General features: G+C 38.9%; 1 protein-coding gene, 1 non-coding gene and 3 pseudogenes across 4 annotated transcripts; 2 read left to right on the forward strand and 3 right to left on the reverse strand.

Annotated features, from left to right (window-relative positions):
• Window positions 1–32,812: 32,812 nt before the first annotated feature.
• LOC129461128 (U6 spliceosomal RNA) lies at window positions 32,813–32,919 on the reverse strand. Its single transcript, XR_008650391.1, has one exon. It is a non-coding gene; the product is annotated as a U6 spliceosomal RNA (small nuclear RNA).
• A 2,885-nt stretch (window positions 32,920–35,804) lies between these two features.
• LOC129459861 (chromobox protein homolog 3-like) lies at window positions 35,805–36,613 on the reverse strand (annotated as a pseudogene).
• Window positions 36,614–38,224: 1,611 nt separating this feature from the next.
• Window positions 38,225–193,895, forward strand: SMCHD1 (structural maintenance of chromosomes flexible hinge domain containing 1). 3 transcript variants are annotated; one of them, XM_055237021.2, is made up of 48 exons: window positions 38,225–39,278; window positions 49,032–49,107; window positions 49,751–49,912; window positions 56,169–56,251; window positions 56,900–57,030; window positions 71,581–71,695; window positions 71,815–71,934; window positions 77,698–77,864; window positions 80,198–80,288; window positions 80,983–81,193; window positions 83,680–83,800; window positions 83,876–84,059; window positions 87,131–87,325; window positions 89,122–89,235; window positions 89,795–89,901; window positions 91,266–91,348; window positions 91,510–91,623; window positions 101,803–101,880; window positions 101,960–102,079; window positions 106,270–106,414; window positions 108,649–108,745; window positions 110,743–110,815; window positions 112,745–112,884; window positions 113,572–113,706; window positions 116,927–117,154; window positions 123,075–123,223; window positions 124,102–124,190; window positions 129,208–129,326; window positions 132,249–132,416; window positions 136,042–136,167; window positions 138,530–138,609; window positions 138,837–138,994; window positions 140,217–140,332; window positions 141,426–141,490; window positions 151,133–151,220; window positions 152,586–152,717; window positions 154,085–154,237; window positions 160,036–160,162; window positions 160,326–160,445; window positions 161,848–161,933; window positions 162,583–162,705; window positions 166,074–166,264; window positions 168,127–168,236; window positions 168,491–168,561; window positions 173,320–173,491; window positions 184,861–185,019; window positions 185,327–185,441; window positions 191,439–193,895. In XM_055237021.2, exons 1-48 carry the CDS (start codon window positions 39,093–39,095, stop codon window positions 191,461–191,463), a joined length of 6,018 nt encoding a protein of 2,005 aa, XP_055092996.1. In that variant the 5' UTR covers window positions 38,225–39,092; the 3' UTR covers window positions 191,464–193,895. The 3 variants fall into 3 exon arrangements, 2 of the variants coding, with proteins under 2 accessions (XP_055092996.1, XP_063496879.1); XR_008650063.2 differs by lacking the exons at window positions 166,074–166,264; window positions 173,320–173,491; window positions 184,861–185,019; window positions 185,327–185,441; window positions 191,439–193,895 and having other exon boundaries at window positions 168,491–168,564; XM_063640809.1 differs by lacking the exons at window positions 38,225–39,278; window positions 49,032–49,107; window positions 49,751–49,912; ... (2 more) ...; window positions 71,581–71,695; window positions 71,815–71,934 and adding an exon at window positions 73,847–73,947.
• On the reverse strand, window positions 76,283–76,317 carry LOC129461499 (uncharacterized; annotated as a pseudogene).
• LOC129461731 (uncharacterized) lies at window positions 165,211–165,303 on the forward strand (annotated as a pseudogene).
• Window positions 193,896–234,803: the final 40,908 nt, after the last annotated feature.

Genomic DNA, 234,803 nt, shown 5'->3' on the forward strand with positions numbered 1-234,803 from the left:
AAAGTTTCAGATTTTAGGCTGTTTGCGGTGGCTCATGCGTGTAATCCAAGCACTTTGGGAGGCCGAGGTGTGAGACTCTACAAAAAGTTTAAAAATAAGCCAGGTATGGTGGCACCCACCTGCAGTCCTAGCTACTCAGGAGACTGAAGTAGGAATCTACCTTGAGTCCAGGAGGTTGAGGCTGCAGTGAGCTGTGATCATGCCACTGCACACCAGCCTGGGTGGCAGAGCAAGACCCTATCTCCAAAAAAGACAAAAAGAAAAGTTTCAGATTTTGAAGCATTTTGAATCAGAGATGTTCTCAACCTACATCATGTGGGCTAAATCCAGCCGCACCCATTTATTTTCATAGTGTCTATGACTGCTTTCTTACTGCAATGGCAGAGTTGAGTATATTCCAAAGAGACCATGTGGCCTGCAAAGCCAGAAATGTTGAGAAATGTTTACTGTCTGGCCCTTTACTGAAAGTTCGCTGATCCCTTGTACAAATTATACAAAAGTTGGTACTAACTAAACTTTTTAATGACTCTAGGCATATAGTACAACCCACTCCTGATCCAGAGCCCTATGGTTTTCCAAGAAGATAAAGTTCTTTCTGGCTTCATGCCATCTTTACTCTAAAACAGAAGAATACAGAATGTGAGAAACAGAAGAAATAAAAGAGTTCAACCCCCTCATTTTAGAGATGGGAGTTTATTTCTAGAGAAGCTCTGATTTCCCTCAGATTACACCTCTTAGTAGTGCTACAAGCCACAGTGGAACTTATTTGAGCTGGTGCACAATCCTGGGTACAGCCACAGGAGCCATGACAAATGAATATTCAGGATGTTAGAATGTGAGGTTTAAATTTCTGTTCTTTCAAATGTGAGTCAGAATGAAGAACATAAAAGGAAATGTAAGTAATATACAATAAAAACTTGGAATGGAATTACAGCAAGGCTTTATGAAGAGAAGTGCATTTAGAGTGGAATGAAAAAGAGGTTACAGTTTAGGGATAACTAATAATGACAAGCGTAGTAGTTATCAATGTATTGAAAAATCTTGACTTCTGACATCTAATAGAACTTTCTTCAATATAAATGTTCTATCTGCACTATCCAGTGTGGTACCAGCCACATGTAGTTATTGTGCACTCAAGTGACACATGAAGAAAGAGACTCAAAGATCTGAATGGACATTTCTCAAAATCAGACATACAAATGGCCAATGGGTATGTGAAAAAATGCTGAACATCACTATTCAGAGAAATGCAAATCAAAACCACAATGAATACCTCACACCAGTTAAAATGGCTTTTATCAAAAAGGGAATAGGGTTCTTGGCAAGGATGTGGACAAAAGGGAAGCCTCCTCCACTGTTGATGAGAATGTAAATTAGTGCAGCCACCATGGAAAACTGTGGAGTTCCCTGAAAAAATTAAAAATAGAACTATCATATGATCCAGCAATCCCACTGCTGGGTATATATCCAAAAGAAAAGAAGTCAATATATTGAAGAGATGTCTGCACTCCCATGTTTATTTCAGCACTACTTACAATAGCCAAAATATGGAATCAACCCAAGTGCCCATCAACGGATAAGTGGATAAAGAAAATGTGATATGTATGCACGATGGAATATTCCACCATAAAAAAAATGAAATCCTATCATTTGCAGCAACATGAATGGGACTGAAGGTCACTGTTAAATGAAATAAGCCAAGCACAGTAACACAGATATCATATGTTCTCACTCAGATGTAGGAGTTAGGAACGTGGATCTCATAAAGATTGGTGGTTACCAGAGGCAGGGATGGGCAGGGGGAGGGAAGGATGAAGAGAGGTCAATAAATGGGTACAAAAAATACAGGTAGAGAGGAAAAATAGACCTAGTGTTCGATAAGTCAGTAGGGTGACTATAGTAAACAAACATCTATTGTATATTTCAAAATAGTAGAGAATAATTGAAATGTTTCCAGCATAAAAAAAAGATAAATGTTTAAGGTGATGGATGTTCCATTTACCCTGATTTGGTTATTATACATTATATTAATATATTAATATCAAAATATCACATGTACCCCAGAAATATGCACATCCATTATGTATCAATAAAAAATAAAATTGTCACAGTCATAAATGAAATCATATCCTTCGCAACAATATCGATAGAGCTGGAGGCCATTATCCTAAGTTAACTGACTCAGAAATAAGAAACCACATACCATATTTTCTCATGTGTAACTGGGAGTTAAACATGTACACATGGACATAAAGATGGAAATAATAGACACTGGGGACTCCAAAAGTGGAGGAGGCTGGAAAGGAGCCCGGGGTTGAAAAATTACCTATTTTACCTAGGAGCCCCACCAATATGCAACATACCCGTGTAACATACAAGTAACCGTTGAATCTAAAATAAAATTGTTAAAAAAAAATAAAAAATAAAAAGACTCAAGATCTTTGCCACTCAAAACCTGGTACAGAAACAACAGCAGCATCACCATCACCTGTGAGCTTGTTAGAAATGCAGACTCTGTTTTAAGAGACAGAGTCTCGCTCTGTCACCCAGTCTGGAGTGCAGTGGTGTGATCATAGCTCACTGCAGTTTCAAACACCCAGTCTCAAGCAATTCCACCACCTCAGCCTCCCAAGTAGCTAGGACCACAGGCTCATGCCACCACATCTAATTTGGTTGTTTTTGTTTGTTTCTTTTTGGTTTTTTTTTGACACAGAGCCTCACTCTATCACCCAGGCTAGAGTGCAGTGGTGCCATATTGGTTCACTGCAACCTCCGCCTCCCAGGTTCAAGCAATTCTCATGCCTCAGCCTCCCGAGAAGCTGGGATTACAGGCACGTGCCACCATGCCTGGCTAATTTGTGTATTTTAGTAGAGACAGGGTTTCACCATGTTGGCCAGGTTGGTCTCGAACTCCTGACCTGAAGTGATCTGCCTGCCTCAGCCACCCAAAGTGCTGGGATTACAGGCATGAGCCACCACATCTGGCCTAATTTTTTTTTTTTTTAGAGACAAGGTCTCACTATGTTGTCCAGGCTGGTCTCAAACTCCAGGAGTCAAGCAATCCTCCCAACTTGGCCTCCCAAACTCTAGGATTGTAGGTGTGAGCCATTGTGCCTGGTCCAGAAATGCATACTCTTGATCCCACCCCAAACCTACTGAATCAGAATTTGTACTTTTTATAGTGTATTAACATAAACTACATATTTAAAGTTTTCATAAGTGTTGACACCTATATCTGTAAAACCATCATCACAATCAAGCTAATGAATATATCCATCACCACTAAGAGTTTCCTTATAGCCCTTTGCCATCCATTCTCTCACCCCCCACACCACACCAATCTCCAGGAAAGCACTGATCAATCACCTGTCTGTTACTACAGACCAATTAGTAAATTGGTAACAGAAACAGTAAATTGAAAACAAAGAAATTTATAATTTTCTAGAATTTTACATAAATATATAATGTAGTGTGTATACTTCTGCATGGCTTCTTTCACTCAGAATAATTTTTTTGAGACTCACACATGTTCTGTGTATCAATAGTTTATTCCTTTTCATTGTCAAGTAATATTCCATTATATGAACACGCTGAGTTTGTTCATCCATTCACCTGTTGATGGTCATTGGATTATTTATAGTTTTTGACTATTACAAATAAAAAGCCATTATGAACATTCATGTATAAATGTTCATATGGACACATGCTTTTTCATTACTCTTAGTTAAACACCTTGGAGTGGAATAGCTAGTCCATATAGCATAGATGCAAATTTAACTTTTAAGAAACTCATTGGAGGCCGGGCGCGGTGGCTCACACCTGTAATTCCAGCACTTTGGGAGGCCTCGATGGGTAGATAATCTGAGGTCAGGAGTTCAAGACCAGCCTGTCCAACATGGTGAAACCCCGTCTTTGTAGAAATACAAAAATTAGAGGGGCATGATGGCGGGTGCCTGTAATCCCAGTCACTTGGGAGGCTGAGGAGGGAGAATCGCTTGAACCCAGGAGATGGAGGTCGCAGTGAGCCAAGATCACACCATTACACTCCAGCGTGGGTGACAGAGTGAGACTCCATCTCAAAAAAAAAAAAAAAAAGAAATGCGCTGGCTTTCTCAACTGATTTTCATACTCAGTTACAGATCAAAATCCTTGTTCTACTCTTTCCCTCTTCTCATTACTACACTTAACGAGTCTAAGAAAGAAAGAGAGAGAGAGAGAGGGAGGGAGGGAGGGAGGGAGGGAGGAAAGAAGGAAAGAAGGAAGGAAGGAAGGAAGGAAGGAAGGAAGGAAGGAAGGAAGGAAGGAAGGGAGGGAAGGAAGGAAAGAAGGGAGGGAAGGAGAAAGAAGAAAGAAAGAAGAAAGAAAAAAAAGAAAGAAAGAAAGAAAGAAAGAGAGAAAGAAGAGAGAAAAAAAGAAAGAAGAAAGAAGAAAGAAAGAAAGAAAGAAAGAAAGAAAGAAAGAGAAAGAAAGAAGAAAGAAAGAGAGAAAGAAAGAAAGAAAGAAGAAAGAAAGAAAGAAAGAAAGAAAGAAGAAAGAAAGAAAGAAGAAAGAAAGAAGAAAGAAAGAAAGAAAGAAAGAAAGAAAGAAAGAAAGAAAGAAAGAAAGAAAGAAAGAGAGAGAAGACAACTCATAAAATACTTGTTTTCCAAATGGTTGTACTATATTATGTTCCTACCCGCAGTGAGGGTTCCAGTTGGTCCAAATCCTACTGATGCTTGGTGTGATAAGACTTCTTCCAAACTGCTCATTACTTTAAAACATTTGATGTTTGAGCATGCTGCTTGTCATAAAGTTCTGTCTGCTACTGGACCAAAATCTGCCTCTTTGTAACTTCCTCTAGTTCCATGTTTTTACCACTGAGTAGTTGGGTTATCACAGTTTCTAATTCCATTGAGGAAGATCAATTATCTTTATTTTTTATTATCCATCTTATGTTTGATTCTATGTTTGATTAAATCAATTTTTTCCCAATTGTTTTAATCTCTTTGTCATTTTTCCCCACTTTCAGTGTTGTTATTTAAGTCTTTCCTCTATGGAAGTGTTTTTTTAAATTTTATTAATTTTAAAGTTTGGAAGAATTTGACTTTTTAAAAAGGTTGAAAGAGTAATTAAAATAGTCCCCCTCATACAAATTCTCTAGCTAATATTTCACTACAAACATTTATTTATCATTCTTGCTCCTCTCCTTTCTATTTATTTATTAATATCTGTTTTAGAGATAGGGTCTTGCTCTATTGCTCTGGCTGGAATGCAATGGTGTGATCATGGCTCACTGCAGCCTCGAGCTCCTGGGCTCATGTAATCCTCCTGCCTCAGCCTTTTGGGTAGCTGGAACTACAGGTGTGCACCACCACATACAGCTAATTTTTGTATCATTTTTTGCAGAGACAGAGTCTAGCTGTGTTGCCTGGGCTGGTCTCAAAATCCTAGACTCAAGTGATCCTCCAGCCTCGACCTCTCAAAAGAGATAGGATTAAAGGCATCATCACTGTGCGTAGCCTTTTTTCTTATCTTGACTCGCCTGTACGTTGCAGACATGATACCTTTTTAACTTTAAATAATTCAGTATATATTTCCTTAAAACAATGTCAATCTCACATAATCATAACAATTATCAAAATCAGGAAATTAATATTGGTACATTACTACCTAATCTACAGAAAATACTCGAATGTTGCCAGTTGACCCCAAAATGTTCTTTATTAGGAGTTTTTTTTCCTGGTGCAGGATCCAACCCAGTATACACATTGCATTTAGTTGTCAAATCTTTTCTTTTATTTACTTTTTTTTTTGAAGACAGGGTCTCACTCTCACCCAGGCTGGAGTGCAATGGTGCATTCTCAGCTTACTGCAATCTCCGCCTCCTGGGTTCAAGCGATTCTCCTGCCTCAGCCTCCCAAGTAGCTGGGATTACAGACGCATGCCACAACACCCGACTGATTTTTGTGTTTTTAGTAGAGATGGGGCTTCACCATATTGGCCAGGCTGGTCTCGAATTCCTGCCCTCAAGTGACCCGCCTACCTCGGCCTCCCAAAGTGCTGGGATTACAGTCATGAGCCACCGCACCTGGCCCAAATCTATTTAATCTCCTTTACACTGGATGAGTTTCTCATTCTGACTTTGACTTTTATGACCTTGGTATTTTTGAAGTCATTTATAGAGTATTTCTCAATTTTTGCCTAATGGATCTCATGGTTAGATAGGATATCCACAGAAGTGATGTTACATTCTTTTCAATGCATCCTACCAGAAGGTACATGGTGTTGTTAACTTTAATCAGCTGATTGTGGTGGTGTCTGTAAGGTTAATATCTTCACCTTTGTAATTAATAAGTATCTCACAGGGAGGATACTTTGAGACCATGTAAATATAATATTTCTCATCAAGATTTACTTAACATCTGTGTCTCCTGAATGAATTACTACTGCATTGGTTGCCAAAAAAATGATTTTTTAAATTTCTATATTCTTTCTATAATTTTTTTTTTTTTTTTTTTTTGAGACGGAGTTTCGCTCTTTTTGCCCAGGCTGGAGTGCAATGGCGCGATCTTGGCTCACCGCAACCTCCGCCTCCCGGATTCAAGCGATTCTCTTGCCTCAGCCTCCCGAGTAGCTGGGATTACAGGCACCTGCCACCAAGCCCAGCTAATTTTGTATTTTTAGTAGAGACGGAGTTTCTCCATGTTGGTCAGGCTGGTCTTGAACTCCCAACCTCAGGTTATCCACCCGCCTCGGCCTCCCAAAGTGCTGGGATTACAGGTGTGAGCCACCGCGCCTGGCCTAATTCTTTCTTATTAATTGGCATTCTACTTAAGGGAGAAATTTCTCTTCCCCACCATTTATTCATTTATGTCAGTATGGACCCATGGATTCTTATTTCAATCAATGGGTTATAATCTGTAACTATCACTATTTATTTTTATGTTTAAATCGTCCCAGATTTGGCCAGCGGGAGCCCATCAGGCTAGCTCCTGTGTCCTTTTTTGACATTTTGCCATCATTCTTTGAGCATTTCCTTACTTTCTGACACAATATGATGTTCCAGTCCCATCCTGTATGTCCATGACCCGCCCCTGGAATCAGCCAATCCTCCAACAATCCCTGGTTCCATTAGCCTAAGCTAATGTGCATGTTTTTGTCTTAGTTTTTAACAAAAAAGCTTAATTTTTTAAAACAATAAAATAGATAAAAGCTTAGAGAATAAGCATATAAAGAAAGAAAATACTTTTGTACAGCTATACAATGCTTGTGTTTTAAGCTGTGTTATTAGAAAAGCCAAAAAGTTTTTAAAAGTAAGTTTATGAAGCAAAAGTTACAGCAAGCTAAGATTAATTTATTATCAAAGAAAGAACATTATTTTTAATAAAGCTAGTGTAGCCTAAGTACACAGTGTTTGTAAAGTCTACAGTAGTGTGCAGTAGCATCCTGGCTCTTCCCATTCACTCACCACTCACTCACTAACTCACAAGGAGCAACTTCCAGTCCTGCAAGCTCCATTCATGGTAAGTGCCCTATACAGGTGTACAATTTTTTTTATCTTTTATGTCATATTTTTACTGTACCTTTTCTGTGTTTAGATAGATTTAGCTACAGATACTTACCATTGTGTTACAATTGCCTGCAGTACTCAGTACAGTCATATGCTGTACAGGTTCATAGCCCAGGATCTACAGGCTATACCATGTAGCCTAGGTGTGTAGGTGATATCTACATTAAAGACTTAAAGGATTCAGGGGTGAAAGCTAGGTGATACCACTAGGTTGGTGTAAGGGCACTCTATGACATTCACACTATGATGAAATCACCTAATGACACATTTCTCAGAACAGATCCCTGTCATTAAGTAACTCATGGTTGTACTTGGGTGGTTGTAGACTGCAAATGGTATTAACAGACAGTTTTAGGATAACTTGACAAAGGATCTGAGTTATCATTGACCAACAGCACCACCCACAACCCCTCTATTACAGTAGGGTTTGTGAGGACCAAGTAGTTCAAGGAGTCCTGGCTAAGAGGCCTGGCTCATAGTATACCCACTGGGTCTGTAGACCCACCCAAAGGCCAATTCCTTGACCCAAACTGCAAAAATGAAAATTGGTATACTTGGGATTTGGAGTACACCTACATTGGGTCATTAGTCTGTAGAATAAGAGCTATTATAATGAGGAACGCCTTATGGAAACTGCTGAAGCTGCCTGCTAGGCTAAGACAGTAAATTAAAATAACATCAGATACCAGGAAGGCAGAGATCAGTGCTATCATTAAAGGCTTAAAGGATTCAGGAGCGATGAGCCCTATCATATCTCCATCTAATTTATCAATCTGGCTCTTTCAGAAAGTGAATGGGCCCTGGAGAATGGAGACTACCCCAGACTAACCCAGTAGTAGCCTCATTCCCAGTTCCTATACCAGATGTGCTATCAGTGCTACAGCACCTTTTTTTTTCCTCCAAACATTGTATCAAAAAAAATTTTTTTTTGAGATAGGGTCTCAATCTGTCACCCAGGTTGGAATACAGTGATGTGATCATGGCTCACTGCAGCCTCAACCTCCCCAGGTTCAGGTGATCCTCTCATCTCAGCCACCCAAGTAGCTGGGACTACAGGCATGCACAATCACACCCAGCTAATGTTTTGTATCTTTTGTCAAGATGGAGTTTCACCATGTTGCCCAGGCTGCTCTTAAACTCCTGGGCTTCAGTGATCTGCCTGCTTTGGCCTCCCAAACTGCTAGGATTACAAGCATGAGCCATCATGCCCAGCCTACTAGAGCATATTAATAAGGCTTCAGCACGTGGTATATAACCATTGATTTGGTGAATATATTCCTTACCATGCTGGCTGATTTTAAAAGATAGAACAGTCTGCATTACTGTGAGATAGATAACAATATTCATTAATAGTCATTTACAGTGTTTGTCACAGGCTATGTTAAGTCTTCTGCCTTCTGCCGTAATACATCAAGATACCTGGATATCAAATATATCTAGACCACCTGGACAATATACCAATCTATTATATCGATGACATCATGCTGATTGACAGGACAACCAAGAACTAGGTAGTCATACACACATGCTCCAAAGGATTGGAGATAAACCCTACGGAAGATTCAGAGACCTACTGTTTCATTGTTTTTAGGGGTTCAGTGGTTGGGGCATACCAGGGCATCACTTCAAAGTAAAAGACAAATTGCTATGTTTTGCATTCCCTACCATAAAAAGGAAATACTGTGCCTGGTAGGCATCTTTGATTTCTGAAGAAACATATTTTATACCCAGGAGTACATATTGGCCCATATACTGGCCAAGAGGCCATGGCTGTTGACCTTGAGTGGAGCCAGGAACAGGAAAAAGGCCTGCAGCAGGTCCAAGCCATGGTGCAATTAGCTCTGCTTCCTGTTTCATAAAATGCTAGAGACCTTAGCATGTTGGCAGTGTCTATGGTAGGCAAAGATATACCACGGAATTCCAGGGATGGATCTCTAGGGTTCTAGAGTAAACTTATGCCATTCAAACTTATGCTACATTCAAAGATGTAGACACCCTTTGAAAACCAGCTTCTGGCATGTTCCAGGGCCTTGGTAGAGACAGAACACTTGAACATGGGACAATAAGTGACTGTACATGCTTCCCATGGTGACCCTCTGAGTTATAAAGTAGGACAGGCCCAAGAGCAGTCTGTTTGTCACAAGATGAAAATGGTACATCCAGGATCAATCTGAGCAGGACCAGAGGACACGAATAAGCCACCCAGCAGGCAGTTTAGGTCCTTGTGCCACCCACTGCGTTGCACCAGTTCTGCTTCCCCAGTTTTTATCTATGGACACAGAGGTTCTCATACAACCAGCTGAAAAAGGAGGAAAACTTTCTAGCTTGGTTTATGGATGAATCAGCTAGTATGTAGGGCCCAAGAGGAAAACACTCAGCAGTTGCATTGCAGAAGGAGGGTAAAGGCGATATCATCATGGTGGAGACAAATGATCCTGCTCAGCAAGGTCATGTTGGAGGGGGCCCTGGAAGTTTGTGCCACCTAACAGGCAGAACTGTGAGCAGAGCACACAGTGGCCATCCACTTTAAGTAGAAAGAGAAGTGGCCTGAGATAAGAAGACATAATTCCTGAGCAGCTGCCATGACTTGGCCATCAGGCTAGAACCTAGAAGGCAAAGGACTGACTGAAAGATGGGAGATGAAATTATCTGGGGTAAGGCCAGGTGCAGTGCCTCACGCCTGTAATCCCAATACTCTGGGAGGCCAAGGCATGTGGATCACCTGAGGTCAGGAGTTCAAGACCAGCGTAACCAACATGGTGAAACCCTGTCTCCATTAAAAATACAAAATTAGCCAGGCATGGTGGCACATGCCTGTAATCCCAGCTACTCAGGAGGCCAAGACAGGAGAATCACTTGAATCTGGGAGGCGGAGGTTGCAGTGAGCCGAAATCATGCCATTGCCCTCCACCCTAGGCAACAAGAGCAAAATTCCTTCACAAAAAAAAAAGAAAAAAAATTATCTGGGGTAGAGCCATGTGTATGAACACATGGGAGTGGGCACAAAGTGTGAAGAATTTTGTATCACATGTTAACACCCACCAGAAAACATCTACAATGGAAGAGGCACTGACAAAAGCACTCAGCAGTTGACATGGATAGAACTGGTGTGACAGGCACCTGGGTGGAATGGCCATGCTACCAGAGATGGAAGCCATGTGTAGGCCCTGTAGCAAGAACTTCCATGCACCAAAACTGATCTAGTTACTGCTACTTGTAAATGTCCATATTCCCCAGCAGTAGAGACCAACACTGAGCCCCAGACACAGCACTGTCCTTTGAAGAAACCAACTGGCTATTTGGTGGCAGGTTAATTCATGAGGCCTCTTCCACTCTTGAAGGACCAGCACTTCATCCTCACAAGGATAGATTACTATTCTGAGTAAGGGTTTGCCTTTTCTGCCTGTAGAGCCCCAACCCTCACCATTAACTGGGGTTCATGGAATGCCTGGCCACAAACATGGAATTCCATATACATAGCATCTGATTAGTGAAGGAAATACAGGAGTGAACCTATGACCATGGGATCCACTGGTCACATCAGGTACTTGCCTTCTAGAATGTTGGAACAGACATCCAAAGGTGCAACTGAAATGCCAACTTCCAGGAAACTCTCTGAAGTAATCATTCCATAGGCTGTGACATATTTATTAAATCAGAGACTCTTTATGGAGCTGTGTCCCCTGTAGGAGGGATATGTGGGAATGGGAATTGAGGAGTAGAACCAAAGTGGCTCCATTAGCATCACTCTGAATGACCCACTGGGGAATTTGTGCTTCCCATCCCCAAACATTGCCTTTTTTTGGCCGGGCATGGTGGCTCACTCCTGTAATCCCAGCACTTTGGGAGGCCGAGGTGGGAGAATCGTTTGAGCCCAGGAGTTCAAGACCAACCTAGGCAACATAATGATATCCTGTCTCTACAAAAAATTTTAAAAAGTTATCATGCCTGTAATCCCAGCACTTTGGGAGGCCGAGGCGGGCAGATCACGAGGTCAGGAGATCAAGACCATCCTGGCCAACATGGTGAAATCCCAACTCTACTAACATTACAAAAATTAGCTGGGCATGGTGACGTACACCTGTAGTCCCAGCTATTCAGGAGGCTGAGGTAGGAGAATCGCTTGAATCCGGGAGGCAGAGGTTGCAGTGAGCCGAGATCGCACCTCTGCACTCCAGCCTGGCGACAGAGCAAGACTCTGTCTCAAAATAAATTAATTAATTAATTAAATTAAAATAAGTAAAAATTAGCCAGGCATGATGGTACATGCCTGAGGTCTCACCTACTCCAGAGGATGAGGTAGGAGGATCGCTTGAGCCCAGGAGACTGAGGCTTTGAGGCTGCAGTGAGCCATGATCACATCACTGCACTCCAACCTGGATGACAGAGCAAGACCCTGTCTCAAAAAAAAAAAATTGTTTTAACTTAACACTTCTGTCTTTCTGTTCTCTATCTTACCAGATGTTTGCTTTTTTCTTTACTAACCTACTCCTTCTGCTTTGCTTCCATTTATTTTGTTGTTTTTCTCCCTAAATTTTGATTAGATTCTAAATTCTTTAAAAAAACATAAGTATTTAAACCTATACATTTTCCTCTGGTTTCTACCTTAGTAGTATATCACATTTTTTATGTGTTGTGTATTCAATTTCTACAGTTTCAGTTAGTGGTTTCTTTGCTGTAAGAACTGTTTAAAATAATTTTGAATTTCCACATAGAAGGAATTCCCACCCCCCACAACCCCCAAACTTTATGAATTCCTAGTTGTATTGCATTGTAATCACAGAATGCTGTCTTCACTATTCTGTTTGGACCTTGCTGAGGTTTTCCTTTATGGCCTAATAGTTTTAGTGAGTGTTCGTGGGCAATGGAAAGGAAAGCACATTCAGTTTTCAGGATGTATACATTGGCATGTTATCAACCAGCTCTATCTTATCAATTACTAAGTTCTTCTCTGATTTATTTATTTTTTATCTATTGATCACTGATAGTCTGAGAAGCAGAAAGGTTAAATACATCTACCCAATTCTCCTAGCAAATGGCAAACTTCTCTAGTAAATGGCAAAATCCGAATTCGGGCAATCTGACTTCAGTTCTTAACTACTATACCACGCTGGCTTTCATGGGTATTTGTTAGATTTTTCTTCATATGTTGTCACTTGGGGTCAAACCATTCAGGAGAAAGACAGATCTCCCAGGGAAACAACTTGAAGTCAACACAAAGGATTGTGAGGACATAGGAGTTAGCAAGATACTCAGGAAGTCAGTGATATGGTTTGGCTGTGTTCCCACTCAAATCTCAACTTGAATTGTATCTCCCAGAATTCACACATGTTGTGGAAGGGACCCAGGGGGAGGTTAATTGGATCATGGGGGTGGGTCTTTCCCGTGCTATTCTCCTGATAGTTAATAAGTCTCACAAGATCTGATGGATTTATCGGGGGTTTCTGCTTTTGCTTCTTCCTCATTTTCTCTTGCCACCACCATGTAAGAAGTGCCTTTCACCTCCCACCATGATCCTGAGGCCTCCCCAGCCATGTGGAAATGTAAGTCCAATTAAACCTCTTTTTCTTCCCAGTCTCGGATATGTCTTTATCAGCAGCATGAAAATGGACTAATACAGTAAATTGGTACCAATAGGGTGGGGCAGTGCTGAAAAGATACCCCAAAATGTGGAAGCAACTTTGGAACTGGATAACAGACAGAAGTTGGAACCATTTGGAGGGCTCAGAAGAAGACAGAAAAATGTGGGAAAGTTTGGAACCTCCTAGAGACTTGTTGAATGGCTTTGATAAAAATGCTGATAGCAATATGGACAATAAGGTCCAGGCCGAGGTGGTCTCAGGTGGAGATGAGGAACTTGTTGGGAACTGGAGTAAAGGTGACTCTTGTTATGTTTTAGCAAAGAGACTGGCAACATTTTGCCCCTGCCCTACAGATTTGTGGAACTTTGAACTTAAGAAAGATGATTTATGATATCCGGCAGAAGAAATTTCTAAGCAGCAAAGCATTCAAGAGGTGACTTGGGTTCTGTTAAAGGCATTAAGTTTTATAAGGGAAGCAGAGAATAAAAGTTGGGAAAATTTGCAGCCTGACTATGCAATAGAAAAGAAAAACCCATTTTCTGGGGAAAAATGCAAGCCGTCTGCAGAAATTTGCATAAGTAGCAAGGAGCCTAATGTTAATCCCCAAGACCGTGGGGAAAATGTCTCCAGGCCATGTCAGAGAACTTCATGGCAGCCTCTCCCATCACAGGCCCACAGGCCCAAGAGGAAAAAGTGGTTTCATGGGTTGGGCCCAGGCCCCATCTGCAGTGTGCAGTCTAGGGACTTGGTGCCCTATTCCCAGCCACTCCAGCCATGGCTGAAAGGGGCCAACGTACAGCTTGGGCTGTGGCTTCAGAGGGTGGAAGTCCCACACCTTGGCAGCTTCTGCGTGGTGTTGAGCCTGCAGGTACACAGAAGTCAGGAATTGAGATTTGGGAACCTCTGCCTAGATTATAGAAGATATATGGAAATGCCTGGATGCCCAGGCATAGCAAACGCGGAAGTTTGCTACAGGGGTGGGGCCCTCATGGAGAACCTCTGCTAGGGCAGTGCAGAAGGGAAATGTGGGGTTGGAGCCCCCACACAGAGCCCCTACTGAGGAACTGCCTAGCGGGGCTGTGAGAAGAGGGCCACCGTCCTCCAGACCCCAGAATGGTAGATCCACCGACAGCTTGCACCATGCACCTGGAAAAGCCGCAGACACTCAACACCAGCCCATGAAAGCAGGTGGGAGGGAGGCTGTACCCTGCAAAGCCACAGGGGCAGAGCTGCCTAAGAGCATGGGAACCCACCCCTTGCATCAGTGTGACCTGGATGTGAGACCTGGAGTCAAAGAAGATCATTTTGGAGCTTTAAAATTTGACTGCTCCCCGGATTTTGGACTTGCATGGGCCCTGTAACCCCTTTGTTTTGGCCAATTTCTTCTATTTGGAATGGCTGTATTTACCCAATGCCTGTATCCCCACTGTATCTAGAAAGTAACTAGCTTGCTTTTCATTTTACAGGCTCATAGGCAGAAGGGACTTGCCTTGTCTCAGATCAGACTCTCGACTGTGGACTTCTGGGTTAATGCTGAAATGAGTTAAGACTTTGGGGGACTGTTGGAAAGGCATGATTGGTTTTGAAATGGGAGAACATGAGATTTGGAGGGGCCGGGGCAAAATGGTACGGTTTGTCTGTGTCCCTACCCAAATCTCAACTTGAATTTTATCTCCCAGAATCCCCATGTGTTGTGGGTGGGACCCAGGGGGAGGTAATTGAATCGTGGGGAGGGGGTCTTTCCCGTGCTATTCTTCTGATAGTTAATAAGTCCCACGAGATCTGATGGGTTTATCAGGGGTTTCTTCTTTTGCTTCTTCCTCATTTTCTCTTGCCACTGCCATGTAAGAAGTGCCTTTCTCCTCCTGCCATGATTCTGAGGCCTCCCCAGCCATGTGGAACTGTGAGTCCAACTAAACCTCTTTTTCTTCCCAGTCTCAGGTATGTCTTTATCAGCAGTGTGAAAATGGACTAATGCAGTCAGGCAGTTCTCTGAGAAGCTGAGGAGTGGTGCAAAATGGTAACGTGACTAGAGCAAAAGGAACTGCAAACTACATGGAATTTTGGTCAGTGAAGTTGCCAAGGGTTGGTACAGTAAGTGAAGTTGGTGGGGCAGGAGATATGTGGGTAAGGTGGGATGGTAAAATGCCTTGTTTCAACCAACTGAGTGAGCAGGGGACAAGTCCCATCAACATTCTGTAAGAGGGTTATGATAGTGGAATCATTTCTCCTGTGCAGACCTTGACACCTCTGACTTGGGAGAAAAAGATCATTTGTTCTGAAGCAGGAGACACCACCCACCAGAAACTTGCAGGTTTAAGAAATAAATGGGGATGGCCCCCGAGTTGTTTGCTTATTAAGGGGAAGTGACAGCTCCTTTGTGGAGGAGCCTCCATCGATGGCTCTTCCCACTCCTGAGAAAAGAGGAAAACATCAGTGATGAAGAAGCCAGTCTGTTTGCTAGAAGACATGGGTCCACCCTAGGGAACTCGAAGAGGATACAAACTAGACCAGCATCCCAGCAGAGGGATGGAATGGTGGGGAAAATTACTCCCTTTTTATCTTTCAGCCTTAGAAGTAGGAAGAGGATCTACCCTCTACAAATTAGAGACTAAGTTAGTTGCCCAGGCACTTAAGTATATTGTTCACAAGGATAAAGAATGCAAAATTCCACCAAAATGCTGGGAGACAAATGAAATTGTTGTAAAACGGATTCCCTGGGTATCTGACAGCTTTGGAGTAGGGAAGATGAGAGTAGGTCTATTGGAGAGAGTTGGTTTTCTAGGCACCAGGAGGGTCAAGGGCCAAGTTATTTGGATCCTTGAAAAGGAATTTGAGATCTACTTTCACACCCACATCTTCATGCCTCACATCCTGAAAGAGGGATACGGAGAAGTGAAACAGGTGGTTACTCAAAATTGTCCATTTTCAGGAGAGGGAGGAAAGATGTGGAATTGAGTCAGGCTAGAAACAGAACTGGCTGTGGAGGCCTGGAAAGGGCTAGGAAAGGCTGGCACTTCCAGCAAAATCCCCTGATGGAGAGTGACCAGCAGGACAGCCAAAAATTCGCCTGGTGGTGGATGCTCTCAATCTGTGCATGGAAAGAAAGGAGTAACTGGGTAACTGGGAGCCAAGACCAGCATTATCTTGATGTCTTTCCTTAAGGCAACCTCTATCCTGGGGCAAAGAAAAGGAACTTGGGCCGGGCGCGGTGGCTCACGCTTGTAATCCCAGCACTTTGGGAGGCCGAGGCGGGCGGATCACGAGGTCAGGAGATCGAGACCACGGTGAAACCCCGTCTCTACTAAAAATACAAAAAATTAGCCGGGCGTGGTGGTGGGCGCCTGTAGTCCCAGCTACTCGGAGAGGCTGAGGCAGGAGAATGGCGTGAACCCGGGAGGCGGAGCTTGCAGTGAGCCGAGATTGCGCCACTGCACTCCAGCCTGGGCGACAGAGCGAGACTCCGTCTCAAAAAAAAAAAAAAAAAAAAAAGAAAAGGAACTTGGGGAGTTCCATCAAGTAGGTATAGTAAGCAAGGGTGTGGTGTGGTGGGGCAGGGGATGCTATACTATAGTATAGCATTAATTATGTTTGGTTAGAAACTTTGTTCTGTTGGCCTTTCTGTGTCCTGTTGAAAACATTGTTTATCACAGTCTGACTGCTGGCAGAGTTTCTCAAGCTCTGATTAGAATTAAGTGTCCTGTTTGGGGAAAGTAACTTGGCTGCGTAGAAGGCCATAGAAAAGGCTCAGTAGGACTGTAGTTCCAGAGGAGCACTCCGTGAAAATTTCAACCACAGCAGAGGAAAATGGGGACTTTGACTTTTATGCAGATAGGAGGCTGCTTGGCCGCTGTGAAAAATCTAAGAGGAGCCCTACATCGGATATCCAGAAGCTGTTTCCTGCATTTCAAGGATGCTCTACCCTGTAAGAAGATTTAGAGATGTGTGAGAGATGTAGGGACATGAGGAGAGAAGAGCAAAATTATATAAAGTGTAAGATATTGTGTACTTCCCCTTCCTGTTGTGGTTGGCTTTGAGCGAGAACACCTTGAGGATTTGGCTTTGAGTTACAAGCAGTTTTTCTCTTAGGCTAGCAAAGCTGGAGACAATACATGAGTGTATACTTCCTTTTCTTCTGAAAAAGCAACAAGGTTGGACAGATTTAGTTTTGCACATGTGAGGCAAAAACATTCTCTAAAATGAAAAGGGTTGACATAACAGGGAATCTAAAATATTCAGTGTGTGTGTGTGGTGTTGTGGTGTGTGTGTGTTTACTTCTTTATTCTTTTTTGAGAAGCTTTTTTTTTTTTTTTTAGGTTTACATCACCGGAACAGGAGGAGGGACACACCCAACAGCTGTAGAAGCAGGAAACATCTAACACAAAACTAAAGTACAAAAACATGAAAACAGAGTCTTTGCGCATATTTTGTTCCTGCTAACTGCCTTGAAAAAGTCTACATTTCCTATACATATGATTGGGAATGGGGAGGGCTTTGTTCTCTTTGTGCAGCATAATCAGCATGATTTAGGCAGTTTTATCTCTGCAAATTTATTGTTTCCTTTGGAGAAGTATTCGTTTTCTAAATCACATCTCAGAAGTATCGGGAATTATGTCCCACAGGACAGCACAGGGCAATTACGGGAGTCAGATTCACATCAAGCCAGAGTACAGTCTGTGAGGAGGAACTGGCCCAGGCTTGGCAAATGTCAGCTTGAATTAACATTTTTTTTTTCTTGGCAGAGAGTCTCTCTCTGTCGCCCAGGCTGGAGTGCAATGGCACAATCTCAGCTCACTGCAACCTCCACTTCCCCGGTTCAAGTGATTCTCCTGCCTCAGTCTCCCAAGTAGCTGGCATTACAGGTGCGTGCCACCATGCCCAGCTAATTTTTGTATTTTTAGTTGAGACAGGGTTTCACCATGTTGGCCAGACTGGTCTCAAACTCCTGACCTCAAGTGATCTGCCTGCCTCGGCCTCCCAAAGTGCTGAGATTACAGGCGTGAGCCATCATGCCCGGACTTAAATTAACTATTAATAGGGATATTTAGAACTGAAAAATACACATTTTGAGGAATGTGACAAATAAAAAGTGTCCTTATTTTTCATAATTGATGTGGTTGTGGATGGCTAATGACCTGTGTGCTATATGATCTGTGTGGGGATGTTGCATTCTAACTCTAGAACAGGCCAATTGCCTAGTAAGGGGAGGATGAGTAATATAGTTTTAGAGAAGAGATTATTTCTCTCTAAAGAAAGTGAAACTTAGATAAGAAATGGAAATTTAGCCCAGGCGTGGTGGCTCATGTCTGTAATCCTGGCACTTTGGGAGGCCGAGGCGGGCGGATAACAAGGTCAGGAGATAGAGACCATCCTGGCTAACATGATGAAACCCCGTCTCTACTAAAAACACAAAAAATTAGCAGGGCGTGGTGGCGGGCGCCTGTAGTCCCAGCTACTTGGGAGGCTGAGGCAGGAGAATGGCATGAAGCCGGGAGGTGGAGCTTGCAGTGAGCAGAGATTGCGCCACCGCACTCCAGCCTGGACGACCAAGCGAGACTCCGTCTAAAAAAAAAAACAGAGAGAGAGAGAGACTATGTCTTTAGAGCAGTTTTAGGTTCACAGCAAAATGGAAAGAAAGGTACCCCCTGCCCCCACACATGCCAGCTCCTGGTTTTCAACATTGCCCACCAGAGAGCAGTGCATGTGTTACAATGAGGGAATCTATGCAGATACATCATAACCACCGAATGTCCCTAGTTTACATAAGGGTTCACTCTTCATGTTGCACATTCAGTGGGTTTGGACAAATGTATAAGTGACATGTATTCACCACTATGGTATCAGGCAGAATAATTTCACTGCCCTAAAAATCCTCTGTGGTTTGCCTGCTCGTCCCTCCCTCTTTGCAGCCCTTGGGCAACCACTGATCATTTTCCTGTCTCCATAGTTTTGCCTTTTCCAGAAATGTCATATACTTGACGTCATTCAGTATGTAGCCTTTTCAGATTGGCTTCAATATATTCTTTTCTATATCCATCACCTTTTTTGTCCCATTTGGTTCAGTGTTTCTCAAAATGTGGTGTTTGAACTATATCTGTCAGAACCACATGAAAGTTGTTAAAAATATACATTCTCAGTCTCATATTTGACTGATTCAAAATATTAATATCTGGGTGTGGAACCTAGGAATTTGTATTTTAAACACACAGTACAGGTTATTCTTATGCATACTATAGTCTGAACACCCAGCAAAGTCTCTACTATGCTGCCAGGAATTAAGGTGGGGAGGTACGTTCACAAAAGGTGATAGTGGCCGGGCGTGGTGGCTCACACCTGTAATCCCAGCACTTTGGGAGGCTGAGGCGAATGCATTGCCCGAGGTCAGGAGTTCGAGACTAGCCTGGGCAACATGGCAAAACCCCGTCTCTACAAAAAATACAAAAATTAAGCCGGGCGCGGTGGCTCACGCCTGTAATCCCAGCACTTTGGGAGGCTGAGGCGGGTGGATCACGAGGTCAGGAGATCGAGACCACGGTGAAACCCCGTCTCTACTAAAAATACAGAAAAATTAGCCGGGCGTGGTGGCGGGCGCCTGTAGTCCCAGCTACTCGGAGAGGCTGAGGCAGGAGAATGGCGTGAACCCGGGAGGCGGAGCTTGCAGTGAGCCGAGATTGCGCCACTGCACTCCAGCCTGGGTGACAGAGCAAGACTCCGTCTCAAAAAAAAAAAAAAAAAAAAAAAAAAAAAAAATACAAAAATTAGCCAGGCATAGTGGTGGGCATCTGTAGTTTGGGCTACTAGGGAGGCTGAGGTGAGAGAATCTCCTGAGCCCAGGGAGGTGGAGGCTGCAGTGAACTGTGATTGCACCATTGCACTCCAGCCTAGGCAACAGAGTGAGATCCCCTCCCCACCACAAAAAAAGAAGTAATAGAATTTACAAAAAAGGAGCTGGCAGTGATAGCAATAGAAAGGAACCCCAAAGGGAAGATCGGGGCTTCAAAGTCTAGCTATTCTACAGAGCCCATGTGTAAATTCCCCATCTATTGCCAGTTGTGGAGTTTTTTTTTTTTTTTTTTGATACAGAGTCTCGCTCTGTCGCCCGGGCTGGAGTGCAGTGGCGCAATCTCAGCTCACTGCAAGCTCCGCCTCCCGGGTTCACGCCATTCTCCTGCCTCAGCCTCCGAGTAGCTGTGACTACAGGCGCCCGCCACCGCGCCCGGCTAATTTTTTGTATTTTTTAGTAGAGACGGGGTTTCACCGTGGTCTCGATCTCCTGACCTCGTGATCCGCCCGCCTCGGCCTCCCAAAGTGCTGGGATTACAAGCGTGAGCCACCGCGCCCGGCTGGAGTTTTAATTTGATTGATATTGCAGGAGCTAGTGATTTCCTGCAGACTTTGACTCTTTCTCTCTGGAGTAGCCTAGAAATACCTTATGTATTATTTGCCAACAGATGAAGCCTGAGGTTTTCAACTTGGACTATTGTTAAATCCTTACGAAAGTGATCTTCTTTGAACTAGACAATACCTTCTGTAACCATTTTAGAGGATCTCCCTTGAGTTTCAGTTCTACCTTCTCCAAGTTCTACAAAGACTCCTCATCACTATTTCATCTGGAGCCCAAATGAAAGGTTGGAAATTACTGATCAGTCTGCTGTGTGGCCTAATGAGGTCTGGACACCTGAGTGATGACACAGACTCACAGGAGCCCCAATAATAGTTTATACTTGCTCTTTGTTACACATGCGTGCCATGCACACCCAACTCTATGTCTCTGTATGGTCAGTCCGTCCTTCCCTCTCTCCTTTCCTTCCCTCCACATGCCTTATGCCATTGCCAATCTCCTATAGAAGCAAAACTCATGCTTTGTTCTGCTAACAGTATGATTAAGCACATCACATACTATAGATAGGAACAAAATCAAACCACTTCACATTCTTAAGAAAAGCTTAAAAGAATAGGGTCATCCTGACTGGTTCTTGTCTCCAAAATAATAAACTCTAAAAAATTTGCAGTGAGCCTGGATTCTCTAAATAATGCTGTCCCTGACTTTTGCTATGCTGATGTCTAAAGACATGAATGATCTTTTTCTTTTTTTTTTTTTTTAATTTTTTGGAGACAGGGTCTCACTCTGTTGCTCAGGCTGGAGTATGGTGGCACAATCATGGCTCGCTGCAGCCTCAACCTCCTGGGCTCAAGCGATCCTCCCACCTCAGTAGCTGAGACTACAGATGTGTGCCACCATACCTGGCTAATGTTTGTACTTTGTTATAGAGAAGGGGTTTTGCCATGTTGCCCAGGCTGGTCTTGAACTCCTAGGCTCAAGCAATCCACCCATTTTAGCCTTCCAAAGTGCTAGGTTTACAGTTGTGAGCCACCATGCCTGGCCAACATGAATGATTTTTGCATATATGATACCTGTATGAGTAAGTGGCTTTTTTCCTCACCTTCAACAGGCTGATATAAACTTAGTGCCCTGATAATTTTGTCTTTCTTTCCATTTAAATACTTGTGTTTTGAATTTGCTGAGCCACTCTTTCTGGCTTCCTCAGAAAGAAGTCTGACACCCTTATACTGACAGCAAGTAAAGTTTCTCTTTCCTTGTCTCTTTTTCTTCTGTTTTTAATTTTCAGAGTGGAATTAGGCTTTTTAAAATAATACATATTTTTAAACTGACAAATAAAAATTGTATATATTTATTGTGTACAACAGGATGTTTCAAAATATTTATACATACCATACTGGAGTGGGTAGATCAAGCTAATTACTATACGCATTACCTTACATACTTATTATTTTCATTATGAGAATCTCTTTCCTCCTCTAAATGCAGAAGTCTCCTGAGGATCCCTGTGGCACTCTCTTCCAACCCTCTGTACTGTGCTCTTAGGAATCCCTTTTATTGCAGTAATAGCAGTTCTCTCCCCCAGCTCAGTGAAAGCATCATCATCTACCCAGTGACCTAAACCCTAAACTTGGGAGTCATCTGTGATTCCTACCTCTGCTCACTATTTTTTTTTTTTTTTTAGACAGAGTCTTGTTCTGCCGCCCAGGCTGGAGTGCAGTGGCACGATCTCAGCTCACTGCAAACTCCATCTCCCGGGTTCAAGCAATTATCTGCCTCAGCCTCCCGAGTAGCTGAGATTACAGGCACCCACCACCATGTCCGGCTAATTTTTGTATTTTTAGTAGAGACGGGATTTCACCATCTTGGCCAGGCTGGTCTTGGACTCCTCACCTTGTGATCCACCTGCCTCAGCCTCCCAAAGTGCTGGGATTATAGGCGTGAGTCATCGTGCCCAGCCCTCTCCCTACTTTTTTATCCAGGATCTGTCAATTTCATTTCCTAAAAGTCTTTCACATCTGTCCATAATACAGTCATAATCCCTTCTATTTTTTATGCTATTATTTTTATTTTCTATTATTTTTACTTAAAATATATTTTGTATTTAAAATATTTTCTTTTCTTGTTATTTTAATTGACAAATAAAAATTGTATATATTATTATATACAACTTAAATATATATGATCGTAAACATTCAGTGTGTAACATGTTGTTTTGAAGTATGCATACATCGTGGAATGGCTAAGTCAAGATAATTAATTATCATATGTATTACCTCACATACTCTCATTTTTTGTGGTGAGAACACTTAAAATCTATCCTCTTAGCAATTTTCAAGACTACAATAAATTGTTATTAACTATAGTCACCGTGTTGTACAATAAATCTCTCTTTTTTTAGCAACAGGGTCTCACTCTGTCTCCCAGGCTGCAGTGCAGTGGCGTGATCATAGCTCACTACAGCCTCAAACTCCTGGACTCGAGCAATCCTTCTGCCTGAGCCTCTTGAGTTCCAACAAAGTACAAAATCTTTAAGATGACTCCAGGAACTTCAGAGATCTGTCTCCTTAATTCAGGGATAAATGGAATTTTAGAATCAGGGCTCCTGATCTGGGGACCATGGGACTTCAGGGACTTCAGGAAATTGATGCAAACTATGAACGTGTATGCAAAAGTTATAGGTACACCAGTACGTCCACCATAAAGATGACAAATTACATTAGATTATCCACGGTTTAGAATATCTGGAGAGCAGGTTTATATATAGTTTTACTTATTTTATACTTTTTTTTTTTGAGACAGAGTCTCGCTCCATCACCCAGGCTAGAGTGTAGTGGCACGATCTTGGCTCACCGCAACCTCCACCTCCCAGGCTCAAGGGATTTTCCTGCCTCAGCCTCCTGAGTAGCTGAGATTACAGGCGCGTGCCACCACACCTGGCTAATTTTTGTATTTTTAGTAGAGATGGAGTTTCATTATGTTGGCCAGGCTGGTCTTGGACTCCTGACCTCAAGTGATTCGCCGGCCTCAGCCTCCCAAAGTGCTGGGATTACACAGCCGTGAGCCACCACACCCAGCCTCTTTTACACTTCTGTATTGTTTTTATGTTTACTTTATTTGCAGAATGGGAAACACAATACCATCTTTAGGGTTTAAGGTTTCTGAAGATCATTCTGGCCCACAGGTGTGGGTGTGGGTGAAGACAGGGTGGAGAAGGCAGTGCAGGACAGGAAGGTCTTATTTGGGGAAATAATGTTTAAATTGAGCCAGTTAAACTAAAGGTGTATGGAGGCGATTGGTAGAGGAGGAAAGAGCTGGGCAGGGCCAAAGAAAGGGGAGAGGGAATTCTGTTGAAGGGAGGTGCCGATGTCAGTCCTACGGGAGGCTGGAGACCACAGCAGAGAGTCTCCAGGCATTATTCCCCAGGCGGTCTGCTCTTTGGTGGGGGGCCCTTTTTCTTGTTCATCTTTGAAGCTCCAGTGCCTGGCCCACAGTAGGCTTTTGATCGACAGGTGCTGAATGAGTTAATGAATAAACAAATAAAGACTTCTTTTTTTTTTTTTTTGAGACGGAGTCCTGCTCTGTCACCCAGGCTGGAGTGCAGTGGCGTGATCTCGGCTCACTGCAACCTCCGCCTCCTGGGTTCAGGCAATTCTCTGCCTCACCCTCCTGAGTAGCTGGGATTACAGGCACCTGCCACCACGCCTGGCTAATTTTTGAATTTTTAGTAGAGACAGGGTTTCACCATGTTGGCCAGGCTGGTCTTGAACTCCTGACCTCGTGGTCCACCCACAGCCTCCCAAAGTGCTGGGATTACAGGTGTGAGCCACTGTGCCTGGGCAATGAATGAATACTTCTAATAAAGTGTCACAATTGTTTCTATTTTTGTGCCTTTTTTAAAATTTTTAATCTGTCTTTTCAATCTTGTGTTCGGTGCTCATTGAATTGCCCTTTGTTGCATAGCTAGCTAGAAAGGGATTAGGTTTGGCACCTGGGAGCACAGGTCCTCACTCCCAGCTCAATTTACTTGTCCCTAACACCATGTTGCCTCTTTAATGCTGTGCAAATAAAAATGTTATAACACACCCCTCCTCTGAGTGCTTCTCTAGGCTCACAAACCACAGTTTCAGTTTCTTTTCTGATAATCAGTTTCATTTCTTCATAGTCACTCCTCTTGTTGGCAAGCATCACGTTATTTTCCAGCAGCATGTTTCAAATATTGAAATCCCTCATCCTTGGGGAACTATAGCTGTTTAATTATTTAAAATAGCATGAAAATAAGTGTTTCAATCAACCACAGTATTTAATGTTTCTGGTAATAGATACCTTCTGAGAATGAGCTCAGTATATTTACTGATAAAGCACTTTGCCTCTATCTTCTAATTGACCAAAACAAGGTCTATTAAAACTGAAATTCAGAAAAAACTTAACTAATTTTGCCCAAATTTCAAACAATACTAACAAACATTAGAATTTATTTTGAACTTGATTTATGGCCCTCATCAGACTACGATAATTTTTTCAAAACAATGGTATATCTTAATATTTCAGCATTAAGTCCTATACATAGTTTCAGAGGATTTCAAGGAAAGTTGAGAATTTGTTGTGACATAGAGAAAGCTGAATTAATGTAAAAATGGCTCAGTTCATATTTTATGAACCCCAGATGAGGTTATTTGTAGTATCCAAGCTTTGGAGCCAAATAAACTTAGATTTTTTTTTTTTTTTTTTTTTTTTTGAGACGGAGTCTCGCTCTGTCGCCCGGCTGGAGTGTAGTGGCGCAATCTCGGCTCACTGCAACCTCCATCTCCCGGGCTCAAGCGATGTTCCTGCCTCAGCCCCCAAAGTAGATGGGGTTACAGGCACGAGCCACCATGCCTGGCTAATTTTTGTATTTTTAGTAGAGACAGGGTTTCGCCATGTTGGCCAGGCTGGTCTCGAACTCCTGAGATTAAGTGATCTGCCCACCTCAGCCTCCCAAAGTGCTGGGATTCCAGGCGTGAGCCACTGTGCCTGGCCTGATAATTTGTCCTTTACATCTCAGTGTCCTCACTTCTCAAACAGGAATATTCATCTAATAGAATTCGTTGAAATAAGTGCCTTGCTCACTCAATGAGTGACAGTTATCATTATGACAACATTCACAGTAGAATATCAGTCCTTGGTGGACAAATCAGGGTGTTTAGTTACAAGGAAAAGAAACCACCTCTGGTTCCTTTAAAAGTAGAAATATTTGTAGCTAGGAAATTGGGTAGCTTGTGGCTTTGCTGGGAGTTTGGCCAATCTGAATTGAAAGCTACGTAGTCAGAAGCATAGCTAAAATCATGAACTGGTTCCATGGGGATACCACTGCTACCTGTCCCTTGCACAGCTAACATCATTCCACCCTAAGGTACGTGTGCCTCTGTTGCCTCCACAAACTGGAAACTGGTGCTACTGCCCCATCAATCTCTGATAGACTGAGTCCTATTCATGTGCATACATCTCGACTGCAGGGGAGACTGGAAAAAGGAGCATCTGGCCTCCTTCATTAGGAGGTGGGCTCTGTCTGCCCCTCAGATTTATATGATGGGGAATCCCCCAAACATTGGAAGGGACTGAGATGCTGGATAGCCAAAAATATGCAAGTATGCACAATACTTCCCCGGGAACCACAGATTTTGGAGATTGGCTTAACTACTATCTTTTTCATATACCCCGCATTTGATCCACTAATGCATCTGTCAGTTGCGCCTTAAAAATCTGACCCCTTCTGCTCAGCTCCACCACTGCCAGCCCAGCTCATGTCCTCGCTATCTTGTGCCTGGATTATTGAATCAGCTTCTTAACAGGTAGGCTGGCCTGTGCATTTGGCCCCTGACACCCTGACAGTGTATCTTCAATGGAGCAGTCAGAGTAGTTCTCTGTAAAAATATGTCAGACCATACCACACCTCTACTCCAAGTCTTCCAACACATCCCATGTCATTCCAGGTGAATGCCAAAGTTATCACAATGGCCTCCGAGGCCCTGAATGATCTTTTCTTCACATGATTCCCACTCTTCCCCATTGATCTCTCTGATCGCCTTCTCTGTAACTGTATCACAACATCATCCTTCCAAAACTCTGATCTTTGCACTTGTTTTCCCTCTGCCAGGAACACTTGCCTCCTAGATTGTTACACAACTTGCTCCTTTACTTCCTTTAGCTTTCTGCTCAATTTAAGAAAGACATCTTAACAGTGTCACCTTATCAGAGAGATCTTCTCTGACTTTATATCACAGTGTGACCATCCAGCCCCTAGCACTCTGCATCCTTTATTTTTCTCCACAGCACATTGATCTCCATCTGACATGCTGTATATTTGTTAATTTTTTTCTGTCTCCCCCTATAGAAGGTGAGCACCATGAAGATAGAGACTTCTATTTGTTATCTCAATTTCTACACAATATGTGTTTGCTGAATGGATGAATGATGATAGATCTTTATCATCTAACTAAGGTATAAAGCATGCACAAAATGGTGTCCCTCCTTTCCACTCTTGCCAGAGTTTTATTTGTAGGATAGATCTTATTATGCCATACCCGCTTATAAAAATTTTTTATTGCTTCTGACTGCCAAGAGCCATGCTTCTCAATTTGGGATACAAGGGGGTGAGGAAGTCACAGGATAAAGCCATACATTATTCTAGTCTAGAGAGCCAATTTTACTTTTAGAATTTGGGGCCAGGGGAGAAGTTCCCAATTTTATTTGTCTTGAAAATTTCTGCCACATGTGTGTATACATGCAAGTGAAATTAGCAGAATCATGTTTTCCTATTTAGTTCAGTTGGGTGAAACCCATGAAAAGCTAAGAAGGTGAAAATTTTCTATAAGCAGTGAGTGATTTAAAAACTTGGTCTCTCTGTGTTGTTAGGGAACCTGGTCTATTAGCGCTGTAATTGAATCAGAATGCACAGGGTAATGATGAACAGTATGAAATATCAAGGGTTGTGGGATCTGATAATGAGGTTGATGTGGAAATAAACAGCAGCTTTCCAACCACAACTAAGCATTTGGTAAGCAATTTACAAAGCAGTACTAGTCAATTTAGAAAGCTTATGATGTACTCAGGTTTTTATTGAACCTCAGGTATTACTATTATGGAAACACAGTTGACCATAATTCTAAGTGTCTCTTGTGTGAGAAAGCACTGAGCAAAAAGAGGAGGAAATTATCACAAGTGATACCTAAAAAACAACCACGTATCTTTAAGGCAGCAATGGCATAAAAAAAACAAAGCAAAACCAACTACATGACACTCCGGAAAAGGAATAAGATGAGGTGGTTTGCTCCAGTGGACATCAAAATATAATACAGCTAGGGTAATTAAGGAAGTGTAGTATTAGTAGAGAGGATTAAAAAATTGACCAACAAAACAGGCTAGACAGTCCAGGAACAGAGGCATGCATTTATGGAAACTTGGTATGTAACAGAAAGTCACACATAATACAGCAAGGGAAAGATAGACTATTCAACAAATGATGATCAGACAATTTGAAAAAAAAAAAAAAAAAGGAGTGGGAGCCCCTTTTAGTATAATACATAAAAACCAACTTGGCACAGTTTAAGGACTAATTTTTTTTTTTTTTCTTTTAGACGGAGTCTGTCTCTGTCACCCAGGCTGGAGTGCAGTGGCACGATCTCGGTTCACTGCAACTTCTGCCTCCCAGGTTCAAGTGATTCTCCTGCTCAGCTTCTTGACTAGCTGGGACTGCAGGTGTGCACCACCACGACCAGCTATTTTTGTATTTTTAGTAGAAACGGGTTTTGCCATGTTGGCCAGGCTGATCTCGAATTCCTGATCTGAGGTGATCTGCCCTCCTTGGCCTCCCAAAGTGCTGGGATTACAGGAGTGAGCCACCATGCCTGGCCATTAAGTGTTTTCAATAGAAAAATTTTAAACTTCAAAAATAAAATTTGAGGCCAGGCACCGTGGCTCGTGACTGTAATCCCAGCACCTTGGGAGGCCAAGGTGGGTTGATCACCTGAGGTCAGGAGTTCCAGACCAGCCTGGCCAACGTGGTGAAACCCCATCTCTATTAAAAATACAAAAATTAGCTGGGCGTGGTGGTGGGTGCCTGTAATCTCAGCTACTTGGGAGGCTGAGGCAGGAGAATCGATTGAACGTGGGAGGTGGAGATTGCAGTGAGCTGAGATCACGACACTGCACTCCAGCCTGGGCAACGAGAGTGAAACTCCGTCTCAAAATAAATAAATAAATAAAATAAAATAAAATTTGAAAATGCCTTTGTATTAGATGAATTCTTAGAGACCAAAAAGTACAAATCATAATGGAAATAATTTGATAAGTTCAAATATACTAAGATCAAGAACTACCATTCATTAAAAGATCTCACAAAGAAAGGGAAATTACAAATCACAAACTGGGAAAAGATGTTATATAGACATAACCAACAAAATTTTAGTATTCACAATATGTAGAGAACTTTAAAAAAAAATAGGAAAAATCAAGTAATTTCATCAAAAAACGGGCACATTTAGCCAGGTGTGGTGGCCCACACCTGTAGCCCCAGCTACTTGGGAGGCTAAGGTGGGAGAATACCTTGAGCCAGGAGGCTGAGGCTGCAGTGAGCCTGATTGTGCCACTGCACTCCAGCCCAGGCAACAGAGCAAGACCCTGTGTAAAAAAAAAAACAAGGCCGGGCGCGGTGGCTCACTCACGCCTGTAATCCCAACACTTTGGGAGGCCGAGGCGGGCGGATCATGAGATCAAGAGATTGAAACCATCCTGGCCAAAATGGTGAAACCCCGTATTTTTCTTTTTCTTTTTTTTTTTTTTTTTTAAGACAGAGTTTTGCTCTTGTTGCCCAGCCTGGAGTGCAATGGCGCGATCTCGGCTCACCGCAACCTCCGCCTCCTGGGTTCAAGCAATTCTCCTGCCTCAGCCTCCCAAGTAGCTGGGATTACAGGCATGCACCACCACGCCCAGCTAATTTTGTATTTTTAGTAGAGACAGGGTTTCTCCATGTTGAGGCTGGTCTCGAACTCCTGACCTCAGGTGATCCTCCCACCTCGGCCTCCCAAAGTGCTGGGATTATAGGCGTGAGCCACTGCGCCTGGCCTAAACCCCGTATTTTTCTACTAAAAATACAAAATTAGCTGGGCGTGGTGTGCGTGCCTGTAGTCCCAGCTCCTTGGGAGGCTTGAACCAGGGAGGTGGAAGTTGCAGTGAGCCGGGATTGCGCCACTGCACCCCCAGCCTGGGCACAGAGCCAGACTCCATCTCAAACAACAACAACAAAAAAAAAGGCACTAGCCATGAATAAGCATTTCATAGAAGAGGAAACACAATTAGGAAATACACATACGAAAAGGTGCTCAATCTTTTTTTTTTTTTTTGAGACAGTCTTGCTCTGTCATCCAGGCTGGAGTGCAACAGTGTAATCTCGGTTTAGTGCAATTTACCCCTCCCAGACTAAAGCAACTTTCATGCCTCAGCCTCCCAAGTAGCTGGGATTACAGGCAGGCGCCAGTACACTGGCTAATTTTTTGAATTTTTAGTAGAGATGGGGTTTTGCCATGTTGGCTAGGCTGGTCTCGAACTCTTAGCCTCAGTTGATCTGCCTGCCTCGGCCTCACAAAGTGCTGAGATTACAGGTGTGATCCACCACGCCCAGCCTCAATCTCATTTATAATGAGGTAGGTGCAAATTACAACCACAATGAGGTACTATTTCACATCTACCAGATTGACAAAAATTTTCAAAAGTAAAACACTCCTACGTGTTGACAAGGTAGTGGAGCAGCAGGTCTTCTATACTGCTGGAAAATAATTTGACATTATCAGGTAAGTGTGTAAATTGGCCATATTCTATGACACTTTATATATAACCTATGCAATATTATATCCGTTGCATAAGAACATCAGGATACAACAGACACATATTCATAGAAGCTTGATTTAAAAGTAAAAGCAAACAGACAAAGAAACCAAAGACCTGGAAATAATTTAAATGTTCATTGATAGGAGAATGGAAAAACAGTGGTGTACTCGTATCAAGAAATACTATATAACAGTAAAACAGAATAAAAAAAGAATGAACTACAGTAACTTGCATCAACATTATTGAATCTTACAAATATGAAGAACAAAAAATGAGCAGAAGAATGTATATATGTACACATAGTTCAAAAACTCAAAAACTAAATAATTTATTACAAACAGAAGGAAAACAAATACCTACAAATTTCAGAATAGAGAATACTTCAGTAGTAGAGAGATGTCATTTTGGAAGGGGCTTACTGGGGTCTTTGAAAGTATCAGTAATGCTCTTTTATTTAAGTATGGTTTTAAGACAGATGTGCTTGTCTTTTCACAGACGCTTAGATTATGTATACTCTTTTGTATGTGTGAAATATTTCATGATATAAAAATGTAGAAACAGACTGAACAAGAAAATGTAATGTGTTTGTAGAGGTACTGGCAGTTTAAGAACTCAATAAATTCTAAGTACCATTTTTCATATATAAGGAAAAAATCAACTACATGGATTTTATTTTATTTTATTTTTTTTGAGACGGAGTCTCGCACTGCTGCCCAGGCTGGAGTGCAAGGGCGTGATCTCAGCTCACTGCAACCTCCGCCTTCCGGGTTCAAGCGATTCTCCTGCCTCAGCCTCGGAGTAGCTGGGATTACAGGCATGTGCCACTACGCCCGGCTAATTTTGTGTTTTTAGTAGAGACGGAGTTTCTCCATGTTGGTCAGACTGGTCTTGAACTCCTGACCTCAGGTGATCCGCCTGCCTTGGCCTAACTACATGGATTTTTGAAGGAAAAATAATCAGTGCTTTACAATCAAAATAAAAGCATAATCAAACAGGTAATGAAAAACTATTTTTTTTTTTTGGAGCTGCAGTCTTGCTCTGTCGCTCAGGCAGGAGTGCAGTGCCACAATCCCAGCTCACTGCAACCTCTGCCTCCCCGGTTCAAGCGATTCTCCTGCCTCAGCCTCTCCACTAGCTGGGACTACAGGCGTGTGCCACCACAACCGGCTAATTTTTATATTTTTAGTAGAGACAGGGTTTCGCCATGTTGACCAGGCTGGTCTCAAATTTCTGATCTCAGGTGATTCGCCTGCTTCAGCCTCCCAAAATGCTGGGATTACAGGCATGAGCCACTGTATCTGACCAAGAAAAGGATTTATAGGCATTGATAGAGTGCCTTGAAGGAAGAGAAAGGCAAAGGATTTTATCCAGATTAAAAAAGAGATTCCCTGTAGGCTGGTAAAATGGCCTGGTTCCCCCTCCCCAAAATAGCTATATGCATGTATAGGCAAATGGGATTAAAAATAACCCTTGCAAATGGTGCCTGTGTCCCAAACAGCACAAAAGCAGCAGGAAGCCACTAAATCTAAAGAGGCTGCCTCGTAGACATGGATGAGCCTCTACCCCTACCACTCAGAAGCATCCAACTTGTTAAAACTGGGAATGAGGCTGGGCACAGCAGCTCATGCCTGTAATCCCAGCATTTTGGGAGGCTGAGGTGGGTGGCTCACCTGAGCTCAGGGGTTCAAGACCAGCCGGGACAACATGGTGAAAACCCATCTCTACAAAAAATACAAAAATTAGACGGACATGGTGGTGCATGACTGTGGTCCCAGCTACTCAGGAGGCCAAGGTGGGAATATGATTTGAGACCAGGAAGTAGAGGCTGCAGTGAGCTGAGATTGTAACACTGCACTCCAGTCTGAGAGACAGAATGAGACCCTTTCTCAAAAACAAAAACTGGGAATGAAGGAACTCCAAAATGTTCTCTACCAGTTTGGCAGATTTGGGGTTCAAAGTCACAAATTATATTACAGAAACTATTTTAACTGGCAAAGCCTGAATTCATGTCACTAAAATTGTTCTTATTTCTCCAGAAATAATAAAAATAAATAAATTTGAGAAGATAGAGGTATTAAAAAAAATCACTTTCATCCTGTAGAATTCCCCACAAATGGGCAAAATAAAAAATAACCCCCCAAAATCACTTTCCTTGCCCCCTTTTTTTTTTTTTTTGAGACAGAATCTTGCTCTGTCACCAGGCTGGAATGCAGTGGCATGATCTCAGCTCACTGCAACCTCTGCCTCGCAGGTTCAAGCGATTCTCCCGAGTAGCTGGGACTACAGGCACACGCCACCACACCCAGCTAATTTTTGTATTTTTAGTACAGACGGGATTTCACCATGTTGGCCAGGATGCTCTCGATCTCTTGAAGTTGTGATCCGCCCGTCTCGGCCTCCCAAAGTGCTGGGATTACAGGCATAAGCCACCATGCCCAGCCCTTGCCCTTTATTTTCTAGGTATTTTTATTTTTTGATAATATGGAATGTTTCACGAATTTGTGTGTCATCCTAGCGCAGGGGCCATGCTAATCTTCTCTGTATCATTCCCATTTTAGTATATGTGCTGCCAAAGCAAGCACAATTTTCTAGGTATTTTTATTTGGGGGAAATTTAATCTCATCACCAAATCCTAACAAGACTGCTTTTCTTTTCCTTCTTTTTGCCAGCTACCATATACCTGCAATACTTTTTCAAACTCATCTCATCTCAATATACAGATACAGCGCTATTTTCCGTATCGGGATTTTTGTAAGCCTACCTCTATTGTGGGAGTGGACCACACAGGGGCTTGGCTGCATGACTACCTTTGGCCAGTGGGACATTAGAAAACGTGATGCAGGCCAGGTGCAGTGGCTCACACCTGTAATCCCAGCATTTTGGGAGGCCGAGGCAGGTGGATCACTTGAGGTCAGGAGTTGGAGACCAGCCTGGCCAACATGGTGCAATCTCATCTCTACTAAAAATACAAAAATTAGCCCAGCGTGATGGTGCGCACCTATGTTCTCAGCTACTAAGGAGGCTGAGGTGGAAGAATTGTTTGAACTCAGGGGACAGGGGCTGCAGTGAGCCGAGACCGTGCACTGCACTCCAGCCTGGGTGACAGAGTGGGACTCTGTCTCAAAAAAAAAAAAAAAAGAAAAGAAAATGTGATGCAAGCAGAACTTCCATAAGCACTTGCACACTGGAGCCTTTTCTTTTGGAACGCTGTGACAATCAAGTAAGAAATCAAGCTATGCTATTAGAGATACCTACTAGAGGAAAATTGAGGCGCTCCAACCAACAGCCTTAGCTAACTGCCAGCCATGTGAGTGAGGCCATTGTGAGCCATCCAGCCTTGGTGAAGCTACCAGGTGATTGCAGCTGTTGAAGTGATCTCAAGTGAGACCAGCAGAAGATCTGTTCAGCTGAGCTTAGCCCAAATTGTGGATCACAAGCAAATAAATGATTCCTATCTAAGCCACTAAGTTATTTTTATTTTTAAAAATATAAAGCTACGTATTGATCACTATTCAGCAGTATCTACAAGAAAGTAAGCAATACACACTCAGGTAACGTTCTTATTACTATAGTGTTATTGTTTTTCCTGGCTTCTTCTGAACCAGTAACCTAAATAGTGAAATAATTGAGCCTACATGTAATGAATGGGTTGAGGTAAAGAAAAAGCATGCAAGTCAAGAGTTTACATTGCAATTGTTCACCCATGTATGCCACCAGGTCTTAAACAGCAACATCTCTAACCGTCTATTTAGTTTCATGAGCAGACATTCCATGAATTATGACCTTTTGGCCAATATAGCATAAGATTTTCAACTTTTTGTAAACAAATGGCTCTTTAGAAGGAACCTTTAAATGCCCACTTAGCTAAGCCTTGCTTGGCTAATTAAAACACACCAGTATTGGGCTGAGAGTGGTGGTTTATGTCTGCAATCCCAGCACTTTGGGAGGCTGAGACGGAAGGGTCGCTCAAGGCCAAGAGTTAGAGCAGCTTGGAAAAGAAAGCAAGACCCTGTCTCTACAAAGAAATTTTAAAATTAGCTGGGTGTGGTGGCATGTGCCTGTAGTCCTAGCTACTTGGGAGGCTGAGGCGGAAGGATTGCTTGAACCCAAGAGTTCAAGGCTGCAGTTAGCTATAAGTGCACCACTGCACACCATCCTTGGCAACATAACAAGACCCTGTCTCAAAAAAAAAAAAAAGCCACATCAGTATCTGTCTGGTTTCCTCATCTGAGTGGGGAGGTTGTTGGTGATAAAATTTCTTTTAGAAGGTTTTGCAAATAAACTGTTGCTTTTATATGACTATAGCTATAGACATTATGGACTCTGACTTGGCTTCTTTTTTTTGAGACGGAGGTTTGCTCTTATTGCCCAGGCTGGAGTGCAATGGTGTGATCTCAGCTCACCGCAACCTCCGCCTCCTGGGTTCAAGTGATTCTCCTGCCTTACCTCCCAAGTAGCTAAGATTACAGGCATGCACCACCATGCCCGGGTAATTTTGTATTTTTAGTGGAGATGGAGTTTCTCCATGTTGGTCAGGCTAGTCCTGAACTCCCAACCTCAGGTGATCCGCCCACCTGGCCTCCCAAAGTGCTGGGATTACAGGCATGAGCCACCGGGGCGCCCGGCTCTGATTTGGCTTCTTTAAATTGTCCAATTTAAATTGTTTACATTGTATTTAACTTGGCCAACTAATTACAAATTATTCAATTTGAAACATTGTGTCTTTAGGAAAAATTTTAACTTAAGGTGATCTATTCCTTGGGCTGCTTAGAATAATGGCATTCCAGAAGAAAACTTGAATTTACTCATGATTGTGAAATGCTATGTCTCAGTTCATGCAAAAAAAAAAAAAAACCCACAACTATGTATGTGCGTATTTACATATACACAAACAAACAAAAATTCAGTATAGCCTTAGGCATTATAGGTTAAACACAAGTTATGATTGAGTAATGATTATGGAAAATGTTCCCAACTCTTAGAAAAGAGGAAATAATATACCATGGAATCAAATATTCTTTTCTGGTAAATGAAGCAGCTACAGAAAGCTTTTTCTACTTGTTCAAAAGTAACAAGTGCTATCAATGAAAAAAACCCCAACAAATCCCCAAAACCAACCAATCCCAAAAACTCTCTCGATTCTACTTCAAAACAAGATTTTTAAGTAGAAAATAGATTTCATTAGAAAATAGCTGGCCAGGCAGGGTGGCCCACGTCGGTAGTCCCAGCACTTTTGGGAAGCCAAGGCAGTAGGATCACTTGAGCACAGAGTTCGAGACCAACCTGGGCAACATAGTGAGACTCTATCTCTATTTTTTAAAAAATAGAATATTTCACACTAATAAGAAAATCAAGACCTAGGTTTTACACACACACACACACACACACACACACACACACACACACACTATATGGCAGTATACTGCAGTGCAACAATTTTTGAGTTTCATTTTCTGGACAGGAATGCCAAGTTAGTCTCTCTTCATAAAAATAATTTGCAATTTGAGGACACTTCGTGTTTGCCTCTTTGCCAGCACCAAGTCAGCCTCATCTGAATCTTTGCATTCCATTAGAAACATTAATTCTTCACTGCAGTCTGCGGCACCAATTCTTTTCCTAGGATCAAGAGTTCTGGCAAAGTCTCCTGGTTTTTCAGTAGCATCCCTTTCATTTGCTGTCATCAGATTCACTATTGGATAAAGATTTTCTTTTTGTACTATCTTTTCCTTTACCAGTTTTTTTGAGGATTAAGAAATAGTTCAATTAACTCAGGAAAATCTAAGTTTTCTTCAGACTCTCAATTATTGTCAGCAAGTGTAAATCCTTTCCGCTTCAGGGAATATTCCACCTTCCCATTCACCACACCTTGGTGTAGTACTTTTTCCACCACAAAATCCTCAGACTCTGCTTCATCAGCTTTTATATCCTTCCCATTAAGTCTTTTGTCCCATTTTTTTGCAATGTACAGTGGCCCCCAGTATCCTCGGGTTCCGCATCCCTGGATTCTACCAACTGAGGATAGAACATATTTTAAAATCACAATAAAACAAAAAAATACAAATGAAAAACAATACAGTATAACAACCATTTACATAGCATTTATATTGTATTAGGTATTATAAGTAATCTAGGATGTATGTAGGTTGTATGCAAATACTTTGCTCTTTTATATGAGGGACTTCAGCAGCCTTGGATTTTCCTATCCCTGGGGGTCCTGGTCCAGAAACCAATTTCCCAAGGATACCAAAGGACGACTGTAGTTTTACTGGAGGCCATTTTTAACTGCAGACATGAAGAGCTATTGTTCACCATCTCTGAGCTGCACCTGGTCTGGGTCTGTGGCATCTCAAGTCCTGCCTGACTCAAGCTTGAGCCACATGCAAGGGGAAGGCAATGGGGAACTTCTTCAGGGGCCACTAAGCTTGGGGGAAGTTTGTTATGTAGCAATAAATAACTGATACAAGGCCACTCAAATATTTTACTCTGTAGTAAGATAGCTAATTAAAATAAAAATTAAGAGTCAATTGAAGAGAACTCATTAAGGAACTGGGTCATTTCAAACGCTTTTATTTACTTGTGATGAAAATTAAATAAAGAACAAACTTATCACCTTTCTTTGATGAAAAAATTGTTTGATATTCTGAGAACAAAAGTGATGCCATACTGCCATTAAGAAACTGATTCAGACTCGATCTCTCAACAAGGTAAGACATCAATGTTCCCACCAAGAGCTGCCCGTAATACTGCAGTACACTTCTCTGGCACCATTAAAAAACAAATCTCTTAGAGATGATCCTGAAATCTCTTCTAAAGACATGAAAGAGGTGTGCTTGTATAATCTGGTATTACAAAGAAATGAGAAATTGCCCTAATGACGAACCTGCAGCTCTAATCTCAATTTGCTGAAGTAGAGAGGCAATTCATTTTACCCATTAACTAAGAATTAGAAAAACAATTTCTGTTTTTCTTTGGGTCATTTAACTCAAACACCACTATATAAAGGAATAGAATGAGACATTCGCATGAATTTGAAAGGTAAATGAAACATCAGACTTCAAAGAAATTCCATTAGAATCGGGGGTTACTTTTTTGTTTTCCTCCACCTCCACCTTAAGGAACATGAACGGCATTTGGCCACAATTTATGTCTTTCCAATTTTATCTTCCACCATCTACCGCTCAGTTCTCCCCACTTCCAGCCAAACAACTTACGTTCCCCAAACACGCCTTCACAACTTCGTTCTAGTTGGTGCCTACCTCTAGTATATGTGTAGTCAATTATACACACATTCCCCACGATCTTGAAACGTCTTGACATCAACAAGCAAATCTAGGTTTCTACCATAACACTAACTTTGTAAGTCTGTCCATACAAGGTTTTAGCAAACCTAGTAAAACAGAAAACGCACTATTATCCAGGCTTATATTCTGAGATTTGAAAAACCCCTCTATCTGCTACCTTTGGCTTTCTGAATTTACATATCACTCTCATGTATACAATATTCACGATTTCTAAGAATTGGAGAGTAAACCTAATCCTCTAACAATGGCATTTTATTTGTTGAGTTAGGGCACTACCTGCCCACGATGAGGACAGTTAATGAAACGTTGCCCGGTAATGACGATTAAAGGCTTTTATTGAAAACGTATTAGGCCTTAAGAATTTTGCGAACATCTAATTTAACCCTAGTAACTGTGGCGTGGGTTCTTTCAGAATTTACAGGTACGTGGGAGACAGCGAAGCGCAGGTAGCGAGAAAACTAGGGCGCTGGAGTCACCCCCGTACCCCGAATGCCGTCTGCGCTCCAGGGCCCCCAGAGGGTGCGGGCGGGGACGCTGTGACGTCACAGAGTGCCCTTCTGACGTTCTCACGGACCAGCTTTGTCTCGAGGACCAACACTGGAGCCCACCCAGAACTACTAAGAAATGAGGAGGAAAAAGGGGCGCCGGCTCTCTTAGCGCCTATTTTCTCGGCATAGGGACCCACGTGCTCGCTTTGGTGGACTCTGCGCCCGGCTAGTACCGCGGGCCTGAAGCTTCCTGCCGCCGAGTCCACGCGACCCAGCCAGAGAGGGCTCAGCCAGCCGGCTCGGCACCGCGAGCTCGACACCTACAAGCTCACTCCGGATCATGGCGAGGCGGGAAGGCTGCGGGGTCCTTTCCGCAGAGAGAACACAGCTCTTCGGGAGATTCCCCCGCTGCCCCGAAGCCCTGCTCTCCCGCCTCGGCTTCTAAGGACTACCCGCAGGGCGCAGGCACCCGCGAAGGATTCAGCCTCCCTCCAACTTCGCGAGGGCCGAGGGGGCGGGCCCCGGGCGCGTGCGCGGCGAAGCCCCGCCCCTGCCCGCGCGGCCTGCTGGATTCGACCCGCCCCCTCGCTGTCGCCCGCCACCAGCCACCCCTCTTCCTCCTGCGCCACAGTCCTGGCGGCGGCGCTGGTCGCGGGTCGCACCGTGGGCGGCGACAGGCGCTGGCCCCGGGCCCGGTGAGGAGCGCGCCGCGCGTCCCCTTCTCCTCAGGAGTGGCGGGCCGCGGAAGTGACGTGGTGCACCGGCAGGAGCGCGTTTGAATCGGTTCCCGGGTGATCGTCGTGCCTGCCGCTGCTCGGCCGCCGCCGCTGAGGAGGAGGTGCAGCGCGCCGGGCCGAGGCCTCGAGCCGCCCCAGGAGCTGGAGCTGAAGGCGCCGCGCGCAGCGCGCACCTCAGCCCTGAGCCCGGCGGCGGCAGGCGTCGCTGTCTTTTCTCCTTCTCCCCAATATGGCAGCGGCGGACGGCGGCGGGCCTGGCGGGGCCTCTGTGGGGACTAAGGGGGATGGCGGAGGCGTCGGCCACAGGACAGTGTACTTGTTTGACCGGCGCGAAAAGGAGTCCGAGCTCGGGGACCGGCCTCTGCAGGTTGGGGAGCGCTCGGACTACGCGAGATTTCGCGCCTCTGTGTGTCAGGTACGCGAAGGGGCGAGGAAGGGATGCGCGTGTAGACTTGGGGGTGGGAGGGTGACGAGAAACTCAACTTGCTCACTGAGGGCAATAAACCTGTCACCCGGTCCTGGTCCCGCGGCCTTGGCTTCTCTCTTCCGTGTGCCCGCCATGTCCGTGACCTGGTGGCCGGACGCCTCGGGCGGGCCCTGGCCCGGGCCTCGGAGTGCAGAGCCGTCTCCTCCGTGGCCCTCCCTCTGTCTCCGCTCCTTTTACGGTAGGCCTTGCCTCCCCGGGTTGAGACCTCAGCGTTTGTTGGCCCTGGGCGAGCTTAGCCCGATTGCGGCCCTGCAGTCTAGGGAAAGCTGTTGGTGTCTGTTTTTACTTTGTAACTTTTTTAAAACGAGAGAACGGAGTTACCCAGGGGCTCTGTTGTGAGTGTTGCGACGGTGAGAAGTTGTGAAATTCCTGGAGTCGATCTCCCCCAAGTTCATTAGATGATGCGGGGTGTCCCCGGGTTGCCCTGTCAAGGTTGCAGGTCCTTCTGGGGCGGGGCGGCGGTGGGGGGGATCCTTCCGCACGGAGACACTTGTCCAAGTCAGCTTTGCAGGTAGAGCTGGCCTTCTGATTTTCTGAGCCCTAACTCTTGGGAATTCCTAAACCAAGTCAAAGGTTGATATGGGTGATTGTGGAACACCAGAAAACGTACCTACCCCGTGTATTGGTTTGCTTTAAAAATGAACGTGTAGGGAAATTTGCTTTAAGCTGTGATGTACTTTATAGATATGAGGTGGTGGCGTTGCCTGAGCTTTGAAGAAGGAATATGGTCATGCTCTGAATTAACCATATGAGGTCCCTTTTTAAGCTGTTAAGAACACTTAGCTTCCAAGGGAAAAAAAGAACTTTGAAGCGGTGTTTTGTCTTGAGGCTGATAGGTTTAGAAATGTTCTAGACTATATAACTGTATGGTTGCTGAAATAATTGAAATTATGATCCGTAGAATGAAAACTATTTGGGAAGTAAGGACTTTCTTTTATTCACAGCTGTAGTCCCAGCGTCTAGAACTGTGACTGCCACATTGTAAATGCCCAGATTAGAATGGATAAATGAATGAAGACAAAAACCTATTCCCTCAAGTTAATTCTGTGCCTGAATGTAGTAGATTCCCGTTGTGTTTGAAAAGTGAATGAATGCTCATCTTTTTTGTTGAATGCTTTGTATTCAGAACCATTCTGCAAAAGGGAAACTTTTTACGTTTATTATGTTTATTGTAAAAATATCAGTACATTAAAGAAAATATGGAACCAGAGGGGGGAAACAAGTAAATCTTTTACCCGCTGTGAAACTACTATATGACTACTCTTAGCACCTGAGGTTGTCTTTTCAGCCTTCCTCCTCCTTCCGACTCCATTTTTTAAATTACTAAAATACGTGTTTTATATTCTATTAATTATTTTCACTTAATAACGTCAGAAGTGTCTTTAAACGTAGGTCTTTAAATCAAAATTTGAAATGGTCCATTTGCTACCACTATTTACATAACCGAATCTCTCCTTTCTGTTGACATTTACGTTACTTTTAATTTTTTTGATTTTAAGTAATGCTGTAATAAACATTTTCCCAGGCCCAAATATTCCCGGTCTCAGGTGATCCTCCCACCTCGGCCTCCCAAGTAGCCAGGACTACAGGTGAGCGCCACCATGCCCAGCTTTTTTTTTTTTTTTTTCGTATTTTTCGTACATACGGGGGTTTGGCTATGTTGCCCAGGCTAGTGTCTAGCTCCTGGGCTCAAGAGATCCACCCGCCTCCCAAAGTGCTGGGATTACTGGCGTGAGCCACTGCACCCGGTGGAAAAACATCTTTGAATACATAGCCTTTTATGTCTTTATTATTGTTTGCTTAGTTTGAAATCTTAGAACTGGATCGAAGATGAGACACATCTTTAAAGCTCTAGTTTCGTATTTTAAAATTGCTTTTTGAAAATGTTTTGCTACTTTACCCTTCCTCTAGAAATGCACTATTTCCCTCTTGTGAGATGTCTCAGTAACTCTTAGATAAATAGAGGAAGTATTATTGGCCTTTTATTACAGAAGTATAAACACAGTCGTGTTGGTGACTCATTACTCATTACTTAGATAGTAAAGCTCAAGTTAGTATTCAAACCCAGAACCTCTGTTCATTCTGTTGTACTACTCAATGGCATTCTTTGCTGTAGGGAACAGATGTATTTATTCCTTCCTTCAATATTTCAACTGGAAAACCAAAATTCTGTTCCTCCTTCCTCCCACTTTATCCTGCTAGAAAACATTTTAAATTTAGTTAGAAATGAGAGGGACCAACTAGTAAGAAAAAAGAAGGCTGAGAAGGCTAACTTTTTTGTTGTTAGACTTCTTTTAAGCATTATTAGATTATGGCTCGGATCCCATAACTTTGTCTCCATTACGTACTCGAAGAACTGAATTAAGTCACTGAATTAATAATCTGAGATTACATGGTCAACAAGCAGTGAAACTGGGATTGGAATTTAGGTCAATTTGATTCCAAAGCATGCATATATATATATATATATATATATATATTTTAAACTACTCCACACTATTTATTAGAACCATCACTTTTGTCCTTAGGGGAAGAGACAAAATAATATACTAAAGTTTTTGTTAAAACGTAAATTAAACCAATAAATGTTTGTACTGTCAGGCAGTATTATGGATGATCCTAAACTGTTATTTATTTATTTATTTATTTTGAGACAGAGTCTCGCTCTGTTGCCCAGGCTGGAGTGCAGTGGTGCCATCTTGGCTTACTGCAACCTCTGCCTGCCAGATTCAAGTGGTTCTCCTGCCTCGGCCTCTTGAGTAGCTGGGATTACAGGTGCCTGCCACCACGCCTGGCTAATTTTTATACCTTTAGTAGAGATGGGGTTTTGCCATGTTGGCCAGGCTGATCTCGAACTCCTGACCTCAGGTGGTCCACCTGCCTTGGCCTCCCAAAGTGCTGGGAATACAGGCATGAGCCACCACACCCAGCTCTAAATTGTTGTTTGAATAAAGTTCACCTCATGGAAAAGGAGAGGGAAGAAATGGAAAGGGTAAATCTGCAAGAAGCCCTTAGACCTCTGATAAGCAGCTGTTGACTCACCTGAGCCCTTGTGGCCTTGCAGAATCAGCAATTAGGAGATGACTCATTTGGTTAGTTCTAAAATATGCCCAGATATTAAGTCCCATGTGTGCATATCCCCCCACCACCAATTTGAAGAAATTGTCTACATTTTCCTTTGTGTGGCTCCAGTGTTTTTTGTTGTGCGGCTATTCTAGGTGTTTTGTATTTTAATATAAGATTTGCTCATCAATTTCTACAATAAACTTGAAATTTTGGAAAAAAAAAAAGCAGAAAACAATGGCGTAGCAAGTGCCATAGTAAGGTAACGAAATATAATGGAGCCACATTAAAAGCTGACTAGGTTGCAGAGTTTCAGAGCAGTGCTAATTAAGCTATGTGCCTTCTGACTAATCCATGGATGAAAATTACCTCTTGTTTAGAGATAGTGAAAGAAAATAATTTAAAAAATAAAATTAACTGGTCATTTTGGTAGGTAATCATGTTATGCACTGCAAGTCAGTTAGTCCTTAAATATTTAAGAGAAGTTGGGGACGGCATGGTGGCTTACACCTGTAATCCCAACACTTTGGGAGGCCAAGGTGGGCGGATCACCTGAGGTCAAGAGTTAGAGATCAGTCTGGTCAACATGGTGAAACCCCATCTCTACTAAAAATACAAATATTAGCTGGATCTGGTGGCAGGTGCCTGTAATCCCAGCTACTCGAGAGGCTGAGGCAGGGAGAATTACTTGAACCCGGGAGTCGAAAGTTGCAGTGAGCTGAGAACGCACCACTGCACTCTAGCCTGGGTGGCAGAGCGAGACTCTGTCTCAAAAAACAAACAAACAATAATAAAATAAAATACTTAGAAAAATTGTGAATTCAAGAAATAATTTTTATAGATGAAGCAGGGAAAACAAAAAGATAGTTTATGTGTCTTAATTAAATAATAATAGATTTATAGATTAAAAATCCATGTTTTTTTTTTTTTGAGATGGGAGTTTCACTCGTCACCCAGGCTGGAGTGCAGTGGCACAATCTTGGCTCACTGCAACCTCTGCCTCCCAAGTTCAAGCGATTCTCCTGCTTCAGCCTCCCAAATAGCTGGGATTACAGGCACCAGCCGTCATGCCCGGCTAATTTTTGTATTTTTAGTAGAGATGGGATTTTACCATGTTGGCCAGGGTGGTCTGGAACTCCTGACCTCAGGTGATCTACCCACCTCGGCCTCCCAAAGTGCTGGGATTACAGGCATGAGCCACCGCGCCCCGTGAAAAATCCACGGATATTTAATATGGATGAAAAATCCATGGATATTTAATATGGATTTTTGATGTGGATTAAAAACCATGGATTTTTAATATGGATTAATTTTAAAGTTTATTGCAGCACTATTTACAATAGCAAAGACTTGGAACCAACACAAATGCCTATCGATGATCAACTGGATAAAGATAATGTGGCACATATACACCATGGAATACTATGCAGCCATAAAAAAGAATGAGATCATGTCCTTTGCAGGGACATGGATGAAGCTGGAAGCCATCATTCTCAGCAGACTAACACAGGAACAGAAAACCAAACACTGCATGTTCTCACTCATAAGTGGGAGTTGAATAGTGAGAACACATGGACATAGGGAGGGGAACATCTCACACGGGGACCTGTTGTAGGGTAAGAGGCAAGGAGAGGGAGAGCATTAGGACAAATACCTAATGCATGTGGGGCTTAAATCCTAGATGACGGGTTGATAGGCGTGGCAAACCACCATGGCACATGTATATCTGTGTAACAAACCTGCATGTTCTGCACGTGTATCCAGGAACTTAAAAAAAAAAAAAAGATAGTTTATGTGTCTTAATTGAATAATAATAGATTTATAGATTAAAAATCTATGGGTTTTTAATGTGGATTAAAAATCGATGGGTTTTTAATGTGGATTAAAAATCGATGGGTTTTTAATGTGGATTAAAAATCGATGGGTTTTTAATGTGGATTAAAAATCGATGGGTTTTTAATGTGGATTAAAAATCTATGGGTGGCACAGTGGCTCACGCTTGTGATCCCAGCACTTTGGGAGGCCGAGGCAGGTGGATCACGAGGTCAGGAGATCAAGACCACGGTGAAACTCCGTCTCTACTAAAAATACAAAAAAATTAGCCGGGCGTGGTGGCGGACGCCTGTAGTCCCAGCTACTCGGAGAGGCTGAGGCAGGAGAATGGCGTGAACCCAGGAGGCGGAGCTTGCAGTGATCCGAGATCGCGCCACTGCACTCCAGCCTGGGTGACAGAGCGAGACTCTGTCTCAAAAAAAAAAAAAAAAAAACTATGGGTTTTTAACGTGGATTAAAAATCTGTGGGTTTTTAATGTGGGTTAAAAATCAAAAGAAAATGAACTATTTGCTCCAGTGCAGGAAACTACAGGCAAAACTGGATACAATTAGATGGTCAGGAACGATAACCCAGTTGCCATTGTTGGGAGAAGAGAATAAGGTGCTAGGTGAACATAGATCTTAAAAAAATCATTTGTACATAGCTTTTCAGTAACTACAGGATGCATAATTGCGTGATTTAACAAGTTGGACATTGGCCAGGCCTGGTGGCTCATGCCTCTAATCCCAGCACTTTGGGAGGCCAAGGCAGGCAGATCATCTGAGGTCAGGAGTTTGAGACCAACTGGCCAACATGATGAAACTCTGTCTCTACTAAAAATACAAAAATTAGCCAGGTGTGGTGGCGCACGCCTATAGTCCCAGCTGCTTGGGAGGCAGAGGCAGGAGAATGGTGTGAACCTGGGAGGCGGAGCTTGCAGTGACCTGAGATCGCGCCATTGCACTCCAGCCTGCGCAACAGAGCAAGACTCTGTCTCAACAATGACAAAAAACCAAAAAAAAAAAAAAAAAAAATTGGGACATCATAGAAATAAAAAAGTAGTAATGAATTAAAAAATACACGACTGTCATGGTTATATAAAACCTAATAAAAATCTGTAAGGTCAGATTTTTGTCTCTGTTAAACAAATAGAATCTTCCCAGTCAGTTTATGTTCATGGCTTTATTTCTCTAGGGTGGAATTGCACCGAATATGAGTATCTTTTAAGTTTACTAAAGTATGCCAAATTAATTCTTTATGCTTGACTTTTTTTCAGTCATATCAGCAGTGCGTAAGGTACCTATTTCTTTTTACAGAGGCCTACACTTGATGGGCTCAGAATTTAACATTTTGCCTACCTGATGAGAATAAGTTATATTAATTTCTCTGATAACTAGTGATGTTGATCTTTTTATATTGTCTGGTCTTTTTCTTTATGACTTGTGCTATTTGCATCTTTTGAGACAGGGTCTCACTCAAAAGTCACCCAAGCTGGAGTGCAGTAGTGTGTGATCACGGCTCACTGCAGCCTTGGCCTCCCAGGCTTGGGATCCTCCAACCTCAGCCTCTTGAGTGGTTGTGACTACACGTGTGCACCACCATGCCCAGCTATTTTTTTTTTTTTTCGCATTTTTTGTAGAGATGGGGTTTTACCACTTTGCCCAGGCTGGTCTTGAACTCCTGAGCTCAAGCAATCCGCCCACCTTGGCCTCCCAGAGTACTGGGATTACAGCTGTGAACCACTGTGCCTGGCCCACTGTTTGTACCTTTTCAGAAATCCCTTTATGCTCACTCAAAATTATTTCCCTATGTGTTCTTTTACAATTTTGGGCTAATGTACAGCTGGTTTAATTCTCCTGGAATTTATTTTTGTCTAAGTTAAGGTGTGGATTTTATCTGTTTCCACGTTGAGACAACTAGTTGTCTTAATATCATTCATTGGATAGTTTATTCTTTCTCCACCAATTTGTAATGTCACCTCTCTTGTTTGCTAGGCTCTCCATCCATATATATGTGGACCCGTCTCAGGGCCCTCTATTCTCTTCCACTGGTGTATTCCAGGATTTTTTTTTTTTTTTTTAAGACGGAGTCTCGCTCTGTCGCCCAGCCTGGAGTGCAGTGGCGCGATCTCGGCTCACTGCCAGGTCCGCCTCCCGGGTTCACGCCATTGTCCTGCCTCAGCCTCCCGAGTAGCTGGGACTACAGGCGCCTGCCACCACGCCCAGCTAATTTTTTTGTACTTTTAGTAGAGACAGGGTTTCACCATGTTAGCCAGGATGGTCTTGATCTCCTGCCCTCGTGATCCACCCTCCTCGGCCTCCCAAAGTGCTGGGATTACAGGCTTGAGCCACCGCGCCCAGCCTATGCCAGCATATTTTAAAGTAGAAATTTTCTTATGAAAAGCTTCAGACACATACAAAGAGAGAATCATGTTATGAACCCCAGTGTACTCATCCAGATTCAAGTTAACAGGAATTTACCACACTAGCATCATTTTTGTCTTTTGTAATGTATTTAAGGCATATTCTAGGTCTTAGGTCATTTCACCCCATATACTTTAGCATGCATATGTATTATCAAACCATTAAAGTTAAGCATTTTTAATATTGTCTAATGTCTCTGTCCTTACTGAGTTCTCTGAATGTTTAAAAGTATCTTTTTATAGTTGGTTTGTTTAAATCAGGATCTGACATAGTCCTCACATTAAACTTCTTTTGTGTGTTTCCTAATTATTTTCAATTTAAAGCATTTGAGCAAATTCCTCCTCCCCCAGTCTCTTTAGTTTTCCTGCAGTTGACCTCTTGAAGAAATCAACTAGGTCTTTAATATTCACATTATGAATTTGTTTGTGCTCTTTTTTGGTGTTACTTAATTTGTTTTATCTCCATATATATTCTGTAAACTAAAAGTTAGCTTTAAAGGCTTGATTTGATTTAGGTTCAACTTCTTTGGGGTCAGGAGGCAATACTTTGTAGGTAGTACCGATACTTCATATGGCATTACATTGGGAGGCACGTGATGTGTGGGTGTTTCACCCACTCATAGCAATGCTAACATTAAAATCTTGGGATTCACGTGATTTCAGCAGGATTCCTCCATAAGGAAGTTTTGATCTGAGTTGCCATTCCTCCTGTATGTATTAGCTGGAATTCTTTAAAGAACAACTTTGCCTCATGAGCCAGAGCTATTTTGGTTACCCTGAAGTACCATTGATACAAGAAAAGCAGTGTAAATAATTTGTTCTTTCCCTTAATTTGTCAGTGTTCAGAGTAAGAAGTTGGTGCCCTAGCTCATTCCAGTAGTGAGCAATAATCGTTTTTATTAATATCATTTTTGAAGATTTGAGTATCACTAGTCTAGATTTTTTAGTTGTTTTCAATAAGAATATTAATCTTTAGACTAGTCCATTACTACCTGAAACAGAAGCCTTTTCTCTTAACTATATATTGCTGTATTGTTTCATTTTAGACAGAGCATGTATGTTTTAATTCTAATGTAAATGAAAATATTAACCACTTTTCTAATTCTCATTTTTTTTTTTTGAGACGGAGTCTCGCTCTTTCACCCAGGCTGGAGTGCAGTGACGCGATCTCAGCTCACTGCAGGCTCCGCCCCCCGGGGTTCACGCCATTCTCCTGCCTCAGCCTCCCGCGTAGCTGGGACTACAGGCGCCTGCCACCTCGCCCGGCTAATTTTTTGTATTTTTAGTAGAGACGGGGTTTCACCGTGTTAGCCAGCATGGTCTCGAACTCCTGACCTTGTGATCCGCCCGCCTCGGCCTCCCAAAGTGCTGGGATTACAGGCGTGAGCCACCGCACCCGGCCTTAATTCTCATTTTTTGATTAATGTGATTTTACAGTTCATGTGTTCGTTGGTCATTTATATTTTCTCCTTTTCATTTTTTTGTGTTTTTACTTTTTCTCTTTGTTGATCCTTGTCAACCTTTTTTTCTTGTTGCAATTTCCCTCTAATTTTTTTTTTTTTTCTTTGAGACAGAGTCTCGTTCTGTTGCTCAGGCTGGAGTGCAGTGGCGTGATCTTGGCTCACTGCAACCTCTGCCTCCCCAGTTCAAGCGATTCTCCTGCCTTGGCCTCCTGAGTAGCTGGGATTACAGGTGTGCGCCACCACACCTGGCTAATTTTTGTATTTTTAGTAGAGATGGGGTTTCACCGTTGGTCAGGCTGGTCTTGAACTCCTGACCTTGTGATCCGACGGCCTCAGCCTCCCAAAGTGCTGGGATTACAGGCGTGAGCTACCACGCCTGGCCAATTTCCCTCTAATTATAATTTGCTTTAATTTTTAACGTTATTCGTTTGAATGGACCTGTATGTCTTACAAAGCATGGCTATTCTTCCCTCCTTGCTATAAAATGCTAACTTCTGTTTTCTTCTATTTTGTTTTTGCATACTTAAATATCTAGTCTATATGAACATGAGTTATGTTAAAGCTTTGTTCCAAATAAGTTGATAACTTATATGTTGGTATGAAATACTATGTCTTTTGTCTGGGTGGGTCCTGCTGATGATGTTAAAACGCTTTTAAAACGTTCCACCTAATCACTAGTGTTCCTAAATTGCTTATAGTAGCAGAAAAAATGACCTTGTTAAGTAAGTAATTTATATAGATTTATGCACTATTAATTATGCAAAGGCAAAATTTAGATATAGAGTTTTATATTTCCTAGATAAGTGTAGTAATTATTACAGAATTATAATGTACTATCAATATTTTCATATTTTTATAAATTTGAATAATACATTTATTTCCTTTGTGTAATAAGTGATTTTATTTCTTATTTTGGATAGACACTTGGCATTTCACCTGAAGAAAAATTTGTTATTACAACAACAAGTAGGAAAGAAATTACCTGTGATAATTTTGGTAGGTAAACAGTGTTACTAAGTTCATGCTTTTATATTTAATAAGGTCTAGTACATGATATAGCAATAAGTTATTAGATATGCATCTAAATCTGTTGATGATTTTTGTTAATTTGTTGGGATGAGGGAGGAAACTGGCTATAAGTGCATAGTTTGCACAGAGGTTATAATTGTCAAGCTTGATTATAGAAAAATAGTTGATATAAGTTATATGGCTACAGAAGATGATTCTGCCTAGCACAAATCTTCTGAAGCTAATTTTCCTAACCAACTTGGAATATTCCATTATCTTTTTTTAACCTAATTAGTTTTCCAAGACCTGCTGGTTTTTCATGCCTGATTCCATCTGAATTTAACCATTTTCCATTCATGTTGACACTACTCTATTTTAGATTCTCGTCTGATTTCCTGTGATAGTTTAACTTACTAAACTTACTAAGAATTGAGTGTTTCAAGTGAATGGAAGTATTTGTGCTTGTTTCATTAATATCCTTAACATGATTTTGCTTACAGGTAGATGATTGGGGTTTTTTCTTTACCATCATTAAAGATATTTCGTAGATAGAATTTGTATATTCACAATTATAAGTTCATTGAGTTTCTGATGCTGACCTAGCACTTATGATTTTCACTCTTGATTACAGATGAAACTGTTAAAGATGGAGTCACCTTATACCTGCTACAGTCAGTCAATCAGTTACTACTGACAGCTACGAAAGAACGAATTGACTTCTTACCTCACTATGACACGCTGGTTAAAAGTGGCATGTATGAATATTATGCCAGTGAAGGACAAAATCCTTTGCGTAAGTACCACATTCATACTAATTTTGATAAACTGTTACCTGCCTTTATTCCCTGATCACATGTCCCATTCCTTCACTTTTTATAAATCTTATTACACTTTATTAGAAGACCACTCATTTTCTTTCTTACTCAAATTCATCACGGTATTATTATGTCTTCTACCTATGTCATCTTCAGTGAAAAAAAACTCTCCTTTAAAGCTAACCTACTAGTAGAACTTTTCTTTTCAACTCATAAGGGGTCTTGTACCTATACAGCTTTCCATATCCTGTATACTCTCTTCTCCTGATTTCCTGGCCTCCCATAGACCTTTCCCAATTAAGAAAATACTTGTTTTACTTTGCAAATACATATAGCTAGATTGTGTAAGTAAGAAGTTTGTGTTCATATTTCCATGTCTTTATCATTTCCTTCTACCATTACTACTTGCTAGTTTCTGTCCTTTCTCTGGACCATTTGCTAGTGGTCTTTACAAATCGATTAGTTTACTGAATCCTCTCTTTCAGGACCTGCCAAAGTGTCTAATACTACTTACGTGTTCATCGTAAACTTTTGTATTAAAATTATTTTTTTCTCATTATGTGTGTATTCTTGTTTGCAGGAAATTAGAAAACATAGATAAGCAAATAGAACAAAAAGAATCTCTCTACTACCCAGACATAACCACCAATAACACTTTCGTGTTTGTCATTTCAGGCCTTTTCATATTATTTGATTTTTAATGGTTTTATATGGTGCATACTTCTTTAACCCACATTTTGTTTAAAAATAAAGTGAACATCTTTTAATATATATGTGTCTGTGTATATTTTGATAGTATTTAGGTAATATAATTTATTTGAACAGTATTCTTTTTCTTTTTTTTTTTTTTGAGACAGTCGCTCTCTGTCACCCAGGCTGGAGTGCAGTGGTGTGAACTTGGATCACTGTAACCTCTGCCTCCTGAGTTCAAGTGATTCTCCTGCCTCTGCCTCCCAAGTAGCTGGGATGACAGGCAGGCACCACCACGCCTGGCCAATTTTTGTATTTTTAGTAGAGACGGAGTTTCACCATGTTGACCAGGCTGGTCTTGAACTCTTGACCTCAGGTGATCCTCCCGCCTCGGCCTTCCAAAGTGCTGGGATTACAGGTATAAGCCACCGTGCCCAGTCTGAACAGTGTTCTTCTATTAGACATTTAGGTTGTTTTTAATTTTGTTATGGTTACAAATGACTCTGAATGTTCTTGTGACTAAATCTTTGTGCGCTTTCTTAACATAACACTACCACTACTATCATTACTATTGGCTACAGTGCCAGGCATTGTACCAAGTACTTATGAGCATTGTCTCATTTACTCCTTAATCCTGTGTGGTAGCTAATGTTAGGAAATAATATAGGTAAAAATCCTGTTTTGCAGAATTAACTGGGGCTAAGAGATTTTAGGTAACTTGCCACACTACTAGTGAATGGTGGAGCCAGCATTTAAACTTTAGGAGAGTGACTTCAGAGCTTGAATATATAACTAGTACATTTATTACCTCTCATGTTGTTCTTTTTGTACAAAAAAGCTCTTCTCCCATCTTAAAAACACTGAAGTCTTACTTCCTTCATTGGCTACTGCCTAAAATTTTTTGATCCTGTTTATAGCAAAACTCCTCCAGAGTTGAATGCATTCGCTATCAGCAGTCCTTCTCTTCCTCCCATTCTTTCCTACTCTGACCAGACGTTTTGGCCTACCACTCTACTGTACCCACTCTCTTATGGTCACCAACAACTAAATCCAGTGATCAATTTTTAATTTTCAGTTCTAATTTTTCTTGAAGTGTTACTTGACACTGTTTTGTCACTTTTTTTATATACTTTTTTCACTTGACTTCCGAGAGTCCATATTCTTGATTTTCTTCCTTTTTGCAGTGGCATGACCACAGCACACTGTGGCCTCAAACTCCTAAGCTTAAACAATCCCCTTGCCTCAGTCTCCTGAATGACTAGGACTCCAAGTGCATACCACCACGCCCAGCTAATTAAAAAAAATATATAAAATTGTAGCTGGATGCACTAGCACATGCCTGTAATCCCAGCACTTTGAGAGTCTGAGGCAGGAAGATCACTTGAGACCAGGACTTTAGGACCAGCCTGGGGGACATAATATGACCCCATCTTTACAAAAAAATACAGGAATTATTTGGACGTTTTGGTGCATGCCTTGCTTAGCTACTTGGGAGGCAGAGGCAGGGGGATTGCTTGAGTGAGCCAAGGAATTTGAGGCTATAGTGAGCTATGACTGCACCCCTGCACTTCAGTCTGGGCAACAGAGTGAGACTCTCTCTCTAAAAATTAAAAATAAAAATAAAATTTTCTTTGTAGAGATGGAGTCTCGCTATGTTGCCCAGGCTGGTCTTGAATTGCTGGCCTCAAATTATTCTCCTGCCTTGGTCTCTCAAAGCCCTGGGATTATAAGCACCTTGATTTTCTTCTTACCTCACTGCCTGCCCTTCTCTCCCCACCTTATTAATGTTGAAGTGCCTTAGGGCTTAGTTCTTGCCCTTTATGTTGTATCTTACTTCCTCACTTGGTGATCAGGTCCTATCTCATGGTTCTAAATAACATCATTACGGAAGTGACTCTCACAAGGAAGAGGTAAGAAATGGTCATTTTTAGTTAAATATTGAAAATGGTGCTGGGTTTATCTCTTGAAATCCAGTTTTATCCATCCAGCTGCCCATGTGGCATCTCCTCTAGGATGTCTAAAATGGGAACCCTCATCTGCTCACTGAATTTTATACCACACATAGTTCCCCCCATCTGAATTGATTATTACTGTGTCCTTCCTGCTGCACAGGCCAAAAATCAAATTGATACTTGTATTTCTCATACCTCTTATTTAATCTGACGGAAAATCCTTTGGGTCCTATTCTCAATGTTTTATCTTAAAATGACCACTTCTCACCATTTCTATTGCTACCGCCTGGTCTGGAGGCACCATTGTATCACCCAGATTACACTAACTGGTAGTTACTGGTACCTGTCTTTTCATCCCTGTCCATAAAAGGTTTGAGAAATTAGATTGTGTCACTCTCTGCTGAAAACACTCATGGCTCCCCCATTTCACTAAGAGTAAATGCCAAAGTCGTTACAGTTGCCTGCAGGGCCTTACTAGCTCTGCTTTGTACTTCTCTGACTTTGTTTCTACTACGTTTCTTACTTTTTCACTCTCCTTCAGTGCCATCCATATTCTCAGCTTAGGGCCCTCTGCTTGGAATGCTCTTCCTCCAGTTAGCCCTGGACTCATTTCTTCACTTCCTCCAAGTCTTGGTTATCTGTTGTCTTCTCAACAAAACTTACTCTATTTAATTGCTACTGTATTCCTTCTGTGTCTTTACTATTACTTGATTTCATTTCTCTGCTGTTTCTTTTTTCTCCATTGCACAAACCACCTTCTAACATGCTATAGAATTTACTTATTATGATTATATTTTCTTTCCCATATTCCTCCGTTAGAATGTTAAATCCCTAAGAACAGAACCTTTACCTGCTTTGTTCAGTTCCTAGAACAATGCCTGGCACATAGTAGGTGCTTAAATATTTTAAAGTTGAGTGAATCTGGCTTTGCTTACGCCTGTAATCCCAGCACTTTGGGAAGCCGCGGCAGGCAGATTACTTGAGGTCAGGAGTTAGAGACCATCCTGGCCAACATGGTGAAACCCTGTCTCTACTAAAAATACAAAAATTGGCCAGGCGTGGAGGTGGGTGCCTGTAATTCCAACTACTCAAGAGGCTGAGGCAGGAGAATCGCTTGAACCTGGGAGGCGGAGCTTGTAGTGAGCTGAGATCATGCCATTGCCACTCCAGCCTGGGCACCAGAGGGAGAGTGCATCTAAAAAAAAAAAAAAAAATTAAGTGAATCTTTTAATTCCTTTTTTTTTTTTGAGGTGGAGTTTCACTTGTTGCCCAGGCTAGAGTGCGATGGCGTGATCTTGGCTCACCGCAACCTCCGCCTCCTGGGTTCAAGCAATTCCCCTGCCTCAGCCTCCCAAGTAGCTGGGATTACAGGCATGCACCACCACACCCGGCTAATTTTGTATTTTTGATAGCGATGGGGTTTCTCCATGTTGGTCAGGCTGGTCTCGAACCCCTGACCTCAGGTGATCCGCCCGTCTCGACCTCGCAAAGTGCTGGGATTACAGGCGTGAGCCACTGCACCTGGTCCATGAATCTTTAATTATTTTCCAGGGGATAAATTGCTAAGTGTATAATTATAGAGTCAACAGAAGTATTCATTTTAAACTCTTAATGTAGTTTATGTTTCGTATTGATCAGTTTTCATCATACCATCATTATGAAGTGATATGAAAACCGTATCAGTTGAAACTGTATCAGTTGAAAACCATATCAGTTTTCATTCATACCATCATTATATGGATAAGCAGAAAACCCCAGTGTTTAAAATCTTGCCTTGATTTCTGTGACTTTACAGTACATTCCCGGGTCTTTCCCTGCTTCTGTTTCCCTACTTCTGGTTCTTTTTGACTCTGGTGGACATTTCTTCAAGTCATGTTGATCTTTTCTTTTTTTTTTTTTTTTTTTTTGAGACGGAGTCTTGCTTTGTCGCCCAGGCTGGAGTGCAGTGGCGCTATCTTGGCTCACTGCAAGCTCCGCCTCCCGGGTTCACGCCATTCTCCTACCTCAGTCTCCTGAGTAGCTGGGACTACAGGCGCCCGCCAGCATGCCTGGCTAATTTTTTTGTATTTTTTTAGTAGAGATAGGGTTTCACCGTGTTAGCCAGGATGGTCTTGATCTTCTGACCTGAAGATCCGCCCACCTCGGCCTCCCAAAGTGCTGGGATTACAGGCGTGAGCCACCTCACCTGGCCTTGATCTTTTCTTTTTATACTTTCAGTAAACTGATCCAAGCCTTAACTGTTGTACCCGTGTGATGAGCAAATTTCTTTTTCCCCTCTTCTTTTTCATCTAATCAGATTCTAAATTCTACTGATTTCTTCCTTCCAAATTTCTCTTTAAGTTTCTTTTGCTGCCATTTCCTACAGTGTCCCTTCTTCATTTTCTGGAGTTATTACCTTAGCCAGACCCTTGTACATAATCTAATTTGTGGTAACTTCTTTGCAATTCGTTTACAAACATAGCTGTCCTTGGAGTGTTTAGGGTGAGTAGAAGTGCTTGCTGGAGCGCTACTTTGGTTTTTTGTTTTTGTTTTTGAGATAGAGTCTCACTCTGTTGCCCAGGCTGGAGTGCAGTAGTGCAATCTTGGCTCATTGCAACCTCTGCCTCCCAGGTTCAAGCGATTCTCCTGCCTCAGCCTCCTGAGTAGCTGGGATTATAGGCACCAGCTACCATGCCCAGCTATTTTTTTGTATTTTTAATAGAGATGGGGTTTCACTGTGTTGGCCAGTCTGGTCTCAAACTCCGGACCTCACGGCATCAGCCTGCCTCGGCCTCCCAAAGTGTTGGGATTACAGGCGTGAGCCACTGCATCCAGCCTGAAGTGCTACTTTGGATTAATTACAGCTTTTGTTGGGTTAAGCTTCTGCAGAATTAAGATACGTAAATTTGATATATTACCTTTCTTTTTACTAAGGGGATAAAAGCAGGAAATAGTGTGAATAGTGACTTTGAAGAAAGGAGAGTATTAGTTAATGTTGAGCCAGTGATAAATTGAATGTCAGGTTGGTGGTGTGGTAGTGAATCTATAGCAGTTCTGTGTCAGTTGAGCAGATGTATTCTGCCACTTGAAAAATTTGTTAATCATAAGAATTCTATATCCAAATTAGCTTTCAAGAGACACTTACCTTGCAGATGAGCAGTATAGGATATTTAAAAAAAAGACACTTATTATCACTTTATATTTGCCCTTGTATTTCTAAATGTGCTTACTTTGGACTTGTGCATGATGTAATTACATACTGCAGACTATTTGATTTTATGGTTATGGTCTTTGATTTTATGGTTATGGTCTTCTGTTTGTCTCTTAATGTTTGTATGTCTGTCTTTAGATTATAAACTCCTTGAAGCCAGGAATCATGGCTGGCTGACTCATGCTGTATAGTGCCATACAAGTACTGATTGATGACTGCTTTTTTGATGCTGGTGGTGATTGGTGATGATGCCTTTATTATGTATTATATCATTAGGATCAGGATAATACTTTAATTCTAGCTCTTTGGCTTTAAGGTACTTGATAGTTTCTTCTTCTTTGAAGTTTTATATAAAGTATGTGGGAGAGAAAAGTTAAGCAGTGTTTTCTTAATCTCTTGCAGCATTTGCCCTTGCGGAATTAATTGACAATTCATTGTCTGCTACTTCTCGTAACGTTGGGGTTAGAAGAATACAGATCAAATTGGTAAGGAAATAATACTGTAAAGCAATTTAACTTTTCCTTTTGTAAGAGTAATAAAAGTTTATTGGAGAAAATTAGAAAATAAAGATAAAACTAAAAGTAGAAATAATTGTCAGATATCTCTTCATCTATTGTTAAAATTTTTTCATGTTTTTTTCCTATGCATATATGTATACATGTATATGTACCTTTGGTTTTTTGTAATCTTCTACTTTCCCTTAACAGTACATTGTTAACATATGTCATATCATGAATGTTCTGCAATATAATCTGTTGTTGCAGTGGCTTATTGGCTATAATATAAATTGTGTAGTTTGTGTTCTGTTGAACATTTAGATTTTTTTTCTGTATTTTTGCCACTGGAAGGAATGCTGGAATGATGAACATTCTTGCACACGTTTGTAAATGTCTCTGAATATTTCCTTAAGTTGAATTCTGAGAAATGGAATTTCTAGGCTAAAGGACATGAAGAATTCCGAGGCTTTTGATACATACTGCTGCTGAAGTGCCTTTCAGAAAATTGTATTAATTTGCACTTCCATCAGTAATGTATAAGTGAGCCTGTTGAATCATTTTTTTCATGTTTGACTTTTCATGTTTTAAATATTGATTTGACTTTTCCTATCTTTTTGAACTTATTTTGTTTCATAGCTTTTTGATGAAACACAAGGAAAACCTGCTGTTGCAGTGATAGATAATGGAAGAGGAATGACCTCTAAACAGCTTAACAACTGGGCCGTGTATAGGTTGTCAAAATTCACAAGGCAAGGTGACTTTGAAAGGTTAGAAACCTTACTGTTTTTTTTTTGTGGGTAGCTATGTATTTTAGTAAGGATAAAAAACTGGTATGCCTTTGGATGCATATGATACATTGGAGGTTTTACTGTTATTCACATATTTATTTAGGTTTTATATTATAGAATTTTTGTGATTGATACTCAGAAATAGTTAGAACTATATGATATTGTGCCTTTCCATTAAACAGCTCATTTTGCATTTCCTGAGGTATGTAGGAGTTGATATGTTGGTACCTTAGAGCTTTTCCCCTTTCCTAACTCTGTATAGCCTCTATAGCAGTAGAATTGTTTTAAAATGGGCTTTAGAAATCGCTTCATACCATTTGCAAAATGTCTAAAATTGCTTGTGGTTCTGTGGAGCTCACTGTTGTTCTACTTTCAGAGCTCTTTTTGTAAAACATTCAGGAGTGGAATATAGTGGAGTTATATATCAGAATGTGCTTGTAGAAAATATCCTGAATGAGGATGTCACAGGGAAAACAAAATATGCTAAAAGCCATCAGACATAAAAAAGATTTAGATTCTTGGGATATTAGTGGAACTCTGGTAAGAAGAGCTTTGACCCACAGGTCTTTTGATATTTTAAGCTATGTTGCTCTACTTCTAACAACATACTTGGGAAGTCTCTTGTCATTCTATTAAATAGTTGGTGTGTGTTCATAATCTGCTTTGTTCTTTACCTTGTCAAGAAAAGTCACCCGCGTTTAAGGATCAATCTCAATGTGTAAATATAGCTAAAACATTGGTCTTCTTCTAAAATTTCAGCACCCTCAGAATTTTAATCAAATTAGTAAAGACCTAACAGTGCCATTTAAGAGACAAGGCAGTATGAAAAACAAAACTCTTGTATCATTTGAACCTGGTTTGGATTCTAGCCTTGCCACTTACTAATTGTGTGACATTGGTCAACTTACTTTACTTCTCTGTGCCTCAGCTTACATAGCCATAAAATGGGGATAATATCCCATGAGGTTTTATGACAACTAAGTGAGTTAGTACATGTAAAATCCTTAGGACAGAGCCTGGCATATGGTAAACAGTCAATAAATATAAGCTATAGAAGCTGTCATTTTAGTTATTACTTCTCATTCCTGACCTCAGACTTTTTTTTTTTTTTTTTTTTTTGGAGACAGTCTTGCTCTGTCATCCAGGCTGAAGTGCAGTGGTGCAATCTCGGCTCACTGCAACCTCTGCCTCCCAGGTTCAAACGATTCTTCTGCCTCAGCCTCCCGAGTAGCTGCGACTACAGGCACCCACCACCACGCCTGGCTATTTTTTGTATGTTTAGTAGAGACAGGGTTTCACCATGTTGGCCGGTCTGGTCTTGAACTTCTGACCTCAGGTGATCCGCCCTCCTCAGCCTCCCGTAGTGCTAGGATTACAGGCGTGAGCCACTGCACCTGGCCTAGATTTCTCCACAACCATTCTATTTCACCATTTTTATAAATATGTGGCATTTAAAGGATTTATAAAAAGCCAGAGAGAAGGCAAAGACCACTGTCTTTAATAGTGTGAGGATAGGATTTAGCATATGACAGAAGTATTAGGTAGAAGGGAAGGTAGAACAGATGGTAGATTAGGCAAAATGGTCAGAAAAACATCAGTTATATCAACTGGAAGAGTAGAAAGAAATGAAAATCTTAACTGAATTCAGGGACATTGACTCTGATTTTTCTCTAGTTCTTAGAACAAAACAAACTTTTAAACTTAACCAAATATTAGGGAAATTGTAATTTCTGGCAAAAATCTTTTTGCTGCTGGTTTTAGTCTTAGCTTTATGGGTTTGGTGTCAGTAAACAATCAGTTGTTATTATAGCTGTTAGGTACTCGTACTGTCTTTTAAGTCCAGTATCAGTTCCTTGACACACTCTGATTTCTGTCAACATCAGATACACCCCTTCAGCCTCTAGCTTCTGCTCAGTTGCTTTACTCCTTCCATTTGTTTTTTTCTGCATACAAGGATGGATGTCATAGAAGACAGGCTGTAGAAGAAAGGCAAGAACAGGCTAAAAGTACTAAACAACTAACAGTCTTGACCTGTAGCTTATGTTGTTTTGGAGAGAGAAACAGAAGTAAATACAAAAAATTACATGTAAAAGCATTTCAGTTATTATTACTATGAATAAAATGTAAGAGTAATGTTGAAGGAATGGATTGCTAGAAAAAAAATGTAGAATAATAGAGCTGATGCACATCTCCTCTAGATAAGGTGGTTGGAGAAGAGGGCCTCTTTGAGATTATATTTGAGTTGAGGCTTGAATGATCAGAAAAAAGCAGCCAAATAAAGATCTTTGAGAAGTGTGTTTCAGGTAGAAGAAGCACCAGCAAAGCAAAGACTGAAATTGTGACAGTCTCATTTTGTTTGAAGGACAGAAAGGAGACTGTTGTGACTGTAGCATAGTAGATAGAGGGGAGAGTAGAGGGAGACGTGAGAATTTCAGTTTGGAAATATTATTTGTAACTCTCGTTTACCTGGGTACTACTCCCTCCCCCGACCCTTTTTATTTTGAATCATTTCAAGCCAATAGACAAGATGAAAGAACTAGCACCCATATATACTTCACCTAGATTTATCAGTTGTTAACATTTTGTCACATTTATGATCTGTCTACACACTTGCACACACACACTTTGCTTTTCTGAATCATTTGAAAGTACACTGCTGTCAGTTTGTGAGATTTCACTCCCAAATACTGTAGCATGTGTATTCTGAGGACAAGCGGATGCTCATAAATAACTACAAAATCATTATTACATCTAAGAAATTTATCATTAATGCAACAATATTTAACATAAGATTTTCATAAGTTTTTTTTCTGTGGTCATGTCTGATCTCCTTCATTCTATGATAGTTTCCCTAGCTTTTGTGTTTTTCATAATATTTCAATTTTTCTATAGTGTTTAGGCTAGCTTTCTTGTAGAATGGTCCACAACCTGGATCTGAGTGTTTCCTCAGCACTGTTTTTTTTCCTTTAGTATTTTATTATGAACATTTAAAAACATACAGAAAAGTTGAAATTCTACAGGGAATACCCATATACTCACACCTAGGTTTCACCGTTGATAGTTGCTTTATTCCTTATATATCTGTCCCACCATTAGTTTATCTGGTTTTTTAATACAGTTCAAAACAAGTTATAAATATCAGTATACTTTTTCCTAGTTTTGAAAGTATCCATATTAATTTCTAGGGTTCAGTATTTTTAATTTTGAGGTAAAATTCACATACAGTTAATTGCTTATATCTGTCTTAAATGTATCTTCATTGAATTTATCTTTTATAGAGATAAAATTTACGTATCATAAAATTCACAGTATTAAAGCATACTGTTCAGTAGTTTTGAGTTAACAAAATTGTGCAACCATCACCACTAATTCCAGAATATTTTTACAACTCCACAAGAAACCCTGTACTAAGTGGTAATCACTTTCTGTCTCCTAGCAATCACTAATATCCTTTTAATAGTTTTGTTTTGTTTTTTGAGACAAATCTCGCTCTGTTGTTCAGGCTGGAGTGTAGTGGCGCTGTCTTGGCTCACTGCAACCTCTGCCTCTTGGGCTCAAGTGATCCTCTCACTTTAGCCTTCCAAGTAGCTGGGACCACAGGTGCATGTCACCACACCTGGCTAATTTTTTATAGAGGTGGGGTCTCACTATGTTGCTCAGGCTAGTCTCCAGCTCCTGAGCTCAACCGATCCACCTGCCTCAGCCTCCCAAAGTGCTGGGATTACAAGAGTGAGCCACCGCATCTGGCCAATAGTTGTTAATCTACATTTTTAGTTGTTTTTCTAGGGATTACAACCAGCATCTTAATTTATAACAATCCAGTCTGGATTAATGCCAATGACATAATCTGTAGTATACAAAAACCGCTCCTACTTAGCTTTGTTCTCCTCCCACTTCCGTGTACTATTATTTTCATATAAATGTGATCGTTATACATTATAGCCCTGTTACTAGAGTTTTATACTTACTATTTTATGCCTTGATCTTTTGAATCAGAAGAGTTACAAAGAATGCATTTATACTGTCCTTTCCTTCTTTCTTTCTTTCTTTCTTTCTTTCTTTCTTTCTTTCTTTCTTTCTTTCTTTGTCTTCCTTCCTGTCTTGTCTTGTCTTGTCTTGTCTTGTCTTGTCTTGTCTTGTCTTGTCTTTTCTTTTCTTTTCTTTTCTTTTCTTTTCTTTTCTTTTCTTTTTTGAGACAGAGTCTTTGCTTTGTTGCCCAGGCTGGAGTGCAATGGCACAATCTTGGCTTACTGCAGCCTCCACCTCCTGGGTTCCAGTGATTCTTCTGCCTCAGCCTCCTGGGCTTGACTTATAGGCACATGCTGGGATTACAGGCACATGCCACTACTCCCGGCTTATTTTTGTATTTTTAGTAGAGACGAGGTTTCACCATGTTGGCCACGTTGGTCTCGAACTCCTGACCTTAGGTAATCTGCCTGCCTCGGCCTCCCAAAGGGCTGGGATTACAGGCGTGAGCCCCATCGCGCCTGGCTTGTCTTTTCTAATTATATAATTACCACTACCTTATTTTCTGTTTATTTCTTCATGTGTGTTTGAGTTATAATACTTTCTAATATCCTGGTATTTTAGCCCAAAGGACTCTCTCTAGTGGCTCCATTAGGGCAGATCTGCCAATAACTAATTCCCTCAGTTTTTATCTGAGAATGTCTTAATCTTCCTTTTTTTTTTTTTTTTTGAGATGGAGTCTCGCTCTGTAGCCCAGGCTGGAGTGCAGTAGTGCAATCTCAACTTGGTGCAACCTCTGCCTCCCTTGTTCGAGTGATTCTTTTGCCTCAGCCTCCCAAGTAGCTGGGATTACAGGCGTGCACCACAATACCCAGCTAATTTTTGTATTTTTAGTAGAGTTGAGGTTTCGCCATATTGGCCAGGCTGGTCTCGAACTCTTGACCTTGTGATCTGCCTGCCTTGGCCTCCCGAAGTGCTAGGATTACAGGTGTGAGCCACCGCACCTGGCCCCTTTCCATTATTTTTGAAGGCTACTTGTGCTGGGTAAAGAACTCTTGGTTGGGCCGGGCGCCGTGGCTCACATCTGTAGTCCCAGCACTTTGGGAGGCCGAGACAGGTGGATCACAAGGTCAGGAGATCGAGACCATCCTGGCTAACACAGTGAAACCCCATCTCTACTAAAAATACAAAAATTAGCAGGTCGTGGTGGTGGGCGCCTGTAGTCCCAGCTACTCAGGAGGCTGAGGCAGGAGAATGGCGTGAACCCGGGACGCGGAGCTTGCAGTGAGCTGAGATGGCGCCACTGCACTCCATCCAGCCTGGGCGACAGAGAGAGACTCCATCTCAAAAAAAAAAAAAAGAACTCTTAGTTGACAGTCTTTTGTCTTTCAACACTTTGAATATATTCATTCACTGCCTTCTGGCTTTATGGTTTCTGATGACAAATTAGCTGTTTATCTTTTTGAGGATCACTTCTGTGTAATAAATTGCTTCTCTCACTGCTTTTGAGATTCTCTTTTTGTCTCTGGCTTTTGACAGTTTAATGCTGATGTGTCTAGGTGTGGATTCGAGTTCCTACTTAGAGTTCATTGAGCTTCTCGGATATATAGAATAAAGTTTTTCATCAAATTTGGGGAGTTTTGGGCCATTTTTTTCTCCAAGTATTCTTTCTCTCATTTGTACTTGATCTTAGCCAAAAGGCCGAGAAGCGATCTCTTTCTCTCATTTGCTTCTATGACTCCTCTTATCCATATACTTGATGGTGCTCTATAGTACAGGTCTGTTCTTTTTTCTTCATTTTTCTTTTTGTTCCTCAAACTAAATAATTTCAATCAGTCTGCCTTCAAGTTTATGGATTCTTCTGCCAACTCAAATCTGCTCTGAGTCTCTTAAGTGATTTTTTTCATTTTGGTTATTGTTTTTTCAAATCCAGAATTTCTATTCAGTTCTTTTTTGTGATTTCTATCCCAACTGATACTCTCTGTTTGGTGAAATACATTTCTTATACTTTTAATTCATTAGACATGGTTTCTGTTCTTTGAATATATTTAAAATAGCCGAGCTTCTTCTGCCACAGTCTCTACCAACTGTTCTTTTTCCTGTGTGTGAACCATACTTTAATATCTTTTTGCATGGCTTGTAATTTTTTATTGAGAACTGGTCATATTATAATAATATAATGTAGCAACTCTGGAAATCTGATACCACTCCCTTCCCCAAAACTTGTTGTTGGGTCTGTTGTTTGTTCATGTAGTGGCTTCCCTGAACTAATTCTGTTAAGTCTGTATCCTTGTGTTACCCTTGAAGTTTCTGATTAGTTAGCTTTGTGGTCAGCTAATGATCAAACATTATCTTAAGGGCCTTGAACCACTAAGTCTCCCAGCTTTTGCTGAGGGGCTCTGTGTGCATAGTGGGGTATGTTTCTAGTGCTCTGTTGCAGAATTTACAACTCTGCCTTACTTTCACTTCTTGCTTGTAGTGAACCTCAAGGTAAGCTAGAGAGGTGAGTCATTATTAGGACCTTCTCAATTCTTTCTTGAACATGTGTTTAGCCCTGCACGTGGGAGTGACCTTATTGAGTCTAGTGAATATGTTGAAGCTTTTAAAAAACCCTGCAGACCTCGCATTCCCCAGCTTTTCCTTGTATATTTTCGGTCAGATTCTTGTTTTCTCCAGCTGTTTTCATTGCCTCAGACAGCTGTTATGATAAACATTTGCTGCTGATTGATTTTGACAGTTTTTTCAGGCATTCTCATTGCTTTCATCAGTGAGTGGATTCTTGGAAGTCCTTATGCCACCATTCTGGAAGTGTTCACTTGTTTACTGATTTTTGACAAATATATACGCTTGTGTATCTCAAGCCCTTGTTAACATATAGGACGATAAGCTGGACTCAGTGGCTCACACCTGTAATGCCAGCACTTTGGGAGGCTGAGGCAGGAAGATTGCTTGAGTCCAGGAATTTGAGACCAGCTTATGCAACATGAGAACCCACCTCCACAAAAAATATTTAAAAAAATTAGCCAGGTTTAGTCCGGGCACGGTGGCTTACGCGTGTAATCCCAGCACTTTGGGAGGCCGAAGTGGGCGGATCACCTGAGGTCAGGAGTTCAAGACCAGCCTGGCCTTCATGACGAAACCCTGTCTCTACTAAAAATACAAAAATTAGCCAGGTGTGGTGGTATGTGCTGGTAATCCCAGCTACTCAGGAGGCTGAGACAGGAGAGTCACTTGAACCCGGGAGGTGGAGGATGCAATGAGCTAAGGTTGTGCCGCTGTACTCCAGCCTGGGTGACAGAATGAGACCCCATCTCAAAAAAAAAAAGGAAAATTAGCCAGGTATTGTGGCTTGCACCTGTAGCCCCAGCTTCTCAGGAGGCTAAGATGGGAGGATCGCTTGAGACCAGGAGGTCGAGGCTGCAGTAATCCATGATCACGCCACTGCACTCCAGCCTGGGCGACTGAGTGAGATCCTGTCTCTCAAAAAAAAAAGGATATATAACATTACATAAACCTAGAAAATTTTCTCATAACTTGGGCACTATAAGAATTATTGCTTTAGAAGTTAACTTGGATACCTGGAACATAATTATAATAGTATGTGTATAATTATTTTGTAGGGGAGAGGTATGACATTAGTTAGGTCAGCTGGATTCAGGTATGTGTTGGATCAGTGCTACTCTTTCTGCACTTTCAACTTGCTCATCAATTAAAAGGCTTTCAACTCAGAGCCATTTTGTTGAAATATGAAAAAGTAAAAATGCTACATGAGCCATGCCATATTTATTTTAAGTTGTAGAAATGGATCCCCAACAGGATTTTTCCTAATATTCCTAAAGAAAAAGCTGGTTTGTCTTTGTTGGTTTTCAGCAAATTAAGATGAGCTTTTGTTTTCTTTCTAATATCTGTGTTTACTTGAATGTTGGGAATACATTTGTAACATTTAAGCACCCTACTTTAATTTGGTCATTTCCATATGTCTGGCACATTTATTCTAGAGGCTGTGATAGAGATTGGTGGCCAGTTTTTTTTTTTTTGAGACGGAGTCTCGCTCTGTCAGCCAGGCTGGAGTGCAGTGGCGCAATCTCGGCTCACTGCAAGCTCCGCCTCCCGGGTTCACGCCATTCTCCTGCCTCAGCCTCTCCAAGTAGCTGGGACTACAGGTGCCCACCACCACGCCCGGCTAATTTTTTTTGTATTTTTAGTAGAGACGGGGTTTCACCATGGTCTCAATCTCCTGACCTCGTGATCCTCCCGCCTCGGCCTCCCAAAGTGCTGGGATTACAAGCTTGAGCCACCGCGCCCGGCCGGTGGCCAGTTTTGTTAGAGGTGGAGCTTTCTGAATTTTGGTGGTTTTTTTTCTCCTCCTTTGTTAGATTCAAAATAGTGAGATATATACATACATTGTTACTGTACCCTGGCTTCCTGGCAATCATTTAGATAGTTTGTTTTAATAATTTGATCATCTTCCCTGATAACTTTTTCTTTTCTTTTCTTCTTTTCTTTTTTTTTTTCTTTTTTGAGACAGAGTCCTACCTGTCAGCCCCAGGCCGGAGTGCAGTGGCATGATTTCAGCTCACTGCAACCTCTGCCTCACAGGTTCAAGCAGTCCTGCCTCAGCCACCCAAGTAGCTGGGATTATAGACGCACACCACCACTCCTGAAAAATTTTGTACTTTTAGTAGAGATGAGGTTTCACTATGTTGGCCAGGCTGGTCTTGAACTCCTGACCTCAGGTGATCCACCCACCTCAGCCTCCCGGAAGTGCTGGGATTACAGGCGTGAGCCACCGCGCCAGGCCCCCTGATACTTTTTCTTACTTGAAACACCTCTTATGTTTTGTTTCCATCAAAATTTCCCAAAGATTAAGTGTCCTCTTTCATTGTATGAAGATTATGAATTAAGATACTTTCTGAAATATTTTTGGACTTTGATGTAAATTTATTCCTGAAGGAGATTAATTTCCTAATTCTCCAGAGGACTGCTGTGGTGTAAAACTGTTCCTTGAAATTGTATTTTTCTACTTTTATTTATATTCATGAAGGGATATTTACATAGTCCTTGAGTGGATATGGGAATTTTTCTAGACTCATTAACACAAGTCTGAGACTGTCTTGAAATAAATATTCTCAGCCTTACTTGCTGTGATAGAGTTGTTGCCTAGATTTGTTTTGCATGGGTCATTTGGGTTGAAAAAGGGATTTATCATTTTGTGCATTTCTAACTAGTGGAGAGAATTCTTTAGTTTTGCATGACCGGATGTATGTATGTTGTGTTTTATCAGTGAGCTTCTCCCTTCTCTAAACTTTTGTATATTTTCCCAGAAATATTTTAAGGAAAATATCAGAGGGTATTTTCAACTTATTTCCTAGCAGTATTGCCATAGTAACTGAATACTTAGAACTCATTTACTTTTTTTTTTCTTAATAAACATTAGCTCATAGACTTTGGTTAATCATAATTCTAGGAAATAAGTTGCAGCATCTCACAAGTTTTGTTATGCTGTATTTTCTTTTTCATTCAGTTCAGTCTACTTTTTTCCTTTGCAACTTCGTATTTAACCCGTGGATTGTTTTAAAAGTGCGTGAATTTATAAGTGTTCCAACAGATTTTCCTATTGTCTTTCTATTGATTTCAAGTTTAATTTCGTGATAGCTAGAGAATGTGCTCTTAAGTGATTTCAGTTGTTTTACATTTGTTGGGTTTTATGATCCAGGATGTTATCTATCTAGGTGAATTTTCTATGTGTCTTTGAAAAGAAGGTGTATTTTGCTCTTGTTGGGAGAACTGTTCTGAAAATGTCAGTTAGATTCTATTGGTTGATGATATTATTCATTTCTTTATATCTTTGCTGGATTTTCTGTGTGGTAGTAACTAGGGGGTATTGAAGTCTCCAAGGATTGTTACGCCTTCTGTGCCTTCTTGGTTGACCAACCCTTTTATTCATTATGTAGTGTTGCTCTTTGTCACTGGTTATTTTCTTTGCTTTGAAGTGTACTTTATCTGTTAGTATAGCCATCCCAGCTTGTTTTCATGCTATATCTTTTTTCATCCATTTTCTTTTAACCTACCTTTATTATTATATATGAAATGGGTTTCTTATAGACAACATATAGTTGGGTCATGTTTTATAACCACACTTAAAATTTCATTTAGCGTCTTTGTATTATTACATTTAATGTAATTAAATGTATAATGAGCATTTCAGATTTTGGATTTTTGAATTTGAGATGCTCAACTTGTACTTAAATTTTTTTAAAGTCAAGCTCAAACTAGATGCTCAGCAAAACTATCTTTGGGGGAAAGAGAGAGATCCTGTCAGACATACAAAATCTGAAGAAAATTCACCAAGAACAGACTCAAGTTATAAAAGAATGTTTAGAAAGATCTTCAGAAAGGAAAACAATACTGGATATTATTACGTTATCCAGGAAGGAAAATAATACTGGCTATTATTATATCCATAATGTAATTAAATGTAATAATACAAAGAGTGATAGTCTGTTTACCCATTTATTTGTTTTAATTGTTCTTTGTTCATTTCCTGGTATCTTTTATTGACTTTATCTGGTGTTAATATAGTCACTGTAGCTTTCTTTTCATTAGTGTTAAAATGATAAATATTTTTCCAACCTCTTAACCTATTGTCTCTTTATATTTAAAGAGGGTTTCTTTTAGGCTGTAGATATTTGTGTCTTAATATTTAACAATCTCTGCCTTTTAATTGGAGTGTTTGGATCAGTTGCTTTTGATTGGATTATTGATATGTTTAGATTTAAGTTTACCATCCTTGTTAATTTTTTATTTTTCCTGCCTATTTTTTGTTCCCATTTTCTTTTTTTTCCTGCGTTATTGCAGATTCTGTGTGTGTGTGTGTGTGTGTGTGTGTGTGTGTGTGTGTGTGTGTGATGCCATTTTATTTCCTTTTTGGCTTATTAACGATAGCTGTTACTTTACTGGAAACTCTAGGATTCATAGTATAAATCTTTAATTTATCACAGTCTGTATTAAGTAATACTAAACCACTTAGCATATAAATACATCACAACAGTATACTTCCATTTATGCTATCTTGGTCTTTGTACTTTTGTTTTTATACATTTTACTTTGGCATAAATATCAAAGTACAATATTGTTATTTAGCTTTAAATAATCATTTGCCTCTCTCCTTAATGTAAAAAGCCTTCTTCTCAACTTCCTGACCTTTCTTGCTAAACTATACACATCTGCCCTGTTTTCCAACAGCACACTGTTCTGTCCCCTTTTTTTTTTTTTTTTTGAGACGGAGTCTCGCTCTTTTGCCCAGGCCGGACTGCAGTGGCGCTATCTTGGCTCACTGCAAACTCTGCCTCCCGGGTTCACGTCATTCTCCTGCCTCAGCCTCCCGAGTAGCTGGGACTACAGGCTCCTGCCACCACGCCCGGCTAATTTTTTGTATTTTTAGTAGAGACGGGGTTTCACTGTTAGCCAGGATGGTCTCAATCTCCTGACCTCGTGATCCGCCTGCTTCAGCCTCCTAAAGTGCCAGGATTACAGGCGTGAGCCACCACGCCCGGCCTGTTCTGTCCCTTTTTAAAGCAGTTCTCTTTTAAAAAATTGTGGTAAGATATAAATAACATAAAATTTGCAGTTATAACCATTTTAAAGTATATAATTCCATGGCATTAATTACAGTCACAGTCTTTTACAACTATTATTATTATGTATTCCTAAAGTTTTTTCACCCTGTACCCCCAAATTGAAGCTTTACCCATTAGACAGTAACTCCCTGTTGCTCCCACTCTTGGCCCCTGGTAACCATTATTGTACTTTCTGTTTCAATGAATTTACCTAATCAAGGTACCTTATTTAAGTGGAATTATACAGTATTTGTCATTATACAGTATTTGTCAAGTGTGACTTACTTCACTTAGCATAATTTTCGAGGATCATCCATGTTGTAGCATGTATCAGAATTTAGTTCCTTTTTACGGTTGAGTAATTCTCCACTGTACAACCATACTGTGTTTTGTCTGTCAGTTCATAGATTAATGGACACAAGTTGTATCTACCTTTTGTCTTTTGATAATGCTGCTATGAACATTTGCATACAAAATCTGAGTCCCTGAACCAGTTTATGTTTACCCACATATTTACCATATTTACTAGAGCTTGTATTCATTCCTTTGTGTAAATCTATCCAGTATTGTTTTCCTTTCTTAAGATCTTTCTAAACATTCTTTTATAACTTGAGTCTGTTCTTGGTGAATTTTTTTCAGATTTTGTATGTCTGATGGGATCTCTCTCTTTCCCCCAAACCCCAAAGATAGTTTTGCTGAGCATCTAGTTTGAGCTTGACTTTAAAAAAATTTAAGTACAAGTTGAGCATCTCAAATTCAAAAATACAAAATCTGAAATGCTCCAGAATCCAAAATTTTTTGAGCACCAATGTGACACTTAAGGAAATGCTACTGGAACATTTCAGATGTTGCGTTTTCAGACTTGGGATGCTCAGGTGGTAAGTATAATGCATCTATTCTAAAATTGGAAAAGAAATCAGAAATCTGAAATACTTTTGGTCCGAAGCATTTTGGATAAGGGGCACTCAAACCTGTATGTTAAGATATATGTCACTCAGTTTTCTACCAGCTTGCATCATTTATAAGGAGAAATCTGTTGTCAGTCTTATCTTTGTATCTCAAAACATATTGTGTTTTTCTCTGACCTGTTTTAAGATTTTTTTTTTTAATCAGTGTGTATGCTTTGTAGCATTGTGGTGTATGTTTCTGTTGAAAGTAGTGGTGTGTTTGTGTATTGTGTGAGGTGTCTTGTATAAATGCAAACTTGTGTGGGGAGGCATTTTCTCTGTGTTACTTTGTGTCGACAGTTTGTGTGTGTTGTGTGGGGATGTGATTGTAGATGTTGGGGGGGTATTGTGAGGGAATACTTTTTTGGGTGCTTTTGTTGTTTTGTATCTCTGGTATTACAGTGTCCTACTTGGTCAATGTTGTCTTTATGTTTATTTTGATTATTTATATATGAGGATAGGACTTTTTATACCAATTAAAATGTTTTTGTTTATCCCATTCTTTCTGTTTCTGTTTCTTCTGTTTCTCTTAAATTTATTGTCTTCTGCTGTTTTGTTTTCTTGCTCCACCTTTTTTCTTTTTAATATTTTAGACTTTATATCTTCTCTGATCTTCTTTGAAGTTTTAACATGCATATTTAACTTTAGATTTCAGGATTAAAAGTATTTTCCTTCCCCCAACTTAAGGACTTCATTAGCTTTGGTCACTCCCTTCCTGAAATGACACTTTTGTTATTGAAGGTATTTGAAGTTGTGACTTTTTAGAAATTCAACAATACACACACACCACTTTTTCACCACACCAGTAAATGTCTCATATGTAGTACTTAAAAAAATTACTTTTGTATGTATTATATTATGGTGACCTCTTGTATGTTAGATTGTGCTTGTAGGAACATTTCTTTAGAACAAGTCTTCTGATGGTAAATTACTTTGGTTTTTATCTATAAATTGTTTATTTTTCTCTAGCTGACAATTTTAGGTTAACAGATTTTTTTCAGGCACTGTAGAGATAATATTCCTCTCTGTCTTTTACTGTCGTTGTCAAAGCCTGCTAATCTATTTTGTCCTGTCTTATCTCTCAGCCTATTTTCTAGTTCTTCTGTTTGGTTTTTGGTGTTTACAGTGATGTTGATTTCTTGTTATGTATCTTGTTTGGGTTCTTTTGGTTTTCCTGGATCTGTGAAGCCATGTCTTTTATTGACTCAAGAATATTTACAGCTATTTTCCATTTCTCTGTCCCTTCTCTTTCTAGAACTACATTTAATCTTGTGCGAGATATTTTCCTTTGATCATTTATGTCTTTTAACGCCACTTTGATATTTTCAGTTTTCTTTTCTTTCTTTGTTTCGTGTGGTTATATTCTTTGCATCTTTCTGTTCTCTAATTCTCTACAGCTATGTCACACTTGCTCTTTAATCTTTCCATTGACTTTAATAGTGGTTCCAGCCTCACCTTCATTCTGTTTATTTCTGATATTGGGGGATAATGTCCCTGGAGACTTTGCCTATATTTTGAAAGACCAGTGGTGCCTCTTCTTCAGAATATTGTTATGGTGCAATGTTCCCTCAGAGCTCTTCATTTATCATGATATATGGAAGTGAGACTCTCCTTTGCTCTAATTACCATCATTCTTCAGACAATATTTTAGCAAGTTTTGAAGTAGCAAACAATTTTGAAGGAAAGTTTTAGAGGCATGAGGATAATAAAAATACTTACTTAGTCCTGTTTGCTGAGAGATTTTCTGATTTAGTAGGATTGAGCCCAAGAGTTTGCATTTCTTAAAAGTTTTCAGCTAAAGCTGATGCATCTGGCCTGGGGACTACACTTTGAGATGCACTGGAGTAGATGTCTTGACACTGATTATTTCACCTTTCAGTTAGGGGTGTTTGCAGGCCTGGTGATCATTTTATTAACACTGAATACAAGTGCAATGAAAGTTTCTTTTGACACTCAACTAGCTTGTTTAAAATCACTGCATTAATGTTTTATTTTAGTGATCATTCAGGATATGTTCGTCCAGTACCAGTGCCACGCAGTTTAAACAGTGATATTTCCTATTTTGGTGTTGGGGGCAAGCAAGCTGTCTTCTTTGTTGGACAATCAGCCAGAGTAAGTAAAAAGATTTCTTATAAATGAAAGTTGATCAAAATATTTTGAAGTTGACTCTGTCTAAATGCATTAACCAGTTTATTAGGAATTTAAAAAGTACTCTTTTTAATATTTAACAGATGATAAGCAAACCTGCAGATTCCCAAGATGTTCATGAGCTTGTGCTTTCTAAAGAAGATTTTGAGAAGAAGGAGAAAAATAAAGAGGCAATATATAGTGGATATATTAGAAACAGAAAGGTACAATACACTTTAACTCATAATTATAAATTTACTCCTTTGGGTAGATGGTAGAACAGAACTTAACTTGAAGGTATGAAATTTTCAAAATGAGTTACCCTTTCCTTTAGTCATAATAACAAAAATGGGCTTTCTCAAGCCAAAAATCTTCAGACAAGTTGTCTCATAAAGCTTACTAAGCTTTCTGTAAATTGCTTATAGGATTATAAACTTTTTCCTCTGGTCTGAATTTGGGTTTTAAAATCTTTGTTATATAATAAAATTACAGAGTAGAAAAACAGTAATAGGGTAATGGACTTTCAGGAAATTGGACCTCTGGAGAAATAAATGAGAGATTGCTGTTACAAGTTTGCATTGAAATTCTTGTGTTCATAATACAAAATGTTAACAAATTTGAATCTTGGTGGCAAGTAAATGGTATATTTATTGTACATTCCTTCAACTCTTCTTTGTTTGAAACATGATTTTTTTTTTTTTTGAGATGGAGTCTCACTCTGTCTCCCACGCTGGAGTGCAGTGGCACAACCTCAGCTTGCTGCAACCTCCACCTCCTGTGTTCAAGATATTCTCCTGCCTCAGCCTCTCGAGTAGCTGGGATTACAGGTGCTTGCCACCACGCCCTGCTAATTGTTTTGTATTTTTGGTAGAGACAGTGTTTCACCATGTTGGCCAGGCTGGTTTTGAACTCCTGACCTCAAATGATCCACCCGCCTCAACCTCCCAAAGTGCTAGGATTACAGATGTGAGCCACCACGCCCAGCCTGAAACACGATTTTTAATCTAAAATTTTTAATATATGTTAGTTTACTTATTATTTTAAGAGATGGGGTCTCACTCTGTCCCTCTAGACTAGAGTGTAGTGGTGCTATCACAGTTCACAGCAGCCTCGAACTCCTGGACTCAGGCAGTCTTCCAACCTTGGCCTCCCAAAGTGTTAGGATTACGGGAAAATCTTTATTTTAAAGTGATTTTGGGCTGGGCATGGTGGCTCAGTCCTGTAATACCAGTACTTTGGGAAGCTGAGGTGGGAGGATTGCTTGAACTCGGGAGTTTAAGACCAGCCTCTGTAACATACGAGACCTTGTCTCTACTAAAAAAAAAAAAAAAAACCGGGTGTGGTGGTGTGCACCTGTAGTCCCAGCAAATCAGCAGGCTGAGGTGGGAGGATCACTTGAGCCCAGCTGCAAGTGAGCTATGATCACGCCACTACATTCCAATTTGGGCGATAGAGCAAGACTGTCTCAAAACAATAAAAAATTTTTAAAGGGTAATTTTGAACTTTTAAAAATTTGGCTTTCTGATTCTAAAACAACTTGTAGGAAACTTTATAGGAAAGCCTAAGGAAGATAAAAATACTCCCAAGTCCTAGAGAAGCCTACTGAAACATTTTGGTGAATTTCCTTCTAATTCAGCTTTTTAAAATATGTACTTAATAGTTTTGATCCCACATTTAAAAAATTAACATGTTGAGTATTTCCCCATCTTATAGAATATTTTGATACACAACAGTTTTTAGTAGCTTTATAACATTTCCTTCAATGATTGTAACATAATTTCATGATTCTGTTGAGCATTTGGCTTATTTAAAGGATTTTACAGTAATGGTAAAGACAATCCGATGAATATCTTTGCATAACATCTTACCTGAATTACAGATTTTTTTCTTAGTTTAGATTGTTATAATTTTAATAGCTGTGATAATGAATTTGAATTTTTTTTTTTTTTTGAGACGGAGTCTCGCTCTGTCACCCAGGCTGGAGTGCAGTGGCGTGATCTCAGCTCCCTGCAACCTCTGGCTCCCTGGTTGAAGCAATTCCCCTGCTTCAGCCTCCTGAGTAACTGGGATTACAGGCGCATACCACCACGCCCTGCTAATTTTTTTCTTTTTCTTTTTTTCTTTTTTTTTTTTTTTTTTAGTGGAGACGGAGTTTCACCATGTTGGCCAGACTGGTCTCGAACTCCTGACCTCAGGCAGTCTGCCCACCTCGGCCTCCCAAAGTGCTAGGATTACAGGTGTGAGCCACCATGCCCAGCCTGAATTTGAACTTTTTAAATGTTCATGGCATGTATTTCAAAACTGCTTGTCAGAAAGGTTAAACCCAAAGTCACATACACTTCCAACAACTGTATGAAAGTACATGTCTGACCATTTATTTTTCAAAAGAGTGAGAAGGGGAAAGGGCAGCAAAATGTTGGCCATTTGATAATTTAAAAAAAAAAAACCTTTTCTTTCATTAGTTGATGGGTTGGATTTTTTTTCCATTTTATTATCCACTTTTTTCTCGATAACTTAATATACCCTTTGTGCAGGACATTACTTTCTTTTCTTTGTTTCATTTACTTAACAAATTGCATATTTTGATATTTTTGCATAACAGTATTCCATCTTGTCTTAACCACCACAAAGCCCTATAAAATATAATGGTGGAAATATTACTTGCCATGATAAAACTGGTGAAAAATAGGAATTGAGAATTTAGGTGGTTTTTGAAACTGTGCATATTACAAAGCTTGTATACAACTGTGTCTCTTGGAGCACCATTTTTCTGCCAGCCTTTTCTGTGTTTTGTGCTTAGTTCTTCCGAACAAATGTTTCATGGGTACCAACAAGTACCTGGTCTGTTTCCTTTTCTGACCAGTCTTTTCCAGCCTATTTTTGTTGGACTTCTATCTCTGACCTGTGAGCAGTTTTCAGAATGTGGGTGGAGTTGGTGGTTCTTGTTCTATAGTCAACGGTCTTACCTTTTCTAAAGATGTATATTTGCTACTTATGTCAAAAGCTCTCAAATCTGTGTTTCATGTGAAAACTTTTCTCAAGACTGAGACACTGAATCATGCTAGCTTCAGCAAAGGAAACAAACCATCCTAGGCCCTTTAAACAGAAAATATTTAATAGAGGGAATTAGATGCTTACCTGATTATTGGAAGGGCCAAAGGAATGAATTATGGGCTAAGCCTTCTAGAATGATGCCAGGACTCTGAAGTTATCCTGGAGGGATGCTGCAACATTTGCTAGAATCATTCAGTTGGAGGACCACCACTGGGTCTGGAATTCAGGAACTCACTGCTGTATCTGTGATTCAAGAGTTGGAATGATCTCACTGCCACAATTGCTCCAAAACTGGAAAACAGTTTCTGGCCATAATTAGGGCTGCAGTGGCCTTTTGACACTTTAAACCTGAAACCTGGTTACTGATCTTTCAGTGCCTTATGTGATAACAGAAAACTTTTAAGAAACTTCAGGAAATAGCCTCTGCTTCATTTTTGGCATCCAGATTTTGGCTAGTACATCTAATTGGTGAAACCTAATTTTCATCCACAATCCAAACAGTATTTTTTTGCCTTCCAACCTCTGCAGCCCGAGAGAGTACAGTAAAAGGTGGTAGGAACGGATGATGAATACCAACTGATCATATCCAGTACACTCATTTCCAGGTTCAATTAGATGTTCCAGGTTCAATTAGGTGTTCGAGGAGTAACTCACTTTTGGTACCTTTGAAGTCAAATATTGGCTGGGCACAGTGGCTCATGCCTGTAGTCCTAGCAGTTTGGGAGGCTGAGGAGGGAGAATCTCTTGAGCCCAGGAGTTCAAGACCAGCTGGGCAACATAGAGAGACCTTGTCTCTTAAAAGAAAGAGATCAAATATTATCCATAAACCTTTCTTATTCTCTCCTTCTCCTGTCTTCCTTTCAACTACCCTTTTCAATTAATGGCATCCACTAGCCATGCAGTTAAAGTTGGTAATCCTTTTTGTTAATCATTCAGCACATTCAATTTTGTCTTTTATATTATTTTCTTTCATCTATCCTCTTCCACCCACTTTCCACTGCTGTAATTCAGCCATCCCGCCTCATCTTTTATCATATGTTTATCATATATCCTAAAACTACCTTATTTCCTTTATGCTCTTGAATTCATGTTCTCATTTGTCTGGAATGTTACTATTCAGTCATCTGCTGGGTGACTGTCACCCTCGTTTTACCTCTGTAGCTCTTGGTTCATATCTTCATACGTAATGGCATATTGTTTTGTAATCATTTGTTTTTTCATCTCCTACCAGATGGAATTTGTAGAGCACAAAGGCACTGTCTTATTTATCTTGAACCTATCTTTCTCAGGCCCAAGTTGAGGCATAGGACTTACAGAAGATGCTTGATAAATATTTGGATAATGAATTTGCATCATTAGTAAATTCAGACTAATCTCCTGACTCAAAAGTATATGAAATGTTACTTGTGTATACTGTAGCTGTGATATTAGCAATTTAGTGTATAGAGATGCATTATAATGGTTTTGAAGGGGTATGGTCTTAAGGATTTATTGTTTTTTTAATCAGAAATTTTAGAATTTGATAGACAAATTCTAAAAGAGCTGTAACACTGTTTTTAATTAAGCAAGTAATCATACATACTTATTTTTAAAAATCAACTGATTTCCTAAATAGAATAGTTTAGTCTGTTTTTATTTCCACAGTTTTAAAATGTATATAGCAACATACACAGTAGATATAGTCTCCTATCACTTAAGGACAGGGATACATTCTGAGAAATGTGTCATTAGGTTATTTTGTTGCTATGTGAACATCATAGAGTGTACTTATACAAACTTAGATGGCATAGCCTACTACACACCTAGGCTATATGGTATAGGGTACTGCTCCTAGTCTACAAATTTGTATAGCTTGTTACCCCAGGTAGTTGTAACAGAATGGTAAATATTTGTGTAGCTAAACATAGAAAAGGTACACTAATTTTACAATACTGTATCATCTTATGGGACCACTGCAGTCAATTGTTGACAGAAATGTTATGTGGCACATGACTGTATATGAATACGCGCACACACACACGTGCGTGCATACCTTGTTTTTTGTTTGTTTGTTTTTTGAGACATGCTTGTTGCCCAGGCTGGAGTGCAGTGGCGTGATCTTAGCTCACTGCAACCTCAGCCTCCCGGACTCAAGCGATTCTCCTGCCTCAGCCTCCCTAGTAGCTGGGTTTATAGGCGTGTACCACCACGCCTGGCTACTTTTGTATTTTAAGTAGAGATGGGGTTTCGGCTTGTTGGCCAGGCTGGTCTTGAACTCCTGACCTCAGGTGATCTGCCCGCCTCAACCTCCCAAAGTGCTGGGATTACAGGAGTGAGCTACCGCACCCGGCCTGCAATTTTTTAAAACATAGATTCATACTACAGATGGAGAAGTTTGTAATTTTATCCTCAAATTCCCCTGCTACCTCCCTTCCATAAGTTTTAGATATTCTCTGAAAGTGGACTGGTGTCCAGGATGATTTTACTTTTAAGCACTATGTGTTTGGGCTTAGCTAGCTGGGTCCAGCCTGCCCTGTAGTTTTCTTGAACATGGAGGGCTGGGCATTGGTCCTGACCAAGTTAAGTGGTAGGTCTCCCAAGCAAGGCAAGGGTTCATTCTACCCTAGGGTAAGTGTCCTCAATTTTTTTAAGGCATTTTAAAACTCAGTATTTGTCTTTACCTTTTCCTTTATGATTCTAAAATCGGTTTAGCATTATAAGATAGGGTGCACTTTATGCATGCTAGTTTAGCAGTTTGTGTGAAAGTTCCCTTGTCTTCACAGTGTTGTCACATACTCAGCCAATTTGTTGTATTGGGCCAATTTCCTCCAAAAGCTTTTCTGAAGCCTATTTGTGAAACTCCAAGTAAATCACATTAAAATTTGATGCAATAGCTATTTGTATAATTATAATTTAGATGATTTAATCTGTTGTATTTCTGTTCACTCTTCTAGCCCTCTGATTCTGTTCACATTACAAATGATGATGAAAGATTTCTGCATCATCTTATCATAGAGGAGAAGGAAAAAGATAGCTTTACTGCTGTGGTTATCACAGGGGTACAACCAGAACACATACAGTACTTGAAAAATTATTTCCACCTTTGGACACGACAGTTAGCGTAAGTAATTATATTTGGCTTAGGAAATGTTGCTACTTAACTTTTTTAAAACAGAAAATATTACAGATACACTGAAGCCTCTTTGGTATCCTTTTTGCTCTTGTCTCATTTTCTTCCCTTTAGTATTATCCGGTACTCTGATATTGGTGTTAAAATAGCTCTCTATTCATTCATTCTGTAAATATTTATAGATCACCTCTAGCGTACTGAGCATTATTTGAGGCACAGGATTTTGACAATATTATAAAATTAAAAATGAACTTCACAATTTGTCCAATTGAGCACTATATCACTTCCATGACCCCGTTTTGTGCTTCTTTTCCATAGGACCTGTCATAATCTTCCATACCATATATACTTATTTTTGTTGTTGTTAAATTCACTGCTGTATCTCCAATGTCTTCTAGAAGAATACTTGCTACATGGTAGATGCTCAAATGTTTATCAAGTGAATGAATGCATCAAGCCTATTAAAATAAAAAATATATGTACATATGTGCCTATATGACATTAGTACTGAAAATAATCATTGTGTTTTTATTCCAGTAAAACTTGTAGGGACTCTATATCCCATTAGACCAAATCAGACGAATAGTTATTTAATGACTCTAAATATTTTTTTTTTTTTTTGAGACAGAGTTTCACTCTTGTTGCCCAGGCTGGCGTGCAATAGTGTACTCTCGGCTCACTGCAACCACCACCTCCTGGGTTCAAGCGATTCTCCTGCCTCAGCCTCCCGAGTAGCTAGGATTACAGGCGCGTGCCACCACACTCAACTAATTTTTGTATTTTTAGTAGAGACAGGGTTTTGCCGTGTTGGCCAGGCTGGTCCTGACCTCAGGTGATCCACCCACCTCAGCTTCCCAAAGTACTGGGATTACAGGCGTGAGCCACCGCGCCTGGCCTAAACTTTTTTTTTTTATAGCTATGTGATACGTACGATTTACTGTATTGTTTCCCTAATTTGCATTAGTCTGATTTACTGAGACTTGCAAAATGGGTACATCTGCTCAAAATTCATATTTTAAAAATGTATCTTTTTACATTTACCCAAAAGGCTATTGTTCTTGAGAGTCTCAATTTTATACATAATTATACGCTAAGAGAATTTTAAAATTTTTTTATGGGAAAATAAATTTGGTTTTAGGAATACCTTTTTTCTTGTTGAATAGTTCTGTTTATTATCCCTGTTACCCACGGTATTTAAATAGGACTTTGCAGTTTTCTTCAAGTACATATTTTATTAGCTATTTTATAGTTTATTGAAGGAACTCAGTGTACATTAACACATAATTTAAATATACTCTTGCTCTAACAAAGAAGGATTATGAAGAAATATTGCAAATTTCTATTTCACGAATAAAGACATGGTATTTTATAATTCTGAACAATGTTACCAAAATACAATCTTTTTTAACCTTTTCTAAAAAAATAAAGAGGTGTTGCTTTCCAAAGTGTTGGTTTTCAGTGAGATGGTGTCAAACTTACTAGTTTTGTTTTTGGAATGTTAGGGTAAGATTGTCTCAGTGCTATAGGAGAGGAGAGATGAATGTTCTAGAACAGGGGTGCCCAATGCTCGGGTCGTGAACTGATACCCATCTGTGGCCTTTTAGGAACCCGGCCCCACAATGAGTGGTGGGCCCGAGTGAGCATTACCACCTGGCTCCGCCTCCTGTCAGATCAGTGGCAGCACTAGATTTCTCATAGGAGCACGAACCCTAATGTGAACTGTGCGTGTGAGGTATTGCGTGCTCCTTATGAGACTCTAGTGCCTGTTGATCTGAGGTGGAACATTTTCATCCCAAATCACCCCCCTTCAACTCCCATCTCTGGAAAAATTGTCTTCCATGAAACTGGTTTTGGTGCCAAAAAGGTTGGGGACTGCTGTTCTAGAATGGTATTCTCTTATTGAGATTAGATATCTAATCCAGTTTACCACCGATAATTGAGTCCTTTCTGGAATGTACCTGGCAAGTAGAATTATAGACTCTTGCTATCTAGTTTATATTTATTTGATGAATTATTCCTCTTGGAAGTGGTATATGTGGTCTTTGAACTTGGTAAGGCCTGGGTTGAAGCCCACGGCTCCCTAACTCTGTTCTGTGATGTCAGATAACTTACATACACTTCTTGCACCCCAGGTTCTATATCTGTAAAATGAGATGCAATAATACCTGCATCTCAATTGTTTTTACCATTAAATGGAATATATATTTTAAAATGCTTAATAAAGTGCTTGATACCTAGTAAGTAGTGTTAAAATATTTTGATAGATTACATTAACTATAATTTTATGTGAATTAAAAGTATAAAATTATTCTTCTCTATTTTAGGCATATTTATCATTACTATATTCATGGCCCAAAAGGAAATGAAATACGAACATCAAAAGAAGTTGAACCTTTCAACAATATTGATATTGAAGTAAGAGAAAAATCCATCTTAAAATATTAAAAATTATGAGATATTTGTTCCAGTTCCAAATGACTCAGGATAATAAAAAACACTTGATAATTAGACAACTTCTCTCTCCTTGTTTTTTACCAAACTACTTTCATTGTTTGATACTCAACTAAAGAGATTATTCCTAGATGTATTTTTCTCAAACCTTTATTTACTGTAGTGCTTGGTTTATCTTTTTTTGTCTCCTGTAGAGCTATGCATTGTTACTGAACATCAATCATCTCTTGAAGCATGGAGGAAAAGGGAGATAATGTAGCTTTCCTTTTGTTTGTAGAAGTTATATCATGGTGACAAGGTTTGGCAGCACAGAGCATTTGAGTATTGGATTCTCAATACTGTAACCCACACGTTAGAATTTTACATACAATGTTGTCCCACTTCCTACCTCTAGCAAGAAACCTTAAATTTACTCGTGACTTTTCTGTCCTTCAGCTCTGATTTGCTGTTTCTTTGCTTACTTTATATTTTATAGTAGTATGTTCCTTATTGAGATGCTACTTAAAGCTGTTTAACTCGTATAAATATATATATATTTCATTAAGCCAGATTATTACTTGTACAAATAATTTTTGCTTATTCTATTGTTGAATCATAGCTGAGAACAAAAGTAAAGTTACCATAGAATTTAATTATTTTTGTTTCATTTTTATTTTAGATTTCTATGTTTGAAAAAGGGAAGGTACCTAAGATTGTCAACCTAAGGGAAATACAAGACGACATGCAGACATTGTATGTAAACACAGCAGCTGATAGTTTTGAATTCAAAGCTCATGTTGAAGGAGACGGTGTAGTGGAAGGGATTATCCGTTATCATCCATTCTTGTATGATAGAGAAACTTACCCTGATGATCCATGCTTTCCATCAAGTATGTTAATCTGTTATCTTAGTTATAAAATACGAAGTTGTGATTTAGGACAGTGATTTGTTTTTCTAAATAATTATCAGTTGGGCTATTCAGGTTAGATAAATATTAAAATTTTTTCTTATGCAAGTCTTAGGTTGTTAGGTATTTGTAATTTTTGTAATTCCTGATTTTTGTGTACATTCATTTCTAGATGAGTAAATCTTTAATGAACTCTTAGTTGTTATGAAGCCAAACTTTTAGATATGTATGCATATTAATCCTTTATATGTTCCTTTGTCTTCTCTTTATCTTCTTTGCAGTTTTATGCTTTATGCAGTCGTATTTATTAGTTTTTTCTTTATGCTTTCTGATTTTGTCTTACTGTAGAAAGGCTTTTTACATCTCAAGATTATATAAATCTCCTGTAGCTTTTTTGTTTTTGTTGTCATTTTATGGTCAATGCATCTGTGTTTTCCTTTTTTGTATGTAGAGCAAGGTGGGGTTTTATCTATTTAAATTTTTGAGTGATGGGGTCTTGCCATGTTGCCCAGGCTGGTCTTGAAATCCTGGCCTGAAACAATCCTCTGGCCTTGGCCTCCCAAAGTACTAGGATTACAGGTGTGAGCCACCACACCTGGTGTCCCTCCCCCCTTTTTTTTTTCCAGTAGAGAGATAGGGATTTAACAATTATTTTCTATGTGGTATTCATATTCAGTTTCTTAGCACCAGTTATTGAATGTTATAATTTACCCAAGAGTTAGAACTTTTATAATATAAAGTTCCCATAAGTACATAGGTCTAGATTATTTACTATAAAGTACTATTTTATTTTTTTTTAATATGAGTAATGATACTGTCTTGTAGCTTTATCTTGTAATTTGGTATCTTTGGGAAAAATTTTCACTTGTTCCTTTTTGAGAATACTTTTGCTCTTCTAGATAATTTTGGAATCAGCTTCGTACATTCACTTAAAGTAATTCTAGTGAGATTATTGGGATTGCATTGAATTTATAGGTTAACAATATTACACTTTTTCATTCAGAATACTTCCTTAGTACATTCTTGGTTATCTAGGGTCTGCAACCAGATTTCCTAATTTGAATCCCATCTTTGCCACTTGCTGTTGGACAAACTACTCTCTACCTTAGTTTCCTTATCTGGGAAATGGGTAGTTCACACCTCATAGAGGTGTTGTGAAGATCAAATTTAAAAACTGGGGCAACTTCTCAGAATAGTGCTCAACACTATTTATTAAGTGCTCCTGCCCAGTACATATTGTTACTCAGTGGCTCCACTGGCCTTTTTGGTTTTGTTTTTTATTTTTTGGAGACAAAAGTCTTGTGTTGCCACACAGGCTGGAGTGCAGTGACACAATCTAGGCTCACTGCAATCTCTGCCTCCCAGGTTCAAGCAATTCTCATGGATCAGCCTCCTGAGTAACTGGGACTACAGGTGCCCACCACCATGCCAGGCTAATTTTTTGTATTTTATTAGAGACAAGGTTTTGTCATGTTGCCTAGGGTAGTCTCAAACTCCTGAGCTCAGGTAATCCTCCCACCCCAGCCTCCCAAAGTGCTAGGATTACAGGCGTAAGCCACTGTGCCTGGCCATCTCTGACCTCTTAAATTTGCTGTTTCCAATTTTTATGTGCTAATAGACAAAAAGATACAATTTTTTTCAAATGCTGCCTTAAAAAGAAGAGCAAGTAAGTTGAGTGATCAATCAGAGGGATTCTCCTCTAAGAGCAAAGTGATTTTGTTTGATTGAAAGCACCTTTAATATAAGAGACTTCTTGTGAGGGCTTTTAGGGAGAAGGTTTTGTTTTAGGTGGGTAAACTAATGCCAGGGTAGCTGAGGTGTTAATATGTCAGGATCACGTTGTTTAATCCTAATTTATCTGGATACATGAGAGTGTGTTGCTAATAAACATAAGATTATAGACAATTGTGCAAATTAATGCTCTTGATGCATAGTAACATCTTACAGTTCTGTGTACATTTTTCTTGCTTACTTGAATCTGAAAATAATTTCTAAAAAGTAAACTTAATTTTAGCATCATTCACTAATTTGTTCAAACTAGGTAAACTCGCTGCTATTAGATGTCATAGATTTCTCAGGTGACTTTCATGTGAACATACTAGTTCTGCTAAAATTGTGAAACTGTTTTAGATACAGGATTTAAGCTCCTATATTTGTAGGAAGGAGGGATTTTGTTATAGGGGATAATCTTTTTGGATGTAAGACTCTTTTAGCCTCATGAATAGGTTTTAAAGATGACAGGCCCAGCAGCTAGTACATTGGTTCATATATGAGTAATTATTGACTTTTAAATGATAGACACCATTCGTAATGTGGAACCACTTTGTAAACCTACTTTTTTGTGGGCAAACAGTATAAAACTACCTTTAGGTTTTATAGAATGCAATTTGAAACATTGTATGTGTTTGTTTCATTATTTCTCACATTTTAGCAATAAACATTTTGTTCCATTTGCTCTTTTGATCTAGAATTAAAAGATGAAGATGATGATGATGATTGTTTCATACTTGAGAAAGCAGCTAGAGGGAAAAGGCCTATTTTTGAATGTTTTTGGAATGGACGATTAATACCATATACATCAGTTGAAGAGTAAGTTTGATTTTTGCTGAAATTATGTTTTTACAACTTAATTTTTTTACTAACTAACATTTTGTTCTGTTCAAGCTTTGACTGGTGTACTCCTCCTAAGAAGAGAGGGCTTGCACCAATTGAATGCTACAATAGGATATCTGGTGCATTATTCACTAATGACAAATTCCAGGTCAGCACAAATAAATTGACGTTTATGGATCTTGAGCTAAAATTGAAAGATAAGAACACCCTTTTTACAAGGATTTTAAATGGACAGGTAAGATTTTTAAATATAAAGTTGTGAATATTTGCAAATGTTTTATTTTTAAGTAAAAGAAGACACTAGCAGTGTAGGTTTTTATTGATATTTTGCATCAAAAGACTATGATGTATAAATTTTTTTATGAGCAGTCAAGTGTTCACATTACTAAAAAATTTTAAGCTAATTAGACTAGGTTTGGATAGAATTTACATATCTTCATTAGTTTTTTTTTTGTTTGTTTGTTTGTTTTAAGACAGGAGTTTCACTCTGTTTCCCAGGCTGGATTGCAGTGGCTCAATCTCAGCTCACTGCAACCGCTGCCTCCCAGGTTCAAGCTATTCTCCTGCCTCAGCCTCCCAAATAGCTGGGACTACAGGTGCGTGCCACCATGCCTGGCTAATTATTGTATTTTTAGTAGAGATGGGGTTTCACCATGTTGGCCTGGCTGGTCTCGAACTCCTGACCTCAGGTGATCCACTCGCCTTGGTCTCCCAAAATGTTGGGATTACAGGCATGAGCCATCGCGCCTGGCCAAGATCTTAATATCTAGCCCTTGACATAGTAGAAGCCACAGAAGCATCTTAATGAGAACATGTATGAACAATTGTATTCGCTTTAAGGGCTATATTTGTACATTAATAACCTAATTGTGCAATTTTTAGCTTGTTTTGAGGGTAAAAATTGGGTAAAACTGTGAAGTACTTTGAGCTAAAAGGTTTGAGATTGATCAGTATTAAAATACATGTATTAATACCACAAGAATGATTTCACTTTGAAATTTGTTAAAAAGTTGAGTGAAACTAGTAAACTAGTGTACTTGTATTCTGTGCACAGACCTCAGAGACTTTTGATACTACACTTTCAGTAGTTTAATGTTGAATTGCCAAGAAATAGATGATTTTATTATGAATTTATTGCTGGGCAACAAATACAGTGCATAGTACATAGTATTTGTAGTCAGTCCTATAAGATGTTGAAATTAATTTTGCTTTTATAAAGATTGTGAATCATAGAAGATTAGGACACTTTTAAGAATTATGCACTGAGAAAGACCTTATCAAAATGAGTTACTACTCCTTTATAATACACTTAGCATTCATTTATAATATGGTGTTAGTTATCCAACATTTATTGAGCAGTGGGTGTTTTCAAAAGCTATCCAGAATAAGTTAATTCTATTCCTTTGTTACACTGTACTTTTAAAATATGTATTTTCTAATTTTGAAACATTCAAGCTGCGCATAATGGTTTCCACCTGTAATCCTGGCTACTTGAGAGGCTGAGGCAGGAGGATGGCTTCAGGCCAGGAGTTCAAGACCAGCATGTGCAATACAGTGAGACACCCTCTCTATTTAAAAAGGAAAAAAAAAAAAAAAAGGAAAAGAAATGTTCAAATACACAGAAAAGTTGAAAGAATATTAGAATATTATAAAATGAATATCTGCATACTTTTCCCCTAGATCACCTGTCACCTTGACATGCCTTCTGAATTGTACTTTGACTGTTATTGAGTGTCTGGAATTAATGCATTTGGTAAATTGTTTGGTTGATAGTGAATCCATCCTGAGAGTTTTAGAAGGGTAGTTTAACATTTTGGTTGTCAGACTTTCTGGTTCCTAGTTATTAATTTAATCTCCATGTCAGCTGGCAAACTGACAACAATGATTTGCTGATTTGGGAAAGAGTTGGTACCTAGGTGTAGGAGTAAGGGTGGCAGCAATTTCCTGGAAACTGTATACCATTTTGGACCTCTGAGTCTTTACCATGTATATATATTTCCTTTTTCATTCATATAATTTTTAAAAAATCAAATTTATTAATAACTAAGATAGTATCCTTCTTCACAGCACGCTTCAAAAACTTAGGCTGAAATTATTTTTAATTTTGCCTTAGTTTCCTTTGGAAATGGTATATTATGGTATAAGGTATGTAAGAAGGAATGGAGTTCTGTAACTTTACAGACTGTCCTCTGTGAAAGCATGTAATGGGGAGATTGTCTTACCTCGTCATTGTCCTAGAGGCAAGCATCAAACAAGTGTATAGCACCTTATGCTTGAATGCAGATTTCTTTTTTTTTTTTTTTTTTTTTTTGAGACGGAGTCTCGCTCTGTCACCCAGGCTGGAGTGCGGTGGCGCGATCTCGGCTCACTGCAAGCTCCGCCTCCCAGGTTCACGCCATTCTCCTGCCTCAGCCTCTCCGAGTAGCTGGGACTACAGGCGCCCGCCACCACGCCCGGCTAATTTTTTGTATTTTTAGTAGAGACGGGGTTTCACCATGGTCTCGATCTCCTGACCTCGTGATCCGCCCGCCTCGGCCTCCCAAAGTGCTGGGATTACAAGCGTGAGCCACCGCGCCCGGCCACACTTGAATGTAGATTTCTATATTCTCTCCCAACAGGGTGAAGAATGGTTGGCAAAAACACATCTTCTTAAGTATTATTAGAAAACACTTCAGTTTTATATTATGAGTTTATTTTTTGGACAGGCTCTATATATAAAAGAGAAAATTAAAAAGAAAAGTACATTTTGCATAGCAGTGTTTCTCAGCCTTTTTTCATTATCACCCTCATAAGGAGTCTTTCTTGGCATCTTTTTCTCAATTGTTTTCCCCAATGAAATTTTACTTCTTCAGATTTACCATCTGTCTGTTTGTATATTGTATTCACGTTTATAAAGTACTTGATACACAATGAGATTTTTATTGTCCCATTGAGAATGTGGTTTACAGTTAGAAGGCCTCCACTCATCCCTTTTGTGGAGCTGGCTAGTTCTCCTCCCAGGCAGTAAGGGTTCATCAGTTTTTAGTGTATCCTAGGACTTAAAGGCGGAAAGGAAGGTTTTATTGTTGATATTGACCAGGGAGACCTTGGTTCTAAGAATAATATCAAATTTTTCTTCTTTGGTAATGCATTTGTTTGAAATATTCTAAATGTGTACAGAGGAAGGATCCAGCAGAATATTTAATTTTTTATTAGGTTTTCTGAATTGGAGTATGTGAAAGGAAAAAATAAAATGAATGACAAATGTTTATGGTTATATTTGTTTGCTAGTAGCTATATTTCATAAAACATTTTAAAATTCTACAGGAACAGCGAATGAAAATTGACAGAGAATTTGCTTTGTGGCTGAAGGACTGTCATGAAAAGTATGATAAACAAATAAAATTTACACTTTTTAAGGGAATAATTACACGTCCTGATCTTCCTTCTAAAAAGCAAGGTCCCTGGGCAACATATGCAGCAATAGAATGGGATGGAAAGATATACAAAGCAGGACAGCTGGTAGGTTTAACTTACTGTCACTTTTTTCTTATAATTTTTAATTTAATTTAATTTAAAACACATGCAAAATCACATGTATAGAAAATAAGCTATTTTTAAAAATTTCTTTTTTTCCCGTTCTCACATTTCATGAAAAACATTTATTCAGACTCTTCACAGGCCTGTTTGACATCAGTGTCTTCCATCATCTCTAAGGAAATTTAACTTATTTTTAGATTCCGTTTTTAGTAGAAGTTGAGACTAAATTAGATGTATTAGAATTTAACAACAGTAACAGCAAATAATGCAAATATTGGCTCCTCAGGAGCTAGGTAAGAATGAAAAGGACAAACTGATTTTAAATTACATAATTTATTATAGCATTAAGAAAACTATTGCCAGAGGCTCAATTAACAAGGTTTTCATGGTTTCCTAAACTAAACTTTACTCACGTGGAGATCTCAGTGCTTTTTGTTTGTTTTTAATGTAATGTGTTAAGTAATGATTTTTAAGTACTTTTTTGTCAAGCATCTGCTAGTATAGTAAGTTACTACACCTTTTGACTGTGTGGTGGAGAATTCAGAGATCCAGGAGATGTGCTTTGTTCTTGGTGATATTATATCCTAGCAATGGAGATAGTGCAAGCATAAGTAATAGGTAAGAAGTGGATCAATGCAATGGAAAGAAAGGATTAATAGTGTTTTGGCAGGTTAGAAGGAGAGGGAAGGAGAGGATTTTCTTTTTTTTTTTTGGTGGGTGTTGTGGGCTGGAAGAACAGAGCAGATCATTAAATACTTTGGAAAAGAAGTAACATTTGTGTGGACCTTGAAAGGGGTAGAGGCTCAGGTTTACACAGATAATTACAAGGTAGAAGGCTGTCTGTTCTCTCCGTAAATGAGAGACACCATCATATATTTAAAGCTATAGAATTGGATGAGATCACCTATACTTGGTGAGTATAGCTAAAGAGGTAAAAGGATTGAGCCTAGAGCTTTCCCAACATTTAGTGGTTAGAATGAAAAGCAGGAGCTGGCAGAGGAGACTGACAGGGATAAGCTGGTGAGATAGAAGGAAACTAGCAGAATATGACATCCCTAGAGCCAAGTAAAGAGCTACAAGAAGAAAGGAGTGATCAGTTTAGTCAAATGCTTAGTGGTAATGGAGTAAAGTGCTTTCTAGAAGGTAATCTGAGCATAGAGATGTGCGTGCATAGGTAAGTGCAGAAAAACAGCAAGTAGTAAGAGTTGGGTTGTCCTGCTGCCTATTGTATGTGTGAAGAGAAATAGTTTAGAAATGGGGCAGGCAAGGTAGGTTGGGGATAAACTCTTATAGTCCTTGTTGGGAATTTCTGAATTGGAGTAGTGGAAATTTCCCTTAGATTTTTTAAGCCAAGTAAGGAGAAGAAATATGATAGGCAAGTTTTGAGCTGATGTATTTGAAAAATAATACTAACTTGTCAAAGTTTATAAATTGCTGTTCATCATCTGAGAGCAGAATTTTATGGGTAAAAAAGGTTTCAGGTATGTTGGCATTCATTATAACTGAATTTGAAGGAATTCTGGACTTGTAAGACACATGCTTAATTCTAACACATTTGCATAAAGAAGCTGCCGTATTTTTATAACTATTTGTTAAGTACAGAACTTCAAAAATACAATTTTATTTGAATATTAGAATGCTGTTTTCATTAGTTTTTCTAATGATAGTTACCCAGGTTTTTTTCTTTGTAATAAAGAAGTTCTGCGAAATTATTATTAAGCCTATTTCTCTTTGTAAATCTTAATACTGAAGCTTCTTTTTTTTAAACTAAATATTAGGTCAAGACAATCAAGACACTTCCCCTCTTTTATGGAAGCATAGTAAGATTTTTTCTTTATGGCGATCATGATGGAGAAGTATATGCTACAGGAGGAGAGGTTCAAATTGCAATGGTAAGACAGCAAGTGATAAAACATATTGAAAGTTTCTTGATAACACTTACTTTTGCATAATTGTTAAGATACAGTGTATTTTGCTAGTGACTAGTTTTCCATTGGATAAAGTGGTTGTAGTTTTTGTGTGGATTTTTATGTGTCATAGTTGATGTTTTTAATAATCTATACAATTTAACATCATATGCTCAGTTTTTGTAAACATATATACATTATAACTAGTTACCAAATTAATTTTATAAAGTCATATTTCCTCTAGGGCCCACTGACTAGTAAACACTGGAGCCAGAATTCTATCTCAAGAATGAGTAACTACAAAACTGTAGTGGGTTTTTTCCCTATACCATGCTTTCTTGTTAATATTTGATATGTTAGGACTACAGCGGTTATGTAAAAAATATAAACAAACACTGTGGTGTAACGTAAGAATAGCTGCTGTTATTTATGTACTAAATTAGGATAAAATATATTTCTTTGGAAGAAACAAATGGGTGTTTGTTTTTATTACAGCTAGATTTAAATAGTTTTCTTTGAAATGTTGGTAAATTTATTTATTCAGGAACCTCAGGCACTATATGATGAAGTAAAAACTGTGCCAATTGCAAAGCTGGATAGGACAGTTGCTGAGAAAGCTGTTAAAAAATATGTAGAAGATGAAATGGCAAGGTAAGTCACGCTTCAAGATGCATGACAGAAATAAGAAAAATTGGAAAGAATTGTGCTGTAAGTATTCTGAGTATGTCTACTCTGCTGTTAGGGCATTTGTAGTCTTCGATATTGTACCTATTGAGATGAACTTCTTGTTAAAAAAAATTAAGAGGTCTGGTTATACAAACAATTCTGCATTTGTTTTGTAGACAAAGAAGGAAATCTTATATATCTAAAGTGTCACTCTTATAGGCACTATGATTAACATGTTTTAAAAAACTCAGTTTGGCCTACAACTAGAATATTACAATACCTGCTGAGAGGTAAAGATGAGTGTATTAGTTCGTTTTCGCACTGCTATAAAGATACTACCTGAGACTGGGTAATTTATAAAGCAAGGAGGTTTAATTGACTCAGTCGTGCATGGCTGGGGAGGCCTCAGGAAACTTATAATCATGGCATAAGGCGAAGGGGAAGCAAGCCATGTCTTACGTGGGCGGCAGAAGAGAGAGAGAGGGAAGGGGGAACTGTCAAACACTTTAAAAATCATCAGCTCTCGTGAGAACTCACTATCAAGAGAACAGCATGGGGGAAACCATTCCCGTGATCCAGTCGCCTCCCACCAGGTCCCTCCCTTGACCTCTGGGGATTAGAATTCGAGATGAGATTTGGATGGGGACACAGAGCCAAACCTTATCAATGAGTTATAAAGAAGGAGGAAGTAGAAAGTGTATAGCTAATGATGCAATCATTTTGATTCTTACTGAATTTTGATTCTTAGGGGTTATCCTGTCTTCTAAAGGTAATTTGTACTATAAACAAGTAGAAAGGCCGGGCGCGGTGGCTCACTCACGCCCAGCACTTTGGGAGGCTGAGGCGGGCAGATCACGAGGTCAGGAGATCGAGACCACGGTGAAACTCTGTCTCTACTAAAAATACAAAAAAATTAGCCGGGCGTGGTGGCGGGCGCCTGTAGTCCCAGCTACTCGGAGAGGCTGAGGCAGGAGAATGGCGTGAACCCAGAAGGCGGAGCTTGCAGTGAGCCGAGATTGCACCACTGCACTCCAGCCTGGGCGACAGAGCGAGACTCCGTCTCAAAAAAAAAAAAAAAAAAAAAAAACAAGTTGAAAAAAATATCACAAAAATTTGACAGTTCCTGGCTTTTAATTCCAAAAGGTTTTTTTTTTTTTTTTTTTTCCAATAGCCACAGGAATGGTTAGGGAGGAAAAAAATTTTTGGATGATTAATCATAAAGAATTCCAGATTTAACCTTTTAAAATATACCAGCAATAAATATTGAAGTTTCTAATAACTCATATCTTTTTAATGAAGATCATAATTAACAAAGTTTGTGGAACATTAATATGCTGGTTTCATAACAGGCTCCCTGATAGATTGTCAGTAACTTGGCCTGAAGGAGATGAATTATTGCCTAATGAGATTAGGCCTGCTGGAACCCCTATCGGTATGTTTATTTATTTTTCTGATACCAAAAAGTGTGTTTTTCTTTTGTCTTACATTTCCAATATGTAAAAGCTCATGAGATATTAAAATGCAATGGGAAGATTTGGCAGATTCAGCAAATTTTTGGGTGTAATTAAGATACTTGTAATTTTTGACTCATAGGTGCGTTAAGAATTGAAATACTGAATAAAAAAGGGGAAGCAATGCAAAAGCTTCCAGGAACAAGCCACGGAGGGTCAAAGAAACTCCTGGTTGAGCTCAAAGTTATTTTACATTGTAAGTATACAAACTAATTTACATCTTTAATATTGTTTTTAAAATATAATATCAAATTAAATATCTTCATATAATTATTGATGACCTAGCAATCTGATAAGCACAGCAAATTTTATTGAAGTTAGGAATTTCAGGAATGTTATGAATAGCTCATTTTCTTGGTGGATATTTTTCTAAGATTTTTTAAAAATACTTTATCTTGAATTTTTTCATGTAGGTAACTGTGGGCTAAAGTAAAGGTATGATACATATATGTAGAAGAATTTGCAGTGGGAATTTCCATAAGCATATATGTATTATTACAGTTCTAATAATTACAGTATTATTAGTCATCCAAAACAGGTTTCACTGAGCTAAAATTAAAGTGTCTTCAGGACCGCATTTTTTCCTGGAGGTTCTAGGTGAGCCTTGCCTTTTCTGCCTTTTAAAGTTACTCTCAGCTGGGCTTGGTGGCACGAGCCTATATAGTCCCAGCTACTCGGAATGCTGAGGCAGGAGAATTGCTTGAGCCCAGAAGTTCGAGGCCACAGCAAGCTATGATCATGCCACTGCACTCCAGCCTGGGTGGTAAAGTAAGACCCTGTCTCTAAACAATAAATAAATCACACAGAAGCGCCACTCTCATTCCTTCATCTTCAAAGCCAGCAGTGCAGCACCTTTCATGACCTTCCTGCATCTTTTTTTTTTTTTGAGACGGAGCTTCACTCTTGTTGCCCAGGCTGGAATATGCAATGGCGAAATTTAGGCTCACTGAAACCTCCGCTTCCCGAGTTCAAGCAATTCTCCTGTCTCAGCCTCCCAAGTAGCTGGGATTACAGGCACATGCCACCACTCCCAGCTAATTTTTGTAGTTTTAGTAGAGATGGGGTTTCATCATATTGGTCAGGCTGGCCCCTGCTTCTATTTTTAATAACTTTATATATATATGTATAACATTAACATGAAATTTATGAAGTGGCATTAAGTACATTCATATTGTTGTGCAACCATTACCACTATCCATCTAAAGCATTTTTTCATCATTTCAAACTGAAACTCTATAGTAATAATTCTTTATCACTCCTTTCTCCCTGCCCTGGTAACTACTTTTTAACTTTCTATCTCTGCATTTGACTATTTTAGGTACCTCATAAAAATGGAATTATATTTGTCCTTTGTGTCTGGCCTGTTTCGCTTAGCATAGTGTGTCAGAATTCCCATTCCTTCTTAAGGTTGAATAATGTTCCCTTGTGTATGTGTGTATATATGTATGTGTATATATATATACACACACCATATTTTGTTTATCCATTTGTTTGATGGATACTCAGGTTACTTTCACCTGTTGTCTATTGTGAAGAATGCTCCTGTGAACATTGGTGTACAAATAGTTCTTTGAGTCTCCGCTTTGGTTCCTTTTAGATACACTCCCAAAAGTGGACTTGCTGGGTCATATTATTATTTAATTTATTGAGAAACTGCCATACTGTTTTCCACAGTGGTTGCCCCATTGTACATTCCAGTTTCTCCATGTCACCCACACTTGTTATTTCCTGTGGGTTTTTTTGTGGGGGACGGATAATAGCCATCCTAACAGATATGAAGTAGTATCTTACTGTGTTTTTTCCGCCTTTTTCCTACTAAAGATTATTGTGGTTTTGATTTGCATTTCCCCAATACTCAGTGATTTTGGCCATCTTTTTATGGGCTAATTGCCATCTGTATATCTTCTTTGGACAAAGGTCTATTCAGGTCCTTTGGCCATTTTTAAATTTTGTTGTTGTTGAGTTGTAAAAGGTCTTTATAATCCTGGATATTAATCCCTTATCAGATAAATGATTTACAGATACTTTCTTCCACTCTGTGGGTTGCTTTTTCACTTTGCCGATGATGACTGTGATGCACAAAAGTTTTTAATTTTGAAAAACAATTAGTCTCTTTTTTCTTCTGTTGGCTGTGCTTTTGGTGTCTTATCCAAGAGATTGTTGCTAAATTCAGTGTTATGAAGCTTTTCCTGAATGTTTTTTCCGTACAAATTTTATAGTTTTAGCTCTGTTGTTATTACTTTGATCCATCTGACCTTGACTTTTGCATATGGTTAACTTCTTTTTATATGGAAAACTTCTTTTGCCTGTAGATATCCAGTTTTTCCAGCACCATTTGTCAAAGACTATACTTTCTCTGTTGAATTGTTTTGGCCCACTTGTTGAAAGTCAGTTGTCCACATATGTGAGAATTTATTTCTGGGCTCCCTGTTCCCTAGGTCTGTATGTCTGTTTTTATGCCCATGCTGCACTGTTTTGTTTACTGTAGCTTTGTAAGTTTTAAAATCAGGAGGTGTAAGTCCTCCAACTTTATTCTTGTTTTTTAAGATTGTTCTAGCTATTTGGGTCCATGGAGATTCCCTATAAATGTAGGATGTGTTTTTCTATTTCTGCAGAAAACACCATTGCGATCCTGGTAGGGATTACACTGAATATGCAGATAACTTTGAATATTATTTTTACCTTAACAATTGTAAGTCATTCAATCTGTGAACACGATTTTGTATCTGCAACTTTGCTGAGTTTATTAGCTATACCAGGGGTTTTTTTATGGATTATTTAGGTTTTTTGCATATATGAACATGTCATTTATGAACGGAAATAACTTATTCTTTTCCAAAGTGGATGCCTTTTATTTCTTTTTCTTGCCTAACTGGTCTGGCTAGGACTTAAAATACTATGTTGAATAGAAGTAACTAAAATGAGAATCCTTGTCCTGTTCCTGATGTTAGAGGAAAAGCTTCTAAGTCTTTCACAGTTGAGTATATGTGATGTTAACTGTGAGTCTTATATAAGGCCTTTATCATGTTGAAGAAGTTTCTTTCTATTCCTTGTGTAGTGTTTTTATCATGAAAGAGTATTGTTTTCCCAAATGTTTTCTCTGCATCAGTCCAGATAATTATGTAGGTTTTTTCCTTTATTCTCTCAAAGTGATGTATTGCATTGATTGGTTGTTTTTTGTTTTTTGTTTTTTTGAGACAGAGTCTCACTCTGTCACTCAGGCTGGAGTGAAGCGGCATAATCGTGGCTTACTGCAGCCTCGAACTCCTGGGCTTAAGTGGTCCTCCCATGTCAGCCTCCTGAGTAGCTAGGACTACAGACATGCTCATTGCACCCAGCTATTTTTTTTTTCTTTTTATCAATTGATGAGAGTTTTTTAAAAATATTGACCAGGTTGTCCTCGAACGCGTAGCCTCACCTCCTTATGCACCAGGACAACTGTCCTGAGCCACCATGGCTCCCCCCACCCCCTCCTTTTTTTTTTTTTTTTTGTGGTGGTGACAGAGTCTCCTATGCTGTCCAGGCTAGTCTCAGACTCCTGGCCTTAAATGACCTCTTGCCTCAGTCTCCCAAAGTGTTAGGATTACAGGCATGAGCCACTGCACATAGCATTGATTGTTTTTTATTTGTTGAGCCATCCTTGCATTCCAAGAATAAATCTCGCTTGGTTATTATGTATAGTTTGGATATTTGTCTTGATCCCCAGTGTTGGAGGTGGGACCTAATGGGAGGTTTTGGAGTCATAGGTGCACATCTCTCATGAAGGGCTTATTGTGTGAGTTCTTGCTCTATTATTTCCCGTGACAGCTGTTAAAAATAACCTGGCACCTCCCTCACTCCTCTTTTGCCATATGATCTCTGCATACACTGGCTCCCCTTCACCTTCCACCATGAGTGGAAGCAGCCTGAGGCTTTCACCACATGCCCAGTCTTCCAGCCAGCAGAAGTGTGAGCCAAATAAACATCCTTTTCTTATAAATTATTCAGCCTCAGGTATTCCCTTACAACAACACTATATAGACGAAGGTGAGTTCTTTTAAAATTGTGCTGAATTTGGCTTGCTAGCATATTGTTGAGAATTTTTGCATCAATATTCATAAGGGATTTTTGTCTGTAGTTTTCTTTTTCCTTTTTTTTTTTTTTTTTTTTTTTTTTTTTTTTTTTTTTGAGACGGAGTCTTGCTCGGGACCAGGCTGGAGTGCAGTGGCGCGATCTCGGCTCACTGCAAGCTCCGCCTCCCGGGGTTCACGCCATTCTCCTGCCTCAGTCTCCCGAGTAGCTGGGACTACAGGCGCCCGCCACCTCGCCCGGCTAATTTTTTTGTATTTTTAGTAGAGACGGGGTTTCACCGTGTTAGCCAGGATGGTCTCGATCTCCTGACCTCGTGATCCGCCCGCCTCGGCCTCCCAAAGTGCTGGGATTACAGGCTTGAGCCACCGCGCCCGGCCTTTTTTTTTTTTTTTTTTTTTTTAATGTCTGTGTCTGACTTTGGTATCAGATAATGTTGACCTCAAAGAATGAATGAGTTAGGAAGTGTTCTCTCCTCTTTTTTGGAAGAGTTTGAAAAGGATTGGTGTTTCCATTTATTTCTTAATCCCCTGTAACCAATCTAGCACAAAGTATCACACTAAAGTACAGTTGACCGTTGAACAACATGGGTTTGAACTGTGCAGGTCCACTTACATGTGGACATTTGTGAATCAAATGCAGGTTGAAAATACGTTTTTGCGGGATTTGAAACCCACATAAACAGAGGCCAACTTTTTATATACACAGGTTCTGCAGGGCCAACCACAGGAGTTGTATGTGCAGATTTTGGTATACATGGGGATCCTGGAACCAATCTCCTGCGTAAACCAAGGGACAACTGTATGTCTTCGTTCTGCCCATTCAAGTCCAAGTCATCATGGTCTCTCATTCTAACCATGTAGTAGCTGCCTCAATGAAAAGTCCTCTTTCATTCTTGCACTGCTCCAGCTCATTTTCCTCATTTTATGCCAAAATGATTTTTTTTGAATTGCAGAATTGTGTATATCACTCACTTGTTTTATATTATTTCATCTTTAGTGGCCTAGGAAACTAGTCATAGCTCTGCAGTACTCTACGCATGATCTGGCCCTTCCTCTCTCTCCAACTTGATCTCATCCTCACTTACCATACCTCTAACCACAACTGTTTTCGTTCTCATCGAACCCCAGTTTTCCCAGCTCTAGACCAAATTTTATTCCTTAAATGTGTCTTTCCCCTCTAGGACAGGGGTGGCAAACCATTTGGAAAGCATCAGGTAGTAAATACTTAGGCTTTGAGGGCCGTATAAGCTGTTTCTTATGATTACGTAAGTCTGTTGTTGTAGATGAATGCAGCCATTGGCAGTCCAGTAGTTTGCCAGTCCCCCTGCTCTACAAGATTAAAAACTCCAGGAAAGCAGTGATGTCGTTTTCTTTACCCTTTTTGTAGTACTTTGTATATAGGAGGTAATTAATAAATATTTGTTGAATAAATACATCAAAAATCAGAAAGTTGCTTGGGTCTTTTTAGAGAACTTCTCATGGTGATTTGCTGTCTGATTTATAATTGTACCCTTTTTTAAAGCAAATATTGAGAAGATGTTTCTAGAACATGTTTCTTTCTCTGTTGGTACAAGTTGAGAAATCCAGCAGTAAAAGGCAAATATAGGCATGCTTTCTTTAAGATACATCATAAACTGGCCTGGCCAACATGGTGAAACCCCATCTCTACTAAGAAGTACAAAAATTAGCCGGGTGTGGTGATGTGCGCCTGTAATTTCAGCTACTCGGGAGGCTGAGACAGGAGAATCACTTGAACCTGGGAGGCAGAGGCTGCAATTAGCTGAGATTGCACCACTGCACTCCGGCCTGGCAACAGAGTGAGACTCCATCTTAAAATACATATATGTATTTTAAATTTTCATATCAATTTTATCATTGACATAAAGGTTATTTAAGAGCAAGCTGTTTGATCCAAGTATTTTATAGTTTTGAGAGTTTCTCTTGGAATTGATTTCTAGTTTTATTCCACTATGGTCCAAGAAGTTACTTGATCTGATTCTGATTTTTCAAAATTTATTGAGATTTGTTTTGTGGCCTAATGTATGGCCTGTCTTTGAGAATGTTCCATTTGCTGATGAGAAGAATGTATATTCCACAGAATAATGTATATCTGCATATTGTTGGGTAGAATGTTGTGTAAATGTTTGCTTAGGTCCGTTTGGTCTAAAGGCCAGTTTAAATCCAATGTTTCTTTGTTGGTTTTCTATCTCCATGATCCATCTAGTGCTACCAGTAGGGTGTTGAATCCGTTATTATTGTATTGCTTTCTATGTCTTCTTAGGTCTAGTAGTATTTGTTTTATGAATCTAGGCACTGGTATTTGGTACATATGTATTTAGAATTGTTATATCTTCATGTTGAATTGATCCCTTTAACATTATATAATTTTTTTAACTGTTGTTGATTTATAGTCTATTTTATTTGATATCAGCTACTCTTGCTCACTTTTGGTTTCTGTTTGCATGGAATAGCTGTTTCCACACCTTTACCTTCAGTCTATAATTGTCTTTATGAGTAATATGAGTTTATTGTAAGTAGCATTTAGTTGGTTCATTTAAAAAATCCATTACTGCCAGTCTATATCTTTTAAGTAGAACATTAATCGATTTACATTCAAGGTTAGTATTTATATGTGAAGTTTTGCTCTTGTCATAATGTTGTTACCTAGTTGCTTTGTAGATCCTTTCTCTTTTTCCCTCCTTTCTGTCTTTGTGGTTTGGTGGGATTCTGTTGTGCTGCTATTTGATTTTTTTTCTCTTCCTACCTTGGATAATTGTTTTATAAGACCTGTGAATTTTATACTCTCATGTGTTTTTATGATGGCTAGTATTGACCATTTGTTTCCATGTTTAGAACTCCTTTGAGTGTTTCTTGTAGATCTGGTTTAGGGGTAGTGAATTTCTTCAGGGTTTGCTTGTCTGGAAAAGACTTTATTTTGCCTCCATTTATGAAGCTTGTTCTAGCAGAACACAAAATTTGTGGTTGACAGTCCCCGCCTGCCCCCCACCCCCAGCACTTTGAAAATAGAATCCTACAAATGGAGCAAGATTGTAAAAAAAGAAAAAATAAAATACCAATCTCTACTAGCTTATAAGGTACCTGCTGTGAAATCCCCTGTTAGTCTAATGGATTTTCCTTTACTGGTGACTGGATGCTTTTTCTCTTGCTGATTTTAGGATATTTTGCTTCACATTGACCTTAGTCTAATTTCTATATATTGTAGTGAGGCCTTTCTTGCTGTGTTTTTGCCTGGCATTCTTTGAGCCTCTTATTCTTTGGATGTGTAGATCTCTTGCTAGACAGGGGAAGTTTTCCTCAATTATTTCCTCAAATAGGTTTTCTAAAGTTTTTGCTTTTTCTTTTCCCTTGGGAATACCTGGGATTTGTTGGTTTGGCTGTTTTACGTTGACCCATACTTCGAGAAGGCTTTGATCATTTTTTACAATTCTTTTTTCTTTATTTTGTCTGATTGATTAATTCAACAGATTTATCTTCACATTTTGAGATTCTCCTGCTTGGTCTAGTCCATTGTTTGCTTTCAACCATATTTTGTAATTCCTTCCATGAATTTTTTTATTCCAGAATTTCTTTTTTTAAAAAACAAAAAACTATGCCTTTGTAAATTTCTCGTTCATACCCTGAATTTCATGTTCTCACTACTTTGTATTAGTTTTCAGATATCTCCTGTATCTCATAGAGCTTCTTTAAAAATTAGTATTTTAGCTGGGCTTGGTGGCTGATGCCTATAATCCTGGGAGGCTGAAGTGGGAAGATAGCTTGATGCCAGGAGTTCGAGACCATCCTGGACAACACAGTGAGACACTCTAAAAAAATTTTTTTTGATTTAACAAGTGGGCATGGTAATGCACACCTGTAGTCCCAGCCACTTAGGAGGCTGAGGTGGGAGGATCACTTGAGCCCATGAGACTGCAGTGAGCTATGATTGTGCCACTGAAATTCACCCAGCGCAACAGAGCAAGACCACATCTCAAGAAAATAAAATAATCAGTATTTTGAATTTTTTATTTGATATTTCAAAGATTTCTTTTTGGTTAGGATCCATTGTTAGAGAATTACCATGTTGCTTTGGAACTGTCATAGCACCTTATTTTTTAATATTTTCTATATTGTCCTGATTTCCTTTGCATCCACAGTAGTAGTTGCTTATTTTTATTTTTGAATTTACTTTTGTTGGGGCAGGACTTATTTTTTCCTTGACGATGTGTCTATGATATATGTTTAATAGATTCTTTTGGCTTTGCTTCTTGGGTGTATTCAGTGACATAGATTATCTATGATTTCCTTGTTTATAAATAGCCTTAGTGTGGTGGCTTTCTCCAGTGCTGGCTGTTGTAGTAATATATCGGGCGGGTGAGCAGTCTCACGGCCTCCTGTGTAGCTGCAGTGGTATGGACAATTGTGGTAGTAGAGGTGGTGCAGAGCTTATCTTCTTCCTGAGCACTGCACAGTTGTTTTAGCAGACGTTTTAATGGGCTGTGAAAGTTGGCCTCCTGTCCAGTATGTGGTGCTAGAAGGTAAGAGCTGGATGCAGCTGTTGTAGTAGCATTTATGGGTTACCTTTGTTAACCAGAAGTACTCTGATGTCCTAGATGATGGGCTGGACTGTGTAACTTCCAGGGGTCCCAGTCCTGTGCTCTGCCCCTGAGGCAGGTGGAGAGGGCAAAGCTAGGCAGGGCTGGGCTGGAGAATCCTGCATTCTGGCCACCCCAACAGTGGGCACAAGCACCAGCCCTCACAGGGGTTGCAAGGCAGTTCTCAGGCTGCTGAAGCAATGCTCCAGGGAGGAGCAGAGCAACCACTGCCATGCCAAAGATCCAGCATGGGGAAAGTGGGGTCGCTAGGGCTCCACAACATGGCAGGTGATAGTGGGACCCGGTTCTCTACAGTTTTGACCTGGTTGGATTCCCTCCTACCGTCTGCTGCTGGCAGCAAGCTGAAACAGCCAGCCAAGTCACCAGCAGTCTGTCCTCAGATTGTGAATCTGTCTCAGGCTGCAAAATGTCCTGCCAGGGACAAAAACCAGGCTCCAGGCCACACCCCTCCCAGTCTGGCTCTGCAAAGCAGGGGCACCCAATTCTCATACCCATGGCTGGGGCCCATATTACACTTGCCTCTCATTCTGGTTGTGGAGGCTGCTTTCTTCAATATTAGATGACAAATCTTAGTCTGGAGACTCTCCATACCAGTGACTGCCACCTATGCTAGCTGGCAGGTTTCTGTGCAGCCCGCTGTGACTTAGGATCGGGAATAGCCGCCTTCTATTTGTACCACCTGGGTCTGGGAGTACGGGTGGAGCACTTCCCACTGTCCCCAATGCTCTGCAAGTCAGATCCAGTGCTTGGTAGTGCCAAGGAGCTCCCAACTGGCTTGAGTTGCTCTCTCCCCTTCTCACACAGAGGATTCACTCCCAGTTTTTCATGGGACATGCAGTGCTGTTGCCCACTGTAGTGTTCAAAGTATCCAAAGTTTCTTTTGCCTTTTTTTTTTTTTTTTTTTGAGACAAGGTCTCACTCTGTTGCCCAGACTGGTACCTTCATAGCTTACTGTGGCCTTGACCTCCTGGGCTCAAGCAATCCTCCCATCTCAGCCTCTCAGGTACCTGGGACTACTTAGCTGGACCATGCCTGGCTAATTTTTAAATATTTGTAGAGACAAGCCATCACTATATGGCCCAGGCTGGTCTCAAATTCTTGGCCTCAGCCTTCCAAAGTGCTGCGATTACAGGCATGAGCCACCACGCTGGGCCTGTTATGCTTTTATGTTGAGCTCCTGTGTTCCTTCTTAGATAAAAGTTCACAGTGTGAATACACTATTGTACTGTTTCCAAGTGGGTAAGGTTGACTGCTTTTCTCTCTCTTTCTCCCTCTTTTTGGTCTGTGTGGTCATGTTACCTACTTGATAAACATTTTGGTTTTGTTCACGAGTTGTCTTTTTTAAGATTTTGGGTTTTTTAATATTTATATAATTCTAGAGTGGGCAATAAATAAGGAATTTTTTGGAGAGATCATGTTATTTGTCTATTCTGTTGTCTTCCTTTCTCTTTAAATAGTAATTTTACATAAAGTGAGAGTTTACAAGACTTGAAATAAAGAGATTTTAATGAATTGAAGAGTTAACTTTTATTATTGCTGTTCACTTTCATGGGATAGTGTTAGATCTTTTGACGCTTCAAAGCAGGTTTTAAAATACAGCAAATAGGTATTTGGTGCCAATGTGACATTGCATATTTCATGTTTTACGTTGAATTTCTCAAGACAGTATTGTTTCTTTTTTCTTTTATTAAGCTTCAAGTGGAAATAAAGAGATTATTTCGCATATTAGTCAACATGGAGGAAAATGGCCTTACTGGTTTAAAAAAATGGGTGAGTTCTTATTCTGAATGTTAAAAAATACATTGGTATTGTGTTGACTTGATTTTTAATTTCTTCTTAATTTATCCAGAAAATATTCAGAAGTTGGGGAATTATACCTTGAAATTACAAGTTGTATTGAATGAAAGTAATGCAGACACTTATGCAGGAAGACCACTACCATCTAAAGCAATTAAGTTTTCTGTTAAAGGTAAGCAAAACAGTAATATATAATTATATATGCTAAAGGTGGCATTTTAAATCCAAAGAGAAAAGAGAGATAAGCCAGTAAAAGATGTTTGAATAGTTGGGTAACCATCTCGATTTTATTTTATTTTATTTTATTTTATTTTATTTTATTTTATTTTATTTTATTTTGTATTGTATTTTATTTTATTATTTTACATTATTTTATTTTATTTTATATTCTTTCTTACTTTGAGATGGGGTCTCATTCTGTCACCCAGGCTGGAGTGCAGTGGCACAATCTCGGCTCACTGCAACCTCTGCTTCCTGGGTTCAAGTGATTCTCCTGCCTCAGCCTCCCGACTAGCTGGGATTACAGGCGCCCGCCACCACACCTGGCTTTTTGTATTTTTAGTAAAGACAAGGTTTTGCCATGTTGACTAGGCTGGTCTCGATCTCATAACTTCTGATGATCTACCTGCCTCAGCCTCCCAAAGTGCTGGGATTACAGATGTGAGCCACCGTGCCCGGCCCATTTTGATTTTCAAATAGCTTTATAAGAGCTTTATAAGTCTACTCGATAATCATATTCCTTCTGAATTTTGAAGACATTGTTTTCTACTTTTCATTGTTGCTGGTAAAGTCTAAAGCTGTCCTGATTTCCTGACCCTTGGCATATAGCCCCTCCTCCCCCGAAACGTTCTTTGTTCCCCAGTCCTCAAGTTTTAAGGGAATCCCAGTTTCTGAAATATTCAATTGTATGATTTTAGTGCAGGCCTGTTTTTATCTAGTATCATCCAGCCATATACCTCGTATACCCTTTCAGTCTGGAAATCCCTGTTTTATTTTCTAGGAATTTTTCTTGAATCACCTTGATTTTTTAATTTCTTTTTCTCTCCTTTTCTTTTCTTTTCTTTTCTGTTCTTTTCCTTTCTTTTCTTTTCTTTTCTTTTCTCTTCCTCTGTCATCTCCTCTCCTCTCCTCTCTCCTCTCTCCCCTCTCCCCTCTCCCCTCTTTTCTTTTCTTTTCAATGGAGTCTCACACCGTTGGCCAGCCTGGAGTACAGTGCAGTGGCACAATCTTGGCTGACTGCACCCTCTGCCTCCCAAGTTCAAGCGATTCTCCTTGCCTCAGCCTCCCAAGTACCTGAGATTACAGGTACCTGCCAGCACACCTGGCTAATTTTTTTGTATTTTTAGTAGAGACGGTGTTTCACTATGTTGGCCAGGCTGGTCTCGAACTCCTGACCTCATGATCCACCCTCCTCGGCCTCCCAAAGTGTTGGGGTTACAGGTGTGAGCCACTGCACCTGGCCTTTTTTCTTTTTTGGAGATAGTGTCTTTCTCTGTTGCCCACGCTGGAGTGCAGTGGTGTGATTGCAGCTCACTGCACCTAATTTTTTTTTTGTTTGGAGATGGAGTTTTGCTCTTGTTGCCCAGGCTGGAGTGCAATGGTGTGATCTCAGCTCACCGCAACCTCCGACTCCGAGGTTCAAGCGATTCTTCTGCCTCAGCCTTCCAAGTAGCTGGGATTACAGGCATGTGCCACCACGCCCGGCTAATTTTGTATTTTTAGTAGAGATGGGGTTTCTTCATGTTGATGAGGCTGGTCTTGAACTTCTGACCTCAGGTGATCCGCCGGCCTCGGCCTCCCAAAGTGCTGGGATTACAGATGTTAGCCACCGCACCTGGCCCTGTCTAATTTTTTAAAAACATTTTTTTGTAGAGACAGGGTCTTGCTATGTTATGTTGCCCATTTCGGCCTCAAACACCTGGCCTCGAGCCATCTTCCTGCCTCAGCCTCCCAGAGTGCTGGGATTACAGGCTTGAGCCACTGTGCCCAGCCTGTTCTTTCTTTCTAAAACATCTAATGTTAGGATGTTGGATTTCAGGATTGGTATATTATTTTTGTTTTTCCTGCTTTCCATCTCTTGGTTTTGTTTTACTACCTTATTGGAGATTTTCTTAACAGCTTGATGTTCTATGCTTTCTATTTTTTCCTTTTTGCTACCATTTTTAGTTTCTAAAATCTCTTTTAAAATAATCTTGTTAAACAATTCCTTAAGCATTCTCTTCCTACTTCATGAATTCAGTATCTTTATTCTCTGAGGATATTAATAATAGTGGAGGTTTTTCTTACAGCATTTTTCCTGATTCATAGTTTGTTTCCTCCATGTTGCTTTTTTTATTAGATATTCTGTTATATAATTAGTGATTTGCTAACATTGAAGAATAGGGCACTTAAAAACTTAAATTTCCTTGGGGGAAATTATGATATGAGAATGTTTAGGTCTTGTCTCTTTGGCTATTCAGATTTCCCAGAGTGGAGCCTTTCAGTCACCTGCTAAAAGGGTAAAGACCTAGCTGCCAGCATTTTGGGAACCAAGCTGGGAAAGACCATTTGTGTGTGTTTGTGGGGGTCCTCACATTTAGTATATAATTTTCCACGTGATTTTCCTATTTTCAATGACACTTTTAAATGTAATTGATTAGATTTTAAAATACAGACAGGGTCTCACTATGTTACCCATGCTGGCCTTGAACTCCCGGGCTCAAGCTGTCCTGCTTTCTTGGCCTCCCAAAGTGCTGAGATTACAGGTTTGAGCCACCACGCCTGGTCAGTGACACTTTTAGTAGTGCTGTGTCTCTCACTTCTAGACCTTTTCTTCTTTCCCTGAAGAATAAACCTTCCATCTTTTGCTGGGGATGAGGAGAGTCATTGACTAGCCCATGCATTGAAGGATGGGGATCTGGGAAACTTTCTCAAACTGACTTCAGCCAACCTTCTTGTTTTATTTCAATTTCACTACAACTTTATACAGCCATTCCTGAGACTTATGGGCATCTGGTAACTGTGAATCAGATTCAGTCTCTGCTTGCTTTGTTGTTTGAGTATTTGATGTTCTTGGGTCTTTCTGCTAAGTCAGTTACACTTATTCATATGTTCTTTGGCTTTCCAATTCTGTTACTCTCATCTTTTTTCTTTACTGCTTTTGTAGAGTCATTGTTACAGGGTTTTTGGAGAGAACTGATCTAAGTAGCTGTGATATCAAGAAGGCCCACCTTGGAGTGTGGTTTTCTTTTTTTTTAAATGTTTTAGGAGATTTTTTTATACATAAGTCTACTATGTTCTTTTAACATCTGTGGAATATATTTTCATAAGATGGGTGTGCTGTAGTTAAAGCAGTTTCATGTTGATGAATTGTGTTGATTGTTTCCAAGTTTTTGGCTATTAGAAACTGAAGTGCTTTTTGGGGAAAAAAAATTTATGCTGCTTTCTGTACATATGTTAGAATCTCTTTAGGGTGATACCAAGAGTGGACATCCCAGAAGGCTATGCCATGGTACCTTCACTTCTCACTATGAGAGTTCCAATTGACTGCATGCTCGTTCCTGGCTGAACTATATATTTATTTAGCATAGTTGGTGGTGAAACTGATTCTCTAATTGTCAGATTAGGTACCTCTTCTAGCCATTATTGGACATTGTATGCTAATGCTTGTTCATTTACTGTACCCATTTTAATAGTTTAAAGCTGTGGTTCTCAAATTTGAGTTTGTATCAGAATCACCTGAAAGGAAACACAGCTTGCTGAATTTCACCCTGAGTTTCTGATTCAGCAGGTTTGAGATAGGCCCTAGAATTTGCATTTCTAATAAGTTCTCAGGGGATGCTAAAAATTCAAGACTAGAGACCACACTTTGAGAACAGCCGATTTATAGAAGGGCTTCATGTAGTCTGAATTTTCCTTGTTACACATGTTCCAAGTATTTTCTCATGTGGAGCTTCTATTTAACTTCATCATATATATCATTTTATAACTATTGAATATTGTGTTTTGCCTTTAAAGTTCTTTCCTATGAAAAGGTATAATGGCTGGGCATGGTGGCTCACGCCTGGGGAGGCAGGTGGATAGCTTGAGCTCAGGTGTTCAAGACCAGTGTGGGCAACATGATGAGATCCTGCCACTACAAAAAATACAAAAATTAGCCAGGTGTGGTGGTACACACCTGTAATCCCAGCTACTCGGGAGGTTTTTCCCAAGTGGATTGTCTGCATAACATATAATTTTTGCGCTGATTTTAAAATGTTATTTTTAGCATAGTCTAAAATAGATTTCTAAAATTTCTCATATAGAAATGGATCTGTTTTTGACCCCCAATGGATTTTCTGACCAATGTACTTGCTTTTCATTTCATTTTTGTTTTTGTTAAAGAGGGTAAGCCAGAGAAATTTTCATTTGGTCATCTGGATCCTCCTTTTCGTGTTGGAGTTCCATTTAATATCCCTCTGGAGTTTCAGGATGAATTTGGTCATACCAGTCAACTAGTAACTGATATTCAGCCAGTTCTTGAAGCAAGGTAATTTGAAGGATCAGTATGTATTTGTCCTTTGATATTTGCTAAGCATTCACTCTTTTTTTTCAGCTTAATTTTTTGTGTGTGTAAGGTGTTCAACTTTAATATTATTTAAAATATTAGTGAATTTTATTATATCTGGATAATTTAGCTCCAAGCTGTCCTCTGTGACTAGTGTCATATATAAATTGCTTCACTAAAGTTTATATTTTGACTGGATTTATTGCTGAAGTTGTTAAGGTGTTTATGTCTTACTCCATGTACTTTTGCAAGTATGATAAGTCTCTTAACAATTCATTATTTGAAATACTTCATTCTGTGTCTTCTGTCATCACAGTTTTCTCTTTTAGGGTTCTTAGTTATTGGATGTTGGACCTTCTGGACTTAATCCCCAATTTTTAAAAAAAATATTCTCAATCTGTTTGTTTCTGTTTTACTTCCCGATAAATTTTCTCGACCTTATGATTACTACCTTTCCATTGAGTTTTTCCTTTCTGCTAACATATTTTTAGTTGCCGTGAGTTCTTTCTGGTTCTCTGAAATTTTTTAAAGACCCTCTTGTTTTATGAATGTAATACCGTTTTCACTGATAAAGCAAATGGTTGGGTTTTTTTTTTTAAAGCTTTCTTTTACCTATACAGATACTCTGTTGTCTCCAACTTAGTCGTTTGCTTGTTCTTGGTCTCCAGAGATATCTGGTTATTGGTCATCTGCTTGTGAATGAGTAGGAGATTGGAATGCAGGTGAAAGAGTGTGGAGAGGCTGTTGCCTGTGAGCTCCACTGTGGGATGATCTGTCTGGAGTACATTGTTGGGGGAAATCCTGTTGTCAGTATTTTTAGGTCTTGGACTGGGCAGTTTCCTCAAAGAAGAATCTTCAGTCTTTTGCCTGGAGCGGGGAATAGTTTGGTTCCAAGTGAGTCAAAGAACAGGGCTGGGGTGGGAATTGGGGAGGAGAGGTCTCAGTATCCATATGCATTCGTTCCAGATAACCTCTTCTCTTCTTTTTAGTATTTCATTCTCATCCTCAACTTATCTGCTGTCTCTGGTTCAGAGATCTTCTGTTTTAACCTTTTCAGAGATTCGTCTTTCACTCATCTGCCAGAGGCAGAGAGGAGAGATCTGGAGATCTGAGATCTAAACTTTTCATTAGTCTTTTTGCTTGTTTGTTTAAACCTTTTCCTTTTGCCAATTCTGAACAGTACCTGGGCACTCTATGGTGGAGATTGGTTTCTAGCTTTTTCTATTTCTATTTTACAATTCAGCTTTTTGGAGACTGCTATCATTTGCCACTTGTCTGTCCTGTTTTCTAGCAGATAAGTTTGGTTGCCCTGTCTCTGCTTCCTTTCCATTTTTTCTTTATGTTTTCCTTTAAAAATAAAATACATCCCTTTACTGTCATATTAGTGGGATTTTAAGAGACAGTGAAAGTAGGTGTATATGTTTAATGTGCCATCTTTCCCAGGGGATTTATTTTATCTTGTATGCCACATTACATCTTTTTTTCAAATGAGCTTTACAGTTTATTCTGAAAATACCTGTAAACACTTAAATTCCATTCCTCAGAAAAATTAGGCTTTTCTCCATCATGGTATATTTTTTACTTTTTTTCCCTTTCTTTACCTTTGACAGAGTAAAATTTTGCCACTGCAAAGATCTACATCTGGTCAAATCTGATGAAATTAGCTTTGGAATCAGCTTTAGGAACATATTACTCATGGAAGTAGATTAGGTGATCTCTCCAGTTTATGTCATCATAAGCCTGTCTGTTATTATTTGGACTTTATCTAAATTGCCATTCAGTTTAATAACAGATGCCCAGAATTCTCTAAAATCTCACTGGTGAAAGATTTGAAAGAATTCATGGTAAATGCTGAGGACATCCTTAAACCTGGCTTCTTTAGGTATTTATTTCCTTTTCTTAGGCTTGTATACATGGTCTAGCATTAGATTAGGTACTACGTTGTATCTTTACTAATTCAATACATGCTATTTTAATTTTACATTATATCTGTTATATCATTTTCAGTGTTTAACCCATTGGTATCACTTATTAATACTTGTTGGATCAATTTTCTTTGTAAAAGAAATCTATTGGAATTTTTTTCTGTTTTTTATATTTAAAAAATATTTTATTAGAAAAATAGACGTGCCAATGTCACATAGGAAAGCAAAAACACATTTGCAGCTTACTTGTAGGCAATTGAAGGGAGTTAAAAAATAATTTTTTTCCCCCAGTGGTTTATCTTTACATTATGAAGAAATAACCAAAGGACCAAATTGTGTAATTCGAGGTGTTACAGCCAAGGGCCCTATAAACTCTTGTCAAGGCAAGGTAAGCTTATGTATAGATCCTATGATACTTGTTACGTATTTATTTCTCATATGGTAAGAATGAAATTGTAGATGAAGAGTGGAATGACCTATTTTTAAAAAACAGATGACAGTAATTGGGTTCTTAGGAATTTATCATCATTGTGCCACCTGACTTATCAGTTACATCTGTAAGAAAAGTTGGCACATTTACTACTGTTGTTGGTTAAACTGAATTAAATATTTTTCACCTGTCCCCATTATCTCTATTTCAGTTTTTTCACATTCAAAGCCATTTTTTCGACAGTTATCCAGGACTATGCTGGTTTTTTTTTTTTCCTCTTTCCTACTGTTTCTGTCCACTTTTGAATATTTTTCTTAGAACAAAAATGACAATTAGAAATACGAGAAATTTCAGCTCACATCTTTAAACATATCACTTTGGTATTTAGATAAAAGGAAGTGTTTGGTGAGAGATACAGTTAAGGAAGGAATCCTATGCATAGTTTGTTGGTCTAAAAAAAGCAGAGAAGCTAAAGATAGAAACTCTAATAAGGTAATTTTTCAATTAGGTCTGTAAAGCAGCTAATAGACTTCACTGACTAAAAGGAACACTGTAGCTAAATTTTTTTCAGTGTATCATTACTTTAAATATTTAAACATTTTCCCTATCAGTGTGATGTTTAAAACAGAGCATGTGTATTTTTTTCAAGTACTATATGCTGCTTTGTATAATCAAGTCAAAAATTGAGTTCTTGATTCTTTCTGAATTCAGATTTTTCTGGAAAAAGAACTTGAAATTCACAGAAAATTTGACTTTAGTAAGATAAACTTACTAAAAATTTCTACCTTTGACCCAGCCATCCCATTACTGGGTATATACCCAAAGGACTGTAAATCATGCTGCTATAAAGACACATGCACACGTATGTTTATTGCAGCACTATTCACAATAGCAAAGACTTGGAACCAACCCAAATGTCCAACAACGATAGACTGGATTAAGAAAATGTGGCACATATACACCATGGAATGCTATGCAGCCATAAAAAATGATGAGTTCATGTCCTTTGTAGGGACACGGATGAAACTGGAAACCATCGTTCTCAGTAAACTATCACAAGGACAAAAAACCAAACACCGCGTGTTCTCACTCATAGGTGGGAATTGAGCAATGAGAACACATGGACACAGGAAGGGGAACATCACACTCCGGGGACTGTTGTGGGGTGGGGGGAGGGGGGAGGGACAGCATTAGGAGATATACCTAATGCTAAATGACGAGTTAATGGGTGCAGCACACCAACATGGCACATGGATACATATGTAACAAACCTGCACATTGTGCACATGTACCCTAAAACTTAAAGTATAATAATAAAAAAGAAAAAAAAATTCTAGATTTTAAAAACCTTTTTGTTTTGAAATAACTAGAAGAAATAACTTACAAAGGAGTTCGAAGATAGTATAGAGAGGTTGCATGTAGAAAGTTCCTCTGTTAATGTCTTACAGAGCTTTATATATTTATCCACACATTGACAAAATACTACTGACAAAACTGTGGACTTTTTTTTACTTATCTCCAGTTAATTTATTTTTCTGTTCCAGGATCCAATATAGAGTACCACATTGCATTTCAAAATTTTGTGGTTTTTGTTTCTTTCTACTTTACTATTGCATATGTTTTATAATATCTATCTTGATTATGATAATTATTCAGAGGTTATGCCTTTTGAGAATAAAAATTTAAGAGAAAAATTGATCCTAAAATTATATTCCTATTTTGGAAAAGTAGATTCTACCATAATTCTCTTCATTTCACGTCTATAAGGAAGCAATATTGATCAATTTTTTTCTCTAAGATTTCTGACTCCATATATGATAATTTTAGTAAGTATAAAATTGGTAAGTAATTTCTACAATGGTATGAAAATAAAACCAAAATATAAATCAGAATTGATGTGATAAACTACTTATGTATTTAGAACTGGGTTTAATTTTTACTGTTTTTTTCAACAGAATTATAATCTGAAGGTTACTCTGCCGGGCTTAAAAGAAGACTCACAGATTTTGAAAACTAGATTTCTACCTGGTAATATTATTTCAAGAAATATTCATAATTATTTAAAATAATATTCTTATGTTAAAGTATAATGATACAAAGTTAGAGGTTTTTGGGCTTTTAGTAGTGGTATAAATCGTGAAAATACATTTAAATGTCAAACCACAGCACTGACAGAAATGACCAGTTTTTAAAAAGGAAAACATGTAGGAAGATGTTATTGACATTCTGAATATAACCTTGGGAGAAAACTTTGGATATTGAAAATGTTTTGGGGAACTATTTCTTGGAATATATCTATTAGGCTTTATTAGAGATGGGTCTGTTCTTTACATTTTGTTGATAAAACTTTCATATTTTAAGAAGAAAAACTTCTAATGTTATTTTTATTAAGTTAACTTGATAATGACAACTTGAGAAAATGAAGTTGCATTAAAGTTACATAGGATAGAATATGCTGGCTAATTTGAGAGATAGTCTGTAGTAGAGGTTTTAAGTACATTCTGGAGTCAGCCCTTCTGGGTTAGTATCTAGGTAAACTCTTTCTATACCTCAATTTCTTCATGTGTAAAATGAGATAATATCTACTCCCTTGGGGTTGTTGGGAGGATTAAATGAGTTACTACAGGTAGTCCTTGCCTTGCACAGTTCTGTAGTACTCAATGGAGGACACAGTTCCAATATGCATATGAGTTTTCATTAACACCTACTGTACCAAGTAAGAACTGCCTGCACCTGTAAAACACAGCAGTGTTTAGCATGTAAGTTTTAGCTCTGATATGAAAAATACCACAACCATATCTGTGTGATCTTTTTACTGGTTTTAGGCAAAAAGAAACATATTATCTATTTGCTTTCACAAATTGAAGTTGTATGACATTTCCCTCCAGTGTGAATTGTTAAAAGAATTTAGGTAGGTCCATTGGTGGAAGTATAAGAAAAAAATCATACGTATCAACAAACATTCATTTATTTGAGAGGTTAGATTATTAAAAGTATGGAGTTGAGTAGTACAATTCTTAGTAGCTAGATAGTTCTTTTTGGGGGGTAGATAGGAAGTATCATGGTGTAGTGATAAAAGTCAAGGAGTTTCAAATTACAAACCAGGATTTAAACCTATGTTTGCTACTTACTAGCCTTGTGACCTGGACAAAATACTTAATTTCTCTGAATCCCAGTTTCCTTACCTGTAAAATGGGGATGATAATAGTAATGTCTTCATTAAGATTATTGTGAAGTTTATGTAAGAATAGTGCTTAAAAAAACTTAGCACAGTGCTTCATATTTAGGAAATAAATGAATATAACTAATACTAGTACAAAATAAAATAAATATTTTCAGTAATTCTCTCCGTGTACTTGCGTTATCAGTACGTAGCATTAATTGAATTTTAAAATATCAGTGTTTATGAACGAATCAGACTGGCTTACTGTGGAAGTATAAGTCTACTTTTCTTAATCTTAGAGGAAATTCGTGATGTTAATTGCTTATGACATCAGAGATAGTGGGCAATCTAACAAGTAAATGACCTGATGATGTCATTACAAGATCTAATTCTTTGAATGTCTAAAACATATAGTTACTTGTGCCAGAAAAATCATCATGTAAAATTGGTAGTTTTAATAAGCTGTTATTTTTCTTTTTGAATACCTTTTTCCCAGTATCTTTTAAAGATTTTAGGTGATTTTTAATATGAATTATCACTGTGTTGTACCTTGTGGAATAAAACTTAGCCTAGACACCGAGCATTTTATACAATTGAGATAAGTCTTGTCATGTATTGAATCTATGCATTTTGGGATGAAACTGATTAAACGTGGACATTGCCTATATTTTTCTTTCTTGCAATATTTATAAAATATTAATTAAGTCTTTAATGTTAAAGTTATTTCTTTTGCTATTTCAGTACTTTAGTCTTTGAAACCTGAATATGTATTTTATCGTATAATTCACTGTTAGGTCACCCTCGTCGATTGAAAGTGAAACCTGATTCCGAAATTTTAGTTATAGAAAATGGAACAGCTTTCCCATTTCAGGTGGAAGTTTTAGATGAATCAGACAACATAACAGCACAACCAAAATTGATTGTTCATTGTAAGGTAAGCTTATTGGAAGATATTTAGATTATTTTGAGTCCCATTGTAGTAAGTGGCAATGACTATTTTAGCCACTTAATAGTAAGCCTTACATAGGATTTAAGTCTGAAATGATTATTCCAAGGGATTTGTGGGATCTTATTGCCAATAGTTTTTTTTTTCATCATTCCTAAACCAATAAACATGCCAACTGTGCCCAGTTTCATAAATTTGTGAATAAAAGTTTACTCACCTCTCCTCTCTTTACTCCATGCCTCTCATTTCACATGAATTATATATGAGTAGGTAAAGACAAAAATGTCTTTCAGGTTTGGGAATGGTCTGCTCTGCCTATGGAGTAGCCATTCTTTATTCCTTTACCTTAGGAAAAAAAAAAAAAATTGGGAATGATGGTTAAATGAAGGTAGGTAAAAGACCGCAGAAAGAAAAAGAAAATCCAGTTAAGTAAAAAAGAAAAAGATTGTAATTGAGGAAGTTGGTTTTCCTTCCAAAACAGATAATTTTTACATAGTATAGTAGAAAATTACTGTTTTTGTTCAATATTCTAGAGTTTTAGTGACTTTTACTTAGAATTTTCTTATTCATTGCCAGAAATAGTAGCTCTACTGAATTATTTGAAACTTTGAACAATTACGGAATAATCAAATATATTTAATAGGGGTCTTACATTATTTTGCATCTTTCAAATAGTTTTCAGGTGCTCCAAACCTTCCAGTCTATGTTGTAGATTGCAGTAGTTCCGGAACCAGTATTTTAACAGGATCTGCAATTCAAGTTCAGAATATTAAAAAAGACCAGACGCTTAAAGCAAGAATTGAAATACCTGTAAGTTATTATTGTTACTCATTGATATTATATTGAGTCTTCATACAAATAGTCTTCAACTGCCTAATAACATTTTTTGCAAAATTGTTAACTTCTGAAAATGAGGTATTTGTGGTTCTTTCAGCCAAAGCAAAGCAAAGACAATATGAAATGCTGACTATTTTAACATTTTGTGTCAAATATTAGTAATTGTCTTGATTTTTACAGTGTCTTTTATAGTGTCTGTAACTATTATTGATTTACATTTCCCTAAAATATTTTTCTTCTATTAAAATACATAATTTTATTCTTTTGCTTTTTTTTTGTTTTGTTTTTGTTTTTTTTTTAAAGAGATAGGGTCTCACCCTGTTGTCTAGGCTGGAGTGCAGTGGCACAATCATGACTCGCTGCAGCCTCCAACTCCTAAGCTCTAGTGATGCACTCACCTCAGCCTCCCAAGTAACTGGGACTATAGACAAGGACCAATGCACCTGGTTATTGATTATTTATTTTTTGAGAAAGAGGGTCTTGCTGTGTTGCCCAGTCTCATCTCAAATTCCTGTTCACAAGCAGTCTTCCCATCTTGGCCTCCCAAAGTGCTGAAGTTACAGGTGTGCACCACTGTGCCCAGCCATTTTGCTTTTTATCATTCTCATTTGTTTTAGAAAGCTTGGTAAATATCTGTATTTAAACCACCTTGGAAGGACATATAAACCTTTAATTTTTGTATATAATTTTCTATACACACATAGCTTTTTATTTGTGTTTTTACACAAAGGAATTTTTTATATTTTTATTTTTATTTTTTTTTGAGATGGAGTCTTGCTCTGTTGCCCAGGCTGGAGTGCAGTGGCGCAATCTTGGCTCATTGCAAGCTCTGCCTCCTGGATTCATGCCATTCTCCTGCCTCAGCCTCCCGAGTAGCTGGGACTACAGGCACCCACCATCACGCCTGGCTAATTTTTTGTGTTTTTAGTAGAGACAGGGTTTCACCGTGTTAGCCAGGGTGGTCTTGATCTCCTGACCTCGTGATCCACCCGCCTCGGCCTCCCAAAGTGCTGGGATTACAGGCATGAGCCACCGTGCCTGGCCCACAAAGGGATTTCTATATCATATGCCAGTAGGATACTTTTGTTTGTTTGTTTGTTTGTTTGTTTGTTTGTTTGTTTTTTTGAGACAGAGTCTCGCTCTGTCGCCCAGGCTGGAGTGCAGTGGCGCGATCTCGGCTCACTGCAAGCTCCGCCTCCCTGCAAGCTCCGCCTCCCGGGTTCACGCCATTCTCCTGCCTCAGCCTCTCCAAGTAGCTGGGACTACAGGCGCCCGCCACCACGCCCGGCTAATTTTTTTTTTGTATTTTTAGTAGAGACGGGGTTTCACCGTGGTCTCGATCTCCTGACCTCGTGATCCGCCCACCTCGGCCTCCCAAAGTGCTGGGATTACAAGCGTGAGCCACCGCGCCCGGCCCAGTAGGATACTTTTTATTGGCGATTCATCGTGGCTGATAGCAAAGCCAACATGGAGGCAGGAGCTGGAAACAATCTAAGGTTGTGGAGTGGGATAACAAATACTTAAGTAAAACTTCTAAGGTTGCTGAGTAAGATAACAGATACTTAAGTAAAATACTTAAATGTGATTTCTTAGTAATTGATATGGTGATAGATAATCTAATTGGTTGATTAACTCATACTTTCCTACTAATTATACATTAGTTATTAACATAGCTTGAACTTCAGATGGATACAAGATGTCTTTTACTTTTTAAATTAGGATGAGATGACTTCATTCCAGTTCTTTTTAAGCTGGTTATATTTGATAACCTTAAAGTATTTTTTATGCATTTTCTTTATGCAATAATATGGGCAACATACTTTTGAGCACACTTTCTTGCAAAAGATGACTATGAATTAGGGAGGAATCTGGACTTGGAGGCAAGAGCAGCAGGCATTAGGACTTTTGTAAATACTACAGACCACTCAGGAGAAGACCAATAATTCAGGTCGGTTAAAACAAACACTAACATAAATCCTCTAATATGCAGCTACAAAATGTTATCCAGTGGCAATAACTGAGTTTAGGAGTAAGGCAAGTAAGATACAACAGAAGATGGTTATGTGCCTGACATTCCATGAGGCAGGAATTTTTAATATCACTCACGTGGATAGGCTTCCATAAGTTAAATGGCTACAACTGGATGAGGAAGGAGACATGAGTTAAGTAAGATTATAAAGGTATTTTATGTTTAAACTTATTTAAAATTTAGTGTATACTGTTGAATGGACTATAACTAGATTATGAAATAATGTAATATTTTAATTTTGTGTGCCTAAGATCAATTTATATAGCATAATCTAGGTCTTTTCTTTGATCTGTAGAACACTGGTGTGCCAATAATAAATTGTAAGTAAATATGCCAGTATATTGACCAGTTGTCTTTAGGGCATCTAGAGGCCTTCTCTGGCTCTAAACAACCTTGATCACTTACCCCAATGTGTTATGAATTGAAAAAATACTGAAAGCCTTAATGTAATCTGTTACCATTAAATAATGTATTTTATGGTAGCTGTTTGTCTCTGATTTTATGGAAAGTTCTTAATTTCTTACATCTTTATTATTCATAAATACTAACAGAGTATGTAACATAATTAAAATTTCACAAGATGGCAATACTTTTAAAGAAACTTAGAAATAAGAGGAAGGGACCGGGCACAGTGGCTGACGCCTATAATCCCAGCACTTTGGAAGACCGAGGCCAGTGGATCACCTGAGGTCAGGAGTTTGAGACCAGCCTGGCCAACGTGGTGAAACCCATCTCTGCTGAAAATACAAAAATTAGCTGTGTGTGGTGGTAGGCGCCTGTAATCCCAGCTACTCTGGAGGCTGAGGCAGGAGAGTGGTTTGAACCCAGAAGGCAGAGGTTGGAGTGAGCCAAGATCATGCCACTGCCCTCCAGCCTGGGAGGCAAAGTGAGACTCTGTCTCAAAAAAAATAAAAAAATAGAAAAGAGGGGGAATCCTTTTAGTCCAAATATAATTGTTTTTGTTTTAAGAATGTGGCCACTGCTATTTATAACCTGATGGTATAAAATATGGAATTATTAATAGTACAATGCCATCTTAATGACAAAACCTGTGAGTATAACAGTGTATGAGATGGTCTTCCATAATATTGAAAGTAAATTCTTCAGGAGTGTAAAATTTCAGTACAGATATCACTCAGTGTTTGTGTTTTCTTCTCTTTCTAGAGTTGTAAAGATGTGGCACCTGTGGAGAAGACTATTAAGTTGCTTCCCAGTAGCCATGTTGCAAGACTACAAATATTCAGTGTAGAAGGACAAAAGGCAATTCAGATCAAACATCAGGATGAGGTTAATTGGATAGCGGGTGATATTATGCATAATCTTATTTTTCAAATGTATGATGAAGGAGAAAGAGAAATCAATATAACATCAGCTTTAGCAGAAAAAATTAAAGTAAGTATCTCTAACAGATTGGTTATTTGTAAGAACTTTTTAAATTTTATGTTTGTAAGACTGAACAAGCGTTTTATGGGTAGCCTCTAAAATAAGAAGCTTGTCACAGAAAAGTTATACTATCATTTCAAATTCTAAGCAGAATAAGCTTTTTTCATGGAATAGATTGAAATGCAAATGATTCATGTGTGACAAAATTATACTTAGAAAAATGATTTTGACACTTAAAAATCTAGGTTTTGGCATTTTGTTTAGTTGTGCTCTTCCTGACTAGCTATTCTTCTGCAATCACAATCAACATCACCTTGATAAAGCTAGCAATAAATTGGTAGCAGTTCTGAAGCAGTGAAACAGTGTTGTTAACCACAGAGCCTCTATTTGGCCATTGGAAATTATTGAAATTGGTATACCACTCTAAAAATACGATTCTCAGGAAAGAGTTTTGTTGGTCCTCATGAACCTGCTGTCATCTAAATATGACATTTGTAACTTGATAGGGTTGAATCTGCATATTGAAACTTAACACCTCACTGAACAGGGAGCCAAATCAAAATGTTAAGAGTCTTATTACATAAAGTAGACAGCTTTTTAGCATTCCCTTTATGGATGACTGAAAGAATAGTGGACAGTCTATGCTTGCTACTTTCAAAGTTCAGTTTGTTGTTCTATAATGAGACACATACATTCTCCAAAATCACTCTGCTGTGCAAAATTGTGCAATAAAAAATCACAGGGCTTATGAGGGAAAATGGAAACTAGAGGCACAATACTCAAACTTTCTCAGCAACCCGTTAAGAGAACCTAATAAAATAGTGGCAAAAACAATAATGATAATACATGTTAAATGTTAAGAAATACATAAATACTGTAATAATATGGGAGGTTACCTAGCTTGATGAAGCAGTGATTGCAGCTTTTGAGTTACTGTGAAGTGGTGGAAGGAAGGTTGTCTGAAAGTGAGAGGAAAGTTGTTTTAACAGTCTGTGGATGAGCGTGGCTCATTAACACATAGCCAACTGAGGTGACTGATAGGTGTTTGAGGTGCAACATTTTTTGTGTTCCCACTTGGTTGGTTCAGCTGGGTACAGTTTTCTGTGTTGACCTAGTTTTTTCATAGATGAAATTGTAACTAAGCAAAAGTAAAATTTGCCTTATGCTTAAGTTGTTTACTGATAATTGTATTGGAACAAATTTGCATTTTCAAAGTAAACATAATTGTACTGGAACAAATTTGCGTTTTCAAAGTAAGCATTGTAACAGAACTTACTGTACTTTTTTCCCTTGACGTCTATGGAGATAAAATTCCCAAGTGTGGAAAAATAATTTATCAGAATTCCAGGCTTTTTGAGGTAGTTAGAAATAAGCATTCCTCCATGTCTGGAGAGCTGACATTCACAGACTCTTAGTACAGAGTCCCAATTAGCCAAATTTTTGGAGAGTTAACACATTTGGCACTGTGTAGGAATTGCTCTTTCACACTGGTATACACCATACCCATCTTGTGTTTCCAAACATAAGATCTGGTAATTCAAAAGAATTATTTAGCCATGGGTTCAACTGACCTGAGTTTTAAAATCTTATTTGGAACAATGCTTGTTCTAGCCAGCTTTTTTTTCCCCTTCATAATGAGGGAAGAGAGAATTGAGATAGAAATAATTCTGATTCTGCTTAGAAAGGAGATAAGCCATTTTTATCTCTATAAGCAGATTTGAAGGTAAGTAGTGGTTTAATAGTGGTGCCAGGGATGTGGCTTCTGAACTGTTTCCTTGCTTTCTCACAATCATGCTTCCACTTCCTCCTTTCTTAAGAAGTTTAAGAAAAACATTGACTGGAGAGCCTGTCCCTATCATACCTTCTCTAAGGTTGGTGCCTGCATTTGACACATTTTGCCTCTAATTTGGTAATTATGTATGTCTGTGCACTTCTTCATTGACAGTAAAAGATAGTGAATACTCCTTTTTACTTAAGTTGAATGTACAGCCTTTACAGTGGTTTTGTGGTGTTGAGAGAATTAAGCCAAGATAGAAGGAAGTCAGCCTGAACTGAGCTGGGGAATCTATTGAGGGGAGTACACAGCCAGGGTGAGTGAGGAAAGCCTTTTATCTTTTTTGTGGAACTCCTACCTGCTTATTTTCCTTTTTTTTTTTTTAATACAATGAAGAACAGAGACTAAAGATGGTTTTAAAAGATAAAAAGGTAACTAAAAACATTAGAGCAGCATAAACTAAGAAACAATATTAGTGATTTTCATTAGAAAGTTAATTCACCACGGGCCAGGCGTGGTGGCTCACACCTGTAATCCCAGCACTTTGGGAGGACGAGGCAGGTGGATCACGAGGTCAAGAGTTAGACCAGCCTGGCCAAGATGGTGAAACCCCATCTCTACTAAAAAAAATACAAAAATTAGCCAGGCGTGATGGTGGGCACCTGTAATCCCAGCTACTCAGGAGGCTGAGAGAGAGAATTGCTTGAACCCGAGAGTCGGAGGTTGCAGTGAGCCGAGATTGCGCCACTGCAGTCCAGCCTGGGCGACAGAGCGAGACTTATCTCAAAAAAAAAAAAAAAAAGTTAATTCACCACGATCAAATAGGCTTTATTTTTGAGATTCAGGGTTGGTTCAATATACGCAAATAAAGTGTGATTCACCACATAAAATTAAAACCGTATGATTTAATATGGTTTCAGTAGATGCGGAAAATGCTTTTGATAAAATCCAACATCCTTAGTGATAAAAGCCATCACTAGACATTGAAGAACACACCTTAAGATAATGAGAGCCATCCATGACAAACCCACAGCCAACATCATACCGAACAGACAAAAGCTGGAACCATTCTCCTTGAGAACTGGAATAAGACAAGGAAGCCTGCTCTCAACAATTCTATTCAACATAGTACTGGAAGTTCTACCCAGAGCAATCAGGCAAGAGAAAAATAAAAGGTGTCCAAATAGGAAAAGAAGTCAAACTGTCTCCTCGTTGTGGAGATGATTCTATACCTAGAAAACACTAAAGACTCTGGCAAAATCCTTCTGGAGCTGATAAACAACTTCAGTAGGGCTTCAGAATGCAAAATCAGTGTACAAAAACCAGTAGCATTTCTGTACTGTGTTTTAAGCTGAAAGCCAAATCAGTAACACAGTCCCATTTATGGTAGCCACAAAAAACGCAATGCCTAGGAATACATCTAACCAAGGAAGTGAAAGATCTCTGCAAGGAGAACTGCAAAACACTACTGAAAGAAATCGTAGATGATACCCAAAAAAGAGAAAAACATTTTCATGCTCATGAGTCAGAAGAACTAGTATCATTAAAGTGACCATACTGCCCAAAGCAATCTACAGATTCAGTGTTGTTCCTATCAAACTACTGTCATTTTTCACAGAATTGGAAAAAAGCTATTCTAAAATTCATATGGAACTAAAAAAGAGCTCAAATAGCCAAAGTAATCCTAAGCAAAAATAACAAAATAAGAGGCATCACACTACCCATCTTCAAACTGCACTACAGAGCTACAGTAACCAAAACAGCATGCTACTGGTACAAAAACAAACACATAGACCAATGGAGGAGGTTAGAGAACCCAGAAATAAAACTGTACACATACAGCTATCTGATCTTTGACAAAGGCAACAATAACAAGCAATGGGAAAGGACTCCCTATTTAATAAATGGTACCGGGGTAACTGGCTAGTCATATGCAGAAGAATGAAACTGGATCCCTACCTTTTACCATATACAAAAATCAACTCAGGATGGATTAAAGACTTAAATGTAAAACTTCAAACCATAAAAATTCTACAAGAAAACCTAGGAAATAGCCATTCTGGATGTCAGCCTTGGCAAAGAATTTATGACCAAGTCCCCAAAAGCAGTTACAACACAAACAAAAATTGACAAGTGGGACCTAATCAAACTAAAGAGCTGCACAGCAAAAGAAACTACCAACAGTGTAAACAGACAGCCTACAGAATGGGAAAAAATGTTAACAAGCTATATATTCTAAAAAGGTCTAATATCCAGAATCTATAAGGAACTTTAACAAGCAAAAAACAACCCCATTTAAAAAATGGGCAAAGGATATGAACAGATAACTTGTTAAGAAAAGACATACATGTGGTCAGCAAATATGTGAAAAAATGTTCAACATCATAATAATCATAGAGAAGTGCAAGTCAAAAGCAATGAGATACCATCTCACACCAGTCAGAATGTCTATATTTAAAACGTCAAAAAATAACAGATGTTGGCAAGGTTTTGGAGAAAAGGGAACACTTATGCAGTGTCGGTGGGACTGTAAATTAGTTCAGCCACTGTGGAGAGCAGTTTGGAGATTTCTCAACCTTAAATAGAACTACCATTTGAACCAGCAATACCATTACTGTATATATACCCAAAGGAAAATGTACCATTTCAGCAAATATACATGCAGTTCTCTGTTTATCTCAGCACTATTCACAACAGCAAAGACATAGGTGCCTATCAGTAGTGGATTGGATAAAGAAAATAAGGATAAAGAAAATACACCACGGGAATACTACACAGCCATAAAAAAGAACAAAATCATGTCCTTTGCAGCAACATGGATGCAGCTGTAGGCCATTATCCTAAGTGAATTAATGCAGGAAGAGGAACCCAAATACTGAATGGTCTCACTTATAAGTGGGAGCTAAACATTAAATACACATGGACATAAAAATATAGGAAAAGTAGACACTGGAGATTCCAAAAGAGGGGAGGGTAGTAGAGGAGCAAGGGTTGAAAAACTACCTATTGGGTACTACGCTCATTACCTGGGTGATGAGATAACCCATAGACCAAATCTCAGTGACATGCAATTTACCCATGTAACAAACCTGTACAGGCACCCACTGAACCTTAAAGTAGAGGAAAAATAGAGTGTAATTTAGAAATTTTTTTTAAAAAGACTATTAGTGATTTTAAGGCCAGATGTGGTGGCACACACATGTAATCTCAGCACTTTGGAAGGCTGAGGTGGGAGGATTGCTGGAGGCTAGGAGTTTAAGACCAGCCTGGGCAACATAGTGAGACCACATCTCAACAAAAAATTAGGCAGACCTGGTGGCGCATGCCTGTAGTCTCACTACTCATGAGACGGGCAGGAGCATTGCTTGAGCCCAGGAATTGGAGGCTCCAGTGAGCTATGATCATTGCACTCCAACCTGGCCTACAGAGCAAGACCTTGTCTATAAAAACCAAAAATAAAAATAGAATATGAGCGATTTTAAAATCACAACTATAGAAGGCTAAAAAAAAAAAAAAAAAAAAAAAGTAGAGAGAAAGTTGAGGTCAGAATTCTTAAATAGAAAGTATTGGGAGTTTAAAAGTAAGGACAGAGTAGAGCAAACAACTTGAAAAAGTATGGATTAAGTGACAAAATATGGAATGTAAGAGGTATAAATTAATACAGAACTAAAAGCACCCAAGAAGAAATTAAGGCCAAAGTATGGACAGAAAGTTAGATCAAACTTCTTTTTGCTCACCCTGCTGAGTAAGAATAATGTCCACCTAGATCTCATTCAAAGCCTTCCCGTAAATAGGATTCTTTTCAAAAAATAATTGAATATTGCTTTTCAGAATTAATCACATGATCTGATTTATATGTTACTTTTAAACGATAATGGCCACAGTGATACTTTTGTGGCAAAGCTCTAAAGAAATGACTTAAGAATTTTTATTTTATCTCACTAAAAAATAGGGCAACATTAACAACAAAGACAAAGAGGATGCCTTTGTATCATAGTAGTATATGAACCACACCATTTCTGACCATAAAGGGACTTTTTTCTTGGGGGTGAAGAAGACGGATTATAATGTAGTTTTAAGAGTAAGGTAAGTGGCAGTAAGGGAACATTAGACAGACGAAGCTTTATTATTCTTAAATATATCTTTTTCTCCTAGGTTAATTGGACTCCTGAGATTAACAAAGAACACTTGCTACAGGGTCTACTTCCTGATGTGCAAGTACCAACATCTGTAAAAGATATGCGCTATTGCCAGGTTTCATTCCAAGATGATCATGTGTCTTTGGAAAGTGCATTTACAGTGAGGTTTGTGGACTCATTATATTTTGCAGCCTATGGCAACAAAATACTTTCCTCCAGTGCACATATATGAAAGTTGTTTTTAATGTAAAAATATTATGGTTTCTATGAAATATAATAGATTGTCTTTGGAATAAAGTGTCATTGGTGATAGCGATTAATTTTTGTCATCACTATAACCTTGCACTGAATTGGCCTCTAGTAGCTGGAACCTTCGTTAAAGGAAAGTTTAGTGCCAGCAACAGTGAAAACACCTGCAAAATGACAAAGACGTGAAAAATACAAAAGATACAGTGTGATCAGTCAGTGTTGTTCAGAAGGAAAAATCCTTTCATTGCTTAGTGATAATTTTTAAAGCTGAGAGTCCAACCAGAGTTAATATGTAGAACTCATATTGAAGGGACAGAATTAAGTGAATGTGTAAGAAAAACCTTTATACTGGCCTATCAATTTCTTGGCCACCTCTTTTCCAATAACCTCTTGCACTTTAATTCCTCTACCCATTTCTGTACTTTTCCCAACACTTAGGATAGTTCTGTTTTTGAGATAAAATTTTCAAATTTTACTGCATTCTGACCGTAATGAGATCTCTCAATGAGTTAACTCATCTGTTTTTTTGTCATAATTTCCTTTTAATCCAGCATAAATACTGTGACTTAACATGTCTGTAAATTTTTGGTCCATATTCTCTACTATCTTTGCAAAGTGTCTTTTTCCTATTTTCTTTTGGATTAATAGCAGATGATATAAATTAAACAGTTATTTGAAGGAGTGTTATTTGAGTTATTCGATATGAACATTATATATGTGTTATTCTGTAGCATGTTGGAACTACTTCAATTAATGGTGTCACTAAAGACTTCTAACTTGTTAAACAATTTCAGACCACTTCCTGATGAACCTAAACATTTAAAATGTGAAATGAAAGGAGGAAAAACAGTACAGATGGGCCAAGAGCTTCAAGGAGAAGTAGGTTAGTATGGCTTGCTTTAAAAAACAAACAACAAAAAAAACTTCTCTGGTGTTTCCTTCCATGAATGTTTTAGATACATAATCTGAAAGGAAAGCTTTTGGGTTCATATAATGTTATTGGTTTAAAATCTGTTGTCAGATAAGATTGAAGTATTTTCATTATCTTTGCCCAGGCTGACATAGCTTTGAAATCAGTTTGACAAACATATTTTGTCGAAAAAATTCTTGTCTTTTGTTAGAAGTAATATTACTAATTAGAAGTTAACAATAAAGTATAAAGTAAGCTTGGCGTGGTACACATGCCTGTAGTCCCAGTTACCCAGGAGGCTGAGGCGAGAGGATTGCCTGAGCCAAGGGGTTTGAGGCCAGCCTGGACAAAATAGTGATACTGTACTCCTAAAAAAATTCTTTTTTTTTTTTTACATTGCACTTTAAGTTCTGGGGTACATGTGCAGAAGGTGCAGGTTTGTTACATAGGTATACACATGTCATGGTGGTTTGCTGCACCCATCAAACCGTCATCTACATTAGGTATTTCTCTTAAATGCCATCCCTCCCCTAGCCCCAACTCCCCAACAGGCCCTGGTGTGTAGTGTTCCCCTCCCTGTGTCCATGTGTTCTCATTGTTCAACTTGCACTTTAAGAGTAAGAACATGCAGTGTTTGGTTTTCTGTTTCTGTATTAGTTTGCTGAGAATGATGGTTTCCAGCTTCATCCATGTCCCTGCAAAAGACATGAACTCATCATTTTTTATGGCTGCATAGTATTCCATGGTGTCTATGTGCCACATTTTCTTTATCTAGTCTATCATTGATGGGCATTTGGGTTAAAAAATTCTTTTTTAAGGCAGGGGTTGCAATCCTAGTCTCTGATAAAATAGACTTTAAACCAACAAAGATTCTAAAAGAGAGAAAGAAGGCCATTACATAATGGTAAAGGGATCAATTCAACAAGAAGAGCTAACTGTCCTAAATATATATGCACCCAACACAGGAGCACTCAGATTCATAAAGCAAGTCCTGAGTGACCTACAAAGGGACTTAAACTCCCACACAGTAATAATGGGAGATTTTAACACCCGACTGTCAACATTAGACAGATCAATGAGACAGAAAGTTAACAAGGATATCCAGGAATTGAACTCAGCTGTGCACAAAGTGGACCTAATAGACATCTACAGAACTCTCCACCCCAAATCAACAGAATATACATTTTTTTCAGCACCACACCACACCTATTCCAAAATTGACCACATAGTTGGAAGTAAAGCTCTCCTCAGCAAATGTAAAAGAACAGAAATTATAACAAACTGTCTCTCAGACCACAGTGCAATCTAGACTAGAACTCAGGATTAAGAAACTCAGTGAAAACTGCTCAACTACGTGGAAACTGAACAACCTGCTCCTGAATGACTACTGGGTACATAACGAAATGAAGGCAGAAATAAAGATGTTCTTTGAAACCAACGAGAACAAAGACACAACATACCAGAATCTCTGGGACACATTCAAAGCAGTGTGTAGAGGGAAATTTATAGCACTAAATGCCCACAAGAGAAAGCAGGAAAGATCCAAAATTGACACCCTAACATCACAATTAAAAGAACTGGAAAAGCAAGAGCAAACACATTCAAAAGCTAGCAGAAGGCTAGAAATAACTAAAATCAGAGCAGAACTGAAGGAAATAGAGACACAAAAAACCCTTCAAAAAATTAATGAATCCAGGAGCTGGTTTTTTGAAAAGATCAACAAAACTGATAGACTGCTAGCAAGACTAATAAAGAAGAAAAGAGAGAAGAATCAAATAGATGCAATAAAAAATGAAAAAGGGGATATCACCACTGATCCCACAGAAATACAATCTACCAACAGAGAATACTACAAACACCTTTACCCAAATAAACTAGAAAATCTAGAAGAAATGGATAAATTCCTCGACAAATACACCCTCCCAAGACTAAACCAGGAAGAAGTTGAATCTCTGAATAGACCAATAACAGGCTCTGAAATTGTGGCAATAATCAATAGCTTACCAACCAAAAAGAGTCCAGGACCTGATGGATTCACAGCCGAATTCTACCAGAGGTACAAGGAGGAACTGGTACCATTTCTTCTGAAACTATTCCAATCAATAGAAAAAGAGGGAATCCTCCCTAACACATTTTATGAGGCCAGCATCGTCCTGATACCAAAGCCTGGCAGAGACACAACCAAAAAAGAGAATTTCAGACCAATATCCTTGATGAACATTGATGCAAAAATCCTCAATAAAATACTGGCAAACTGAATCCAGCAGCACATCAAAAAGCTTATACACCATGATCAAGTGGGCTTCATCCCTGGGATGCAAGGCTGGTTCAACATACGCAAATCAATAAATGTAATCCAGCATATAAACAGAACCAAAGACAAAAACCACATGATTATCTCAATAGATGCAGAAAAGGCCTTTGACAAAATTCAACAACCCTTCATGCTAAAAACTCTCAATACATTAAGTATTGATGGAACGTATCTCAAAATAATAAGAGCTATCTATGACAAACCCACAGCCAATATCATACTGAATGGGCAAAAACTGGAAGCATTCCCTTTGAAAACTGGCACAAGACAGGGATGCCCTCTCTCACCACTCCTATTCAACATAGTGCTGGAAGTTCTGGCCAGGGCATTCAGGCAGGAGAAGGAAATAAAGGGTATTCAATTAGGAAAAGAGGAAGTCAAATTGTCCCTGTTTGCAGATGACATGATTGTATATCTAGAAGACCCCATTGTCTCAGCCCAAAATCTCCTTAAGCTGATTAGCAACTTCAGCAAAGTCTCAGGATACAAAATCAATGTACAAAAATCACAGGCATTCTTGTATACCAATCACAGACAAACAGCCAAATCATGAGTGAACTCCCATTCACAATTGCTTCAAAGAGAATAAAATACCTAGGAATCCAACTTACAAGGGATGTGAAGGACCTCTTCAAGGAGAACTACAAACCACTGGTCAATGAAATAAAAGAGGATACAAACAAATGGAAGAACATTCCAAGCTCATGGGTTGGAAGAATCAATATCATGAAAATGGCCATACTGCCCAAGGTAATTTATAGATTCAATGCCATCCCCATCAAGCTACCAATGACTTTTCTTCACAGAATTGGGAAAAGCTACTTTAAGATTCGTATGGAACCAAAAAAGAGCCCGCATCGCCAAGTCAGTTCTAAGCCAAAAGAACAAAGCTGGAGGCATCACGCTACCTGACTTCAAACTATACTACAAGGCTACAGTAACCAAAACAGCATGGTACTGGTACCACAACAGAGACATAGATCAATGGAACAGAACAGAGCCCTCAGAAATAATGCCACATATCTACAACTATCTGATCTTTGACAAACCTGACAAAAACAAGCAATGGGGAAAGGATTCCCTATTTAATAAATGGTGCTGAGAAAACTGGCTAGCTATATGTAGAAAGCTGCAACTGGATCCCTTCCTTACACCTTATACAAAAATTAATTCAAGATGGATTAAAGACTTACATGTTAGACCTAAAACCATAAAAACCCTAGAAGAAAACCTAGGCAATACCATTCAGGACATAGGCATGGGCAAGGACTTCATGTCTAAAACACCAAAAGCAATGGCAGCAAAAGCCAAAATTGACAAATGGGATCTAATTAAACTAAAGAACTTCTGCACAGCAAAAGAAACTACCATCAGAGTGAACAGGCAACCTATAAAATGGGAGAAAATTTTTGCAACCTAGTCATCTGACAAAGGGCTAATATCCAGAATCTACAATGAACTCAAACAAATTTACAAGAAAAAAACAACCCCATCAAAAAGTGGGCAAAGGACATGAACAGACACTTCTCAAAAGAAGACATTTATGCAGCCAAAAAACACGTGCAAAAATGCTCATCATCACTGGCCATCAGAGAAATGCAAATCAAAACCACAATGAGATACCATCTCACACCAGTTAGAATGGCCATCATTAAAAAGTCAGGAAACAACAGGTGCTGGAGAGGATGTGGAGAAATAGGAACACTTTTACACTATTGGTGGGACTGTAAACTAGTTCAACCATTGTGGAAGTCAGTGTGGCAATTCCTCAGGGACTTAGAACTAGAAATACCATTTGACCCAGCCATCCCATTACTGGGTATATACCCAAAAGACTATAAATCATGCTGCTGTAAAGACACATGCACACGTATGTTTATTGTGGCACTATTCACAATAGCAAAGAGTTGGAACCAACCCAAATGTCCAACAACGATAGACTGGATTAAGAAAATGTGGCACATATACACCATGGAATACTATGCAGCCATAAAATGATGAGTTCATGTCCTTTGTAGGGACATGGATGAAACTGGAAACCATCTTTCTCAGTAAACTATCACAAGGACAAAAAACCAAACACTGCATGTTCTCACTCATAGGTGGGAATTGAACAATGAGAACACATGGACACAGGAAGGGGAACATCACACTCCGGGGACTGTTGTGGGGTGGGGGGAGGGGGAGGGACAGCATTAGGAGATATACCTAATGCTAAATGACGAGTTAATGGGTGCAGCACACCAACATGGCACATGGATACATATGTAACAAACCTGCACACTGTGCACATGTACCCTAAAACCTAAAGTATAATAATAAACAAACAAACAAAAAATTCTTTTTTAAACATAAAAGTATAACGTACATGTATGAATGGATTCATATGTATTTTTTCTTATGTCTAGAAAATTACATTAAAATATTTTCAAATTTTCATGGTAAAAAAATCTGATAACATTAACATCGTGTTAAACGTAGTTGAAAATATACTTATGTAAATTCTTGATGTTTATTTTGTAGTGAATTAAAAAATGAATATAATTATTTTTGTACCAAAAATTACTCAGTAAGAGAACAAAGAGTAAGTTTCTAGGCATGTTTTTATAGTGTATCGTAGATATTTATATCTTCTATTAAAAGACAATACTAAAATAAAACTTTCCCCTTTTTTAGTTATAATAATTACGGATCAGTATGGAAATCAGATTCAAGCATTTTCACCAAGTTCTTTATCTTCTTTGTCAATTGCTGGGGTTGGACTTGATAGCTCAAATTTGAAAACAACCTTTCAGGTATGGTTACTTTCTATACCATTTTGGTTTGGTTCATTCTATTGTTGTATGTGTAACAAAAAGTTTGGGAAAAACTAGTATAACAAAAAAGTTTGATTTTAGTTTTTAAATTGAAGAGTCATAAAAGGCATTTAAAAAACTTGAAAAAGTTTGAACATATTCAGAAATAAACATAGAATGAGTATTTCTTGTGTTCCCATCATCTTCAACAGTCATCGTTCTCCCCATACCATATCATTTTGAAGCAAATTCCAGACGTCATACCATTTTATCCATAAAGATTGTGGTATATAGATTTTTTTGATAGCTTTTCATAGTAGCTGTTTAAATAAAATTTCTTGGTGTTTAAACCCTGTATTAACAGGATGATGAGGAGAAAAATCATTATAAAGGTTTGCAACTGTGCAGTTAATTCATGTTGGCTTAAAAAATAAAAACTCTGGTGGAATTCTTTCAGTTTAAAACAAACAAGCATGCTGTACTCTGCTTAGAGAAGTAAAGACAGCTTTAGGGAAAAGGACATGCTGGAGTTGGGTCTTCAAGGAACCTGCCAGTAGTAGTCCACAGTGGGTGAGAGAGAAGATCTCTCAGGTCAAAGGGAAATTAAATTCATTTAGATCATTGAATGCTTTTTAAAACTTTTCCTCCTTTGAGAGTCTCTATTACACTTTTTCTTAACAGGGCAGTCACAAAAATAACTGCTATGTTTCCCTTCTAACTAGAGTTTCTGTCTCCAGTAATCTATTCTGCTATTTTCTAATGTCGAGCATCATTTTCACTGCTGCAAAACTTTGATATTTTGTTCCCTCCACAATGATAAAATGTGCTCTTTGACTTTTAGGTTCTTCCATTTTCTAACTTCACCCTACAGGTAGATGAAATCAGAAAATAAATGTGCTCCTGTTATGAATAAACAATCCCTGCTTCCTGTCACTCTGCACACAGGCTCCTAAATTGCTCCTAAATTAAAACCTGTCTTCCTACGTCTTCAGTTATCTCTTCCACTAGATCAGTCCCACCAGCATGTAAACATGCTGGAATGTCTCTCATCTTAAACAAACAAAAGGAAAAATCCCTCTAGAAAAACCAGCAAAGCTTCCTTTGGCCCTGTATTCCTGTCCATCTACTGTCCTCCTCCATTTTATAGTAAAACTCCTTGGAAGAGTTGTATGTTTTCACATCCTTTTCTGTCATTCTGTAGCAAGCCACTCTGATCATGTTTTTCTGCTCTGTTCTACCTGACCAAATCCAGGGGTCAATTTTCAGTTCTCATGCTACCCATTAGACCTATCAGCATGTTACATTCTACTGCATTGGAAATCCATTGCCTTAGTATGGCCTGTAATACCTATAGTATTCCACCCTACCATAGTCTCACCCCTTTCTCTCCATAGCTCTTTACTCTCCAGCCAAGTAGACTTTTTTTCTATTTCTGTCTTTCTGTAATTGATGTATACTATCTTGGCTCATTTTCGGAATTGTGTGTTTAATTGTTTGTACCCATCTACAATTTGTAAGTGCAATTTCATTTCCAAGATTTGAAATAAAACCAGAACAACTTCCAACATGACTTTAAAAAGAAATCACCCCTTCAGAAGGGCTTTTGGTTCAGAAGGGCTATCAAATTTGGAACTCTAAGATAGACTTTACATATTTTGAACTTCAGTACATTTTACTAAGGAATATCTGTCTAATTTGTTTTCTGAATATTGAAAAATTCTTCTGTGCTTATTGGGCTTTTCGGAGAGATTAATTTTGATTATTTTACAGTGACTTTTTACATAAAGTATTCTGTTCTACAGATCATTGTTTGAGAACATAAAACGTGAAGTTTTCTCTCTGATTTATTTATTTAATTTTTCGAAACAGGATCTCACTCTTTTTCCCAGGCTGTAGTGCAGTGCAGTGTTGTGAATATGGCTCACCGTAGCTTCGACCTCCTGGGCTCAAGTGATCCTCCCACCAGAGCCTCCCAGCTAGCTGGGACTGTAGACACATGCCACTACACCTGGCTAATTTTAAAATTTTTTTGTAGAGACGGGGTCTTACTGTGTTGCCCATGCTGGTCGTGAACTCCTGGGCTCAAGGGATCCTTCCGCCTTGGCCTCGTAAAGTGCTGGGATTATAGTCAGGAGCCACTGTGTCTGGCCTGATTTTAAAATTTTGGTGAAATATTGTTACAGCAGCCCAGAAACAAAAACAAATAAAATTTTGATGAAGTAGATTTGTACCTAGTAGAAATTTAAGATGAATAAATCATCAAGGGTCACCATTAAAATACGAATACTACAGTTCTCACGCCATTGTGGAATCATTCAGTCATATTGCAAAGATTATAGGCTAGTTTCATTGATTCTCATTAATATGATGTGTTAGGCATTATTCTAAGTAATAGAGATTGAGTAGTGACAAAGCTCCTGCCCTTGTGGAAATTATCTTGTCATGGAGAGGACATGCAATAGATGAGAAATAAGAGGTAAGAAAAATGAAATAAGGAAAGGGATAGATAGTATGCCAATAAGTAAGGTGATCAGGGAAGAGCCTCTTATTAAGGTATCATGTACAAAAATCTAAAGAAAAACAGTGTGTATATCTGGTAAATAATGTTGCAAACAGAGGGAAAGAACAAGTATAAAAGCTATTCAGGTAGCAGAAAGGAGGAAGTATAAAGAAGAGGGAAATTAAGAAAAGATAAGATAAAGAGACATTGCCAGAACCTTTTAGATCCCCTACCCCTTGAAAGAAAAAAAATTCAGTTTCTCCTCTCTTGAAAATAAAATGTATGGCATGCCATTATTGCAGGGTGCAATTTATTTTCTGTCATGTTACCAAGAAACACATCTGTATGCTCATGGGTTAATGACAAAACATTTTATTTTGTTTTTCTGAACACTAAGTGATACCCCCTGTCTTTCTCAATAGGAAAACACACACAGTATAAGTGTAAGAGGCATCAAATTTATTCCAGGTCCTCCTGGAAATAAGGATCTTTGTTTTACTTGGCGTGAGTTTTCTGACTTTATTCGAGTGCAACTGATTTCTGGACCTCCTGCTAAACTTCTCCTTATAGACTGGCCAGAACTAAAGGAGGTAAGTCACTTCATGTCTTCACTGAAAGAATTTAGTATCACATGGCTTATTACTTTCAGATTGTCAGTGGATCAGAATAGATATATTTTGTTGCTGAAGTAACAACTAACAGTTGTTAACAGTAAAAATAACAAAAGAGCAAGGTAATGTGAGTCTTAATACTTTGTTATTTGATTCATCATTGTGTCCTCATTTGTTAAAAATAATGAGTGTAATAATTCAGATCTTAAAAACTACATTACAGAGGATTTCAAACATGCATAAAAATAAAAAGAATAGTGTAGCAAACTCCCATGTGCCAGTTACCTAGTTTCTACAGTTACTGATTTTTGCCAATTTTTTTCTTTGTTCTCTTATACTAATCTAATAACTTTTTACTGGAGTTTTAAAAAGCATATCTCAGACATCAAGTCATATCCGTAAATACTTCAGTGTGCCTTCCTATGCAAGTACTTAAATTTTAAATACTAATTTTGTAAATGTCTGTCAAATCTGTTGATTTCTTTTTACTGAAGTTTTAGAATTCTAATTTGATTGACAGACAAAAATTGTACATATTTATTGTGTACAGCATATTTTGAAATATGTATACATTGTGGAATGGCTAAATCAAGCTAATTAACACACATATCCACATACTTTTTTTTGTGGTGAAAACATTTGAAATCTATTCTCTCAGCAGTTTTGAAGAATCATCTTGTCGTGGAGAGGACATGCAATAGATGAAGCAGTTTTAAAGAATAGTAACATACTATTAACTGTAGTCATCATCATACAATAGATCTTTTGAACTTAATACTCGTAACTGAAATTTTGTATCCTTTGATGGAATTCTAGTTTTAAAATGTCCAGATTTTGGCATTTGCTTATGGAATAGCAGGGCTTTAATGGTTTGTTTGTTTTTGTTTTGAAAGAGTTTCACTCTTGTTACCCAGGCTGGAGTGTGGAGTGCATTGGCACGATCTTGGCTCACTGCAACCTCCACCTCCTGGGTTCAAGCAATTATCCTGCTTCAGCCTCCCAAGTAGCTGGGATTACAGGCATGTGCCACCATTCCCGGCTAATTTTGTATTTTAAATAAAGATAGGGTTTCACCTGTTGGCCATGGTTGGTCTCAAACTCCTGACCTCAGGCGATATGTCCACCTTGGCCTCCTGAAGTGCTGGGATGACAGGCGTGAGCCACCGCACCCGGCCAGGACTTTAACTGTTGATGTGATAGCTAACTTTGAAACAATTTTTATTTTAAAAAATTAAAAAATTTATTTTTAATAGAGGCTGGGTTTCACCGTGTTGACCAAGCTGATCTTGAGCTCCTGGGCCCAAGCGATTCTTCTGCCTCATTCTCCCAAAGTTCTGGGATTACAGGTGTGAGCCACCGTTCCCAGCCCACGTTTTCTGTAAAAGAAAATGAACTCACACAATCATGGTAGTAGGTGAATTTATCTTAGTAAAGGGGCAGGTCATCTAAGAAAGGTTAACATGCTCATGCCTTAGTTTGAGATTGCTCTTTTTCACTTGTGTGAGTTTAAAAAGCAGATAAAACTGGTTATGAGAGTGGGCTTCATAAAACACAGTTTTTAGAATAATAGTGTGACTAAAGGATTTTACTGAAAAGCCAGTACATTTTTTTTTTCTGGGAGCACTTACAAAACATAAATTAACCCACTTTTTATACCTACTGATGCCAATGAAGTATTTGTTGATTGACTATTACCTGAAACAGTTGTATGAAACAGTTTTAATGTGGAAAAAATCTGGACACGTTTGTCCTATATCGTTTTGGGGGACAAATATAAAATGTAATGACAGCTTGTTAGCTCAAAAATTTATTATAAGAGTTATTTGTAGATCCATAATAATCCAGAAACTTAAAATAAAACATAAACTAATATATCAGTCTTTTGAGATATGGTTATATATAGATGAGGCTAGAAAAATGATTATTTGATATCTAATTTTTCTAAGTTTTCTAATTTAATTGCTGACCCACCTTCCCCCGATAGGATCTGTGCAGAGAGGAGGAACTGATATAATACATAAACATGATGAATAGAAAAATAGATGTGTATTAATAAATACATATATTATTCTTTATAAATGAGGGAACTGGCCAGGTGCAGTGGCTCATGCCTTGTAATCCCAACACTTTGAAGAGACCAAGGTGGAAGAATTGCTTGAGCCCAGGAGTTCGAGACCAGGTGGGGCAACATAGTGAGAATTTGTTTCTGTAAAAAAGTAAAAAAGTAAAAAAAAAAAGAAAAGGACAAGTAAATGAGGAAATTGAAATTCTGAAATATTAACATGCCAGTATTTAAAAGTGACATTAAATGTGATATTAAAATGCTTGTGAACATCTGATTTTGGAAATTTGCTTTTTCTACTATTTTCTAGAAAACGTTATTAGCAGTTTGGACTACAAGTCATTTACTTAAAGATAACCTTTAAAAGTAGATAGGAGTCCTTTAAAAACTTAGACTGTCCTTTAAAGGTAGTTTGGGTAAACAGTTATTTGATTAGGAATGAAATACTGTATGTTTACATTTGGAAACTCAGCAGTTTTCAAAATTCAAGCTTTTTATAAACTTTGGCAGAGGGAACATGGCTGTAGCTGTGTAAACTTTATGGTAGAGGGACATAACTAAACCAATCTCAAGGGTCTTTGGTTTTTTTCATAATGTCCTATCCATAGCAAACTTAATTTTTCTTTCCATTTTCAGCAGCCTTTTCCCGTAATCTGGTAACCAACTACCTCAGTTAAGAGTAGGGGGTAGAAGAAGCAGAAGGAACATTCTTGTTAGAGGAGAGGTGATAAATCAGTTTTTTTTGTTGTTGTCCTTTAGTTCCCTTCCATCTTTTGTAAACTTTTAAAATGTTGACCCAGAGGATTGGGCTTTTGTCAGGTATCTTGTTTAACACTGTGTTTCCTTTGATGTGCCCGATGTTAGTAGGTCAGTAGGCAGATTTCTAGAATTATACAGCTTTACATCCTAGCTAGGGAAACAGCAAGAAGCATTTTAAGTCAACAAGACAGTGTAGATCATCAGTGAATAGTCCTATTTAACCAAGGGCTAGAAAGCCATGTTACTGCTTTTAATGCACAATGGCAGAGAGCTGAACATTGACTGAGGGAGAAGCTAAACTACAGATTGCCAATGCTAAATCTGAGAACCAAAGATAGGTTTCTGTTTCTGTTGAACACATTCTAGTACTTAACATAGCATTTGCATTGTATTAGATGTTATAAGTAATCTAAAGATGATTTCAAGTGTATGCTTAGGTTATATGCAAATACTGTGCAATGTTATATAAAAGAGTATCTGTAGCTTTTGGTATCCACTGGGGTCTAGAACCAATCTCCACTGGGGTCTAGAACCAATCTCCTGTGGATACTGAGGGAAGACTGTAATGTCAGTTGTTGGTTTTTCTTTTTTCAGATCATTTATCATTTCAATAAGAGGGTCACATGATTTAGTTGGCTTTCAAAAGTTCATTTTCATTGACCAAAGAAGCCATTTGCAAATAGAACAGAGATAAATTAAGTGATTGTTACACAAATATACAAGTAATTGCATTGTTTGGCCCATATATTTGAGTGTTTCTTAACATATTTCTGTTCTTTTCAGTGCATTCCAGTGATTAATGGAAGAGATTTACAGAACCCTATTATTGTTCAACTTTGTGATCAGTGGGATAATCCAGCACCGGTACAACATGTTAAAATAAGTCTTACAAAAGCTAGCAATTTAAAGGTAAGTTTTAAACTTCCTTACATCTTCATTTAAAATTCTGGATTTCATTTTCATGATAGTATCTTTCGCTGTCATATTGCTTCTTTTCTAAAAAATGTATTTTACATAATCTTTATTATTGCTTAGTGTAAATAAACCTCAAATTTTTAAAATTATTTTGAGGAAGTAGAGTTTATATCTTATGGTAGTACAACAAGGGGCCAACATTGTACAGTTATGGCTGTTTTAGTGTTTCTTATATAGTGCTAGTAAAACTTGCATTTCAGATTAGGATGAATAAATAGATAATTAACACTGACAAAGTGAATGAAGACATATCACAGTGACCTACAGAATGGATTAAGGAACAGGCATTATTGGGAAACATACATGGTGAGGCTAAACAAAAAAAGTCATGCAGGTACCTATCCTCTACTTACCTTATGAAGAGCTACCAGATCCTGGGCAGAGCTACTGGAACATACTGGTATATTCTAGGGTGAGGCTTCTGCCCTTTATTGTTCTTTTTATGGAACAAGTATGAACATGGTCTTGTAAAGTTTGGGAACAGTCTTGACTACCAGAAAGTTCAAGATTAGGTATCATTTATTCCTATGAGTATTGAGAAGCTGCATGGGATCTAGTGGCTGGTGCAAAGTTGGAGGCGCTCCTTCTAGGGGAAAGAGGAAAAGCTGCTAGTCTTTGCAAAGTTGTGTGTGCGTGTGTGTGTGTGTATAATTTTTTTTTTTTTTTGAGACAGAGTCTCGCTCAACGCCCAGGCTGGAGTGCAATGGGGTGATCTTGGCTCGCTGCAACCTCTGCCTCACAGGTTCAAAGCGATTCTCCTGCCTCAGCCTCCTGAGTAGTTGGGATTACAGGCATGTGCCATCATGCCCAGCTAATTTTTGTATTTTTAGTACATACGGGGTTTCACCATGTTGGCCAGGCTGGTCTCAAACTCCTGACCTCAGGTGATCCACCTGCCTTGGCCTCCCAAAGTGCTGGGATTACAGGTGTGAGCCACTGCGCCTGGCCATAAAGTTGTATTTGTATACTGTCTCCTCTGTTTGTTGAAGGGAATTCATTGGTCCCAGCCAGGCTGTTGCTAGGCAAGCCAGAGGGAGTTGGGGTCATATTCAGACAATTTTGAGTATCCCTCCACATATAAAAAATAAATATAAATGTAATGGAGAAACCAGTTGATATTATGTAAAGATGATGTTTCTCTTGCAGTTATTTATAGTTCAATGAGAATCCCAACAGGGATTTCCCAGAACCTGAAAAGGTGATCTTAAAAGTCGTATGGAAGATTTAAGTGCCAAGAGTGGCTTGTTACACATGGACCTGTTTTCATAGTAATTACAGTTGGAGTTTTTAAATGAGTCTGTTAAATGAGGCTATGATATTGCTGCTATAAGACCTGAAAAGACTTACTTCTTTGGCTTAGCAGTAAGCATTTGATACCCAGATGGGAGACATACTTTGAGAAAGATGGGTTGAGAGACAATGGACCGGAGGGTAATTGGGACAGGTATAAACATAGGATTTCATCCTATCATTTCAAGTACCCTTTCTCATTTTTTCCTCTTCAGCTATTGCTTTTCCTGTCTGCATGTACCATTATTACCTACTTTTTAGGTTCTGTTAAGTTGAGGTGGGTTTTAGGGTTTGGGAGAAAGTCTGATTTTTCTTCTACTGTGGTCTTCAAATTCACTGTTATTCTGAATGTTTGCTTCCAGTAGAGTTAGACAATGATTATTTTCAACCACAGAATAAAGATATGATTCTAGTTTCTGGAGAACCATCTGTAAAAGGCTGAGAGACCCTTCTAAATCAGTTATTAGGAAATGTGGCCACTGATTCTTAATCTCTTGAAAGTGAAAGCTTGGTTATCACTGTGAATGTAGTATTGCAGCAAAAATTTGAGAACTGTATCTGAGTAGACATTCAAGAGAAAAATGAAGAATGAAGATAGTGCTATGATGCTTTGACTTGAGTATGTGTGTACAGTATATATTTCTCCAGTGCAGTCGCCTTTACTTGCCCCAGCTTTAGAATATACCTTCAATGTTTGTGTAAACAAAATTCATTTGATGTATCAGTGATATTGAAACAGTGAACTAGAAATCTGCAACTTAGTAACTGAAATACATTAAATTCTAGTGAAATTGGTGAAGATGAGTGATTGTTATTCTACTTTGGATTATATCATTACATACTACATTATTCCAACTAGTTCAGATTTTTAAAATGTAGATTTTAGAAGTATACAAATACTACTTTTAAAATAGGAATAGAGGGAAAGAACATTGTAATGGAAGAAAAGAACTTGATTGATCTCTAGAATTTTCTAATTAACCATTTTGTTTTGTTTTGTTTTTAGCTCATGCCTTCAAACCAACAGCATAAAACAGATGAGAAAGGCAGGGCTAATTTGGGAGTATTCAGTGTTTTTGCTCCTAGGTAAGAACCAAAAGTTTGATAGTTGTTGGTGTTACAGAGATTCGTTTTTCTTACTGCTTGCCGAAGTTACAAGTAATGACTATCCTTCTGTTTAATGTTAGGCAAGAGTTGGGACTGAATGGAAGTTGAGAGGTTTTTCTAAGAGTTGAACTTTGCGTAAATTGTCTCAGAACTTTTAGGTTATTAACTAATGTAATTTGAACCCCTCTCCTCTTTCATTTTGTTAGGGGAGAGCATACTCTTCAGGTTAAAGCCATCTATAACAAAAGTATCATAGAAGGACCTGTAATTAAATTAATGATTCTTCCAGACCCAGAAAAACCCGTTCGTCTCAATGTTAAATATGACAAAGATGCATCCTTCTTAGCAGGGGGTCTTTTCACTGGTGAGTATTTCACATACATACATAAATCTATAGTGATAATTTGCTTTGTACATTAGTGGAATAAATTGCTTATCCTAGATTTTCAGCACAGTAAAAAATCATGCTCATAATAGCCTTTTTAAAAAAAAATAGCCTCTTAAGTGGCAAAGAAAATATATTTGACTTAGCAATGCCTACTCTCATTCCCATGTCTTCCATTTATTTTAATGTCAAGAATTAACTGAAAGTTCATACATAAACTGATAGGCTGAGGTAATTAATTCAGGTGGTGTTTGTACATTCACTGAATTGTGAAATTGTGTAAAAGAAATAGGAACTAAATGGTGAGAATTACGGAGTTATGCTCTACTAAATATTGTGTTGTGATCTTAAACCCATCATAACTAGAATCATTTAGCTTAATTTTAGTGAAAATATATCACATCAGCATTTATGATTAAAGATATTTCAGAACAGCAAACATTTATTAAATACTGCTATGTTAAAATACTATGCTGTGCTCTGAGTTACAAAAACGAATAAGACAGTTTTCAGTATGCTCAGTCTAATGTAGGAGACAGTGAACCAAATGATTTCAATATCATGTGGCAGATGTTAAGTCAATAGGAAATTAGTTTTTGCTTTACACAAATAAGTTTCTGGAAGACTTCTGTTTTCTTAAAAGGATGAATCCCTGTACATAGTTTTCAGTAGTGAATGAAGCACCTCAAAGTTTAGATTTAAAAATTTTTAACAATAATTTTTAATAATTAAGTTACATGTATACATAGCTTTTTTTTACTTTATAAAGTAGACTATACCATATATAAAGTTTTAAATCTGTTTCAGGGAGATCTATTTCCTGTGATTAAAAAATTAATAACAGGTGCCAAATGAATGTTACAGGTGGTAAATATAATGGGAATATTATATATATTGATCTTTTGGCTATTGTATGCTATTGAAAATCATACAAGAAAGTAAATATTCTGTTCTTGGAATACATAAAGCATATCGTGCTATGACCAATTGGCCTAACTCTTAAGTTGCTGAGTATACATTCTAGTCTTTTTGGTCTTGCGTGCTAGAATTTATACATTTCTTCATCAGAATTGTATTAACATTTAAATAACGTGTGCTTTAAACATTTAAATGAGATGTTTGCTTTAAGGCATAGAATTATTTAACCATATCCATTAATTGAACTAGAAAGAAAATAATTTTTTAATGTTTACCATGACAGATTTTATGATTAGTGTTATTTCTGAAGATGACAGTATCATTAAAAATATTAATCCAGCACGTATTTCCATGAAAATGTGGAAGCTGTCTACCAGTGGGAACCGACCCCCAGCAAATGTGAGTCATGGGAAGCATTTTTTGAAGTTAAAAATAGTTCTTACATTTAACTTAAAACTAAATCTCATTTAATGTAAATATATAATGTTATATAAATTTGAGAAATGGAAGTTAATTTACTTCATTCCTTGGGGTTAAAGAAATTACATCAATGTATGTTTCAAAATTAAAGGTTGATGCTATTGAAAAAGAGTAGTCTACATTGTGATTTTTCTTAACATTTTAAGATGCCTACACATTAAAATTATTTCATCTGAAGGACAGTAGCACAAGGCAGAAGCTATTAAATATGAGGGGATAATATAGAAAATGAGATAGTAGAGAGGATTGATAGACTGCTTGAAAGAGAGTGGAGAGAGAGTTAGAGGGTCTAGAACAGTGCTGTCCAGTAGAAAGATCACACCTGGTGTGTCTGCTTTCTAGTAGCTACATGTAAAAGCTAAAAAGAAGTAAGTAAAATTCTAATGTTTTTAGCCTAATATATCAAAAGTTACCATTTCAACATATATTCAGTAGTTTAAAAATTATTGCTGGGATTTTACGTTCTTTTATCTTACCAAGTCTATGAAATTTGGTGTTTATTTTACACTGTATATCAGTTCAGACCAGCCACATTTCAAGTGCCCAGTAGTCACACGTAGCCATTGGCTACCATATTGGATAATGCAGATCTGAAATAAATCTAAAATTGGGAACTAAAGTTTATCAGTGCCCTGATATAATAATCTAATTCAACATTTATGATTCATTTTAATCATTGGTTTTGGAAACTATCTTGCTTAATTAATCCTGAATCTTTGCTTGCTTAATTTAGACCATCAGTCCAATCAAGTTGGTATTATCTTAAAATAATATCACCATAAAGTTCTATTGTGTGTCTTTTAATAATGGGGTGTCTTTCCACTGTCACTAATCTCACATTGTACCTTACATGTATTATGAAGATGTATACATGTGTATATATACCTGTATGTTTATAAATGGAATCCAGATACATATTCAGTTTAGGTATATAATAAGCTTTCCTCCTAAGTATACTATGTTAAATTTTGTCATTTTCCCCTCTCCCCTTCTCTCCTACTCCCCTTTCTAGGCAGAAACATTTAGTTGTAATAAAATAAAAGATAATGACAAGGAAGATGGCTGCTTCTATTTCAGGTATTTCTCAAAACATTTCATATTTTGAATACATATCTTGTTACAAAGTAATTGAACCCTGGAGATACATGTGGGCTCACCTGAGGAAAAGTAATTTATGATCAAATAGAAATATTAGTGTCTCTAAATTTTTGTCAGTTTTTTGTGTGTTTTCGTTTTTAAGCATTAAATTGGTTTTAAGCTTTGTAAATTGTATGTGCTTTTGAAACTATCGAAGCCATCAGAAGAATTCTTTTATGTTGTCAGCGCACTTTATAACTTTTTATTATATAGGAGGTTTCTATAAAGATTAGACTGGCTTTTAACATTTCTGTGACTTTGAACATGTTGCTGCTTCATTCTGGACCTCCATTTTCAAATCTGAAAAGATTATGTCTTAAGTTTCTTTAAAAATCCTTTATCATCAATAGGGTCAAAATGCTCATTATATTTGTTCAGTGCTTTTTCAGACTAACTGGTAAAGGACCAATCATGCAAGCTGCACCCCTTACCTCTTCCAGTTATTACCGTCTTCCTTCCTGTTGTGCATGCCACGCACACACTCATGTAGACACACATGCACACACCACAAACCCTCTCCTGATTTGGTCTTATTTAGAGTTCCGTTTATCTTAGCATACATCTCTATAGTCTCTGATTTAGTTGTGCCCATTTTTGAACTTGATATACAATTATTTTCCTTTGCATATGACTTCTTTCACTCAGCATCATGAGATTCTGTGGCATATAGCTATAAATTCATTCATTTCCATTGCTGAATAGAAGTCCATTGTGTGAACACACTACAATTTTCCATTCTGTTAATGGCTATTTGCATCTTCAATTTTGGGCTATTACAAATAATGTTTATAACACTGGTGCTCATATAAAAGTAAAATTGCTGGGTCATAAGTTCATAGATGTGTATATTTAAATATAGATGTGTATGTAAGATGTTAAATATAGATGTTAAACATAGATGTGTATGTTTAACTTGAGTAGCTTGAGGGTTTGTTTTTAATACATAGCCTTGCTAGAGTGCAATGCCTAGAGTGCAGTGGCTCACTGCAATCTCTGCCTCCCTGGCTCAAGTGAGCCCCCTGCCTCAGCGTCCCAAGTAGCTGGGACTACAGGAATGTGCTGCCATGCCCAGCAAATTTATTTATTTATTTATTTATTTATTTATTTATTTATTTATTTATTGTGTGTGTGTGTGTGTGTGTGTGTGTGTGTGTGTGTGTGTGTGGAGACTGGGTTTCACCAAGTTGCTCTGGCTAGTCTTGAACTCCTGAGCTCAAAGCCATCTGCCCGCTCAGCTTCCCAAGGTGGTGGGATTACAAGCGTGAGCCACCGTGCCCGGTCCTTCTCAACACGGTTTTGTGGGTCTTTTCAGGTGTAATCTTCTGGTGGACATGTAATAGAGTGGCATCATACTTACTCTTAATTTGCATTTCCCTGTTTATCATATATTTATTGGCCACTTAGATTACCTTTTGTGAAGTGCCTTTTTTTGAGTATCTTAATAACTTTTGTATTTTTTATATTAATTTGTAGGAGTTCTTTATATATTAGAGATATAAGCCTTTTGTTTAGACATCTTTGCCTATCCTGTGGCTTGCTTTCTCACTTTATGATATCTTGAACAGCAGTGGTTAATTTTTATATAAGCAGATGTGTTAATCATCTTTTTTATAGTTGATCTTTGTGTCCTGTTTAAGTCTTTCCTTACATTTAGGTCATCAACACATTTTACTATATTATTGTGTTGGGGGTTCCCAAGACCAATGGCAGGTTTGATGATTCACCAGGAGGACTCACAGGACTTAATATATAGTTGGGCTCATAGCTATGTTTTATTGAAACAAAAGGATTCAAAGTGAAATGAGCAAGGTAAAAAGCTCATGGGGTGATGTCCAAGGGAAACCAGACACAGAGGAAACTTTCCAAGGATTCTGTCTTGGTGAAGTCACAGAGTATGTGCTTAATTCCCCAGCAATAAATTGTGACAATGCGTATAAAATGTTGTCAACCAGGGAAGCTCACTAGAGACTCAGGATTCAGGGTTTTTGTTAGGGTGTGGTCACATAGGCAGCCTCTGCCTAGCAGATACCAGATTTTTAGAAGAAAAGCAAGTGTGTAGCATAAACCATATTAGTACAGTGGTTTAGGCAATGTGAGCCACTCATATCAGTGAAAGGTGAGAACCTTCCTGAAATCTAAACTCAACAGATGTCTGCCCAGGGCTCATCTTGCAAGCAGGCCTTTCTAAGGATAGCACTTGATGTTTGCTGTGTTCTTTTTGTACAGTTATACGTGGAATTGATTTTTTTTTTTTTTTTTTTAATGTATAGTGTGAGGCCGGGTGCGGTGGCTCACACCTATAATCCCAGCACTTTGGGAGGCAGAGGCAGGCAGATCACATGAGGTCCATCGTAAATGGTATCTCCTAAAACATTTTTATTTTCTGTTGTTTTTGGTTATAGAGATGCAATTGATTTATGTATATTGACCTTGTAGCAGTTATCTTTGTTAAACTCCTTTATTTCTTATTTTAATTAATTAATTTATTTATTTAGAAACAGGGTCTCACTATGTCACCCAGGCTGTAGTGCAGTGGTGCAATCATGGCTCACTGTAGCCTTGACCTCCCAGGCTCAAGCAATCTTCCTACCTCAGCCTCTCAGGTAGCTGGGACTACAGACCCACACCACTACACCTGACTTACTATTTTATTTTTTGTGGAGACAAGGTCTTACTATGTTGTCTGGGCTTGTCTTCAACTCTTGGGCTAAAACAACCCTCCTGCCTTAGCCTCCCAACTAGCTGGGACTACGGGCCCACGCCACCACACTTGGCTGATTTTTTAATTTTTGTGGACTCAAGGTCTCATTGCTGGTCTTGAACTCCTGAGTTCAAGCAATCCTCCCACCTCAGCCTCCCAGAGTGCTGGGATTACAGATGTGAGCCACCACTCCTGGCTCTAATTTTATTTGTAGATTCTTTGGGATTTAATAAAAATGTCTGATTTATAATAGTAGGTTGGTTATTTTCCAGTTTTTGTGTATTTTCTTTGTCTTTATTTCTTTTTTTTTTTTTTTTTTGTTTTTTTTGTTTTTTTTTTTTGAGACGGAGTCTTGCTCTGTCTCCCAAGCTGGAGTGCAGTGGCACGATCTTGGCTCACTGCAAGCTCCGCCTCCCGGGTTCATGCCATTCTCCTGCCTCAGCCTCCTGAGTAGCTGGGACTATAGGCACCTGCCACCACGCCCAGCTAATTTTTTGTATTTTTAGTAGAGACAGGGTTTCACCGTGTTAGCCAGGGTGGTCTCCATCTCCTGACATTGTGATTCGGCCGTGTGTTTTCTTTTTCTTATCATACCACAGCATCTTGGATTTACAGCAAAATGTTAAATAGACATGATGAGAGTGATCATCCTAATCTGGTTTCGAATCTCAAAGGGAGCATTTCAACATTCCACCACTTAGTGTGATGTTTGCCTTAGAGTTTTTCTTTTATCAAACTGTTTGTTTCTGAGTCTTAATAAGTCTTTTATCAAACTGTTCATTTCTAAGTCTTAATTATAAATTGACTTTAGATTTCATCATCTGTTGAGGCACTATGTGATATTTTTCCTTTACTTTCAAAAAATATCCTTTAAGACATTATTCCTTTACTTTCTAATGTAATCATAGTACATTAGTTTTCTGAATGGTCAGCCAATCTTGCAATTACTGGAACAAACCCATTTTTATCATGTTGTATTATTTTTATATATCGATGGAGGTGTTTTGCTAATATTTTCTTAGGATTTTTGCATCTACTTTGAAGTTTGAAATTAACCTGCATTTTCTTTCTTACAAATTCTTAGTTTGCTGTCTACATCACATAGGCCTCACAAAAGTAGGAAGAAATTTTTCCCTCAGTATTGGTTTATTCTTAGGAAGAACTTATACAAGAATGTTATTATTCCTTCCTTAAATGGTGATAGATTCGTCAACGAAGCCATCTGAGCCTGGTGTTTTTGTGGGGGGAAGGTTTTAGTGATGGATTCAGTTTGTTCAAATTCAGAAGTTATAGAACTATTTGTATTTCCTGTCTCTTGCTCAGTTTTGATGTCTTGTAATTATCAAACTATCTTTTTTTTTTTTTTGAGAAAGAGTCTCACTCTGTTTCCCAGGCTGGAGTGCATTTGCATGATCTCAGCTCACTGCAACCTCCACCTCCCTGTTCAAGCGATTCTCCTGCCTCAGCCTCCCAAGTAGCTGGAACTATAGGCGTGCACCACCACGCCTGGCTGTCAGGCTATCAATTTTATCTAAATTTTCAAATTTGTTGTTCATACTGTTCTGTTTATTTTCTGTAAGATCTGTGATGATCTCTCATTCTTGACACTATTTGTACTCTCTTGTGGCTTGATTAATCTTAGTAAGAGATTTCCATTTTTTAGATCTTTTAAAGAACAAACTTTGGGCTTTTAAAATATATTTTATGTGTTTTATTATTTAATTTCATTTACTTTGCATTTCATTTGTACTTTTATTAAAACTGCTTGAGAAGGTTTTTTAGCTCATTTATTTTGGTCACACACACACAAAACATATATATGTGTATATGTATGTAGAACTGTACATTTCTAAGCGTAACTTTAATAGCATTCACAAGTTTTATGTATTTTATTTTTATTAGTATTTGGATCAAAAATTGTTTTTTCTTTTTTCTTTTTTTGAACCAGAGTCTTGCTCTTTCACCCTGGCTGGAGGGCCATGGTGTGATTATAACTCAGTACAGCCTTGAACTCCTGGATTCAAGCAGTCCTACCACCTTAGCCTCCTTAGTAGCTAGGACTACAGATGTGTGTCACCACACCCAGCTAATTTTTTTTTTTTAATTTGGTAGATATGAGGGCCTCACTATGTTACTCAGATTGGTCTCAAACTCTTGGTCTCAAGCAGTCCTCTCACTGCAGCTTCCCAAAGTGCTGATTACAGGCATGAGCCACTGAGCTCAGCCTTGGATTAAAATATTTTCTAATTTTCATTGTGATTTCATCCTTTGACCATGGCTTATTCAGATGTTTACTGAATTGTGAAATTTAGTTTACCCTGTATGATTTCAATCCTTTGAAATTAGTTGTTATTTGTTTTTGTGCTGGGTATATAGTCAATTTTTGTGTATGTTCCAAATATACTAGATAATAATGTGATTTTTGCATTTGAGGTACAGTGTTCTATATCTTTTATATTTTTTGTGTTTCACCTAGCAGTGTAGTAAATTTCCAAGTATAAATGAAGATTTGTCTATTTTTTCTCTTAGTTTACGTAAGAGAAAAAATACATATTTTGAGGCTTTGTTATTAGGTACATACAGACTTAGATTATTATTGTATTTTTTTTTTAGTTTTTTTTATTATTATTATACTTTAAGTTTTAGGGTACATGTGCACAATGTGCAGGTTTGTTACATATGTATCCATGTGCCATGTTGGTGTGCTGCACCCACTATCTCGTCATTTAGCATTAGGTATATCTCCTAATGCTATCCCTCCCCCTTCCCCCCACCCCACAACAGTCCCCGGAGTGTGATGTTCCCCTTCCTGTGTCCCTGTGTTCTCATTGTTCAATTCCCACCTATGAGTGAGAACATATGTGGTGTTTGGTTTTTTGTCCTTGCTATAGTTTACTGAGAATGATGGTTTCCAGTTTCATCCATGTCCCTACAAAGGACATGAACTCGTCATTTTTTATGGCTGCATAGTATTCCATGGTGTATATGTGCCACATTTTCTTAATCCAGTCTATCGTTGTTGGACATTTGGGTTGGTTCCAACTCTTTGCTGTTGTGAATAGTGCCACAATAAACATACGTGTGCATGTGTCTTTATAGCAGCATGATTTATAATCCTTTGTGTATATACCCAGTAATGGGATGGCTGGGTCAAATGGTATTTCTAGTTCTAGATCCCTGAGGAATCGCCACACTGACTTCCACAATGGTTGAACTAGTTTACAGTCCCACCAATAGTGTAAAAGTGTTCCTATTTCTCCACATCCTCTCCAGCACCTGTTGTTTCCTGACTTTTTAATGATGGCCATTCTAACTGGTGTGAGATGGTATCTCATTGTGGTTTTAATTTGCATTTCTCTGATGGCCAGTGATGATGAGCAGTTTTTCATGTGTCTTTTGGCTGCATAAATGTCTTCTTTTGAGAAGTGTCTGTTCATGTCCTTCACCCACTTTTTGATGGGGTTGTTTGTTTTTTTCTTGTAAATTTGTTTGAGTTCATTGTAGATTCTGGATATTAGCCCTTTGTCAGATGAGTAGGTTGCGAAAATTTTCTCCCATTTTGTAGGTTGCCTGTTCACTCTGATGGTATTTTCTTTTGCTGTGCAGAAGCTCTTTGGTTTAATTAGATCCCATTTGTCGATTTTGGCTTTTGTTGCCATTGCTTTTGGTGTTTTAGACATGAAGTCCTTGCCCATGCCTATGTCCTGAATGGTAATGCCTAGGTTTTCTTCTAGGGTTTTTATGGTTTTAGGTCTAACATGTAAGTCTTTAATCCATCTTGAATTAATTTTTGTAGAAGGTGTAAGGAAGGGATCCACTTTCAGCTTTCTGCATATGGCTAGCCAGTTTTCCCAGCACCATTTATTAAATAGGGAATCTTTCCCCCATTGCTTGTTTTTGTCAGGTTTGTCAAAGATCAGATGGTTGTAGATATGCAGCGTTATTTCTGAGGGCTCTGTGCCGTTCCATTGATCTATATCTCTGTTTTGGTACCAGTACCATACTGTTTTGGTTACTGTAGCCTTGTAGTATAGTTTGAAGTCAGGTAGCGTGATGCCTCCAGCTTTGTTCTTTTGGCTTAGGATTGACTTGGTGATGCGGGTATTATTATATTTTTCTTGGAGTTTAAACCTTTAATTATTATGAAGTATTCTTTTTCGCTAATAATGTTTTTGCCTTAAAGTTTACTTTGGTAACAGTATACCAACTTTCCCTATGAATGACATGCAAAAGCCACTTTGGGAATCATGAGGATTAGTGTTTGCATATATATATATATATATGTGTGTGTATATATATATATATTCTTTTAAGTGTATCTTTTGTAAATGGCATTATCTTTTTTTTTTCCTGATAATCTTTGTCTTCTCATTGAAAGTTTAGGTCTTACATATACCAATTCATTTGATTTTGGATCTGTTTTGTTTTCTGTGTGATCCAACTGTTTTTTCCATTCTCTTTCCTGTTTCCCTTTTTGATTTATTGTTTCTAATAGTCATTTTCTAGTAGTTATACAATCTTTCACTGTTCTCTAAGTGATTTCCTTGGAGATTTGTAACGTATATACTTGACATGCCAATGTCTAGTAATAATTTGTATTTTTTTACCTTTTTTAAGCAGTGCATGGATCTTAGAACATTTACTTCCATTCCTTTCTCCCAATTTACGTGCCTTTTTGTTGTGCATGTTAAACCTATCAAGGCATCATTTTTACTGCTTACAATCAGTGTTTATTTGGATTTACTCATTTATCCTTTCTGTTAATCTTTAATTCAAGGCTTTCATCTGGTATTGTTTTCCATCTTAGGAAGTTCCTTCAATATGTCTGCTGGTGATGAATTATCTTATTTTTACCTGTAAATATCTTTATTCCACCTTCATACTTGAAGGATATTTTTACTGCATATGGTATTCAAGGTCAGCAATTTCTTACCGCCATCCTTCACTATCTCATTCTGTTGTCAGTCTCATTATTGTTTAAAAAAATGTATTTTCCCTCCTTTGGTTATTTTGTGGTTGGTTCCTCCCCTGCCCCCACCCCATCCCCTGCCCAGCAGTTTTACTATGATATGTCTGTGTGGATTTCTTTTTTACATCCTGCTTGGTTTTCACGGGCTTTGATTTTGTGGTCTTCAGTTTTTAAAAATTTTGCCATTCTTTTACCTCTCTTCCTTCTAGATGGTTACTTTGAACTATCTTCAGTTAACTAATTCTCTCTTTGGTGACATCTGATTTTCTGTTAAGTCCCTCCTTCAGTTGCCAATTTCTGTTTGACGTTTTCAGTTAATCAATGTATTAAAGTCTGCCTAGAGTTCCTTTAGGTCTGTTGTGATTTTCTCTTGGTTTCTGTTGGTTTTCAGTCTAGTTCTGTTCTTCATGTATCTGGTGATTCTATTATTGTTGTACTAGACATTTTATTTATGAATAATTATAGAAATATTGGATATATAGGATAAGAGTGTGTTACATTTGCTTCTGTCCGTTGTCTGGGCTGCTACCCATTTATTACCACTTCAGTTCAGTTTCAGAGATTGACATGATTCAAAGGAAGTTGCATTTCTTTTGCAAGCTGGTCTGCTTTAGGTTTACCTGTGCTGCTAGAATTTACTCCCAGGACTAAAGCATCCTTAAATGTGAAATTCATATCCCAGGGCCTCCTTTCTATTTTATATTCTACTAAGTTATTTTTTACTTTAGCTTATTAACTCTTTAACATTTTCAAACAACTTTTTTTTTTTTTGTACAGCTGTTTTCATCACGAAGGGTTGGCCTGCCATTTGGAAGCAGAAGTCCGTTTTAATTCTCCCTTTTTTTTTTTTTGAGATAGAGTCTCACTCTGTCACCCAAGCTGGAGTGCAGTGGAGTGATCTTGGCTCACGGCAACCTCTGCCTTCTGGGTTCAAGCGATTCTCCTGCCTCAGCCTCCCGAATAGCTGGGACTACAGGCGCACACCACCATGCCTGGCTCATTTTTGTATTAATAGTAGAGATGGGGTTTCACCATGTTGGCCAGGCTGGTCTCGAACTCCTGACCTCAAGTGATCCGCCTGCCTCGGCCTCCCAAATTTCTGGGATTACAGGCATGAGCCACTGTGCCCAGCCTTGTTTAAATTCTCAATATAACTTTCTTAGGAATTACCATCTCAGAGAAAACAATATAGAGAAAGGTTAAATAATTTTCTTCAAGGTTGCATAGATGTTACAGTGCCAGGATTTGAATTCAAGTATGTATTCAAAGCCTGTGCTTTGTACTGCATTGAGCCGGTATTTTGAGAATATGAATGACATGCAAAAGCTACCCTAGGGATCATGAGCCACATTGCACATATTGTAGAATATTATCCATATTTTCTTTGTGGTAAAGCGTGACCAAAATAGGTTAATAAGTGTACCTCTTGTTAGGCACTGAGTTCATTATTGATAATTGTTTCACAGTAAATACCTTGTATACATAGTTAAATATTTCAAATAGTACTTGAATGGAAAAAAAGTTACATAGAAGATCAGCAGGATGTTCTATAATTTTGAAATACAAAACTGTTGCTTAGAAATTTATAAAGTAGAAATGAAGCAAAATTTACTTGACATATAATTCAGCATTTTTGACGTATTTACTGCTTTCTCAACTTCATATTCCTGTTCTTTCAATTTTTACCATATCCAGCACTTTTATTCTGTATGTTTTGTAAAAGAATGTACAGGTAAGAGGAACCTGGGAGTAAGCAAGAAATACTTGTTGAACGAATGAAGGTCAATATAGTATTAGTAGTTCTATTCTTCCTACTCATTTATTTTTGTGGAAAGAACAGAAATGTTGACTCTGAATTCCCTCCCCCTTTATACAAACATTGTCAGTAATCTTAACTTTCTTTTAAATTTAGGGATAAAGTAATTCCTAATAAAGTGGGGACATATTGTATCCAGTTTGGTTTTATGATGGATAAAACAAATATTCTCAACAGTGAACAGGTTTGCTTACTTTTTTTATATACCACAGTTAGCTTTACATTTTCTTTTTTACCCCCCTTGGTTCTGCATTACGTGAAATAGCTTCACATTTTCTCATTTAGTTTATGAATGAAATATTTTGTTTAAAAGTGAAGTAATTATTGGATGTGAAATATAAATAATTCAATTTTCAGGAAAATTAGTATAGAATGTTTAAATTTGTTCAATAATTTGACCTGTTACAGGAGTCACATTTCCATTTCTCTTTATATCAAAGACTCAACATTTGAGTGTGTAGTGTTGTAAAGTTGCTCATATCAACCATGCATGAAAAATATTAGTAATATTTCACACAGCCATAACAGAAAGCGAAATTATGTCCTTTGCAGCAACGTGGATGTGGCTAGAGGCCATTATCCTAAGTAAATTAATTAAGAAACTGAAAACCAAATACCGCATGTTCTCCCTTGCAAGTGGGAGCTAAACATTGGGTACACACGGACACAAAGATGGGAACAGTAAACGCTGGGGATTGCAAAAGAGGGGAAAGAGGGAGGTGGGCAAGAGTTGAAAAACTACCTGTTAGGTACTGTGTTTGCTACTTGGGTGACGGGATCATTAGAAGCCCAAACCTCAGCATCCTGCAATATACTCATGTAACACACTTGCACATACACCCCCTGAATCTAAGATAAAATTTTTAAAATAATGAAAGTTGGAAATTAAAAATAAATAGTATTTCAGTTATTAGAATTCTGGATGGTGATGTTCAAGTAGTTTAAATATACATCATCTACATTTAATACTGTTGGTATAGGCTGGGTGCAGTGGCTCACGCCTGGAATCCCAGCACTTTGGGAGGTCAAGGTGGGCAGATCACTTGAGGTCAAGAGTTCGAGACCAGCCTGGCCAGTATGGCGAAACCCCTCCTCTACTAAAAATACAAAAATCAGCTGGGCATGGTGGGCGCACGCCTGTAGTCCCAGCTATTCAGGAGGGTGAGGCAGGAGAATCGCTTGAACCCAGGAGGTGGAGGTTGCAGTGAGCAGAGATCACACCACTGTACTCCAGCCTGGGTGTCACAGTGAGACTCTGTCTCAAAAAAACAAAAAACTGTCGGTATACTAATTTTTTTAATTACCTATGTTTTTTAGTACCTCTAAGTTTGTTCTTAGATGGCTGTAAACATCCAAAAATTAACCTGACCTAACTTTTTTGTGCTGAATTTTAAAAGTAAATTGATTACTTTTAAAAGATTAATGGAAATAAATTTTAGAGGGTAACATTTAATTTTATTTAGTATGTGCCATTGTTATGTCTTCCCTTCCTCTTAAATGCTAAAGCATCAATACATTGTTAATCAGAATGTCTCTTTTGTTTTGTAAGGTTATAGTTGAAGTCCTGCCTAATCAACCTGTGAAGTTAGTACCTAAAATTAAACCACCTACACCAGCTGTTTCTAATGTTCGCTCAGTTGCCAGTAGGACCTTGGTCAGAGATCTACATCTTAGTATCACGGTAATGTTTATTTTCTTCCAAAACTACGAAGGGTAACAAGAAAAATTATCTTTGATTTTAGGGTACAAAATTAGTTTTATGGATTCTGTCTATTACTCCGATTAAGGTTATAGGGAAAACTTGTGCAGATGAATTAAATATTTATAAATATCTTTGTATTTGAATACAAATAGAGAATATATAACATTATACATAAAATGAATTCAGATATAATAAGCAGAACTGACTCAAAATGCAGAAATCTCAATCTGCCTACCTTTTTTTTTTTTTTTTTTGAGACAGGGTCTTGTTCTGTCACCCAGGCTGGAGTGGCATGGCACAATCATAGCTCACTGCAGCCTTAAGCAGTCCTTCCACCTCAGCCTCCTGAGTAGCTGGGACCACAAGGCACACAGCACCACACCTGGCTAGTTTTAAATTTTTTTCTGTGGGGTTTTGCTGTGTTTTGCTGTGTTGCCCAGGCTGGTCTTGAAATCCTGACCTCACGTTATCCTCCTGCCTCAGCCTTCCAAAGTGCTGGGATTACAGCTGTGAACCACCCAGCTGCTACTTTTCCTACTACATACCTTTACTCACCTGTTTCGTGTATATATCATGAACGAGTGTGACCTATATTGACTCTTCAATGTCCAGTTCACTGAGGGGACTGAAGGACGTAAGTATTTTTTTTAAAGAGATCTGCTCTGATGACTGCTCATAGTTAAGAAAGAAAATTAGCTCCTCCAAGGCTGCTGATTTCATGAAGCATAAGCAGCAACACAGCTGTCAAAAATATTAACAAAAACATGTAAAACACAGTAGTGTGACTGCACCTTTATGGAAAATTTGGTTGGTGGGATACTTGTCTTACTTTCAGTTTATTTTCCTGTTTTAGATGATTGGTTATTCTTCCCTAGACATCTCTTCTTTTCCCAAAACATCTTGTTGGGGTAAACAGTGCCATAGAATTACTCCAGGTCTTTGAATCTCATATAAGCACCAAACATTGTGAGAAACACATATAGGCCTATTGGTTTTCAAATGTATACAGGTGCTGCTGGTGTTAATAAAATATTTAAAGTCACTACAAGTTTATAATAACTTATTAAGCACTTTTCACATCTGTAGGTGCTAAAAGTACATGAAAAGGTGATATTTTAAAATGGGAGTCCTTGTAATTTAGTAAGGTAGGAACTGTTGTATTGAAGTCTCTTGTTCTTTTATGGTTTGTGGAACACTCAAACTTAGAACTGAATTTTGTGCTTAGACTAAGATCCAGATAATTTAATGTTGGGGGTTCTCTGTATTATTTCTGATTTGTACATGCTCTTCTCTGGGTTTAATCTTCTGACCAGTTTCTCTAATTGTTTTCCATTTTTTGTTTTAAGGATGACTACAACAACCATACTGGAATTGATTTGGTTGGCACTATAATAGCCACCATTAAAGGCTCTAATGAGGAAGATACTGATACCCCACTCTTTATTGGGAAAGTTAGAACACTTGAATTCCCCTTTGTGAATGGTTCAGCTGAAATCATGGTAAATTTTTTATATCTTTTGGTAGATAGAAATTCTGTATTTAGTGTTTTTAACCACCATATTAAGACACCTTTTCTTTTGTGTAGCTATGAAGATGTTCTAATCATAGCACTAAATTGGAAAGTCAGCTGAAATATTTTCTGATTTTGCTATTACAAATTGAACCCAGGATCTTTATAAGTAAGACTCCCGTTTTTCCTATAGGATAACAGCTTTCTCTGATTCTAGTTGTTTTTAACTTTAGTGACAATACGTGATGTTTTATGTTTCATTGAAAAGCTGCCGTTACGTGGATAGAAACAAAAAATGTAGCCCAGGTAAATTTTAATTAAACAACTTATCTTTGTTACTCTACATTTTCTAAAATGAAAACAGTTTTATTTGTATTTTAAAAATATACAGTGCAAGAACCTCCATAAATAATCAAGATATTGTCACCTGTCAGAGATAATAGATGATTAGCAATTTAGTATTACCTTCCAGAGTTTTGGCATATACACTAATGCTGCCTGCATACCATGTGTGTATATGATTTATATACATGTTCGGAGGGTGTAAAATTTCATTAATAGAATTGTGCCTTTATAAAAATCTTTTCTTGTTTGACATCTCTAATATATTCTTAGTAAAAGTAAGCGTACATCATTGTATATTAATGACCACAATTTATTTGATCAATCCTTAGTGAAAATTTAGTTCTTTTCTAAAGTTTGTTTTTATCAACAGTGCTTCCATTAGCTTTCTTCTATGTATAGTCAGCCCCCCATATCCATGGGTTTCACATCTGTAGATTCAAAAATAATTGGGAAAAAAATTTCATCTGTACTGAATACATACAGACATTTTTCTTGTCAGTATTCCATGAACAATACAACAACTATTTTCATAGCATTTTAGTAGTTATTACTAAGTAATTTAGGGATGATTCAAAGTATATGGAGTATGTGCATAGGCTGTATGCAAATATTACACCATTTTGTATCAGGGATGTGAGTATGCATGGATTTGAGTATCTGTGGGAGTCCTAGAACTAGTACCCCACAGATACCAAGGGATGACTATATATCGTTTTGCATATATTATTTCTTTAGGAAATTACTAGAAGCAGAATGTGTTAGAGATAGGATATGCATATTTTAAGCCTTTTGGTAGTTATTGCCAATGCTCTTCAGTTTATATTCCTGCCAGAGGTATATGTCTATCTTACTCATATTAGCAACACTATATGTGAACACTTAAAAATTCTAACCAAGTATCTGATTAAAAATTTATTTTTGTCAGACATTTTTTGGTTTTAATCTTTCTAAGATTGTTTACTGCCCATTTCTTTTAGAATTTTCATTTTTTTCTTAAAAATATTAGTGCTCTTTGGTATATAAGTACTTTTTCCTGAGATGTTCTTTTGTTTTTAGAACTTTCCTTTGTTTATATTGGAGGGGCAGATCATATTCACAGTGCTATCTCTGATATCCTTATTTCTTTAATTTTTGGTATATCTGGATTTTATTGACCCTTTTTCAAATCCATTAATTTTCTTGATATCTTTTCAGTAATTCTAACAGTACTAATAGATATGAAATGTTACCTTTTCTTGTATTTTTTTTGTTGTTGTTCATTTCTGTGTCTAACTCATTGCAATGTCACATTGTTTCAGTAAAATTAGGCTTATACAGTAGGAGCCTGCCAGCTGTACCTGGCCTGAAGACTTGTCAGTTGGTCTGGCAGTGGCTGACCAATACAGCATTTTCATTTTAATTGGTTTCCAACATGTAAAGTTCTGGAGTTTTTACATAAAAATCTGCATTTCTCATTTATTTGGTGAAATGTAAAGATGTGTCAACACTGGGTAAGGATTCTCTTAGCCAGCTGTATGTGCACCCTGAATAGTGACTGCTCCTCTCAGTGTGTCTGGTTTCCAGTCAGCCGCTTCCATGCCACTTCTTTTCATTTATTGACATTGAAGACATGTGTATTTACCACTTATATTCACACTTGTTCTTCTATTTTTATTATAGTGGAGAATAAAGTAAAATTTTCTTGTGCGCTAACAAAAATTAGGTAATGAAAGCCACATTGGAAAACAAAGGGGAGTGGGGAGACATACTTAACATGCAGAGTGGATTTGTGTTGGAAGAAGACATCTAGTCCACTTTACCTGTTTTCCTGTTTAGCTATGTCCAGTTTTCTTTTTTTGTTTGTTTGTTTTTTTTTTTTTGGAAACAGAGTCTCATTCTGTCACCCAGGCTGGAGTGCAGTGGCGCGATTGCCGCTCACTGCAAGCTCTGCCTCCCAAGTAGCTGGGACTACAGGCACCCACCACCACGCCTAGCTAATTTTTTGTATTTTTAGTAGAGACGGGGTTTCACCGTGTTTGCCAGGATGGTCTCGATCTCCTGACCTTGTGATCCACCCGCCTCGGCCTCCCAAAGTGCTGGGATTACAGGCATGAGCCACCGTGCCCAGCCTGTGTCCAGTTTTCATGGCCCCCTTATAGTCATTTGAAATTGCTAAGCCTGCTGTATATACTCCTGAGATTCAGACAAGAGATTTAGCTATTCCCCAGCAGCTGTATATAAAAATCTCTTCACATGATGCATGTAAATGTACTCTTACCACTAGAGGACCCTGATATCTCACTGAATAAATAGAAAACTCAAGTCCTTCTTGGCTCCTGCCTCACATATTGATTTAGTATGTCTGGAGCAGGGCTGTAGAATCTGATTTTTAACAAGCAGGTGATTCTTACCATTAGGGAAGTTTAGGAAACACTGGTCTAGAGCACAATCAATATTTGTAAATGTTCCACGTTATTGCTTTGTTTAAAGTTACAATCTAAATTTGTAGTTGCCCAAGTTTGTTAATTGTGCCATTCAGATTCACTGTATTATTTGCCTACATGATCTGGAAATTTCTGATGGCAGTGTCTGAGTTTCATTCTGATATGCCTTTGTTTGTTTCTCATATGCCAAATACCCGTTTAGACTTGGATCCAGTTTGGGACTCTTTATTTCTCTTCATTTCCGTTATTCTGTTTATCCTTTTTTCTTGGTAGGTATGCATCAGGGATTAAAAACTATAAAACTTTGAGATAGGAGATTCCGCTTTAAACAAGACACAAAGGAAAAGATTATATTTAACTACATTAAAAGTTACACTTTCTGCTGGGCACAGTAGCTCATGCCTATAACCTTAACACTTTGGGAGGCCAAGGTGGAAGGATTGCTGGATCCCAGGAATTCAAGACCAGCTTGGGCAACATGGCAAAACCCCATCTCTACAAAAAATTAAAAAATTAGCCAAGCATGGTGACACGCACCTATAGCCCCAGCTACTCAGGCAGCTGAGGTGGGAAGATAGCTTAAGCCTGAGAGGTTGAGACTGCAGTGAGCCATGATTATGCCACTGCATTCCAGCCTGGGTGACAGAGCAAGACCCTGTCTCAAAAAAAAAAAAAAAAAAGTTACACTTTATGTACTGTAAGCATATCTTAAACAGAATTAAAAGAACAGTGACATTGTGTTGATAATTGTTGACACTGGATGATCAGGTTTATTATCTGATTCTGTAGTAGAAAAAAAAAGTTTTTAAGGTAGTAAATTTAGGAGAAATATCGATTTAGCTATATGCAGTCATGTCATCACTTAATGACGGGCATATGTTCTAAGAAATATATCAGGTGATTTCATTGTTGTGTAAACATCGTAGAGTATACTTAAACCTAGGTGATATAGCCTACTATACACCTGGGCTATATGTCATAACCTATTTCCTTTTTTTTTTTTTTTTTTTTTTTTTTTTTTTTTTTTTTTTTGAGACAGTCTTGCTCTGTCACCTAGGCTGGAGTGCATTGGCGCACTCTTGGCTCACTGCAACCTCCGCCTCCCGGGTTCAAACAATCCTCCCACCTCAGCCTCCCGAGTAGCTGGGACTACAGGCGCATGCCCACCACACCCAGCTGATTTTTGTATTTTCAGTAGAGACAGGGTTTCACCATGTTGGCCAGGTTTGTCTCGAACTCTGACCTCAGACGATCCACCCACCTCGGCCTCCCAAAGTGCTGGGATTGTAGGCGTGAGCCACCACGCCCAGCAGCATAACCTGTTTCTCCTAGGCTACAAACCTGTACAGTATGTGACTGTACTGAACACTGTAGGTAATTTTAACATAATAGTATTTGTGTATCTAAACATAGAAAAGGTATAGTAAAATACAGTATTATAATCTTTTGGGGCCACCATTGTACATGTGGTCCTTTGTTAATGAAATGTTGTTATGTGGTGCATGACTGTATGTTAGATACATACAATTAGAGGACTGATATATTGAACAGATTTCTAAAACCTCCTAAGGAACTACTTGCAAATCAATTAAAAAAGACAAACCAGTAGAAAAATAAATGGGCAAAGAATATGAGTAGGCAATTAATGGAAAAGAAAATATAAATAACCTGTAAACATAAGAAGCATGATTTCAATACCACTCAGGGAGATGTTAGTTAAAATAATAATGACTGGTTGCTTTTTAATTCCCCTTTTTAGAAAAAAATATGATTGATATTAAATGTTAGCCAGCATAAGGGGAATTGGGCACTCCCATATACTGCTGGTGAGAGGATAAATTGATACAGCTTCTTGTAAGGGAAATTTGATACTTACCTTTTAAAATAAACTTATACTTATTATTCATCCCAGAAAACACATTTGCAGAGAAACATTTGGAGATGTATTTTTGCTATATTATAGATAATTGTTTAAAAATTGTAAACATACTAAATATTTGCCACCCAATGAATGAGTAGTATAGTGTACTATGCATAAGTTTTAAATTGGCATCTATACATTCACATGAATTGATCAAATCGAGTGCTGAAAGCAAGTTGCTAAAGTATATGTTACTTATTTTTAAAATGCAGACAGTATTTTTTAAATACATGTTTGCATTTATGTAAGTCTATTGAAAACCACATTCAGAAACTGATTGGCAGTTGGTTTAATGGTGGGCTTGTATTCTATATTCTTTGGGAAAAAGTCTGTGAGCTGTAATTTATAATTTTATTTCATGGATTGACCTACAGTGCCATATTGATTTAGATTTTTAAAAATACTACTTCTCTGTAAATTGTATTGTTATAGTCTAAACAAAAACAGCTACTATCATTGTTTCCCTTAGAACTGTGTGAAAAAATCATTTCAGATAAAAATATATTTGTGTCATTTACTAGTTATATATTATGGTCTTAAAGTATATCAAAAGGTTTTTTATCCATTAATGAGAAAAACGCAATTTAAAAAATCTTTAGAGCTTTTCAAAATCTCTTGTTCTGTCACCTGGGACTTTGATGGGTCTATTTCCATGATAACAGCTGTAACTTAAACTCAGCATTGAGCTTTGTGATTGTTTTTATAACTTTCACACTGTCAGCTGTTTCATGCTGCTTTCAATTTAGAGATTAGAATCAAGAAGATTTTACAGGTCAAAATTGTAAGTGGCCATCAATATTTCTAATGTGAAGGAAATAACTTTTTCTTGAAATTTTTTATCATATATAATTTTCACATAAGCTGTTTATTGATATGATCATTTGGCTTTCAAACCAATACCAGAAGGTAAAAAGTTGTATGTCTTGGGTAGTGGTGGTGGTGATGATGGTTTAATGGAATCTTAAGGATCAGCCTATGCCTTTGGCCTTTAAAATTAACCACTTACTTGAAAACAGCATAATGAGTTATGTAACATTTATATGTTGAAAATTTTCTTTTTAAATCTTGTTTTCCCCTATTGTTTGTTTATATGTACAGAGTCTGGTGCTGGCAGAAAGCAGTCCTGGAAGGGATAGTACTGAATATTTCATTGTATTTGAGCCCCGGCTACCACTTTTATCAAGAACCTTAGAACCATATATCCTACCGTTCATGTTTTACAATGGTAAGTTTCTAGGAAATAAATGGTTAAACTCCATTGTTAGTGATACTTAACCTTGTTTTGCTTTCCATTAACTTGGTGTTTATTAGCTATCTAATCACTTTATGATGTATTTTAGAAAAGTCAGTTTTTAAATTATTTAAATTATCTCAATTTTTTTTCTTAGATGTTAAGAAGCAGCAACAAATGGCAGCACTTACAAAAGAAAAGGACCAATTATCTCAGTCTATTATTATGTATAAAAGTTTATTTGAAGCCAGCCAGCAGCTTCTTAATGAAATGAAATGTAAGTCATTTTGTATTCAAGACAAAAATTTTGCTTTGGGGAATGATGAGGCAGAAGATGAGATCATGATACACAAACATGCTTCTACTTTCCTAAATCACAAATAAAATGCAGAATGTTGCAGAAAGGTGGTAATGATGGTTGATACTGTCATTGAGAAATCTTAAGATGAAGTATTTCTTATTTTAAATAAATTTGTATCCTGCTTACTTATAAGAAATCGACACGTTCTGTTAGGAATCTGGACCTGTGGAAAATTTAAGGCTTTCGACATAATAATAATGTTTATATTTAGCTCTAGCTTCTGGCAAAAGATACTGGATAATAATATCACCAAGGGAGTGATGTGTAATGTAATTTTTCATTTGGGTAATGAGCTGTATGTATTTTACTTCAAATATCCACAGTTTGTCATACTATGGAGGTATCTGGGGCAGCACACACTGATACTGAAATATGTAAATTATTCTTGAGTCAATTCACAGAAAGTTTGCTGCAGTTTTATTTTGTTTTGTTTTGTTTTGAGACACAGTCTCACTCTGTCGCCCAGGCTGGAGTGCAGTGGCATGATCTCACTCACTGCACCCTCCGCCTCCCAATTTCAAGTGATTCTCGTGCCTTAGCCTCCCGAGTAGCTAGGTTTACAGGCACATGCCACCACGCCTGGCTGATTTTTGTATTTTTAGTAGAGACAAGGTTTCACCATGTTGGCCAGGCTGGTCTCGAACTTCTTACCTCAAGTGATCTGCCTACCTTGGCCCCCGCCAAAGTGCTACGATTACAGGCGTTAGCCACCACACCCGGCCTACATTTGCTGCAATTCTTAATAATGTTTCATATAATTCAAAGACAAGACATTTTCTGAGTTGTGCTCTATCATCTCTTCCCTTTTCATTTGTCATATTTTTTTGCTAAGGTTTTTGGCCTTGTGTTATTTTGATCAAGCAATATTTACTGCTTGCCTCAAAGTACTCACTTTTGTGTATGCCTGCACAAGATCAAGGATATTTAGAATGTAATAGGAGCTAAATCTAGTAATGAGATATGTCATTTGTGTAGCACTAAAAATTGTTTTTATAAAGTCTTTGAGAACAACCTTGTGCAATTATGTATAAATTATGTATACTCATGGATTAAGTAATGTACCCAAGATTACTAGGAGTTTGCAGTATATCATATCTCCCTTTAGTTGCATTAATTTTGTTTTCTCATTTTTGTATATCAGAATTGAGCCTTAAGATGTATAGTTTAATTTTGAATTTCCAAAATGGTCACCTATCAGTTTTCATTTTAGCAACAGACATTAAAAGGAAAAAACAAAAGGAATTTTAAAGTATTTTTCAAAAACTGTGATTTGGGGGCTATCAGAAATTGATGCAAATTTTTTGTTTTTTAATTTTAGGTCAAGTTGAAGAAGCAAGATTAAAAGAGGCCCAATTGCGAAATGAACTAAAAATACATAATATTGACATTCCTACAACACAACAGGTACAGCTTCCAACTATACGTGAAAGATTTTTTATTAAAGTCTATTCTACAGTTTTCTCAATTATTCAGTTTTTATTAGGAATGCTGGGTATTGTTTTAGGGTACAAAGACGTGTGCATTATAGTCACTAGACATTAAAAATGACTAACAAATGATAGAGTGCTCTATTCAGAGAAATTGCAATTTGTATTTTTAATGTAGTGACACCAATAAATGCAATTAATAATACATCAGTTCAAGTACTGCATTGAAAAGGCTGCATAACCACTACATGTGGTGGTAAACAAAATAAGAGAAAATAAAAAGCAATCTAGATTTTTAAAATTTGTATTCTTTTATATGTGTAACTCGGTTTCAAAGAGAAGTCCTATTATAGGTAGTGTATTTCTTGGCTAAGATTTTTTTAAATTCAGTGAAGTGGGAACTTTATATTACTATAACCATGATTTTCTAAATTGTGTTTTCTTTGTGTGTGTGTATTTTCTGATAGTTTGTTTTTGTTTTTGTTTTTTTTTTTTTTAAATAATGCCTACTTACCAACTTTATATTCTTGAGTTGTCTAAATTGTTAATTTTTCTCCACTGTCATTATGGGTTGCCTGGTTCAAGAGTAATTGGTCTTGTAGTTAATTTTTCTTTATAAATTATAGGTGCCACACATTGAAGCACTTCTGAAAAGAAAGCTATCAGAACAAGAAGAACTGAAGAAAAAACCTAGAAGATCGTGTACTCTTCCAAACTATACTAAAGGCAGTGGAGATGTTTTGGGAAAGGTTTGTATTTATTAAGCCTTTTGAAAGGCAGTACATTTTATTATCTTGTTTGTTTAAAACGGGTCTTCTAAAAGTGACAAAAAAGTGTCAGATTCTTTGTAATTTACTTCTTTCCAATAAAGTACCTGCTCTCATTATTGCAATAGGGATTTGGCAGAGTTTAAAACTGAAATCTGTAATGTTACTATTGAGGGCTGTGGCAGAAGTTGTTAACATCTATTAGTTCAAGGCTTGTTGTTTACTTAGAGATGCTTTCATCTCATGCAGCTCTGTTTTTGGAGGGGGAGACGGTGTGTCACCCAGGCTGGAGTGCGATGGTAAGACTGTGGCTCACTGCTCCCTCCACCTCCTGGGCTCAAGTGATCCTCCTGCCTCAGCCCCTCAAGTAGCTGTGACTACAGGCATGTGCCACCATGCCCAGCTGAAACCGAGGTCAAGTAACTTGTTCAGAGTTGCACAGATAGCAAGTGGCAGAGCCAGGGGTGAAACCCCAAGTAGTCTGACTCTGGAGTCTTTGGTTATTGCCTATACATGTATATTCTACTTTATAACCACCGTATGAACTATTATTTGTAGTATTTCTCATTTATACATAAATAAATTTAAATTCAGGGAGCTCAAATAACTTGTTAAAATATAGTTAAAGGCAGAGCTTAGATGTGACTCAAGGTCTCTCTGACTCTGAAGTCTGTGGTAGTTTTTTTATATGCCCTATAGCTTCACAAATATACTGTCCACTGAAAATAGGGGGTAACTTGTAGCAATGTGTATGACCAAAACCGTGTTACGTTATTACCCAAACCTCAAATCTGCAAACTGAAAAATTAATTGAATTTTAATTCAAATTAAATATAAATGTATGCATTAGGAAACAAGTTGCTAATATACAATGTTTTAAAATATTATTCCAATTTTTAGAAAAAAGCAGTTCTTTGATCCTAAGCATATAAATATATGGCTTCCACATTTTAATAGTTTATCCAATACAAAATTCTTGGACAATATGTGAGATTTTTACCAACATATAAATTTTAGCAAGAGAAATGTATTTTAAAGTCTCCTTTTTAAATATTTCCCATTGCATGTCTTGAAAATCTGAGGGAAATCTTTGAAATTTCATTTTATATAGTTTCTCTTTTGTCCCCTCAGAAGTACAAACCCTACCCTAACCAGTAGGAGAAAACTTTACAATCCCTCCATGTCATCCTTAGTCTTCTCCCTTAGCTTCCTTAAAAAATACTCTTCCTGGCATTTATTATAAAACTAGAATAGTCCGGGCGCGGTGGCTCACACCTGTAATCCCAACATTTTGGGAGGCCAAGACGGGCGCATTACCTGAGGTCAGGAGTTTGAGACCAGCCTGGCCAACCTGGTGAAACCCTGTCTCTAATAAAACATACAAAAAATAGCCAGACGTGGTGGCATGTGCCTGTAATCACAGCTACTCGGGAGGCTGAGGCAGAAGAATTGTTTGAACCTGGGAGGCGGAGGTTGCAGTGAGCTGAGATCATGCCACTGCACTCCAGCCTGAGCGACAGAGCGAGACTCTGTCTCCAAAAAATAAAAAAACCCTAGAATAAATAATCGTAGAAATATAGTAGGAACAAGGGGAGACTTTTTTCCCCCAAACTTCAAAATGTATTTATTTTTAACATCGCGAATACCTCAAGTAACTTAGATATTTTACACATTTCTTCCTCAATTCCAAATATCTTGAAATCCCATCTCTAAATTAGGAAGATGTAGTAGCAGTTTTAAGATTTTTTTGTTCAGTTAAACATATTATAGTTATAATTAACATGCCCTTCTAAATAGGTTTTATGACAGTATCCTGGGATTTCTTTTACAAAACACATCTAAATGTCACAAGCCATTTCTTCTGCTTACATTTCATTTGCCTCTACTAATTCTTTCTCCATTGGCTAGAACATTGTTTTCATTTTCGTTTACATTTACTAGTTTTTTTGCATGTTCATTTTCTTATCTTTATTCCACTAACTTCTAGAGAATAAGAATATAAGGGTAGATGTTAGGATGTGTTTTGTTTTTTGGCCTTTTTTTGAGACAGGATCTCACTCCTGTCACCCAGGCTGGAGTGCACTAGTGCATCTCGGCTCACTGCAGCCTGGACTTTCTGAGCTCAGGTCATCCTCCCACCACAGCACCTGAGTAGCTGGGACTACAGTTTCGTGCCACCATACCCCCCTAATTTTTTGTATTTTTAGTGGAGATGGGGTTTCGTGATGTTGCCCAAGCTGGTCTCAAACTCCTGGGCTCAAGCACTCCGCTTGCCTCAACTCCCAAAGTGCTAGTAATACAGTCGTGGGTCACCATGTCCAGCCTGATGCTTCTAAAAGTGACACACAATGTTCTTATTGCTAGAGCAGGTTTGTGCTACCAGATCAAGTAAGATTAAAGGGTAGACACCACCATCCTAGCACAATGAATTAGGCTTTGATACTGGCCACAGTAGTCCAACCTTGGTGGACTTGACTTTGAACAAGAATGCTTGTTGATGATTGGTTGTTCACACACATGTGTGAGAAGATATGCCACCTTTGAACCTTGTTACACTGTTGGCACATTACCTGTCTGACCTGAGGGAAAGAAAAAGAATGCTTGTGACTGAAACAAGGATTTGTAATTATTTATTTATTCTAAGCCCCAAAGCATTGTTCCTAGAAACAGAAACAAAAGGAACAATTCTTTTTTCTTTTTTTTTTTGAGACAGGATCTTGCTCTGTCAGACTGTAGTGAAGTGGCACAATCTCGGCTCACTGCAGCCTCTACCTCCTGGGCTCAAGTTATCCTCCTTCCTCAGCCTCCTGAGTAGCAGAAGAAACAATTCTTATTTGTGATGTTTAGATTTGTTTTCTGAAAGGAATACTATAATATTGGAGTAAAGTATTTACTTAGAAGGGAAGGGCATATTAACTGTATTTATGTTTAATTGAACTGCATTATTTTACGTGTATATTATTTAAGTGTACTTTATGATTATTTTAGCAATAAGACAGATCCCATTTATAGAGTGTTAAAATGTGAAAAAAGTATATAATACTAGCTAATAAAATTTCTAATTATTTCATCCCTGAACGGTCTGAGAAAAGAAGGAAAAATTCCTAATATTTTTATTTGCTCATTTGCAGCTTTACTGGAGTTTAATCTTTAGAAAAAAAATTTAATTTAATAGCAGAATAGAATGTTTAATATATTCAAGTTAAGTTTTTAACAACTTGACAATTTATTTTTAATTCATGTGTTTCAGAAAAGTTTTTTTTACCTAGGCTTGGGCTTTTAACATAATATCAAATTTTTATATATGGATTTTATATTTTTTTACTTGATTTTATGAAAATGGGTTATAGATTGCACATCTAGCACAAATTGAAGATGATAGAGCTGCGATGGTTATTTCTTGGCATCTGGCAAGTGACATGGACTGTGTAGTCACCCTAACCACTGACGCTGCACGTCGTATCTATGATGAAACCCAAGGTCGTCAGCAGGTGTTGCCCCTTGATTCTATTTATAAGAAGACTCTTCCAGATTGGAAAAGGTTAGAAAAAAATGAAAGTAATGTTTTTTTCTGAAATATATTTTCTGTTTTTTATCAAAGCCTTGAATTTAAAAATGATTTCTCTAAAAGATACCTAAAACAGAGAATTGACTTGAATTATCTACATTATTTTTGTCTTCATCACAAATGGGCATTTTTCATTACATATGCTGGTTATGTTTTATTTGCCAATTAAATATTATTCATATATGTAATGTATACACACAAAGACATACATTACATGTATATGTAATGTATACACACAAAGACATAAAAACACACAAAGACATAAAAATTTTTTTTTTAATTTTTTAATTTTTATTTTTTGAGATGCAGTCTTGCTCTGTCAGCCAGGCTGGGCATGATCACAACTCAGTGCAGCCTCAACCTCCCTGGATTCAGACTACCCTCCCACCTCAGCTTCCCAAGTAGCTGGGACTACAGGTGCATGCCAGCATGCCCAGATAAATTTTTTTCTTTTTTATTGCTATATTGCCCAGGCTGGTCTCCAACTTTTGGGCTCAAGCAGTCCTCCCACCTCAGCTTCCCATACTGCTAGAATTACAGGTATGAGTCACTGCACCCAGCCCCTTTTTTATATTTTATGTGTACTCTGATTAGGCCTACTTTTTAAAATGCACCTAAAGACAGGAAGGAAATACTAACAAAAAATAAATAAAAATGTATAACAGAGTATTTATTAGTCAATATTTTCTCAGATTACTAAACAAAGCTTTTCATGGCCTGTAATTGCATAGAAATGGGGACTTGAAGGAGAATGGGGTCTCATTAAGAGTCTACTATGTCAGTAAACTTGTTATTTCATCTTATAAATCTAAAAATAGATTGAGGAAACAGCTGTGTAATGAACTCAGATCTATCGGATTCTAAAATCTGCCACCCTGCGCTAGTCAGTACTCAAAGGAGCAGCATGGGAAATCCTGACAGGTCATAGTTACTATGTTGATAAGGGTAATACTTTTTCTTTTCTTAAGAGAACGGGTTTCACTTTCCCAGGCTGGAGTGCAGTGGCTACTCACAGGCACAGTCATAGCTCACTGTAGCCTCAAACTTGTGGGCTCAAGTGATCCTCCTCCCTCAGTCTGTCAAGTAACTGGGACTAGAGGCATGCACCCCCCACACCCTAATACTTTTTGTGAGAATTTTTTTCTCCAGGAGGGCTTCTTTATCTCTGTAATCCCTGGAGACTAAGTTAAGGATCGTTGATTTAGGGAAAATATGGATTTGACATTTAGGGCTAATGTTTGTTCTAGAAACGAGTTATCCTCTCTGTTTCTGGTATTCTCCCTCTTACTGAGATTGAGTTAACTAGAGCTCCTCCCCACCTATGTTGAAGGGAAAGTCTCTGACACCCCAATCAACTACCATCTCTGAAATTCCATTGTTATCATCTACTGGCTTCAATTGCTCTTCCTATTGTGTGGGAAGGACAGGGAGACGGGACATAGAGCTGCCTTCCTCATATGTGTCTCAGTCTTGGGCCTTGCCCCTTCCCCTAGTCATTCTGTGACCACTCTTCACATGAACGGTTACGTCATTCATACTCTCATTTCAAACCAGCTTTAGAGGCTACTTTTTTCTTTCCTTGTCAAATGAAACTGTTATTTATTGTTAATACAAACTAATAGAGGGTAGTAGTACAGATAAAACCAAGTAGATTTTTTATATCGTCAATATTGTTTCCATTTCTAAGGGCATAATAGCTGATCATTTAGAAGTATCACTTGTGGTGGATTGGGAGTTGATTGTATGATCAAAATGATGTGCAATATATTCATGTTTTCCATATTGTCTTTTTTAAAATTAAAAAGTCATGTGCTTTAAAATTTATTTTTATTTAGACCTCTACCTCATTTCCGAAATGGAAAATTGTATTTTAAACCCATTGGAGATCCAGTCTTTGCTCGCGACTTGTTAACATTTCCAGATAATATAGAACATTGTGAAACAGGTAAAAGACATTATGGTGACTTTACTTTTGTACAGATGTTAAATTTGTGGTACAAATCTATAAATTACTGATAATGAAAATTTATATTCTTATTTTGCTCATCAGTCATAGTTTTATCAATATTTTTTAGAGTACAAATAAAATTAGAACGAATACTAGCACTCTTTCAAAGAAAGGCTTGCAATGTGCATTATATTTTAATATGACCAAGGGAAATATCATAATTTTCAAAATTCATTTATTGACTTTTTTAGTATTTGGTATGCTGTTAGGAGACACCATTATTTTGGATAATCTGGATGCGGCCAATCATTATAGAAAAGAGGTATGTATTTGATTTCTTTTTAAATTTGTAGACTTCAGTTTTAATGTATATCATGTCCATTTGATGATACATATACAAATGACTAAGTAGCCTTTTCAAAACCAATTTAAATTCTGCAAATTGATAAGCAACTTAAAAATAGGCAAAATGTAGGAATGAATGGACCAGGATGCAAATTTAAATAGATGTGTTTTGGGGCTACGAAATTGTGTAAGACTCAAAACAGTGTCTGTTAGGATTGGAAAAAAGTACTGTCAGGTAATCTTGGTGTAAAATGTAATTTGCTGTAGCCCTTTGTATTGGTTTTCTAGGGCAGCCATTAACTGATGTGAATAATAGAAATATTACTGTCCCACAACAGACTGGGTCGCTTAAATAATAGAAATTTATTGTATCACAGTTCTGGAAGCTGGAGATCCAAATTCACAATTTCAGGAGGGTTGGTTACTTCTAAAGACTGTGAATGAAGGATCTGTTCCAGACCCCTCCCTGACTTGTAGATGAGGACTCTCTTCACCCTGTCTCTTCACATCTGTGTGTGACTATGTTCAAATTTCCCCCTTGTTGTAAGGATACCAGTCATATTGGATTAGGGCCCACTGCAGTGACCTCATATTAACTTGATTATCTCAATAAAGACCCCATCTCCAAATGATGTCACATTCTGAGGGACTGGGGGTTATGGACTTTAACATGGATTTGTTGGGGCTGGTCCCAAACAAAGGTAATGAGTTATCTCAATTGATTGTTTACAGTCAGCTACAGATCTAACTCTTTGTTTTATTCTTTCCTCCCCTTCTCACTAGTCTACTTGACTGGTCTTGTAAAAAGTAAATAAATAAAAGATTATGGTGGAGCACAGTTTAGCCCATAGCGCCTTTGGAGGGTAGTTTGGTAAAATAAATATTTCAGTTATTTACTGCTGCTATATATATAACACTCTAAATTGTAAGTTTAAACAACAACATATTAGTCCTCATGCTCTCTGAGGAGGCATGTGGAAGTCCCTGATTTGCAGCTTTTGCCAATTTCTATGGTGTAAGTACTTGTATCATGGATGATTTCCAGCAGTCTGTATGAAGTCCTTCATGCCTATATGAATGTGGTGTTCAGGAGACCTGGCTTTCGTGACCCAGTACAAGCTGGTTCCAGCATATCACTAGGCACAGTGCACTGAGGGTTATACGATGAATTAGACAAACCAGATAGCCATTGGAAACTCCAGCTGAGATTAGCTAAAATGCTATTTCAGATATGTATCTTAATGAACTGGCAAGAAAGTAAGGATTCTAAGTGGAAGTGGGAACCTGGAGAGAGAAACAGAACACTAATGCCAGATTTTTGCAGTGAGAACGTTTGCCAGACTAATTGAACTTAAGCATTGATTTTTCACTCCCTCGAGGGGCTTAAGGGTAGGAGACAAAACCCGGGCTCTAAACAACATGGGGAATCTGATAACTGGGGACACCCCCCTCTGTGGGGGGAAACCTTAGTATAAGGGTAAACAAACCTTTAAACCTGCCACTTTCATCTCAACTCCAGCTGCTTCAGGGAACTACCAGAAAATTCTCTCTCTTGAACTTTGGCAGTAAGCGGAAAAGTAAAAAAGTTAAATATTTTTCTAGAGAATTCATCAACGTAACAATTGACTGTAATATCTATTTTGCAACCTGTATTCATACTACTTGGATGTTCTGAAAACCTTCAAGGTAAACATTTGGTTTCATGTGCTAGACTAGTCGTATCCTTAGATATCTGATTGAAGCAAACACAAATGTTTTCTGGAGGAATTTCACCATTGTTTTTGAATGGAAATAATTTCCATATTGAAAATGAGAGCAAATATTTTTAAAGTGTTAATATTTGATTAATATAGTTTAAAAAATGAAAGTGTTGAAAATGAGAAAGGAACAAGTTAAATTGAAAAATATCTATATTAATTGTTAATTAATATAGTTCAAAAAATGAAAGTGTTGAAAATGAGAAAAGAATAAGTCAACTTGAAAAAATCAAATAGAGCTTCTAAAAATCAAAAGATGTAATAGAAATTAAATACTAACTGAGCAGGTTTAACATCTTAAGAATTTGTGAATTAAAAAGAGGGTCAGAAAAAAATATTCAGACTGCAACCCAGAGAGAAAGAGAAAATGGAATGTAAGACAAAGAAGTTGAAGAGACATGGAGGGTAGAATGAGAGAGCATCTAACCAAAATTTAATCAGAGTATCGAGAGGAGAGCGTTTATAAAAGGATTATAGGCAATATTTGAAGAACTAATGGCTGAAAATATCTTAAAACTGATGAAAGATACCAATACTAGTTTTGCAAAAATGTTATAGCACACATGTGACAAAAGAATAGAATTTGTTCTTCATAATTGATAATAGCACATATTGATTTCCTTGCTTCCAGGTTTCTAAATGAAGTCATATATAACTTTGCCAATCAAATATTATTTTAAAACTCTTCTAAGAAAAAGCTCTTATGACATTCCTTGGTAACATTGTTGGGTTTCAGAGTTGTAATATTGTTCATTCCAGAATTTGCAGAATTTGCAAACACTGTCATGACTTTTTTTGTCCTAATAGTGTACTTAGTGAGGTAGAATCGAGGTTGAGGGAGAATTGAGAAACTGTCTGTGAAAGTAGTATTTCCAGAATCATTATAAAAGGAGAGCCAAACTGTCTGTCCTTCTACCATAACTCTTCCCTCATATTGCTTCTTAACAAGAGAATAGAAAATCTATGCATTTTAGTGTATTTATTTAAGATCATATTAGGCTGAGCATGATGGCTCATGCCTGTAATCTCAGCAGTTTGAGAGGCCAAGGCAGGAATATCACTTGAAGGCAAGAGTTTGAGACCAGCCTGGGCAACATAGTGAGACACCAACTCTACAAAGTTAAAAAAAAAAAAGTAACCAGGCATGGTGGCCTACACCTATAGTCCCAGTTATTCAGGTGGCTCAGTTGGGATAATTGCTTGAGCCCAAAAGTTGGAAGCTGTAGTGAGCCATGGTCATGCCACTGCACTCCAGCCTGGGCAACTGAGCGAGACCACAGCTCAAAAAAAAAAAAAAAAAAAAAAAAAGGATATTAAATCCTTACAAACATTGATTGCCTGAATCTTGATAAGTGGATAGCACATGAAGCCAGTTTGTATTTTTGTTGTTGTTGTTCACCACTAGAAAACATATAAAACCAAACCAAAACTAAGAAATTAAGTTGTGGTTATTTCTTGTAAAAATAAATGATTTTTGAATTTGTAAATACTGGCTTTACCAAAGAATTCACCACAGGATTTCTTCAAATAATCATCATAATTACATTTATTTTATATTGTATTTATATAATTCAGAGACTATTTAGCCCCAATATTAGATTGGACTACGTTTTTATACTTGTTAAAAATTACAATGTTCTTCTTCATTCATTAATGTATGTATGCTATTTCATTGTATGGATGTGCCATAATTTACTTGTATAACTTGTTGAGACCTGTAAGTTTACTACTTTTCATTATTGAAACAATATTTCCGTATACACTTTTACTATTTTTTCCTGATTAGATTCTTAGAAGTAGAATTGCTGAATCATACAGAATGTTAAACTTTTAAACACTTGTCCCATTTCCTTTGAGAAGGGCTGTCCCAGGGTATATCAGTACAAGAAGGCCCTTTTTCCATAGCCCCCCACCAAAGGTGTGTGTGTGTGTGTGTGTGTGTTTTAACATATTGAGTAGTAAAAATATCTTATTTGAATTCCACGTCTCTGGTTACCAATGAAGTTTAACTTTTATTTTTTAATATTTTCTGAACCTTTTTTGCAAGAACATTCTTCTAGATCATGACATACTAAATCCAGTGTTTTTCTTTTATTCTGACTTCTCTGAAGAATTTCTTTCTTTTTTTCTGAGACAGAGTCTCCTGTTGCCCAGGCTGGAGTACAGTGGTGCGATCTCAGCTCACTGCAACCTCTGCCTCCCGGATTCAAGCCTCCTGCCTCAGCCTCCTGAGTAGCTGGGATTACAGGCGCATGCCACCATGCCCAGCTAATTTTTGTGTTTTTAGTAGAGATGGGGTTTCAACATGTTGGTCAGGCTGGTCTCGAACTCCTGACCTCGTGATCTGCCTGCCTCGGCCTCCCAAAGTGCTGGGATTACAGGTGTGAGCCACCACACCTGACATAATAATTTAATTCTTAATTAACCCTTCATCTTTTCCCATCCATGACTTCAGTTTTTCTACATTATTTCAGTTCCCCTAACTCTCAAATTATCACCTCTTTTATCTTCCCATACCTAAAACCATAGTATTATCTTTGGAAGAGTCAGTCTGGTGCTTTCCAGTCTGTGTTTTCTTCAATGTAATATTCTCCTTTTGCTATCCTTTGGTCATCTAAAAAACTTAAATCTAACAGAGGAAACTGGGTTGGTGATGCTACCTTGATACTTAACTGCCATGGGTTCCAACACAGAAAACTCTCTGGCCCGTCCTCTTCCTTCCACTTATCAATCCATCATTTACTTTTTTCACTTGCGTTGTCACTGTTCTAGTTTAGGCTGACATTTGAAAAATTGTCTAATTCATCTCTCTGCCTCTGGATTTTTCCCTCTAGTTTATCTTACATATTGCTAGTTACTAATTTTTTGAAAATACTACCGTGATCCTGTCATTTCTAATCTCAGAAACTTTGATTTCTCCTTTTTTGGAGCAGTTGAAATAAGTTGCTCACTACTTACTATTCACTTATTTACAATAGGTTGTTAAAATTACACACTGTCCTACACTGCTGACCAGAGATGGAGATCGAATTCGAAGTAATGGAAAGTTTGGGGGCCTTCAGAATAAAGCTCCTCCAATGGATAAACTTCGGGGAATGGTATTTGGAGCTCCAGTACCAAAACAGTGTCTGATCTTAGGGGAACAAATAGGTAAGTTGAGTAAGTACTTAAATAGCAATTTCTAATTTAATTTTACTCTTTTATTTTTCTAAGAGCCTATGTTTTGAGAATCTAACATGAAAAATTAACAAATGTAAGTAAGTAACAAATGTAAGAAAGATGTTTTTGTCTACTACGTTCAGCTTTTTTATATCAGGTAGTTTAGAGTTATGTAAATAGTAGCTTTATCCTTTGTATTTTCATTCTTATATGTAGTGCATGCCTGTGTTCCCAGCTACTCGGGAGGCTAAGACGAGTGTCGCTTGAGCCCAGGAATTTGAGGCCAGCCTGGGCAACATAGCAAGACTCCATGTCTTTTTTTTTTTTGAGACGGAGTCTCGCTCTGTCGCCCAGGCTGGAGTGCATCTCTTAAAAAAAAAAAAAAAAAAAAAAGAATAAATTTCTGTCGTTATTGAATAAGTCAGTATTTTATTACATAATCATAATACTTATTTCTATCTTGAAATTTGTAACTATCTAGAACAATTAAGGCTTATTAGAATGTGTATGACGTGATCTCCCGCCCCTTTTTCCCTTCCACAGGCTGTGTCCCTTTGCATCTAATTAGCCAATATAATTGTCTCTGCACATCTGTGCTCTGAAGTGTGTATACTTACCAGGAAGTCTCCTTACCATCCCTTACCTTAGAGCCTATTTGCTCTTAATTTATATAATTAATTCCGATACACTCAACTCTACTTTCCCAACACAGAGCAGTTTGTTGTTAACTTTCTTTTAATTGAAAAAGACATATAACATAAAATTTACCATCTTAACCATTTTTAAGAGTACAGTTTGGCCGGGCTTGATGGCTCACGCCTGTAATCCCAGCACTTTGGGAGGCCGAGGCAGGCGGATCACGAGGTCAACAGATCGAGCCCATCCTGGCTAACACAGTGAAACCCTGTCTCTACTAAAAATACAAAAAAAAAAAAAAAAAAAAAAAAATTAGCTGGGCGTGGTGGCACGCACCTGTAGTCCCAGCTACTTGGGAGACTGAGGTAGGAGAATCATTTGAACCCAGGAGGCGGAGGTTGCAGTGAGCTGAGATTGCACCACTGCACTCCAGCCTGGGCAACAGAGACTCTGTCTCAAAAAAAAAAAAGTATAGTTCATTGGTGTTAAGTGCATTCACATTGTTGTTCATTTTGTCTCCAGAACTGTTTTCAGTATGCACAGTTGAAACTTTGTATAAACTCTCCATTGTCCATTCCCTGACAACCATTATACTTCTTTCTGTCTCTCTGAATATGACTTCTAGATACTTCATATAAGTAGAATCATACTTATATGTCCTTTTGTGACTGGCTAATTTCACTTGGCATAGTGTCCTCAAGGTCTGTCCATGCTGTAATAAGTGTTAGAATGTCCTTCCTTTGTAAGACTGAATAATACATATTTCATTGTATGTATTTGCAACGTTTTATTTACTTTTACTTTTTTCTTCTTATTTTTTATTTTTATTTTTTTTGAGATAGAGTCTCACTCTGTCACCTAGGCTGGAGTGCAGTGGCACAATCTCAGCTCACTGCAACCTCAGCCTCCCGGGATCAAGCAATGCTTGTACCTCAGCCACCTGAGTTGCTGGGATTACAGACATGCGCCACCACACCTGGCAAATTTTTGTGTCTTTAGTAGAGATGGGGTTTGAACTCCTGGCCTCAAGTGATCCACCTTCCTTGGCCTCCCGAAGTGCTGGAATTACAGGCATGAGGCACCGTGCCTGGCCACTTTACTTTTTATTAAAGTAAAATACACATAGAAAAATGTGCATATTTCGTGAACATTCAGCTTCATGGATCTTCACAACGTGAACACTGCACTTGTATTAAAAAATAGAACATCAGGCTGGGCTTGGTGGCTCACACCTGTAATGCCAGCACTTTGGGAGGCCAAGGCAGGTGGATCGCCTGAGGTCAGGAGTTCAAGACTAGCCTGGCCAACATGGTAAAACCCCATCTTTACTAAAAATACAAAAATTAGCTGGGTGTGGTGGTGGGTGCCTGTTGTCCCGACTACTTGTGAAGCTCGGGGAGGACCGTCACTTGAGCCTAGGAGGCAGAGGTTGCAGTGAGCCAAGATTGTGCCATTGCACTCCAGTCTGGGTGACGAGCAAAACAACATATAAAAAAAAGAAAAAGAGACACCAGTACTGTAGAAGATTTCTTTTTGGCTCCTCCACTCCCTACCACCACTCCATACTCAAAGGATAACAACTTTCTTGACTTATAGTAGCATAGATTAATTTTGCCCATTTTAGTACTTTATATACTTGTTATTGTACAGTGCATACTTTTTTATATGTCTAGTTTTGTTCATTCAACACTATGCATGTAGTTCATTTTCATTGCAGGATAATACTTCATTGTGTGAATGAAATGTACAATTTATTTATTCTACTGTTGAGGAATTTGAGCAGTGTCTTAGTCTGTTTTGTGTTGCTATAAAGGAATACCTGAAGCTGGGTGATTTATAAAGAAAAAGATAATTTGGCATACAGTTCTTCTGGCTGAAAAGTTCAAGATTGGGCATCTGCATCTGATGAGGGCGTCAGGCTGCTTCCTATCACAGTAGATGAAGAGGAGCTGGCATGTGCAAAGATCACATCTCAAGAAAGGAAGCAAAAGGGAAGGGGAGGGAAGGTGCCAGGCTCTTTAAACAACCAGCTTTTAGGAACAGAGCAAGAATTCACTCACTCCCAAGGGATGGCACTAATCTATTTATGAGGGATCTGCCTTCATGACCCCAACATTAGGCCTCACCTCCCAACACCACCATACCAGGGATCAAATTTCAACATGAGCTTTGGTGGAGACAAACCAACCGTAGCAGGTAATTTCCATTTGGGGCTATCAGTTCAGCCTCAGAAATTTTTTAATTAGTAGTTGAGAAAGGTGGTGGGAAGAGGAGTCATAGTTCTGTTTATGACATCAGTGGACACATACAGTCTCTACAATGAGTGAATATCTAAAGAAACTGATAAGAAATCAGAGAAAACATTTTAATCAAGGTCAGTGAATTAATGTAAAAGGCCTAGACTCTATACCTAAGCATTTTATGGCAGTAGTTCCCAAAACCAGAAATAAATTACCCGTGGAACTTAAAAAATACACAGATGTCATATTTAATAGTTGCTTAGCTTTCTTGACAAATATATTCAAAGATAGATACACTCCCACATACAGACTAATGATTCATTGATAAGAACTCAAAGGAGACCATTTAAGGTTACTAATAAAGTACTTTTGGTTATAAGCAATAGCAGCCATGCATGACTACTTTAAGCCAAACAGGAATCTACTGGAAGGAAACTGGAAGAAATCACAGATTTAAAGGAGATGGAAACAGCCAAGACAAAGTCAAAGATGACTCTAGGACAGTCAGCAGCCTTGAGCTCCATATACCTTCACCCTGAAGTTTTAATATAACTTAACTCCCACCAGTCCTAGGAGAGAGAAATGCCCACCGCCTTCCAGGTCAGCCAGACTTAGTAAGGATCAAATAAAGCAGTTTTGGAGACCCTCCCCTGGGTATCATGGAATCATTCTCAGAGCAAAAGCAATTTTGAGGAAGGCCATCACCATAAAAATTGTCAACTGCTAGCACAGTTATAAGCAAAGTATTTGTTTTCTAAATAATTTGCCTATACATTGTCTTGCATGATTAGTATAAGAACAAATCAGAGCATAAGAAGAAAAAAAATTACTGGACATTTACATATTATAAAATATTATTACATTGCAGACACCCTGTTAAGGCTGTCACATGAATGATCTTATTTACTGCTGTTACCTTCATTTTATAGATGAAGAAGTTGAGGTTCACAAAGGTTAGATAGCTTTCTCATGTTTAGAACAGTGTGTATATTCGTTAGCACATTGAAAAAAGTAGAAAGAAATATACTTTTAATTCTGGGTTATATAATTGAGATAATTTTCTCCATTATCCCTTTCTATATATTTTTCCAGACTTGCCTCAGTGAGCATTGTGTCACTTTTACAATCAGAAAAATTTTCTCATTGTTTTTAATATTCATTTATTTTATTTTATCTTTATTTTACTTTTTGAGACAGAGTCTTGCTCTGTTGCCCAAGGTGGAGTGCAGTGGCTTGATCTAATTGCAATCTCCACCTTCCAGGTTCAAGTAATTCTTGTGCTTCAGCCTCCCGAGTAGCTGGGATTACAGGTGCACGCCTCCATACCCAGCTAATTTTTATATTTTTGTAGAGATGGGGTTTCACCATGTTGGCCGGGCTGGTCTCGAACTCCTGCCCTCAAGTGATCTGCCCACTTCGGCCTCCCAAAGTGCTAGGATTACAATGTGAGCCACCTCCCCCGGCCAAATTAATATTCTGTTAATGCATAATTGATCTTCTAGGAAACATGCCTAAACAATCCTAACTACAGGCAAGGCATTGTTTTATTCAAATGAATATCACAGCTTTGTTTTTTTTTGTTTGTTTGTTTTTTGAGACAGGGTCTCACTTTGTTGCCCAGGCTGGAGTGCAGTGGCACGATCATGGCTCACCATAGCCTTCTAACTTCCCGGGATCAGGTGATCCTCCCACCTTAGCCTTTCAAATAGCTGGTACTACAGGCTTGTGCCACCACACTGGCTAATTTTTTTGTATTATTGTTATTTTTTTTTTTTTTTGTAGACATGGGGTTTTGCCATGTTGCCTAGCTGGTCTCAAACTCCTGGGCCCAGGTGATCTGCCTGCCTTGGCCTCCCAGAGTGCTAGGGATTACAGGTGTAAGCCACTCTGCCTGGCTACAGCCTTGTTTTTCAAGTAAAACATAGAAATGTTAAATCCTTTAATTGAATTTGTAATCTGGAGAATGTCTATGTCAAGGTTAAGTGGAAGGTGAATAAAAATACAAATATCACACGTTAAAAATTAAACTTTTAAACCTGTGGAATGAAAAGAAAAAAGTAAGAGAGTAGACTGTTTTTTTTTCCCCACCATTTCTTGTTTCCTACACAGACTTAGGATGTTTCAACTTAACATTTTTCAACTTCACAATAGTGTGAAACCAATACACATTCAGTATGCTTCTCAACTTATGATGGGGCTGTGTCTGGATAAACTCTTAATAAATTGAGAATATCATAAGTTGGAAGTACACTCTCTTTTACAGTATTTTCAAGTCATGATGGGTTTATTGGGACATAACTTCATCGTAAGTTGAGGAGCATCTATATTATTTCAATTTTCTGTAGAGATCTTGGAAATAGAAATACTTTTAAAATGCAAAGGAAATAACTAAGGACACTGTAGAAGCCAGAATGTAGACAGAAGAGAGAAAGAGATGTTAATAATAATTCAGGCTGGGTGTGGTGGCTCACGTCTGTAACCCCGACACTTTGGGAGGCCGAGGCGGGCGGATCACGAGGTCAGGAGATTGAGACCAGCCTGGCCAACATGGTGAAACCCTGTCTCTACTAAAAATAAAAAAAATTAGCTGGGCGTGGTGGCACGTGCCTGTAGTCCCAGCTATTCAGGAGGCTGAGGCCGGAGAATTGCTTAAACCCAGGAGGCGGAGCTTGCAGTGAGCCGAGATCGTGCCACTGCACTCCATCCTGGGCGACAGAGCAAGACTTTGTCTCAAAAATAAGTAAATAAATAAACAACTCGAGAAGAAAAGCATCTTATCATAATCAATAAGTAATTGCAGAAGTCCCCCCTTCCCTGCAGTTTTGCTTTCTACAAATTCAATTACCCGAAGTCAATGACAGTCCAAAATAGGTGAGTGCAGTACAGTAAGATACTTTGAGAGGGAAAGATCACATTCATATAGCTTTATTACAGTATATTTTTATTGTTTTATTGTTGTTAATCTACTATGCCTAATTTATAAATTAAAATTTATCATAGGCTGGCATGTATAGGACAAAACAGTACAGGCCGGACACAGTGGCTCACTCCTGTAATCCCAGCACTCTGGGAGGCCAAGGTGGGTGGATCACCTGAGGTCAGGAATTCAAGACCAGCCTGGCCAAAATAGTGAAACCCCATCTCTACTAAAAATACAAAAAATTAGCTGGGCATAGTGGCACACACCTGTAATCCCAGTTACTTGGGAGGCTGAGACAAGAGAATTGCCTGAACCCAGGAAGCAGAGGTTGCAGTAAGCCAAGATTGCACCACTGCACTCCTGCCTGGGCAACGGAGCGAGATTCCATCTCAAAAAACAAAATACCACAGTACAGGTAGAAGAAAATAATTCAAATGTCCCTAGCATAAAGAAAAAATATTAAGATGAGGGATATCCCAATTACCTTTATTTTATCTTGACACATTATATAAAGTATCAGAATATCACATGTGCCCTGAAAATGTGTACATCTGTCATATATCAATTTTAGAAATGAAAAAGTCATGAGAATGGGAAAGGAAATAAAATGGTAACTATTTGTAGATTGTATAACAGTATACCTATAAAACCCAAGGTAATCAAAGATGAAAATTAAAAGAATTTATTAAAGGAGAAAGTTATAAAATTAGCATACAAAAATAATAGCATTCATATAATCTTACAGTAAGCAGTTAGAAGATATAATGGGAGAGGAAAAAAGTCATATACAAGAACAAAAAGAATAAGTTTTAAAAGGTGTTTCTTCAGCTAAACATGTTGATCCTTAAATACAAAGAAAAATAAATATGAATGAATACCTAAGAACAGAGACTTCTGCTTCTCACCAAGATGGAATAACTTACATCAAACAAACCAAAGGAAAAAAACCACTGAGGCCAGGCACAGTGGCTCACGCCTATAATCTCAGCACTTTGGGAGACCAAGATGGGCGGATTGCTTGAGACCAGCCTGGGCAATACAGTGACACCTCATCTCTACAGAAAATAAAATAATTAGTTGGGCCTGGTGGCTCGTTCCTTTAGTCCCACTTTTTTGGGAGGCTGAGGTTGCTGTGAGCCGTGATTGTGCTACTGCATTCCAGCCTGGGTGGCAGAGTGACGCTCTGTCTCAAAAAAACAAAGCACTGAGCAAAATATGTGAAAGAATAGTTTTCAAGACTTTGGATATCAAGCAGTGAAGAATGGTGATTCCTGAGAAATAGGAATCAACTGAAGTAGCCCTGTGGTTGCTTCAGCTTACTGCCTAGAGGGATTTTCCAGACTATGTAAAACAGACAAGGGGAACCCAGGAAGAAGCTCAGTAGTCTCAAAGTTGAGAAGAACAGGCTGGGAGTCCAGGAAGGTCAAGACAACTATAGTTCACAGACAGGTTACTGGGAAGGCAAGAGCTGCCTTAGAGAGCGAGCAAGCTCTGGAAGTGCAGTGGGTCTCCCTTCAGTATCCAGCTTAGTACTAATTAGTGCATGAATGTGAGAAGACCGCCCAAGGCCAGAAAGAAACACCCTGAAGATGAAACAGTAGTTTAATTTTATAATAAATCACTTCCAAAATATTTATTGAATTGAATTGTAAAATCTGAAACTGTACTTACTGAGAGCTACTATATTCCCAAATATTTCCCGTTATTTGCTCCTTTAAACTTTACCAACAAAGTACAAAAAGAGTTCATAGAGTTAAAAATATTTCTTTACAAATAAAATTTGCTTTTAAAAAAACAGCAGTACTGTCATGTGCTGCATAAGGCTGTCAAAAACAGACTGTATGTAAGACAGTGGTCCCATAAGATTATAATGGAGTTGATTACCTTTTCTATGTTTAGATACACAAATGCTTACCATTGTGTTATAGTTACCTACAGTATTTAGTACTGTCACATGCTGTACAGGTTTGTAGTCTTGGAGCAATGGGCTATACCATATACCCTAGGAGCATTGTAGGCTCTACATACCATGTAGGTTTGTGTAAGTACACTCTGTTGTGTTCACTCAGTGACGAAATAACCTAATGAAACATTGCTCAGAGCATATCCCCATCATTAAGCAACACATGACTGCACAGGGTTCAGTAGTATCCACTGGGGGTTTCAGACATCCACTGAGGGTCTTGGAACATGTCCCATGAGGAAAAGGAGGGACTACTGTAATACATAGTTTGTAATCATGACATCATCAAAAGTATTATGTTCATATTCTTCAAAATATTATATATCTGACCAGGTTAGACATTACTTATACTTTATTGCTTTCATACTTGATTTATTATAATAGTAAGCTGTCAATATTTCAGTCAATTATTATGGTTTTTTAAATAAAGCTCTTCTTAATATTTTTATGAATAGTGACGAAGATTAGTTAAGCACTCTGGCTTTCAGGGAAAGGTTGTTTTGTTTTGTTATGGGAATAGAGCAGTGTGATAATCTCTCATGGACCTGTCACCTAGCTTTGATTATTAAAACATAGCCAGTCTTGTTTCATTTATACCCACCCTGTCACAGCTTGCCTCTATCCTCCTTCCTGGATGGGTTATTTGAAGCAAGTCAAAGCAGAGGTTCTGGTGTATTTTTTTCTTGTAGTTTTTCCCAGTCATAAGTGCTTATCAGCTTTTTGCCAATAAGTTTCTTAGAATTATGTGGAGCACAAAGTTTGAAGAGCACTAAATATTATTTAGGAAAGTCTACCTATGCATCTAACTGCATAAATCCTTCAGTGGTGACAAAGTTGCTTCAGACTTCTGTTAACTCATGTTTGGGCAGTCCTTACACACTTACCTGATAACAGCCTTTCAGATATACTTTCAATCCTTTTTTGTTGTTTCTAGTAGCTTCACATAGTCATTTTCCTGGACATGTTGAAATAACCTATCTTAATATTGTGACTCATTTACATACAAAATAAGTATTATTTTATGTACATAGAAAACATTGCTTGAGGCCAGGCACGGTGGCTCATGCCTATAATCCCAGCACTTTGGGAGGCTGAGGCGGGCAGATCACAAGGTCAGGAGATCAAGACCATCCTGGCTAACACAGTGAAACCCTGTCTGTACTAAAAATACAAAAAAATCAGCCGGGTGTGGTGGCGGGCGCCTGTAGTCCCAGCCACCTGGGAGACTGAGGCAGGAGAATGGTGTGAACCCGGGAGGTGGAGCTTGCAGTGAGCCAAGATCCCGCCACTGCACTCCAGCCTGGGTGACAGAGCGAGACTCTGTCTCAAAAAAAAAAAAAAGAAAAGAAAACATTGCTTTAATGTGGAATTAGAAATCAGACCAGAATAAAGTTCTCAATAAAGTGTAAGGAACATAAGGGTCTTATCGTCACTCAGTTTCACATATAGAATTTGTATTTAAATATGAATATATTCACAAGCACACACAGATGTGTATGTGTAATTTGGTCACTCATTCTAAGTGTAGATTTCTAGAATATTGGGTAGATTTCTTTTTAAAACACTACTCTTGACCCTTAAAGTATAGAATATCTTATGTTATACCTAATGTACTCTGTACTCTTAAATAATTTCTACCACAGTTTTACTTATAAACTACTTATATATGTTTAAGTATTTGAATGTTTATATGTCCATTTCCATGGATATTGATCATCTTGGTGTGGGACTAGAGTCTTATCCAGATGCTAAATGTTTTAGGTTTTGCAAGCCAACTGGCAAAATCAAGGATGATGTTACGAATATATGTATATAACTATTTAAAATGTAACCATTTTAAACCGGATAGGCTAGTGGCTCACTCCTGTAATCCCAGCACTTCGGGAGCCCAAGATGGTTGGATCGCTTAAGCCCAGGAGTTCAAGACCAGCCTGGACTCAAGCAGTCCACTCACCTTGGCCTCCCAAAGGTCGAACAGCATAGTGAAACTCCTTCTCTACAAAAATTAGATAGCTGTGCTGGCCAATTTGCCTGTAATCCGAGCTATTCACGAGGCTAAGATGGGAGAATCACCTGAGCCCAGTAAGTTGAGGCTGCAGTGAGCAGTGATTGTGTCACTGCACTCCATTCTGGGCGACAGAGTGAGACCGTATCTCAAAAAACAAAAACAAAAAACTGAATAAACCATTCTTGGCCAATGAGTGGTAGTTTACTAACCCTTAGCCTAGAGTATAGTCACTATTTAATACTTAGTGTCTAGTAAATCATGGAGACAGGCGATAATCTCAAACCTGAATAGTGTAATACTTTTTTGGAATTTCAAAATTTATTTTTATGGCAAAAAGAACACTTGATCATTGTGGAAAAAAATTGGAACATACAGGCAAGCATCATGAATTTTTAAAAGAACTCATAATTCCCAAACCTACAGATGAAACATTATTAATAATTTATTGTATCACCTTCCAGCCTTTTGTCTATACATGTGGGAGTATATATAGTTTAAAATAAGTTGGGTTATTCTAACAATGTTGTTTTATAGTCCTTTTCTATATACTATTCTATGGTGGAAATTTTCCCAGGTCATTAATTTGAATAATGTAATACATTTTTAGACAAAGTAATTTAAGGAAAGTTAAGTTTTTTGAAAGTGAAGTATTTTTCTGAGGGTGTTTTTAAAAGATTCTGTTTTGTTTTTTTTTGTTGTTTTTTGGGTTTTTTTTTTTGAGACGGAGTCTCGCTCTGTCACCCAGGCTGGAGTGCAGTGGTGCGATCTCAGCTCACTGCAAGCTCCGCCTCCAGGGTTCACGCCATTCTCCTGCCTCAGCCTCCCAAGTGGCTGGGACTACAGGCGCCCACCACCATGCCTGGCTAATTTTGTTTTTGTATTTTTAGTAGAGACGGGGTTTCACCGTGTTAGCCAGGATGGTCTTTATCTCCTGACCTCGTGATCCACCCGCCTTGGCCTCACAAAGTGCTGGGATTACAGGCGTGAACTACCATGCCCGGCCTAAAAATTTTGTGTTTAAAAATAATAGCCATGGTTTTTGGAAGCAATTATTTTCTTTTTTTACAGTACAAAAAATAAGAAGAATTAATGAGTTGCATCGCTGTCAAGTTTGAACCACAGCATGCTCACTGTCGGTTACACTTACACATCTTTTTATTAGAAACCCTGTTACTCATCAGTTTTCGTTTGGGAAATAGTGATTTCTAACAATACAGTATTTAACGTATTTGCCTTCCCCCTGCAAAATTTGTCCACATGGAATTATATTGAATACTGAATATCGGACAAGATATAAACATTGGCTTGAGAGAGAGTGATCCAGTAAAAAACAGAGCACTTTTATATAGAGAACTCTTCCCTGACACAGAAGTAAACTTAAGTCAAACAAAGAAAATTAAATTTAACAATTTTGTGCTGGGATCTTAACTATGCTTTTTTATTTCATTTGTTTATGTTGAATGTTTTATGGCTTTAAAAGTAGATCTCCTATGTTACCATAACACAAATCCCAGTGTTGCTCATTTTTTCCCCTAAAACGTGAGTTTGGTTTAATAGCAGTAATTTAATCAAATGCATTTGGTTTCTTTACAGATCTTCTTCAGCAGTATCGTTCTGCTGTGTGCAAACTAGACAGTGTGAATAACGATCTTAACAGTCAATTAGAGTACCTTCGCACTCCGGATATGAGGAAGAAAAAGCAAGAACTTGATGAACATGAGAAAAATCTCAAACTGATAGAGGAAAAACTAGGTAAGTCTTTGCTTTTTGTTAACTTCTACTTTCTTTGTATGGAGATAAATATTTATGATGAGAGAGAATCCAACTGTAAGAAAAAAGAATGCAAATGATTCAGAACTTAACAAAAACTCTTAACCTCCAAGTCCTATCTGATAAATGGTTAAAAACTATTCTTTCACCAGAAGTAATAAGAGGCATTCTCAGTATTCTTTCTTAATTCTGTTTCTATAAATTATGACGTATTCATGTTTGCATTTCTGTCATATAATTCCATTGTTTTTATTGTAAAGTTAACTTTCTACATTTTCCATCTTCACAGGTATGACTCCCATACGTAAGTGTAATGACTCATTGCGTCATTCACCAAAGGTTGAGATGACAGATTGTCCAATTCCTCCTAAAAGAATGAGACGAGAAGCTACAAGACAAAATAGGTGAGTTTGTTTGACCTGATAATTATGCTTGGTTAGTTTACCAAAGTTCTTGGGTCCCATGATAGCTTTGTTTTTTTTGAGATGAAGTCTTGCTCTGTTGCCCAGGCTAGAGTGCAGTGGCACAATCTTGGTTCACTGCAACCTCTGCCTCCTAGGCCCAAGGGATTCTTGTGCCTCAGCCTCCCGAGTAGCTGGCATTACAGGCATGCACCACCATGCTCAGCTAATTTTTTGTATTTTTTTGTAGAGATGGGGTTTCACTGTGTTGGCCAGGCTAGTCTCAAACTCCTGACCTCAAGCAATCTGCCCCTCTTGGCCTCCCAAAGTGCTGGGATTACAGGCGTGAGCCACTGCACCTGACTGGGTCATCATACTTTAAAAACAGTATGAGTTCATGTCTAATTCTTCCTTTGAGCCAGAATTAATATTTTAATTTTTTTAAAAAAGTAATAATGAAGATAAAACTTAAGCATTATATTATCTTAGGATACTCAATCTTCTAAATAACTTGTGCTAATTATTTAGAAATATTTATATCTTATTTTTATGTTAAAAGTGATTGTTAAGAGTCAAATTGCTTGTCTATTGTTTGGCTCATTGCATTCAGAGGATCAGTAACTTAAAACTTAATAGGTAGAGAATATGCAAAACCATTTGTAAATCACTTATTTTAAAATTGCTTATAATTTTTGGTTTGGAGAATTAGGTGCCATTTAGATCACCAAAAAACCAACACAGCCATTTCCACCCTAACTTCATAGTAAGAAAACTGTCCCTTTTAGATTAAATGTTAGTAAAGTCATCCCACAGAAGAATATCATGGTACTGGTGTTTCTCTTTTATTATTTCAAAAGGTTTAATTGTAGACTCTACCTGAATATGTTTTCTCATATCAACTGTAGAGGAATTCCCTTGAAACTGTGGTGTTTGGAATTGTCATTCTTTGCCATATTCATCTGCATATTCTACATTTATTCAGTAAAGATTTGAAATCTCACTCTGTGTTGTATGTTGCTGGGTGAATAAAACTGACGTGGTTCTTGCCTCCGTTGGAATTCTGTAATTCTATGCGGTAGAGGGACAATTTAAAAAGTAAATTTTTTTCTATTTATAAGGAATGAAAAAGGCCGGGTACAGTGGCTCATGCCTATAATCCCAGTACTTTGGGAGGCCGAGGCAGGTGGATCACCTGAGGTCAGGAGTTGGAGACCAGCTTGGCCAAGATGGCAAAACCCTGTCTCTACTAAAAATACAAAAATTAGCCGGTCATGGTGGCGCACGCCTGTGATCCCAGCTACTCGGGAGGCTGAGGCAGGAGAATTGCTTGAACCCAAGAGGCAGAGGTTGCAGTGAGCCGAGATCGCACCATTGCACTCCAGTCTGGGCAACAAGAGCATAACTCCGTCTCAAAAAAAAAAAAAAAAAAAAAAGAAAATAGGGAATGAAAAAATGATGAAGTAATAGAAAATAATAGGGAAACAATATCAGTTGTCTGGAGAGGTGCATTGAAACAGAGAACTGAAGGATGGGGAGGAACCAGCCATATAGGGATTGGTTTCAGTCAGAGGTTGGGAAGGAGGCATGATGCTCTAAGAAAACAGGTGTGGTATGTTTGAGGAACTGAAAAGATGTTAGCGGCTAAGGCATGGTATGGTATGCAAGAAGGAGAGGGCCAAACTGTTGTCAGACATAGAGGCAGAGGCCAGATTATGAAACTCCTCCCTCATCATGTTGCAAAAAAAAATCTATTTTAAGTTCATTGATATCTCTTGAGTATCACACATGTAGGCATGTGAATGATGTGTTCATGGGCATGAGGTGTATACAGGCTATTAAGCTGATCATTCAAAGTGTGTTGGGGCAGTTTAGCATCAGAAAGACTCTTTGCAGTGGATTTAGACATATAACTTTTAGAAATTATGAGTTCAAAATGACGCAAAAATCCCTTGTTGGTCATCATTGCTGGTTGGTAGGGCACCTGCTTGTGACTGTGACAATTTATATATTCATATAGAAAAGATATGTGTATGAACTATCCTTGCAGGTTACCAAATAGTTACAGAAAGATCTTCTTTGTAAAAGTTATTCTTTGTAGAAAGTTCTTATATTGGTTAAATAATATGGTGTCTGGGATATACTCTAAAATACTCCAGGAAAATAAAGTGGCAGAGGATATCAAAATAAGACTTGGCCAAATGTTTTCATTACTAAAGCTTGAAATAGGAAATTCACTGTATTATTCCCTCTGCTTTTATGTAGGTTTGCCATAATTTTTTAAAGAAGTATTTTATGAACAGTGGGATTATTTTTTTAAGAGACCAGAACCCACTTCCCACTAAGGAAATTCCTCAAGGTGCAGTTCTAGGCTAAGATGTAAGGTACATGTTTTTGTGCCACAGTCTCAGCACTAAATTTGCCCTAGACCTTCCAGTTACTACAGCACTACTATGGACATTGATTTGGAATTTGTTAATTAACATTTTTTAGCAATTCAGAGGGAGTTTATGTTTTAGTTTATAATATTGTTAGTAGTATAATGATCATCGGTCATATGTGTATATATATCAGATGGTATAGATTTACAGTGTTGTACTATACGTGAGTCACATATAATTTTAAATTCTCTAGAAGCCATATAAAAAGGAAAAAAGGAACAGTGAGATTAATTTTAATAATAGATATTATTGAACCCAATATCCAAAATATTTCTACATGTAAACAACGTTAAAAATGATTAATGAGCTATTTTACATTTTTTTTTTAAATACCAAGTCTTCACAATTCAGAATACAGCAAATCTCAATTTAATTGACTAGCTACATTGCAAGTACTCTGGAGCCACACACATGGCTGGTGGCTACCGTTATGGACAGCACAGGTATAGAAAGAGCTGATGATCATAAAATCTTGTATCCTATGCATCCTTACCCCTATTCCATCCTTCAGAGGCAACCCTTGTTTTGACTGTTAATTTTTAGTTACTCTGTTGTTGCCTCCACTTTTAAAAGTTACATTATTATGACTATGTAAATATTGTTCAGGCAAATATTGTACTAGGCAAACTTGTATGCTAGAATTACATTTCCTTCTCTATACGGGTCTAATGTCATGACTCTTACCTAGGCCACCAGTTAGTGCTCCAAACATCAGGCTCAAATAAATCTTCCTTACTCTGTTATTCTTAAAATCACATGAAGTGTTACTCCAATTGTTACTAAGACTCTTTCTTGCTGTTAATTTTTCTGGAGTTTTTAATTGCCACCTTTTTTTTTCTTTCCCTATGTATCTTAATCACATCTTCTTCCTCCTGTACCAGTGACTAGTAACTGTGCAGGCCTCCTATAAATCTGCCATCCTGGGTCTTCCTTAGTTACTCTCTTGGATTATATCCATTATTTATTGGATTCCATGGCTTTCTCTGTCTTATAAATTACTTAGAAAAAGTGTGTAGAAAGATAACTTGGAGCCCTTCCATGTCCGAAAATGTCTTCATTTTGCGTTCACATTTGATTGAGGTTTTCTGGGGATAACAGGATAGAAACAAGGCTAGAATATACTAGAGGCGAAGGGATTGGGAAATAGTCTAGAAATAATAGGAGACAGTCTGCCTGATTTAGCCCCAGAAACACTTTGGACTCAGAGTCAGTTAGAACAAAAGAGTGAGAAGTCCAGCAACTTTCCCTGTTTGGGAGTCCTGTCTCCCAAACAGAGAGAGTGGCAAATAAAAAGGACGGAACAGGATGGAAAAGGAAAGGAAGCCACAGCCTAGAATGTACCAGATTTTCAACCCAAACTTTGAAAGCTTTGTTTCCTTGTCACCAGGCATGAAAAGATGCCACTACAAAGTTAGATGACAATGGAAATGAATTAAGTGTTGGTATATTGGCTTTTGGTAGTTGCTGACACACTAGGACCTAATGCTGGCCTGTGGGAACCAAAAGGCTGATAATTGGCTCTACACCTGCACATTTATCTGTTTTGATTTTAATTCAACAATTTTTACTTATTTATTTTGTAGAGATGGGGTCTTGCTATGTTGACCAGGCTGGTCTCAAACTCCTGGGCTTAAGCTACTCTCCTGCTGCGGCCTCCCAAAGTACTGGGATTACAGGCCTGAGTCACCATGCTCAGCCCAACATCCACATGTTTAAAGCAAAATCTGTGGACCCATGACGTTGCTTTGCCCCATCCTGGTTATAGTTACCATCAAGTCCCACTCGGAGAAGAGACTTGATGGTAAAACAGTTCTATTTTTATAGTAGTAGAAGAAATTCCAGCTAGCAACATAATCCTCTTCTTAAATGTAATTGTACAGCTAACAGTCATCACGCATATGAGGGTAGCCAGCAACGTGAGAGACAAAACCAACCTGAAGGACAATTTAGTAAAGAGACTAGACCTCTTTTATAAAATTATAATTACTATGTAGCAGAAAGGAGCCAGGACAAGAATGAATAAACAGATTGCAAATATTATTGCTGAAATAAAAATGTTCAATAGGAGGACTAAAGTCAAAAAAAAAACTTCCCAAATACAAAAAGAGAAGACATAGAGAACCAATTCAGACTATTAGTAATCTAGAAAGAAGAAAATGGAGAAGGAAATGCTATCATGTGGAAGAGAATTTCCTAGGGATGAATAAAATTCATTGAATGCCCAGCAACAGTGACTGACAAAATACTAAGATACTTCATAGTAATACTGTATCATATCAAGGAGAGAGAGAAAGAATGTCAGTGTTCTTAGAGAGCCAAAGAACTATATTTTCAGTGCAGCCTTTAGCACATGGGGAGACACACACACACAAAGCTATCGTTTGTTTAGCTTTGTGATGGCAGTATTAGAAGTTTAGGTTGAAAATTTGGTGTATTCTGGACTGTGACTTTCTCCCCTTTGTATCCTGATTATATTCAGGAAATTTGTTAAAATCACTATTAGGGATTTTCCCATCCTCAGTCTTTTCCTATTCTGTATAAATCTTTAATAAATCTCACACTCTAAAAAGGTCAGAGCATTTGAAATAAAAATCTTAACAGTATTGAATATTGGTATATTTCATCCATACAATCAGGAACAAATTTAATAATAGGAAAGGAAACAGGTACATTATATGTGTTTCTGTATATTTATGTTTATGTTTTAATTTACATATGTATACTGAATATATATTTGTTAGTGCTTACAGATCACATACTATGTTTCATCAACTTTTAAGGTTTCATTAACTATAAAAATGTCATTTTATGAAACATTAAAGAAAAATATTGCAAATTAACTCATGACCTTATAAAGTACGTCTGGATTTCAGAGATGTTAAATGTGAAAAAATATCTTAGAATTCATTAAATATGCTTAGCAATATATGATACTATGCAGTAGATGCCATTGTTTTCTTGAATAGAGGCTTCAGTTTTCTAAATCATTTTCCACTTATAAAGATTAAAAATTAGTTCTGTTAAAAATATGTGTCTTCTATTTGGAGATGGCAGTTCAGGGAACTATTAGAAAATATTTATATATACCTGAATTTTTAAAATCTGTAGCTATATATGTCAAGGTGCTCTCTGTGTTCATCTCTACATGAATGAGATTATGAATATTAAATGTTTTATTTTGCTTGTCTTTGTTACTTTTCTGTAATAAGAATTATAATTCCTGTTTTTAAAATAATAAGTTTATTTAAGGAAAAAGGGGTAAAAGCAAAAATCTGCAGAATTTGGGTCTGAGATAATACCATTTCAAAGCACTGTGATACAAATTACTTATATATGTTATATACTGTGTGTGTGTGTTAACTACCTTTATTTGGGGGCTTGTTTTGCATACATGTGAAGGAAATGATTGTATATAAGGATTTAATTAAATCTGTTTATACCAAGAATTATATTTAAGAGAATATGGTTTCATTGGATATTTAAGCATCCAGGTGTGATGAGGGAGTTCAGGGAAAGGAAACCTTTGGTACATAAAACTTTTTTTTCTTTCCTCTTTGACCAGGATTATAACCAAAACAGATGTGTGAGAGGTGACAGAGAGAAGAGGCCATTGGTCTCAATAAGAATGCCCTGCTTTCTGCATCTCTGTTTCAGAAGACCAAGAGGGTGACTTACCAGACTGAGTATTTCTGGGGACAATACAAGTACCTGGGCATGAATTTCCATTTCGATTCAGATGGGACTGGAAACAACCATTCAATTTTATGAATCTTACTGGACATTATGGATTTACTGGAATTATTCCAGACATTATGCCCTTTGGTTGTCACTACCTTGCAAATGTGTAAGAGGAAAATGCGCTAATGTGGCAGTGACTGTAAAACTGGCACATGGCATTTATTAATCCTTAAGAAAAGTATATGTACTATTTTTCAGTATAAATATAATGAACATGTTAGAACTATTTCTTGAAAACCTTTTTATTACTTTTGCATGAATTTATTTAACAAAGATGTTTTGTCTTTTGTGTAAGGGAGGTTCTAGAGGCTAGATATTTAATTGTAAATATGTGAGGAAACTCAATGCAGAATTCAGGATAAAAATTTTAAAAGCACAGGTATTTGGGAATTGAAATGTTAAGATACCCAGAACAACATTAAATTGATGAGTGAACTTGTGAGAGTGGTAGCATTTCAAATTTCAAAAGACTTATCCTGTATATATATATATGTATATATATATATAAAATATTCAGCAGCACCAAGTTTTATAACTATTGTTTGTTTGACTTTATTAATACTAGAATATGTAGTCTCAGCCTTAATTTTACATTTACATTATTTTGTAATTTTTTTATTACTATTTTTAAGGGGTTAAAGAGAACATACATTCTCACATTAATGTACTTTCTGGTAGAAAGTTGCTGCAAAAACATTTGAAATGTATATTAACCTAATGTATGTCATATGTATGTCTTTGTGTAAGTTCAAGACTATTGATCTGTGAAGTTATTTTGTAAGGACATACATTTGGTAAGTTTGTGTCCCAGGAAATGTATGTGTTTTTAAACCCTTTCTAAATATGCAGGCCATTAATAAATAAGATTGTTTCTTCCCTACTGAATAGATGTTTTTCTTTTTTAAAATTGGAAGCTTCGTAAAAGTTATCTTGTTAAAAAACTGTGATGATGTTAACCTATCTTTATAATTGGAAATTATTTAAACAACTGTTTGTTGTTACAGAGGAAACAAAATGGTAATTATAGAATTAGCTGTAGGGAAGATTGGCTCCCATAGTACTACAGGTTGAGTATCCCTTATTCAAAATGGCTGGGACCTGAAGTGTTTCGGATTTTGTTTTTTTGTGGGGTTTTTTTATTATTATTTTGGAATATTTGCATTATATTTACCAATTTGGCATCCCTAATCCAAAAATCTTTCATTAGAAATTGGAAATGCTTCAAGGAGCATTTCCCTTGTGTGTCATATCTGCGCTCAAATGTTTTGAATTTTGGAACATTTCTTGTTTCTGATTTTTAGATTAGGGATACTCACCCCGTACCAATATTTGGAGTCCTTAGACATTAGATTATATGAAAATGATTGATAGGTAAGAAAGGTTAAAGAGAAATGACTTTTTAGGAACTAGACTTGAAAGTATAATTAATATGTGGAACTAGTTTGCTTTTATAATTCATTGTATCAAGAAGGAGTCATGTTTTAAATCCAAGGCATTGAGACTATCTAGAAGCAAAAAAATTGGTTTTAAAAATTCTTTTTATTAGAAGCGTGTTTAAAAACATGTCTTTTTTTTTCCCTTGAGCGACAGTGGCCTCACTACCTTGCCCAGGCTAGTCTTGAACTCCTGGGTTCAAGCAATCTTCCTGCCTTGGCCCCCCAAGTAGCAGGGATTACAGACATGCACCAACATGCCAATTTTTATTGCTTAAAATGGTGAATTCTATGGATATTATCTAGCACCAAGCCCATATCTGTACATTTTTGTTCATTTTATAATACTGGAAAGAATGTTCTATCAGTAAAATAAGGTTTTAAGTATGAATATACGTTTTTGTGGAGTTCTTCTACCCTGTAAAAATTAACTTTGTGGTTCCCAGTAATTACAGTAAAAATTTTTTCTATATTTTCACAATTGGATTTATCTAAGGATATTTCTCAGCATATTAAGGAATCCTTTTCTACATTTGAGCAAATACTGAGGTTCATATTGTACCAAATAACAATAAATTGCTTTTGTGTTGAATATGTAACATGTAAGAACAATTGAAATTTTCTTCTAAGATTTAATACTAGTCTTTTAGTATAAAGGAATGTAACTGGAGAAAAAAATTAATGCTATAGCCATTTATCCTGTGTTATGTGTTATATAATCTGAAATTTGTCACAATGTTACAATCAGGAAGTTTTTTTTCTGGTTTCTTCTTCCAAAGGAAAATAATAGCCTACTTGTATTTTGAAGTAACTGAAATAAAACTCTCTCCAAGCCTTTTTGCACATTATGTTCATCAGGTTTCATGCGTACATTTGGCCAGGCCTATGGTAAAAATAGGCTCAATTTACTTAACATTTTAATAGAGTTTTTGGTATAAGATTCTTTATAGAGACTAAAATTTGTTGCATATATAACATTCAGATTATTTTAAGTGAAATTGGCTCCTATTGTTAAATATTAGTGCTAAAAAAAGTTCAGTCTTCTAAACTGTCTATACTTTGGCTTTATGACTTGATTACTTTATAGTCATTATGAAATTGATGGGGTTAATTCCATTGTATTTTTAGTATAGAATTTTCAAATAATACATTTTAGTAAAAAACTTGAATGTTTAATTTTCATACCGTGAAACTGGTGAAAAATATTAAAAGCAACCATTTAAAACCTCTGGAAATGGTCCTGAGGACAAATGGCAATTAATTAAGAAACATCTATTCAAGAACATTTACAAAAATTCAGTAAGGAAGATGAGAATCTGTGGTAGTTTGAACCAAGACTGACTACTCACTTCCACCTCCAAGCTCAGCAAGCAGACTAATGCAGCCAAAAACGCTGGGTTCCTTATCCCACCATCTCCCAGCCAGAAGTTTTTTTCCCAAAAGGAGCGAGACTGTAGTGATTCTTGTCCTGCCTTCAACTGCCTTTTGCTAGCACTAAGTCCTGGGTCAGTGTGGCCAAGAGGTGAGAGCTGTCTTCTCCCCACCAGGCCACAAAACCTTGAACACGTGCTGAGATTGCTGGGGCCTTGATAACCCTCTGGCTCGTGAAGTAGGGTTCTACCCCAGGAAAAGCAAGCCAAGAGGATCTCAGGCTACTGCCCCCTTCCATTGCACTCAGCTTCTAGAGCTAGAATGCCAGCTCAAGCTTGCCATTGTCCCCACCTCTAGCTCCAGATCCTGGCTCAGAGATTTTTGCCTGCAAAGGAGGTAGGATGAAAACAAAACAGGTAGCTCCTAATCTCTTTCCAAAGGAACTGACTTTTAAAAAAGAACATGAGAAGTTTAAACTAGAGAGCTCTTTGAAAAACAGTAGAAATTATGCTGTTGAAGGCTGTTGTGATACCTGGGTTCTTAGTTTAAAAGAATTTTAAAAAGACACACACAGCAAAAGAAGTGCAACATAGAGTAATTTATTGTAAAGGAGAAAGAATATTTTGAAAGTTAAGTGCAGGATAGACAGTACACCCTGAGAGAAAGGATTCAGGGCAGGCTGCTCTTAAGGGTGAGACTGCAAAGACTACACTAGTGTAAATAATAGAGCAGTAAGCCAGCAATTAGTGGAGTTGAACAACAGGGTATATGGTCAGAGAAAGAAGTGCACGAGAGTACCCAGGATTTCTGGGGCATACCCAAAGCTGTGCCTCCCTGAGGAAGAACTTGAGAAACAACGCTGTTGGGATTAGGGAAGGATAGACTTTGCTAAAATAATCCATCCAGGCACTAAGCTTAAGCAAATAATAATAACCAAACCAGAGGGAGGTGAACTAGTAGAGTAACTACAGTATGTTATTTAAAATGTCCAGTTTCCAACAAAAATGTATGAGGCATGCAAAGAAACAGTGTGACTCATACACTGGAAATAAAGCAGGCAGCAAAAACTGCCTGTGAGAGTGATCAGATGTCAGATTTAACCAAAAATTAAAGTACACATTATAAATAAATATATTCACAGAACTAAACAAAAGCTTGATTAAAGAAGTAAACATTATGACTGTCTCATCAAATAAAGAATATATCCTAAGCAAACTAACAGGAACAGAAAACCAAATACCACATGTTCTCACTTATAAGGGGATGTTAAACTTTGAGCACACATGAACATAAACATGGGAACAATAGACACTGGACTGCTGGGGTGAGGAGGTGGGAGTGGGTTGAAAAACTACCTATTGGGTACTGTGCTTGCTACCTGGGTGCAATATACCCATGTAACAAATCCACACATGTGTACCCCCTATATCTAAAATAAAAGTTGAAATTATATGTGTGTGTTTATATACATAATTGATGTATATATATCAATAAAGAGAAAAATGTTTAAAGAATCATGTGGCAATTCTGGAGTTGGAAAGTGCAATATCTGAAATTTTAAAATTCACCAGGGGGCTTAACAGTAGGTTTGAACTGGCAGAAGAGAGAATTAGTGAATTTGAAGACAGATTGATAGAGATTATGTAAAAACTGAACAGAGAGAAAAGGCAATGAAGAAAATAGAGCCTCAGAGAAATGTGGGACACCATTAAGTGCACATTGGTGCACTTAATGACACAGAAGTTAGGAAAAATATTCAAATACATAATGGCTGAAAACTATTAGAAAACAATAACCTGTACATCCAGGAAGCTGAACAAATTTCAAGCAGGATGACCACAAAGAGACCAACAGATAGACACATCAAATTCTGAAAGTCAAAGACAAGGAAAAAATCTTGAAAGCAGCAGGAATAAAAGTATAATACACATCTTTTGCAAAGACAGCCCCAATAAGATTAACAGCTAGCTTCTCAGCAAAAACAATAGAGACCATATGGCAGTGGGTTATCATTTCAAAGTGCTCTAAGGAAAAACAACTATCAATAATTCCATCCCCAGCAAAGCTATTGTCAAAATGAAGGAAAAATACTTTCCTAGATAAACACAATTCATTGCAAGATAAACAGTTCATTGCAACTCCAAAGTTGCAAGCAGGCCCACGTCAGAAGAAACACTAAAGGAAATTCTTCAGGTTGAAAACAAAATGACCAGGCTGGGCACGGTGGCTCACGCCTGTAATCCCAGCACTTTGGGAGGTCAAGGCAGGCGGATCACGAGGTCAGGAGTTCGAGACCAGCCTGACCAGCATGGTGAAACTCTGTCTGTACTAAAGATACAAAAAATTAGCTGGGCGTGGTGGTGGGCACCTGTAATGCCAGCTACTTGGGAGGCTGAGGCGGGAGAATCACTTGAACCCAGGAGGCAGAGGTTGCAGTGAACCAAGATCGCACCATTCCAGCCTGGGCGACAGGGCAAGACTCTGTCTCAGAAAAAAAAAAAGAAAACAAAATGACCTGAAATGGTCATTTAAATCCACACAAAGGGCACCAGAAAAGGTAGTTATGTAATTGACACTATTAATGCATATTCATTCTCCTTTTTTTCTTAGTTGATTTGAAATGCAGTTGTATAAAATAATATATAGAAAATATATTGTTGGGCCTATAATATATAAAACGGAATCTGTGCATAATATTTTTGCCAATAACATCACACAAGTGGGTGGGAGCAAAGCCATAATATGCTATGAATATGAAGACATGGCTAAGTAAAATGCTGGGTTTGTAGCATTAATTTGTGGTATATAACATACCACAAAAAGAGGCAAAAGTAAAGAAAGCTATATAAAAGAAACATTTCTATATATTATTGGAATGAAGCTAGTGTAGTAGTCCATTTTTACACCGCTGATAAAGACATACCCAAGACTGGGCAATTTACAAAAGAAAGAGGTTTAATTGGACTTAACAGTTCCACATGGCTGGGGATGCGTCACAATCATGGCAGAAGGCAAGAAGGAGCAAGTCCCATCTTATGCAGACGGCAGCAGGCAAAGAGAGAATGAGGAAGACACAAGAGTGAAAACCCCTGATAAAACCTTCAGATCTCATGAGACTTATTCACTACCATGAGAACAGTATGGGGGAAACTACGCCCATGATTCAATTATCTCCCACCAGGTCCCTCCCACAACATGTGGGAATTATGAGAGTACAATTCAAGATGAGATATGGGTGGGGTCACAAAGTCAAACCATATCATTCCGCCCTTGGCTCCTGCCAAGTCTCATGTCCTCACATTTCAAAACCAATTATGCCTTCCCAACAGTCCCCCAAAGTCTTAATTCATTTAAGCATTAACTCAAAGTCCACAGTCCAAAGTCTCATCTGAGACAAGTCAAGTCCCTTCCCCCTATGAGCCTGTAAAATCAAAAGCAAGCTAATTATTTCCTAAATACAATGGGGATACAGACATTGGGTAAATACAACCATTCCAAATGGAAAAAAATAGCTAAAACAAAAGGGCTGGCTGGGCATGGTGGCTCACGCCTATAATCCCAGCACTTTGGGAGGCCAAGGTGGGCAGATCATGAGGTCAGGAGTTCAAGACCAGCCTGGCCAACATGGTGAAACCCCATCTCTACTAAAAAATACAAAACTTAGCCAGGCATGGTGGCGTGCACCTGTAGTCCCAGCTACTCGGGAGCATGAGGCAGGAGAATCACTTGAACCCAGGAGGCGGAGGTTGCAGTGAGCCAAGATCATGCCACTGCACTCCAGCCTAGTCAATAGAGTCAGACTCCATCTCAAAAAAAAAAAAAAAAAGTGGGGGTGGGGGTGGGGGCTTATAAGATGCATGCAAGTCTGAAATCCAGCAAGGCGGTCAAATTTTAAAGCTCCAAAATGATCTTCTTTGACTCCACGTCTCACATGTAGGTCACACTGATAACAAAAGGTGGGTTCCCATGGTCTTGGGTAGCTCTACCCTTGCAGCTTTGCAGGATACAGCCTCCCTTCCCAGCTGCTTTCACAGGCTGACATTGACTATCTGTAGCTTTTCCAGGAGCATGGTACAAGCTGTCAGTGGATCTACCATTCTGGGGTCTGAAGGATGGTAGCCCTCTTCTCACAGCTCCACTAGGCAGGGCCCCAGTAGGGACTCTGTGCGGGGGCTCCATTCTGCACTGCCCTAGCAGAGGTTCTGCATGAGAGCCCTGCCCCTGCAGCAAACTTTTGCCTGGGTATCCAGGCGTTTCCATACATCTTCTGAAATCTAGGCAGAGGTTCCCAAACCTCCATTCTTGACTTCTGTGCATGCACAAGTGTAACACCATGTGGAAACTGCCAAGGCTTGGGGCTTGCACCATCTGAAGCCACAGCCCGAGCTCTATGTTGGTTCCTTTCAGCCATGGCTGGAGTGACTGGGACACAGGGCACCAAGTCCCTAGGCTGCACACAGCTTGGGGACCCTTGGCCTGGCCCATGAAACCACTTTTTTCCTCCTAGGCCTCCAGGCCTGTTATGGGATGGGCTGCCATGAAGACCTCTGACATGCCCTGGAGACATTTTCCCCATTGTCTTGGGGATTAACATTGGGATCCTCGTTACTTATGCAAATTTCTAAAGCCAGCTTGAATTTCTCCTCAGAAAATGGAATTTTCTTTTCTATCACATTGTCAGGCTGCAAGTTTTTCAAACTTTTATGCTGTTTACCTTTTAAAACTGAATGCTTTTAACAGCGCCAAAGTCATCTCTTGAATGCTTTGCTGCTTAGAAATTTTTTCTGCCAGATACCCTACATCATCTCTCTCAAGTTCAAAGTTCCACAAATCTCTAGGGCAGGAGCAAAATGCTGCCAGTCTCTTTGCTAAAACATAACAAGAGTCATCTTTGCTCCAGTTCCCAATAAGTTCCTCATCTCCATCTGAGACCATCTCAGCCTGGACCTAATTGTCCATATTGCTATCAGCATTTTGGGCAAAGCCATTCAACAAGTTTCTAGGAAGTTCCAAACTTTTCCACATTTCCCTGTGTCTTCTGAGCCCTCCAAACTGTTCCAACCTCTGCCTGTTACCCACTTCCAAAGTCACTTCCACATCTTTGCGTATCTTTTCAGCAATGCTCCACTTCCAGTACCAATTTACCGTATTAGTCCATTTTCACACTGCTGATAAAGACATACCCGAGACTAGGCAATTTACAAAAGAAAGAGGTTTAAATGGACTTACAGTTCCATGTGGCTGGGTGAAGCCTCACAATCATAGCAGAAGGCAAAGAGGAGCAAGTCTCGTCTTACACAGATGGCAGCAGGCAAAGAGAGAATGAGGAAGATGCAAAAGCGGAAGCCCCTGATAAAACCATCAGATGTCATGAGACTTATTCACTACCACGAGAACAGTATGGGGGAAAACACCCCCATGATTCACTTATCTCCCACCAGGTCCCTCCCACAACATGTGGGAATTATGGAAGTACAATTCAAGATGAGATATGGATGGGAACACAGAGCCAAACCATATCAGCTAGTATAAATTGAAGCTGATTCTAAGTCAAGATGTGTATGATAAACCCAAAAGTAGCCATTAAAAAAAAACAAAAAATATAGTGAAATGATTATTGTAAAAATTAATATACTACATGCTATGGACTGAATTGTGTTTCCCTTCCAAAACATTTATATGTTGAAGCCCTAACCTCCAGTGTGACTATATGTGGGGATAGAATCTTTAGGAGGGAATTAACGTTAAATGAAGTCACAATGCCAAGGCCCTAATTTGGTAGAACTATGGCCTTATAAGAAGAAATGATTTCTCTTCCTGTCTCTCTTTGGACACAGTGATAAGGCACCTATCTTCAAGCCACAAAGAGAACCCTCACCAGAACCTAACCATGCTGGCACCATGATTTCAGACTTCCTGTCTCCAGAACTGTGAGAAAATAAATTTGTTGTTTAAGCTACCTAGTCTATGCTATTTTGTAATGACAGTTGAGCTGACTAATATGCCTGCAAAAGAAAGCCATGAGGAGGAATAGAAGATGAAAAGAAGCAGGAGATAGATGGAAAACAAAAAGTAAGATGGCAAACATATATCCAATTTATCAATAATATTAAATGTGAATGGTTTAAATAATCCAATCAAAAGGTAGAGGTTTATCAGGCTTGATTTTTAAAAAACAAATCCAAGTATATGTTGTCTATAGAAGAGACACTTTAAATTCAGACACACAAATAGATTACGAATAAAAGAATGGAAAAGGATACATTATGCAAACAGCAACCACAGGAAATCTGAATCTAATATGAGATAAAATAGACTTTAAAACAAGTGTTATTAAAGAGGAAACTTTTTGGCTTCAGGAAGATATAACAATTAGAAACATATGCACCTAAAAATGGAAAATCAAAATACAAAAGCAAAAGCTGACAGAAACGAAGAGAGAAATAGACAATTCAACAATAATAGGTGGAGACGTCAATACCCCCTTTTCGATAATGAAGAGAACAGCTAGGCATAAGATGAAAACATAATAGAAGACTCAAGCAGCACTATAAACCAACTAGATTTAACAGACATGTATAGAACACTCCATCTAACAACAATAATATACATTCTTAAACACACATGGAACATTTTTCACGATATGTAAGGCTATAACACTTCAACACATTTACAAGGATGGAAATAATACAAACAAAATATGTTCTCTGCTTACATTACAATAAAATGTGAAAGTAATGAGAAAATTTGGGAAACTCACAAATATGTGGAAATTGAACTATACACTCCTAGATAACCAATGGGCTATAGAAGAAATCAAAAGAAATTCAGAAAGTACTTTGAGATGAGTAAAAGTCAAGGTACAATATACCAAAAGTTATGGGATCCAGTTGAAGCAGTGCTTAGAGGCAAATTTGTAGCTACAAATGACTACATTAAGAAAGCTAAAAGATCTAAAATCAATAACTTAATATTTCACCTTAAGACACTGGAAAGGAGGAAAACACTAAACCTAAAGTAAGCAGGAAGAAGAAAATAATAAAGATTACAGTGGAAATGAATAGAATGAAATCAAGAACAGAACTGCAATAGAAAAAAGCAATATAACACAAAGTTGGTTTTTTGAAGCAATAAATCACATTGACGAATCACTAGCTGGTTTGACTAAGGAAAAGAAGAAAATATACTAGAATGGAGAATATACTAAAATCATAAAAGAAAGGGGGAACATTATTACTGACCTTCCAGAAATAAAATGGATTATAAACGAATAAGATGAACAATTATATATTAACAAATTAGAAAATAGATGAAATGGAAAAATTTCTAGACGGACAAACTACTGGAATCGACTCAAGAGAAATAGACAGCCGGGCGCGGTGGCTCAAGCCTGTAATCCCAGCACTTTGGGAGGCCGAGGCGGGTGGATCACGAGGTCAGGAGATCGAGACCATCCTGGCTAACACGGTGAAACCCCGTCTCTACTAAAAATACAAAAAATTAGCCGGGTGTGTTGGCGGGCGCCTGTAGTCCCAGCTACTCGGGAGGCTGAGGCAGGAGAATGGCGTGAACCCGGGAGCCGGAGCTTGCAGTGAGCCGAGATCGCGCCACTGCACTCCAGCCTGGGCAACAGAGCGAGACTCCGTCTCAAAAAAAAAAAAAAAAAAAAAAAAAAAAAAAAGAGAAATAGACAATCTGAATTTATCTATAACAAGTGAAGAGATTGAATCAGTAATCAAAAAACTACCCACAAGGAAAAGCCCAGGCCTAAATGGCTTCACCACTCAATTCTACCAAACATTTGAGGAATTAATACCAGTTCTTCACAAACTCTTCCCAAAAATAGAAAGGAAAACATTCCGTCTCATTCTTTGAGTTTGGTAATACCCTGATAACCAAAACCAGATGAAGACATCACAAGAAAATTACAGACCAATATTTCTTATGAATATGGATGCAAAAATCCTCAATAAAATCCCAGCGAAATAAATCCAGCAACATATAAAAGGAACTCAGAGCTCAGAATGGGAAGGTAACAGGCATTGCTCAGAAACATGAAAAAACAAGCTACATTAATAACCCATAGATGTCTGGGGAAAAGATTATAATAAAAATATACAATAGACTGCTTAAGGCCTAGGAGGAAAAGCTGGGGAGAGTTTCCTTGGAAAATTAAAATTATTCAAAAGTATCATGGAGGCCAGGGTCAGTGGCTCACGCCTATAACCCCAACACTTTGGGAGGCCAAGGCTGGAGGATCGCTTGAGTTCAGAAGTTCAAGACTGGCCTGGGCAACATAGCAAGAACTCATCTGTACTAAAAATTTTTAAAAATTAGCGTGACATGGTGGTGTGCACCTATAATCCCAGCTACCTGGGAGGCTATGGTGGGAGGATCACTTGAGCCCAGGAGATCAATGCTGCAGGGAGCTAGAGACAGATCCTGTCTAAAAAAAAAAAAAAAAGTATCATGTATACATGAACATGTGGCTATTTAAAAAGCCACATGTTTGCCCAGGCAAGATGAATGCTCAGGAAAGACTTGAGAAGACCGTAAGTTTTCACCTCAGGCTAATCCCTAGGCTTAGGACAAGCCTAGTTAAGTGCTGAAGGAGGGCCCTAACACAGAGTCAACCTGCGAAGACTGGGAGAGGGCTGTTGATTTTTTAGTTCCTGGTACTCTAGGAAACTTGTCAAAACATCAGCTGAACACTAGTTAAGGAAGAGACTTCAGTGACCATATACAACAAGGAATAGTCTTTGCAAAAATAGTTTGGGAAATCACTAACTGAGTAGACCACTACAGCCTTAACACACACACACACACACACACACACACACACACACACAGAGCAAACTTTAGGGATGAGATTCTCAGAGTTGTCACATTGTAGTATTATACTATTCAAATGTTCAGTTAACGACAACAATCACAAAGCATACAAAGAAACAGGAAACTGTTGTTCATTTAATGGAATAATAAATGGACAAAAACTGTCCCTGGGAAAGTCCAGATCAGACTTATTATACAAAGACTTTAAACCAATTGTCTTAAATGTGCTCAAAGAGCTAAAGGAAAACATGGACAAAGAACTAAAGGAATTCAGAAAACAATGTATGAACAAAATGAGAATATCAGTGAAGAGAAACTGTAAAAAGGAACCAAAGTTCTTCAGATTAAAAAGTACAATAACTGAAATAAAAAACTCACTAAGAGAGTACAACAGCAGTCATAAGCATAAAAATGAAAAAAATCAGTGATCACGAAGGACACTTGAAATTATTGCATCTGAGGAGCAGATAGAAACACAAAGAATGAAGAATATTTTAAGAAATAATGACCCAAAGTTCCAAGATTTGATGAAATACATGAATCCACAAATCCAAAATGCTCAATGAACTCCAAGTAGGATAAACTTTAACAGACCCGCACCATGACACATTATAATCACACTGTTGAAAAACAAAGGAAAAGAATTTTGAAAGACACAAGAGAGAAGTGACTCATTACATACAAGTAATCCTCAATAAAATTGACAGCGAATTTCTCATCAGAAACCATGGATGCCATGGGTTGAGATGGCATATATAAAGTGATAAAAGGAAAACAAAATCAACCAGGAATTATATATACAGCAAAACTTTTCTTTAAAAAAGGGAGAAATTAAGACATTCCAGTTAAACAAAAGCTGAGGGAGTTCTTTACTACTAATCTTGCTCTACAACAAATGATAAAGGGAGTCCTTCAGGTTGAAATAAAATAACGCTAGGCAGTTAAAGCCATATAAAGAAATACAGATCTCAAGTAGAGGTAAATGCATGGACAAATACAAAAGCCAGTGTTCTATTTTTTGTTTGTAACTATAATTTTTATTTCCTACAGGATTTAAGTACAAATGCATGAAAAATAATTATGAATTGGCTGGACATGGTAGCTCATGCCTGTAATCTCAGCACTTTGGGAGGCAGATCACTAGAGGCCAGTAGTTGAGACCAGACTGGGCAACATGGCAAAACCCCTTCTCTACTAAAAATACAAAAATTAGCTGGGCATGGTGGAGCATGCCTGTAATCCCAGCTACTTGGGAGGCTGAGGCAGAATCGCTTGAGCCCGGGAGATGGAGGCTGCAGTGAGCCGAGATTGAGCCACTGCACTCCAGCCTGGGCAACAGAGCAAGACTCTGTCTCAAAATAATAATAATAATAATAATAATAATAATAATAATAATAACAACTATCATTATAAATCTGTTATTGGGCACACATGTATGAAGATGTAATGTGTGACAATGTAAGAGTTGGGGAGGCAAAGTTGATAGGAGCAATGTTTTTGTATACTATTGAGGTTAAGTTGGTAACTATTGTGATACTGTGATTTAGAGTAAGAAATACATGGCCGGGCGCGGTGGCTCACGCTTGTAATCCCAGCACTTTGGGAGGCCGAGGCGGGCGGATCACGAGGTCAGGAGATCGAGACCACGGTGAAACCCCGTCTCTACTAAAAATACAAAAAAATTAGCCGGGCGTGTTGGCGGGCGCCTGTAGTCCCAGCTACTCGGAGAGGCTGAGGCAGGAGAATGGCGTGAACCCGGGAGGCGGAGTTTGCAGTGAGCCGAGACTGCGCCACTGCACTCCAGTCTGGGTGACGGAGCGAGACTCTGTCTCAAAAAAAAAAAAAAAAAAAAAAAAAAAAAAGAAATACATGTATGAAGATGTAACGTGTGACAATGTAAGAGTTGGGGGAGGTAGGGCTAGGCGCGGTGGCTCACACCTGTAATCCCAGAACTTTGGGAGGCCGAGGCAGGTGGATCACGAGGTGAGGAGATTGAGACCATCCTGGCTAAAACGGTGAAACCCTGTCTCTACTAAAAATGCAAAAAATTAGCCGGGCATGGTGGTGGGTGCCTGTAGTCCCAGCTACTCGGAAGGCTGAGGCAGAATGGCATAAACCTGGGAGGCAGAGTTTGCAGTGAGGTGAGATGGCACCACTGCACTCCAGCCTGGGCGACAGAGTGAGACTCTGTCTCAAAAAAAAAAAAAAAAAAAAAAAAAAAGAGTTGGGGGAGGCAAAGTTGATAGGAGCAATGCTTTTGTATACTATTGAGGTTAAGTTGGTAACTATTGTGATACTGTGATTTAGAGTAAGAAATACATAGTTGGTCTTCCCTCCCTGCCCATTTTCTTGTAGGACACCCAGTTGGTGTCTACTGGAGAATCGCATGACGGCAGGAAAGCTACTTTATTTTTTTCTATCTGAAATGCTATTCAAAATATATTGTCATATATTTAAAATGTTCAATGCAAACTTCATGTCAACAACAAAGAAAATATCTTTAAAAAACCTACATAGATAAATGAGGAGGGAATCAAAATCGTTCCCCACAAATTAAAAAAAAAAAAAAAAAAGAAGAACCAACCAGACAAAAAAAACTCAACTAAACACAAGGAAGTATTGGAGGAAATGAGGGACAAATGTATAAGGCTACAGAACATAGCAAAATGGCAAAAGCAATCCTCAGAAATTATCTTAAATGTAAATGTAAATGGATTAAACTCCTCAATTAAATAGGAGCAGTGGCTCAAACCTGTAATCCCAGCACTTTGGGAAGCCAAGGCGGGAGGATTGCTTGAGCCCAGGAGTTCAAGACTAGCCTGGGTAACATGGCGCAACCTTGTCTCTACAAAAAAACAAAAAAGAATTAGCTGGGCGTGGTGGTGCACACCTGTGGTCCTAGCTATTTGGGAGGCTGAGGCAGAAAGATTACTTAAGCCCAGAAGGTTTGTAGCAGGACGAGCTGCAGACAAAACTCCTCAGACCCCAAGTTAAAGAAGGAAGGTGTTTATTCGGCCAGGGACATCGACAAGACTCCTGTCTCAAGAGCCGAGCTCCCTGAGTGAGCAATTCCTGTCCCTTTTAAGGTCTCACAACTCTAAGGGGGTGCACGTGAGAGGGTCATGATCAATTGACCAAGCAGTGGGTACGTGACTGGGGGCTGCATGCACCGGTAATTAGATCGGAACAAAACAGGATAGGGATTTTCACAGTGCTTTTCTATACAATGTCTGTAATCTATAGATAACATAACCGATTAGGTCAGGGGTCAATCTTTAACTACCAGGCCCAGGGTGTGGCGCTGGGCTGTCTGCTTGTGGATTTCATTTCTGCCTTTTAGTTTTTACTTTTTCTTTCTTTGGAGGCAGAAATTTGGCATAAGACAATATGAGGGGTGGTCTCCTCCCTTAGGGTGAGGCTGCAGTAAGCCATGATTGTGCCACTGTACTCAAGCCTGGGCAACAGAGAGAGAGAGAGACCCTGTCTTAAAATAAAAAAAAAACTAATCACAGCACTTTGGGAGGACAAGATGGGTGAATTGCTTGAGGTCAAGAGTTCAAGACCAGCCTGGGCAATATAGTGAGACCCAGTCCCTACAAAAAATACAAAAATTAGCCAGATATAGTGGTGCATGCCTGTAATTCCAGCTACTCGGGAGCCTGAGCTGGGAAGATTGCTTGAGCCTGAGAGGTTGAGGCTACAGTCAGCCTTGATCACATAACTGCACTCCAGCCTAGGCAACAAAGTGAGACTCTGTCTCAAAAAAAAAAAAAAAAGAAAAGAAAAGAAAAGAAAAACCAACTGATATATCACATTAATAGAATGAATGAAAAAAAAAAACACATGATCATCTTAATGTAGTAAAGGCATTTAACAAAATCCAACATTCTTTCATGATAAAAACACTCAGAAAACTAGACATGGAAGGGAATGTTCTCAACATAATGAAAGGGCATTTATGAAAAACCCACAGCTAACATTATATTCAATGGTGAAAGACTGAAATTCTTCCCCTAAGATCAGGAACAAGACGAGAATGCTGCCTTCACAACTGGTATTCAACATGGTACACTGGAAGCACTAGCCAGAGCAATTAGACAAGCAAAAGAAAAAAAAAAAGACACTCAAATTAAAAAGGAATAAGTAAAACCATCTATTCTGAGATATTATCCTATATATGAAAATCCCAAGGAATCCACAAGAAAGCTATTAGACCTAATAAAGGAATTCAGCAGGGTTGTAGAGTACAAGATAAACATGCAAACATCAGCTGAATTTCTAAACACTGGCAATAAATCAGAAAAGGAATTATGAAAGTGATCAAGTGTAATAGTGTCTTCAAGAAGACAATACCTAGAAATAAATTTAAATAATGAGCTGAAAGACTTGTACACTGAAAACTACAAATATTGCTGAAAGAAATTAAGGATCTAAATAAATGGACAAACACCCCATATTCTTAGATAGGAAGACTGAATACTAACATGTCAAAGCTACCCAAGGTGATCTACAAATTAAACACAATTCTTACCACAGTAACAACAGCTTTTTTCTTTTTTGCAAAAAAGGAAAATAGATCCTTATATTCATATGGAATTGCAAGGGGCACAGAAAAAAAATCATCCTGAAAAAGAACAAAGTCAGAAGACTCACACTTCCTCATTTCAAACTTAATACAAACCTACTGTAATCAAAACAATGCAGTACTGGCATTAAGATAGATATGCCAATGCAATGGAGTTGAGAGTCCAGAAATAAACCTATACATCTATTACCAATTTTGTTTTTTTTTTTTTTTGAGACGGAGTCTTGCTCTGTTGCCCAGGCTGGAGTGCAGTGGCACAATCTCGGCTCACAGCAACCTCGGCCTCCCAGGTTCAAGCAGTTCTCCCGGCCTCAGCCTCCCAAGTAGCTGAGATTACAGGTGCCTGCCACCACGCCTAGCAAATTTTTGTGTTTGCAGTAGAAACAGGGTATTGCCATGTTGGCCAGGCTGGTCTCGAACTCCTGACCTCAGGTGATCCGCCCACATTGGCCTCCAAAAGTGCTGGGATTACAGGCATGAGCCACCACGCCTCAGCCTATGACCAATTTTTGACAATGGTACCAAGTCCCTTTGATGGGGGAAGAATAGACTCTTCAAAAAATAGTACTGGGAAAACTAGATTTCCACATGGGAAAGAATGAAGTTGGATGCCTACCTCATACCATATGCAAAAATTAACTCAAAATGATCAACAACCTAAATACAAGAGCTAAAACCATAAAACTCTTAGAATAAAATATGGGGGTAAATCATAATGACCTTGGAATCAGCAAGAAATTCTTATATGTGACAACAAAAGCACCAGCACCAAAATTAAAAATAAATTGGACTTCATCAAAACTCAAAACTTCTCTGCACCAAAGGACATTATCGAAAAAGTGAAAAAGCCAAGCTACAGAATAAGAGAAATCATATATGATTCTCATATGTAAATCATATATCTCATAGGGATTTAATACCCCAAATAGTTGAAGAGCTCCTAAAACTCAAAAGCAAAAAAAAATCCAATTGTTAAATGGGTAAAGGACTTGAATTGACGTTACACCAAACAAAATATATAGCCAATAAACACATAAAAAGACGCTCAACATTCTTAGTTATTAGGAAGATATAAATCAAAACCACAATGAAATACGACTTCACATCTACTAGGATGTCTGTAATTTAAAAAACAAAACACCTACAGAAAATAACAAGTACAAATGATCTCCAACTTACAATGGTTTGACAGGATTTTTTTTTTTTTGACTTTATGACAGTGCAAAAGCAAGATGCATTCACTAGAAAACCATATCTGAATTTTTGAATTTGGATCTTTTTCTGAGCTGGTTGTAGGTGTATTAAATGCATTTTTGGCTGGGTGTGGTGGCTCATGCCTGTAATCCTAGTACTTTGGGAGGCCGAGGTGGGCAGATCATTTGAGCCCAGAAGTTCAAGACCAGCCTGGGCAACGTAGTCAAACCCTGTCTCTACCAAAAAAAAAAAAAAAAAAAATAGCCAGGTATGGTGGCATGTGCCTGTAGTCCCAGATACTTGGGAGGCTGAGGTGGGAAGATTGCTTGAGCCTGGGAGGTTGAGGATGCAGTGAGCCAAGATCGTGCCACTGCACTCCATCCTGGACAACAGAGCGAGACATGGCCTCAAAAAAAAAGCATTTTCAACTTACAATATTTTCAGTGTTATGAGGGGTTTATTGGGGCATAACAATTTCATTGTAAGTTGAGGAGCATCTGAACTGGCAAGAGCATGGAGACATTGGAACCCTCATACATTGCTGATGGGAATAAAAAAATGGTGTCGTTATGATTCTTCAAAAAGATACATATAGTATAATTGCCATATGATCTAGCATTTACACTCCTAGGAGTATATCTGAAGAATTGAAAACAGGGACAGAAACAGATACTTGTATGGCAACAATATTAGTCACAGTTCTCCAGAGAAACAGAACCAATATAAATATATAGTTATATAAAAAGGGGGTTTATTATGGGAATTGGCTCATGCAATTATGAAGGCTGAAAAGTCCCACAAGATGCCACCTGCAGTCTGGAAACACAGGAAAGCCAGTGGTATCATTTATTCCAAGTCTGAAGTCCTGAGAACCAGCGGAGACAGTCGTGTAACTCCCACTCCATACACAAGACCTGAGAACCAGGGAGGCTGCTGGTGTATGTCCTGGGGGCATCCAAAGTCCCAAGACCCAAGAGCTCCCATCTCCAAGGGTGAGAGAAGGTGGATGTCCCAGCTCAAGGAGAAAGAGAGAGAGAGAGAGAGAAAAGAAAAAGAGAGAGAGAGAGACAGAGAGACAGAGAGTGAGAGAAAAAAGAGAGAGAGAGAGAGAGTTTGCCTATTTTTTTCTATTTGTTCCTTCAAGGGACCAGATGATGCCCAACCAGCACATAGTTCTTTACCGGGTAGGCTGACCCCCCAGGGGGGTCATTCCTGAAGGGTCTATGTCATTAGTCATGCCTGGATTGGGCTGTTGTTTTTCCATTAGTTTAATCACTGAGCACAGTAGTACTAACAGATGCCCTAATTGATCTCCTGTATTCTAGACATACTCTTCCCCACCTCAATGGTGGAGTAGTGTCCAATTTCCCCTTTGTACCCTGGATCAATCACCCCAGCCAGCACCGTAACTCCTTTCTGGACCTGTTGACTCACAGGCATGAGGAGTCCAAAGTGGCCAGATGGCAGTCTTAACTTCCAGCTCAATGAAAGCATTGTTGTGTCTCCTGGTGGAAACATTGCTCCCTTTGGAACCAAGGCTTCTGGGCCAGCAGAGGAAAAAGTTGTAGGAACAGGAAACAAAAATTGTGCTAGTGGATCACTAGGAGTAATCCCAGCCACCAGAGAAACAGCACTGTATATTGGACGCTGATTTGGAGCATATACAGCCTTCTGAAGAAACCTGCCCCAGGCCTGCAAGGTACTGCCACCTAGCTGGCCCTGTAACTGAGTTTTCCACAAAATATTTCACCATTCTGTCAAGCCAGCTGCTTCAGGACAGTGGGTAATAGGGTAAGACCAGTGAATTTAATGAGCATGAGCCCACTGCCACACATCTTTGGTGAGTTCTTTGATCAGAAGCAATGCTGTGTGGCATGCCATGATGGCAGATAAGGCATTCCGTAAGTCCTCGGATGGTAGTTTCGGCAGGAGCATTGCATGTAGGGGAGGCAAATCCATATTTGGAATAAGTGTCTATCCCAGTAAGGAGAAAACATTCCCCTTTTCATGATGAAGCGATCCAGTGTAATCAATCTGCCACCAAGTAGCTGGCTGACCACCTTGGAGAAGAGTGCCGTATCAGGGGTTCAGTGTTGATTTCTGGCAGGTTGGGCAGTCAGCAGTGGCTATAGCCAGGTTGGCCTTGGTGAGTGGAAGTCCATGTTGCTAATGTATAACCTGCCATTATGGCATTATGCCATTATATGCCATTATACATTATGCCATGTACAACCTGCCATTATGGGCTGGGTGTGGTGGCTCATGCCTATAATCCCACCACTTTGGGAGGCTGACGCAGGAGGATCACTTGAACCCAAGAATTCAAGACCAGCATGGGCAATATGGTGAGATCTTGTCTCTACAAAAATAAAAAAATAAATAGCCAGGCGTGGTGGCACATGCCTGGGGTTCCAGGTACTCAGGAGACTGAGGCAGGAGGATTGCATGAGCTCAGGAGTTGGAGGCTGTAGCGAGTCATGATCCCACCACTACACTCCAACATGGGTGACAGAGTGAGACCTTGACAAAAAACAAAAAAGGAAGAAGAGAAAAACAATCCAATATAAAAATGGACAGAATGGCCAGGCAAGGTGGATTACGCCTGTAATCCCAGCACTTTGGGAGGCCGAGGCAGATGGATCACCTGAGATCAGGAGTTCAAAACCAGCCTGCCCAACATAGTGAAACCCCGTCTCTACTAAAAATACAAAAATTAGCCTAGTGTAGTACGTGCACCTATAGTCCCAGTTACTTGGGAGGATGAGGCAAGAGAATTGCTTGAACCCAGGAGGCGGAGGTTGCAGTGAGCTGAGATCATGCCATTGCATTCCAGCCGGGGCAACAACAGCAAAACTCTGTCTCAAAAAAAAAAAAAAAAAAAGAGAGAGAAGGCTGGAATCTGCACTGCAAAAGAGGAAACTCAAGTGGCCAATAAGTGAAGACATGCTCAACCTCATTATTAGGAATAATTAGGAATAAAGAAAAAAAAACAGATGTATTTCAGGATACAAAACAAATATATAAAAATCAGTTGTATTTCTATATGCCAGCATTAGTTAGAAAATTAAAAACTTTAAAATTGCAATTTACATAGAATTAAAGAAAAATAACCTAAAACCATAAAAACCCTAGAAGAAAACCTAGGCAATACCATTCAGGACATAGGCATGGGCAAGGACTTCATGACTAAAACACCAAAAGCCATGGCAACAAAAGCCAAAATTGACAAATGGGATCTAATTAAACTAAAGAACTTCTGCATAGCAAAAGAAACTACCATCAGAGTGAACAGGCAACCTACAGAATGGGAGAAAATTTTTGCAATCTACTCATCTGACAAAGGGCTAATATCCAGAATCTACAATGAACTCAAACAAATTTACAAGAAAAAAACAACCCCATCAAAAAGTGGGTGAAGGATATGAACAGACACTTCTCAAAAGAAGACATTTATGCAGCCAAAAGACACGTGCAAAAATGTTCATCATCACTGGCCATCAGAGAAATGCAAATCAAAACCACAATGAGATACCATCTCACACCAGTTAGAATGGCCATCATTAAAAAGTCAGGAAACAACAGGTGCTGGAGAGGATGTGGAGAAATAGGAACACTTTGACACTGTTGGTGGGACTGTAAACTAGTTCAACCATTGTGGAAGTCAGCGTGGTGATTCTTCAGGGATCTAGAACTAGAAATACCATTTGACCCAGCCATCCCATTACTGGGTATATACCCAAAGGATTATAAATCATGCTGCTATAAAGACACATGCACACGTATGTTTATTGCGGCACTATTCACAATAGCAAAGACTTGGAACCAACCTAAATGTCCAACAACGATAGACTGGATTAAGAAAATGTGGCACATACACACCATGAAATACTATGCAGCCATAAAAAGTGATGAGCTCATGTCCTTTGTAGGGACATGGATGAAGCTGGAAACCATCATTCTCAGTAAACTATCACAAGGACAGAAAACCAAACACCGCATGTTCTCACTCATAGGTGGGAATTGAACAATGAGAACATATGGATACAGGAAGGGGAATATCACACACTGGGGACTGTTGTGGGGTGGGGGGAGGGGGAGGGATGGCATTAGGAGATATACCTAATGCTAAATGAGTTAATTGGTGCAGCACACCAACATGGCACATGTATACATATGTAACAAACCTGCATGTTGTGCACATGTACCCTAAAACTTAAAGTATAATAATAAAATTTAAAAAAATTACAAAAATATTATTTATAAAATAACCATAATCTTAATAGTAATAGTTTTTTGAAGAGGAATATGGGAAAGAGGATTTTTTATAACCTGAGTTTAAAATGTGTATGGATATGCCAATCAATTGGATAAGCTAGATGAAATGGACAAATTCCTAGAAATATACAACTTACTAAAACTCAATCATGAAGAAATAGAAAATCTGAATACACCTTGTCCTAGTCAGCTTGGGCTACTATAACAAAATGCCATGAACTGTCCTGATTAGCAATTTCTCTCCCTCCCTTCTTTCTTTCCTTCCTTCCTTCCTTCTCCTTTTTTTCTTGCTCTTCCTTTCTTTTCCTTTCCTTTCTCTTTTCTGTCCTTTCTCTCTGTTTCTTTTTTTCAGGGTCTTGCTCTGTCACCCAGGCTGGAGTGCAGTAATACCACTATGGCTCACTGCAGCCTCTACCTCCTGAGCTCAAGCAAACCGCCCACCTCAGCCACCTGAGTAGTTGGGACTACAGGTGGGCATCACCACACCCCATTAATTTTTGTATTTTTTGTAGAGATAGAGTTTTACCATGTTGCCCAGGCTGATTTTGAACTCCTAGGCTAAAGTGATCCACCCACCTTGGCCTCCCAAAGTGCTGGGATTACTGGCGTGAGCCACGGCGCCTAGCCAACAATTTCTTTCTTACAGTTTTTGCAGATTGGAAGTCAGATCAGGATGCCAGCAGGGTTGGGTTCTTGCTGAGGGTCCTTTTTCGAGTTTCAGAGAGCTGACCTCTCATTGTATCGTTACATGACAGAAAGAGAGCTAGTTCTCTTCCTCTTCTTATAAGAGGACTGATCCCCTCATGGGGGCTCCTCAGGACCTAATTACCTGCCAAAGGCCCCCACTAGTTAGTTTTGACATTTTTGAACTTTATAGAAATAAAAAAATTATACTTTAATGGAAGAGTCTTCTCTAACTTGTTTCTTTCACTTAACATGCTTGTGAGATTCATTCATATTGATGTGCACATCAGTAGTCATCCATGTTCATTGCTGTATAGTATTCCATAGTGTGGATGTACCACAATTTATATTTTTTGTTTTGTTTTGTTGTTTTGTTTTTGAGACAGAGTCTCACTCTGTCTCCCAGGCTGGAGTTCAGTGGTGCGAATTTAGCTCATTGTAACCTCTGACTCCCAGGTTCAAGTGATTCTTGTGCCTTGGCCTCCTGAGTAGCTGGGATTACAGGCGCATGCTGCCACGCCTGGCTAATTTTTGTATTTTTAGTAGAGATGGGGTTTCATCATGTTGGCCAGGCTGGTCTTGAACTCCTGACTTCAAGTGATCTGCCCACCTTCACCTCCCAAAGTGCTGGGGTTACACGCATGAGCCATCACACCTGGCCTTATCCATTTTACTTTTAATAAAGATTTCAGTTGTTTCTCATTTTGGCTATTATAAACATCACTGGAACTTTTTTGATTTTTTTTGAGACAAGGTCTCACTCTGTCACCCAGACTGGAGTGCAGTGGTGTGATTGCAGCTCACTGCAGCCTCAGCCTTCTGGGCTCAAATGATCCTCCCACCTCAGCCTCCCAAGCAGCTAGAACCATAGGTACATGCCACCATGCCCAGCTAATTTTTTAATTTTATTGAGATGAGGTCTCACTATGTTGCCCAGGTTGAGTAACATTTTAATATAAGTCTCCTGGTGTGCTTGTCCAAGATTTCTTTAAGGGTATATATATCTAGGGGTGCAATTGCTGGGTTTTAGAGTATGCACCTGTTCAAATATAAATAGTAATGCAGACTGTTTTCCAAAGTAGTTGAACCAGTTCAGACCCTATCTTAGTCTGTTTTGTGTTGCTTTAAAGGAATACCTGAGGCTGGGTAATTTATAAAGAAAAGAGGTTTATTGGGCTCATGGTTCTACAGGCTGTACAAGAATCATAGCCCCAGCACTTACTTCTGATGAGGGCCTCAGGCTGCTTCTACTCATGGCAGAAGGCAAAGGGACACCAACATGTGCAGAGGTCACAAGGCAAGAGAGGAAGCAGGAGAGTCAGCAAGTGCCAGGCTCCTTTTTAACAACCAGCAATCATGAGAATAGAGTGAGAACTGATCCCCTTCCCCAGAGAGGGCAATAATCTATTCATGAGGGACCAGCCCCATGACCCAAACACCTCCCATTAGGCCCTTCTTCCAACCTTGGGGATCACATTTCAACATGAGATTTGGAGGGACAGAGGTCCAAACGATAGCACACCCCTACCAGGAGCACATGACGGTTTCTCTCCATATTCTCACTGACACTGGGCATTGTCAGACTTGTAAATTTTTTTCCATCTGTCAGGCATGTAGCGTGATCCGATTGTATTAGATATTAACTCATGAAGTAGGTATTAACTTGTACTTTCATGATTATTAATGAGGTTGAGCGTATTGGCATTTACTGGCCATTTGAGTTTCCTCTTTCTTTGAAGTGCAGATTCCAGTTTTTTGTCTATTTTTCTATTGGATTGTTTGTCTTTTTCTTCTTGATTTGATGTTGTTGCTGATTTGCTAAGTTCCACTATAAATTCTTTCTCAGTTATTTGTCGTAACATCTGAGAGGGCCTGGAGGCACCAGAGAATCTTCAAAGAAGGGCTGAGGACCAGGGTCTTGTAGTGGAGCTGAAGTTCTCCAGGCAGCGGGGGTATCCCTGCCATCCCACACAGAGGAGCAGCTTGTGCAAAGATTACACTGGCTGAAGGGCCTCCAATCACACATAACTGGAAAGAGGTAGAAAGGAGAAAGAATTGCTTTCTCCACTCAGCTTTCTCAGGCAAATTCAATGTGTTTCTGGCTTGAACATTCCTGTTTTTGAAGACTGCTTACAACGTGGATAAAATGGATTTGTGTATCTCCAGTTGGGGCTTTAGCTCTGCCTGGAATCTTTGAAGGCTTATCTCTGAAAAATTACCACAGATCTCTGGGGAAGAGAGTGGAGCAGATTGGAGGACAGCATCCTCTAAATGAAGTCATTTTCATGGTCCCTTTACTTGCTCCCTTTACTTTTTTTTTATTTTTTTTTTTTGGAGACAGAGTCTGGCTCTGTTGCCCAGGCTGGAGTGCAGTGGCATGATCTCAGCTCACTGCACCCTCAGCCTCTCGAGGTCAAGCAATTCTCTTGCCTCAGCCTCCTGAGAAGGTGCCTGCCACTACGCCCAGCTAATTTTTGTATTTTTAGTAGAGATGGGGTTTCACCATGTTGGCCAGGCTGGTCCCGAACTCTTGACCTCAAGTGATCTGCCTGCCTCGGCCTCTCAAAGTGCTCCTTTAAAATGTTGAAGTATCTTGAAGAAGTATTTGGAACCCCAATCTAACAAGATTATTCATCATGAATCTGCCCTTCAAAAGATATAATTTATTTGTATTTCTCTGGGAATCATTTAGGAACAGCAGTTCAAAGCTTGAAATGGGTTTTCTTCATTTGTTATTTCTCACAGTTGACAGATCTCTCTTGCTAAGCTGAGATTTGGCAGTGCTTGGCTCTTAATCCCAGCTATTTAAAAGTACAGTTAAGGAAAACTGTAATTCTGAGGCAATGCATGTTTTGAAACCTTATTTGGCCTCTCATTATCTCATTCATTGGGGCGGGAAGCACTCAGGCTGGGGTCACATGCTTGGCCTAGGGAGAGGGTGGCTATTCTGTCCTCGAACTGACCGGGCCCTGGAGTGGGTCAGGGAAGGCCGAAAATAGTCATTTCTTGGCTGCATCGGTCAGGCAGGAGGGTCTCTGTAACAAAGGGTCACTAACAAGTGAGATGGAGACACAAGGTCCCCGGAGGTCGGCCTCAGCAGGGACAGTGCATGGTTTGTAGGACAGTTGAGGAAGTCCTAAGCAAAGCTTTACAGAGCTTTAGATTGATTACAGTTGTTTACAATTGTTACAAGAGAAAACTGAAGTGTAGTCTTCTGTTCAAAGTTTGAATTTTCAACTCATTTCTGAGTTAGCATTCCTGGATCTTAGTCCTCACCCAAATCAAGCATCACTTCCCCCCTGCATATTATTATGTGTGTTAATTTGGTCAACTGTCTTGTAAAAGTCAGATGCCTGTCTCCCTGTTCCCACTCATTTGACCTATGTGATTAAACAAGTATTACACACCAGGAACTGTGCCAGGCATAGGGATAAAATATGAATAAGACAAATAAGAAACAAGCTTTTCCTCTGATGAGTCTTTGTTCAAAGCTAATAGCCGGGGCTAGGTTCGGTGGCTCACTCCTGTAGTCTCAGCACTTTAGGAGGCCAAGGCGGGCGGATCACATGAGGCCAGGAGTTCAAGACCAGCCTGGTCAACATGGTGAAAACCTGTCTCTACTAAAAATACAAAAATTAGCTGGGTGTGGTGGCACACAGCTGTAGCCCCAGATACTCAGGAGACTGAGGCAGGAGAATCGTTTGAACCCAGGAGGGAGAGATTGCAGAAAACTGAGATTGCATCACTGCACTCCTGCCTAGATGAAAGAGCAAGATTCTGCTTAAAAAAAAAAAAAGTAATAGGCGGGCACAGTGGTTCACACCTATAATCCCAGCCCTTTGGGAGGCTGAGGCAGGAGGATCACTCGAGGCCAGGAGTTGGAAGCCAGCCTGAGCACTATAGCAAGACACCATTTAAAAAAAAAAAAAAAAGGAAAAACTGGTGTTGGGGGTCAGAACGGATGTGACTTTGGGGTACTGCTGATAATTGGAAGGAGCCATGAGGGGCTTTCCAGGGGTGGTCGTGTTTTGCTTCATGATCCTGATGCTGGTTCCATGGCTATGTTCACTTTGTGAAAGTTCATTGAGCTGATCACCTATGATGCTGCCCAGGCTGGATACCATTTTAATATAAGTCTCCTGGTGCACTTGTCCAAGATTTCCTTAAGGGTATATATCTAGGGGTACAATTGCTGGGTTTTAAGTATGCACCTGTTCAAATATAAATAGTAATGCAGACTATTTTCCAAAGTAGTTGAACCAGTTCAGACCCTATCTTAGTCTGTTTTGTGTTGCTTTGAAGGAATACCTGAGGCTGGGTAATTTATAAAGAAAAGAGGTTTATTGGGCTCATGGTTCTACAAGCTGTACAAGAGGCGGCTGAGGCGAGAGGATCACTTGAGCACAGGCATTCAAGGCCGCAGTGAGCTGTGGTTGTGCCACTGCACTCCAGCCTGGGTGACAAAGTGAGACACAATCTTTTTTTTTTTTTTTTTGAGGCGGAGTCTTGCTCTGTCACCCAGGCTGGAGTGCAGTGGCGCTATCTCGGCTCACTGCAAGCTCCACCCCCCAGCTTCACACCATTCTCCTGCCCCGGCCTCCCAAGTAGCTGGGACTACAAGAGCCCGCCGCCACACCCGGCTAATTTTTTTGTATTTTTATAGTAGAGACAGGGTTTCACCGTGTTAGCCAGGATGGTCTTGATCTCCTGACCTCGTGATCCTCCCACCTCGGCCTCCCAAAGTGCTGGGATTACAGGCGTGAGCCACCGTGTCTGGCTGGACACCATCTCTTAAAACGAAAAAAATCATCACATGATTTGAACTTGGAACTTTCTGACCTTAAAACTGTTTAAAAACCCTAAAAAAAATTCTCAAGCAGGGAAAATGAAAAAACTAAAACAACATAAACATGCTATGGACAGATCAAAGCTGTTACTATCTTTTGACTAATGGAAAATGCAAGGTGAAATGAGCGTTTCCTATTTACAGACTGTCGAGGGGTCAAGGAGGACCCTGCCTTCATTTTCTACTGCAGTCTTACATGTTTTTCCCTAACTTTAAAAAACACAAAAACAAAGTATTTGATTTCTTGAATATTCTGAGGTTTTGCTTTCTAAAGGGTTTTTTGGGGACAAAGTGATGCCAGGATTTCTGGGAAAAATAGAAAGAACATTAGAAAAAAAGATACTTTAACTTAGTTCCAATGTGTTTCAATCTTAAAAGAAACTTTCACTGCACTACTGGGGATTCCAATTTAATAAATCTGTTTTTAAAATAAATGTCTGTGGGCCAGGAGTGGTGGCATGCACCTATAGTCCTAGTTACTTGGGAGGCTGAGGCAGGGGGGATCATTTGAGCTTAGGAATTCAAGGTTTAAGGAGCTATGATCATGCCACTGCACTCCAGCCTGGGTGACATAGCGAGACCCTGTCTCAAATATATTTGTGGATCATAGTTTTCTAATGTAAATATTATCAAAGTATAACATTCTTAACAAAGACCTAAGAGCCTGAATAGCTGGGACTACAGGCACATGCCACCATGCCTGGCTATGTTGTTTTAGTCTTTTTTTGTTTTTGAGATGGAGTCTCGCTCTGACTCCTAGGCTGGAGTGTGGTGGTGTGATCTCGGCTCACTGCAACCTCCGCCTCCCGGGTTCAAGTGATTCTCCCTCCTCAGCCTCCCAAGTAGCAGGGATTACAGGCATCCACCACCACGCCCAGCTATTTTTTGTATTTTTAGTAAAGATGGCATTTCACCATCTTGGCCAGGCTGATCTTGAACTCCTGACCTCATGGCGTGTGCCACCGTGCCTGGCTGTATTTTACTCTTTTTAAATAAAAATTGTTCTGGCTGGGTGCAGTGGCTCACGCCTGTAATCCCAGCACTTTTGGGATGCTGAGGGGGCAGATCATGAGGTCAGGAGATCGAGACCATCCTGGCTAACATGGTGAAACCCCATCTCTACTAAAAATACAAAAAATTAGCCAGGCATGGTGGCACGTGCCTGTAGTCCCAGCTACTCGGGAGGCTGAGGCAGGAGAATCCCTTGAACCTGGGAGGTGGAGGTTGCTGTGAGCTAAGCTCATGCCACTGCACTCCAGCCTGGGCAACAGAGTGAGACTCTATCTCAAAAAAAAAAAATTGTTCTAAGTTGTCAACGTGGCTTAGGTTGTGGACGGCGCATGCACAGAACCTGCTCTGTGATATTTAACTTTGCTATGACCAGTCCAGGGCATTTAAATAGACTATAGCACCACACATCTGTATTCTTCTTACTTAGCTCCTGAGGATGAGTTGAGAAGTATGTCTCTGATTAACTTTTAAGTAATGAAGTCTGCAAAGACAAAGCCAAGGAAAGCACATGCAAATATCCAGCTTCATCCACAACCAACTAAACCACTGAGTGTCAAGTGTTTATTCAACTTAAAAAACATATATAAACTTCAAAAGTTACCAAAATCCATAAGGCAATAAGAGAACCTGTCCTGGATGGAGTGATGACTGACAGTCCAGCTCTGTCTCCTTTCCTGACTTTACTAGTGCATTGATACTTACTAATGTAGCCTTTATCAAGATTTGTTAAACAAACATGGTGTGGCTTTCAGTTCCTTTTGGGTCCTTTGGAATCACCAAATAATTTATTACCCAAAACTAGGCACTTTTGAAGATGAAAAGAGACACTAAAGATAATTAACAGTGTTACTGACCTACAACACAAGCAAACTGAGACTGACCGGGCAAATCAGGACATCTGGTCACCCTACTTTTCTTTGGGAGAAAACAAACTAGTGTTTTTGGGTTTTTTTCCCACCAGCCTTTACTGTGTCTTTTTTTTTTTTTTTTTTTTTTTTTTGAGATAGCCACCTCCCAGTTTCAAGCAATTCTTGTGCCTCAGCCTCCTGAGTAGCTGGGATTACAGGTGCATCCCATCACATCTGGTTAATTTTTGTATTTTTAGTAGTGATAGCGTTTCACCATGTTGGTGAGGCTGGTCTTGAATGCCTGACCTCAAATGATCTGCCCGCCTCTGCCTCCCAAAGTGCTGGGATTACAGGCGTGAGCCAACCACGCTTGGCCCACTGCATCTTTTCACAGTGGCATATCCTGCACCCTTTCCTCAAGTCCATTGCTCCTCAATCTTACCTGGTTCCCTGCCCTCCCTCCTTCCCGGCTACTGCAGGGCCATATATCTCGGTCTAGCTAATCTACCAGCCGGTCCTGCCTTTCCTTATTTATTAAAAACATCCAGTGTACAAGGTCACATTAACTATTCCCTCTTCTCTTGCAAATCACATTCATTTTGGATATCATGGCTGATTTCAAGCAAAACCAAACCAAACAAGAAAGAGAACACTCAGCTGAAACCCATACCACTCCACAGTCTTTCCTAATTAATGTTCAAATTTTCTGATTGCCTCAAGGTCTATTTCTTCATCATCACCCAGGTACACAGGTTTTTACTATGCTGTCTTCTATTTGTTGAGTGTAATTTACAGTGTTCCTAAGTCATTGCATATTTTCATATGTCTGTGTCTTACTCATCCATTAAGATGAGACAGGAGAACTGCTTTTCTCTGGCATCCAGATTGCCTGGTACACTGTTCAATATGCAACACATCCTCAATATTCTTTTTTGTTTTTAAGACTGAGTCTCACTCTGTCACCCAGGCTGGAGTGCAGTGGCATTATCTTGGGTCGCTGCAACCTCCGCCTCCCGGGTTCAAGTGATTCTGCCACCTCAGCCTCCTGAGTAGCTGGGATTACAGGCGCACGTCACTACACCCAGGTAATTTTTGTATTTTTAGTAGAGACAGGTTTTCACCATGTTGGCCAGGCTGGTCTTGAATTCCTGACCTCTGGTGATCCGCCCGCCTCAGTCTCCCAAAGTGCTGGGATTACAGGCGTGAGCCACTGCACCCAGCCCTCAATATTCTCACTGAATAAAGAAATCTTTTGACAGCCACAAAATTCCAAGAACTTTTCTTCACCTCACCCACCCCCACGTGGCGTTTACTTATTATTCTCTGACAGCTGAAATATAATTAATGCTCATTATTCATGGATTCCCTATTTGTGTATTCACTTACTAAAATGTGTAGCCTCAAGAGTGACATTTATGGCACTTTCATAGTCATTCGTGGATATGCACACAGCAGTGAAAAATGTGTTGCCTGATGCGTATGTTTCCCAGCAATGTACAAGAAAGCCACACCCTGCCTTCTTGTTTCAGCTCACACTGTAGATAAGTATCCTTTTCATGGTAAATTCAGTACTATATTTTTTGCATTTTTGTGCTTTTTGTTGGTGATTTTGTTATAGTAGTTAGTCAGGCATGAGCAGGGCAGGAGAGAGCTCCCCTGAGCGCCCCCCAACACACACCAGGAATGTCAGGCAACCATCAGGTGATGGTTCTACAGTTGTTAACTGTCTCTCTAAAATAATAATTGGTCTCAGCCAGAGCCAGGGAAGGGCAGGCTCCCGATAGATAGAAAACACCTGAAGGTGGTGATCAGCAGCTTCCGGATAAGATCTCAGGAGTTGGGTGAGTGTGCTGAAGCATGCGCACAAGACAAGATGGCAGAGTTTAACTGGTATATGACCTTCTGTATTAGTGACGGTTCCCTAGAGGGACAAAACTAATAGGATATATAGCTATATCTATATCTATATATGCAGTTGATTAAGTATTAACTTACATGATCACAAGGTCCCACAATAGGCTGTCTGCAAGCTGAGGAGCAAGGAGAGCCAGTCTGAGTCTCAAAATTGAAGAACTTGGAGTCCGATGTTCGAGGGCAGGAAGCATCCAGCACGGGAGAAAGATGTAGGCTGGGAGGTTAGGCCTGTCTCTCTTTTTCACGTTTTTCTGCCTGCTTTAATTGCCAGCAGCTAATTAGATTGTGCCCACCAGATTAAGGGTGGATCTGCCTTCCCCAGCCCACTGACTCAAATGCTAATCTTGGCCGGGCACTGTGGCTCACGCCTGTAATCCCAGCACTTTGGGAGGCCGAGGCAGGCGGATCACGAGGTCAGGAGATTGAGACCATCCTGGCTAACACGGTGAAACCCCGTCTCTACTAAAAATACGAAAAAATTAGCCAGGCGTGGTGGCGGGCGCCTGTAGTCCCAGCTACTCGGAAGGCTGAGGCAGGAGAATGGCGTGAACCCGGGAGGCGGGGCTTGCAGTAAGCAGAGATTGTGCTACTGCACTCCAGCCTGGGCGACAGAGCGAGATTCTGTCTCAAAAAAAAAAAAAAAAAAAGTTAATCTCTTTTGGCAACACCCTCACAGACACACCCAGGATCAATATTTTGCAACCTTCAATCCAATCAAGTTGACACTCAGTATTAACCATCACAAGTCCACCCCTTGTCAACTTGAACCTATATCTCCTGAGATCATACATAATCTTCAAATAAAGACAATAATGAGGTCATAATTATGCCTAACATAATACAACTATCCTTTGTACAACTGGAAACGCATCAATTCCCAACCCAAATACTATTACATAAAGTTAACAATACTTAAATGCTGAGATAAAGGCAATAAATCTTATGTCACATGATAAAGGAAAAGGAAATAAAATGAAGATATTTTCTTAGTACATGTAAATACATGCACAAACATGTTTTTAGCAAAAGGAGAAAATACTCATGACAATCACAGTCCCCATTTTTGCAGCTGGTCGCATGGTCATAGCTGGTATTGATGATTACCTTTTTCTACTGCCCATCTGTATTCCCTTTGCCTTCAGCAAGCACCTCGGCAGGTCATGTTTTCTTTCCTGGTGGAGTGACCCAAACCTTCATTCCTGAGGGGCCTAAGCCATTTGTAGTCCCACCTGGCTTGAGCTGTTGTAGTTTCCCATTGACCTTAATCACAGGGCATGGTAATACTAAGAGATGCCCTAATGGATCTCCTGTATTCCATGCATACTCTTCCTTACCTCCATTATGGAGTAGGAGACCGATTTCATCTGATAGTCCGGGTGAGTCACCCCAGCCAACACTGTAACTCCCTTCTTAGCCTGTTGACTTAAAGGTAGGAGGAGCCCAAAGTGTCTGGGTGGCAATCTTAACTTCCAGTTTAATGGAATCATTGTGTCTCCTGGTGGCAGCGTTCCTTCCTCTGGAACTAAGACCTCTAGGCCAGCAGACTGTAATGTTGCAGGAAAAGGAAGCAAAAATTTTGCTAGTGGATCCCTAGGGGTGATGGTGAATGGTGCCACTTCCACCCCTTGATTCCTGGACCTGTGAATCTTGGCTATGGGAGAAACAGTACCATATACTAGATGCTGATTCAGAGCATACACGACCTTCTGGAGAACTTTGCCCGAAGCCCTGCCAAGTATTGTCACCTAGTTGACACTGTAATTGTGACTTCAAAAGGCCATTCCACCATTCTATCAATCCAGCTGCTTCAGGATGATGGGAAACATGGTAAGACCAGTGAATTCCATGACCATGAGCCCACTGCTGCACTTCTTTAGCCATAAAGTGAGTGCCTTGGTCAGAGGCAATGCTGTGTGGAATATCATGACGGTGGATAAGGCATTCCGTGAGTCCACAAATGGTAGTCTTGGCAGAAGCATTGCATGCAGGATAGGGAAACCCATATCCAGAGTAAGTATCTATTCTAGTGAGGACAAACCTCTGCCCTTTCCATGATGGAAGAGATCCAATATAATCAACCTGCCACCAGGTAGCTGGTTGATCACCCTGAGGAATGGTGCCATATTGAGGGCTCAGTGTTGGTCTCTGCTGTTGGCAAATTGGGGGCTTAACAGTGGCTATATTCAGGTCAGCCTTAGTGAGTGGAAGTCTACATTGCTGAGCCCATGCATAACCTCCATCCCTGCCACTATGGCCACTTTGTTCATGGAGCCATTGGAAAATGACAGGGGTGGCTGGGGAAAGAGGCTAAGTGGTGTCCACAGAATGGGTCATCCTATCCACTTGATTATTAAAATAATCCTCTGCTGAGGTCACCCATTGGTGAGCACTCACATGGGATACAAATATCTTCACAGTTTTTGGCCGCTCAGAGAGGTCCATCTACATACCTCTTCCCCAAATTCCTTTGTCACCAATTTTCCACTCATGCTTCTTGCAAGTCCCTGATCATCCAGCCAAACCACTGGCTATATAATCACACATCTGGCCATATCTCCTTGCATACAAAGTGCACAACTGGGTGCACTGCTCGAAGTTCTGCCCACTGGGAAGATCTCCCTTTACCGCTGTCCTTCACGGATGTCCTAGAAAGGGGCTGTAGTGCTGCAGCTGTCCCCTTTCGGGTGGTGCCTGCATATGGTGCAGACCCATCTGTGAACCAGGCCCTAGTCTTCTCTTCCTCTGTCAACTGATCATAGGGAACTCCCCATGAGGCCATTGGTGCAGGATTGGGGAGAAAAAGCAGGGTGGCAGGAGTGGAGACCACGGGCATTTGAGCCACTTCCTCATGTAACTCACTTGTGCCTTCAGGAGCTGCTCGAGCCCAATCATGTACATACCACTTCCATTTGATGATGGAATGCTGCTGTGCACAACCCACTTTATGGCTAGATGGGTCAGAAAGCACCCAGTTCATGATAGGCAGTTCAGGTCGTGTGGTGACTTGATGACTCATAGTCAAATGTTCAGTTTCCACCAAAGCCAGTAACAGGCCAAGAGCTGTCTCTCAAAAAGAGAGTAGTTATCTGCAGAAGATGGCAGGGCCTTGCTCCAAAATCCTAGAGACCTCCACTGTGATTCACCTTATGGGGGCCTACCAAAGGCTCCAAACAGCATCCCTATCTGCCACTGACACCTCAAGCACCATTGGATCTGCTGGGTCCTATGGCCCAAGTGGCAGAGCAGCTTGTACAGCAGCCTGGACCTGTTGCAGAGCCTTCTCCTGTTCTGGACCCCACTCAAAACTAGCAGCCTTTCAGGTTACTCGATAAATGGGTTGGAGTAACACATGCAAGTAAAAAATGTGTTGTCTCCAAAACCCAAATAGGCCCACTAGATGTTGTGCCTCTTTCTTGGTTGTAGGAGGGGCTAAACGCAGCAACTTATCCCTCACCTTAGAAGGAATAGCTTGACAGGCCCCATACCACTGGAACCGTAGAAATTTTACTGAGGTAGAAGGTTCCTGAATTTTAGTTGGATTTATTTCCCATCCCCTGGCACGCAAATGTCTCACGAATAAGTCCAGTGTGTTTGCTACTTCTTGCTCACTGGGTCCAATCAGCATAATGTCATCAATGTAATGGATCAGTGTGATATCTAGTGGAAGCGAAAAGCGATCAAGGTCTCTCTGAATAAGATTATGACACAAAGGTGGAGAGTTGATATACCACTGAGGTAGGACAGTAAAGGTATATTGCTGGCCTTGCCAGCTGAAGGCAAATTGCTTCTGGTGGGCCTTATAGATAGGAATGGAGAAAAAGGCACTTGTCAAGTCAATGGCTGCATACCAGGTACCAGGAAACGTGTTAATTTGCTCAAGCAATGAAACCACATCTGATACAGCAGCTGCAACTGGAGTCACCACTTGGTTAAGCTTACGATAATCCACTGTCATTCTCCAGAATCCATCTGTCTTCTGCACAAGCCAAATGGGAGAGTTGAAAGGGGATGTGGTGGGAATCACCACCCCTGCGTCTTTCAAGTCCTTGATGGTGGCACTAATCTCTGCAATCCCTCCAGGGATGTGATATTGTTTTTAATTTACTATTTTTCTAGGCAGAGGCAGCTCTAATGGCCTCCATTTGGTCTTTCCCACCACAACAGTCTTCATACTACCAGTCAGTGAGCCAATGGGGGATTCTGCCAGCTGCTAAGTATGTCTATGCCAATTATGCATTCTGTCACTGGGGAAATGACCACAGGATGAGTCCAGGGACCCACTGAACCCACGTAAGTCAGACCTGAGCTAAAACTCCATTAATTACTTGACCTCCATAAGCTTCTACTTTAACTGGGGGACCACAGTGATGTTTTGGGTCCCCCGGAATCAATGTCAGCTCAGAGCCAGTGTCCAGTAGTCTCCGAAATTGTCTGATCATTTCCCTTTCTGCAATGCACAGTCACACTGGTAAAAGGCTGGAGGTCTCTTTGGGGAAGGATGGGTGAAAGATCCACTGCATAAATTGTTGGTAAGGTAGTGGAGTCCTCCCTCAAGGAGACCCAACCTCCCCTTTATTCAAGGGATTCTGGGTCTGTAAACTGGCTCAAGTCTGGAAATTGAGGGGCCATGATTCTCTGTTTTTATAATTCAAATTAGCCTTTTGTCTATTCAACCTAGAAGTTTTCCACTTGTATAAATTAAGTAGGAATGCAGTAGGCTTCCTATCAATTCCACTTCTAGGAACACCATGATTAATTAGCCAATGCCAGAGCTCTGCACAAGTCAGACTATTCTGATTGCCACTTTGCCGCTGCTGTCCATTACAGTAGATATTCCCACCTTGCTTTTGATGGTTGAGTGCCACTACTTGATCCCTGCCACCTCAGGATCCAATTATTCCCGTTGTATTTAAATTTTGTAGTTGAGTGACTACAGTTCCCACCATTAGCTCTGACATACAGAGAAGAGCAATTATAGAGCTTTTCAAAGATGCAGGTGCTGCCCTCACAAATCTATTTCTAAATGCATTGGTCAAGGGTATTTGGACCCTCCCAGCTGGGATGAGTAGGTCTAAAGTGACTAATCCACTCCACCATCCCAATCTCCCTAAGCCTTTGGATCCCTTCTCTACATTAAACCAAGGGAGATCAGGCATTTCCAGCTTGTTCACAGTGGGCCATCTTATAATCCATATTTCAGCTATCTAAGCAATTACACTTTTAGAACCTTTTTTAACTCCCCGAGCTGCAACATTAAAAGCAGAGACCCTACTCAGTGGGCCCAAATCAATAAATTCAGTGTGATCTAACTCTATGTTCCTTCTACCATTATCCCATACCCTTAATATCCACTCCCATGCCTGTTCTCCAGATTTCTGTTTATATAAATTAGAGAACTCAAACAGTTCTTTTCGAGTGTAGTGCTCCTCCTCATGGGTCACACTCTCAACCTCACCTCTATGGACCCACTGGGACTTTAGTCTAATTATAGGTCTAGAAGCAAACAGAGGTGTTGGGGGTGGCTCCTGAGGAGAATCAACATTATCGTGCCTAGTAACAGCCTCAGGGGAGGCCATCACTGTTTGCCTCAGACAGCGCAGGGTTTATCTCCTCACAAAGGTGGAAAGACTGATGGCAGCATGGGTCTGGGAGGGGATGTTGCCACTACTGGGGATGGGGAAGCTGTTCTTTCTCTCAAAAAATGTTCATCAGAGTTTACAAACTCAGTGTCCCCAGCTTCATCAGGGTCCTCCCACACATCCCCATTCCAAGTTGCAGGGTCCCATTCTTTTCCAACCAATGCCCTCACTTTAACAGTAGACACCTGGTGAGTCTGTGCATGCACCTTTCATTGCAGGGCAGCTACTTGCATGATACAAGCTTGTGTCTGTTTTTCCACAACTTCAGCTCTTTCTCTACAGGAGATAAAACTCTCACTCATGGCTAACATGGTGAAACCCTGTTTCTACTAAAAAATATACAAAAAATTAGCCGGGCGTGGTGGTGGGCGCCTGTAGTCCCAGCTACTCGGGAGGCTGAGGCAGGAGAACAGTGTGAACCCGGGAGGCGGAGCTTGCAGTGAGCCGAGATTGCACCACTGCACTCCAGCCTGGGCGACAGGGCGAGACTCCATCTCAAAAAACAAAACAAAACAAAAACTCTCACTCAGGGCAATCTTAGCATATTTGAGGCTCAGTATCTGCTTCTGAAGCTGGGAGACAGAATCCCTGAGTTCATCTTCTTTCATCACTTTGCCCACTGAACTTACGAGCAACCAACCAGCTTCATTATGTTCCTTGGTTCTCCACACATGATCAAAGGTTTTATGTAGAGTCACTCAACTCCTTGCCTCTCAGGAGTGATGAATCAGGAGTGTCAAATGCATTTATTTTGCATAACTCTTTAAACAGTTCATGCCAAGGACTATCAGTGTTCTCCATACTGTTAGAAGTAGAATCCTTAGCATTTTGGGGTCTAATCATATTAAGCAGCCAACTCCAGAAACCCCAAAACCAACGAAATAACTCCATTCTTAATATTATGTTCCTCTAGAACCACACCTGGTACCAAAATCTGTATTAGTCAGGGTTCCCTAGAGGGACAGAACTAAAGGAGAGTTTATTAAGTATTAACTTACACGATCCACAAGGTCCCACAATAGGCTGTCTGCAAGCTTCAGGAGCAAGGAGAGCCAGTCAGAGTCTCAAAACTGAAGAACTTGGAGTCCGATGTTCAAGGGCAGGAAGCATCCAGCAGAGGAGAAAGACGTAGGCTGGGAGGGTAAGCCCATTTCTCCTTTTCACGTTTTTCTGCCTGCTTTAATTGCCAGCAGCTGATTAGATTGTGGCCACCAGATTGAGGGCGGATCTGCCTTCCCCAGCCCACTGACTCAAATGTTAATCTCTTTTGACAACACCCTCACAGACACACCCAAGATCAATACTTTGTATCCTTCAATCCAATCAAGTTAACACTCAGTATTAACCATCACACCTGCCTCTAGAAATGCTAGACTGGTAAGGGAAGAATGTCTCAAATGAGCATGCGTACAACTCCAGTAAACACACTGAGCGTGTGGCCCCTCCCAAGTTCTGGCAGGCCACTGCACATGCGGACAGCCCAGCCCAAGGGCAGAATCAGGGGAGAAGGAATGCAAGACCCCCAGAAGTATGCCAGTGTATAAAATCCCAAGTCAGAAGGTCAAACCGCACACTTGATCTCTGAAGTCACCTGCTTGGCCCTCTTCCAAGTGTACTTCACTTCCTTTCATTTCTGCTCTAATATTTTTTTGTTTTGTTTTTTTTGTTTTGCTTTTTTTTTTTAGATGGAGTCTCTCTCTGTCGCCCAGGCTGGAGTGCAGTGGTGTGATCTTAGCTGGCTGCAACCTCCGCCTCCTGGGTTCAGGCAATTCTCATGCCTCAGCCTCCCGAGTAGCTGGGACTACAGGTGCCTGCCACCACACCTGGATAATTTTTGCATTTTTAGTAGAGAAAGGGTTTTGCCATGTTGGCCAGGCTGGTCTCGAACTCCTGACCTCATGTGATCCACCTGCCTAGGCCCCCTAAAGTGTTGAGATTACAGGCGTGAACTACCATGCCCAGCCTGCTCTAAAACTTGTCTCAGCCTCTCCTTCTGCCTTATGCCCCTTAGTTGAATTCTTTCTTCTGAGGAGGCAAGAATTGAGGTTGTTGCAGAACCCCTGCGGATACAGATTCACTGCTGATAATAATTTCACTGTTTAAAATGGCTCCCAGGCATAGTGCTGAAGGGCTAACATTCCTAGCCCGAGAAGGCTATGATGTGCCTTATGGAAAAAATATGTGTGTGTGTGTTAAGCATCATTCCCGCATGAGTTATAGTTGGGTTGGCCATGAGTTCAGTGTTAGTGAATCAAAAAGATATATTAAACTAGGTATCTTTAAATAAAAACACACATAAAACAAAGTTATGTATTGCTTGATTGACAAAAACACCTTTTGACCAGAGGCTTGTAAGAACCTAATGCTGTATTTCCCCTAGAAGCAATTGTTCAATATTTGCTAATTCAGTGTTCACGGCAACTTTATAAAACGTAAATACTGCAAATAAAGAGAACTGACTATACTTAAATAAACATTGTTAGAATTGCCCAGTCTGAAATACTAGAAAGAGTTAACTTGTTCATGACTAGTCCATACTATTCTGAGTATAGACCATGATTGTGCTAAAATTTAATAATTTATTTCAGAATCACCAAATACATTTTGCCTATTTAGAACATTTTGTTGATTCCAGAACAGTCAACTCACATTCCATGAATAAATGATGAACTACAACATAGTTTGATGTGGCTCATGTATATGAAGACATTATTGCCTAAGCTATTATAGCTCTCTTGGAAACAAACATGCAGAAAAATTCTAAAGCCTATTTTTGTCAGTTATTTCTTATGATGAAAAAAATGTGTTCAAAACCATACCATAAGTGTGTCAGCGATGACATCTCAAATGTAGTGTATGGTATACTGTTAACTGTAGAAAGTATTCTTAGATCTAAGAAACATCTGAAAAAAATTAAGGGATATGGAAGGAGTAACTAATTTCATCTTTTTGAAGAAGATCTTCACTGTTGAATTGCCCCATGATCTGAATTTATTTACGCAGCATTATTAATCTCAAAGAGCTCATGCCTTGTTCTAAAATAAAATCCTTCGCCGTATAGAGGATAAATCTTCTAAACAATAAGCTGAGCTACATGCTTTATCTGGGGAGCAGCAGAAAGAAAACCGGGCTAGAAGTCAGTATTCTTGTTTTTCTAGACAAAGTCGTGTTCTGTCACCCAGGCTGGAGTACAGTGGCACCATCTCGGCTCACTGCAACCTCCACCTCCCAGGTTCAAGTGATTCTCCAGGCACCCACCACCACACCCAGCTAATTTTTTGTATTTTGATTAGAGATGGGGTTTTGCTATGTTGGCCAGGCTGGTCTTGAACTCCTGCCCCCCACGTGATCTGCCCACCTCGACCTCTCAAAGTGCTGGGACTACAGGTGTGAGCCCCTAAGAGCGCAGTATTCTATTCTGGACAATCGCACTTAGGGCTATTCTGATTGAGTTATACACATGCAGTCTTTACACTTCATGTTTGGAAGGAACTGCAGTAGATGGTCAGCTTCTATGTTGACTGGCAAACAAAAGGAATGATAAAGCCCCTGAACCTGACTCCAAATTTGTTATTGTTCTGATGTGGGTATGTCAATAACAATGGTAAATATTCACCCTCCATTCACTGAGTGCCAGGCACGATGCTAACAGTTTACAGCTGGCAATCCAGTGAATCCTCCCCATAGCCAGATGAGTGATTCCAATTTTCAGAGGAGAACATGGAGCATAGAGGGGTGTATTGCTTGTCCAAGATCATTCAGCTAAGTGGGTGAGGGTGCTGTATTTTGAACAGTACACTAACTCTACTGCATGAATTCTGAAAACCCTTTTTTTCATGTGATTTCAATTTTTCACAGTTTCGAAACTCTCAGGTGATAGTGTAAAATGTATAAAGGCACACACCCCTAATCAATATAGAAACATTTCCTCCCGGCATCTCTCATGAAAGATGATTAAAATAATGGCCATAGTCCTTGAGAGTGTCATCTAATCAGTCAGTTGATAAGGTCTGTCTTAGGTTCAAAGGATAAGGAGATTTTTGACTCCTTAGCTTTGTATAGCAAAGGAGGTATTTGCAAATAAATAAGTTAAGAAAAACTGAAGAGCGCAAGTGTTCTTTGTTTTGATTTCATTTGTTTGATCAAAGCCTTTGACAAGACAAGAAAGCAGCTGTTATTTATAAATTTTGAAGTCTGGAGACTCACTGAATTTGTTCTGGGCCTGGTGCCGTGGCTCATGCCTGTAATCCCAGCACTTGGGAGGCCGAAGCAGGTGGATTGCTTGATCTCAGGAGTTCCAGACCAGCCTGAGCAACATGGGGAAACCCTGTCTCTACTGAAAATACAAAAACTAGCTGGGTGTGGTGGTGTGCACCTGTAGTCCCAGCTACTCAGGAGGCTGAGGTGGGAGGATCACCTAAGCCCAGGAGGTCAAGGCTGCAGTGAGCCCTGATTGTACCACCGCACTCCAGCCTGGGTGACAGACCCAGACACTATCTCAAAAAGAAAAAAAAAAAAAGAAGAAGAAAGAAAGAAAGAAAAAAAAAATTGTTCTGGGCCGGGCGCGGTGCCTCACGATTGTAATCCCAGCACTTTGGGAGGCCGAGGCGGGCGGATCACGAGGTCAGGAGATCGAGACCACGGTGAAACCCCGTCTCTACTAAAAATACAAAAAATTAGCCGGGCGTGGTGGCAGGCGCCTTTAGTCCCAGCTACTCGGAGAGGCTGAGGCAGGAGAATGGCGTGAACCCGGAAGGCGGAGCTTGCAGTGAGCCGAGATTGCGCCACTGCACTCCAGCCTGGGCGACAGAGCGAGACTCCATCTCAAAAAAATAAAATAAAATAAAAATTGTTCTGAAGGTCCCTCTCCAACACAATGCCTATTTCAAATGGAGCTAAACAAAATTGTATCGCCCATGCCCTGGCATTCCAGAACACGGAACAGGCTAGATGCTGCAGCCAATTCGTTTTTCTTGGGGATATTTCTCTTTCCCTATTAAACTACATTGTTTTTAAAAGAATGAAGTGTGTCTTTTGAGATACCTAGTCTTCAAGAACTTTCTTGTTCCATCATTAAATAAGCAGAACAAGGAAGCAATAAAGACATCTAAAAGTACACCTAGAAATCCAAGGGACAGTTTTTTTGAACTTTTGAACTCCAGAAAGTAAAGAGCCGAGGCGGGAGGGTCGCTTGAGCCACGAGTTCGAGACCAGCCTGAGAACCTAGTGAGACACCTATCTCTACAAAAAAATTGATAAAAATTAGCCAGATGAGGTGGCACGTGCCTGTAGTCCCAGCTATTCAGGAGGCTGATTTAGGAGGATTGCTTGAGCCTGAGAGGTGGAGGCTGCAGTGAGCCATGGTAGCACCACTGCACTTCAGCCTGAGTGACAGAGCAAGACCCTGTATCAAAAAAACAAAAAAGAAAAAAAAAAGGGGGGAAGATGTGGATCAGAAAGGCAGAAAGCCCAGGCTAATCTCATGATTCTTGACCACATCCTAGATGCAAATCAGTTCATCTTGATCAAATGTCCCCTGCGCAGATGACTGGGGTGGGGCTAGGGGAAATGTATTTGCCTGCTGCCTCAGTGATAGTCACCCTCCTTTTCCATCAGGCAATGGAGGGGGCACCTGGGTGTGCTGGAGGCCCAAGAGGCTCACTGCTTCCAAGAGAACTGTCCCTAAACACGTACAGAGCCTGATGAATGTCTTACGTCATGACTCACAAGTGAATGAGAGAATGGATTGTATGAAGTAGTTCTTCCTTGAATTTTTGCTTTAGGTAAGTTGGTCACACAATCAAGGGTGTGTGTTCCAAGTTACTATGGGACTCTTGTTTTTAAAGCAGAAGAAATTCCTTCAGATTGTTATATAAAATATGGTTTTCAAGTGCTCATTTAAGGTACTTGGCAGCATATAAAAAATTCATACTTGCAGCTTTCTGGCAGTCATATCCATGTTATTGTTCATGGCAGGGATCAGAAGTCCTGCCCAATTAGTCTGTTTCTTAGGTGCTGAAGCTCTCTATCCTCCGGAAGCTTCCCTCTGTCTTGTTTCTTATGCAGGCCTCTCTGGTTCCTGAGTTTGTTGCATCCCTTCCTCCAGCTGGAAAAGAGAAAAGAAAGAGGGTCTCTTGGGATCTTGGCCTCAAATCAAGAAATAACCTTGTGGCTGGGCACGGTGGCTAACGCCTGTAATTCCAAGACTTTAGGAGGCGAAGGCAGGAGGATTGCTTGAATCCAGGAGTTCAAGATCAACCTGGGCAACAAAGTGAGACCCCCCCGCCCATCTCTACAAAAAACAAAAAATTAGCTGGGCATGGTGGTGTGTGCCTGTACTCCTAGCTGCTTAGAAGACTGAAGTAGGAGGATCACTTGAGCCCAGGAGTTGGAGACTATAAGGAGCTATGATGGCATACAAAAAATCAGCCTGGTATGGTGGTCTGTGCCTGTAGTCCCAGCTATTCAGGAGACTGAGGCAGGAGGATTGCTTGAGCCCAGGAATATCGAGGCTGCAGTGAGCCATGATTGCACCACTGTACTCCAGCCTAGATGAG

The sequence above is a fragment of the Symphalangus syndactylus genome, chromosome 1, assembly GCF_028878055.3.
Source record: "Symphalangus syndactylus isolate Jambi chromosome 1, NHGRI_mSymSyn1-v2.1_pri, whole genome shotgun sequence".
NCBI classification, from domain to species: Eukaryota; Metazoa; Chordata; class Mammalia; order Primates; family Hylobatidae; genus Symphalangus; species Symphalangus syndactylus.

Bases quoted from the DNA above. Each gene is read 5' to 3' on its own strand.
- SMCHD1 (XM_055237021.2), top strand. From the start codon at position 39,093: ATGGCAGCGGCGGACGGCGGCGGGCCTGGCGGGGCCTCTGTGGGGACT. The intron at 117,155-123,074 runs GTAAGTATCTCT...TTTTTCTCCTAG, and splicing joins CTTTAGCAGAAAAAATTAAA to GTTAATTGGACTCCTGAGAT. The intron at 124,191-129,207 runs GTTAGTATGGCT...CCCCTTTTTTAG, and splicing joins AGAGCTTCAAGGAGAAGTAG to TTATAATAATTACGGATCAG.